The 285596-nt window shown below is 34.9% G+C and overlaps 14 protein-coding genes, 2 long non-coding RNA genes and 1 pseudogene across 73 annotated transcripts in view; 9 read left to right on the top strand and 8 right to left on the bottom strand.

Annotated features, from left to right (window-relative positions):
• Positions 1-19174: 19174 nt before the first annotated feature.
• LOC148783429 (uncharacterized) lies at positions 19175-19536 on the bottom strand. Its single transcript, XR_016050212.1, has 2 exons — positions 19406-19536; positions 19175-19230 (listed from the first exon to the last, which is right to left on the bottom strand). It is a non-coding gene; the product is annotated as an uncharacterized LOC148783429 (long non-coding RNA).
• LOC18430279 (bifunctional protein FolD 2) lies at positions 19225-27464 on the top strand. 2 transcript variants are annotated; one of them, XM_088859543.1, is made up of 5 exons: positions 19225-20014; positions 21574-21757; positions 22979-23136; positions 23276-23488; positions 27117-27464. In XM_088859543.1, exons 2-5 carry the CDS (start codon positions 21634-21636, stop codon positions 27345-27347), a joined length of 726 nt encoding a protein of 241 aa, XP_088715669.1. In that variant the 5' UTR covers positions 19225-20014; positions 21574-21633; the 3' UTR covers positions 27348-27464. The 2 variants fall into 2 exon arrangements, with proteins under 2 accessions (XP_088715669.1, XP_088715670.1); XM_088859544.1 differs by lacking the exon at positions 19225-20014 and adding an exon at positions 20093-20630.
• Positions 27465-35399: 7935 nt separating this feature from the next.
• LOC18430281 (Amino acid dehydrogenase family protein) lies at positions 35400-42451 on the top strand. Its single transcript, XM_006840440.4, has 5 exons — positions 35400-35552; positions 36723-36906; positions 38765-38922; positions 39050-39262; positions 42082-42451. The coding sequence occupies exons 1-5, from the start codon at positions 35439-35441 to the stop codon at positions 42310-42312; spliced, it is 900 nt and encodes a 299-aa protein (XP_006840503.1). The 5' UTR covers positions 35400-35438; the 3' UTR covers positions 42313-42451.
• Positions 42452-43666: 1215 nt separating this feature from the next.
• LOC105420340 (pentatricopeptide repeat-containing protein At1g08070, chloroplastic pseudogene) lies at positions 43667-46300 on the top strand (annotated as a pseudogene). The gene has a single exon (XR_016050210.1). The product of XR_016050210.1 is annotated as a pentatricopeptide repeat-containing protein At1g08070, chloroplastic pseudogene (transcript).
• Positions 46301-47041: 741 nt separating this feature from the next.
• GH3.9 (putative indole-3-acetic acid-amido synthetase GH3.9) lies at positions 47042-53504 on the bottom strand. Of its 3 annotated transcripts, none has more exons than XM_088859541.1 (4): positions 52219-53504; positions 50849-52182; positions 47947-48737; positions 47042-47856 (listed from the first exon to the last, which is right to left on the bottom strand). In XM_088859541.1, the coding sequence occupies exons 2-4, from the start codon at positions 50962-50964 to the stop codon at positions 47291-47293; spliced, it is 1473 nt and encodes a 490-aa protein (XP_088715667.1). In that variant the 5' UTR covers positions 50965-52182; positions 52219-53504; the 3' UTR covers positions 47042-47290. The 3 variants fall into 3 exon arrangements, with proteins under 3 accessions (XP_088715667.1, XP_006840504.2, XP_020520433.1); XM_006840441.4 differs by having other exon boundaries at positions 50849-50950; positions 53172-53504; XM_020664774.2 differs by lacking the exon at positions 50849-52182 and having other exon boundaries at positions 53172-53504.
• A 16660-nt stretch (positions 53505-70164) lies between these two features.
• LOC18430283 (small ribosomal subunit protein eS21y) lies at positions 70165-75532 on the bottom strand. Its single transcript, XM_006840442.4, has 4 exons — positions 75451-75532; positions 73043-73142; positions 72707-72839; positions 70165-70505 (listed from the first exon to the last, which is right to left on the bottom strand). Exons 2-4 carry the CDS (start codon positions 73090-73092, stop codon positions 70443-70445), a joined length of 246 nt encoding a protein of 81 aa, XP_006840505.1. The 5' UTR covers positions 73093-73142; positions 75451-75532; the 3' UTR covers positions 70165-70442.
• Positions 75533-87244: 11712 nt separating this feature from the next.
• On the top strand, positions 87245-97938 carry LPA1 (tetratricopeptide repeat (TPR)-containing protein). 3 transcript variants are annotated; one of them, XM_006840443.4, is made up of 9 exons: positions 87245-87829; positions 89171-89274; positions 90096-90231; positions 90581-90812; positions 91277-91434; positions 91516-91704; positions 92534-92634; positions 97232-97328; positions 97597-97938. In XM_006840443.4, exons 1-9 carry the CDS (start codon positions 87488-87490, stop codon positions 97669-97671), a joined length of 1434 nt encoding a protein of 477 aa, XP_006840506.2. In that variant the 5' UTR covers positions 87245-87487; the 3' UTR covers positions 97672-97938. The 3 variants fall into 3 exon arrangements, 2 of the variants coding, with proteins under 2 accessions (XP_006840506.2, XP_088715666.1); XR_016050208.1 differs by having other exon boundaries at positions 87249-87829; positions 91317-91434; XM_088859540.1 differs by having other exon boundaries at positions 87315-87829; positions 91267-91434.
• A 1665-nt stretch (positions 97939-99603) lies between these two features.
• Positions 99604-106301, top strand: LOC18430285 (Ribosomal L18p/L5e family protein). 4 transcript variants are annotated; one of them, XM_020664832.2, is made up of 3 exons: positions 99714-99849; positions 103548-103622; positions 105781-106301. In XM_020664832.2, the coding sequence occupies exon 3, from the start codon at positions 105789-105791 to the stop codon at positions 106131-106133; it is 345 nt and encodes a 114-aa protein (XP_020520491.1). In that variant the 5' UTR covers positions 99714-99849; positions 103548-103622; positions 105781-105788; the 3' UTR covers positions 106134-106301. The 4 variants fall into 4 exon arrangements, with proteins under 4 accessions (XP_011621912.1, XP_020520490.1, XP_020520491.1 ...); XM_088859539.1 differs by having other exon boundaries at positions 105724-106301; XM_011623610.3 differs by lacking the exon at positions 103548-103622 and having other exon boundaries at positions 99604-99849.
• Positions 106302-109580: 3279 nt separating this feature from the next.
• On the top strand, positions 109581-118969 carry RAD9 (cell cycle checkpoint control protein family). 10 transcript variants are annotated; one of them, XR_016050206.1, is made up of 11 exons: positions 109581-109890; positions 111146-111265; positions 111337-111445; positions 111796-112047; positions 112132-112247; positions 112858-112922; positions 113104-113355; positions 114079-114232; positions 116007-116050; positions 116163-116339; positions 118117-118969. XR_016050206.1 is itself a non-coding variant. In XM_020664941.2 (10 exons), exons 1-10 carry the CDS (start codon positions 109786-109788, stop codon positions 116276-116278), a joined length of 1365 nt encoding a protein of 454 aa, XP_020520600.1. In that variant the 5' UTR covers positions 109581-109785; the 3' UTR covers positions 116279-116451. The 10 variants fall into 10 exon arrangements, 3 of the variants coding, with proteins under 3 accessions (XP_020520600.1, XP_088715664.1, XP_088715663.1); XR_002280276.2 differs by having other exon boundaries at positions 113072-113355; XR_016050207.1 differs by lacking the exon at positions 118117-118969 and adding an exon at positions 117310-117584.
• A 15392-nt stretch (positions 118970-134361) lies between these two features.
• On the top strand, positions 134362-135028 carry LOC18430287 (protein RALF-like 33). Its single transcript, XM_006840446.4, has one exon. It carries the CDS (start codon positions 134455-134457, stop codon positions 134812-134814), a length of 360 nt encoding a protein of 119 aa, XP_006840509.1. The 5' UTR covers positions 134362-134454; the 3' UTR covers positions 134815-135028.
• Positions 135029-138803: 3775 nt separating this feature from the next.
• Positions 138804-150693, bottom strand: ALG3 (asparagine-linked glycosylation 3). Of its 22 annotated transcripts, none has more exons than XR_016050194.1 (13): positions 150412-150690; positions 150248-150282; positions 150018-150155; positions 143896-143964; positions 143413-143570; positions 143272-143338; positions 143023-143117; positions 141222-141327; positions 140018-140513; positions 139606-139709; positions 139403-139481; positions 139239-139295; positions 138804-139101 (listed from the first exon to the last, which is right to left on the bottom strand). XR_016050194.1 is itself a non-coding variant. In XM_011623612.3 (13 exons), exons 1-13 carry the CDS (start codon positions 150563-150565, stop codon positions 138933-138935), a joined length of 1290 nt encoding a protein of 429 aa, XP_011621914.1. In that variant the 5' UTR covers positions 150566-150693; the 3' UTR covers positions 138804-138932. The 22 variants fall into 22 exon arrangements, 5 of the variants coding, with proteins under 5 accessions (XP_011621914.1, XP_088715658.1, XP_011621915.1 ...); XR_016050191.1 differs by having other exon boundaries at positions 140018-140134; XR_016050189.1 differs by having other exon boundaries at positions 140068-140134.
• Positions 150694-164895: 14202 nt separating this feature from the next.
• Positions 164896-165761, bottom strand: TSPO (TSPO(outer membrane tryptophan-rich sensory protein)-like protein). The gene has a single exon (XM_006840449.3). It carries the CDS (start codon positions 165549-165551, stop codon positions 165009-165011), a length of 543 nt encoding a protein of 180 aa, XP_006840512.1. The 5' UTR covers positions 165552-165761; the 3' UTR covers positions 164896-165008.
• A 2312-nt stretch (positions 165762-168073) lies between these two features.
• On the bottom strand, positions 168074-175591 carry LOC18430292 (2-oxoglutarate (2OG) and Fe(II)-dependent oxygenase superfamily protein). Of its 3 annotated transcripts, none has more exons than XM_088859531.1 (5): positions 175294-175591; positions 175074-175176; positions 171553-171584; positions 169577-169784; positions 168074-168868 (listed from the first exon to the last, which is right to left on the bottom strand). In XM_088859531.1, exons 1-5 carry the CDS (start codon positions 175378-175380, stop codon positions 168834-168836), a joined length of 465 nt encoding a protein of 154 aa, XP_088715657.1. In that variant the 5' UTR covers positions 175381-175591; the 3' UTR covers positions 168074-168833. The 3 variants fall into 3 exon arrangements, with proteins under 3 accessions (XP_088715657.1, XP_006840514.1, XP_088715655.1); XM_006840451.4 differs by having other exon boundaries at positions 169572-169784; positions 175294-175589; XM_088859529.1 differs by lacking the exon at positions 171553-171584 and having other exon boundaries at positions 169572-169784; positions 175294-175456.
• Positions 175592-186959: 11368 nt separating this feature from the next.
• Positions 186960-216392, top strand: LOC18430293 (putative histone-arginine methyltransferase CARM1). Of its 7 annotated transcripts, none has more exons than XR_016050185.1 (15): positions 186960-187691; positions 188970-189038; positions 191980-192094; positions 197775-197918; positions 198064-198167; positions 198260-198358; positions 198683-198752; positions 199994-200090; positions 201006-201060; positions 207787-207870; positions 208546-208623; positions 209001-209120; positions 214762-214934; positions 215055-215206; positions 215998-216392. XR_016050185.1 is itself a non-coding variant. In XM_006840452.4 (15 exons), exons 1-15 carry the CDS (start codon positions 187494-187496, stop codon positions 216082-216084), a joined length of 1629 nt encoding a protein of 542 aa, XP_006840515.1. In that variant the 5' UTR covers positions 186960-187493; the 3' UTR covers positions 216085-216392. The 7 variants fall into 7 exon arrangements, 2 of the variants coding, with proteins under 2 accessions (XP_006840515.1, XP_088715654.1); XR_016050186.1 differs by having other exon boundaries at positions 207787-207996; XR_016050182.1 differs by having other exon boundaries at positions 197715-197918.
• A 10772-nt stretch (positions 216393-227164) lies between these two features.
• On the bottom strand, positions 227165-229849 carry LOC110006909 (hypothetical protein). Its single transcript, XR_016050181.1, has 3 exons — positions 229293-229849; positions 229145-229196; positions 227165-229006 (listed from the first exon to the last, which is right to left on the bottom strand). It is a non-coding gene; the product is annotated as a hypothetical protein (long non-coding RNA).
• Positions 229850-233093: 3244 nt separating this feature from the next.
• OVA2 (tRNA synthetase class I (I, L, M and V) family protein) lies at positions 233094-270386 on the bottom strand. 2 transcript variants are annotated; one of them, XM_088859527.1, is made up of 22 exons: positions 270162-270386; positions 268608-268806; positions 268316-268470; positions 268087-268188; positions 267600-267669; positions 265182-265294; positions 264862-264930; positions 264624-264731; positions 263957-264107; positions 260478-260706; positions 259622-259908; positions 259349-259485; positions 244775-244922; positions 242103-242234; positions 240736-240864; positions 239288-239415; positions 239043-239207; positions 238575-238700; positions 237656-237729; positions 235473-235722; positions 233658-233834; positions 233094-233566 (listed from the first exon to the last, which is right to left on the bottom strand). In XM_088859527.1, the coding sequence occupies exons 1-22, from the start codon at positions 270231-270233 to the stop codon at positions 233318-233320; spliced, it is 3270 nt and encodes a 1089-aa protein (XP_088715653.1). In that variant the 5' UTR covers positions 270234-270386; the 3' UTR covers positions 233094-233317. The 2 variants fall into 2 exon arrangements, 1 of the variants encoding a protein (XP_088715653.1); XR_002280260.2 differs by lacking the exons at positions 233094-233566; positions 233658-233834 and having other exon boundaries at positions 235482-235722; positions 239033-239207.
• A 3248-nt stretch (positions 270387-273634) lies between these two features.
• LOC18430297 (ribosomal protein L29 family protein) overlaps positions 273635-285596 on the top strand; it is a 12316-nt gene continuing 354 nt past the window's right edge. Inside the window, exons 1-4 of one of the 10 annotated variants that reach the window (XM_011623619.3) lie at positions 273635-273860; positions 274293-274350; positions 277934-278102; positions 284149-284306. In XM_011623619.3, coding sequence (XP_011621921.1) covers positions 277949-278102; positions 284149-284306 — 312 coding nt within the window. In that variant the 5' untranslated portion in view covers positions 273635-273860; positions 274293-274350; positions 277934-277948. Of the gene's footprint in view, positions 273861-274289; positions 274351-274710; positions 274808-277927; positions 278103-284148; positions 284307-285596 lie in introns of those variants that run through there. The other 9 variants (XM_011623618.3, XM_011623615.3, XM_011623616.3 and 6 more) reach the window with 9 other exon arrangements.

The following is a 285596-nucleotide window of genomic DNA, read 5'->3' as shown; positions in this document are numbered from 1 at the left end:
AAGCTAAACATTACGGTACTTAAAGTACTGTATAAAATGCGCTAAACGTTACGGTAATTAAAGTACCGTAATGTTCTTCACGGTAATATGACTATCATGAAGGTTATTTTGGTAAAAAAAACAAAAAATGAGAAAAAATGGTGTAGACGAGGTTTACGAAAGTTGGGTTTTTTTTTCCCATTAAGTTAAAATTAACATATATTTCTGATGATTTCCCTTAAAATTAGAATATTTTGTAAAAAAATTTAACAATTTATTTAGATTTTTTGTAAATTATAAAACCTGCACAATTATTTAAGCTGCAAAATCAAGGGTCCAAATTAGAAAATGCTTGAAGAGTGATCTCGCATGTGTTTCAAATCCTAAATCCATCTCTAAAATAGAATTTTAGAAGGACCCAGCTTTGGATTTGAAATCATTTAAAATGGGTGTAGTTGGTATAAGAAGGACCCAGCTTTGGATTTGAAATCATTTAAAATGGGTGTAGTTGGTATAAGGTGTTAACCTTAAATAATCAAAGTAAGGTGCACATTCAAACTTTGTCAAAACATACAATTTGTAATGTCATAAATCATCAATAACTTGAAAATCTATTTTCATTCCTAATTATGAAATTTGAAGTTCTAAAGTTGATATAGACTGAGAAAATGTATAAATATTAGAAAATCTTGAAACTTGTTGGTCCAGATAAGATGTTATGAGATGTATTATTTTTAGGGTTTGAAATCAATGTTTTTTCATATTCATACAGGTCAATATGATTATTTAGAGGGTTTTTAAATTTCAAAACAACCTTTTATGGTGGCTTTTTAAAGCGCTTCTTCCTTCTGTTGTAGGGTATCCATACGTTATATAAACTTTACCTTTTGTTATGGTGAGTCCACCCAGCTAAAATGCATCTTTGAAGTGGATTTTGGATGTAAAACACTGCAAGTCTATGATCTTGACCACCATAACTATGATATGAAAAATAGAGCTTTGAAAATTGTCTATCTTATCGCGATTCTTTAAATATCATGAGATTAGTTTTGTTTTTGAAGCTCCAAATTTGGAGATAAATTTGCAGTACTTTGAGATGTACTTCAAGCAACATAATCCTTAAAAGCCTTAATAGACAATAGCCCATGAATTCTCGAAAATCTTTATCTTTTGGGAGAGGGGGTGAATTATATGGTTCTAAACAAGTTGCCAAGAAGATGCGACATGTATATGTCATTTTGCCAATTCCATCTCAATCATGTTTCTTTGTTGATAATGCTTGCCTTCCTTGTATAGAATAAATGAAAGATACTCTAACAAAATTGAAAAATATTATGTGAAAAAATGCCTTATTTAAGAAATATATCTAACTCAAACAAACATTTATTGCAAAATTTAGAATCTGACCAAAAAGAATGTGTTAGAACTACATATGAGTTTGCACACTCAACTCCTTAACCTAAGTTCGTTTCCTATAAGACTTCATAAATTGGAGAATTCATTGAGAATAAAACATGGGAATGAATACAATAAGCTACAAACTAAAAACCAATTGCCTAGACATCAAACAAGAAAAGCTAACAACAAGATTACTTTCGCTATGTCTAGTCAAAGACAACATGGTGCTCCATAAAATGGAGTTAGAAAACCTTCCGATATAACTAGTAGAAGAATGCATCCCAACCACAAAAAAGGGAACTCAATTTAAGAGCAAACGAAAAGGATATTATAGAAAGAGAAACAAGGAACTCACCTCACTGCAAGCCAAAGACAAAGACTACTAGCAATATTAATGTGAAATGGGTTATGAAGAAACCCCAATAATGAAGAACAAAAGAGTCCAAAGATCCAATGATCAAATGGGTTTCAATGAAATCACATATTTCAACCTTCATTGCATTTTAAGGCCACTACAAAGTCCTCATGAATCATCATTAGCAGTACCAAAATACCAAAAAACTTTTACTAAACAGTACATTGTATACTATAGGTCACTGAATGGAGCAGGTGGGTACCAAAAACCGACCTAATGACTCCGAACAAAAACCAAAATTGACTTAGTGTAGGCTAGGAAAACAAGTTTCTCACTCTACAATGACTTTCAATGTCAAATTTTGATCATCCACCACCATTAATGCTCACCATTGGCTTCTTTCTCACTCTAAAACCAGGTTGCCAGATCTGTATGTCATTAATTTAACCGACTCATTCTAAAAAGAGAGAGAAAAAAAGCATTCTATATTAAACATTGTTACAAAAATGCAATATAAAACAAGCATCTTCTAACCTTTTCCAGAGCTCATTCCATCATCAGAGGTGAAAATCACGTGAACTCTATTACCAGCATGATCTAAAAATGGCAAAATATATAATTTAAAAAGCAACAAACATTTAATTCATATTACTCAAAAAATTCAGGTCCAAAAGTCATTCATAGATTAAGAAGTTCTTCAAGTCACTAATTAAGAGTCCCCACACACAAAAAAAGAGTTAAAAATACGAAATGGATGTCTACTCTACTCCGTGACATTTAAAATGCAGCCAATCCAAACGAAGTTCTTTTTCGAGAGTCATAAATGTGATGACCACCTTTTCATTAGCAAGTAAATCTAGTACTTGCATACACTCACTTTGACTTAAGCCTTTCCAACTGTTGTAATTCTGTCAAGCACTTCTTATATGAAAACTCTTCATTTTCTATAGGCTTTAGCACTATTTGTGAGGTTGGCATGTTTACCCTGACTAAATTTACAACAGCTGCAGCTAATCTACTTGCAGGGCTAGACCTCACTTTTTTACCATGATGTGGAATTAATTTTACAACAGCTTGACGTTTGTTCCTTTCAGGGGTGTCCATAGACATATTCCTTTCAGGGGTGCCTATAGGCATATCATCTGAAGAGCTAAAATCATTCTCATTTGCATTTTAGTGTTGGTCTGATTGTGGAATTTGCTCAATTTCATGTTCTCTTATATCATCTTTTAATAGCTATTGACAAACAATCGATAATTACCATTTCCATGTAGCATGTTTACCTATAAGAATAAAATATCATATTTTAATGAGAATTGTAGTGCAATATAATAAAGTTAAATAAATATTATTAATACAATGGAAAGACTTACCTTCTACTAGTATGGTAAGTTGATCATAAAGGGGAAAGCTCGCCTTTCTAAGTGGTTTTGCTTCAGGATTGACCTGTTTGCTTAGATATATGAGCTTTCCAAACATCTTGTATAAATAAATTCCTACTACAACTAAAGAAAAATAAAGAATTTCAAATCAACACTAAAAACTTACTTCCATATATCGATCTGACACACCATTCAGAGCAATTACAACATGGGTATGGTCATCCCAACCAAAACCATATTGGTTAATAAGGTTTTTTGTAATAAAATATTGCTTCTTAAATGTAGGCCAGCGAGTTTTCAATTGTTGTACGGTATTTTGAACATCAAAATTTGTATTAAATGTATCCAAGACTGACCTCCAATCCTCTTTCTTCCATCCAATATCAAATCGCCTCCCAACAAAATGTAATTTTTTTAATTATTCAACCATGAATTCATCGCAAGTTGCACTCCAATTTGCCTTCATTGGATCTTGAGAGGTAGGGGGTTGCTCTGACATCTCTAGGTTGAATGATACCTTCTAACACTTGTCAAATTATTACACAATATTAACTTTATGTAAAATGGACGCTATAGAAGTTCATATATATCACAATTCACATACAGGGGCATCACACGCATACTAGATTTTGTGTAGCTATCTCATGTTATACAGTTACACCTTCATGATAAAAAGGTTGTGAACAAATGTATAAGTCGATGCAACTATTTATCAGTTTAGAATCATACAACATTGCTAGAAATTCAACATCAAATGTACACTAATGTATGTTGAAGTACAAAAAATGAGGGGGAAATTGGTCGGTGTAATCAACTGCTATTAGCCTAAAAGTTTCTCTCAAAAAATGAATCAAACAATTCTAATACATCATAATTTCTTATACAAAAAAAAAAAACACAAAGCAAAAAACATGCTCACAAATTAATAAGTGATAAGTTGGTTTTTCTTAGAGATAGAGATTTAAATCGATTGGTGTTTCTTAAAGAGAGATTTTAATCAGTTGGCTTTTCTTAGAGAGAGATAAGAAATCAAGCAGCCATAGTACCAAATGAATGATGGTTGTACCACTGCCTGGGTTTAGATGAATCATAAGCCCTCATTTTATATAAATCCCCATGTATTTCTCAAAAACCTCATAAAATCAACAATATATATTGGTTTCAATCTTAGAGATAAAGTCCTCAATATCATATAAAGCTTATTTTTATAGAGAGATAGTACCCTGGTGGGCAAAAGAGGTGAGACGTCATTTTACAAACCTGCGTCTGCAAATATTTTGACGTTGTAAAACATCATTTACAAACCTACATCTGAAAACCTTTTGAAAGATATGATAAGAGAGAGAAAGAACTGTGAGACCTGTTGGAGAGTGGGAGAGAGGTTTTGTAAGTACAACTCAGAGTAGGAAGGTTGGGCGGGAAGGCGCGACGAGGGAAGCGAAAAAAATTTGAGTCGAGCTTAAATTTCTTTCATTAAGGGCAAATTTGGCTTAGTATCATAATTTATTTTGATGGCGAATAAAATCTAATGGGGTTATCAAAATGGTTCCCAGTTGCTATCTCAATTTTTCTTTTGAAATTAAAAAATATTCCAATTTTGGGTACATCCAAACTGGCCCTTAATAATTTCCCAATCCCAAAGTATTTTATAGACAAGATAGTTTATGGGGATTGTCTACAAAAAGACCGTTACATAAAGGTCACAATTATTATTGTCCTTTAAATTTCAAAATGGGTAGTTGAAAGAATATCATTGAATAAACACAAAGTTCAAAAAAAGATTATTGCACTTCATGACTAACCCCAATCTATCAAATTTGACATCTAATGAATAAAAATGAGTGTGACCTTAATGTACAAAAGATAAATGATATCTTTGCAGACAATCCCTAATTTATAAAAACAACTGCGGAAGGTGTACTTTAATCCACGTGATACTATTTCACTCTAAACAATCAAATTTACAAAATTGGTGCGGCTGTCTAAGCACAAAAAAATGGGAATTAAATTCCTTTGTGAACAACAAACTTTCAATGTTGACGTGGTCTCGACTCATGGACACTCACATAAACACAATTGATTATTAAGAAATTTATGTATGGACCATATTGAGGTCACATTTGTCCTACGGGCGGCACCCTCCTTGTGGGGTTTTTTTTTCTCAAGTTACTCATTGTCACGTAATACGAACAAGACATGTGGGGTTCAAAGCAAATCAAATGTCCGATGTTTGAAATATCGGACAAGTATCATCTCTCTCTCCAAACAAAAATGACAACACAAACATGTGATCCTCAACCATTTTTTCCGTCAAATTTCGAGAAATTTCTCTCACTATCGAGCTCCAACTATTGTCCATTGCTTTTGGATGGGAACACAATTAAGAACACTCTATGCCAGGCGCTGGTTTGTTTAGATCAAGAACACTTTCAGCCTCTAATGGTGGTTTCAATCCAAGCTTAGCTCATGCCCCATGCGATCTCCTATGTCCTCCTAAAGCTTGATCAGACCCAAAGACCATGTAACAATAGGGGCACTGGTAAAATTTCGTTTTGTTGGTAAATCCGAAAATTCTACCATTTTCTATTGTTGTTGTAGAGAAAGAATCAATCTTTCTTCGATTACCCTAGAGTTTTCGGTTATTCAGAGTCACCAAGGTTGCCCCACTCTCCATTGTTGGAGTAGGGGAACCCTCTATCTTCTTGGTTTCTTTGGAACCTTCCCCTTATTAGAAAACCCCCAAAATTCCCTATTTTCCATTGTTATTGCAGAGTTCTCGATCTTCCACACCTCAATTTTCACAATTATTTAAACAACCCAACAGCTCCCCATTTTCCATTGAACTTTATGCTTTTTGCCTCTCCTCTGGATTCCCTCTCTAGAAATTTGATGGGTTCGTTTTAGGGGTGAGAAGCTATTTTCTTTGCACGCATCTCTCCCTGTATGTTACGTGAAAGGGAGAGTTCCACCTGTGTATGTATTGTGAGTGCGTGTGCTTCTTTGCAGTAGAGAGAGAAAGAGGGATTCCTGTAACTGCTTTTCCTGAATGGTCAAAACTCGAAACCAGTCTCTGTACTCTCTCCCTCTTTCTTAGTCTTTGGATCCAAGCCGAGAGTTACTTTTACGTGTAAGAAAGAGAATGATTTGAGAGAGAATATTTTTTAAAAAAATACATTGGATCGAAGCCGAGAATATTTTTTAAAAAAATACATTGGATCGAAGTCGAGAGTTGCTTTTACGTGTAAGAGAGAGATTGGTTGTGAGAGAATATTTAAAAAGAAAATACAGACTCAAAATGTTGTGAAGAAAAAAAAAAAGGAACGGTATTCGTATGGAAATAACTTGAAAAAAAAACACTTTGAGGGGTACTAATAATTTAATACAAAAATTATTATCTCATTTTATAATTGACCCGAATATGATACATACGAATATGGTATGTACGTAAATTTCTCTTCGTCGTTTAATGAGCTTATGAAAGCAAACTTGTTTGAACTAGAGAGAAAAGTTTTGAACCAATAATTTAGTACAAAAATTATTATCTCATTTTATAATTGAACCGAATATGGTACCTACGTAAATTTCTCTTCATTGTTTGATGAGCTTATGAAAGCAAACTTGTTTGAACCAGAGAGAGCAATTTTGAGGGCTTTTAAAGAGAGGAAGACCAGAGAGAACGAGAGGTTATGAAGGAAATGAGAGAATGGAGGGCGAGGGTTTCAAGAGAGAGACAAAAATAGATGTACTTTCCCCAAGAAATAACGAGGAAAAAAGACAAAGAAAAAGCAAAATTATGACTTATATGAAAACTTATCATTGAAAACCCAAACAGATTAAAAGATTCCACAATTACACAGAAAAACAGATAGTGGCTCGCAATGGGTCGGGTGATATGGAACCCAGACCAAGATTCGAAAATATAGTGTGGGACCTGGATCCGACAGGACCGACCCAAAAATTGCAATATCTATGTATTTAACTTGTTTAAATATTTTTTATATATTGGGATATTGGGATCCAAAAAATATTATTGGACCCAGACCCAAATAGTATTCGGGTCCAATATTACGACCTGACCCGTCAGGTCCAATTTTTAGACCCATACTCAGGGATCGGGTCTACCTCTTAGGTCTCAGATTGGGTCCGGATCCATTGCCACCCCTAAATAGTAAATAAAGCAATACTATATTTTAAATTCGATTCCAATGGGTGAACTACTCTAAAATAAAAAATAAAAATAAAATAATAATAATAATTAAGCAGCCACATGACAAACATAAGCCTTCCTTGTGACAAAGTTGTACATGAGCAAGATATTAAAAAGCTGTGCGCATGAGTAAGGGATCCATATCTTCGCCACAGGTAAAGGGACCCAACCCAAGAGATACAATGCATGATGTTTTGAAGAATTTGTCACTCGAACATTTTGTCAAATAATGAAACTCTGAAATAGCATTCAAATTAAACTATGAAATGCTTGAACAGTTGAACTAAGTACTTTTGTGTAATGTTCAAAAAATCGAACCGGCTTTAGAAACTGGTCAAGGGTCGAGTCGGAGTAATCGATAAACTGACTGGTTCAACCGGCCTAACCGGACAGGTCCCGGGCAGTCTAAAAAGTGTTTAAAAAATTAAAAAACACAAAATAAATCTAAAAAAGTATGAAAAGTAGATATAAAACATGATTAAACGAAATATATCCAAATGAAGTTGAAAAGTAGTGAAAAAATAGATTTTAAAAAAACCAATTTGTGCCCCGGGGTATTTTCAAAAAGTTTTAAAAGAAATGTAAAAATGTAAAAATAAGTATTTATGGCCAAAACTCTTTTGCAATCCTTGTCAAGATGATAAAAAACATTCAAAAACACATTACAAACAAATCCTTTTTTTTTGAGATTTTATATATTTTCTTTCTTTCGGGATTTTATATATTCTCCTACAAAAAATTAAAATTCCAGGCCGAAACACCAAAACTAGATCAATCAGTGCCCCATTCCGATTTGACCGACCGGTTCCGAGTTAGACCGGCCGAGTTTGTGAACACTACTTTGGTGTTCAAGCCCACATATCAATTGGAAGTTGCTCATTGTCACACCCTTTGATGTTGTGAGCTAAAACCAATTTTATGAAAAGAACGATATTGAGAGAGAGGCAAAGCATAAAGAATGAAGGTTAAAGTGAGGGTGATTATTACACTGGAGACAGCATAAAAAAGACAATGACATGCAGGCAACTTGTGGGTTATCTTTAAGAAGATATGAATATTGCCACACCTTGGAGGTTTGTAGAGAGAGAGGGAGAGAGAGAGATGCATATAATTATAAGGGAGATGGACAGCATAATGGGGACAAATCTTTGCAGTATGGCAAATCAAGAATAAGAGAGAGAGAGGTATGGAATATAAAACAAAATATGACAACCTGAACATAAAATTTTGCAAAATAATTGTGAATGATAGAGAGAGAGGAAAGAGAAAGCGGTGGAGAGATATGCATATAAATATGATAAGCATAGAATCTGAGAAAGAGATAGATGTGCACATTTATAGGATAAGGAAAAAGTTTATATAAGGTGTAAACCTATATTGTGCGAGTAAGGTGTATCTAAAAAATCCACTAGAGAAAGCTGTTTTTATGCTAGAAAACTCTAAAATCGATCATCTCAACCTCGAGATTCTTAGACATGAAAAAATGGAATTTTTAGTCTTAAAAATTGTTATCTTATAACACATTATCTGGACCGTCCATTTTCAAGATTTTATAGTATTTATAGATCAACTTGATCTTCACCATTTCTAAAACTTTAAATTTCATAATTAAGAGAAACAATAGATTTTCATGTCATCCCAAAATTTTGCCGCACCAAAATTGCATTTTCGACGTAGTTTTGAGGTGAACCTTACTTCAAAGTTAACACCTTGTACAAACCCAACCCATATGATAAACATAAAATCTTGCAGGATGCTTGTGAGCACGGCCATCTCTAATGCACCGCTGACTTGGGCCCCACCAGGGTGACTCATCTGCCTTATCTACATAGCACGTGAGGTCCTTATCTCCCACGTGACAACTCCTCCACGTCATCACACCGTGTTCATCCCCCTTCACCCACCTTCCCTTTCCATTTTGCATAAAAACCCCACCGGCTCTTCTCCATTCCATTTATTGCATTGCTCACAAGCAAGAGGCCAATTTCTGAGGCCAACTTCCTCACTCTTTTTATCATCATCGTTGAAGTTTTTTTTGAATTATTTGAGGTCAGCTATACGAATCTTTGATCTGTGTCTCTCTCTTCTCAATTGTTTAGAGGCCGACTCTCCCCATTTCTCCATTTGTAAAAAAAGGTTAAGTTTCTCACTTAATCACTCATTTTTTAGAAAGGAAAGGCTAAGTTGCTATTACCCATATTAGCATTATGCAGAAGCAACCATTTTCCGGTGAGAATTCCGGCACTTGGGGCAAGGCCACATTGGTCATTGGAAGGGTAAAGAGAATCATAAACATGGCCGTTTGTTTGCCGGAAAATGTGCCTAAGACCCCAAGTTTCCGGTCAAAATCAAAAGAATCAAGTGGTAGTCAAACTCCTAGGGATGAAGACCCTTTAAGAACCGTCATGTTTCTTGGGTCTTGGGGTCATACATGACAGATGTAGACATTTTATTTTATTTTTCTTTCTTTTTTTGTTAATTTTTTTTTGGTGGAAAGTACCTCTGGATGTGCAATTTGAATGTGTACATAGAAGGGCAATCTCTCTTAAAATGGCCATTATAATTTTTATTGGTAACTAAGTCATGCTTTTAAACTATGCTAGTAGGTTGTGGGCTTGTTTGTCTTTTTCACCAATTCAGGCATTCTTAGTATTGTCGTGGGGCAAGGCTATGGGTGGCAACGGGCCCTAGACCCAAAAAATGTTATGGGACCCGGACCCGAACCCGATCGGACCGAATTCACAGGTCCTAGACCTGAAAATAGAGTGTGGGATCTGGATTTTTGGAACCCGGACCTGTTTTAATTCAAGATTTGGACATGGACCTGACCAGCTGGGTCCAATTTTTGAACGAACCTATATCTTGACTCAGATCGGGTCTACCCCTCGGGTCCCAATCGATTGCCACCCTTAGACAAGGCATCTTTAAATGAAAAAAAAGATGAATGGGCTCAAGGTTGGGTGATTAGGTGGTCAGGTGGCCACGACAAAAACGATGAATGGGCTCAAGGTTGGGTGATTAGCTGGTTAGGTGGTCACGTGTGACTACACGATGTTTTGAGTTTCATTTCTGCCATAAGCTGGGACCATTTCTTTGTTGGACTATCCAAAATTCGGAATAAGCTCGGAGCTAAGAGGCCTAAATGATAAATGTCACAATGTCAAGTCTTGAATTCTATTTGTACTAAAGGTAGAAGACCCCTTTTCCATTGAACTACCCAAAAAAAAAAAAGGAACTTTTGAGGAAAGTTATTTGATTTCTCAGAGTTCATCATAGTCCATCATAATCCTCATTGTCGAATTTATTATCCTGATTGAAGCAATGAAATTGCTTTGTTAACCATGATCGAGCAATGTGATAAAGTTGCAATTAAGTGAAAAATTCACTTAAATGCAAGCCTCGTTTCAAACATAACACAAAACAAAGAGGTTTTGAAAACACATTTGGTTGTTGCTTCGATTGCAGATCTAGATGCACTAGCTGCTCCCAATGTCTTCAAAGTATTAAAGGCCTTCGACTAAAAGTGAGTATCTCTAAGGTAGAGTCTTCAAAGTATTAACAATTGACTTAAAAGTGACTTATTATCTCTAAGGTGCAATCAAGCCCAAAGATATATAGGATAAAACTAAGCTAAGTATGCAATCTTAAAGCCTTAATCAAGCATTGGATAAAGTTTTGGAAAAATAAATCTTACATGTGGTCGGCTACTTCAACTACCATGCTGAGTTATTTGGGTAAAAATAAGAAACTGATAAAAACGACCCCAAATGTGAGGAAAATGGGAATTTTTTTTTTTTTTTTTCTGACAAAGACTCAAAGATTTTATTATTAAGTAGGTCAAATACCATACTGGGTTATTTGGGTAAAAATAAGAAACTACATAAGAAACTGATAAAAATGACCCCAAATGTGAGGAAAATGGGAATTGCTTTTTTATTTTTATTTTTTTGACAAAGATTCAAATATTTTATTACTAAGTAGGGAAAGCAATTACATCATTTGAAACAACAAGAGAAGGTAAAAAGATTACATCATTTGAAACAACAAGAGAAGGTAAAAGAGCCACACCCTTCGCCAAGGAATCCCCAAAGAATTAGCTTCTCTAAACACATGGACAAAGAAAACATAGATTATTTCAACTAAATCCATGAAGGAATCCCCCAAAGAATTAGCTTCCCTAAACACATGGACAAATGAAACATAGATTGTTTCAACTAAATCCATCACGTGTAGCTCGAGGCCCCGCAATTCCCGAGGGACTCTTTGTTCCTTATTACATCATTTAACAACATTTAAGGAATCTATTTCACAAATACAATATCTACCTGGAAGTCTATCAGTCAAAATTTTAACCCCACATAGTAAAGCACTTAGCTCCGCATAATTGGCTGTTTTAACTCCAATCGGGCCAGCAAAAGAAAAATAATGTTGGCCGAAGAATCATGCAACACCCCACCAATTCCTACAATATCTAGATTCCCAAAGAACTGCCATCAAAGTTTAACTTAAAGCATGCCGAAGAACCACGCAACACCCCACAAATTCCTGCAATATTTAGATTCCCCAAAGAACTGTCATCAAAGTTTAACTTAAAGCACTAACCAATAGGCATCATCCAAAAACCTCTCGATCTTATACTAAGCCTCCCAAGCAAGAAAAGACTACTAAGGTTAGCCATGACATCTATTGTTTAATAAAACTGAAAGAGGTAATGATTTCCCCTCAAAGGTCCGTCTATTTCTCTCTATCCACACTTCCCACACCTTTTGCTATTTGCTAAATAATTTTCCCCGTCTTAGGCAAATGAGGAATGGATAATTGCGAAACTAAGCCCGCGACAGAAGAAGGAAGTACCAAAGAAATCCCAACCAAATTAAAAAGCCAAAACCAAATTCTCACTTTAAACGAACAGTGAATAAACAAGTGAGCACTAGTTTCCTCATCTGCTTTACAAAGGAGACATACATTGGGTAAAATTTTTCTCCCTTTGATAAGATTGTCAGTAGTGAGAACCTTATTCATAATTACCAACCAAATAAAAACCCGAACTTTATGAGGAACATGCCACTTCCATACCTTAGCAACCATGGGGCAAGAGTCTCTCCACCGATAATGAAAAAGAAGGTTGTAGCACGATTTAACCGAGAAAATACTATCCTGTTCAATCTCCCAGATCACCTCATCCATTGCATTACAAGAAGCATAAACCCCACTCAGCAACTCCATTAGAGCACACCACTGCGAAAGGATAGCATCACTCAATTGACTATACGCAAGTGTAATATTCCAGGAAATTAGATTGCCCCTTCGATCTATGGCCTCACAAACAGTCAAATCTGGTTGGGTAACAATCCGAAATAAATCCGGATACGCCAATTTTAGAGGATACTCACCCAGCCATTTGTGATGCCAAAAAGAAACTTTCATCCCATCTCCTAAATTCCATTTGAAGTAGCCAGACACTATTGGTCTATTAATTATAAACTGCCTTCCACATATGCGAAATCTTATTACCTCTTCCACCCCCAATCCACATATTTTTTCTCTCTACTCCATATTTGGAAACAAGCAGTCTATACCACAACTGGTCTTTAAAAAGAAGGCTACGCCACCACCACTTATACAGTAAGGCCTGATTTACTAATGTAATCTTTCTAATACCCAATCCGCCTTCCTTCTTAGGGGAACAAACTCTATCCCAATTTAATAAATGAAACTTCATATTCGCGTCAGATGAGCCCCAAAGGAAATCTCGCATCATTTTTTCCAATCTCTTAACAACCGAAGCAGGCATATGAATCAAGGACATTTGGTATATTGGGAGATTAGCCAAGCAAGTTCGCAGTAAGGTAACCCCACCTCCTAAGGATAAGTATTTGTGCTTCCAAAGTGCTAATATACCTTGCACTCTTTCAAGCACAATATCCCAAACTGCAATAGTGATAGGGAGCCCCAGATATAAGATAGGGAATGAGCCAACCTTACACCCCAACAAAGTGGCCAAATCTTCTATCAACTCCCTGTCACAGTTAGTCCCAACAAGTGACGATTTGTGAAAATTAACTTTAAGACCCAAAGTCACTTCACAAACCTCCAAAACTCTAGCAATATTAGAGATCTGAGCAGACTCTACATCACAGAATATCAGAGTATCATCTGCATACTGAAGATGGGAAATTACAATTTCAGAGTTAGGGATTGAGAACCCAAAAAAATACCTAAGATTTTCTATTGTGCTAAGCATAAGACTAAAGCACTCAGCATATATTGTAAACAAAAAAGGGGGATCTCCTTGCAGCAACCCTCCAGAAGTACTAAAAAAACCAATCGGCCTCCCTTTGAATAAAACAGAGAAGTACCCCGAAGGCAAACATCCCTTAATCCAATACCGTCATTTATCACCAAAGCCCATAACTCTCATGATTTCTAGTAAAATACCCCATTCAACCCGATCATAGGCTTTCTCCATATCCAATTTTGACAAAATCCCCAGCTTCTTGCTAAGGACTCTAGAGTGAATACATTCTTGCTCCACAAGCACACTATCTGTGATTTAACAATCATGAATAAATGCTGACTGAGTGCAGGAAATAAGAGAAGGGAGAACAACCTTAAGTCTTTCAGCCCAAACTTTAGCAATGATTTTATTAAGACTGGTTAAAAGGCTGATCGGTCTAATATCAAAGAGGCCAAAGATGGTGGCTTTTTTTGGAATCAAGGCCAAGAAAGTGGAGTTAATCCCTTTAAATTTTTTTCCCTTTGCCTTAAAGCTTTTCACGAACTCCAGCAGCTCTCCCTTAATAACATTCCAAAAACGATGGAAAAAACTTAGAGGAAAGCTATCAGGACTTGGGGCCTTATCTCCATGACAACATTATGCAATTCCTCCATGGTAATCTCCCTTTCCAACTGTGCTTTCCTTTTCATCGACAGTACTTTCAAATGAACTCTATTCAGAGCTGGCGTCACCTTAACTTCTTTATTAAAGGTCTTTTTAAAATGACTAATCACTGCATCTTCCAATGCATTAGTATTTTCAAAATCCACCCTCGGAATAGATAGGCCAGCAAGGTCATTCTGTATCCTGCGAGCACTGGCAATTGCATGAAAAAACATGGTACTCAAATCACATTCTTCAAGCCATTTAGCTCTAGACCTTTGCCTCCAATAAATCTCTTCTAATCTTCATAGCTCCTCTAACTCATTACACTTAATAGCACAATCAATAATAACCTGTTGGGAGATGCTACCATTCTCTTGAATAGAATAGTCAATCACTTGTATTTCTTACAACACCCTATCTATTTTGGCCTTAACATCAAACTGATTCTCATGTTTCCATATAATCAGCTTATGTTTGATATTAACCAGCTTTTTATGCAGTTGAAAATCCAGGGAGCCTTCCACTATCGTGTTAACCCATGTTGTTCTAATTATTTCCAAAACCTCCTTTTCCTCCAACCAACTACTTCAAACCTAAAAGGCTTTGGCCCGCCCTTAGCCAAGTCAGTATTGAGCATTATGGGATAGTGGTCAGAAGATAGCTTAGTCAAAGCCCTCACTGTAGAAAGAGGAAAAGATTCAAACCATTCCATAGAAATAATAAATCTATCTTTTTTTGACATAGACAGATTGGCCAAACTATTATTTGACCAAGTAAATTTCGCACCAACAATTGGAGGGTCCATAAAAGAATTGCTCTCAATGAACCTGTTGAATAACCTCATAGAGGTATTAATAGAAGTCTCAGCCAAACAATCACTCGGCCATTGAATAAGGTTAAAATCCCCCCCAACCATAACAGGAAAACCAAAGGAGCGAATGATAGATTTTAAATCACATAAAAAAACTTCTTTAAAAGCCAACACAGATGGCCCATAAACATTCACAAAACCCCATTTAAACCCAGTATTGGTTCCACAAAATCCCAGTAACAAAAAATGGTCTCTAACAATCACGTCAAAATTTTGAAGAACTGTGGGAACCCAAAGGACCCATAGTCCTCCAGAAGCACCATTAGCATCTATACCTTGAAAACCATTTGCAACCGACCCTCAAATCTCCCGAACACCTAAAACATTGGGGTTTGGGAGTTTTGTTTCTTACAAAAATAACACCACATATTTATATTTAGCTACCAAGAACCGAACATATTTTTTCCTACTGGGGTGCCCTAACCCCCTTACATTCCAAGAAATAAAATTCATTAAAAATCAGAATGGAAAGGGTTAGAGGATGAGCCTGGTCCATCAGGGCCGAAGTCAAAGTGCATATCCTCCATATGCGAAGCCACTTCCTTATCCTCGTCACTTCGTGAAGATTCAAAGAAGGTATCAAGATTCACCACCACAGGTTCACGAATAACCACTCCCTTTCTTGAAGGGACATATTTAGCTTGGAGCCTTGCTGAGGAGTGCGAGCCCCAATTTGCAGCTTTCTTCTTCTTATGACCATCCTCAAGAGCTATAGCAAGAGATTTCGCAGTGTCAGCAGCAACACTTTCAGGCCGCAGACCATCAGTCGGCATCATCGTCTCACGCTGAGCCACCATCCTAGCACATCAGCGAGCCTTGATATCTTCTATTACCACACTTAGGGGCACATCATCCACGCCCATATCCACCACCATTTGACCCACCAAAGGTATATCATCGCAAACAGATCCTTCTCCTTGAGATTATTCTACACACAGACCATTCAACAACAAAGGAACCTGCTCCTCTTGAAAAACACTAATAGGTACCGGCATATTCAATTCAGCCACCAACAGAGAACTGCCATCGCTTTCTTCTTCCACAAAGCCCCCAACCTCTACCCATCCAGCAGCGGGCTGATATTTCGGCACATCCCCATCAATAGGTACAATTGCCATCGAAGTGGGTCGAAACATGATTTGGACTTCTTCACTACACCTTTCGCCATAGCAACTCGAAAAAGAGCGGATGCATTCTATACTCTAGAAATACTAAGAGCAGGAAGCCCGAGAACCTCTGTTTAAAATTCCATAAAGAAATCTTCGTCAAGACAGCAAGGCAGAAGAATAATACCAGAGAAGAAAGATCGAAACTCAATTTCCTCTTCAGCTCTATCTCTTTCCAAATGGAGAAGAGAGAGAAACAATATTTTTTGTAAATGGAATGGGAAAGGATAGCCACGTGTACCGTGCTATTTCTATCAAAAAAGGAACCATCAATATTAGGAAGTTCAACCTCCTCCAAATCTCTTTTTCCATCACCTTTTTCCTGATTCAAAATCGATGGTCCTGCCGGACCATTTAAAGGAAGTTTGGGAGGGCCCGCAACACGCTCATGAAATTCCAGGGTGTTATCAAAAACGGTTGTCTCACATTTATCCTTCCCAACATTCCCAATATTGTTAGAGAAACCTTGCGATGAATTTGGGAATCGTCCAATAGGAATGCACCTTTTCTTAATTTTTGGGGTAACCATTTTTTTTTAATTTGAAATTCGTAGCAACACTGTAGTTTTTCCGATAAAGATTCCAGCCAAATTTATCGAAGGAGGCATCCTTACCTTTACCAATATGCTTAGGCTCACTCTTTGGGTCAACAGACATGATCTCCGGCTCTGCCTTATTCCTCCCCACAGAAGTACATCTCGCAAACAATTTGGAAGGGCGCTGACCATCATCATCCGAGATGAGTAATTCAAAAAAAACTTCATGTAGACACAAATAAACAAATCCAAGGATAACCATACCTGCACACAAACCAATCTTAACACAAACAAAATGGCAGGTTGGACTAAGAAAGGAATCCTAATCTAAATCCCTGTAGACACCCCACATCTACCTGCAATCCTTTTTATAATAGATAAGTTCCATGTCGATAAAGTAATACCCCAGAGTTTAATCCAAACATATTCCATACGTTTGCACGACGCATGATCCGAGGCCTTCCATAAGTCTAGAGACAGAACACCTCGAACTCTGTAAAATCTATTAGACAATACCTTATACACTTCCTCCTTCGAACGCAATTTAAACACCACCTTATTGGAACTGATAATCTTCACATCATGACGATAAGACAAATTCCAACCTCTCTGCACCCAATCTGCCAATCAAAGAAATCCTTCACAGGAGGAGAAAGGAAACCGATACAAAAAACTCAGTTTTAATATCGAACTGTTCCAAATCCTTGCGATCAACTACTACCAAAGACGAGGAGGGATCCAGAAGATCCCCTCTCGCAACTTCACCATCAACAACATTCCCTACCAAGACCTTTCTCCAGTCCATCTTTCAGTTACATTTCGTCCTCTACCATTCTCAAAATCCAACAAAAAGCAAACCATCCGTGAGGCGTGGGGGAACATATAACAACCCTTTCCTATAAGAGAAAACAATGAGAGAGCTCTCCATCAACAAACAACTCTCAAAACAATATGCCACTTGGAGGCTTGCACTTATCCACAGAGATAACTTGATAATAATCTTCAAAAAGGGAAAAAAAAATATCAATAAAAATATTGAGGAGTCAGAAAAGGAAAATAAAGTAAGAGATCATGTTGATGTTACGACCTACATACCTTCACTCTCTGAAATGCCTTCAAAGTTCGAGAAATGCTGTCAAAGATGCGTACTATTAAAAATTCGAGAAATCTGTGAACTAGCTACGTTTCTTTAGCACTGAGAGAGGAAATATGCGCACTCACTCACAAAGCAAAGACAGAGACGCATAAAACAAAATGCAAAGAACATAGAAGTTGAAGTGACAAACTATCGGGCTCATTTTCGAATGTTCAACATCCGAAAATGGGAATGTGAACGTTAAACTTTCGGGCTATTTTCGGATGTTGAACATCCAGAAAACCCTTCAATTCGGTTGTTTAACACTTGAAAAAGGGTTATGAAAGGTAAAAAACGGACAGATATGTAATAATGGAAACTATTCAGTACATCTGTAATAACGTAAAATATAACGGATATATATGTAATTTTTTCAAATCTAAATTTTTTTTGATGGAGTAACTGCCACAAGTTTTCAAATTCTAAAGTAAAGACAATATATAAAAAAAAGTTCAACAATATATAAATAACATCATATTTTCAAATCCTCGTTTGTTGAACAACAATATACATACAACTTTGGATTTTTGAAATATGAAGTTTTGCTTTTGTTGTAAGACCACTTTGAATATTTAAGACCATCAAAGTCAAAAGTATTTTTGGAATACTAAGAAGGTAAGGCAATTTTTTTTTAAAAAAATAACAAATAGAGAAAATGGCTGTAAGTTTTTTTTTGTAATAACATAAATAAAAAGAACAATTTTATATAAGGCTGAGGCCCTAAAATTTAAAATTAAGGCGCACATCAAAAATTCGCTAGAAGAAGTTGTTTCCATGTCCAAAAATCCTCAAATTTGTTCATCTCGACCTTAAGCAATATGAACATGAGAAGAAATAGATTTCATTTTTGGAAAATAATGCATCTTGCAATGCATTTTTCTTAAACGTCAATTTTGAAGTTTATCAAATGTTCATAGATCGGCTGAATCTACATACCTTAGCCTTATAAAAACCACCCCCTATACATAATTTTCTAGATTTTTATGCGTTTAATATACTTGATTTGAACTATTTTTGGAATTCAAAATTTTATTATCAGAAATAAAATAGATTCTCTGGTGATCCTAAAAATTTTGGACACCAAATTACATCTTATGACGATGCTTGGAGGTGCGTCTTGTAATTCTTTAAGGCGACAACCAGTGTTGTTGTGTTCGCTTCCTCGGCTAAAGCTTCGATTTTTCCCTTGTATTTTGCAGAGAGAAAGAGATACTGGCATTTCAGAGAGAATACACCCACTTGGATTGAGATTCAAGCAATCTAGACCAAACACTGTAAATTTTATTGCAATGTCACTGTAAGCTTTCCATCTTCTTCCACTGAAAAAACCCAAATCAAGAAACCTGAAATCCTTTGTTTTAACACAGAAACCAGAACCCAATTTTGTTACACAAAGAAAAAACACCCAATTAGCTTTAGATCCAATAAAACCACTAAAAAAACAAACCATTAAAACCACCCAACTCTTTTAAATCAAGCAACCATGAACAAAACCTGTGTTATTCTTTTAAAACTGGTCATGGGTCTTCTTTGTTGTGCCCTCTTCGTTGTGGATAGGCAGAAGGTGGGGCCTGAATCCAGCAAAGAAAAAGGCTAGGGCAAGTTTCAATTAATAAACAGTTTTGTGTATTGGTTTATGGAGAGAGAGGATCCTGCTTTTGGGCAAGGCCATTTGGGGTAACGTGGGAAAAAGGAAGTGGAGGCATTATTGGTATTAGGTATTAGGTGCTTCATATTGTATTCATACTATCGTGGTTGAGGTTCGTAATAAATTTATTTATTATTAATTTTGTGCTTTTAAATTTTTGTAGAATTATAAAAAAATATTTGTATTTATTTAAAAAAAAAATAAAAAAATAGAAGTCTTCCCCCTCATTTGTCATGCCGTTATTTTTAAACTCGCTCTCTCCCTTTGCTCATCATATACCTCTTCTAAGAGAGAGAGAGAGAGAGAGAGAGAGAGAGGAAGAGAGATTTGAAGAAGCTGTAATGGCGTCGGAGCAAAACCAAGAGGCCAATCTAATCGATGGGAAAGACATCGCCAACACCATACACAAAGAAATAGCATCTGAAGTTTCCCAGTAATCCCAGAAGTGTGGTAAAGTGAGTCCATATCACTATTTTCTTCATTTTATGTTTTAGCATGCAATGATTAAATCAATCCATCACCATTGGCCCATAATTTTCATCCGGTAGTTTTTTTTTTTTTGGGATTGTGCATTTTTCTTTGCAAGGAAACAGCAGCTTTAGACTAGAGAAAAAAGACTGTTGGTTCAAGGGAACCCGGATCCTTTGGTTAGGGAGAAACCAGAGCTGTTGTTTCGGGAGAAAAAATCGGATCTCTCGTTTTGGCTCCAACTGCCTTTGAGGGTTCGGCCTACAAATTGGCAGATGAAACAGTGGGCAATTCTATATTCTATAGTAGAATTGAGAAGCGCATGCATCTTTTTCTACGCCGGTTTTGTTTATCTTTCCAGTCCAGTGACTGCAGATACGTCTACTTTCTCTCCTTTGGTACTGGGCCCCCAACTAGAGCTATTGCTTGTCGGCTTTTGGATTACTCTCCCCTCGCCAGCCAGGGCAACTCCTATAATAACCGCAAGACTAGCTGGCTCCTAACGAGCAAGGGACTTCGAATAACCCATCATTTTGCTTTGGTTGGGTGGTGCGTGTTGTCCAGGGTGCGCAGTACACAAGACTGAGTACTAAGTGCACTTATGTATGTGTTTTGGTACATCTTATATATGTTTTTTGTCATTTTAGAAACCCCACTGCTGTTAACCAGTGAAATGATACTCTTCAAGTTCACTTGGATATGCGAGGTTTGCTGGGTTGTTCCCATTTTTTCAGAAATATTATTTTATTCATGTGCAAAGGTGGGGGACTTCAGTTTGGCCGTGGCTCGGAATAACACCCACTTAGATTTGATAGGATTTAATTATTATTGGATCCTTGAATTAAACAGGATCAAAAGAAAGAAATTTTGAGGTATTATTATGGGTTGATTTATCAGATTAGGAAAAATATGACAATTGATTGAGCATTTTACTTGTATGGATAGTGGTCTGTTCCTTTATTTTATAGAAAGAGTGCTATTCAAATCCAAAAGTCAGGTATTTTATGGGGTCATTAGATGCATAATGAATATTGATGTTCATCATTTTATTCAGGGAACTATATATTTGGTAGTGTTTCATACATGCTAGCAAGTTAGTTAAGGATGGATTTATTCATTATAGTCATAAGAGGAGAATGTAAATCCTTATTTAGAAACTACCACTTGATCTCTCATTTCATGTTTGAGGGCACACATGGTGTGAGCTTTTCATAAGCTTCGCATTGTAATGGGATTTATTCTATAGTAGACATTGTTTTACTTTCTGTAATTCATATGTTGAAACAGGGCATTAAGGCGTAGTTCAAGTTAACTTCCCTTGAATTGTTACGCATTTGTCAGCAGTCAGCTATGAACACCTTTTTGCTTGGTTCAGTTAGCAATGCATGTGAAGTAGTTAATTTGCTTAAAAAATGGTGCCTCTTTCATTCTATTTCTATAATGTGTGGAGTTGAGATGTTGGGCATCAACAACATTGTCTTTTTTAGGATTCTTTGTAGTGTGCAATCAAACTCTAACATAGACTGTCAAATTTGTTTTCTTGCAGGTTCCTGGGCTGGCAGTTTTTGTTGTAGGCCACACAAAAAAATCACAAAGTTATGTCAATATGAAGAGAAAAGCTTGTTCAGAAGTTGGTATTAAGTTCTTTGCTATAAAACTTCCAGAAGATGTATCTGAAGAGGAAATGATTTGGAAAGTTCATGAGTTTAATGCCGATCCTGATGTGCATGGTATCACCACACTTTTAGATATCTGAGATGGCCTGCGAATTTTTCAGTTTTACCATGATATGTTGATTTGAGCCTGCTCCCCTTCTGTAATTTTAATCCATGCATGAAAATTTATTAGTATCAACGTTTTAAAGATCGTCTCGGTGAAGGTACTCAGCTCTTGGCTGAGGCATGTAACTCAGCCTAGTATTAGAGGACTCGGCCAAGTTATGTACACCCTAAAAAAAGTGTATGAAGGTAAAAAAAAAAAAGAAGTTTGCAATTAAAAAGGTTGAATATAAAAAGTTAGAAGAGGTACTAGAATTCATTGGAATACTAAATAAGATGAAAAAAATCTATAGAAGATGGATTATTGAAACACTCGATTTATACCTTGAATATTTCAGAAAAATTAAAAAAAGAAAAAATATACGAAAGTTCCCAAATCATCTTAGATATATATATATTTTAGCATTGTCTTGGTGCCTGGTGGGGAGGCTGAGTTACTCGTTTGAGTCTGAATGGACTCGACGAGTCCAAAAACACTGGTTAGTATTGTCAAAAAAAAAGAGTGAAATTGCTCCTCCAATATTTATTATGTGATTTTCTGTTAGTTATTTTTCATGGTCAAAGGCACGCGAATTGGGTTTCCTTGTCATGTTCGCATCCTCCATTATTTTTCTCCAAATACGTTTCGTTTTTCTACAAGCATAAGATACTTCAAGATTTGTGGAAGTGGAAACAATAATCTATATTTGTACAGTTATCATAATGAGAGGGCTTCTGTATATCCCTTCACTCCTTGTCAAACACCATACTACAGTTAACTTATATTTTGGTTTCTACATATTTAGTTTTTTTTTAGTCTTTTTCTTATCTGTCATGGAATTTCTATTTAGACAAGGGATTAGTGTGCTTTACCAGCTATCCAGCCATAAGCAAATACTTTTATACATATGTCATGGGTCCTCCTTTGTAAGATAGCTTAATGTAGTGATAAAAGGAACATGCTGTAACACTCAATGTGTGAATTGGCAGTATGGGTTAGTCTGAACTCTGAACTTTAAACGTTCAAAAGAACTTTGAAATACTGGTTCACAGAGGAAATTGGTAGGATTTATATTTTCTCTTTAACTTTAATATGAACGTGCTTTATGGTTTCAATCTATGTTCAATAGGACATCAACACCTACCATTTTAAAGACATGATCTTCTTATTGCGATAACTTCATTTGTTTGTAGGAATGCTTGTCCAACTTCCCTTGCCAAAGCATGTTAATGAAGAGAAAGTCTTAAGTGAAATCAGTATTGAAAAGGGTGTCGATGGATTTCATCCTTTGAACATTGGCAAACTTGCAATGAAGGGCTGGGAACCTTTGTTTCTCCCGTGCACCCCGAAGGTATCTGTGAACTAAAACTGCAAATTTTTTATATGTTGGCATTTGGTAACTTGCAAACTCCATCTATTGAGTATTCTGTTGTTCTTCATACTGTAATCTCTCTCTCCCTTTGTCTCTCTCAATTTTCATTTCTCTGCAGGGATGCCTCGAACTTTTATCAAGGAGTGGTGTTTCTGTGAAAAACAAAAGGGCAGTAGTAGTAGGCCGAAGCAACATAGTTGGGTTACCAGTGGCATTGCTACTTCTAAAAGCCGATGCAACTGTAACCATAGTTCACTCTGGAAATCATAATCCTGAAAGCATCATTCGTGAGGCTGATATAGTTATAACCGCTGCTGGTCAGGCAATGATGGTAATGTGCTTTACTTTTTGTCAACTTTTTTTTTTTTTGGTTTTAAAGAAAAAAACTAGTATGGTACTATGATATATTACTGCTATTCTATTATGTCTTTATGACTTTTTCCTCATTTTATAACAATAATGACTATTAATCCAATTCTTTTACTAATATTCCTTTTTCTAAGAGCAGCTAATAATTTAAGGTATAGTATATAACTGTATTGTGGAAGGGCAGGAGGTTAGGTTACTAATATTTCTTCTTCATGTTTTATGTTATACTATTAATTGGTAGATATCATGCTGATGGCAGTAACTATTATAGAACATTGAGAGCTTAACCATTAGCCTGGTTGTCATTTCATCATTCAGGAACTATGAAGTTCTTACTCTTGAATCTTGATTCCAACTAGTCTTGGTTCCCAGTTACTTTGTTCTGTGGTATTCTTTGAGAGATTGGTTCGCCTTATGGGCTTAGTTGAAGTTTTTTCCTGTGGTATTCTTTGAGAGATTGGTTCGGCTTATGGGCTTAGTTGAAGTTTTGTCCTGTGGTATTCTTTGAGAGATTGGTTCGCCTTACGGGCTTAGTTGGAGTTTATCAAGTTTTATTTATTCTGCCATACTGGTCTCGTAAGAATCCTTTTGCAACTGAGGTGTAGAGAAAGATGCAATGTCTTAAGAGGAAGCCAACATAGGCTTTTCCTTCTCACTCTAGAAGTCTCCAAAAGAGGCGGTTATATGAACCGCGTCATCAAATGGTAGAAGCATCCTAAAGTGGTGGCTTACAAAACCGCCTGTTCTTTTGGTACTTAATTGGAGGCGGTCCTTTGGCTTATAAATAGTAGAGAAGGTTAGTGAGAAAAGGTGTAACGGGCTGAGTGTGTAAGTTTTGGAAAGTGTGCTTTTGGTGTGGTTGAGTGTTAGAAATATGTTGAAATATTTTTTTAATAATAAATGTCAGTGTTTCTCTCTCTTTATTGTTGTGTTGGATGGTATCAGAGCTTCCGCAAAATTCTACAATTGGTATCAGAGTGGGTTTGGTTAGGGGTCGTCTTAAGTGAGCAGTGAGACGTTATGAAACCGATCAGTGAGGGATTGAGCTTTTTGGTGTGAGGATCGACGTGCAATCACACCAATCACGATGACGGATCTCGGGAATGTACTTGGAGGGCTCGAGAAACTAAACCACCACAATTACGGTGATTGACGTTCGTGCATAGAATCGTACCTGCAGGGACAGGACCTCTGGGAGGTTGTCAATGGTAACGAAATTGCTACACCAGCAGGAGAGAATGCTGAGGTGCTCGTCGCAAGGCCGGGAAGGCCATGTACGTGCTGAAGACAACAGTTCAAAAGGAACTGTTGGACCACATTTGAGAAGCCACCACACCGAAGCAAGCTTGAGATGCATTGGCAACATTGTAAAACAAATGATGCCCCACTCCAATTTCTGGAAAACAAACTTGGATTAGTATCACAAGGGACTATGACGAACCGTCAGTACTTCACAAAGGTGAAATCTCTCTGTCATGCGATTTCAAAACTCGATCTGGAATCCTGCATTAGCGAGACCAGAATGATACGTATCATCATCATTGGAGGCTTGAGACCCGAATATAATGGGTTCATGACAGCTATCAGAGGATGACAGGCACAACCGACTCTTCTGGAGTTAGAAAGTTTGTTGGCAAACGACGAGGCACTGGCCAGATAGATGGCCGGCATATCTGTAAAAGATGAAGAGGAGGCGCTCTTTGCATGAAAGAATACAAGAGGGATCGCCAAGACCAGGCAAAGGAAAGAGGGCTCCCAACAAAGGGGAGCTAGACGAGGCAATACCGACGTAGATCAGTGACCAAAGAAACCCCAACGAGACATCGAGTGTTACAATTGTGGCAAAAAGGGCCACTTTGCTCGTGAGTGCTGGTCAAACAAAAAGAAGTCAAGTGAAAGAAATACGGTGGCTACAACAAGTTACCAAGACGAGCTCGAAGAAGAGTGGGATGCACATGCATCATTCGCAGTAACCAAAGAAACAAAACTGTCGAGTTTGGAACTAGCCGACTATCTGTCAGTCGATGCAGAGATGAGGCAATAAGAGGAACATGAGTAGCTAGTGCTTAGCACAGTCTCCAACTCTGAAGACATCAATTACAATCAAGACTGAATTGTAGATTCAGGATGCTCAAACCATATGACTGGAGACAAGGGTAAGTTCCTCAATTTGACTGAGTAAAAAGGAGGCAAAATCGTGGTTACTGCTAATAATACAAAGCTACTAATCACCCATGTCGGAAAGGCTATCTGTATGCCTCGATTCAGTACAGGAAAGGCCCAGTTACAAGACATATACCATGTGTCATGAATGAAGAAGAATTTGTTGTCAGTAGCACAACTAACAGCAACTGGCAACTTTGTCGTGTTTGGCCCAGATAACGTCAAGGTGTATCGAAGCATGAAGTTGTCAGACCAACCGATTATAGAGGGCCGACGACTGGACTCTATTTACGTAATGTCAGCAGAGTTAGCTTATGTACAAAAGGCCCAAAGAAGCGAGACTGCTGATCTTCGACATGCTCGTTTAGGCCATGCAGGCTTCAACAGGCTGAAGATTATGATGGACCGATTAATGGTGAGGGGACTTCCTCAACTAGAAGTCCAAACAAATGTTGTGTGTATGGCCTGTCAATTCGGCAAGGGTCATCGACAGCCATACACTGAATCAAACTATCAATCTAAGAGGCCATTGGAGATTATTCACTTAGATGTATTTGGTCCAGTAAAGCAAGACTTGGTCAGAGGCATGAGGTACATGCTTACTTTCATCGATGACTCTTCAAGGTATGTGTGGGTGTACCTAATGAAGGAAAAGTCAGAGGTCTTTGAAAAATTCAGGAATTCTGAACAAAGGTTGAGGGGGAGATTGGCCAGAAGATTCGATGCCTACGCACTGACAATGGAGGAGAGTACACATCGATGGAGCTTTTAGCCTATTTGAAAAAGGCTGGCATCCGACGCCAACTAACCTGTCCCCACCCCCCACAATAGAATGGAGTAGCCAAATGGAAGAATCGCCATTTGGCCGAAACGTGCAGAAGTACGTTGCATGCTAAAAATGTGCTAGGCGGATTTTGGGGAGTGTCTGAAAACAGCAGCACACATCATCAATCGGCTACCTCAACCAAAATTAGAATTCATTACACCATACGAGAGACTCTGGAAGATCAAACCCACTGTAAATTATTTTAAAGTATTTAGTTGTACATGTTATGCGCTTGTTCTAGAAAATTTGCGCAACAAACTAGAGAAAAAGACGGTACGGTGCATATTCGTGGGACATGACACTCAACGGGTTGAGTGTGTAAGTTTTAGAAAGCGTGCTCTTGGGGTGGTTGAGTGTTAGGAATATGTTGTAATACTTTTTTAATAATAAAGATCGGTGTTTCTCTCTCTTCATTGTTGAGCCGGATTCTGCATTAAATAAACATTTTACCCTTCTTTCTACACATCAAAGGCATTCAGCTTCATGTTTCCAATCATACACAATTCATACATTTCTATGAATGTTGCTGTTTTCTCTATCTTCTTGATATTGCGGTCATTGTTATTGCTGATTCAGTAAATTTGGCGCAAATGTTTCATAGATCAACGGAGACTGGATAAAGCCAGGAGCTGCAGTTATTGATGTGGGGATCAATGCAGTGGATGATCCTACTAAAAAGTCAGGTTATAGGTTAGTGGGCGATGCGGATTTCGAGCAAGCAAAGAAGGTGGCTGGTTGGTTAACCCCTGTGCCCGGAGGAGTTGGCCCGATGACAGTCGCAATGCTGCTCAAGAACACTTTAGAAGGTGCCAAACGTAAGTTTGGGAATTAATTTATTCACCAAATTTGAGAGAGAGAGAGTGTGTGAAGCCCGCAAGTTTAGAGGGAACCTGGACTCTGGTTTATTGTCTTCTTTTTTTTTAATAATAAATAAGCTTAGTTCAGTTTATTGTATTGTAAGATGTTTATCAAACAAAGGCTGGAAAATGATCAGAGCAGTGGTTTAAAAAACGGATCGGTGGCCCGGATCGGGCACCCCAAAAATCCATTCGGATCGGTGAATCGGCGATCCGGATCGGGAATATGCCGGATCGGTTAAATTAAGCTTTAAAAAAATCTAAAAAAATTAATAAATTCATTATAAATGTTGTTTGTAAAGAATCCAATAAGAAATCGAGGTACTATATTATTAATTTTCATTTTTCATCAATATGTGAATATTGAGATGTTTTTTCTCTATATGAACTTATTTTGACTATTAAATTTACATCACACAAAAGAAAAATCATAGAATTATCATGGATGAAATATATTATCATAGATGGACTATAATAAAAAATGGTTTTAATCAATAAAAAATGGCCACCAAAATCTCAAATTGGTGGAGAACATTATATACTGAAATTGAACTTGTTGGTATACATTTTATAATTAGTTTATTATACAAATAATAACAAATCCAACCTCTTATTTTTTTTACAATAAATATTTGTTGTATTACTTTTGATCTTTTTTTTTTGACAAAAGCCTTTTATTTCTTATGACAATAACTTTTTATTTATTTTTTTACAAGAAATACTTGTCGTATTACTTTTTTTTTTCTTTAACAAAAGCCTTTTTTTTTTTACAAGGAATACTTGTTGTATAACCCTTTTTTTTTTTTTTACAAGAACCTTATATTTTTTTTACAATAAAATTTTATTTTTTGACAAGAAAAAGAAATTTTGTTGTATTACCTTTTTTTTTTTTTAACAAGAACCTTATATTTTTTTTACAATAAGCTTTTATTTTTTGACAAGAAATTATTTTTTGTTGCATTACCTTTTTTTTTTTTTTTTTGACAAGAACCTTATATTTTTTTTGTAAAAAGGAAAAAATTAATTTGTTTGTGAAGGAAAAAATTAATTTGTTTGTGAAGGAAAAAATTAATTTGTTTATGAAGGAAAAAATTAATTTGTTTGTGAAGGAATGATGGCTTCTGGGCTAGAATTGATCCCGTGATGTCCAACGCACAAAGCAACGCTCTAACTACCACATCAAATGTTAAGTTCTGATACAAAGAACTCAATCAATAATTATATCCTATTTCTTTCTGAGCTATTGCCTTGGCGCAATTATCCCACATCGAGTCTACAGAACAAATTTGGTACGGATAAATAGTCTTCTACTACCAAAGCTAGTTGCGCGAGAAACGCACGTAGCAGTGTGGGTTTGTGAAGGAGCACATGTTTTTGACAATGGGTGCCCATTGTAACTCTAAAATTTACAAAAATGCCCCATGAGACAATGAGTACCCTTTGTAACTCTAAAATTTATAAAAATGCCCCTTGTGACTCATGACATCATGCGCGTGCACAGAACCAAGCGAGTCATTGCGTCAACGGGGCGAGTCACTCGAAAATTTACAAAAATACCCCTTGTGACTCATGATGTCATGCGTGTGCACATAACCGGGCGAGTCATGGCGTCATCCGGCGATTTACATAACCGGGCGAGTCATGACATCATCCAGCGATTCACTGTACAGAATCGTCGGTTCTTCTCTAGAATCGGACGATTTCCGGTTTTACAAAAGAATCGATATGGGATGACCGATTCCCGGTTTGAATCTGCCGATTCCGTGCCGACTCGGCGATTTTTAAACCAAGATGACCAATTCCCGATTCGAATCGGTCGATTCCGTACCTACTCGACGATTTTTAAACCACTGGATCGGAGTAAATAAGGAAATTGAGCCCCTTCCACTTTTTTCTCTCCCTTGGAGAGAGAGGGGTAAATAAGGAAGTTGAGAGCTAAAGAAAATTTGCACTATAAAGAATGGTTGTGATTAAAACTTTGTATTATCTTCTAGTTGATAATTAATAATTGTGTTATGAATTAAAGTTTATTTGAGTTGAAGATAAATACCCTTCTCCTTTAATAACCCTCTACAATCGTCTTTACAATCTTCTTTCTAGGGAGGACTCGTATTGATTGAGCAAATCCATGCTAAGGAGTAGGGAAAAATATGACATGATTCGTATAACATGCAAAGGAGGACTGGACTTTGGCCAGGGCCCCTTTCAGCCCAATTCGGACTGGGTCCGGCTTAGGCGAAGCTTCTAGTGACCCCGGCAGGGGCCGAGCAGGGTTGTCATGGCTCCGGTGACAGCCTTGCCGGCCATAGTTTTAAATAAAGTTAATTTTGGGGGATCATCTGTAAGGCACAAATGATTTGGGCTCTCGTAATACTATGACGTACTTAAGAGGATGTTGCATCGTGAAAACGATAAAACACATCATTTTTAAGCACTGATAAACGATGTTAACTCCATCCAATTAATCAATGTTTTAAACTCATCTTGGTAGGGTGAAGAGGCTATTTGAGAAATCGGTATGGGTTGGCAAATCATCGATCCAAATTTTGGCCAATGAAAAAATTAAAAAATTGAGAAGAAAGTAAAAAATTTGGAAAACAATAACAAAAAATAAAATGTGGAGCCAGAATGGCTAGTTCCTTGAGAGAATCAACTAGTTTCGTCAGAAAATCAGACAATTCCTTGTGGGAACTGTCAAAGTTCCCGATACATTTAGGAAATTGAGATGACCCCACATATTTCAGGATTCTAATCTGACTTGACATTTTTTAGAACCAACATTTCAAAACTTGGATCAATGGGCTAGGTCTTTCTCCCACTTATCCATGCTTGATCGTTGGATCTGCGATCCGGATTGGGTATAGATTGGTTTGAAAGTGATAGAGAAAAATGTTAAAATAAATAAACAAAAATTTAAATTAAAATAGGGATTTATTGGGCGGAGATATAGAGGGGACCTAATAAATAATTACAAAAATTATATATATATATATATATATATATAGGAAGATGCTAGGGTGAGCCCACTAGTTCACAGAATAGTATAAGCCCAATGACCCATATTGAATCTGAGCCAATCTGATGACTGAGAGTATTTTAATTTTAATTTTTTTTCTACAAATCCAAATCACTTGAAATTTTAGATAAATATTATTCTCATCAAGCCGCACCTAATAAAAACATAAAAAAAATAATCTGTAAAATTAAAAATGATCAAAATACCCTTGGAAATTTACAGGGGTATTTTGATCATTTGATTTCATGTAAAATATTTTTTTAATATTCGCCTATTTTTATCAACACATATACAAAATTTCAAGTAATTTGGATTTGTAGAAAAAAAAATTAAAATTCAAACACTATCAGACATCCGTGATCGTTAGATCGGCCTAGATTCAATCTGGGTCATTGGATTCATTTTTTCTTGTGAACCCATTGGCTCACAAAAGCATTTTCCACACACACATATATATAGGTTTGTCTAGAGTTAACAACCCATCAAAATACAAAGGCTAAAGTCAGAAGGGGTTGTGATGGGTGTATTTATCAAAACAATCATTATATATATATATATATATATATATATATCAATCGTAAACTCAAAGGCAGAAAGAATGGCCTGCTGGCGAGCAAATATTTATTTGGAAACAAGATTTTGAACATCTTTTTGCAAAATATTTTTTGCGGCTTTGCAATCAGTTCGAATAAGAAAATGTTGATTAAGAATATCGCTTTGAAATTTGGTGACACACAGGACAATAGCAAGTAATTCCTTTTTAACTGTTGAATAGTTTTGTTGGGTTGGATTCCAGGCCTTAGAGGTATACCTGAGTAATTGTTCATGACCATCCACTTGTTGTTTTAGGATTCTTCCTAAACCCAATTCTGAAGCATCACATTTAATTATTTTGAAAGCAGTGGGGTGAGGAAGAAAAAGGCAAGGGAGAGTTTTGACTTTTTCTTTTGATTACTTGTACAGCAGTGGTATGAATAGTTGTCCATGGTGGAGGATGCTTTTTTAATCTATCATGTAGAGGTTTGGCATCTATGGCAAGATCTTGATAAAAATCAATGATATAATTTAAACATCCTAAGAAGCGTTGAAGTTCTTTTTTATCTAGAATTTGATCAGGAAATTTGTCAACAAATTGGATGGATATATCGATAGGGATAATTGTACCATTGTGTATATTTTGTCCTAAAAATCTAATAGTGGTTTTAAATAAAGTAATCTTTTTAGTAGATACAACTAATCCAGCCTGTTTAACTGCAGATATGAAAGTATTAATATGTTTTACATGCTCATCGATGGATTCTGAGAAGATAAGAATATCATCAATATAAACAATCATAAATTGGTAATATGAGTTGAAAACATTATTCATTATTTTCTGAAATTCTGATGGAGCATTTTTTAATCCGAAAGGCATTACATTCCATTCGTATTGACTAAAGGGAACATTAAATGTTGTTTTATACTTATCTTCCTCTTTAATTTGAATTTGCCAGTATCCTGACTTCATATCAAATTTGGAGAATATACAAGCATTAGCTACTCTATCTAATAAATATTTTTTATTAGAAATTGGATATCTAACCCATTATAGTACTTTATTTAATAGTTTATAATTTATAACAAGTCTAGGAACTCCTCGTTCCTTTTCAACATTTTTATTGACATAGAAAGCTGCACAACTCCATGGTGATAAGCTTGGTCTGATAAGCTTTTTAGTTTGGAGTTCAGCAATTTCTTTTCGACACATTTCAAGTAAAGTTGTATTCATTTGTATTGGTCTTGCTTTAGTAGGTATTTGTCTTTCATCAAATCCTGGTTGGTATGGAAGACTGATGCTATGCTTTTTTCGTTCCCAAAAAGCATTGCGGTGTTCACTACAGATAGACGTTTCTATTTGTTGTTGCAATTGTTGGATTTTTTGTATTATTAATGGAGTTTGTAATTGTTCTTCCACATATTTATATTTGATCTCTTGTTTTCACGTGCAGATAAATTTTTCTTTATTTTGTAATTGACTTTTAACATTATTTATTTCCTTCAATTTTGGTTTATGAATAAATTCAAAGTGTAAAGGGACATTCTGGTAATTGGATGTTATTCCTGTATGGTTTATGAATAATGGGTATAATAATGTGAGGAATGGGACTCCAAGTATAACTGCTTGGCTCAGTCCTTTAACTATGATAAATGGTGTTTGGATACATTGGTGATTGTTACATACAGAAGCATTAGATAATTTATAATTTATAAACAGTCTGCTGCCATCGGCAGTATTTAAGATTTGAGTTGTTTTATCAAAATATTTTGTTGGTACCAATCCTTCATTGATACTATTTAAATCATCTCCAGAATCTATTAAAGCTGATGTTTGAAATTTATAATCTTTTGCAACTATAATTGTTACTTGAACAAACCATTTTTGTATGATAATTTTATCTAAAAGATTAAATGAAGTAGACTGTTCAGGTATCAGAAGTGGTTTAATTTCTGATGTTTCTCTTGGTGGATCAGGACTATATGTGGTGACTAGATTGTTGAATTCCAATTCATCTGTATCAGAATTTTGATTGGATTAAATTTGTAATTCTAGAAGTTTGATTTTATTTTTTAACTGATGTATTTCTTTCTTTACTTCATTTAGCTCATGTTTTAATTCGGAGATGGAAGGTTCTTTTTGCTTAGTGAGATGTTGTTCACTAACCCTTTTTATAATGGAGGCAAAATTATATTCATCTAGTGTTTTACTGATAGGAGGTGTTTTTGCTTTTGTTTTGGCTAAATTTATAAATTGGATAATAACATATCTTTTCTCTTCTGGATCTGTAATTCTTTTTATGAGATCTAAAATCAAATTATCTTCTTGTGTTAAGGTATGAAGATTATGCATGGGGATAGGACATCTTTCTAATTAAAGAAATTTATAAAGCTTTAACTATAGTATTTACGGTTTAGAGAGAGAATGAAGAAGGAAAAGAAGAAAATAGGGCAGGGCTCATAGCTATTAGGGTTTATAGATAGAAGAAGAAAGAAGTTATCTACTTCACAAACCCTAATGGAATAAGTTTTTGAAGAGACCCTAATTGATTTTTAGAGAGACAAAAAGTTGAGGGTTTTTCATTTTCTTAGGGAAACAACAAGCAGAGCCGAAGGATTAAGTTTGGGGAACTAATCCTATATGTACATTTGCTTGCTCGTAAGTTCATCGTTTACACTTTAGTGTTTATTTTTGTTATCACATAATCAAAAACAAAATATTGATTACTTGGTCCAGTAGTCACACTATGTGCTTCTCATTCATCAGTAAAAGACATGTTTTGAGCTCTAATTTGTATCATAAACAGTATTTTCATAAAAACAATTATCACAAATAATCACAGAAATCGGCATGTATTTGATTTTCTTTACACAATGATTTACTTAACAAAATGATTTGCTATAAACAGTATTTCATTTACATGATGATTTTCCATAGTAACAACTGAAATCTGCATCTATTTGTTTAAGTTTTTTACAAAAAGGGGAAAAGAATTCATACCTTCAATCTGCAACAGTAGCTTTGAAGAACACAGTGGGGATAAAAATTTCTATTTTAGATTTTTTTTGAAATAATATATATTTTGTCAAAAGCATGAAAGTAGCAATGGCTGCAATACACAAAATAGAAAAAAAAAAAAAAAAAAAATATTTCACAAAAAATTATAGGTAAAAAAGATACGGCCTGATTTAAATCGCATTATGAAAAAAAACGCATTTTAAAAGTTTTTATGAAAATTACGCTATTTTTTGCCGACTTTTCAAAAAGTCGCCGTTTAAAATTGTTTCAATAAAAACTCCGATTTTTTTGAAAAAAAACACCGATTAAACAGCGATTTGCTAACTATGGTCTAACGAGCCAAACCCATCATATATTAGTTTTGACGGCTTTTGACCACTCAATTTTGCTTTGGATTAGATTAGACGAGGTACTAGTTGGCAATCTAATTGATGAGACTGGATGGTTTGATCCAGTCTTGATAATAACTAGCGGGTGCAGTTTGTATAGAGTATAGATTCTAAACAATCAAATTAGAGCTTATTTTAAAAAAGTGTCAAGAAATATGGTTTTAATACTGAAAATCTTTGTGATAGCCTTCAAATATATTTTTATCTTTATTTATAAATTTAAAGCTTAAAAAATAGTGTAAATTGAAAACTTGAAAATCTTAAAAATTGACAGTCAAAAAATACATTGCAAAATACACTATTTACACAACTTGAAATCTATTTTTTTCTCATGTCCATGCATCTTGATGTCGAGATGATCAATTTAAGGATATTTGGACATCAAAACAACCTCTTCTAATAAAATTTTAAAGCTAGGCTTTTATTTGATTGTTTAGAGCCTCGGCTCTATATAAACTTTTCCCATAACTATAATGACGACTATAAGGCCGTTTACCTTCGACAAGACTACATAGTTCCAATCACTCTTAGCCGTCTTATAAGAAAAGTCATGGTTAAATTTTTTTAAAATAAATAAAAAATGAAACGGGTGTTTCACAAAATCAAGTTTTGTTTTTAATTTTTAATTTTTTTTCACGTCCAAGAGCTAAGAGGAACGTGACTTTCTCGAATTATATATATAAGCAATCTCATATAATTTATTTTTTTTAATTGTTACATTGATAGAAATTAATGTCATCTCAACAATCTTTTTTTTATTGTAATATATATATATATATATATATATATATATATATATATATATATATATATATATATATTGATTTGAACTATTTTAAGAGCTTAAAATTTTATAATTAGAAGTAAAAGCCAACTGTTTTAAGAGTTTAAAAGTAAAAGTCCAGAAGTAAAAATAGATTATCGGCACCTCCTAAAATTTTTGACACGAAATTACGCCTGACAAAGTTTGGAGATGCGCAAGGTTGCAACCTTACGCAAACCTCACCCTTTCTAAAGTGCTGTTTGCCTGGGTTATTTTTTAACTCGTTTTCTCACTTTGCTCGAAAGAGAGAGAGAGAGAGAGAGAGAGAGAGTTGAAGAAGCTGTAATGGCGTCTGAGCAAAAACAAGAGGCCAATCTAATCGATGGAAAAGCCATCGCCAACACCATACGCAAAGAAATAGCATCTGAAGTTTCCTATTTATCCCAAAAGTATGGTAAAGTAAGTCCATATCACTCTTTTCTTCATTTTATGTTTTAGTATGCAATGGTTAACTAATCCTTCATCATTTGCCCACAATTTTCATCTGATACCCTTTTTTTTTTGGGATTGTGCATTTTCCTTTTAAGTAGAGAATAGCCCATCATTTTGATTTGGTTCTTTCTTCAAATCACCCTTTTGGGACATTCTTGGTTTTCTGTTTGTCATTTTTTTTATTATTTTGGAAACTCCACAGTTGTTAACCAGTGAAATGACACCATTCGAGGTCACTTGGATATGCGAGGATTGCTGGGTTATTCCTATTTTTTAGAAATATTATTTTGTTTATGTGAAAAGGTGGGGGACTGCAGTTTGGCCCTGGCTGTGAATAATTATTATTGGATGCTTGAATAACCAAGTAACAGGATAAAAAGAAACAAATTTTGGAGTATTATTGTGGTTTGATTTATCAGATTAGAAAAAATAATGACAATTGTTTGAGCATTTTACTTATATGAAATAAAAAAGATAATCGGGTGAAGAGTTTTCACAAACATAGTGCAGCACACTTTCTCCATGTATGGTCTCAAGTCCTTTCTACTTGGGTTTCATTGATTTCTAATGGTCTGCTCCGTTATTTTGTAATAGAAGGAGTGCTATTCAAATCCAAAAGTCGGATATTTTACGGGATCATTAGATGCGTATTGAATATTGATGTTCATCATTTTATTCAGGGAAGCTCTATGTATTTGTTAGTGTGCCATATGCTCTTGCAAATTAGTTAAGGCTGGATTTATTCACTATAGTCATAAAAGGAGAATATAATTCCTCATAAAAGGGCACACACTGTGAGCTTTGCATAAGCTTTGAATCGTAATGGGATTTATTCTATAGTAGAAATTGTTTTACTCTCTTTTATTCATATGCTGAAACAGGGCATTAAGGCGTAGTTTAACTTCCTTTGAATTGTCACTCATTTGTCAGCAGTCAGCTATGAACACCTTTTTGCTTGCTTCAGTTAGTAATGCATGTGAAATAGTGTTTTTGCTTAAAAAATGGTGCCTTTGCATTCTATTTCTATGGTGTGTGGAGTTGAGATGTTGGGTGTCATCAAAATTATGTTTCTTAGTATTAATCTTTGTAGTGTGCCATCAAATTCCTAATGTAAATTGTCAAATTTTTTTCTTGCAGGTTCCTGGGCTGGCAGTTGTCATTGTAGGCAACAGAAAAGATTCACAAAGTTATGTGAAAATGAAGAGAAAAGCTTGTGCAGAAGTTGGTATTAAGTCCTTTGATACGGACCTTCCAGAAGATGTATCTGAAGAGGAAGTGATTAGGAAAGTTCATGAGTTTAATGCCGATCCTGATGTGCATGGTATCACCATACTTTTATATAACGGAGATGGTTTTCGAATTTCTCAGGTTTACCATGTTATGCAATTTGAGCCTGCTCCGCTCCCCTCTTGTAATTTAAATCCTTGCATGCAAATTGTTCGTATCAAGTTTTAAAGATCGCCTTGGCGAATGTACTTGGCCCTTGGCCGAAGCCAGTAACTCGGCCTAGTGCCCTAGTCCTAGTGGACTTGGCCGAGTTGTGTACACCCTAAACAGAAAAATGTAAGAAGGTAAAAAAAAGAGTAGAAAGTTTGTAAAAAACAAATTTAAAGTACAAAAAATTAAAACGGGTAATGCCATTCATTGGAAGACTAAATAAGATGAAAAAAATTATAGAAGATGTATTATTGAAAAGTTTAATTTATATCTTGAATATTTCAGTAAAATTAAAAAAAGGAAATTTTTTTTGTGAAAGTTCCCAAATCATCTTAGAAACTATCAAAATCATCTAAAGACTTTGATCCAAATAATATCTTGGTGTTTTCCAATTTTTTTAAACATTTCTGAACTTTATTTTTATTTTTAGCATATCTTTGGTGCCTGGCGAGTAGGCCACCCAACTCACCCCAACTTGCCTCACCAATGGGGGGAGGGCGAGTTACTCCTTCGAGTTCGAATGGACTTGACCGAGTCAAAAAACACTGGCTAGTATTGTCTGAAAAAACAATAAATGCAATTGCTCCCCAATATTTACTTTGTGATTTGCTATTAGTTATTTCATGGTTAAAGATGAGCAAATTGGGTTTCCTTGTAATGTTTGCATCATCCATTCTTTCTTTTCAAATACATTTTGTTTTTCTACAAACATAAAGACACTTCAAGTTTTATGGAAACAATTATCATACTAAGAGGACTTCAGTATATCTCATTACTCCATCATCCTCATCCTTAGAGCCTTTTCCCAAACTATTTGGAGTCGGCTACATGAATCTTTGTTCGTCATTCTGCTCTATCAAGGGTTCACTGAGGCTACAAGACCCAATATATTTTCTCACTACTTCCAACCATGTCCCTTTGGGCTTACTCCTTACCCTTTTTGAGCCTTCCACTAGAACTCGTACAACTTAATGAGTGCCGTACTGGGTTTGCGTTACACATGGCCAACCGACCTAAGTCTACTTTTTCTCATTTTATCGCCTATTGGTGCAACACTTAAGTTCTTCTGAATGTATTCATTTTGAATTCTATCACTTCTTGTCTTGCCACCCATCTATCTCAACATCTTCATCTCAGCTACGCTCAACCTATAGGTATGTTGCTTCTTGACCGCCCAACATTCCCCTCCATAAAGTAAAGCTGATCTCACAGTTGTCTTATAGAACTTATCCTTCAGCTTCATTGGTATGAGGTGATTGCATAAAACTCCGGTTGCATATCTTCACTTCTCCCACGCAGCTCTAATTCACCCCTTGTCAAGCATTATACTACATTTAACTGATATTTTGGTTTTTATGTATTATTTTTTTCCTTTTCTTATGTATCATGGAATATCTGTCTAGACAAGGGATTAGTGTGCTGTGCTTTACCAGCTGTCCAGCCTTAAGCAAATACTTTGATACATATGTCATGGGACCTCCTTTCTAAGGTAGCTTAATGTACTAATGAATGGTTCATGCTGTAACACTCAATATGTGAATTGGCAGTATGGGTTAGTCTGAACTCCTAAAAGTTCAAAAGAACTTTGAAATGCTGGTTCACAGAGGACATAGGTAGGATTTGTATTTTCTCTCTAACTTTAATATGACAGTGCTTCATGGTTTCAATTTATCTATAGGACATCAAGACCTACCATTTTAAAGACATATTCTTATTATTGCGATAAATTGATTTGTTGGTAGGAATACTTGTCCAGCTTCCCTTGCCAAATCATATCAATGAAGAGAAAGTTTTAAGTGAAATCAGCATTGAAAAGGATGTTGATGGATTTCACCCTTTGAACATTGGCAAACTTGCAATGAAGGGTCGGGAACCTTTGTTTCTCCCATGCACCCCAAAGGTATCTGTGGACTGAAATTGCAATTTTTGTATATGTTGGCATTTGGCAACTTGCAAACTCCAGCTATTGAGTATTCATTCTTAATACTGTAATTTCCCTCTCTCTCACAATTTTTATTTCTCTGCAGGGATGCCTCGAACTTTTATCTAGGAGTGGTGTTTCTGTGAAAAACAAGAAGGCAGTAGTAGTAGGTAGAAGCAACATAGTTGGATTACCAGTGGCATTGCTACTTCTAAAAGCAGATGCAACTGTAACCATAGTTCACTCTCGAACTCATAATCCTGAAAGCATCATTCGTGAGGCAGATATAGTTATAGCCGCTGCTGGGCAGGCAATGATGGTAATGTGCGATAGTTTTGTCAACTTCTTTTCTTTTCTTTTTTTGGTTTTAAACTAAAAACCGGGAATGGTATTGTGATATGCATTGCTTAATAACGATAAAAGGCTATTTATCCAATTCCTTCACTAATATTCCTTTTTCAAGAGAGGCTGATAATTTAATTAAGGTATAATATTAACTGTATTGTGGAAGGGGTAGAGGTTAGGTTACTAATATTCCTTCATCATGTTTTATGTTACCCTATCAATTGGCAGATATCATGCTGAGGGCAGTTGAGGGATGGGTTACCGCAAGGCATGTCAGCTAGTGCATCCTTGGGGGCAGCCACACCACCAAGCCGAACCCATCTTGTGTTCCTTTCACAAAACATAAGCTGGGTGTTATATCCTAGAATACCAAAACCCGTGAACCACAACCCCCTTCCCTCACCATTGCAAGTCAGATGGATCCCCAATCAGTGCCAAGAGCACTGGCATTAGCTTTGGTAGCTTTAGAACTTTCCCTTTCCACTATTTCCACCCAGGAGTAAAAGTCCTTTCCCACAAAAATCTTATGACTGCTTCTCCACATGAGTTAGTGATGACATTGTAGAAGCTAATGCAACAAATAAAGGATGTATTAGCTCTATCATGGGTTGCGCCATTGCAATCAAGGTAGACCAATTGATTTCTATTGCAAGAAAGCTTCTGCTGAAGGGGGCCTTGGTCGGTGATAGTGATACCCACTGTTTGAAGGGGGAATTGATCATACATGTGAACCATTGCAAGCTCTGTAAGTGATACCCACTGTTTGATTAGCTTGGCATGCTCTATTTCCCCCAACTCAAGGAGTGGCTGGAAATAGGTCACATGTATGATCAATTTCGAGGAAACACCTTGCTATCAATTTCCCTGCCAAGGGTCTATTACTCACCAACTGGCCCTCAATAAAAAGCGACCATATTTATGCTGGATCCTTCAAACTATCTGGCCTCCCCATTTAAGAAATTGCAACACCCATTCCCCCTCCCACAAAAAAACAAAGAATAAACCCTAATGCCCAAAATCCGATCCCCAACTAATCTAAGCTTCTTCCCCCCACCTTTCAACCCTAGATCCCTCCACTGGGCACACAACCAAGGAGTCAATACCACTTTACAAACATATCTTTACCTTTTAGCCAGCTACATAGTCGTCGCATGCAGACCCATCATGGGAGGAACCCCAACCCCAATTGATTCAACCAGAGTGACATTAGCCCTTTTATCCATGAAGCAACCGAAGAAACAACAAAACAGCCAACTCCAGACTTAAGATGGCTCTAGGACAAATCCCTTTCTGAAGAGTTATCTACTAGCTCCACCTGCTGCAACATTTGCAAAGCCTCAATTGAAGAAAACGGGATACCACATGATTTTTGGTCGAAATGGGCTGTGCAGGCCTGGTTAGGCCATGCCAAGCAAACTTGTCTTGTGAGTCCTAGTTGGCAATCTCTGGAACGACCCATCCCCCACTCTGCCATACCTTTTCCTTCTACACCTAATTTAGAGCCAGAAAATCCTAGACCCCTGCTCTCATAGAGCCCCCAAAATTCTTATGTCTCTGTCTTATATCTAGAGCCTCAAATGAAGCTACCCAGTAATTTAAAACCCAACGATTTCTGATCTAGATCGCCGATCTGGATGGCAATAGGTCGGGACCGAACCGGTTTCAGTATAGTACCCGTCCCGGCTTGGTTCACCCCTAAAATCCCCCCTTGTCATATTTTTAGTTTATTTTTTTATCCTTTTTTAAGCCTATCTAATGTTTTCTTAAGATTATCTAAATTCCCATCCCATAAACCCGTATTTAAATTATTCGTTTCATTTTGTTAACATTTTTTTTATCACTGACTCGGACCGATTCAAATTTGATCCATATTGTGATCGAGCGATCTTACATGGAATTGTGGGTGAATGATCTGCACACCTGTTTTGAAACACTGAAGCTACCACAACGAGATGCTCATCAGCCACTAATAATATTGCCCATGTTAAACCTATTGGATCCATCCCATGGGTCCAGCTCCCTTATCTTACCCCTATCATCCCATGATCGTGTCACGAAAGTAATAGGTGGGCTAACATAGAAAAGGAAGAAGACTTAGTCGAGTTGAAAATTGTGTCGTTGTAGGGAGAAAGGTTTGCCAAAGCCAAAGTCCGAACAACATAAATTCTTGATAACATGTGCCTCTCGTGTGTGGACCAGTGTAGGAAAAATCGAGCGGTTTAAATTCTAACCGCCCAGTTAGACCCGGTTAGATCGGAACTGGCCACTGGCCTATTCTGGTTTCGGCCGGTTTTGGTGAACCGGCCGGGTATTTTAAAAAAAATTCAAAACGAATTATATAAAATCTCACTTGGCAAAATTGATAAATAAAAGAGCCCAACTGTGTTGTATACAAGTTGGTTGCCATTGCATCATTCAGAAACTTTGAAGTTCTTGCTCTTGAATCTTGATTCCAACTAGTATGGGTTCCTAGGTACTTTCTTCTGTGGTATTCTTTGAGAGATCTGCAATTGATTGGTTCACCTTACAGGCTTAGTTGAAGTTTATCAAGTTTTGTTTATTCTTCCATACTGGTCTCGTAAGAATCTTTTTGTAACTGAGGTTTAGAGAAAGATGCAATGTCTTAAATAAACTTTCCACCGTTCTTTCCACACATCTAAGGGCAATTCAGCTTCATGTTTCCAATCATGCACCATGCAGACATTTCTATGAATGTTACTGTTTTCTCTATCTTCTTGATATTGTGGTCATTGCAATTGCTGATTGAGTAAATTTGTCAAAAATATTTCATAGATCAAGGGAGACTGGATAAAGCCAGGAGCTGCAGTTATTGATGTGGGAACCAATTCAGTGGATGATCCTACTAAAAAGTCAGGTTATAGGCTAGTGGGTGATGTGGATTTCGAGCAAGCGAAGAGGGTGGCTGGTTGGTTAACCCCTGTGCCTGGAGGAGTTGGCCCGATGACTGTTGCAATGCTGCTCAAGAACACTTTGGAAGGGGCCAAGCGTAAGTTTGGGAATTAATTTGTCCACCAAACGAGAGAGAGATAATTCTTCTGTTTAAGTACAGATGCTAGTCATGGTGCATCGGCGTGGGAAATGTCACACTGAACTATTCCAATTCAGTGAGAATAAAAGTTTGTTTGTGAAGGATTCCTTGAAAGCCGGTTGCTTCTTGTTGTTAAATCATCCCTATTTAGTTCACAGTTTCTTAAATATGATGGTGTTCACAGTTTCTTAAATATGATGGTAGAGAGAGGCCTGCTAGTTTAGAGCGCAGAGAGAGACAGTCTCCTAGTTTAGAGGGAATCTGGATTCGGGATTATTGGCTTTTTTTTTTTAATAAATGTACTTGGTTCAGTTTGACTTGTATGACCCGTTTTCTAAAGTAAGTTAGGAGTTAGTTATGACCCGTTTTTTAAAGTAGATTAGGAGGTAGTTATGACCGGTTTTTTAAAGTAGATTAGGAGTTAGTTTTTAAAGTAGTAAGGGGTGGGATGGTGTTATTGATGGGAATGAAAATCACAACGTGGTAACTAAGGTGTGGGGTGCTACTACCATGATTTTAATTAACCAATGCTAGAAATTGATCAAAGGTAAATAAGGAAATTGAGCTGCTTCCTGCGTTCCCTTTTTTCTCTCCCTCGAAGGGAGAGAGAAGGGTAAATAAGGAAATTGTTCTATCCCCTCGACTATAAACCAGGGAAGTTGATATCCCAAGTTTCATTGTCTCCAAATAAAGGGCGGTATTTACTTTTCCGCCTTAAAAGATAAGTAGATACTGCCTATCTCTTATCAAATAAAAAAGTTCTACAATAATGGAAGATGAGTTTTCAAAACTGCATCTTTTAAAATTTACAACACGTTCTTAGAAAGAGAGGGAGGTCTCTCTAGTAGTTGATGGCAACTGAACCATGAAGACACTGAATTGGAAAAGGAGGTTTTCAGAGAGAGCGAGAGGCCAAAGAGTGAGTATGGTTGGCAATAGGTTTGGCGAACCTGGACCCTGACCCATATCTGAAAAATAAGAAATATTGGACCTTGACTGGACCCAATTGAACCTGATCCAAAAATATATATTTAAATATATTTAAGTATATATGTATTTAAATAAAAATAAAAATATATATTTAAATAAAAAATAAAAAAAATTAAATATTATAATTATAATTATAATTTATATATTTTAATTATAATTATATTATTTAAATATTATAATTAAAGTATATTTAAATATATTTAAGTATATATATGTATTATTTAAATATTATAATTAAAATATATAATTATTATTTAAATGATAACACTATTTGGGTTTTTTTTAGGGCCAAATCCGTATGAATATAAACTTGAATAGTGTTCGGATCCAATATTTGGACCTCGATCCGATCCGTTGGTTCCAATTTTTGAACCGACTAAGGTCAGGTCCAATCATCGACCTTGTGTCGTGTCCAGGTTCATCCCCACCCCTGTTGTCAGAGGCTTTTACCAGTTGATGAGAGAGTTGTGGGATCCATACGCAGACTTGCGTCGGGCCGCGTCCAGTAATCGGTCCCGTTTTGGGTCCGGGTTTATGGGCACCCCTGATATTGCCAGAGGCCTCTACTGGTTGATGCGAGAGAGAGAGGCCTCTGATTAAGGGGATGAGGGGCGGAATCTACGTCACCTGACTGCTTTATAACTAGTGTTTGAAGTTTGAACCACTTAAAATTGCTCTATTGCTCTCCGTTTGAGACAGAGATGAAGGCTGCATCAACCAAACATGAGGCTCCATTGGCCACCTGATCATCTCCACCCATCTTCCATGGCCCTTTCACATGCCTCCATCACCCCCTCCTCCTCTCTCCACCAAACTCTGTCAGACCATCTCTCTACTCCGCCACCCAAATCCCCCACACTTTCTCTCTCTCCTAAATTCCTCCAAAACCATCAAATCTCTCAAGCAAATACATGCGCAAATGATCATAACGCAAGCGGCCCAAAACACCTTTCTCTCTACCAAGCTCTTGGAATCATGTGTTACCAAGCACCAATTGGGTTATGCATCTCTCATTTTCTCTCACATCAATGACCCAAATGCTTATGCTTGGACCACCATGATCAGAGGCTTCGTACTATCAAAATCGCCTGAAAAAGCGATCGAATTCTTCACAAGAATGAAGGCCCAAGGTGTCAACCCCAACAATTTCTCTCTCTTGTTTATGCTCAAGGCTTTCACCATGGTCTTGGCCTACAAAGAAGGTAGGCTTATCCATGGCCTAATCTTAAAGCTTGGCTTAGAATTGGACCTATTTTTGCACAATGCCTTAGTTCACATGTATTCTTTATTTGGTGACATGAAGTCTGCACACCAAGTGTTTGGTGAAATGCCCATGAATACTATTGCTACATATAATGCATTGATAAGTGGATGCTTTTCTTGTGGTGATGTAATGGGTGCGAGAAAAATATTCGATGAGATGATTGACAGAAATGTGGTAACTTGGAATGCAATGGTTAGTGGCTATTCTAAACTAGGCCTATTGAAAGAGGCTCGATTCATTTTTGAAGAGATGCCAATAAGAGATGTATTTTCTTGGAGTGCAATGATCTCTGGCTATTCTCAAAGTGGGCGAGCGATCGAGGCCTTGGCCTTATTCCAAAAGATGCAACTTTCCAACATTGGCCCTGACTCAGTGACCATGGTTAGTGTGCTCTCGGCATGTGCTACAGCAGGGGCTTTAGATGTTGGAAAATGGGTTCATGCCTATATTGACAAAAACGAGCTTAGGTGTGATGTTTTCTTAGGAACCTCGCTTGTAGATATGTATGCGAAATGTGGGTGCATTGACATGGCACTTAGAGTTTTTAGAGAAATGCCCCATAAGAATGTTTTCACTTGGAATGCGATGATAAGTGGGCTTTCCTTGCATGGTCATGGAGAGGATGCTCTATCGCTCTTCGCTGCCATGGAGAAGGCACATGTGATCCCAAATGAGGTCTCTTTTGTGGGCGTCCTATGTGCATGTACCCATGTTGGGAGAGTCGAAGAGGGGTGTAAGCACTTCAATCGCATGATTCAAGAGCTTAATATTTCGCCCAAAATTGAGCATTATGGCTGCATGGTTGATCTATTAGGCCGATCAGGGAGGCTAGAAGAGGCTAGAGAGTTCATCAAATCAATGCCTATGGCTCCAAACATTGTAATTTGGGGTGCTTTGCTTGGTGCTTGCAAGATTCATGGGGATGTGGAGATGGGAGAGAGTGTAGTGAAGCCCCTTGTAGAGCTTAGACCCAGAGACGGTGGTTGCTATGTGCTCTTGTCGAATATATATGCAGCAGCTGGGCGGTGGAGTGAGGCAGCAAAGTTAAGGAAATTGATGAGAGAGATGGGGGTCGAGAGGGTCCCTGGGTGTAGCTCAATTGAGGTGAACAGCGTGGTGCATGAGTTCTTGGTGGAAGATAGATTGCATCCCCAGTGGAAAGAGGTGTATGAGGTTGTTAATTGGGTCAATATGCATTTGGAGGACGAGGGTTATGTGCCTGATACATCACAAGTGTTGTATGATATAGATGATGAGGGCTAAGGATACAAGATGGGCTTGGTGTTTGTATTGATAATTCAGTGGTTAAGGTGCAAGGGCAACAACACTACCATACAAGGCACATATATCTATTTATGTGAGGAGATTTTGGAAGGGCTTAACACTTTGAAAATCATTGAGATCATATGAAGATAAACGATGAGAAGAAATGGATCATGCTTATGAGATGCATATGAACTGCTCCATCGTAGTGAGTTACTGAAGGGGTCACATATTTTGCAGGGGCTTGGCCACTTAGGGTGATATGTGAAGAACAATTCAGATATTTCTGCTTGGACGGTTGGCTCTTTTACATGTTTCATCAAAAGTTTTTTTGGGGATAGTTTTATGCATTTCATTACTTATTTTTGTAAGTTTTATGCATTTCATCCTGAAGAGTCGATTGTACGGAGGAGAAATTTTGAGAATGACAAAATCAATGTTTGTGATATCTGGACATGACAATGACAAGCAACAGTATCAGTCACTGTAACAAGGAGTATGATTGGGACCTATTTTACTTGTGCCTGGGAACCATTTTGAATGCACAAGCAAGTAAAAATAAGTCGAGGGTTTTTTTTTTGTGAGAAACAAAATTTCATCATTGGTGCCCTTGTCAAGAGCCAATAATATGGGCAGGATTCATATATAAAATGTAAACAGATGTTTTGCACCTGAAAAACATGTATGTTGATTGTGTCCTGTTTAGACAACTAACAACCTGTTTTAGGATATCTACAAAAGCAAAAGAGAAAATTCTGTGTGGAGGACCACTCAGTATAACGCTCCTGCTCCAGCCAAAACTGTCGTCGTCATTTTTGCAACAATTAGATCTATAGATTTAAGAAATCAATGCTTTTCCCTCAGTTTTTTCTTGAATTCAATGTGAACCCAAATATGTTTGCAAATTTTTGGGTCCTATGAAATCTTCGTAAAGTCATTTTTGGGGCATTAATCAACGTTTAGAAATGACAGCTCAGTTGATTGGTAGTTTTTCCATAACAAATAGGGTAGGCGATCATGGCAAACTTCAAGAGTTCAAACCTTTAAACCTCCTGACACAGAAGGTAATGCATCCATGAAAAATAATTTAAGACCAGACCTTTCAAGTTCGTGATTACAGTGGCACAAGGTAAAACGAAGTATTGCCCAATGCATGGAGGAACAGTAGATGATTAGAGTAAAAGTAATTAAGTAAAAGGTGTTGTATTAAAAGGATGCAATTAGAGCAAAAGTAATTACGCAACAGCTGCAGCAGTTAACAAAAAAAGCAACGGGTACCATATTAAGAGGATGAGTTATTTCAAGAGTAATTAAGTGAAGCTTTCTCCATCAACCGAGTTGGTTAACTCAGGTTACAAAATTTATAAGTGATTGATGGACAATTATGATCAGCCTTAACAAGGTTACCCTTCCAGAAAGATTGCATCTTATTCAATCTAAACCATCCACATTGGATCTCTTGGGCTAAGGAAATTCGAGGTGACCCTTGAGTTCAGTAACTCGAGGGCCAAGCCAGACCGAATCCCCCTGGGAGTCTTATACTGGTTAACTGAACCGCCATTGCTAACAGATAGGTCCATAAGTGCATCGAAGGTGCCGGGGCAGACCAGGCGTATCTCAAGGGGTCCCACGGACTTATCGGTGCTCCTACACCTTCTGTACACATCACCCAGTGATTGCTCCATGTTAGCACAACATGCCTCCATTACTGAATTGTGTGGGGACAGGCGTACTGAGGTGGCGGGGCCGATCTCCCAGAAGAGGACATAGTGGCCAGGGATGGATGATGTGTCAGCATATGATGTGTACTCCACGAGGAAGAGCCTCGAGGGTTCTAAAAGCTTCTTCGCGGAGGCCACAGCGCGGTGGAGGTCCTCTTCGGTGGTCTTATCAGTGTCGATGCTGAGGATGACGTCCCTCCGGCAAATAAAGCGGAATTGCGGTGCTTGGTTGTGGAATCCTGTAACCTGGACCACATCGCCTATGCGGTACCTGTATAAACCTGAGGGAGAATCATGCATCGAGTCAGTTAGAGAAAGAGAGCAGGCACTGAGTCAGAGACAGAGAGAGAGAACAAAATAACTTAACAGACCTGCAAAATTGGTGACAATGAGCTCATAAAAGCGGCCCACTTCCACATCGACAAGGCTCACTGGCTCCTCCGACACCGTCCCCTCCCCCTTCGCAATGGGTGCAAACTCAAAGTAAGCCATGTTTGGCAAAAGAGTGTAAGCCACACTTGCAGGCTCACACAATGGCTCCAAATTCACACCAAAATAACTCTCCGAAGAAGCATACATAGTACTAACCAATGGAAGCCTACCCCCACTATAGTAATTCAAGGCTGGTATATATTGTGACATAGACCCAGTCACTATAACCTCTATGTACTTAGCCTTTGGCCATAACTCACATAGTATGCCACCCCAGCACTCTCTTTCGCAGAGCCTAGAAATCTCAGTGGAAAGCTGGGGATCCGGCCTTAAAACCCTCGACATGGCTTCTAAGCATCCGGGATCAGTGATCAAGGGATCGAGATTGCCAGTCTCTATGTCTACACACATTCGTTGCCAGTTTTGTTCTAAGAAGTTAATTGCTCTCAAAAAAGCAGAGGCAAAGACAGCTCCTAAGCGTAAGACCTTTTGTCTAAAGATGAGACCGCATAAAAGTTGGCAGTACATGCTTTGGGAGATTTCTTGACATAGGATGGTCTTATCTGGGCTAGTGAGGTTGTTATAGGGGTCGAAGGGGCGGTGTCTGAAGTGCTCACTCTTGTAGTAGCTAGTGAGGACTGGCCTAGCAGGAAGCCCGGATGGTGTCGACGTCTCTGCCTTCACAAAGTAGAGGTACATTGCCTTGCCCATGTCAAGGCCTGAGACATGCCTGTGGTGTTTGTGGAGGTCAGTGTTGGCAAACTTGAGATCATGTTCTTTCCATATGAGAGCTAAAGAAAGTTTGTACTACAAAGAATGGTTGTAGTTAAAACTCTGTATTATCTTCCAGTTGGTAATAAATAATTGTGTTATGATCATTTGAGTTGAAGATAAATGGTCTTCTCCTTTAATGCACCAAAGTACGCTAACCCTTTACAGTATTCTTTCTAGGGAGGACTGATCTTGATTGAGCAAATCCATGCTAAGGAGTATGTAAAAATATGACATGATTCATATGACATGCTAAGGAGGACTGGACTTTGGCCAGGGCCCTTTTCAGCCCAATTCAGGCTGGGTCCGGCTTGGGCAAAGCCTCTATTGACCGTGGCAGGGCTTGAGCGGCTGTCAGGGCCCGGTGCCAGCCTTGCTGGCCATAGAACACTTTCCCTTTGTTTTGCTTTAAAGCAAGTTAAATTTAGGTGATCATCTATAAGAACACAAATGATTCCCGTAATGCTAATGATGTACTCAAGAGGATGTTACATCGTGAAAAAGATAAAAAATAAATATTTTTTAACTACTGATAAATGATATCAACTCCATCCAATTAATCAATGTTTTAAAAGCCAGCTTGGCAGGGTGAAGCGGCTATTTCAGAAACCGGTCTGGGTTTGGGAGGCTTTTGGGGGAGCTTTCTCATATGATGCAATTTTTAGTTCCGAAAAATTCTGGCTGGCTAAGAATATATTTTCATTTCTAATTATAAAATTTTGAACTTTCAAAATGGTTCAAATCAAGCATATCTATAAATGCAGGAAAATCTTGAAGATCTAGAGAATGTATTGCAAGATGTACTATTTTAAATTTTATTTTTTTTCCATATAAATGAATCTTAATGTTGAGATGATCAATTTGATGGTAATCCAAAACCAAAACGACCAATTTTTTTTTTTTAATGGATTTTTGAAGTGCATCTTAATTGTACAAAATTTTAAGGGCATCACCTAAGGTGAACACTATGTATTTTGAAGGCAACGGTTGACTTGTAATGTTCGTGCCCTAAAGAGCGGATATAATAAGATGGAAAGCCAAAATATTTCCTGCTCTCACGGGAGCATATCGCTTCCTAGATTAAAACGCAATCTAGAGAAAATTTTAGGACCCCAAATTCTAAAAATATAACATCTTCAACCTGTACCCTTACCTTAACAAAAAAAAAGATTCAAATCGTACCTTCTATGATGTATTTCGAAAAAAATAGTGCATATTAAACAGGAGAAATGGTCTTATAGGACTCTCTCCAACCCATATGTGTAGGATCTCAAATGATCACCATTAAATTTGGCACAGATATGTAGAAAGTCAATTCTCATACCTATGTGATAACTTTTCTAGAAATCCGTATCAACTTTAATAGTGATCCTTTGGAGTCCTACATACATGAGTGGGGGAGGGTCCTATAGGATCATTACTCATTGAATAGATAACGGCAAACTATGTACAGGTGGCAATCGGGTCAGGTCGGCCAAGGTGTGCTTCGCCCCGAATTGGAGCCAGGTCTAGTTCCATGTTTTGGACCTAACGGGTCGGGTCTCTGTCCAAATGCTTAGACCTTATCTGGGTCAAGTCTAGGTCCAGGTCAGGGTCTAGCATGGACCCTCTTAGGTCGCGTCGAGTTCAAGTCAAGGTTGACCCAATTAGGTATAAAGAAATATAAAAAAACTATATAAATAGAATTATACAGTACATGAATTTTTATTTTTATTTTCGATAGTTTCAGGTCCATGTAAAAACTTAATCAGGTCGGGTTCAGGTCGACCTAGACCTGACCCGACACGTTGCTAGCCCTAAAAAATTTCGAGGTTGAGATCTAAGTGCTAAAAAACTAAAAATTTAAATTTTGTTTTGAAAAGATCATCTAATGATTCATAGGAGATTTCCAAAATTTTAGATTAAAAAAAGAATAAAGAAAAACTCTCCTAGGTATTCTGCCCAAGAGAGTAAATATATTCCCACGGGAGAATAGTATGCTCTCATAGAGAAAATAATTGCAATTTCACATTTACTTGATTTTTACAATATTGCCCTAAATCACTAAAAATGGCAATTATGCCCCCTTACTTGTTCATGATGGGCATGAGAAGGTTGTAGAGATATGTCCTCCTGTCTATATCCTCAGCTATCGATGGCATCAGCTTCGACTCTCCACCCGAAGTTCCCGAGCTGTAAAAATTCATAACTTTTCATCACATGGCTTTCTTGTGATTGCGTAAACATTAAGATGAATCGAGTAATATGCTTGGACCTAATTTGACCACCTTATATCCAGGAAATGAAGCCAAAGGGGGGTATTTTTTGAAACGGATAGTCCCTTTATTTTGGAGAGAGCTCAAATAGGGTTGGAATGGACCCCGATCCAACCCAAGACATAAGGGATAGACCCGATTCGGGTTTGGGTATAGGTTTAAAAGTTAGACTGGGCGGGTCGGATTTGATTCCAAATCTTGGTCCCGAATACTATTTAGGTCAGGGTATCATTTTCTTCAGGTTCGGCCCCCACCCCTAAAGCTTACTAGGTTGCCTTGAATGGACGTGGCGATCGGCATTCTCATGGTTTATTTATACGAAGCTTCCAATTATATAGGAGGCTTTTTTTTTTTTGCTTTTGAAGCTTCTAATTATTTAGGAGGCTTTTTTCTTTTCTTTTTTTAACAAGAAGCAAAACTCTTGTTTGAGAGTACTTAGATAGTGAAACAACGCTCATGTTTAAGAGAGCTTTGCGAGAGCAAAAATCCCCCCCCCCCCCCCAACAGTTGCTTTGACCTTGTTACAACGGGCTTACATCGCATAGGCTACACATCAAATTGCAAGCAAGCCCTCTTCAACAATCACTTTGACTTTGCTACCCCGGGTTTGTTTCGCATAGGCTGCAATATCAAAGCACTTGTTTTGGAGGGATTCGGAATAGCAAAAAAGGCAACAAGCGTAGGCTCGAAGGTCTACGTGTATTCATTGGCTAGAAAGCTAGAGTGCGCACTAGCATACTCTATTTTTTCTTCGCAACTAGTGCGGCCCTTTAGTTTTTTTTGTTTCTTCAACAAGCGCTTTACAAAAAAACAAAAAAAAAAAGCACAAGTGTGAGAGCACTTTGTTTCAAGTCAATTGTTCGACCTTGCTACCATTGGCTTGCTTGATATAGGCTACACATCAAATTGGTTGGGACTTGTAACATCAAAACACTCGTTTCAGAGGGCTTCGTAAGAGAAAAAAAAAGTAGCAAGCACAGGCTCGAAAGCCTACGTGTATTCATTGGCTCAATAGCCGGACTGTGCACTAGCACACTCCCTTTTCTTCGCAACTACCGTGCCTTGTACTTGTTTCTTCATCAAGGACTTTGCAAAAAAAAAAAAAAAGCACGAGTTTACGAGTGCTTGGCTCTAAGTCAATAGTTTAACCTAGCTTCGTGCTTGGCTCTAAGTCAATAGTTTAACCTAGCTACAACGAGCTTTCTTTGCTCATTGCCACCTCTACCATAGTGGCGAATTCTTTGATGATTGTTTTACGAAGATAAGGGTGGCAACCGGCAAGCCAGGCCAGCCTTGGGTTTGGCTAGCCTAGCCTGACTCGGGCCTTATCCCCATAGGAAAAATATGGCCGGGCCAAGCTGGCATAAACCCTAACCTTGCCTTCGGGCCACAGTTTGCAGCCTAGGCCCTATTGTTTTAGGGCCTGGTCAGCCCCGCCTATTGCCACCCCTATTCCCAAGACGCTCATGGCAATCTTCTGCAACTTAACTTTCAAGTAAACACAAATTCGTGGAAACACCAGAAGCTGCATGCACACGAGTTTTTGTTTTGTTTTATTTATTTGTATCACTTCATTGCCTTAATGAAGTCGCTACTGCCACTTCTATAAAAAAAGATATATGCACATGTGGCGTCACCTAGTGAATTTTTTTTTTGGTGCGCATGTTTGTGTGTATGAGAAAATCTAACTTGTGAACGAGGAGAGAGAGAATTCCATGAACTAGCCAGCCAGCATTCTCTGTCTGTGTGTGTGTGAGAGAGAGAGTTTTCCATGAACTAGCTATCATTTCATTTCTTTTTGTGTGTGCGTGTGAGAAAGAGATCCATTAACTAGTGAGCAAGTGTATGTGTGTGTGAGAGAGAAAGAGATCCATTCACTAGTGAGCAAGCGTAAGCGTGTGCGTGTGTGTGTGAGAGAGATCTATTAACTAGTGAGCAAGTGCGTGCACGGGTGAAAGAAAGAGTGTTTTCCATGAAATAGCTAGCATCTCTTTGTGTGTGTGTGTGTGAGAGAGAGAGAGAGAGATCCATCGACTGGTGAGCAAGTATGTGTGTGTGAGAGAGAGATGGAGCAAGTGTATGTGTGAGAGAGAGAGAGTGTGTGAGTGATAGAGAAAGGGGGGACCGAAAGGCAGAACCTAGTTAACAATTCAGTGATGGGGTCTCCAGAAATAAGGGAGTAATGCTCTCCATTCGCAATCCTTTGAATGAGAGGCTTTATATCATCATAACTAACCACAGGTACCCTCCTCTTGAACTCTTCTTTATTTCTCGACCCTCTCAAATACTCATACAAGTATTCAGTCCTCCAATTCCTCCTTAAAATCTCCTCCAATATTTGATCCTGGATCTCTCCAGCATTCATGGTTAGCTTCTCCACCTCTTCCAAGGCCTTCTCTCCCTTGTACTCAAGCTTCTTCCCATCCATTATGCCCTTTTCTCTCTCTACCCCTGTTTCACATGCGTTCATTCTACTATGTATTTATAGAGAGAGAAAGTGAGCATGGCGGAGCACTCTAAGTTACAAGAGAGAGAATGCAAAAATATCCAACCAATATGCCTAACTTATGCATGATGGGGGTGGAGATTGTGTGGATTGGGGTGATTTGTAGATGGAAATTTGATAGAAAAGGGAATTTGAAGGGAGGTCGATATGTGCTCCACACACGACTTTTATCCAATAAACAATTGTTTTTTTCCTTTTGCCTCTTACTTTCTTGTCCTTAGTGGCATTCCATAAGAGATTTCTCTCTCTAGTATAGGAGATTTCTTTCTCTCTCTAGGGTAAGAACTCTCTCTCTCTCTCTCTCTCTAGGTAGCTATCCCTCCTTCTCTAACACATACATCGAGCTTCGGCTGAGAATTTATTCGATTTGGATTCAAACCCGAATAACGGATCCTGTTCGGCTTCGGGTATGGATCCCAAAATTTAGATTCAGAACTAAAATTTAGATCCAAATAATACTGCAGATTGGATCTGAGTACAAGTGTATCCGATCGAATTTATTAAATAGCATATATCATTTTATATAGTTATATATTTTATTAAGGGGTTATGTTGGGGTGCTCATATTATATATTGTAGAGCATTTTATATTTGTACTCAATGAATTTTAAACATTTATATACCTTTTGTTTTGTAATACAATATTTTTTTTTTATTAAGGGTATTTTTTGTCAGTAAGAGAGGTACGACATCACCCACATAGAGCAGAATTGAACAATTTAATGTTCCATGTAGGTACTGTCACACACTATGTAGATGATCACACCCTTCATAATGATCAAAATACCCTTACTAAAAAAATTATATTACAATACAAAGGTATATAACTGTCTAAAATTTGTTGAGTACAACTCTAAAATGCTCAATTATGTCAGCATCCCAACATAACATTTTATTAATTTATATATATAATGGGTGCAGTTTCTATAAAAGTTGCATCCTTAAAAAATCCAATTAAGGAGCATCTCCAAATTTTATCATAACATGCAATTTTAGTATAAAAAATTATGACGATTATCTAAAAATCTATTTTTCATATCTAATTATAAATTTTTAAACTTAAAAAATGGTTAAAATCAAGTCGATGTATAAACATATGAAAATCTTGAAAATAAACGGTCTAGATAATATGTTGCAAGATGCATTGTTTTTTGGACTCAAAATTCTTTTATATATATATATATATATATATATATATTCATGCATCTTGATGTCGAGATACTCAATTAGAGGGTTGAAAAATATTAAAACAATATTTTTCGATGGATTTTTGAGGTGTATCTGTAGTACATTTTAAGGTTGCAAACTTATATAAACTTTTTCCATATATAATATATATATTTTGTAAACTTTTAGAATACCTGATCTGGATCCCAAGTATAGTTTTCAGATCTAAATTGGATCCAGATCTTATTTATAGTTTTCGAATCCAGATTCGAATCTGAGTGGATCCAGACCCGATCGGAAAAATTCCCATCTCTACATGGAGCTATAGATAAGAGAGAGAATATAAGTTCATTTTTTATTTTAACAGAGAGAGCATAAGCACATCGTTGGTTTGTGAGAGAGAGAGAGATTGGGAGAGTGAAAGTACATTTTTAGTGAGAGAGAGAGAAGACAGAGAAAGATATCATAAGTACATTTTTTGTTTTCATGGACTATGGTTTCATTTGGTCTGTATATTCCCTTTTTTGAATTTATTGTGGCTGGATAAGATTGTACTTGACCTCTTTGTTGGAAACTTGGAATATTATGTTTCAAATTTTGGACCAGGTTGAAAGAGCACAATATAATAAGACATGAATTTGAAGTTGTCCTCTTAACAATAATGTGCAGATTTGGCACAATATTCCATGGGTAATTTGTTTGAGTAGTTTTTTTCTGCTCCAAGGAGCTATGATGTGTCTGTCTAGGAGGGAAAGCGACCTAGAGAAAGGGGACAAAGGAGGTGTGCCCCAATAATAATGACTGCTCATGCATTAATAGAGACAGATTAAAAAGGATTACTCTGGCTGTCAAAAACCTTGTGTTTGTATGTATGTGTTTTTTTTTTTTTTTTTTTTTTTTTTGGGTGTAGTTTGTATAAGGTTGAGGCTCTAACTTACTTTGAAATAGTGTCGAAAGATGATTTTTCAGTAGCAAAACTCTGATAAATTAAAAATTTATTTTCATCTCTAATTATAAAATTTAAAGCTTCAAATATAATGTAGATCGAGCAAATCTAAAAACAATTAGAAATATTGAAAATTGACAGCCCAAATGATAACCGCTACTTCCCGTACTTAGGGATACATGCCCCTACCAGTTTTTTAAATTGTTAGTGTTTTTCGAAGGTGTATACATCTTGAGGTTGAGATGATTGGTTTGAAGATTTTTGACATCGAAATAACTTGTTTTAGTGAATTTTTGACAGACGCTTTAATTTGACTATTTAGGGCCTCAACCTTATATAAAAATTTTCCTTTTTTTTTTTCTTGTGTGCATGTGTGTGTGAGAGAGAGGGAGAGATAATGTTCTTATGCAATTGTGTGTGTGTGTGTGTGTTAGTGACGACAGTAGTTGTGTGTGCTCATACGTGCAAGAGAAGAGAGAGAATGTTGTTAAAACAATTAGAGAAAGGGAGAGGGAGAGAGAGAGAGTGTTCTTATAGCAATCGTGTGTGTCAGTGAGGAAGTATATATCTTATAGTAATTGTTTGATTGTTTGTGTCTGAGAGAGAGTATATCTTATAGTAATTATTTGTAGCGTTTGTATGTGTGTGAGAGAGAGAGGTGAAATGTGGCAACTTACAATGGATTAGAAGTTAAATTCGAAGAGCAAAAAATTTGTCTACAGTATATTTGGTGTGATATTTGGGGAATTATTCTAGACAGAGAGACAAACACCTTTGCACAAATTAAAAAAGCAGAACCCTTCTCTACCCTAACAAGAATCATCTCTCCCTTTGATAACGAATACAATGCCATGTACGTGACATGACCCCACAACCAAAAGATATTTCATTGGGTCATGCTTTGCTTACGTATCATGAAATTTAGTAGCAAAAAAATAGATAACAAGACTAAAGCCACACTCAAATAAGTATTGGGAGATTGCTCTAGGCACCTAACTCTTTTACTAGACCCACCCAAAACTGTATGTGGAATTCTAGCCAGCCCCATCATCTCTTCGGTGATACGACACAAGCCCGGGCCTGGCCGGCCCCAACCCAAGTCTGGCCCTCGGGCCATATTTATGGCCTAAGTCAAGTTTTTTAAGACTGGGCCACAGACGACACTATTCGTGTCATCAAAGTGAATTTGGCCACTACGACGTGATGTGTGTTGTCTAGACCACCCAATGCCCGAATACGGTGTATGGGTCATATAAGGTCTAAACAACTCAAATCGTATCGTCTGGGCCAAAATGACTCTAAACCACTCAGTGTGTCTGGATCATATAAGGTTTGAACAACACGATACGTGTTGTCTAGCCCAAACTGATCCAGACGACACATCTCGTGTCATCTGGACAAGTCGAATTGGTCCCTTGCCAACACTATGGGTGGAGATGGCAAGAAGAATGGGTGCAAATAGCAATCACCTCAATCCTATAAAGGGATGGGTATGTCATTTGGAGAATAATGGGCTTCTTTGATGATAAACATGGACATAGGTAGAGCACCTTATTACTTGTCAAAAGACCAAATAAGAATTGAGAATCCCATTCTAGCAAATGTTAATCATGAAAAGTTTAGAAGGCATTGAAAGGAGATTCTTACCCTAATGAACCATTTGGAATCAAATAAAAGAGATTACCCTAGGTTGTCTCTCAACTCCTCCGTTGGATTCACCTAAAGAATGTGAATCCTATGGTTGCCCTAGCTCCTCAAAAACTTTTTTACCCTACCCCACAGCTGAAGGTTGATGCTCGCCGCATGCGCCGATCTTTGTACCTATTAGCTCATCAATGAACCCCATATTGTGTGTTTTTTTCAAAAGAAGGGCCCCCATATTTCTCTTATGGGAAAACTTGGGCTAGTGCACCTTAAAACAATGTACCCTACTATCCTCTTTCTTCACTTCTAGCTTATGTGGATCACATTCTCACTTTTTACTCTCAATCATGTTGCCCCCCATTATCCAATTGCTCGCTGACGTCGAATCCTGCAAGTTTTGATTGTCCTTCGCGCATGGTTGGGCACCGAACTCATGGCTCGCGTAGTCGAATTTCATCGGTGCTCTCCACCTAAGGCAAAGCCACTTTTTGTCAGACTGGTTAGAATGGTCCGGTTGGATCATGAGAAAGTAACAATGGCCTTCTTTGCATCTAGGGTTCCTGATGTTTTCCTTCAGAGAATACCCAAGATGAGTACGCAAGTGTACGTACTCGAAAAAGAGAAAGTGTTTTTGGAAGTAACCTAAGGTATGGGTACATTGAACTGACGAAAAGCATATAACTTTTGGCAGGCTTTCTTTACCCACACACAACAAAAATGCGCTGAATTTGTGCTTTCATGGCTTTTCTCCTCACTATGCATGTCCCTTAAGTAAAAATAAGCTATAGATTTACATATTTATCTAAAAAACATGTAAATCTTTTTTGGATCGTTGTTCTTGATTACTGAAAAACAAAAATAAAATAGTAGATGTAAACGTACCTTCCATGATCTAGCAATAAAAGAAAACGGCTTCTTGTTCTGATCTTTGAAGGGGTGGATCAATCTTCACCTCTTTTCCCCTCCAAGATTGATGGGATGATTCCTTATGGAGAATAAGCAAGAGCTGGGACGGTTACCTTATATCCTATCCTTATTATGTTTTTTTCCTTTATTCTAACCCAGCATAAGTAGTGACCTTTAAGAGAGAGTTGGGGCGATCAACAATCTTTATCTTAATATTAGATAATTGACTCACTTAAATTGTGGATAATTTTAACCTAATGTAATTATCGTTAGACCATAAATGAGAGATATTTTCTAACATTCTTTGACTTGGGCTAACAATAATTCAAACAAAAATACATCCTCAATTTAATCAAATCCAAAACACTCTCTTGAATTAAGCAAATGCAAAATACTATCTCAAAATCAAGACTTTGACAAGTGAAACTACTAATACCAAATCATGAAGGCGGATTGTATTCTATAAGTGACACATTGTAGTATTAGCACCAACACACTCTACAGTCTCCAACATTTAACCTTTATGGTGGATAAAAACTTTATGAAATGGTAAAATCCATATCCCACCTAAGAACGGTCCAAAACTTTATATCATGTTATCCTTAGGTATACATAGAAAACATAAACTTTGAAGCATCCATTATGCATAAATCAAACTGAATGTCTGCTAGCAATATAATTCCCACTGACCATGTGCATCCCACATGTCAGTTAAATCCATATGAGCAACATGCTCTACAAACCATTTGCTCAATATGCTCAATGGACACTACAAGCTCCCTTAGCTTCTCCCTTACAACAAGATATTTAATTTCTATATGCTTAGATAAGTTCAAGCTCTCGTTGTTTTAAGAGAAGAAAACTGCAGCGGAATCATCACAGAAAAATCTCAGTGGATTGGAAATAAAGTCTACAACCTAATGCCCCAAGATAAAATTTTGCAATTACAAACCTTGCTTGGTGGCTTGTAGCAAGCTACAAATTTGGCTACCGTAATCAATGATTCTAACATGGAATGGCTCCACCAGCCATCGTGAAGATATAACCTGATGCGAACTTCCTATCATCTCGATAGGCAACAAAATATGTAACTGAATATCCAATCACATCAAGATGATTAGATTTACTTTATGTGAGCATAATGTTCTTTATCCCTTGCATATACGTCATTATTTTCTTAATCGGTTTCCAATGTTCTAGCCATTGGTTACTTTAATATCTAGCTAATATTCTAACCACAAAAGCTATATTTGGATAGGTGCAGTCATGAGCATAAATTAAACTTCCCACAGCTAATGCATAAGGAATAGTTTATTTCTAAGTTATTTTTGGGACTTTATCAACCTTAATAATGGGTGTTACAACTAGGGAACAATTCTGCAACTAGCACCCTCTCAATGTATGCCTTTTGTGATAATCCCAAAATACTTCCAGATTTGTGTTGATGACTTTCTATGCTAATCACACATGAAACTTCACCCAAGTCCATTATATCAAAGATAAAAATATTTATTTCATGCGACATATGAATGTCATTATTGGTAGTAGAATGCCATCTACATATAGAACCAAAAAAATCAATCTGCTCCCACTGAACTTGAGGTAAATGCATTTATCCACAAGATTCTCCACAAATCCGAAAGACTTAAAAAGTAACAATTTATAGACATTAAATCTAATTTATTTAAAAGGGTTATAAAATCTAACTTCTGCAAGGCATCCCCATAGATGCGAATGTTTTAAACTAGGCTTCCTACTAGTCCATAACTTCAAAATAGCTTCTCTAGTATAGCTTTTTTTACTGACAACAATATACACTATATAAACAACAGTCTTCAGGGCTCCACATCGAGAAACATGTAAATTTGAGTTACAAACTATGCTCCTTACTTGGCTGTTCTCTGTAGCCTTTCGTTTGGAAAGTGTCCTAGCCTTTTATGCCACAACAGAAAATATTTTCATGCACATTTTCATGTTTCACGTTACACACATGGAGAGATAAAAGAGATTCAACAAAAATAAAATCTAAATTTAATTTATAGAGACCAACACATACTTTTTCAGAACCCACAATACAGTTACTATAAAATAAGAAGTTTCAGGTCTACTATAAAACTACCATCTAGAGTTAACCTAACTACTTATATTGTCTTTATTTTTTCTTCAACTCCATTTTCCATCACAAGCCTCCATTCTCCATCATTGAGTCTTTGACTATTGATGGATACTTTTATTTTTCAACCACTTCTTATATTTGAGGCAATCTCTCTTCAAGTGCCCCTTCTTCCTGCAAAGAAAGCACTTTCTTTTGTTCTAGTCATTTTGTTTCTGAATCTGATGAGTAGTCCCCTTTGATTGATAATTTGCATGGCCCATAATTTTTATTTTCTCATGCTCTAAAAGTTCTTTTCCTGCCTAAACCAGTTTCTGCTAAATGGCAAACTTCTAGCTTAGTTTTTATTTAATCTTTCTTCTTATTGAACACATATAATTTGAACCTCATTCAAATTCCACTTTTCTTTCAGAGTATCATACTGCGCATGCAAAGAGTGAAGAATGAATTGCACCAGAAAACCCTTTGAGATATCCATATCTATAGACTTCAACTAATTTGTAATATCAATCATTTGCATAATATGAAGAGTTGTGATCATAATACCTCATGGTCAGTAACTATCATAAGGGTATTTGCCAGGACTTTAGTGGAACCTACAAATTGTTCATGTACCTTGCTCATGAAACTCTCAACATTATTCTGTAAAATTTCTAGAATATAGTGACACAATTTAACCTGTTGGATTTTACATTCAATAGCTAAGAGTGATTGTAGCGTCATTATACCAAAGTTGAATTATCTTTTGTATGCAATCTCTTTTTTTTTTTAAGGAAAATTTCATACAGACCCCTAATTCCCTATCGTATTTCATGGTAGACCCTTCTTCTATATTTCTTTCAAGCGACATAAAAAAACCCTCAAGTATTTTACCGTACTCTCTTATCTCTTCTCTCGCACGTTTATTCAGTTTTGGCCACAAAAACTAGCCCCAAAAAATTATTTTATTCCATCTCAATCCAAAAGCTTTTTTAAAAAATACGAAATAAGGTTAAAAAGGTTTTTTGGATTGAGTTGGAATAAAATAATTTGTTGGGGCTAGTTTTTGTGACCAAAAGTGAATAAACGTGGGAGAGAAAAGATGAGGGGGTACAGTGAAATACTCGAGTTATGCCGCTTGAAAGAAAAATAGAATGAGGGTCTACCATGAAATAAGATGGGAAATTAGGGGTCTATACAATATTTTCTCTTTTTTTTATAATGAAAAAAGTTTAAACAACATCGCACTATAAAAGTAAGACATACGTCAAAAACCGGCTAGAAAGGTTATTACAACATTGAAAACTCTCTAATTGATCATTTCAACCTTGAGATACATGAAAATAAAAAGAAATAATTTCAGATCCTAAAAATTGTACATTTTGTAAGATTTTATTTGGACTATGAGTTTTCAAGATTTCCAAGTGTTTATAGATATGTTGTATTTGTATTATTTTTAAAGCTTGAAATTTTATACTTAAAATAGACTTTCAGCATTATTTTTAAAGCTTAAAATTTTGTACTTAAAATGGACTTGCACGGGTTTTTACAGCAGAACTGTTATCTTATAGCAAAATTTAAAAGGTGCACCTTACTTCAATTATTTAAAGTTAACGCATTATATAAATTGTACCATAAACTTATTACATCATTTTTGGAAAGTATAGCACGACAATACTTAGTTTGTGTTCGTATGGTAAATGCAACTTCGGCTGTCATTTGTTGACAGTGGAGAATCGAGATGACCATCTTGTTCCCACTTGAGGAATGCTACATCTCAACCGCATGCTGATAATGGTGGCTGAGATTTCATTTACGATATTGTCTCATCGTACTTTCCAGCCTCGGCCTCCTCTTGCTTTTAACAATCTAGGTCAAAAATAGAGAAATTATCTGTCCTTTGTTGACAGTGGAGAATCGAGATGACCATCTTGTTCCCACTTAAGGGACTTGAGGAATGATACATCTCAACCGCTTGTTGACAATGGATGGCTGAGATTTCATTTACTATATTGCCGCATCTTACATCCCAACCTCGGCTTCCTCTTGTTTTTACCAATTTAGGTAAAAACTAGATAAATTATCACAAATATACTTTAATTTTCATCTATTTAAAAGAAAAACAACCCACAACTTTCATAAACTCCACCCACACCCTTTTTTTTCAATTTTGGGCTTTTTTTACCAAAATAACCTTCACGGTAGTATTACCGTGATGCAACATTACGGTACTTTAAGTACCATAAAAACTAATTCATGTTATATGGCTGGCATTTTATATACAGTAAGGAATTAAAGTATTATTACAGCACTCGGAATGCCATAATAGTATTGCATCTTATAAACCTTACCCGAAAATCTTTTCTCATAAACGGTCCTGTTTGTATTTATCTCACTAATTCTTTTTAGATTTATCTCTTTTTTCTCTCTCTAATTCTTTTTAATATGGATTTAGAAAAAAATAAGACATAAATATTAAAAAAAATTAAAGAGATAAATATAAAAAGAATTAGAGAAAAATAGAAGAGATAAATACAAATAAAAATGTAAAGGAGAAAATGACTTTTTATATTTATATATTCTTTCTCTCTCTAATTCTTTTTAATATTTATATGTTTTCTCTCCCTCTAAACTTCCGGAGAGAAAAATATTTAGAGGGAGAAAGAAAAGATAAATATTAAAAATAATTAGAGAAAGAAAGAAGAGATAAATATAAAAAGATTAGAGAGAGAGAAGATAAATACCAACAGAACCGTAAAAGAGAAAAAAGGTTTTGATAAGGGTTATATAGGGTGAGATACTATTATAGCATTTCAGAGTGCTATAATAATACGACAACTCCTTATGATATATAAAATGTCGTATAACCTTATTACGGTATATAAAATGTCGTATAACATGGGTTAGTTTTTATGGTACTTAAAGTATTGTAATGGTGCTTTACGGTAGTACAACTGCCGTGAAAGTTATTTTTGTCAAAAAAAGCCCAAAATTAAAGAAAAAGGGTGTGAGCGAGTTTTATGAAATTTGAGGTTTTTTTTCTAAATAGACAAAAATTAAGGTATATTTGTGATAATTTCCCAAAAAAAAAAATTTATAGAAATTCAAAACTTTATTAATCAACGATTAAAAGAAATTATAAAATCTGAGACGACAGTCTCAATTAAATAAGTTCCTCCTTTGGCAAGGAAGTCTGCTAAAACATTGGCCTCACGGAAGACATGCATAAGGAGAAAAGGAAAGGTCTAAACATATCCCAAATTTGTAACAAGATGGACCGAAGTTCCCAATGTGGTTTTTGCTCTTTATTACACCACTTTATGACATTCAAAAAATCACCTTCCACCGAACAATAAACCCTAAATTCCTTGCCATAAAGAATTGAGCCAATAATTCTACACCATTTGTAATTTTGTCTCCCAATGGGTTTGCATAAGAAAAGACAAAAGATCCATTCCAATCCCTCACCACTCCTCCAAAACCAGCAGGACCCCAATTTTTTAAAGAGCTCCCATCAAAATTAAGTTTAAAAACCCCAACGGTAGGGGTATCCATCTCCCCTGAGGCCTATACTTAAAAGATCTTAAATGGAAAAGATTTCTTAAATTTCTCCTAACATCCACTTCAAGAATATATTTCCCCTCTTTTGTGATTGAACATGAAAGCCAAATGGAATGTAAATTTTTCTCCAAAATACTTTTCATAGGCAAACAAATCCCTTCAAACACTCTTCTATTTTTCTCCTTCCAAACTTCCCAAAGAATCAGCCCTCTCGCAATTTGCTAAATTATCACACCAGTTTGTGGAAACCAAAAAACTCCTAAATTCGAAATAATCCATTTAACTGCCGCAGGCATAACTATAGCACACTCAAGCTAGTCAAATAAACAACGTCAAATTTTAAGCGTAAAAGAACAATGTAAAAATAAATGAGCACCTGATTCAGCATTATTTTTGTATAATAAGCAAATATTTTGCAAGATCTTCCCTCTTTTGATAATGTTATCAACATTGAGAACCTTATCTTGTATTGCCAGCCACAAGAAGGCTTGAATCTTAAGCAGCAAAGGCCACTTCTTTACAGTTGCAATTTATGGCATAGACCACCTCCAGCAATCATGGAAAAGCATATTATACATTGACTTCATTGAAAATAGTCCATCTGAATCAAGCTCCCAAACAACTTCATCAGCTGCATTTTGCGAAATATACACCTCTTGCAGAAGTGCTAACAAGCGAACATATTTATGAAAAATCTAGTCTGAAATTCTATTATAGGGGAGGTAAATTCCAAACAACCCGATTGCCTCTAATTTCAAAAATATCAGAGATAACGGCATTGGGATTATTCATGCGCTGAAAAATCAAAGGAAATACATATTTCAAAGGGGAATCACGTAACTATTTATGGTGCCAAAAAAATAACTTGCACGTAAAAATCAGGGCCTTAGGAATCGTGCTTGGGCTTGAGTAGTTAGTTGTTCATAATTGGAACACTACATCTTGAGTTTAATTCCTACCACTAAACTACCGCAAAAAAAACAAAAACAAAAAAAAAAAAATCGGGGCATCAATTACCAGGTGCTATATTCCAATTCACCATGTCTCACTTGGGTGATTTCCAAGTCTGATTGGGGTACAATTAATAAAAAAAATAAAAAAATAATTACATGGTTCACATCTAGTGAATTTCTAGTTTCCTATTTCATAAATAGCAATAGGACATATACTATCCCGTGGGAGCATACCATATATTTGCACCTTAAGCCAAAACGCCCACAGCATACCATATATTTGCACCTTAAGCCAAAACGCCCACAGCATACCATATATTTGCACCTTAAGCCAAAACGCTCACTTTATTTGATAGAAAATTTTGGAATCATAATAGAATCTTCTTTTTTTTTGAGATAGAATAGTCATTTTTGCGATATTAGAAAAAAGGCAAAATATAAAAAAAAAAAGGGTTGAAACCCCTTGCAACATGACTAAAGGTGTCATAAGATTATAAATTACAGCATGATTTCATATTTCTATATTGATCAGCTATGTCCTCAAAAAATATATATTAAAAAAATTTCAAATTGTCCCTACTTGGTGTTGGGAAGCTTGAACAATTTAGGGTAAGTTGATAATTCTAACCTCAAAAGAAGCCGTAATAGAATAACAATTGAGGGCAAAATTACCAAAATACTCATAACTATCATAGCCTCCCAAAACCGAACAAGGCAATTTGAAAAAAATTAATATTTTTTGAGGATGTAATGATTGATACATAAATTTAAAAAAATGCCTTCAAGTATTTTTGGACCCATTCAGTGATATTACGAGGACTTAAAACCCCTTCTTTGATATTGTCCCTAGAAATAATAATAAGTTCTTAAACACCTAAATCTAAATGGCTGGAAAAATAGACAATTTATGTTTAGCCTTGTATGTGAAATTTTTTTTTTTTTTTAATGTTGACTTGGGACCTTGTAGAATAGAACTCTACAACACCATGTTGTGAGAAAACATTCTCTCCGTGGCATGAATTTTTCAAGCTATTTTAGAATCGATACATGTGTTTCTTTAAGTTAATCTCTAGCAATTCGCATTCCCAAAATATGGGAAAGTACTCGTGGCTAGGGTTTTGCTCAAAAGTGCAAGCGTAGCTCTAGTTATATTCCACAATTAGGTCATATAGTCCAGGTAAAGGTTTCTATATTTCTCTTATTGTATAGAAGTTGTATACTTCTCCCATGCAGCCTTCTGAATTTAGATTAAATAAGCCATTGACCATTTCATCTAGATCCAATGTCTCGGAGTATTTATTTTTAATTTTTATTTTACAAATTATATGAATATGAAATTTCGTATGTATCATCATCTCAATGAGACGCACTTAAAAAAAAAAAATTCAATACAATAAAATAACCAAAATACCCCTAAAAATTTCAAAAGTATTTTGGTCATTTTATTTTTCAAGTGTGAGTTTCAGATAGGAGTGGACACCCAAAATTTGAGGTCAAAATGTTTCGTAGAAAAAAACTAAAAACAAAATAGTATCAAGGCATGACATTATAATTGGATCCATCTCAACTGTTCTTTCAAATCTCACAGCTAAATAAAGAAAATTATATAATTATTATATATTTGGATAAATATAGAAAGTTTTCCACAGGTATAAGTAAAATAAATCCCTTGTCAAGGTCCTCTCTTACTGTCACTGATCTGTAATCTATGGTCGTGGAGCACCCTTTTTGGTTTGTATGCCTTTTTCCACACAACTGAATTTGGCAGCCAAGGTTAGTGCATGATCCAATTCAAGGCTTGAAAAGACAACTAAAGAAAATAGGAAAAGTTGGTACATTTGGTACCAAAGAAAAATCATTGTTTTTGGGGGACACAGCCTCAAGTAATCTTTATTCATATCTAAGATCAATCTAGAAAAGTTAGATCTCAAAAAATCAAACCTCCCTTCAAGACTCACTTCAGACATTAGTGACATCCAGTCATGTGTGGACTTTTAAAAGCTCAAACTCAATTTCTTCTTTTTCTTGAATTGAAGATGATTTGGAAAATCTAAGGTAAGAAAACTTCCCCTTCAAGGTTTTTCACTATACAAACCCGGGAATGATTTTATGCATGGGTTGTATAATAGTATAATGCAATCATCTTCAAAAATCATGTTCAAGACATTTGTTTGACACGAATTTTTAAATGTACATGCTTGTCATTCTGAAGAACAATCATAAAAAAGAAAATTTTGAAAAATTGCTACATAAAGTTTCATTCTAGCCCAATTAATATAAGCCGTCCATTTTATTGAGATCGATAGATATAGGCCTCAAAAAGATTTTTTTATTCCTAAAATTTTTATATAGCATTATCATCATTAGATTAATAATGCCAAAAATATAAAAAAGTAATTTTGAATTTGTTAAGGCCTAATGGATGATCAAAATTCAATGTTGGATTGATTATACGGATGGGTACTAATTTTGACAATATCGGTACTAATTTTGACCATATCTAGAGTGCAAATTGAAATTTTTTTTCCTAAGATTGATTACGAGGACGAAGAGAATGTGTTTGCAAAATTTGAGATCATATAAATACTAAAAATATGGTTTTCTAAAGATGTGGTTGCATTATACTACTATACAACTATTGCATTAGATCATTTCCCTACAAACCCAATAAGCATTTTTTTTTTTTCTTTTCTGAGACTTGTTAGTGGTTGGAATGGAGAGTAGGAAGTTATGTTGAAGCATCTTTAGGAAAAAAGACGAAGCACAAATCACTCCAAATCATGATTCTCCAAATTAGAGTTTATTTCAAGTTCCAAAAGACGCTTTAAATCTCTCAATGCATCGTCTATTTAAAATAAGCTTGTTTTGGGGTGACATGTAAAGCAATTTTTTCTTTTTAGTTTTTTCATTTTTTCTCTTTTTTTTTTTATTTGTCAGCTTACCTGTTTTGAGTGCAAAAAACAAACCCAATTTATTCTTGAAAAAATTTCGTATAGAACTCTAATTCTTAATATTATTTCATGGTAGATCATCTTTCTATTTTCTTTCAAGCAGCATAAATAAATCTCTAAGGATTTCACTGTATCCCCTCATCTCTTATCTCCTTATGTTACTGACTTTTGATCATAAAAATTAAACCCAACAAATCTTTTTATATCATTTTATCTCATAAACTCTTTTAACCATCTTTTTCTCTTTCCACCCATTTAAAAAGTTTTTGAGTCGAAATGATATAAAAAGATTTATTGGAGCTAATTTTTATCATCAAAAGTCAATATAAGAAAAAATAAGAGAAGAGAGAATATGATGAAATCTTTAGGGGTCTTCTTTTGCCACTTGAAATGAGAGTCTACTATGAAATAATACGAGAAATTAAAGTTCTATACAAAACTTTCCCTTTATTCTTTATGAACATTTTTGTACACCATCCTCATACCATGTTCAAGGTATAGAATTAACGTTAATATTCCAAAGAAACAAAACTATTATATTTGGGAAAGAACAAGGGCTTTTGCTCCCAACCATATACGCGAAGGGTGAAGATTTCCCATTAAGAACAAAGAACTCCTTTTTCAGGTTCCCCACAAAGGCTGGAACTCTTTTTTTTCATTGGTCACCAAATGCCATCTCTTGGTTCCAATAAACAATGGAAGATAACACCACAACTATTAAGACCTGAACTAGCTGACTAGTTGGACCCAACCAGACCCAAGACCCCACCTCAAGCCCAAGTCTGGGTCCAAATTTTGGACCTGAATACCATTCGAGTCCGGGTCTGGATCCTACCCGTAGTAATAGGGTGTAGTCTGATAGGTTTTCATATTGGCACATTTACAATATTATTGGCAAAAAAAAAAACACTCATAGGCATAGGGTATGATGGTAAAAAATAAGGGAAAATAATAATACTTATAATAATAAGCTCATAGTATGGCAATAGATCTGACCAAAACCTAAACCTAGGACCCGACCCATTGCCCCCCTACCAATGCTTTGACCAATCTGATCTGAATTAAAATCCGTATTTAGTCAAATGCCAATCAAAATACGCGAAGTGCCAGTCCAAATCATTGCTTGGCTGACTTAGACCAATCTAGTCAACCAGTTTGGACTGATTTGAGTAGCCACAACTTATTTTGAAATATTATATATCTTTAAATTATTTTTCATATTTATTTATATCTATATATATTAAGATCCAATCCAACAACGGATTCAGTAGGCCAATCCTAATAACACTCGATAGAACAGCTTCCTCTCTCTTTCGCAACCTCTCTCTTCCCAAGAAAGCAAACTGAACTAACGACCACTTCTCTTCCTACTACGGCCTCACCCAGGAGGAGGGGGAGGGACTAAAGGTTTTCCCTCTCCCCCCTAACACCAAAAAGAGAAGGGAGGAGAGAAACTACAGGTTTGTTTGCAAATGATGGGAGATTGCTTGCACAAGGGACTGGGAACAACAGATTTGGGTTTCTATCAAATTTCAAGAACATGGTCAAGAACAGACAAAGATAACAGAGAGATCCAAGGTCATTGGGGAGCGTTAAAAGACGACACGTGATTAGGAGCTAAAGTATCATATACACCTAAAAAGCAGAGTAGGATAAGTACACCTAAAAAGCAGATCAAAATAACCCATGAGCCATCTCCCCTTTCATGAGACATGCAAGGAGTAGGCCAAGCAACAGGGCCGGATCAGGGCAGCCCAAGCCTCACATGAACCCAGCAGGCCAAAACAGTTTGTGGGCCTTGACAGGGAGGGCCAAGCGAGGCTCAGCTGCCTGACCCCAGCCATGATCAGCCCGATTCGGGCACAGCCCTACAGGCCAAATGGTGTCTGTTGGTCCCAAGCTGGGTCAGCTTGGCCATACAGAAACTGTCCGTGATTCAGAATAGATGGTGGAAACCAAGATGAAGTATGCAAACAGTATAGAGGGTAGCAAGTATGAAAAGGAATCCGGCTTGGGTTAAGGTGGTAGCAGCTGGGTTTTCATTTCCATTCCTTTGTAACCTGGTCAAAAAAACAAAAAAAAGACCCCAAGTATGAAAGAAAATAACTATATACGTAGACAACTCTGATTTATGTAAGATTGAATTAGATAGCAAGCTTTTTTCTTTCTTTTTTTGACAAATAATCAGATAGCAAGCTTTTAATATTACTTGCAAACCCATTCCATCAAAATCTCCAAGAACTAAGAAATGAGAGAGAAACAGATTAAAATGTAAGCGTGATTTAGTCTAAATATCTAATATCGAGACAGATTAGTTTACAATGTGATGGCTCAGAGTCCAAGGAGACTTCCTATATCAAAAGCCAAAACCACTGATTAAGAACCCAATCCTGTCTTCTGTCATGTTTTCGGTAAATTATGTTTCTTGCAGTGAAAAATTACTGGCTCATTAGCTCAAGTCACATTAAGAGAGAACAATATCAAATGTAAACTCAACTAAGGGTGAGGTCTTCACTCAGGTAAATATCATATCTTGCCAAGCATGCCCAACAAAGAACAGAATACCAAAAAGAAAAAAACTAAATTCGCATGCAAAAGTAAATTGATCTCATCTGTTAAAAATGGTTACCAAGACATTGGTATGAAAAAGTCTATGGTTACCAAGACGTTGGTATGAAAAAGTCTACTGCCTAAGTTCCACTTTCTTCTTGCTCCACAATCTATCCAGTGCTCCGTCCGCATCACCCTATGGACCAAATTGCAATGAAACACAAGCTAAATTACAGCCATATACAGATTATATAAATTGAAATTTCAAAAAATAGTTCTGCTGTATCTAGAAAAGATATTGTTAGATTGCAACAGTTGGTTTTCCTCAGGCACTACTGACAATCTAGATCGAGAACCAGGAAAGGATGCATAACTTAAAATGTTTTTCTTTCTAGGTACTGCATAGCATAAAATGATCAGAAAATCAAGAATTTTAATGTCTGAAATGCCTAGAATGTCAACCAAATAAAAATAACACCCAAGAATGACCAAACTACAATCTAATCAATTTGAGCAAAACGCTTCATATAATAAAAATTACAACATGTGTTTTGATGATAACTAGCCAGCATCCAGCAGGTTTTCACCTAAACTTGGGATTCTAGACCACATCAACCCCACTTGAAGCAATGTCAACATAGACTACAAATCTACTTCAATAAAGAGTAGTTCCAGTAAGCTCCAAACTGAAGATTCATCGCCACACCACATATCGCCCAGGAATCCAATGTAAGTATCCTCCTCAGCCATAAAACTAGTAGCTCTGAAAATTTTAACTCCAAAATACTGACATCTCATTGAACCAATGAGTTTCCACATGAGAGACTAAAAACCGCACCTGCACTTTTAGCATGGAATGTGCTCAAAAGTAACAGTAATAAGACCTACAAACATGTAAAGTCTCCTCCATACGGCCTTAATCCATCCCATACAGAGACTCCTACCAGACCTGCTATATTTAATGTAAACATCCCGTAAAAGCAACAGTGCAAAGAAACGGGAAGCAAATCATTCAGGCCTTTGGTCGAGACTCAACAGCCACTTCTGCTAGAATCAAGTCACAACCCCGAGCAGGCAGTGAAAGGCCATTTCAATAAGGGGAGGGCCTTCTCTAGACAATAATCACCCAAAGAATAGGGATCTTGGAGGAGTAGAGATGTCCCATATGAGAGTCCAATGAACTCCTCATTTTTCCAAAATGTATAATGTCAAAGAAAGACCCAAAATATAAGGATGTCCCCGTACCAAGATTAAACTATCCTATGCAAACAAAATGGAAACAACACAGCCTTGAGCCCACACAAAAGCTGGTGGTGCAAATTGGTAAGTCCCAAACCCTAGTATACATTGTAAACAGAAACACCACACTTCCCTCATTTCCTCGTCTTGCAACAATTTGCTTGTCTTGCTGTACTTGAAAACCTGACATGCAATGGAAGTTCCCCCAAAACTATTACTTAGAAAAATGTTTATTCCCTCGTCATCCAAACCCTAACATCCTGAATTTCAAGCCTGATAAACAGGTATTTCTCTACACTCTGAACACCTAAAGAACATACCTATATATCAGACCCCCCATCGCACCCTTTCCTTCTATACTTACCAGTCAAAACCGTCCCATGCAAGGTATTCATATGAACTTTCAAACACCAATCCTACTTTCCTATCAAAGTCTGATTAATAAATTACATCCAATGAATCCACAATAAAAATGACCCTAGGCTTCCAAACTGTTGCCACATCACCAAATTATATTTCTATCCCATACCATTCCCTTGAGATGATACTTTCAATTTCTCAACTAGCTGAATGGAAATCTAAAGATAAAAACATAAAGTACAGAACATAAGATAAATTTCATCAGGATAAGTCTGCCAAATAAAGAAACTTTCCTTTCCATAAGGCAGTCCTCAATTTTGCACCACCCACTGATCAGATGCATCCCCAAATGTGGGTATTTCAATCCTCTTGAAGAAACACAACTCCAGGAAAAACAACCCAAAGGACTTTCATATTCCTTTTCTAAATTTTTGGCACTGCATATTTATCATTTTGCAGACTCGGTAAAAAAAGGGAACTATTTTTTACTTTTTCTTCCTGTATATATCCCACAAGTGACGATGATGATGATGATATCCCATGAATGTTTTCCTGATGAATATAACTTATTTCTTAGCTTTGAAGAAAACATCACAGAAAAAGTAATGCTGATACTACAGAAAGCACACGTGCACAGCCACTCCCATGCTAACATGTGGGAGAACATGCACAATAGCATCTAATTCATTTATCGTGAAGTTTTATAAGACCATTAAAACAAATTAAGCCAGATTTCTAAAATTGAATGAAAGAGTAAATAATACAAGCATGCTCCAAAGTACAGGTGAAGAAGGAAACCTGGGCACGAACAAAACCACAAAGGGCGAAGGTGGTGAACTGTCCATGATACAGCCCATTCTCATCCAGGTGCCCAATATTTATCTGAACAGATGCATGGTCCTTCGAAGTAATGAGCCGATTGGTTGCAGAGCTGCAAGACAATCAAGACAGAGCAGGTCAATAAGGATAGAGCACTCAGATCCATAATTTACCAAAGATAAGTATTCAGATTGGTAAGCAGGAATCAAGAGCTTGTGCGTAAGCATGGATATCAAATATAATGACCAACCAACAAACTACAAAGCGGGAAAGAAAGAAAGAGAGAGAAAGAGAGTAGCATAAATTTTGACCTACCATTTCCTTGGGATGTAAAGATCCATGTTTTGTCCTTCTTCGTTCTGCATTTTGTCAAGAATCTAACAAAAACGAAGGACACTGGAAAATGTCTAACCACCTGCAATAAAAAGTACGTCAATATAAACTTGTTTGTTCATCTAAGGGCAAACAATCCAATTCTCTTGAGAGAGAAATCTACCAATGTCAATTAGCAAAACATTTATGTGATAGTTTGATCAGCATAATGTGAGTAGGGGTGGCAATGGACCAAGACCCGACCCATACCCGACGGGTATACCCAACACAGGTCCGGGTATGGGTCCAAGTTTTGGACCCGCAGGTAGGGTCTGGGTCCAATAAAGGATACCCGGATAGTCCCGGGCCTGGGTACAATCTTGCTATACCCAACCCAACGGGTAGCCGGACCTGAATTTTTAGTTTATAAATTTTTTTTAGGTATATAATGTGAAGGACTAAATAGTGACACCTGAAGATCTACCTCAATGTAAGGTTTTGAGTTTCATTTTACCCAAACTCCAAAAGCTAAAACCTAAAATCCCCAAATGGAGTACGCCTGCTTGTCCTCTGCTGCTCATAGCTCTGCAAGTGCCTCACTGGTTTGCCCCAAATCGCCATTACCCTCTCTCAAAGTTCTTTGAATCTTCTAGGGAGAAAGCTGGACTCTCTCGCTAAGTATCTTTATCACTCCCCCACTTCTGGGGAATCCCCACCATCCCATGAAGCACCAACATCCTCCTCATCTCTTTCTCTCTCTCCTCTCCCTCTTTCTCTCTCTGATGATTTGTCTTCTTTATGGTCATTGTGCCATGGTTAAATTTCTTTGTAGAGTCAACCGTCAATTATGAAGAACGATGGCTTATGTAAGACCTTGCAGTCTATGTGAAGCCTTTCATGGAATCAAATGCCATAAATTTAGAAGCAGCAGAGTATATGTGAAAAAATTTGCAGTCCATACTCTCTCTCTCTCTCTCTCTCTCTCTCTCTCTCTCTCTCTCTCCTTGTGATTATGGGATCAACCAAAGTCTCTGCTTGTTCATCACCTGTATCTCAGGAGAGCTTTCTTAAAAAGGTGAGACGGTCAGGCCCGGACCTCATTTTGGACCCATCGTGTATGGGTACACTTGGACCATTTCGGGTCCAGGTCCAGCAGGACCCGACCCATTGCCAGCACTAAATTTGAGGACATGTTCTCTTAAAATATCGGGATTTTCATGCATTATAGTAGAAACCATTGTCTCCTTCTTTAACTTGTAAGTTTAAACAAAATATATCTTGTTATCATTAGAGATGGAGTAAGTTAGTTGCTCTAACTACACAATCACTTCATGTTAAATCCTAGGAGTGGGGCTCATAAATATTTCAGTGAATTTCAAAACCCATAAAGCACACAAATTTAGAGGGAAGTTGGGCAGGGAAAGAGGGCAGCCGTTGGCTAATGTTTCACAACAACAGCAGAATATATAAATTGTGACACCTCAAATTATCAAAACAATAGCATCATTCTTTTTTCTTTTTACAAGAAAAAGTGCCAACATATTTCATAATAACAGCAATGACCACTTCCTCTTCTACTTTGAATTCAGCACATTTTGTCTCTCGTTTAACAGCAATGACCGCTTCCTTTTCTACTTTAAATTCAGCACCTTTTACAATAATCCGCGTCTTCCTTTTCTTCTTTAAATTCAGCACTTTGTCAGTAATCCATAGAAGACGGATTATAAAAAATTTAAAAAATATAGAGTTCCCAAATCATCTTAAAAACTACCAAAATCATCTAAAAACATATTCTTAACTAATATAACAGTGTTTTTCCCATTTTTCATATTTTTAATATTTTTATTTTCGGCACTTTTTTTGGATGCTAACAAGTTGGACACCCCAACTCGCCTCGCCAATAGGGCAAGGCCGAGTTGATATAGAAATTGAAATAAAAATGCCCCTTAAATGATCTGAGCTTCCTTAAGCAGATAGAAATGAACCCTTTGATGCTGAGTAAAATGAACCAGGACAGCCATATCAAGGGTCGAAAGGATAAATATTTATAAAGAACATGTGCTCTGATTCACTAGAAAAATATTAATTCCAAGCGAAAAATATTAATTCCACAAACATATTGAAGAAGAAGACGTGAAACATCTAATCCATAACTTCAAATATTCGCAGTACTTATCCACAAAAATAATAATAAAAACAATGGATAAAATCACAACGGGAATCATACATATTATATACATGTTGGAAGTAAATGAAAACCATAATAACATAAAGTAACCATAACCAAACACAAAACAAGATGTACAATGCAAATCATATAATGAATGAAAAAATAAACACAGATAACAAACTGAAAAAAAGCTCTTCCATGTGTAGTGAACATAATCTTAAGTTGCAGAAGAAAATGGTACCTTGAAAAACCCTAATCCTTATGCTCCAAACGATCCGAGGAGGGCAAATAGCGAAACTGCCAAAAGGGATAAACCCTAGACTCCTCAACAATCAATTTAACGCGGGAGAGATCAAGTGAAACATGACCAAAATGGCCCTAATATTCATCAGTTATAACGAAAATATAGCACTCTTTTGTAAAATACCCATGATAGCCCTTGACTTCAGTACGCTAAACGGGATGGCCCTGTTGGCGAACTTCGGGTCCAACTCAGTTTCCCTCCACTTGATAATGTTCGTGGCCCGGGATCAGGGGCTCATTAAGCCCGGATTAGGTGGCGCAACCTCTCAAGATTCAATATATTGTTTATTTTTTAGTATAGATTTGGGAATTTGAAGGCCCAGATTTAACTACAAAAAAACTTAAAAATTCAAATATTTGCATTTAAAAATAATCTAGTAATTATTATGTGTTTCCCAAAATTTTAGACTAAAAAAATTCTCCTAAGTAGGTATTTTAAGTGAGAGAGAAGATGCACAATATCCTCGTTAGGGAGCATAATATATGCGCTCAATTGAAAAAAAAAAAAATTATTTGGTTTTTTTCATAAAAAATCATTTATTTTTATTTCTTCATCTAAAAATAGATATGAAGTTGCTTAAAATATATTGAACATGTTATAAATCATTTAAAACTCATATCTGATGCTATTTTTGGCTGATATGAGCATGAATTTTAAAAAAACACAAAATTTTAGTACAAAAATTCCATCGAATGGATATTCGCTTCAAGAAATAATTGTGGATGTCTTGTAGGGCGCTCCGAGTGAGACATATTTCACATAAAATAGACATGAAATAAAGAAGAGTGAGTGAAAGACGGATATTTAAAAAACAAAATGAACAAAATATCTGTTAAACTCATAACCGACCATGAACAACTACATACAAATGTTGTGTGAGATGATGACACAATTTTGAAATGAAATGGGGGAGAAATGAATGAGATATACGATAAATTTTGGATTGGGTTGTATGAGCTAAAAATTCAGAGTTTTTGATATCTCGATGTTGCCAAAATATGCTTCAATCCGAGCATCATTTTAGAGTTATTGTAAATCAAAAGGAACAACTTGTAATACGTTTGAGATTATATTTTTTTTTTTTTTGTAAATAAGCATGGAAAACTCCACCATGGTAGGAAAGGGAATGGGTCATGGTCATAGCACCCCCATAACTAGTTACCACATTGTGGTTTCCAACCTTGTTGATGCCACCTACGAACACCTTCAAAAACACTAACTTCCTAATCTATCTGAAAAAATACATCTAAGGGCCCGTCATCCCCACTGAATTATCCAAAAACAAAACTCCACCATGGCTAATCATGCTGATTCCAAACAAAACTCCACCATGGCTAGTCATGCTGATTCCAAACAAAACTCCACCATGGCTAGTCATGGCACCTCCTCTCTGACCTTGGGTTTTACTCTCATCCTCATTTCATCGATTTTCCTAACATTGGTATCAGAGAGATCCAGGTTCCCTCGTCCCTTTTGTTCTAATTTTTTTTAATGGTGGAGCTTCTGTGATTTAATGTTGACATCGTGTTTGTCATGATCTACGCATGATATTTTATTGTGTATGCGTAGCCTACAGTTTCCTGTAAAATTCTTTTGAAGCCCTAATATTCATGTAGAGATTAGGTCAAAGTCCGCTTAAAGAAAAAGAAAATTAACCATTCATGATTGATAAATTTTTTTCGATTCATGATTGTAGTAAAAAGAATAAATTGTGTAAATAAATTAATAAAAATCATGATCGGATTTTTTTTGTTTTTCATGAGCGATAAAATTTTACGTTCTTGCCTCTTCTATTCTTTTGTATATATATCACCGGTATATACAGTGATTCACCGCGCTAATTAATTGCCATATCAAATAGTAAAGCTTAACTTGTACTTAAAGAGAAGAGGAGTGCAACATCCACAAAGAGATAATACTATTAACTCTCTCAATTTAATAATAATAGATAAATAAAAACCCAATAGATGTAAAGTCTTATAACAATAAAGATATAGTTATTAAGTTGATAAATATAACTCATGGAAACCTTTTTACTTTTCAACAACAACAACCCAACAAAAAAAAATGTGGAAACATAGTTGTTCTCGCTTGTGTGTTTTTTTTAATTAAGAAGGAGAGGGGAGATCACTCTTTAATACTATTATGTTTACAATTTAGATTTTATTAGACCTTGTTGCTGTTACCTAAGAGCCCTCTCGCTTTAATATTCTGCCTTCAAAACCATAAAAATAGAGCATATTTGTTTCTTATGGTTGATTTGCCTTTGTAAGTGACTATGTCTTTTCTGTGGGCAATACTGTTAGAATTTCAAAGCAATTATTTGACGTCTTAATTTTATTTGATCTTGTATTTTTTTTCTATTATGAGTTTTTCTTTATCGACCTGATTTGGCAGGAAGCCCAATCTCAGCTGAATTACTATTTTCTTTTGATATCAAGGTTTAGATCCCTAGCATTTAATCCTCTTTCATCAATTGCAAATTTTTTGCCTGCTATTGCTCCCCTTGATATTGCTCTTTTTCTTTTTTTTGCCTGCTATTGCTCCCCTTGATATTGCTCATGTGTCCTAAATAAATAATATAAGGAGAAATTTTATATTATATTTGGTAATTGTACTGCTAACTTATAGATTGGGAGATTTCCTATTTCATAAATTTTTTTAAGGCATCACTTAATAACTGATATTGTTTATGACATAGTTGCAGCTCTGTCAGTACATGTATTGACCGCATAATAAATATTTTTTGTGACTTATTTAGCTTTTTTATAACTTAGAAAGTATTAGGTTGTTCACACAACTTAGTAAATGTATAGTAGAATTGTAATAGCTGAACTTTGTAGAGTTGAAAAATTGAATGGAACCAATTTTGGCATGTGGAAGAGGAAGATGAAATATTTCATCATCTAAGATAGAATCATATATGTATTAAAAAATGATCCACCAATAGTTGGTGATAGAACCAACTGAAGAATAAAAAAAAATTAGAAAAATTCCTAAAAGATGTCATCATAGCTAAAATATTAATGTTAAGCTTTATGCAAGATGACCTTATTAAGGTTTTCGAACATCATGAAACATATAAAAAAATGTTGCTTGTAATCAAAACAAAGTATGACTCAACCTCTGAAACACACTTCCAATTGCTATTGAAGTAATATAACTCATTTAAAATGAATGAGGGTGATAATGTAGTGGAATATGTAAACAATATGTTTGTTATGGCTAAGGACTTAGTCATTGCTGAGAATAAAGTTCCCGAGCATATGCAAGTTTCCACAATCTTAAATATCCATCCACCTTCATGGAGGATCATAACAATAGCACTTAGGTTGAATGCTAAATCTCTACATTATAAGGCCTGAGAGCAAGAACACATGAATAAAGATAAAAAGAGTGAGCTCATGCTTGCTTAAGGACTTCCCAAATCTAGCTAACTAACGCCTAACAACTACAATTTTCAAATAAAGTTTAATAAGGTGAACAATAGGTTAAAAAATAGATATATCAAACTCTACAACCAAGAAATTAAACAAGGATCGTCAAAATGCTTCGTATATGGTCAGTCAGGCCACTTAAAAAACTACTGCCCATATAATAGAAACCCACAAAATCCATAACATAACAAAAATGAAAACAAGAGGCATGAAGACCAAGACATCAAATGATGATGAGTAGACACAGGGGCTAATCGTCATATTGCATGCTCAAAAGATGTATTCGATGACTTCAAATAAATAAAAGCTGAGAAGAAACTCATCTACATGGGGAACAACACCTATTCTGATGTATTAAGTATAGGAATTTGTATTATGCGTAGGATTTTGTATGTTGTATGTAGGGGCAATCGACCTTGTATTAACTGATGTATATTTCGTATCTTGTATGGTGAAATATTGTATATCTCCTTGCTCATCCGATCATTGAAAGTATTAATAAAAAAAGCGTGGATAAATTTATGCTTGGGGACACTTGGTTGATGACCATAACTTGTTCCTTCTTCATGTAAATGAGAAAGATGATGATAAAATTTCTACTTATTTTAGTTATGTTGATTGTATAATGGTTGTTGATGCATATACTTGGCATCTTAGGCTTGGCCGTATAAGAAAAGACAAAATAAATAGATTAATAAATAAATGTCTTGTTTCAAATCTAAATAATGTGGAATTTTCAACCTGTCAGCACTGCTTGTAGAAAACCAATTGGGTAGGAATATCAAAGTTCTTATAACTGATAAAGGAGGTGAATACACATCCGAAGCTTTTAATACTTATTTGTCAAAGATATGGTATTAAAAGATATATCACTATGCCTTATACGCCACAAAAAAAATAGAATAACTAAAAAGTGTAAAAGAACCCTATTAGAAATGACTAGATCCATGATGGTTTATGCCAGTCTACCCAATACCTTTTGAGGAGAAGCAATAAGCACATCCATGTATATGTATCTTCTTAATATGGTTACAACTAAGGCAATAGATTCATCCCTTATGAATTGTGGACATAGAGAAAACCTGATCTAACAAACTTAAAGAAGTATGGGTCAATTGCATATGTCTTAATTCCATATCAGCATAGAAATAAGTTAAAAAACAAAACTCTTATTTGTCTTTTTATATGATACTCGAATATTGAAATGGATATCGATTTTATCATAAAGATAAGAGACTCATTGAAAGCAAAGATGTTGAGTTCCTAGAAGATTTTATTGAAATAAAAATACATGTAGAGGATAATGATAATCAACTTGATATCATAAATGACTTAGAACCACTACCTACAGTGGATATGGATAACCCTGATCAACATGGTGATGTTTAAGTACATACACACACAATGTTAAGTGGTCAAAAGAGGTATAAAGCTCCTCTATCATACGTTGATGATTTCTATGTCTAAATGAGCGAGGAGATAGACAACCTTATTGACCAAGATAAAATCCATTACCTTTTTTACTTTAATGATGATATGAGGTCACAAGAATCTTAATAATGACTTAATGCCTTGAGAGAAGAATTAGATTGTATTCAGAAAAATAAAGTTTGGGATCTATATGATTTATCATCATATAATAAACTTATAGGTTCTAAATGGTTAATTAAAAATAAGTTAAAATCTGATTGATCAATTGATAAATTTGAAGCTAGGTCAGTAGCAAATGGTTTTACACAAAGAAATGGATTCAATTATGTCGACACTTATTGCCCTCTTACAACGTTTATATCCATTAGAATAAATTTGGCAATCGTTGCATATTATAACCTAAAACTTTACCAAATGGATGTAAAAGCTATATTATTGAATGGTAAATTAAATGAAACCATCTACATGAAGCAACATAAAGGCTTCATAATTAAATGCCAAGAAAATAAAGTATATAAATTAAATATGTCTTTATACGGTTTAAAACAATATTCAAAACAATAACGCTTAACATTTCATGATGTCATCTTACATATGAGATATGAAGTAAATAGATTGGACCACTGTGTGTATGTCTTAAAGAGTGGGAGTAAATTCACAATACATTCATTATATGTAGATGATATCCTATTAGCTGGAAATGACTTAAAAATGGTTAGCAAGATTAAGTCATGGCTTTATTTACGATTTGAAATGAAAGATATGAGATAAGCATTTTATGTCATAGGCATAAAAATAACTAAAAATATAAAATCAAGAATGTTGTGCTTTAGCCAAGAGAGATATATTGACTATGTTATTCAAAGATTTCAAATAGAAGATTGTAAACCATTGTCTATTCATGTTGAAAAGGGAACAAAGTTGTATAGGAAGGATTGTCCAGTAGAATGATAAAAAAAACCTAACAGTAATGACCCTAAAATTTGTGGAATTAAAACATAATATTAATAGTGTCGATAGAAATAAACAAAAAAATAAAAAAATAAATAAAATAAAATAAAACAAAATTCTTACTGGCGAATTTGGATTACAAGCTCCGGTAGTGCTGTGCTTTAACAAAATATTTCCAACCAATTAGTATTATTTTTGTTTAAATTGTTGCTAGTCTACTTTTATAGTGTAGACCTTATGGTCTACACTTCCTTTTCACTATATTTTACATTAAAATAGATGTTTACCACCTTACGTAGCAACCCAACAAACCACGTTCATGTAGTTAAGACACACTTTAAAAAAGGTGTTAACATTTTAAAAGCTCTCTCTCGTGCTTTACTCTCTCTCCCTCTCATAAAAAGATATTTAACTTTAGAAAGTCTCTCTCTTATACCTCTCATCACACTCTTGCTTGCACTGCGGCACCTCACGCTCTATCTCTCACTGGACCTCTCACAATCCCTGCCTTGCCTTTTCTCTTTCATAGCATTAAACTTCATGGCCTTCCTGGGTTGGAGTGAAAACCCAATAAATAGTTGGGTCACAAATAATAATGAAGCTAGCCTTTGAATGCACTACTCATGGCTGCCATTGAGTTTCAACCATGAGAACAATTTTGCTTGTCTTTTCAAGATTTCAAGAATATTTTTTTTATTGGATAGTCATAGTAGCTTTAAGAGTGAAGGTATCGTTTCTTGCGATTCTATTAATGGCAAATCTATCGTCTCGTTTTCTTTCTGGTTATGCATTGTGCCTTATCTCTGTAATGTCAAGGGGCCGCAAACTGTCACCTATGGTTTAAAAAACGGAGCAAAGACTCTAAAAATGAAAATGGTCTCCGCAATTCGTCATCTCAAAGTAACACATAAGCAAGTTATCGCATTATTCGGAAACATAGTCAGTTTTCAATAAAATAGTGATATTTCTATCTAACATCTTTATTTTATTAGTTTTATGTGTAAGTGACATCATCTTCCTGAAAAATAGTTTGTTTTTAATATATTGTGATAATTCCGTATTTAATTTTAGATTCTCATAAAAGTTCATCTATTGATACTAGACTGTTATCATGTTAGATTTCAAGAATGCCCTTTAGAACTCTTACCTTTTAGAAATTATTGCACAAAATGTTTAAATGGCTACTTACAGATATTTCAATGGAAGTGATTGTTATTAAAATCGCTTCAAGTGAACTCATGTTAATGTTTTCAATGATACTTCGCATATATAATATTGTTGCTTTCTGATGTTTAAAGAGTTTCAGAGATAATTTGAGTATAAGTGGACCTACAGTGATCGTTAGGACCTATCCAGTTATGTCGGTTGGGACTATTTGGACTCATTCGGGACGCCGGTGAGGTATGATCGGACCTACATGGATTGTTAAGACCTATCCGGTTACGCCGGTAGGGACTGCTTTGACTCATCCGGGACGCCGGTGAGGTATGTTTGGACCTGCAGGGATTGTTTAGACCTATCCGGTAGGGGTATTTGGACTCATCCGATACACCGATGAAGTATGTTTGGATCCATCAGGACGCTGGTGGGGTATATAGGTGACCTAATTGGGACGCCAGTAGGGTGTTTTGTGAAATGCTTTAAATTATGCATCTCTGTTAAATGTTTATATGCATTTCAATCATTTGGATTATATTTAACTGTGTATTTCTGAAAGTGCAATTGTTATCCATAAATGCTTTTGCTCGAAATTTTCCTCAGGTTGCTTTTACTCGTATTGTTTGTAACAGATACCCCTTTTTGAAAATATTTATATCTTCCAACCATGATTATTTTTAGGACCATGATGATCACTTACTGAGTAGCCAAACTCACCAAACTATGGTAAATATTTTTCAGGATAATTGTAGTCTCGTAGTTCGAATGCAGCAGAACCATCTTTGAAGAATTTGTAGGCATGATTGACATTCCCCTTGTAACTTTTGGTCAAATGCACCATTGTAATTTTGTTCTATCAAAAGATATATATTTATATAGCCCTTCATGTTAATATCAGTTGTGGGGAGACTTTGTACAAATTAAAAGAAATGAAAAAATATGCTTTAGTGCGAATATACTAGTAGAAATTTTAAATTTGTTCTATATAAGAATAGTATGTCGCACATTAAGAATGTTAGTAAACTTGGGGTGTGACACTAACGTTCCCTATGCACAAGCTATTGGTAGCTTGGTATATGCAATGAGATGTACAATACCAAATTTGAGCTATGCCGTAGAACTTGTTAGTAGATATCAAAGTAATCAAAGCATAACTCGTTGGAACACGGTAAAAAGAATTTTAATGTACATTAGAGGAACAAAACATCTAAATTTATGTTTTTAAGTAGATAATCTTGAAGTAATAAAGATACAGATTTTGCTAGGGATAAGGACGACGTCAGTCCACCTCAGGGCATGTTTTCTCTTTGAAGGGGCTATTGTTTCTTAGTCTAGCAAGAAACAAGAGTGTGTAACTAGGTACACAAAGGAAGCAGAGTACATTGCATGTAGCATTATTTGTACTTTCACCATTTGGATAAAGCACTTCATAGATGATTTGAAGCTGCAAATAATCGACGGACCAATCCAAATATTTTGTGATAATCAAGTTGCAATTAAATTAATTCAAAGTGGAGCAAATAACTCCAATAAAAGAGATATGAATGTCTAATATCACTACATTCGGGATGTAGTTGAGAAAAATGAAGTGCATGTTAATTACTTGTCGTCATCAGATATAATCGCTGACCCATTAATAAAAAGTCTAAGTGTTGAACTATTGTCTAAGCACACTGGTTTAATGAGACTTAAAAATATTTAAGTCAGTCAATTCTCATAAGTGACAAATTCGCATTAGCTTGAAATCCTTATGATTAACATTTATTATGGGAAGCATATCCGCAAAAGCGTGAGAAAAACCTCATGACAAGATATTGTCTTAAAGGTCATACTAAAAAATGGAAGTGTGCCTGTGACTTATTATTATGCACGGCCGTCATAACCAAGTAGCAGATGTTGAGACATGTGGCCATGAGGCCTCAAATGGGCTTGCTTACAATGTGGGCTTCACTACTTTTATGGGAGGAATCCCATTTTTCACTTATATTTATCCATTCATAAAAGTATTTTAATATAATACGTAAATAATTATTTATTTTATAAAACATTTTTTCAACGTTCATATAGATGAGTTGAATGAGTCTTTTTGAGATCAGTGAAGTAGTTTTTCTCATAGACTCGTTGGAGAAAGATGAATGTTGGCCCATCTTCTCTTTATAAATATGGGAAGCCAGAGAGAATGGCACATAGAAAATATACGACAAATTACAGATCCTCTAGATAGTGACCCTTCTCTCTATTAGGTAGTTATTAACTAAAATCCGGGCTATGGGATCACGATCCTCACGGCACCCCCCTCTTTGATCTCGGGTTTTGGTCTCATCCGTGCTTTATCGATTTTCCTAACACCTCAGACTTGTACCAATCTTCAAAAAAACTACCCGATACTTTAACAAAATCACGTGAGTCTTAAGACTTGAACCGTTCTCCCACCAATTCCGATCCAGCTCAAGTAATTCCAAACTGCATCACATAATTTTAAAACACTATTTAAAAAAATAAAAGTTTTAGAGGGAAAGATATATTCCCTTTCCGTAGAACTTAAGGTCCCAATAGACTCATTGGTCCATTTACACCACATAGACATCCTTTCAATTTGGAAGCTAAGAAAGATAATGTTGCAACCTCCTTCCTGGTGTCCTTGTACTATTTTATCTTAGTTTTTATTGAAATAACAAAGTTAGAGCCCCTAACTATATTTCTTTCTACCATGTTTATTATTGGGACTTATCTCCCTCTCTACTATCCTCACTCTTGTCCTCTTCGTTAACCATTTATCTCTTATTCACAACTATAGTTATTCTCTATCAACCGTCCATTTTTTATATTAAGATGGCTCAAGGCTTCATGGTCAAGGTAGCCAGGCGTCAGAACATGACATTTTGAATTCTATTCCTATCATGGGTAGAAGACCTTCCCCAACTATCCCTCTCTTCGTTATGAGCACCACATATCTTCAAAGTTGTCTCTCTCTATCGTCCTTCCCACTAGGTTTCGACTTGTATAAGGAGGTCATATTTACTTATAACCATTTGATGTGAAATTTAATCGCTTCAATATGTTACAAAGTTCAAGAAAATTTCTTTTAAACTTTGAGTTTGGTCAATAGAATAAATGCAACCACCTAGAAAAAGGGTTGGGTTTGTAATAGTAGTATGCCCCATACCTCAATTGCAACCATCCGATGCTAAATTTGATAGTTCTAGTGTGTTATAAAGTTCGAAAAAATTTCATTTAAACTTTGAGTTTGATCAATGAAATAAATGCAACCACCTGGAGAAGGGGCTGGGGTCGTGGTGGTATTACACCCCACCTCAATTACAATCATCCGATGTGAAATTTGATAGCTTAAGTGTGTTGCAAAATTTGAGAAAAATTCCTTGCGTTACAAAATTCGAGAAAAATTCCTTGACTTTGGTTAATAAAATAAATGCAACCACATGAAAAAGGGTATGGGGTTGTGGTAAAAATTCCTTGACCAAGGTCAATAAAATAAATGCAACCACATGAAAAAGGGTATGGGGTTGTGGTGGTAGCACGCCTCATACCTCAATCGCACGTCGTGCCTTCCAATCCCACTGATAGCTTCGAAAACCAATAAATATATTTTTTTTATATTTTTGTGAGTATTACGGGCTCATTATATTTCTGTGAGTATTACAGACTCAGTTTTTAAATGGTTATTGGATTTTGAAGATATCAGTGGGAATGGAAGCCACAACGTACAACTGAGGTATGGGGGTGCTACCACCACAACCGCAACCCCTTTCTCGATTCAAGACTACTTTTTATAAAAGGTAAGGGATTAAGTTTTTATAGGGCATAGGCTTTATGAAAACAAAATAAAATCTCATCTCAAATCCTCATTCGAAAAGCACTTTGGGCATCGAAAATCTTTATAATGACTCTAAAATCAATTTCCAATGCCGACAATAAAATTTGAAACTAAAAAAATGTTCCTAAACTTGCGGGTCTGTTAACACTTATTTTTAAGGTGAAATGGATGGTCTAGATTATTTGTTGCAAATATACCCTTTTTTAGAACTTGAAATCTTTTTTTTTTCCACAACCATAACGTTCAAGTTGAGATGATCCATTTAAAGGTTTTTCAACACTTGAATTTCAATTTTTGATGAGTGATGAGGTGAGGCTTTACTTATTTTGACAAGGCTGCAACTCTATTAAACTATTTTCCTTTGTAAGTGGTCTCCCTATATACTTTTCCCAAAAAGTGACCTAATTCAAAACATTAAGTTCTTATCTTTTTTTTTTCAAAACTTAAATTTCTCAATTAAGAGTATTTGGAAAAAAAGAAAAAAAATATAAAAAAAGCACGAACACGCTATTTCTAAATGGACACGGTTAGCATGCGGGCCCCTTAATAAATCTATTTTTGAAATGGATTTTGTACTTGATTTTTAAAGATATGTAATCTCTAACATGGAGATCATGAATATAAATAAATAAATAAAATTTAAAAACTAGAAATAATAATTCTATTAAGAAAACATTTCGAGTGTTAGTTTCAATTATTTTTAGATGGACCACTTATTTGCATCCATATTTAAGAGGGTTGCTTTATACTTTTGGACCGTAGAATTGCGGTCCGGCCTGCATGAAACAATTTTTTTTTCTAAATTCTGCCATTTAATATGAAAGACCCCATTTCTATGCAGTCAAGATTAAAATAATAATTCTAATAAAAAAATATTTGGACTTATATCCATTTTTAAGGTAGATGCTTTACGCTTTCTGGACAACATATGTAGAAATAAGGTCAACATATGTAGAAATAAGGTCCAGCCCGCATGAAACAATTTTCCTAGACATTGACGTAAATTTCACAATGATCGACCATAAATCCCAAATTCTGCCCTCTCCAAAATCCCGCCATTCCTCAGCTCCACCATAGCCAACGGTTCATCTTGTAATTCACCCCTCTTCTGGCAATCTGAACCGTCCATTTCTACCCCACTAATGAGCTCATACAGATACAGATGTTGCTCGTTTGTAGACCTGGAAACTCTTCCTCATCACTGTCAATGGCCATAACGTCTCTTATCTTTCAGCCTCTGTATTTCTCTCATCCTCTCCTTCAATTTCAAAGCTCGATTACAGGGCCAAAATGGGTTCTCAGAACCACCATAAAAAATGGTTTTCTGCACTTTCCAAGTCCAATCTCAGGTCTAAAATGGGTTTATAAACCAACCCATAAAACCACTTTTAGAGATGGTTTTCTGGTTTTAGCTTCTTCATCTTCTCCATCAAAAGAGCCCACTACTGAGGCCACTGCTGAATCCTGTGTGACTTTGGGTCTCTCCCTTTTCTCCAAAGGCCGGGTAATTCTGATGCGTATTCATGTGTTTATGTATGTATATATGTGTATGTCTGGGTATTCTATCAGTTCATGCATGCATGTATGTATGTATGTATGCTCAAGGGTTGTGGTCAATTTATGTATACATGTCTCCATATATAAAACGATGAGTTCTTTTAGTATTATCCTGTTAATTGTGAATGATTGTAGGGGATTTCATTCCCCATATTGTTTCTACAATATCCTAGCATGCGTTTATTGAATTTATGGTACGGAAAATAAAGGGCATGAGGTTGACTGTAACTTCATTCAAATTAAAGTGTTAGTGTTTTGAATTCCTGAGTAACTAGTTGGTTTTGCATCGAGCAACAATGGTTTTCAGTGAATACTTGAACTAGAGCGTGATAATTTCTTTTTTGGGGTGGGGGGTAGGGGACATAGATTGTTGGGTGTGGAATTTGAGGAGAATTTATTAGACTTGGTTGTTGTTCAAGTGAATTCATTGGGTGTTTTTATGATTTTGCAATTTGCATCAATCTGAACTTGAATATTGCAGAACCTGAACATGATATATGGCTGCTGTGATCACCACATCAAGCAAAATATGATCAAATGTTTAAAAGCTGGGATCCATCTAAGTGTATTCAATAGAGAATTCGATAATGAAGATGGTTTCTTCTAACTGACTATATTATTTATAGGGACCCAAAAATGGAACGGATCTCTTTTCATGCTGGAAAACTGAAAATGGTACTTTGATTTCGAAGGACAGTAAATTAGAACAGCAGTTGACACATTGCTAATGTGATATTCCTAAGTTATTTTCCTTTGTCTTCTATTTTCTTTGGGTATGCATCTTAGTCCACTCTTTCTAACTAGCATGTATTTTGATGATGAAAGCGAGCCATCATGCAAATGCTTAAATGTAAATATATTATTATGGATTCCAAGAATATTCATCATTAGCATTTTTTTGGAGACACCAGAACCATGAAACTTTTCCTCACCTTTTGAACCACTCTAATTCGGTATACACCCGAGACACCCAGGGCCACATTATTACTGTGATCCTAGGAGTGTCTGGTTGTGATAATGGCAAATCTAAGCTCATGTTTATCTGAGGGCTAAGATACATGCCTCTTATATGACTATATTCATTTACTTAGGATTGTGGAATCTGGTGGGAAATTATGGGTCTAGATGGAAACAATGTATTTCCTTTCAATATAGATGCTATTTTCTTTTGACTTCAACCTTATGGACCTCATATTTCTATCATTCACTGAGTTTTGTTGGATTGCCTTCTTGTTAGTTGTCACAAAGTCTGACCTTCGATTTTTTTTTTGGTGTGTGACTCTTCCAGGTGAAAGATGCTCTTGCTCAATTTGATAATGCACTTGCTTTAGAACCAAATCCTTTGGAAGCCCAGGCTGCCTTTTATAACAAAGCTTGCTGCCATGCATACAGGTTGACACACAATTTAATCTACCTTACTGTTTCAGCAGACGAGGTTTCCTTTGTCTATCTATTTTACAGTGATTAATCTGTATATCTTAAAATAAATATTTTTCATTTAATGATTTTATTACCGTCCTCTCTTTATATTGAAGCTAAATCAAGCTATATCATTTTTCTTCTTGATCAGGACCTTAGAGCCTGCTCAGTTCTGTCCCTAACCTCCATTTGAGTCCTGGGCATATGATTATATTTTTCAGCTATTCTTGTACTCTCTCTCTCTCTCTCTCTCTATCTATCTGTCCTCTCTCTCTCTCTCTCTCTATCTATCTTTGTATCTATACACACACGGAAATGCAAACGTGCACATGCATGCATGCACATGAACACATAAGGCCCCCAATTTTCATATTGCATCAGATCATCCCCAGGACCTAAACTTGTCAGTCTCAGTTCTTACCTTCTCTTCCTCTATTGCTTCTCTAGATTGTATTGCGTATTTTGCTGTCTAACTAAAGTGGGTTCTTCCCCCTTTCAATTTCTCTCTCTCCAATGGCCCAAATTGGGTGCTTGCTTCCTCTCCTCCTTCTCTCTCCCTCTCTCTCTTTCAAGCTCAAATGGGGTTCTCAAATTCAGTGGATATTATTTTTTATATAATAAGTATTTCTTGCTTAATTAAGACTCTGTTGTAGTTACATTGGAAATGGGTATGTATGTATCTATTCACTCTTTGGGGCTTTTTGTATGAAATTAATTCCTTGTAAAAGGAAATCTTGGTTGCTGATATTTACACTGATAATTGGACCTAATTGTTTTGAATATTTTTTACACAGGGGAGAAATAAAGAAGGCTGCAGATGCTTTGAGAAAAGCATTGCGAGATTATAATCTCAAGTTCAGCACTATTTTGAATGACCCTGATTTGGCCTCTTTTAGAGCTTCACCAGAGTTCAAAGAATTGCAAGAAGAGGTTTTTCTTAGAATTTATTTGTTTTTTTTAATCCATAGGATTTCTTCTTGCACTTTTTGCATCTGAAGGGCTCAGCAATTCTCTTTATCAGATTGTTTTCCCAGATGCAAACGTCTTCTTTAGTCAATAGGTTTTTTCGATTTACTTAGTTACTTATAGCCCATTAGCACCTTGTTGACATAAAGGCACATGAGTTTCTTGGTTCATCGAGTATTTACTAAGATTCATTCATTGGAAAGTCGGAGAAGATTTTCTGGTTTGCTAAATTTTTTTCTTTGGTAAAAATCATTGTCATCATGCAATCTTTATACCCATTAGCCTTATATCTTATGGCTTTGCTTGGCTTTAGGCAAGGCTGGGTGGTGAAGACACTGGAGACAGTTTAAGGAAAGATCTCAAGTTAATAAGTGAGGTCCAAGCACCATTTCGTGGTGTTAGAAGATTTTTCTATGTTGCTTTCACTGCAGCTGCTGGTATTTCAACCTTTTTTACTGTTCCTAGACTTATTCGTGCAATTCAGGGTGGGGAGGGTGCTCCTGATATTTGGGAGACTGCGACAAATGCTGCCATCAATATTGGAGGTGAGGAGGAAGAGCTGCTCTAGAATCTCAGTCTGTTTTCTGTTTTGGTACTATCTTTGTAGATGTAATAGTAATTCTTCCATATCATTAATTATGGTCCGTTAATGTCATATGTACATCATGAAACAAAGTTAGCACTCATTAAAAAAGTAGCAACTAGTGATCAAGAGATCACATCTGGACATATCTAGGTAGGCATATACTATTGTAATATGTCATTCCTGATAAAAGAAAGTCATTCCTGAGAAATAAGAGGATCTGTTGTTCTTCTGTTTTAATGATAAAAGAAAGTCATTCCTGATCTTTAATTTACATTTTTCTCTGACACTGCATGACATTGATTTTGATGATTTTGAACTAAGTGATCTTTTTAAATGTGAGTTAGCTGTTCAGACCTCATCAAAGAAATCAAACTATTAATGCATGTCTTGAATTGTCTAAGCTCTTGAATCAGCACTTTGCAGGCATTGTTGTTCTTGTGGCCTTATTTATTTGGGATAACAGAAAAGAAGAGGAGCAGATTGCACAAATAATGCGAGATGAAACACTGTCAAGGCTACCTTTGCGGCTATCTACGAATCGAATTGTTGAACTTGTACAGCTAAGAGATACAAGCAGGCCAGTGAGTGTTATTCTTCTGCTCTAAATGATCTTTTATGTTTTAGTACTTATAACTAACATGTCCTTAAGTGATTATCATTAGGTCATTTTGGCTGGAACGAAAGAGTCAGTCTCAAGAGCCGTTGAGAAGGCTGAGAGGTTCCGAACTGAACTTCTCAGACGAGGTGTTCTTCTTGTCCCTGTTACATGGGATGATGACAAAAAGCAGTTAACAGATAGAAAAGGGTTTGGGGTCCCAGAAAAAGCATCTAGCTCTCTACCATCACTTGGGGTGAGGAGCTAAGATGCCTATATTTAAACTGATTTCTCCTTTGTGTCGAAGGTTTCTGTGTGTACACTTACAATATCTCTAATAATTAGAAAATATGAGCTATATCGTGGTAAACAAATTTTTTTCCCAGCAAAAAGGCTTTTCTTCATGCTGACGTGTTTTCCTGGAGAGTATTGTGTTCTTATTCATGAATGTTAAGTCTGCTACAAATTCTATACAAACTCATTGACAGTTATTTCTCATTTTATTATTGTGGCCTTTTACCAAGTTATGGTATTTTGATGTTCAAATATTCCTTTGACCCCATTATTATAATCATGAGGAAGATGTGTATCTATTTTAATGCTTCTGGTATTATGTGTGAAGTAATTCTTAGAAGTTTGTGTAAGGTTTGAATTGCTTTTTCCCCCCCAGAAATTTATTTTTGAATAAAAAAGCTGCACTCTTTGATGGAAAAAGTGCTGCTGTTTCTTACAATACAAGTTCTTTCCTTTAATTATTAATCTTGAACAGTTCTTGCAATCACTCTACCCCGCCTACTTTCACGTGGTATATCTCCTTGCACTTCAGGGGATTCTTGTTTAGCTTCTAAAGAGAACTGTCCACCACTATAGTCCATTGTTATCACACATTGTTTTTTGGTGTAAGCCAAGCGAAGTTTTTGTATTCGAATTTTGTCTTGTCTTTTTGGAATTAAAATATTTGATTTACTCAAAGAAAAATATTTTTGATGGAATGTCCAAAATTTACCAAGCAGTTATGTAGCGCTCTAGCTTATGTGGAGAATATCTTGTCATGCATCTTACTAATTGTGGTGGTGTTATCTTAGGAAGAATTTGAAAAACGGACTCAGTCCATAATTGCAAAGTCTCGTTTGAAGGCAGAGTTGCGTTTTAAAGCTGAGATTGTTTCACCAGAGGAATGGAAAAGGTCAGCAGTCTTAGTTTTTCAAAATAGGGTGCATCAATGATGTTTCTTTATGTTCCAATTATTTTCATCTTGTTATATCATTACCTGTTACAATGGTCCTCTTATCAACGTTAATATTTTCATTTTTCATTTGCTCTAAACTACAAGGTTGTCAAAACACGCCCTATTATGCTTGTAAAGGCCCTAATGATTAGGTCATGAATCTGTTATCCTACTCTAAAATAAGATGGTCTTTGGAGTCAACTTGAAAGTGTTGCAGGTGTACTATCTTTTGGAGATCAGGTTCTATAAATCATAAGAAGAACAAGGTCATGTTGAGAATCATTTGAGAATTTACCCTACTCTGGGAAGGAGAATTTCCTACATCACATAATATATGTTAAGACTTAAAAGAGCTTTCCTAGATTTTGTACACTTGCATTTAATGTTCAAATTTGCTTAGTCTCCACTGAAGCACCCATGCTTCTCTATATGGTGTATGTATTACTGATCATGAAATCAATCTTAATAGTGATGTGGAAATGAGGAAAGGAACAACATTATTAATGGCACTTGATCACTGATTGAAAGCCTAGGCAACCATATGGAATAGAATTCCTAGATGCTAACTGTTGCATACTTAGATCATGTAAGGCATCTGACAATAGGGACCCAATTTCTCTAAATATGGATTGCTATAATTGTTCCTAAATAATTTATAATCACCATCATCATCAAAGCCTTTTTCCAACTAATTGAGGTCGGCTACGCGAATCTCGGTCCGCTATTCTGCTCTTGTAAGGGCCACACCCTCAGTGAGATATCTTTTTTCATTACTTCCAGTACCTTTGCCCTTTTTAAGCAATCCACTTGAACTAACTTGCACCTCCTAACAACTGTTGTACTGGTCTGCGCTGCACATGGCTAGCACACCTAATTCTACTTGATCTCAACTTATCGCCTATTGGTGCCACACCTAAATTCTTCATAATGTATTCATTTCTAATTCTATCAATTTATCCGTTCTTGTGTTGCCATTCATCCATCTCAATATCCTCATCTTAGCTACACTCATTCTATGGGTATGTTGTTTCTTGACCACCCTACATTCCACCCCATAAGCAAAGCTTTCTCACAGCTATCCTATAGAACTTGCCCTTCAGCTTCTTTAGTGGCGATCACATAAAACTCCGGTTACACATCTCTTTCACCTACCCAGCTCTAATTCTATGTGTCACATGTTCTTCAATCTCTTCATTTTCCTAAACAATATACGACAATGGGGCAAACTAATGAAACATAACTTTCTTTGATAAGTAAACTTTATAAATAATAAACTCTAATAGAAGTTGCCAAAAAGCACCATGAAAGCATTAAAAACAATAACCTGCCCGGTTTCCATGAAACTGTAGACACTCGTTTTGATCGCCGACCGATATTTAGCAAATCACCCTAATGGCATGTAGGCTCAAGAACAATGACGTTTTGATCTTAATGCCATCTGGGGTTTCATTGGTTTTCATGTTCCTTATTGCTAGTATTTCTGTTGGCAGCCCCATCATAGTTAAGTTTTGTGACTTTTTTGGTAGCGGAGTCCTACATTAGATCGTACCATGATTGGCCCACGTAATAATGTCCTGTTTAATGATCTCAATGTCTAGATCATGGGCTTTGCATAAGAACATTCTACCTTTCCTTCGGAATGCATTACATGGTGGTCTAGGAAAGCAGGGCACCACAAAACTGAATACTCATTCTAGCTTTTATAACCCAACCTATACTTGCAATAAACAACTAATGGGTATAGCCCAATCATATTTTAATTATTTCTGGAAAATGCCTTACAGCTATAGTTGCGGTAGTGCAACAAATGGTCCACCATTTCATTCAGGGCTTCGTAGAAAATGGGGGCAATATTGTGTGTCTGTACTAAAGAGGATATAGAGTGAGAATTTTGTGTCCACAAGCTAACTTGTAAAGAAGCTGAAACCCAAGGCTGAGCCTCCTCTTCTGAACCTGCACAGTAAGGATAGCACATTATACTCCTCCGCACCAAGTTTACGCACTGGATTTCTTTAAGAAAGCCTCAAAGACATCAAACACATCCAACACCCAGCCCCCAACCCCCCCTTACCCCTTTTCTTTTTGGGAAATCACATCCAACATCCGTTCGATGAGTTGGTCTCTATTTCTCAAACATGATGAGAGCCAATTATCAGCTAATCTGCATCAACTTCTCGCAGATTTCATCCATGGTCCACTGTCCGTTTGAGCTGCAACTGTTATGTTGATGTAATTTTTAGGTTGGCAGCCAATTGCTTAAAATAATTTTTCAATTCTTGTTTGTTGAACGTGTTAAAAAATGTATTGTATTCATAAATTCACTAGAAGGTATGTTCTAGGGATCCCCCTCAATTCAATTCTCAAGTGCATCAGAATGTTTTTAGAAGATTGATAAGAATAATGCTTGAGCATATGATTTTTAACAAACTTGTTGATTGGATCATTCTAACTTCACATATGTGACCATCAATCTCTGACAAACTTTTCATAAAAGAATAACACATGTATTTTTCTATGGATATATGCTCTACAACTCAAGATAGAATATTTGTATGTAAATTCTAGAATATATTTTTATTTATCTAATTATTATTCATATATGGCTTGTTTGTATGCTTTTTCTTAGGGGTAGTAATCTCAAGGTATGCAATCTTCCCTATTTCTCAAGTTCTCTGGCGTAGACTAGTTGCTTGGAGCTAAGATTTAGCAAAGAAGAAGATAGGGAATATCCAAAATTAGAGAAATATTAAAAAAAAAGAGATAAAGGAAGGAGCACTTACTGCTCTCGGGTTTTAACTAAAAGTCTATAACAAGATGCATTGTGCTTGAGTACATCTCTTATATAAGAAAACTCTAAACAAGACTTAATCCTGGCCATCCAACTAATTTAATCCTAACCATTTATTATAAAAGACTTTAAGTGAATAAAAGACATAAAAGGCATTAGAAATTACTACTTATGCCCCTAAGTAAATAAAATTATTAAATAAAAAACATAAAAGGACAGATTCAATGACTGTTTTGCCCTTATGTGGTTCGTCTTGTAAATTTTATGCTCGTCTCTCTTATTTAGATACTCGAGAGCAAAATTCTGAGCTGCATCACTCTCATACTAATTAGGATTTCTCAAAGTGATGTTTTTGTTGTTTTAGGGGAAAAAAATATCTATAGTCAATCGTGATGTAGGAAAAGTGAAGGAAAATATCATATATTCGAGAGAATATATCCTCTCAAAGGATCTACAAAGGCGTCCACCCCAAAGTTGAGAGATTTGGTCCTCTCTGGGCCTGCAAGGGAATCTACATTAAGAACTCTTTGCAAGACCAAAATATAATCCAAGTTTTGTTTGCTCTTTACAAAAAGCAATACATCTATTTATGAAAAAGAAAACCCTAAAGGGAATCTACATTAAGAACTCTTTACAAGACCAAAATATAATCCAAGTTTTGTTTCCTCTTTACAAAAAGCAATACATCTATTTACGACAAAAGAATACCCTAATAGCGGACTTGACTCCCAAAACGCTTATCATTTTTATGGCCTAGCCGATCATTTGCCAAACATTAGCCATGACATGATACTCCTAAAATTTCACCGACAACCAAAGATCCGGAAATTCCTAAACTCTCTAAAAAGAAGACCAAATTGACCTAATTTTAATCTTCTAAATACCTAAAAAAAATAATCTTAAGTACATTATTTATCTAAATCCTGTGATACAAAGTTCATTACTTGTCCTTGTAGCGACTGCTTTTCAGATTTGAACCATAATTAGAAACCTTAAATTGTTCTGGTGTATATTTTTAACTAGAACCATCTATTTTAGGACGAAATAAGATGCCATGCCTCATCTGTAACTTTCCATCCAAGATGCACTGTCTCGCCTGGTAACTGTGACCCGTTAATCCCTGGGTTGCTATTGTGTAATAAATTCACTTTCATCTGATTCCCCATGATGGATTTCTTGACCATTAGGTCTGGATTCTGGTTGGAAGTGCAGCATAACTCTAATTTTTATTTAGTTAATAATATTAAATTATTATTGCTTGGTCATGAAATTGTGTTTTATTATATGAAGGGGTATTGTTGGTAAATTATAATTAATACTTAAGTACCCACCCCTTCCCTTTTTCTCATTAGCTACTACTGATGCCATTGTTTCTTTCCCAACCCAGACTCCCAAGTTCCCTTGCCTGCGGAGTGCGGGATGAATCATCACAGATGAGGCATGCCTGAAGTTGTGCACCTTTTAAGATTGTGTATAAACCCCTTCTAAGATTTTGTTGAGTTGTGCACCTCACAAACTTTAAATAATGTGTCTCTGCAACTGTTGCTTCCTAGCCTTCCTCCAAGTTATTTCTACTGGCTGAAGCAATCTATATATTATACACTTTTCTTAGTTTTAAACATGAATTCTGTTGATGGTCTATATATTCTTTTCTGTGTCTTAGACATGAATTTCTATGATGGTTTATATTTGTCTTGGTTGGGCTAGCAGTGTATTTTTGAAGGATTAAATTAATATTTCTATTTATAATTTCTCATGGTTTTTTAGATGGATACGTGATCAACAAACTTCAGAGGGTGTCACACCTGGGGAGGATGTCTACATAATCTTGCGTCTCGATGGGCGAGTAAGAAGATCAGGAAGGGTGTGTTCACAATATGAAAACCTTTTTGTATCCCTTTATCATCCTTAAATTAATATCATCTCAGTTACCACATTTGCTATAGATTTATATGCATAAATCCACCCTGTAACGCAAACGGTTTTTCCCTTGCCTCCAAATTGTGATTTCACAAAGGCTACACTTTTAATTGTATGTGACTATAGGAAGAAAGTTCATAATTTAACATTATTCAGTTATTCTTCTCCAATTTTTAATTACTTTTTTGACATTTTAGAGACACTCCTTGCAGGGCATGCCTGACTGGCAACAGATTGTTCAGGAGCTGCCCCCAATGGAAGCATTATTCAGCAAACTAGAACGATAACTTCTTTTTTTTTACTAGGAATTGCTTCAATGCTTGGGGTTCATGAAAATTAGTTTCTGTAAAAATTCCATTCGAAATTCATTGTTCAATTCTATTATTTCCTACCCATTTTCTAATTTTTTTTAACTAAATGGGGAACTTTGATCCCTGTTTTATAAGTGCAATCTGTGTCTTGTAAACAAACTTCACATAGAATCTCGATTTAAAACAAACAATGTTAATGGACATGAAAAATTAATGGATTGAAGTAAGATAATCTTAAAGAAATATTAGTAATAAAGCTAAATAAAGTGATTTATTTTTTAATCAAGATGGTGACCTCTTAGACTTAGCCAAAAACATGAAAATGTTAAAGAGCTTAGGATCGAGAAGAAAATAATTTCAATAGAGTTTTTCTCTCACAAAAGAGGAGGAAATTTTATCTTTTTATCTCTTTTTTTTTTTGTTTGTTTTTTTGGTGTTGGGGGGAGTTAATTGGAAGGGACCATTTATCTTTCATACATGGAGGTTACAATCATTCTCACATTTTATATTTCAAATTGGATGGTTTGGGATGAGTTACGAAGTTTGAGAATATTATTTTTTGGAACTACGTGTCTATTCAATGATACTCTCGTAATTATTCATTTTGAAATTCAAGGGACAAAAATGAATGTGACACAAGAGAAAGAAAGAGAGACAATCCCTAATTGAAACATACTTTTAGAGAAAAAATGTCATATGGTCTCTAGCCTGACCATATAATTAGCTGCTCTAGCCTCCAAAACACGTAGGGGAGATCTTTTTTATCCCATAACTTTCATATCAACTTTGATTTGCGACGCGTATCATTCAAAAACATGCATAGAAGCTTTTGAGCTCTCGAAAAGTGTCCCTCAAATGGGCAGTTGAGGGTCCATATTTGGAGCACTTTTTTTGTGCTAAAGTTATATTTTCTAATAGAATTGATCTTCAGGGCTATTGATGATGATTTGAAGGCTTTTTACCATATTTTGGGGGGCCCTGGTCATGTGGATGGGCTGGACCACCAAATACGCACCCAATTTTATGAGTTAATTTCATTTTTTGCCATGCGCCTTGTCAGTATCCTTGTGCATGTGCATAATATTACCTAGTGTTTCAAAACTGCAATCGGTTGGCCGGATCGTTGATTATAGATCCATGTTTGATTATTGGATCGGTGATCTGGATTGAGTTTGGATCAACTCGAATCAATGATTCAAAAAATATTAAAAAGTAAATAAAATAAATAAGAATGAACATGAGGTTGTGGGGAAGAGATTTCAAGGGCCTAAAAAAATATTGCATAAGCTTATGAAAAAGAAAAAAATATGAAAGGGGAGGTTTTAGGAGGGAACCACGCTGGACCCATACTATTCTGAAACTTATTTGGTCCCTTATTAATTCCAATCTGGATTCACAATTCGGATAAGGAATCACCAGGGTTTTAAATGATTGATATTACTTAAAAACCTATTACTAATACACATGAGGATCAGCCTAGCCGAATGGAAGCGGTGCACCTAGAGCGGACCACCAGTTCTTGTTCCATCATGCCCCCATATGCATTGTGCGTATGTCATGTCCCTGTGCCTGTGTATATGCTATTACCTACCAAAAATGATTTCTAATCTAATTATCAAGACCTGACTGGAGAGTGCCTGCGTTAGATTTTGAGTTGAAAATTAATCAAAATTAATGTTTAATTAGTTTAGGCATGTTGATCCGCATAGTTTTTATTTGTATATTTAAAATTTAGTCCAATTACACCTATCCCCTTTGGTGAACCCACCCATCAGGTTTGGTGGTCCTGCAAGACCACAAATTAATCAGAATAAAAACTCTTTGACCCGTCTTCAATTTGACTTTCGTCACCGACCCAAACCATGCCTTTTCTCACTCTCATTTAGTTCGTATGAAAACTTGCAACATGAAACACAAGGAGCAAACGGTGCGAAAATGTAATCCCACTTCGGAAAATAAGTTCCTCCCTCGTCACTCTCTCTCAACCCCCTGGCGTTCTCTCGCTCTCAACCCCCTGCGTCCTCTCTCTCTCTCTCTCTCTCTCTCTCTCTCTCAAACCTACAAGCGCGGGTCCATTTTGCAGGCCGTACACAAGTACCTCATCTTCTTCTTCAAACGAGGATCCATTTACAAGCTTTCATCTTCTTCAACAAGGTAGGGTTGCTTCTTTTTTTGGCTGGTGTTCTTTTTTTTTTTTTTTGCTGGTTTTTCCTCATTGTAAATATTCTTCACCAAACAAGTTAGGGTTTCTCTCATACGAACCCTCATATAAGTACCTCATTTTCTTCAACAAAGGTATGGGTTTTATTCTTGTGATTTTCCTGGTTACTGGTGCTGATTTTTTTAATCACCAATGCAATCATTTTTTTTTTTTTTTTTATAATTTCCCCATGGAAATTTGTGGCTTTTTCATTTTTGGCTTATTGTATTGAGTATAGGAGCACAATTTTCTCTGTAGAAATGTGGGTATGGGTTTCTTTTTGTTATATTTTTTCTGTTTTTTCTTGTTTATTTCTTGCTGGTCTTTTGTGTTGTTTAGAAGCGCAATTTTTGCTCTATAATACCCATGCGAAAGGCTATGGTAGAGAGAGAGCAACGCCATTGTTTCTGCCAGTTATGGAACAAAATCTCATTCTAAGTCCGCCATTTTTTTGAAGCTCCAAGCTTTACTTTGGTCCAACGCTTACAGGTCAATTTCATGTCCTTTTGGTTATGAATTTTATACCTTAAAAATTTCACTTTTGAAATTTTAGTGCAGTTGATTGTTTTCAGCAATATCAGTGAGATCAATGGGATTTTCGAGTAATATTTCTGTGTATTTTCCTATCCTATTGGGTTTTGTTTGCTCTGCAAATTGGTGGCACAAAGAAGAACTTTAGGTCTGATTAATCAAAAAAAAGAAAAGGGAAACTTTAGGTCCAGTGATCCCTGAGGAGTCAAGAGCTCCAAAATGTTTAAAATCTTTCATTTGTTTGTTCGATCATGTTTTTCTTTTACAAATATGGGGCCTAGGTTGCGCAAGACTCTAAAGACAATTTCTAGGGTTTTGGGATCACTTGGAAATTGAGGAGCAGTGATTTTGATTGCTTTTAGTGCTGATGTAATGATGCTTTATTGCGAGAATCTTTTGTATTTCTTTAATTTTTGAAGTTCAGGTCTTAGTCATTTCATTGGAAGAATCCAGAGGTTCATTTAGTTGTAGGATGAGTTAGCTTTTAACTGAAATCGTTCTTTACAAGCAAGGACTAAAAGTTGTGGCAGGCTATGAACTTTTTATTTGTTCATTGACATGAAAATTTGAAGAAATGAAAGAAAATTTCCATGTCCTTAGTTTATGGTTTTTGACCTGTTCTGAATTCTTGCTGCTTATGGTTTTTCTCAGAGAGCATTGGTGGTTTCTTGTATGTGTATTACATTCTTTCGCAAACTATGTTTTAAAGGGAATTAGATTTTATGAAATTAGCAGAGGTTGACTCAGAGAATAAATGGCATACTTCCATGGCTGCAATATCCATGTGTATGAGTGATTGAGGTACTCTATTAAGAGCAATTGTTCTTTGTAGTAATAAGCCTATGGTGGCATGGTGTCTCTATGTATTTTTTTACCTATCTCTTTGGGGCAATTAAGATCTTTATTATAGAAATATAATGTAACATGAAAGAGAAATATATCTTTGAACAAAAAAGCACGAAAGAAAAATGTAATGAGATCTACCTTGATAACAATGATATCCATTTCAGATTTACCTTGATAACAATGATATCCTTCTCTTTGTCTAGCTATATCCCTAATGCGATATTGTGTATCCTTAGAAGCCAATTTTTCTCATATGTTAGAACGCCATGACATAAACAAGTATCCTACAGGGACAATCTAGTGTAGTTTGATTCTTATAGTCAAATATTTGGAGTAAGCAACGCAGAGAAGAGTTGCATCACTGAAGAATCGCTGTCTACTATGATTTGCCTTGGAACCTTCATTGTTGTGTGTGGGAATTCCACCAACCAGGAGAATCTATATTCTAGATTTTAGCTGTGATCTGATAATTCTTGACTAGGAGTCATATATGGTCATTTGTAGGATTTGGTCCCTTGATGGGACTACAATTTTAGGGGTCGCTTCTATTTGAATTGTGTGATTATGAAAGCGCAGAGATATTGAACGTTTTCTATTTCAAGTCCAATGTTCTCTTAGGAAACCCATCGTTACTTTTGTGTGAGGACCAACTGATTGATGGATTGGTTTATATGATGAGCAGAAATAGTGAATGTTTGGAAGCAAATGCTTTCCTTCGATTCTTTTAATTAGAACTGTTGTCAAATTTGAGACATTTCATTAAATATTTCAAATTTTCTAGACACCATTTTTTATTTGATAACATATGTGGAAAAGTGTATTTTGAAAAGGTATGCTGAACTTAGCTAGCATGATTCTTGTTAATAATAATGGTTGCCATTGTCGTTAGATGTCTGGAAACCTTTTTTTTCTTTTCAATGCATCTGTAGTCATGTCTTACACCTTATATCATGCCCCACCATTATTTCATTTAATTTGATGCTGATTTTTATGTTATTAGATGGTCTACTTTCAAAGTTATCATTGGTAAATTGTGAACTTTAATTATTTGGGTGATAAATGTCATAAGCTACATGTGTTTAATCTTGATTACATGTCTTGCTAGCTGTTAGCATTATCAACAACACCAATCCTTGCAAGAGAATCTTAACTACATGCCCTGCTAGCTGTTAACATTATATATGATTTCTTGTGAGAGTCAAAATGGACTTTTCCAATGAAAGGAAAAGTGAAATTTTAGTTGAAAAACTCAAAAAATATTTCAAGGGGAGAATTCATAGATGGATTGATAAACTGTTATCCTACCTCTTCCAATCATACATACGAGGCACTTGATAGGGTGGTTGCTCTGCTTCTGCCCTTGCCTCTACTTCTATACCTACCCCTAGTGTAGAGGGTGAATGTATGAAGGCCTTATCATCAGAGTAGCTCATCAGAGCTGGGATGACATTTCTACAGAGTTACGTGATGGATTTGCTAATGCAATGTGGGAACGATATTGAAATAGGGTTTAGGATGTAGTAGTTGTGATGGTATAACGTTCTTCATTTTTTTTTTATTGTGCTTGTACCTCTTATGCATTTCGAGATTGGATATGGACATCATGCGTTAAAGATGTATTCATGCATTGGAACGGAAAAACTATTGTGAAGTTTATTACTAGAAATATTTTTTCATTAATCTTACAAGATAAAGAGATTAAACAAAAAAAGAATGCACGGATTAGTTAACCAAGGCTTGATGCTTGTATAATTTAATAAAGTGATCCAAACTTGTGATCTAAGCCATCCATTTTTTTTAAACATAATATAGATTGAATGTTTTAAAAGAATCATCTTAATTGGATGACCGTCAATATCAAATCATCTATATTGCAATAGAACGGTTAAAAGTAGGTATTAATCTAGATTCTGGGAAATAGTTTACCAATGGGTTACCAAACATAAGAAACTGGTTACATAGGAATTCCAGACATGTGAACCAAACATGGCAAAAACCAAGATTGGAAAATTCTTGCACAGGGAACCGTTTAAATATGAAAACTGTTTTACATATGCAAACTGTTACGCAGGAACCAAACGAGCCTTAAGAAATTTATACATCCCAGAAATGTGGACCCCCCCCCTCTCTCTCTCTCCTACAACCCCCCTCTCTCTCTGTCTCTCTCTTTCTACCCCCGTGAACCCTAGCCCTGCCCTTGCTACCACTTGATAAGTAAATAAACTCATTTTGGTCTCACATTTTTTGCCCAAATGTCTCCTCTCTCCTAACGCAGAGCATCTCTCTATCCTCTGTCCCCCCTCCGGCTCCAGATATCTGTTTTGAATTTACAAGCGGTTTGAGTATCCAGGTAATTTGCATCTCTTGTGATGATTATTTTTCTGATTTTTCCTTGTTCCTGATGAATTTGTGTAAATGCTGCGTTTTTCTGCGTTTTTAATCTCTTTAATGGTGTCTTTTTTGATAGTTCATTTCTGTGTTTTTTAAGCTCTTTAATAGTGCGTTTTGTTTTGTCTCTCTGTGACAATAGAGCTTTGCTTTTATTTCTCTTACTGACACTGTTTCTGTTCTTTTTTTTAGCTTGTTAATGATGAAATCTGTGTAGTATATTAAATGGCCTTGATGAAGTCCCCTTAATTTTTTATAGTGAAGAATCTGAGCATTCTTTTTGTTTTGCAGCTTATATTGAGGTTTCTTTTACAGTCTTGGCATAAATAGAACTGAAAAGCCTTCCATACTTTTGGTATCATATACTTGCAGTCATTGCATAGAAATTTGAAACACGTTTTGACATTGAATAAATTGAGAATATAAACAAAACAAAACAAAATCATACTGCAACTTTCCCTACAAAAACACCAATATCTAATGCCTACAATTTTGTAGAAGTAGCCCAACAACATTCTACACTTTATACAACAGAGAACCATCATTCGCTGACAAAGTTGCTATAGGACTTGTTTGAATGAATGGCATATATGGTAAATTGGTTGTTTGTGTTACTTATGATAAAATTGATGCCTTGTGATATCAATGATAACATAGTTCTTTGTTATGTCAATTTTGGTCCTATGGTGATACTGATGATAGAGCAATTCCATGTGACGAATTCTTACGTGAGAATTACACGACATCGCCAAAAAAGTAATGCATAAAGAGAAAAAAAAAATTCAAATTATTACAAGTCCAGGTTTTACAAACAACTGAGCCAAACAGTGAAAATATATTTCAGGGTTCTACCCAGATGCTCACCAAACGGGATTTAATGCATTTCCAGGATGTTCCAAGAAGCCAAATGGGGTTTTTTTAATCTCATTCCTGGTACCAATGTAGTTATTGGTCCCATTAGCAAGACCAAGTAAAAATCCCATCATTGTCTGTTGTCATGAATCATATGGATCTAGCTATTTTAGTTCTTTTGGAAGAAATTTGGATCGTGCTGTATGAGATTTTGATTCTTCACCTTGAAGTTTGGATCTTGCTGTTAATGTTTTGTTTTGATACTTCACCTTGAAATTTGGGACTACTTAAATCAGACCGATTCATAGGAGTTTGTCTCAGATCAATTGACCCCTCAAAGTATAATGAAACCTTGTATCATCAGGAGTCATTCAAAGAAATTGAGGTCGTGAAACCCACTTGAGAACGAATTCTACCCCATTTTTGTTTCAACTTTCAAGAAACTGTCAGTCTGCTCCTTGGGAGAAAATTTTGGAACAAAGTTAGAAGGCCAGCTTGGATGGCTGCTCATTTGTTGGTTAAATGGCCAGCTTGGATTTTGCCTCTCTAAAGGGAGAAAAATGCGAGTGCCAAAACACTCAGATCAATGTCGTTTCCTATTTCCTTGTGTTAAAAATTCAGATCATGTGGATTTCCTTCTAAAAACCATGGCAGTCTTTCTTAGAGTTTCTCATATATCCCATAACATAAAAGAAGAAGTGAAGGCACTCCCACTTTGTAAATCTCAATACGCTCTTCATCATCATCATCATCAAAGCTTTTTCCCAAATCACAATACACCTTTCCCAAACATAAATCCTTACTGAACATTCACACTGTCTGAGGACCATCCTCTACATAATATGGGTTTTATATGCTAATCTGCTTTTTTCTTTTATTTTTTTTCCCTTCCTAGTAGTTTTGAAATAATTCTGATTCCATTATTTATATCTCATATTGATCAAGTTTCTCCTACTCTTGAATTACGTGTTTATACGCCTGATCTTTTCATATTTGGTTTCAATATTTCCTAATTCCTAGTGAAATGAAATCTGTCATCTCTACCACACCATTATGTTCTTCTAGTTGAGTGGCTGTCCCTTCAAAGTTTTGCCTAAATATTAAATTTTTGCCTAAATATTATTAGAGAATCTTCGGTTTTTCTTCAGTTTATGGATTGTTCATTGTTACCTAAACCAATTCATATGATTTCATACTATTTCTTTTTTCAGCAACTTGCTCATATGATTGTCACTTTTGCCTTCTTTGTCTTGTTCTTTTGCCTTAAGAGACGAAGATGGTTATCCCACCACCAGTTAGACCTCCTAGAATTATAAAGTACCTGAAGCCCTATGTTCTAAAGATGAATTTCTCCAATAAATATGTGAGTGCCCAAGTTTTTCACACCCCAACTGCCACAGTCGCTTGTTCTGCAAGCACTCAAGAGAAGTTGTTAAGGTATAGCATGCAATGCACTCGAGATGTTGAGGCTGCAGCCAAGATTGGTAAGATCCTTGGGGATCGGTTGTTGCTGAAAGACATTCCTGCTGTCACTGTTTACTTGAAGGGGGAGCAAAAATACCATGGCAAAATAAAGGCCATTATAGATTCATTGAGAGATTCAGGTATAAAGCTAATCTGACTGAATTAGCCTGTTGTTCTTAGACATTCATTGTGGTGGTTTCTTGAGGGAAACACTTTAAAAGAGAAAAATGGTTTCTTAAGAATGTCTCTTGGTTCAGGAAACTTTATTTTGTTCAATAGGAATTTGTTCTAGAACGGAATATTGGGAAATTAACAGGGTTGCTAATGCTCTGCTCTGCTCTTTATTGCTGCATAAAGATTCAAAACATAGGTTTAGGAAATCAGGGGAAGAAAAAAAGTTGGAGGTAATGAAAGATATGAGTTGAAAACTTGCCTTACCTAATTTAAATGAGATTTTGACAAAATCTTATGGTGAAATTGGGTGTTCTAAAGAAGGAAAAGTTTATTCTCTGTCGTCCGTTATCTCAAAAAGAAAACTTTATTCTGTCTCTAGACGCATGAGTTCTCTCTGATTTTTCATGGATTCAGGATCTAAACGCATCCTAAGTCATTCAAAGCACATCATTGCTTTAAATCCATGATCTTGCAGCTCAAAAAACATTGTACTATGAAAAGTTAAAAATTAACTGTCGAAAAAGAGAGTTTTACCATATACTACTTTTAAGGTTCAAATTTTTCTTTAATTTTTTTCTTTCTGGGGCAAAGGACAAATTAATGTAACTGGATTGCTGCTTTGCTTTTGAGTGGATTTGGATGAAAGTGCTGGATTCAAATCCTGGTGTACGAACCCAAAGGTTTGTTGAAGTTTTTGAAACTACTTTATTTGCCTATTTATCTGTGGTGGTTTTTACAGTGTTTCCTTACAGTATGACTCTAAATCATCTACTTCTTTTCTTCCTTTGGTTTTTGAATGGTAAGTCTAACAAAAGGCGGAATGCCACCATTGTTTGGAAGTGAATGACACTACTGTTTTGAAATAATCAAAATACATGTGGGCATAGGAAAAGGCCCTGGACTTAATTGGTTGGCGCTTGATGATTTGCAATGTTACGTTCTAGACTCAATTCTAGATTTTATCGTGCTTGTTTCTTTTGACAGACATAAGAGCCTATGGCTGTTACAAAGAGAGAGAGAGAGTCTATGGCTCTTGCGGGAAGAGTGTAAGTCACTTTGAATCCAAATTCAATTGAAAGCAATAAGAGAGGCACTACTAACCGAAAATCTTGAAACTTGATGCAAGAAATGGTGAGGAAAGGAATTTGAGAGCACGCTTAAAAAAATATGGTGGTAGCATAAAAATAGAGAAGGGCAAGTAGCAAGAGTCTCACTTAATGTGACATTGCAACTCTTTGAAAAACCAAAAGATATTGTACTCCTGTGGGAGTAGAATGTCCATTGACTCCCTCAGGTAAAACTTATCTAGAATTAATCTTAGGACTAAAGTTTGGGATGTAATCTCCTCAGCCCATAGATTAACTTTCATAGAAAAATTACTTAAAAGTGTACCCTCTATGTATCGTCTCGAGATGAATAGAGACCATCTAATGTTTAGATGGTGAGATCAAGGGTTAGAAACTCAAATTTCAACATTTTATTTTATTTTTGTTGAGAATAATCATCTAGTTCCTCCCAATTAGGCCTTATGACAAGAGGAGTAGAAATAAACTATACTCCGGTATGAGCATAGTATATGTGCTCAGAAAGCCAAAAGAGATTCTACTCCCGTAGGAGGCATGAATGCCAGCTAAAATTAACAATGGTGAAATTGGATGTATTCCACTTGTGAGGGTTGGTTGTTTGAAAAATAAAATGAAGATAAATAGTTGTTGTTTGGAAAAAATGTATCGAACATGAAACGTTAATCAGACGACTTGTTAGCGTCTCTTGTTAGTCTAAAAAAAGTGAGGATCTTAAACTTTCTTTTAACTCATTTCAAATTGGGGTAAAGGAAGGGGGGAGGTGCCATGCAAGCAGCCAACATGAAACTTTGTTAAAACCTAATCCTTGTTAACTTCTCTTACTTCTTATCTTCCTCCCACTTTAAAACCTAATCCTTGTTAACTTCTCTTACTTCTTATCTTCCTCCCACTGCTCTTTCTCTTCTGCTTACTTGTTGATTTTCTTGTTCTCTTTGTTGGGTTCCATTTCATTTCTTTTCTTTTCTCCTTCTTTCTTATTCTTCTAAATTTCTTTTTCCAATTACCCTCTCTTTTTCTTTTCTTTTTAAATTTTTTCTTTTAGTTATACATTGCCTGAACCCAAATGAAACTCGTTAAAAGCGTAATCAGATAAGATGCCAAAATATTTTATTTTTAAAAAATAAACGTTGGTGATTCTAAAGTGAATATATTAAAATCTTATATTGATAAAATACTTTCAAGCTGCTTTTCCTACGGAGTAAGTGTACACTTGCTCCCCTTGGACTATGGTTTTATACGCGCTTGAAATAAACGGGTCCGAAGCTACTCAAGCATCATATAATAGAATCTGCATATCAAGATTAGGAGGCATATCTAAATTTTGTGTATCCAAAGATCTTGACTGCCGATAAGCAATTTTCATATATGGTCACACCATCCCGTACAATTCCCTTTGTTTAGGGTGGAATTGTTGAAGGTGCAGGATGCTTCGGATAGGGGGTCAATGAGTCGTGTCGACTCTTGGACCCGATAGGTCGACCATTGAGGTTTGGATCTGGGTCCTATTTTTGAACTGATGGGTCTGATCTAGGTCCTATGGACCTGATATCAGGTCGGGTTCTGACTTGCACTAGTGAAACTTAGCAACGTTTAAAAAGCCTAAACTATATTAGGATCCACATGATCATTAAAAAGACAAGGTCATAAGGTTAATCACCGTCGAAACAATGTGAGTCACAGAAATCAGAAACTTTATCTTTTTGATTGAAATTTACCCATAAGAGTTGGGCTTTTTAATACTTATATCCGTCCCTATTGGAAAAAGTTTATTGAAAGGTTTTAAATAATCAAATTAGATCCCACTTCAAAAATTTTATTAGAAGATGTTGTTTTGATGCTCAAATATCCTCAAATTGATCATCACAACATCAAGATGCATGAACATGAGAAAAAAATTGGTTTCAAGTTTTGAAAATAATACATGTTACAACGCATTTTTGGACAGTCAATTTTCAAAAATTTAAGGTTTCATAGATCAGTTCCATCTACACTATTTTAGAAGCTTGAAATTTTATAATTAAATATAAAAATATATTTTAAGGCTATTGAAAGCTTTCAATTTTATAATTATATATAAAAATATATTTTAAGGCTACTACAATGATTTCCAATATTGAAACCTTACATGATAAAGTATAGAATGGAGCCATTTACCTTTTATACAATATGATCACATTAATCTTGACTATTGGATGTCAAATTGAGTGGCTGCAATTATTCCATTACAAAATTTAAATTTTAAAAAAAAAATTTCGAATTTTATGACACATCTAAACTATCAAATTTACATCAAACGGTTAAATAATTGCAACCCCCATGTATCCAATCTAAAAGTTCTAAATTGTGTCTCGATGCTATTTCAAGGTGCGCTTTACTCGCATTATTTAGAGCGCCTCGGCTCTGTACAAACCGCACCCGTCTCTTTCTTTTTTTCTGGGTCATTTTCTCTCTTTACCCGCCATTTCTCTCTCTGGGCTGTACAAAGGGAAATACATTTTAGAGTGTAGATAGATAATTTAGAGAGAGAAAGAAGTGAATGAGTTGAAAAAGATGGAGTGTAGTTTGAGCGGGAACGCCCTCAAGACCTTCGCCCGCTCCATTACATGTCTCGCTCGCATTGGCAGCGAGCTCATCATCAAAGTCTCTCCTTCTCTGGTAAACCCCACTCTCTCTGTCTCTAACTTTCGGTCTGATTCTTCCGTAGTGTTATTTTTCTCTCTTAATGTATCGTATGCTTAGTTATGGGTTTTCTCTGATCAACTACTTTCACAGCATAGAAAATTATCAAGACGATTCATTTTCAGCTGAATAACTCTTCCATTTCTACTGTCAGATTATTATTATTATTGTTATTATTATTATTATTATTATTATTATTATTATAGTTGATAAAAATCTTTTTAATGGTGTTGAAGAATTACTGGAGAAACATATTCTTCTTCTCCCAATTTGGGTTCTTAATTCTTTGGTGGTCAATGAGCTTGATTGGATTTGATTTTTATGAGAAGATTTTTGGGTCTAATTGTCAGACTTTATTAGATTTGTGGGTTTGGTTTGTGGTTTATTATTAACTGTTTCCTAGATTAGCACTTTTATTTACTATGCGTTTTGGGTGTTTTAATTATTTCAGTTCATCATTTTTGTCATTGAAGCTTCAATGGGTTCTTTTGCACTTGAGGAAATAGAAAACTACAATACTGGATCATGGGGTTTGCTGGATTTCTATTTGGTTTCACATTACAACCATTTTAGAAGCAGAATTTGATATTCTTTTAAGCAATCAAGAGATTGTGAACTAGGAATGAAATTCTTCAGAAGGTTCTTCTTTAATTTGTTTATTTCAACATTGTTCTTTGATTCTTTATCTCAGTCCCAAACTGGTGAAGTTTTGACTTGGGTTAGGCGTTTTGGCCAAATCCCATGTAAAAAGAAGAACAACGCCTCAAAATTTGGATTTGATGTATTTTGTGAAAATTCCTATGTCTTTTTTCTTGCCATGAGTTTGTTTCATGATCCTTTAGCCCTCTGTGTTCTTCAGTTTTGGCCTTTGTAATTTTCCTCACCGGTTATTTAAGTAGCTATTCGCCGTGATATATCGTTCATCTTAGGTTTGCTGTCATCTCTATCTAGCATAATTTAATGTGAAAATAAGGCTGTTAGGTAACATAAGATGAAAATGCTATCCAAAAAAAGAGAACTTGCTCTTAATTATTGACACCTGTAAACTTTTAGCAAAGTGCTCTTACGCTGTATAATGAATGAAAGCTCAAATTAGTTTCACCTGGGAACTGAATTCATATACTGATATCCATAAAACAATGGAAATTGCAAGCTTAACCTTTTTAATTCTTGCATTGTGGTTTCTGAATTTTGGTATCAATTAAAAGCCGAACCTACCTTGTCTGTGCAGCTCTCTTTATACACTCTCAATTCTTCTCGGTCGGCCTATCTGACTATGATTTACAAGGCTGAGTTTTTTGACACATACACACTCTCCGCAGCCCAAGCACAATGCAGTGTCCTTTTAAAGGTATACGCCTTATCACTCAAATATTTTTGTCAAATTTAGTATACCTAAGCCATCATTAACAGAATCTTTAGACTGTGTGTACCATTTTAAGGACACCGCCTTCAAGTACAGATCGGTTACATATGCTCTTGCCTGACTCAGATGCAGAAAAAGTGCAGTTTATCATAGATTGCATGAATGGTAAGCGTATTTGATTTTCTTATATGGATAATCCGCCGGACTTGGGGGAAGTATGGATCACCCCCGTCCAATGAAATGATGCTGGCGATTTAGAGACAGTGGAATCCACAAGAACAGGACATGTTCCTGATGTTCGTGGATCCAACTCTCTCTCCATCACCATTCATTATTTATTTCACTGGATGGTGATGACCCCAATGGACTATGTTTTGGTGTGTCCCACTCTCTCTCCATCATTGTCCATCACGTCATTGGATGGTTTTCCATGGATGACTATATCTTAATGTCCCCATCATTATTTGGTTTCTTATGCAAATTCCCAGTAAGATGCTTCCTGATTCTTATTGTAGGTTTGAGGAAGACCTATTGGATTACTTGCAATATCCAACCAGAAATTCAGCATCTCTCTCTTGATAAGTCGAAATTTCCCAGTTATTTTGTGATTAAGCCTCGTGATTTTAGCAGGTTGTTAGCTAATTTTCAGGCATCACTCCAGGAGATAACAGTCATTGCTACTGAATCCACACCCTTAACTACTAATGCTGATAGCACCATGGGAGGGAAAGCAGTTGAACTGAGAAGTTTTATAGACCCCGCCAAAGGTGTTCGTACAACTGATTTTGTCTCTCGCTTCTTTAGAGAGTGATATCCATACATTGGAAACTTATTAGATATTTAAATTGTAGATAGCAGAGATGCAGCTTTACATACCCAGTTATGGATCAATCCTGCCGAAGAATTTCTGCTCTATACTCACACTGGTGATCCCGTAGATGTAACATTTAGCATGAAAGAATTGAAGGTACAAAAACATTCACTTCCAATGATTTTAGTGCAATATCATGATACCTCATCATTTTTTAGTTTTTTCCCAAATTTGTTTCTATTATTCCAGAGACAATGACAATCTAGTTAATTCAAATTGTTTTCTTGTGTGATTCTATTCATTACATATTGTCCATGGTACTTTAGTAGTTTCAATATTTTTCTTTCAAATGTTAATAGAATCACTAATATCATGATACCTCATCATTTTTTAGTATTTTCCCAAATTTGGTTTTATTATTCCAGAGACAATGACAATCTAGTTAATTCAAATTGTTTTTCTGTGTAATTCTATTGTCCATGGTACTTTAGTAGTTTCATTATTTTTCTTTCAAATGTTAATAGAATCACTGCATTGATTTTTAGTAGGATTACATTTTTAGTAAGTCATATAGATTTCATTAACTGAGAAATGGAATGTTAGCAATGTGTTCTCCGTTTTTTATGTCCTATGTATTAATTTTCCATGACGTCAATGTCCCACGGCGGTGCCATATGCAAAAAGGAAGAGACTCGTAGAATGCCAAACGCACATAATGTATTATACCATAAATTTCATGCTTTTAACATTTTCTTTGAAATAACAGGCCTTTCTTGCATTATGTGAGGGTTGTGAAGTTGACATTCATTTTCTCTTTGAGAAGGCTGGCGAGTGAGTAGCTCTAAATTTTAGCTTTTTGCTTTTTGCTTTTCAATTTATTTATTATCTTTTATGGTTTGTGTTACAAAGTTTGTTCTTTTAAGCCAGATTACCTCTATGCTTAATTGATTCCCATATACTGCTTCTTTTGACAAGGATAGGCCTATTCTAATGGCTCCAAAATTTGGTCTAGATGACGGGTCCAGTTCAGATTTTGATGCCACCCTAGTCTTGGCCACAATGCTCGTATCCCAGCTTAGAGAAGCAAACGGCTCAGATCCAATGCTGGCTTCATCCATGCGACCCAGCCGTCCAGATCATGAATCAGATTCCCAAGCTCATAACAGGTTGCATCCATCCAGGCAGGAATGGCCCAGAGCACCAACTCCATCTCCTGTTTCTGAGAACCCTTCTGATCATACCCGAGTCTGGTCTGAACTTTCAGGTGAATACTTACTTAAGGGAAGCATACTATTAGCCAATGGATAATGGGGAAACTATAGTCCATTGCGGTCATCATGGTGAAGGAGGGAAGGAGGGAGGGATCCACCGGAGCTGGCCATAACCAGAATGGTGCATTTCATTTTCTGACCATCACCATCCATCATTTCTCTCATCATCACCATCCATCATTTGATTGGATGGTGATGATCTCAATGGACTTTTCATTGCTTTTCGAAATGAAACTCTATTTTTTAATTGCAGAGCAATATATTCTGCAAGAATATTAGGTTGTCTATAGGGTCTTGCAATTCTTGTGATAGCAATGCTGAGTCTTTGATTCATAGAATTTAACTTTTTTTGTACATCTGTTTGTAATTCTTTGATTCCCCGGGTTGGACCCTCAATTAACAAATTGGAGGACCCAACATAGATTGTGACCTGGATGAGATTATTTTTCTGTATTTCGAATAGACCGTTTTATTAGAGCATGCATCCTTGGGAGGGAGGGAGGGATCCACCAGAGCTGGTCATGACCAGAATGGTGCATTGCAATCTCTCACCATCACCATCGATCATTTGATTGGATGGTGATGACCCCAATGGAATATGGTTTTCTGTATTTCGAATGGACTGTTCTATTACAGCATGCATTCCTTCATTTATTGTAGTAATTTAGAGTAGGAAAAGCAAGTGTTCCAACCACATGCAATCTGTTTTGCTACAGGAAGTGCCGCCATTCCTACAAGCAGGAATGACCAACAAGCTCCTTTGGAAGGTAATGCTAATGCAAGAGAAAAAAATGCTTCAGGTATACAGGTGCCTGAAAAAGCAAGAGCAGCCTCCAAGGGATCACCTATGAGGGAGAATGTGCATTCAGTGTATCCTTAAATTGGCTATCTTCTACAGATGTATGGCATGCTCCTTGCTTTTATAAGATAATTATATGAATTACATCATTACATGCATGTTTTTTGGGGATGTTCGAATTAATATATGAATCTTTTACTATCATAAATCATTATTATGCTATATATTATTAGGTGCTATAATGCAGTGTTTAGAATATCGCCTCGCCAAAGGGACTTGGCTCATGACCAAGGCGAGTTACTTGGCCATGTCCGAATTGACTCGGCCGTGTCCTGTACAATGCCAAAAAGCAATAGAAAAAAATAGGAAAGTCATAAAAATTTTGAAAAAATAAAATAAAGGTATTAAAAAGTAAAATAAAACCCAAAACAACCTTCAAAGGTCCAAATATGCTTCAAAAAAGTATAGAAACATGGATTTTGAAAAAAAATGATTTATACTTGGGGACATTTCAAAAAAATCCAAAAAAAGAGAGAAAAATACAAAAATAAGGATTATGAAAAAAAAATACTGATCAATCTATGCCTTAAACATCCAAATCATATAAATTTTTTTATACAAGATAGCCATTTTTTTACAATTTTTTGGGATTCTTTTTATGTACCCGAGTTGTACACAAGATGAGATTGAGACTTGGGTGAGTGAGTCCTGTAACACTGTTATAACTTATTTGTGTCAGGTGATGTGTATGTCCTATATTACGAGAAAAAATTGTGTACATCAACAAAGAAATATGTTTACCATGGAAATGGTTTGTCAACGTAATGATTTCTTATGCATATCCATTCATCATTTTAAATTTACAAATCACACATTTATAGGGACATCCATTTGAACGTGTGTGTTTCAGTTTTAGTCCACCATGAGAGAAATGACTCTCTAACTACAAAATTTTGATTGCTTTGCATAAGATTTGTTGAGTTGAATTTCTAGTAACATCCTTTAAAGGATTGTCTTCAACTATCTGAACTTTTCTGATTTTCATTTACATAAATGCTAAGTCATAAAAACAACTCTCTATGAAGAGAAACAAACCTCTAGCATTGCAAGTTGTGTCAATATTTGTTTGTGGTTACAGGAAGAGCACATTTTTATAAGGCATTCATGTCCTTATGGTATCAAAATTGTTTATGGAAACTGTCCTTTTCGGGTTTATCATGTCTTTTTTGAGTTATTGGGAAAAATCCATTTCAATTTGATTGATTTGTAAGAGCTGAATATTGAAGAAACCTGATACTTGATCTTAACAATGAGAGGATGCTATTGAGGTCCTGTTTGTGTGTGGCTTCATGGAAATTGACCCATGCTTGAGAACAGATGTGGAAATACCACAAATTAGAAAGAAAAAAGAAAAACAGAAAATATTAAGTGCACTAATATTCGTTGAGGAAACTGGTTTTGTCTATATCAAATGCTTTCCACTTCTATCTCAAGCTATGTGAGGTTATTGTGCAGCACTTCTAAACTTTATGTATACCAACAAAAATTGTTGTATTCTATCATGTTATTGTCTTGGGTAGATGCGTGGATGTATGTTCCGTTGCCTTCAATCTTATGGTAAGACATCTGGTTATATGAGGCAGATCGAGGTGTAAGTTTTTTCCTGGTCCTTCCAAAGTGTAGTTTTTCTATTTGTGATGGTGTTATTGGCAGCAGCACAAGAGTTTTGCAAGCAGAGACCCATCTTTATATTGTTCATGCACAAGTGTGCACTACTCTCTCTCTCTCTCTCTCTCTGTATGTCTTTCAAAACAATGAACTAGATTGGGCCTTAACTGCACAAAGTACCATGAATCAGTTTGCTACAAATCATTTGCTGGGAGTCCAAGGTATGATCAATACTTCAACCTGTCATCTATTGAACTTTGACCTAATTGCTTTTCTTCTTCTTTTCCTCGAATGATTGGATCATGCCTAAAGCCTTTTGTATTTTCTATTCAGATATAATGCAGCCAAACATCCATGAATCCCGACATCATCCCAGCAATTGGGTGAGTGATGCTGACGATGATGAGGATGATGGTGAAGAAGAGATTTTTGTCCAATCAACTCCGTAATTTCTAACAAATGGTGAAGTGTAAAGCGATGAAAGCTCTTTAGGAGAACATCATGCATCGTGTAAGTGTAATATATTTGTATCCATATGCCCCCTTATAGTTTGAATGTTAGGCATTAGAATCACTGTAGAATTGAATATCTTACAGCGGAAGAAAGAGGGCTTTTGTTGCCATCCCCATGTCTGGAATTTGTATTGTCTAGGTGAAGAATTTTGACCGTATATATATATATATATATATATATATATATATATATATATATATATATATATATATATATATATATATATATATATATATATATATATATATATATATATATAAAAGTACATTTGGAAATGGTGAGTAATTACTTTCTTTTTCTTTCTTAACCTCATACATGCAATTATTATCTTGATATAGAACTTCTTTTGTGCTTCCACTTTATTTTACTCAATTGTACTTTCATGCTTCATTGAAAAAGAGATTTTACTTTCATGCTTCATTGAAAAAGAGATTTTACTTTCATGCTTCATTGAAAAAGAGATTTTCTCATTCTCCTACTTGGGTATATTTCTTTCGATGCATGTGCCGACCCACTGGTGTTATGCATTTCGGTGTTTCGTCGACAGTGATGGGTAGAATTTCTTATTCCAAGGACCCCTTGGAAGTAGACCAAAAGGAATCCCTTGAAAGAGATGCTCATATTGCATGGGCCCCAGGGTGAAAAGAACAGCTAACGTCTCACAATTATTAATTCTCTCTATTCCTCTAGCTATATCGTTGTTCAACTGTGTGTGTGAGAGAGAGAGTCATCATGACTGTTAACTGGAAATAGGAGGGGAAGCTGGGATGTTTCTAATGATCATGTGAGGCATGCTTACCTGAATGAATCATTTCGTTCTAATTTTTCTTACATAATAGTGATAATGGTTAGTTGTATTATGGTGATTTGCCTAGCTTAGGCAGCAATAGATGCGTCGTGAGGTAGAATTGGATCATTTTATGGTTACCATGTCGCTATTAATAGAAAGAAAATATTACCATTGCAGAATGTAGCAAGCTGGAAAGTGTATATTGAAATATTGCCATTGAAGAAGGTAACAAGAGAGGAAAGTTTATATTATATGTAACAAGATAGGAAAGTACACATTATACCATTGTGTTACTATTATATATACAATGAAAGAACCACCACAAGAAATGAATGTGGTGTTTGTTGATGATTACACTCGTTTTATTTGAATTTATCTTTCGAAACGAAAATCTGAATTTTTTGTTGTATTTATGAAATTTCATCATATGGTTGAAAGGAGATTTGATAAAAGAATTAGAGTATTTCAATGTGATGGAGGTGGTGAATTTGCTAAGAAATTATTTATTGACCATCTTAATTACAATGGTATCATGCGACAATTATCATGTTCGGGAACCCCTGAGCAAGATAGAATAGCTGAAAGGAAACATCGAAATCTTATAGAATTGGGCGTTACAATGATGTTTCATGTAGGAATTTCTAAAAGATTTTGGGTTGAAGTCTTTCACACTGTAATATTTGTTATCAACATAATTCCTTCTACCAGTTTAAAAATGGATTCACCATATTCATTCTTGTTTGAACGCTTACTAGACTACTCTTCACTTTAAGTATTTGGTTGTCGATGTTTTCCATATCTTTGAGACTATGCTACAAACAAATTTAGTCCACGTTATCTTTCATGTGTATTCTTGGGCTATAGTGTCCAACATAAGGGCTACAGATGTCTACATCCACTCACAGGATGCGTCTGTATCTCTAGATATGTTGTATTTGATGAAATTATATTTCCTTATACTAACTCAAATTCTTTTTGTGATAGTGTTTAGGTTCAGGGGGAGGTATCCACCTATGCAGAATGGTCCGAGTGTAATGAGCCTAACATACATGCTCTTTCCTCTTTTGATTCATCAGTTCCACATGACCAACCATACAGGACACCCTTGATGTATCTGGTCCCTCAGGTTCTTCTTTGCCCATCACCAATGATAGCTCTTCAACTTCTCTTAAAAAGGGACATATCACCACTGCATCACCGATCCAAAATGTCCCCAGAATAATGCAACACACAACTATGGTGATAAAAATGTTGCAGCTTAAGAAACCAATCAATCTAATTTTTTACCAGTCTTTGAGCATCATTGTCATCACATGGTTACAAGATCTCAAGATAGTACTCGAAGACCTCGAATTCTCCCATCCATGGCAGCAATATCAAGTGCTCCTATTTTTTAACTTATCCTTTTTTAAACTAAAACCATTAAGTCTGCCTTAGGTTATTCAGGTTTCTAAACCTAAAACCATTAAGTCTGCCTTAGGTCATTCGGATTGGCATCGTGTCATGGAAGAGGAAATTGAAACCCTATATGTTAATTCAACTTGGGGAGCTAGTTCCACGTCTTCTAGGTATGAATGTTGTTGGTTGTCATTGAGTCTATAAGTCTAAATTAAACTTTGATGGAAGTCTAGAGAAACTTAAAGCCACACTAGTTGTTAAAGGATACAATCAGGTTGCTAGAATTGATTTCTCTGAAATATTCAATCATGTTATTAAGCCTGCTAGTATTCAAATTGTGCTCACCATAGCTATTGTGTGCCACTGGCCTATCAAACAACTTGATGTGAAAAATGCTTTCCTGCATGGTTTTCTTAAGGAAAATGTGTTTATGGAACAATTTCTTGGATTTGGAAGCTCAAAATGTCCCAAATCATGTCTACATATTAAAAAGAGCTTTATATGGTCTCAAACAAACGTATCGAGATGTTGAAATTGTATATTGAAATATTGCCATTGTAAAAGGTAACAAGAGAGGAAAATGTATATGTACATTACATGTAACAAGATAGGAAGGTGCACATTCTATCATTGTATTACTATCATATATACAATGAAAGAACTACCACAAGAAATCAATGTAGGGCACAATTATCCTATCAAAAGTTCCTCTCTCTAGAACTACCACAAGAATCAATGTGGGGCACAATTATCCTATCAAAAGTTCCTCTTTCTCTATAATTCTTTAGCTGTTGTGTCATATTCCCTGCCGCACTTGATGTCTCAATAATGCCTGTTCCGAGTTGCAGCCATTGCTTTGTGTTTGTCTTCAACAATGTCTCCGTAAAATTGTGAAAAAAATGGCCACTGCATAAAATTTGTTTTATTATGTGGTATCAAAGAAAATCTGAATCTTATCATGTAAATTAATGAGTCTTAACTCGTTAGCCTTGTCAAGATATTATATTGTGGCACTTTTTTTCCATCCTGAGCACAAAACCTTGATGCATCCCAATTTATCGTACAACATATGATTTTTTTATTTTTTGCTATTGCAAAAGTCGTCTTAAAGGATGCATTTCCACAGCCCGCACCCTTGCAAAATGCCCTGGCAAACACTAGTGTTTATTTGACTACCGACAACAATGACAAATCAAATGGTAAAAGTAATCTATGTTTAGCTCTACCCTAATGTAATATAATAGAGACTATGGACTATAGCTATCAAGATTGGACCGGATTACCCCGTCCGACCGATCAGATTGCCTATTGATGTCTTAGACGGTTCGATCTAAAGCCAAAATTAAGTTTGGTAAAAAACTTATCAAAATCAATGTCTGACCAGTTTGACCGATCGGATTATTTAGGTTTGATCAATTCGACTTGCGAAACAAAGTTTATAAATTTTTTCTAATACATTTTATATTTTTTAACTAATATTCTTATTCTTAAATTTTTTAAAGATTTTTTCTATCAGTTCAATCTGTCGATTTTGATTGGATCAAACTCTTGACCACTGTTGGAAAAACCAGGCAATCTAAGCAATAACCGCCTGGTGAGATCAGAAGCGGCCATTGGACGGTTCCAGTTTTGGTGATCGGTTGGTATTTTTTTAAAACACACACACACACACACACATATATATATATATATATATATATATATATATATATATATATATATATATATATATATATATATATATATATATAATCCCAAAAATAAAAAATTTGGTATATAATACATTTTTTAATGTTATTTACATTATGGTAAAGATTAAAAATTGTTTTGGTCATAAATACTCACTTTTATATTTTCTCATCTTTTTCAAAAAAAATTAAACCCTTAGGCTTCTTTAAAATCCAATTTTTTATTAATTTTCAACTGCATTTTAATATGTTTTATTTTAATCATTCTTTATAGTTTTTCATATTTTAATAGATTTTCTTTTTGTATCTTTTTATTTTTTTCAATACTTTTTACACCACTCGGGACTTGTCTGGTTAGAACGGTTGAATCGACCGATTTACTGGTTAAGCTGATTAAACCGCTTCCAAACCTATGTCCGATTAACTGTTCCGGTTCAATTTTACAAAGACTGCTCTTGACCGGTTCAACAACTTATCATGATAGCTATGTCATGGACTACAATATAGGGAACACCAAAAGAAACCCAATACCAAGCATAAGTAAGAGTATTATTACAAAATATTTTGCTTTTGTTATTCGCTTTATGATATTTTGCTTTTGTTAGTCACTTTATGCAGTTGAGTTTTTTTTCCTACAGCACAAAATTCGCTCCTTGCTTAGAATGAGCATTATGGTGGGCGTTAAAGACATGATTGTATTTATTTACTTGTTTGTTTAACATTAGGTTGACATCCATTATTATCAATTGGCCTTTGTACTGTTGAGGGATGAGGGATGTGGTCCAATCAAATTGCATTCGATTGTTGGTAAACTAGTTGGATCTTATTTTAAAAGATATATAAGAAAAATAAGAATAATAAATGAAAAATATACAAAAAAATCATTTACCTTTGGTATAAGATGGTCACAATTCATATTGACAATTGAATGTGAAATTGGATGGTTGCATTTATTCCAATGACCACACTCAAACTTCAAAAGAAATTTTCTCGAGCTTTATAATACACGTAAGCTATTAGATTTTAGATTGGATGATTATAAGTGATTGTGACTTGTATCAAAAGTAAATGGTCTCATCATATACAATCTTTAAACAAAATTCTCAAATTTGTTTGGCTGGTCAAACCAGTCAAAACCAGATGATCTGATTGGTCAAACTGGTCAAACACTAATAATATGAATAAGCTTTCAACAAAATTAAGTTTTGGCTCTTGATCACAACACCAAGACTTCAAGGGTCCAACCGGTCAGACGTGGTGGTCCGATATGGTCATAACAACCATGTGATATGCTTTTTATATGCACTCATATTTTAGTACGGAGCACAAGTGAAAACAACTTGAGGCGAATGATCTTGTAGAAACATTGCATACAGTTTATTTGTAAGAGTGATCCAACCGCTGGATCCCACAATATCAACACAGTTGGATGGAGATCGTGGACCTTTTCCTTTATCAATTCTAGTTGGAAAGCATATGATTGCCAAGGCATCTATTGCCCTAGCTTAGCAGGTTATTATGCTGTTTTCCCTTTTATTCTAGCCAAAATATATTCTACTCTTGCAGGAGTACAATGTCTATTTACTCTCTCGAGTAAAATCTCACTTAAAATTAATTTGAGGACTCAAATTTTGGGGGTGTAATATCTTTAATCCATAGATTAACCTCAATAAAAAAAATTATTCCTAGTTGTAACCTCTATGCACTTGAAAAAAAGGGTGTGGTTTGTAAAAGGTTGCAATCTTAAACAATCAAAGTAAGGTCCACCTCCACACTTTATCATTATGTCAAATTTTTTTAGGGAGGTGCAATAATCTATTTTATTTCTAATATAAAACTTTAAATTTAAAAAATAGTCCAAATCAAGTACATATATAAGTGCATAAAAATCTTAAAAATGGATGGTCTAGATAATGAGTTGCTAACTATTTTTAGGATCTGAAATCTATTTTTTCTCCTTATCTATATATCTCAATGTCTAGATTATCAATTAGATGTTTTTTCAACATCAAAACAACATTTTTCAAAGGATTTTAGAGGTGCACCTTAATTCTACATGTTAAGGTGTCAACCTCATACAAATTTTTTTTTTGAAACAAAATAATGTTGGGAGATCGAATAAAAACCATTTAATTTTTAGATGGTGATATCAAGTGTTAGAAAAGTTAAATTTAAATTCAAAATTTTAATATAATCATCTAGTAATTCTTAAGTGGTTCTCAAAATTTGATATTGAAAAAATCTTTTCCAAGTAGGTCATCTGACCAAGGAAGTAACAGTAAACTATGCTCCCGAGAAAGAATAGTACATGTGCTCTTTATTTTATCTTTTTAACTTTGGAAAACGTTTATATAAGGTTGCAACTGTAAAATGTAGAAATACAAATGCACCTCAAAAATCCATTAGAAAAAGTTGTTTTAATGTTTAAAAACCATCTAATTGATCATCTCGACATCGAGATGCATGAATATGAAAAAAAGAAAAAGAAAATTGAGTACTAGAAATAGTGCATCTTGCAACATATTATCCAGACCGTTCATTTTCAAGATTTTCATATGTTTATTGAACTACTTGAGTTTAACCATTTTTGGAGTTTCAAATTCTATAATTAGAGATAAAAATAAATTTTAAAATAATCCTAAAATTTTTTTTTACCAAAATTACATGTTATGATAGAATTTGGAAGTGCACCTTAGGATTGTTTAAGGTTGCAACCTTATAAAAACCACACCCTTTAACTTTATCCTTTGCTAAATGAAACTTTTATTAAAGTTAAAAGAAAAAAGTCCTGGTTGGAAAGCAATTTTTCTACACAAACGTGTTCCACAATTTTAATCTTGCTATGATCATCAACTTGATTTTATTATTTAAACGAAAGAATTATGTGCTCGAGTGAGAGAAAAATTGTACATTATACTCCTTTGGGCAGAATCATTAGCTAGGGGTATTTTTAGGATCCCAAATTTTGAGAATGTCACTTAGTCAATACCCCAATCCACTTGAGAGGAAAATTGAATACGCATATTGGATCAACATAAAAATAATAAATAATAAATAATAAATAATAATAATTCTAAACTAATGGGGAATTGGGTCTTTTTAGTGAAAAAAACGGTATAGATATTGGATGTCGGAACCCACTCGCCCAATTTAGAGTTTGGACATACTAATTAAAAAAACAAGTGGTCAGGTTCGATTTTTAAGTAAAAAACCGGTTCAAATATTGGATATCCAAACGGGTCTTTCGCCTTAAAAGAAAATTGACGAGTGGCTTGGTTTGTACAAACCTACTCACTTGTCTTTTTTTTCTTTTTTTTTTCTTTTTTTTAAGTGAAAGACATGCTCTCACATTGGATGGTTTGAGCAAGCCCATTACAAAATAAGCAGGTTTAGATCTCTAATGTGAAATGGTCTTGAAAAAAAAATCCTAAATTTGGAAATGTTTGAATCGGCCTTTCATCAACAAAAAAGAAAAATCCCAATTCAGACATTAGATGTCGGATTTGGGGATCCCTTGGAAATCAAAAACCGTGAAAAAAGGGAACTTGAGAATGAAATACAAGATAGGGACTTCTTCAAATAGAGGAATTATAATAGAATTTTCGCTTAAATTTCCTTTCCTTAAGATATCCACGTCCGAACTATATATCTACAAGACCTTCATATGAATGACCAAAATACCAACTAGGCTTAAATATTCATTGCCTTTTAATTGCTTTGGCTTTTGGGCTTTACGAACCTAAAGGACGCAAATCAATGAGGTCGACGAGAGAGAGAGGGAGAGTATACTATCCAAGTAAGGTGCATCCCTAAATTTTGCCTTAAGTGATCAAAATTTTAAAATGGTTTGAAAATGCACTTTAAGCTTTAATTATTAATTTAAAATGTCAAAAAGCAGTGTGGATAGAGTTGATTTATAAAATACATAAAAATCTTGAAAACAAACGGTCCAGAGAACTTGTCAAAAAATATACTATTTTTAAGACTTGAAAATATTTTTATTCTTTATATTTACATATCTCAAAATCGAGATGATCAATTGGAACTTTATACCTTACTTCTATAGTACAACATTACAACCCCATATAAACTTTTTCCTTGATGGAACCTTCCATTTTTGTTATCATTATGTCATGCTTTTTTTTAGATGAAGTTTGTGTAGGGCCTAGGCTTTATGAAAACAAAATAAAGCCTCACCTCAAATCCTCGTCCCGAAAGCATTTTGAGAAAATGAAAATCTCTATGATAGCTCTACACACAATTTCTAACATCAACAATAAAATTTGGAACTAAAATAATATATAGATTTTGTGAATCTATGAACACTTATTTTTAGGGCGAAATGGATGGTCTAGATAATTTATTACAATACACAATATTTTCAAAGCTTGAAATCTTTTTTTTTTTTCACAATCATAATGCTCAAGTCTGGATGATCGATGTAAAGGTTTTCCAATGATTGAATTACAATTTTTGATGAGTTATGAGTTGAGGCTTTACTTATTTTGATGGGATTGCAGCCCCATAAACCATTTTCATTTTTTTTTTTTGGTGTTGTAGATTTATCTTACTTTGCTACACAACACATGGAACATGAGTCTTTTTTTTCTTTCTATTTCTCTTTTCTTTTTCAATTCTTTTTACACCAGTAGTTACTCATTACTCATTTCTAAGTTTTCTTCTTCTTCTTTTTTTTTTTTTTTTTTTTCAATTTTTTTACACCATTAGTTACTCATTTCAATTTTTTTGGCTCCAAAGGAAATTGCTTTACCATCTACAATTACCGTTGTGCTGATAACTTAGGTCCCACACATAAAAGTAGGCCAAATTAAGCCAAAGACTTTTCTCCTATTTACATATTAACATGGAATTCGGTAGCATGGGTGGATGGATTATAATGTTTAAGATAATGCTTTATCTTTCGAACAATGCCACATTACTTCATGATGTTGTATAATTGTCTTATGATAAGGTTGTAAATAGTGTATAATAATTTTTTTAAATTTTTTATTAATGAAAAACGGGTAAGAGATATTCTCCTCCACCGACTTACCGAAAGAAAAAAAAACATTTATTTTCTCTTGGCTGCCAAACAAAGATGGTTGTTCAATCACTTCCATCTCTCTCTAAAAATACCATCTTAATTTGGGTCAACATGGCAAAACGTGGGGTGAACTGAAGCTTAAAGTATCAACTAACCAACCCAAAAGACAAGAAATACTAAAAATTAAAGTCAATTCTCTTCTCTCTCTATAAAAAATAACAAATAAGAAAAGAGCAAGTGAAAAGATTGGACTTTCGAGTTTATTTAAGCATTTGGTGGATTTTGAGATATTAAGGGAGGCACTTTAGTATGAGGCATGTTCGTTTTATTGAGTTGAATTGTTCCAAGCTTCATGTTTAGGTATACCTTCTAGCCATATATTTTCCTGATGCGACGAGTAAGAATAAATTGTAGAGAGAGAAAATCACGGCATAAAAAATTGTCATGATATCAATCGTCACGAAATCTATGTGGAAAACAGGTCCAGTTTCTTTGTTTAAATCCAATATTGTTTTGAAAATGTCAACATTTGAGGTTGTTGGAGTTTGTTTTATATGATATGATATTCGGTGATATTTGCCCCTTTTTTTTTTTTTTTGGGTTCTTACTTATTTTCTTCCTTTGACCCAATTTTGGGAGTAATGTTTTTACTTACTATAGCCAAAGCCAAAGGTTAACCGAAAATGGGGCCGGAAGCGGTCACTCGGTACTAGCTGGTACACTGGCCCGTCCAACCGGCATAACAAGGCAAATCCTGAATGATAAAAAAGGTGTTAATTATTTATCAAAATATATAAGAGAATAACTATTTAACAATTTATCCTTTTGGAATATTCCATCTTAAGAGCATGTATTATTTTATGGGTATTTCGAAATTAAATCAAAATATATGGATAAAATGTTAAATTGTTCATCTCTAATGGATAATTTCATAATTTCCCTAGAAAAAACAAGCATGAAAATTTGGATTTTTTTATTTATTCAATTATTATTGTTTACTTCTAAAAAAAAATTTAGGATAAGAAGCTTAATAAACATGGTTTCCTTACCGGTATATGGTTAAGTCATTTTATTGTTGTTCATTTATTTAAATTTCTTAGAAAACGATAATTACGGAACTATCTTATTTGTGTTGTTTTCATGACAAATTTTTATTGCTTGAAAAGATTTCCGATCTAAGTTAAGAGACACTGGAGTCCTAATAAATGAGATTTTAATAGATTTTGAAATTTATCTCAAATCCCAAAAAAAAAAAATATTTTGTACTATGCAGTGTTCAAAACAACGGATAGGGCCCCGATTAGTCTGTCTTGGCCCGATCCTATTAGTCCGACCGATTCCGACTGGATCCGCCGATTAGTGCCCCGATTTTTTTAGAAAAATGCAATTTTGTTCAAAATCCCAAAAAATCCAAAAAAAATTGTAAAAATTGTTTAAAATTTATATGTATTGTTCTTTTACATTGTCACATGAAAAGAGCAAAAAAAATGATTATTATAAGCATAATTGGGTTTCAGAGAAAATGATTACACACTTGAAGCAATATTTTTTCATTGATCAATATATAATAAATATATATTAATATTATACACTATATATAATATGTAATCAATATATATTATATAATATAAATTATATTAATAAAAATAAAAATATAATATAATATAGAATATAATATGATATAATATTATAAAATAGTATAATATTTCAACTCAAGACTATGTTTGTTTTTTAGCGTATTTTGGAATTCAATTACAAATGGTTGCGGTTTGTATAAGGATGCAACATTATTCAATTACAAATGATTGCGGTTTGTATAAGGATGCAACATTAAACAATCCAATTACGGTGCACCTCCAAATTTTATCATAACATGTAATTTTGATGTAAAAAATTCTTAAAATTATCTAAAAATCCATTTTCATCTCTAATTATAAAATTTTAAACTCCAAAAATGGTTAAAATCAAGTAGATATATAAGCATATGAAAATCTTGAAAATAGATGGTCTACATAATATGTTGCAAAATGCAATATTTTTGGGACTCAAATCCTCCTCCTTTTCTTTTTTTTTTCATATTCATATGTCTCGATGTCTAGATGATCAATTAGAGGGTTTTTCAACATTAAAACAACATTTTTTGATGGATTTTTTAGGTGGATCTTTAATTCTACATTTTAATATTGCAACTTTTTCCATTAAAAAATATAGGTAAAATATAAAAATTTTTGTCTGTTTGTGACAATTTTGATAAATTTCCATCTCTCTCTCTCTCTCTCTCAAATATGTGTCAATGTATATGTCTATGTGCCCCTCGGGCAATTGGTGGTGTAGGTATTAGATTGAAGATCAAATCAGGTGAACAACAAATAAACTTTATATCCCTCGAGTTAAGGGACTTATGGGCTTGGCACCTTGTCGCGCCCGACCAACTCTTGTGCGTCTAAGCCTACTCGCCCAAAGCGGCAAATCCTGCAATTAGCAAATAAAAAATTTGTAATAATATATAAAGTTTTAAGTAGAGAAACAGAAGAATAAGGAAAAGAAAAAAAGGAGAAATATATTAAAAATATTATAAAGACAACTTTGCAAACTCTGCACTGATGGTGCACTTATTGGCCAATTTTTAGAACAAAATCGTCGATTAGTGCACTAATCAGCCGATTAGTGCCAATTAGTCCGATTTAATCAGTCGATTATTGCACTAAAAAAACTCCTGCATACATGACCGTTGGAATCGGGCCAGATCGGGATCGGCCAGTGACTGATCCCGAGTTAGTCGGCCAATTTTTTTAAAATCGACCGATCTTTTTGATAAAATAAATAAAAAATAAAAATAAAAAAATAATCAGCCGATCTTTTAAACATTCGCAGTATGTGTTAATAATAGGAATGGAGGGTGGGACATTATGTTGGGGCATCCACCCCTTTGACCCAGGCCCCAATCCCATTCCCTCCAAACTTTCTTTCATCTAGTGAAATAAAACAATTTTCTTGTGATATTATTTTCCATATGTTAACTAAATTTTTATAATTAGTATCATTTTAGATTGTAAAATTTGGAAAATGACTGGTTCACGTTTGAATAGATGGTTGGGATAAATGTCATGAATTAGTTTCTAAGTTCTTTACCTTGATTGAGAGAGTATTTTATTATTTATTTTCGATTTTTATTCTATAAAGTGAAATTCAGGGCATCGATACTATCACGACGCACACCTAATAAATATATATATTTGATGGAAAGGGACCAAAATACCATAGGAAATTTGAGGGGTTTTCCAGTTATTTTCATGGGTGCGGTTCGTATAGAGCTGAAGCTCTAAACAATTAAAGTAAAGCGCACTTTCAAATAATATCAAGAAATGCAGTTTAAATACTGAAAATCTTTGTGATAGCCTATAATTTCATCTATAATTATAAAATTTAAAGCTTAAAAAATGATGCAGATCGAGCATATCTATGAAAACTTGAAAATTTTGAAAATTGATGGTCCAAAAATACGTTACAAGATGCACTATTTTCAAAACTTGAAATCTATTTTTTCTCATGTCCATACATCTTGATGTCGAGATGATTAATTTGAGGATATTTGAGCATCAAAACATCTTCTAGTGAAATTTTTGAGGTGGGCTCTAATTTGATTGTTGAGAGCTTCGGCTCTATACAAACTTATTCTTTTTTAATATGCTTTTTTATTTATGCTATCATAAAAGCACACCTAATAATAATAAGATGAAAAAAAATTGCTGAAAAAAACCTAACTATCATTGAAAATTTCAGGGTTATTTTACTTATTTTCTAATATATATTTTTAGTTTTGCTGGGCAGCACAATCCAAATTCCATTTAACAATGAGTTGGAGAAAGAGTATCAAGAGTAAAACGAATCAGACATTATATTGTGGCTAAAGTTAATTTAGCCATCCATTCAGCATGAACGGCTCGGACTAAGGGTCACATATTTTTTTTGTGGATTGCACAACATTTAAAATTTGGGATTTTATATAATGAGATTATTTATATTTAGAGAAGAGGTCACAATTACTTATAACCATCCAATATGAAATCCGATAGTTTGGTTATGTCATAAAATTTGAAAATTCCTCCGAATTTTATATCCAATGATCAAGATTATTTGTGGCCACCTTGCACTAGAGATAAACGGTCTCGTATATTTTTCCTTAATTTACATTCGACAAAAAAAAGCACATCATAGCATATCCCACGTGGTACAGTTTTGTTGCATCCACTGTCATTTGATTGACAATAAAAGTGCATGTGCATACAGATATCCTGGCAATCTCCACCATCCATTTTCATTGATTGACTTTGCCTGTTGTAAAGTATATACAACCATCATCGTATGCATACTTTCCAATATTTCCCTTTTGGTGAACTATGCTCCTATAAGAGCATATTGTCAATTTACTCCACCAAGTGAAACTGAAAAAGCTACCTAGAGTATTTTGGGGGGATTTTTTGGATCTAAAGTATTGGGATCCTCCTAAGAATCACTAGAGATCAGTGATTTAAAAAACCGATTGGTGATCCGGATTGGGTATAGATCGGTGAATTGACAATTCAGATCGCCGTTTTACTGTATGAAAAAAATAGTGACCTAGTGAAAAAACAGGTGCAAAAACAGTGAACCAACCAAAAACCGAGCCGGATCTATTAATCAGTATTTTTATTGTAGCAAAACGCCGTTTTACCTTAGCAAATCTCCAGTTCTCTTCTAGACTCGAATGATTTCATATATTTTGACAAAATCAACACGAGGTGATCGATTCCATAGTTGGACCGGGCAATTCCGGGCCAACCCGACATTTTTTAAATTACTGATAGAAATTATTAGAAGAAAAAAATAAATTTTGAGTTCTTTAAGTATCCAAAAGTTCAATACTCTGTATTCAATTTTAGGACGTTATTATTTTCTAGATCAGAGAGGGTACATTTAGTTTTTTTTTTTCATTATATACCAAAATTCTAGGTCTCAAAATTACTCCTACATCAAAATTTACATGAGGGACTGAGCAGCCATGTGCTCTTGTAGGAGCATGAAATATTTTAAACCAAAAAAAAATGTATTCCTTTGCTCAAAATTCCTAGCATCATCATCTTGTTTCCCTTCTTTTCCATGTGTAGCACTTTGAATTAAAGACTTTTAAAATTACTAAAGTTTATGGAATCTCATGGGCCAATCAATGTATAGGTCATTTGTGAAAATGAATTGTATATTATGAGACAGGAAATTATAGCGAGGTCATTTACCTTTAATATAAGATGGTTACATTAATATTGATTATTGGATATGAAATTGGATGGCTGCAATTATCACATTGATTAAGTTCAAACTTAAAAAAAAAAAATTTTGGACTTTGTGACACATCCAAGCTATCAAATTTCACATCAAATGGTTGAAAAGAATTGTGACCACCGTGTATCAAAAGTAAAATAATTTCATTGTATACAATCTTGAAATTATTATTTAATTTTTGGCATATAAGAGTCAATTTTTTTTAACCATTAGATACGAAATCTAACATATTAAACTCTATTGTAGCTTTCGACAAAATCTGTCTCGATCTTTGTACTCAATTAGTGACACATCACCGCCCATCCCATTTCACATCAACCAATGAATTTTGTTTGTTTGGATAGCAAATTTAATGAATTTCCCATTAACCACTTGAACTTATTTTGTGGCCCAAAAAAGCACACGACATGCCTCTATAGAGAAGCAAACGCAATCTTCGCCTTTATTCCCAAACCAAATAAATCAAATGGAACTATCAAAGTTAAAGGAGAGAGAGATAGCATATTAAAAATAAAATAAATTTTTTTGAGATAGATACAAATAGGTGGACCATTTAAAAACAATTAAAACTAACAATCCAAATATTTTTTAATAGAATTATTATTTCTAATATTTAAAATTTAGTTATTTTTTCATATCCATGTTAAAGATTTCATGTTTTTAATAATTATGTCCAAAAATCCATCTCAAAAATAAATTTTTAATAGGTAACTCATTTCTATATATACTTATAGAAACTTGCGTCAAAAAAAAAGAAAAAAAAGAGAGAAGAGTAATTATTCTCAGTATTTACTAAGCCTAATAATATTTAATGATAGCCAAATGGTCAATTTAATAAGATGCGTGTTTATTTAAAAAACGTGCATACGACTAAGTTTTATACATGGATAGAACGAATGTCTTGGCTTGTTGTGGTGGCCACCAAACCCTAGTACCAGCTGGCATCAGATTCGCATCTCTTACTAAACTCAAATCGAAACCAATGAATGATGCCAAAAGATTTAATGCTTTTGCGGGAGCATAATGGTCCATCTACTCCCTCAGCGGTAATCCAGTTTAAAAGCATTCTTAGTACCCCAAAATTTGGAGATATAATCTTTTTAATTAACCTTTGCTCTATGCGCAATAAAGCGAAATTGAAAGTGTATTCTTTATTGGCTTGAAAAAATAGTGCCTAAAGATTGAATAAAAACTATATAATTTTAAAAAGTGAGATCTTGTTTAAACCTAAATTGAGATTTTTTATTTCGAATATATCCATCTAGTTAATTCACATTGTTTCTAAACTCTTTCGTATCAAAGAACGAGTAATTATCCTATAGTATCGTCTTCCATTTATGTGTGTAGGACTCTAAAAGATCATCATTAAATTTAACATGGATCCTTAAAAAATTTATTACATAGATATGATATTTGATTTGTTTAAAGATTTGTGCTAAATTTAATTGTGATCCTTTGAGGTCCTACACACATGAGTGTGTAAGAGGGTCCTATATAATCATTCCTCTAAAAAAAAATAAAAAAAAATTATATGATATGCTCCCGCGCGACTATAGTATACTCGCCCGATAATGATATGCATGGCCGCACCAAAAGTACGTCATTTAACGCGCTAATACGGCGGGCCCACATGACCACATGGCGCACCGACTAGACGTGCGCGTCACTCCCTAAGCCGATCCGCTTCCTTCCCTCACGGCAAAGATGGGGGCGGCCCCACCTGCTCGGCTAGGCTTGGCTTGGCGGCTCCAGACCTGAGCTTCGTCTAACTCTTACGGTCTTACCCAAATTGGAGCTCGGGTAGATGCTAAACGGGCGATATTAGTTATGGGAAATTGGGAATCAATCCGGACCTGTGTAGTAAAAATCGAACCGGCGTCAGAAACTGGCCAACAGTTGGGTTTGAGTTACTCGTAAACTAGCCGGTTCAACCGGCCTAACCGGGCAAGTCTTGATTAATTTTAAAAGTATTAAAAAAATTAGATAAAGCGCATCTAAATAAAGTTAAAAAGCAGTGAAAAATATGTGTGCTCAAGGGTGTTTTTAATATTTTTTTCTAAAAATATGATAAAATAGAAAAAATAAGTATTTATATCCAAAACACTTTCTAATATTTGCCAAAAATGATAAAAAAAATTAAAGAACACATTACAAACATATATGTTTTTTTTGGATTATATATATTTAATATTTTTAAAATGAAAAAGTATAGAATGAGACCTTTCATCTTTTGTACAAGGTGGTCACAATTATTAATCTTTACCATTGGATGTGAAATCGAGAGGCTGCATTTATTCCATTGACCAAGCTCAAACTTCAAAATAATTTTTTTCAAACTTTATAACACCCAAGCTATCAAATTTCATATCGGATGGTTGCAAGTAATTGTGACCACTTTGTATCAATGATAAATAGTCTTATAGTGTATATTCTTTTTTAAAATACTTGGCCGAACCACCAAAACTGGCCAAAACCAGATAAACTAGTACCCCGTTCTAGTTTTACTAGCCGGTTCCCAGTTGGACTGGCCGAATTTGTAAGCACTAGTCGAGACTGAATTGGTTTTGAGATGATATGGGTCTCAACCCAGTTCCCAGAAAACATTCCTTTTTACGTATTTTTTTACATTTTTTTCTAGACTTATGTAATGTTTTATTAGGTCCCCTTAAATCTTCATCCCTTGAGCAGTTATTTAAATTTTTATTTTTTTATGTATTATTAATATTTTTTGGATTACTGATTTAAATTTATTTAAATCACTAATCCAACATCCCGAAAAGCTCTTTTTTTTTTTTTTTGCTTTTTTTTTTACCATGTGGAATAGATCCACCGATCCAACAATAAAAGTAAAAAAATAGAGAGACACTTCAAAAAAACCTTTTGTTTTTAGGGTCATACCCTCAATAATGGCATACTCTCCATTTATTTTCTCACTGTTTCTATCCATGTTTTTTTGGGCTTACTCATTGACGGTCAGGCCACTTAAGTCTACTTTATTTAATCTTACCGTCTATTGGTGCCGCACCTAAATGTTTTAGAACGTGGATTGATGATTGTTGTTGAAAAAAATATTAAAAATTTTAAAAACATGGAGAGAGATATAACAAATGTATATTTACAATGGGTGGGATGTACAAAGCCACACTATAGGAACTTATTGTTCACTTAGTAAGTGAGGTGTTTGATCAACCATTGATCTTAAGTTAAAAAAATATATATATAATTCTAAAAATACGATAAATATTACAAAAAAAAATTCTCAAATTTGCTAGAGCCATATAACCAATCAAAATCAACAAGCGTGACGGACCAAAAATTGGTTAAATATTAATTTTACGTGATTTAGATTCAAATTCAATTTTTTACTTGGAATCATACCACGATACCTACCAATGATACTGGTAGCATAGAGCGATTGACAGTAGCAAGCGTGCAAGGCAAAAGATAAAGAGCGCGACGTGAAAGTGAAAGTGAAAGAGGGAAGGCGTAAAAAGCGAGCCTGCCTACCCACTAGCTCGAGTAAGCCAGCCGCCCCTAGGAAACGGTGACGGCGTAGCTTTCCGTTACTCATCTCACCAAACGGTAACGGTGAGCGCAGATGGCGTGCATTTGGTCTCATACTTTCCGCACCGAATCACTCACTTCTTTTATTTCTTTATATTATTATTAATTCCCATTTTTCATCTCACCAAATTCAATTAATTATCTATTAACCTTTGTAATTACTTTATTAATCTCAAATGGTAATTACCCAAGTTTTTATAAACAGCGGAAATTGGAGCGGTCAACTCAACCAAGCCTCTTGTCCTTAAAGCCTTCACGCTCCCCTTCTCTCTACAGTCTCTGGAAACCTAGATAGAGAGAGAAAGCACCATGGCCAGGCTCCTGTATTTCTCTCTCCTCCTCATCCTCATGCTCTCTCTCCTGTTTTCTGGCAGCGCCATGGCCGGAATCCCGATTTCCGACCACTTTCTCGACTGGGTTCCGGCTAAACAGTCGTGCGAGGGATCTATAGGAGAATGCCTCTCTGGTGAAGAATTCGCCATGGATTCAGAGATCAACAGAAGGATCCTTGCGACGGACCAGTATATAAGCTACAACGCCTTGAAGAAAAACATTGTTCCTTGTTCTAAAAAGGGCCAGTCCTATTACAATTGCAGAGCTGGAGGTCAAGCTAACCCTTACAGTAGGGGATGCAGCGCCATTACCAGATGTGCTCGTGATACGTCTTGAAATCTGAGTACTTTCTCTCTCTTGATCGATTTCTTGCTCTCTCTCAGTTTTCTGTCTTTCTCTTTCTAGATTTGGGGGTTTCTGCGCTGGACCTTTCGTTTGGATCAAACTTTGAAGTAAGTGTTTGTTTTTTTATTGCTGGAGGGTGGTTATATCCAATCTCTTGTGTAAACATTCATTGTTTCACATATAATTTTATTTTTCATTGCCATTACGCATGTCTTGAAAATAAGCTCTTTCTCTCTAGAGGTTTTGGGCCATTGATCTTACTCTGGTTTTGAGAGATTTGATATGTGGAGCATGGAATTATCTTGAATTCCTGCAAAAATAATGTTTGTATGATATTTCCAGGTTAAAAAAAATCAGAAAATTTGCGATTTCTGAAAAAAAAAATGTTTGTATGATATTTCCAGGTTAAAAAAGAATCAGAAAAATTGAGAATGTATTTATTAGAATCGATCTGCTTTTGTGCAATGCTTCTATAAATCATCTGAGGAAATTGGGAAATATGATATCTTTTCGTGATTTTAATTACATTTAGCAGTTGAGTCTGAAAATTTTGGGGAGAAATTGAGAGGGAAAATGCCATGTAATTCGAAAATCGGGGGTTCGGAAATTTTGGAGGATTTCACCGGATAGGTTTCGGTTTGGGTTTGGGTTTGGGGTCTGTTTACAAATCAATGTTTTCTGTCAATTTCGGTAAATTTCCGCACAAATCAATCTTTTCTGTCAATTTCGGTGACATTTCCGCCAAAATATTTGGAGTTTGATTTTCCATTCGTTTTAATAGGATTATATTGGCTCCTCAAATATTAAGTCGGAAAATTTTGGGGCTGAAATTCGACCTCTATTCAACGGAAACATCGTCCAAAGTTTCGAAATTCGGCCATTTATGTTTTTTCTAAATTAAATTGGAGGATTCATAATTTATTTTATTTTTGAAAACCCATACCTTCATCTTAAATCCTAGCCACACAATTCAGATGTAATGAAAGTAGAGCCGTCCACTAAACTAAATAATTAACTTCTGATTTTATAGCTTCTTAAAATGAATGAATTATTGGGTATATATTATATAAGTTTGGGCCATGGCATCAAATATTAACTCGATCACGCTTTGATTTATCGAGTTAGGTACACCAAATGCCGAGTCGAGTGGCTAAGAAGTGGTAGCAGTTTTATTTCTCGGTTATTGAAGAAGTGTTGTGAACCTGCAAATAATTTGGGACCTCGCAATCAATTCTCTCATTAATTGCCTCAACGACTGTTGACTAAACATCCAATTTATAGTTAGTATGGTATTTGACCCTTTCCCCAAAGAATCACGTGACGGTAGGAAATGAAATCAGATCGAGAGGGAGAGAGAGTATAGATCATCATCATTCATTGTTAAAGCGTGTTTTTTCAATTAATTGCAGTCAATTTTACGAATTTTAGTTTGTCATTCTACGCTATTGAAGATCATGCCGTCCGTATTACTCTATTAAAGATCATGCCGGCCGTATCAATGAGGCCAAAAGTCCCCATCTAATGAAACATGAGAGAGAGAGAGGAGGAAGGCCGCTTCACATAAAGAGAAAACGGCAGTACAAAGAAACTCATCAAGTTAAACGGTAGTACAAAGAAACTCATCAAGTTAGAGAAAGTACTTGCTATTAATGATACTAGCTAGGAATCGAGAGAGAACCCTGGTTTCATCAATGGAAATTTTTGTAAAGAACTCTAATTCTGTATCGTATTTTATGGTAGATTCTCTTTTAAGTGGCATAAAAAAAATATCTAAAGATTTTATTTCTCTTTCATTTTCGTTTATTCGTTTTTTATCATCATTTATTCACTTTTGATCATAAAAGTTAGTTTTAATAAATTTTTTATATTATTTTAACTTAATATGAGAGAGATAGGAGCTCTTTTTTTAGTTGAAATGGTATAAAAAAGTTTGTTAAGGTCAATTTTTATAGTAAAAAGCGAATAAATGAGGTGGTACGGTAAAATCTTTAGAGATTTTTTTTATACAATTTGAAAAAAAAATAGAAAAAAAACCTACCATATCATAAAATAAGATGGAGAATTAAGGTTATGTAAGAAATTTTCCCAATCATCAATTTAAAGAGAATATTTTCTATAAATAAATCTAGAAAGGATTTTAGAAGTAAATCGAGCATACGTAGGGAAAATACAAGTATGGATTTGCGATTAAGATGGAGAACTGCATGGTGTAAATGATAAAGGACACGGTTTTTGTACAGCCAACCCGTAATGTAAAAATATGAGCTTGGCAATAAATATAATAAATATATTTTTAAAATATAATTCGATCTTAATTTTTAAAAAATATATAATCTTTAACATGGAGATCATGAATATGAAAAATACTAATAATAATAAATATTAAAAATAATAATTATATTAAGATAACATTTGGATCATTAATTACAATTATGTTTAGATGGACTACTTAAAGATGGATTACAATTATGTTTAGATGGACTACTTAAAGATGGATGCTTTATACCTAAGGACCACATATTATGGAAAGGGTGTAGTTGGCATATGGATGCATTTGTTGGTGTAGAGGTAAGGTGCACTTCCAAATTTTATTATGGTATATAATTTGGTTGTAAAATGTTCTTAGGATTATCTCAAAATCTATTTTTATATCTAATTATAAAATTTTAAATTTAAAAAATGATTAAAGTTAAGTAAATTTATAAACACATAAAAATCTTGAAAATTGGCAGTGTAGGTAATATATTGTAAAATGCATTATTTTTTAGACTTAAAATCTTTTTATATTTCATGGTTGATGTCGAGATTATCAAAGGGGTTTGCAACATTAAAGCTACTTATTCCGATGGATTTTTTAGGTGCATCCGTAGTTCTACATTATAAGGTAGCATCCTTTATAAACTTTTTCCTTGTAGGATTACTGTCTACCCCGCGTGAAACAATTTTCCAATAATACATGGTATTAAAAGTAATAGTTGTTCTCACATTTTGTAGAACTCCATATGAGGGAAAACTTTTCTTGTGTTGGGCGTGAATCCAACGTCATAAGATTACGAAACATTTTGTAATTAAAAAAAAAAAATCCCTAATGTACCATGAAGTGATACCGCATCTTTTCTCGGTCCACATAAATTTATTAAAATTTCAAACAAATGTAAATTTTTTTAAAAAAATTCACAAAAACTCAATTTTTGGAAAAATAAAACATTACTATATTAAATCATTTTTGTAAAAGAATGTCTAAAAATTAGGTCAATCATTCACCTTCGACGATTTGTCAATTTGCAATCAGTATGTGTCCTTTTATAGCAGCAACAACGTTCTGATGTTGGTTTGTCGATTACTTACATTTTGAAGTTAGTCTCTGTGCTATGCTTTGAAACTTAAATTAATTAACAACTTTCTCCTTACACCAATTTTTCTAGATTTTCTGACCATCCATTTTGTTTTCCCCATGACTTTTTCCTCCATTTTTTTTTGCTTAAAACCGAATCAATACTAACTTTTTGGAATACTGTTTACAAATACGTCGCCTTTACACAAATTGCTACCATTTGTTTGAGATGTTTTGCAGAGAGAGGAACCTTGGTGGACCACAAATAATAATTTAGCAAATGGACAACCATTTATGGGGATATTGGATAGGTGCCGAAAGGCATTTAATTTATTTTACTTTTTTGTTGAGAGCAAATGTGAATATGGGTCACGACTTTTTGAAGGTCGGTGGTCCCCATCCTCACATATTTCAAACGGTTTACAGCTGCCATCTGAGCTTTTTCCTAAAAATGGCCACCCTTCTGCTCCCTTTCTCCTCATTCAAATCTCACTTGTACAACCAAACCACCCATAATTTATCATCACTCAATTGCACAGCCTCGAGTTTCAAGTTCTCTCTCTCACAGACACACACACACCTCACTGTCTCTCTCTCACACACACAACAAAAATCAAATCGAAAGATAGCTAGTGAATGAGCTAGATTCATCCCAACAAAACATTCCTTCAATGAGAATTTAAGTGACCACCAATAAATTACATTCGCTGAAGCAACAGAGGGAGAACAAGAGAACAATGACTGAGATAACAACCCCCTACAATTTTATGAGAACTCAAGCCTCTTTTGTCTGAGAATCTTTATTCTCCTTATAAGGGTATTCACAAGGGGTTATCCAGAGACCCCACAGTATCGTTAGATGAATAAATAGCAGCAAAGGAGATGAGTATACATTTGATGGATAAATGTTCCAGCAAACCTCCACCCCAGCAAATAGTATTAGACTGCAAGAAATAATGGGGATCAAATTGACATAACGAACTGGATGTGAGAGTCACACAATGAACTGGATGCGTGTGTGTGTGTGAGAAAGAGAGAGAGAGAGAGAGAGAGAGAGAGTATCACAGATTATAAAGATTACCGTATTATAATTGGGAATGATGTTTTCCACAGCATAAATGGCAAACTGTAGAAATACCTGAAAGTACTATCACAATTAATTGAATGGAAATGAAGGAACTCAAAAAAAAAAAAATAATCACAAAATAGTGGCATAAAAAGAAACAGAATCCAATTTAATTATACCATGAATAGAATTGATAATGTAAAGATCGAGCACAAATGATGCCAATAAAATTCCCAACAAAGATTGTGGTAACAATATCTGAATCAGGAAAAAGGTAAAATAATTAATCCATTTGCTGGGAAAACCATAAACGAAGGAAACAAATGAACATCACTAATCAACTGTTTGCAGGTAAAGAGACCATGAACACTTAGGTACTTACGGTCATTGTTTAGAATCTTGGAGTGACTATTATTAGGGTCGAATCTCGAGTGTTTCATGGTAACGAACTTTGAAAGTAAGAGATGAGGAAGCCCTCCTTCATACCTATAAACAATCAAAGTATGATTATATGGTATACACTAGCACCAAACGTCCCCATTCCAAAATTTCAGCAAAAAACAAACTATATAACAACGCCATGGATAAGACATATTTTTCAGATTGACGCAAGTCACAACAAATGAAGTTTTGAGAAATATTGAATGATTGTGTAAATGGCAATAGTATCTACTGTCTAGCAACCATTTGAGTGTAATGGGAACCAGTCAAATTTCACAAAATCTCATGATAGCAAGATAACCATGGCACCATTTCAAATTACATGAAATAAAAGCTGCTCATGAAATGCTTACTTGCACCATTTATAATGAGCAAAGCAGGCAAGCAGAATGAGATGTACTACCAGCAAACTGATAGCAAACTTCTTCGAAGTAAATATTGCTTCTGGGACAAATTTGAAGTTCACAGACCTGAAACAAAGAAGCAAATACCTTGACAAAGGTTACACAGAGAACGTAAACTCACAGTACTAAAAAATCAGAGCATGCTCTTTTTCGATTTATAGAACTGGATGGATAGTCCCTAATCTTTATCATTAAACCAGAATTCATTAATCTGTCCATCCTGTTATATTAATATGTCATTATCATCATCATCATCATCATCATCAGAGCCTTATCCCAACTATTTGGGGTCGGCTTCTTCTTTTTTTTTTTTGAATAGGTTAACTCTATTAATCTAAAGAAGGTTAGGACAAAAGGAGAGGCGAAGTGAGGGGCTGAAACCCACAGACGAGTTTCAACCAAAAAATACGTTACCCACAGACTGGTGTCCAATACAAAAGCATAGCTGCAACAAAAAAATTGGGGATCAGCTATTATTACATTACTATGTATGCATTGATAAGTGATCCATCAATGGACCACTTTGGACCAATCAACATTAACCCTATTTTTGAACAAGCTAGGTCAGGAACTGTTCCAAAACATGTTTGTCTTTGTCCATTTTAGAATTCCCTGCTTGTTTGAAAAAGCTGCAAGTAGCTGCTAAGCCGACTAACCTCACAACAAAAAACACTTTGTTTCCTTTCGATCATGACTAATGCTAGCCAATAACACACCTACTTCGCCCATCCAGACTCTCCCTAACATTGATTCATTTCAGCAAAAAAATTTAATAGATTTACAAACTGTACTTCAAAGATAAACCAAGTATTGTCAAGTAAAAGATAAACAAATGAATATGAAATCATATACAATTAGTTAGAAGATACATCCTATGAGTCCAAACTCCAAACAAATGTCACAACATGCACAAAATACGCGAAGATATGGGTCAGCATCTACAGCTGCTTCCAATCATCCAAGGAACGACCAGTAAAAAAGCAAAACAATGAAAGCATACCAAAGACTAGTAAAAAAGCAAAACAATGAAAGCATTCCATGCAGGGTTTCCACATCCTTGCAACTTACCAAATCCATAAATTTCAACTACATAAAAAAACTTCATCAAATTCTAAGGAAAAAAAAAAAATGGCGTCAGAGTCCAAGTGTGCACCAGAAATGGATGAAAACACGCCCAAGGTCGAAAGCTCTTGATATGTAGGCAGTGGGGTTTACCAACAAAAAAGGCAATCCAAATAAGATCTGCAACAAAAGTAATTCTGAATATCTGTCAGTTCACAAATGAAGAGACTGAATACAAAGAAAGGCACCAAAAATAAGCCCGAATTTTCCAAAAAAGAGAACGATATGAAAATGTGGCAACTTAAACAGAAGAAACTCTACACTCAAGAAATCATTAAGAATGTAATAATATTATGCTTCAGTTTGCTAATTTTTTAGGACAATTAATTCGCCCTTAACCACATCCATTCAATCTATCATATGATCTCCCATTTAAAGATTACTGATGGCCAATGAGAAGAAATTCCTTCACCAATAGAATAAATGCAGTATAGGCAACATAAATTGCGTGTATCATAAATTAAATGGTCTTATGATCAGAACAAAAACCGGTCTGGTTCAAGGTTTTGCATTCCTCTACAACAATCAGCGCCTTTGCAAAAATAGTCAGGTTTGGATATGTTATTATCGTGAATGGGTATCTTATACTTGCTCACCAGGATAACTTAACTGATTATCAAATATCATTTTCTTGCTTTACTGAAAAACACAAAACTGGATGAGGTGAACACCTAGTATGCACCACTTTAGCTTTTCCCTATATTCTATTATTTTAATTAGTTAACGCCTTTTGAAGTCTAGTTCATTTTAGAGTTTTTATTGGCATGGATATATTTCCATTGTTTAGAGAAGATAAAGATCTTTTGTATGCTTATTTAACAATTGTTTAATAGACTAGTGTACTTATTTCTTATACCTGAGTTTCACGAAGATACTGTGGAAAAAGTAAAAAGCCACAAAAGACAAACTGTAATAAATGAACATAATGATGCAAAGGACATAATCTTATTTGGAAAACTTGTAGTTGATTTGAGTTTGTGTTCTAAAAAGAAACATAAGTACAAAAAATTAGACGATTATAAACCTTATAAGGGAAGAAGATTGTTCTTTGGTGTTATGACAAACGTATCCTCAGTAAATATGTAGATCAAGTATTTCAAAAGTGTGGAGGGAAAAGATACCTCTCAGATGTGCAACTTGCATATTATTTCCAGAAACAAATATATTCCCTACAGATACCATATGACTAGAAAGACCATTGGAATATGCAATATGAAAAAAGTTATTAAATGCCCAATTTGGTCACCTAAGGCCTTATTAAAATACAGCTTAAGCTTGATTGGTTAAGGTGTTGAGGATTGCCCAAAGTTGTTGGAAGCAGGAACGATAACGTAGGATCGACCTATGGCTGACGCTCCTTGGAGGTGTTGTTTAGGGAGTGGCCTGATAATTTAGTATTTGTATGGCTTTTGTTAGAGCAAAATGGTGGACCGGGATTCATATAGCCGACCCCAATTAGTCGAGAAAAAGCTCTAACGATGATGGTGATGCATACCAGGATTTGTGTAACCGACCCAAATTAGTTGGGGAAAGGCTCTGACAATCATCATCTTCGTCATAGCCTTTTCCCAACTACGTGGGATCGGCTTCACGAATCATGGTCTGCCATTCTGCTCTATTAAGGGCCATACCCATAATGAGGCCATAAGTCCCCATATCTTTTCTCACTACTTCCAACCATATCTTTTTGGGCCTACCCCTTTCTTTTCTTTAGCCTTCCAAAACACCAAGGGGCAATCAAAATGATTTCACTAGACATACTAAGGTTAACTAAATGGTAGAAAAAAAATTTGTATTCTAGTCAAAGTGAAGTAGCTTAAAGAGTTAATTACCCAGGAAAAACGAGTAGAAGCTTTACAGGGTAAAACAATACCTGCAGCATGCCTGCACCTGATAAGGCCATTAGGATACTACTCAAACCCAAACCCTACATGCACAATGACATAAGAAGAACGGAGTTTCCTTTAGGAATTTCAAAACACCAACATGAGAGAGAAAGAACCAAAGGCGGAGGGAGGAAGGAGGGGGTGGGGGGGGGGGGGGGGGGAGAGAGAGAGAGAGAGAGAGAGAGTTAATCTCACCTTCAGCAACATTAGAAATAAAGGCGGAGCACAAAGCAGCACATTCATCTTAATTGACACAGCTGCACTACAAGCAAAAATAGAACTAAAATTAGTATTCGTTATACAGTTATAGCATTTGGCCAAAGGATTAGTACACACCTGAAAATGATCATAGCCAAATGCCATCTTCGATACAAAAGCAATGCAATTGCAGCATGTAGAAGGGTCATTGCAAAACAATCATTGAAGAGGCGTAGCACAAATATGGAATGTATTCTTCTCGATAAACATAGCAGGCACAAGGCCCACCAGGGAAGCTGTAAGAACATGCAAATCAAACAAAACTAAATCAGGTAAAAAGAGCAAACTAATGGACAATCAAACTGGACAATACATAGTAATAAAAGACATGTAGCAAATGGCAAGGAGCCAGCCCAGGTTCATACAAGGCGTTGAGACCCCACCTAGAGCCAGCTGTTCTTGACAATAAGACATAACCCCATCCAGCTTCTAATGCTAGAGCTAAATAAAATGCATGCAGTATTCCTCTAAGTCCAGCGAAGTTGACAATGATTCAACCAAGAAGCACAAAATATTGAATGTCTGAATTTCTCTTAAGATGTCTAATGCAAATTGTCTTACCACATTGGTCTTATTGTATATCAAGAAGATCATAGCCAAATTTGTGATGTATAAAACACCGAAGAGAATCTGCCATAACACAATACAAATAATTCAAAACTGGTAAGAAAGGTGAACCTAGACAACAAAAGATTAAGTGAAGGGATCTTTATGTTTCCTTCCATGCTTATATATAACGCAACCAATATAGAGATTCCAAGCACCATCCCTGAAATGCTCGCAGCAAGCTTGTAGTGTAGGAGAAGATATATTCTAGAAGCTGAAGTAGAAAGCAATGAAGTATGGATTCAAAGGTTTCATGAATATCTTCTTTCATGCATCAGATCTTATCACAACAAAACAGAATTTCCCATGGAATCATTTCAAAACTAAAGAGAAGTTATAATAATGTGTTTTTGAGGATGTCACGTATACAAAACAGTCACAGAACTCCTTTTTTTTTCTCGTCTTTGTTTTTTTGGGTTAGGAGTAACACCCATATAAAGAGATACTGAAGGAATGTTCTTTGTTTGTTTTATTGGTAACTGAATGCCAGTACACAATGCACAATAATACATGCCATTCCCACAGTACAGTGTATACCTGACCATTCTTAGAAAACGGTCACAAGCAAGTCATGCTTAGTCATCCCTTTCTAGCTAGTGCATCCCATAGTTACTGGGATCTCCTCCCTTGCCTAGCGATCCCTTTCAGAACCTCGATTCTCTCGATCCTGGAACGGATCTCGTCTGAAACTCAATTTGGTGTTTTCGGGATCTCGCTCCATCTTATAAGGGAACGAGTTCCTAAATAATGGAATACAAGCATCGCCATTTATGGCATCCAGATCCCACCAATATGGGATCATTTTAAAGTTCCTTATTTATTTCTTAGAAGGACTAAGCCTACACGTTATTGGTTAACAAGATGGGGAGCAACATTTTAAAGTCACGGATCCTTATAAACTACATGAGGAACTCGTGTTCTAAGAAAATGGAGCTTGCTCCTATAAAAGTTATTCCTCGCTCCATAATATTTTGGATCACTTTTAGTAATGCGCTCCTGAGTTAAGAAACTCAAAAAAATTCCCTTGGAAACTTCGCTTCTTATGTATAGGATCTCGTACCTTCATATAATAATTCTCGATCCTATGTAATAAAGGAGCTCGATCTCCAACACACAAAACCTCGATCCTGACCTTTGAGGCTGTACGGGCATCAATCCCTAACACAGGGATCTTCAGTATAGCTTTGATCCTCCAATCCCGCCCCCAATCCCATAATTGTTCCCGTACCCAACAACTATGGTTCATCCTGCCAATTCATTGGTCCCTCTCCGTACATGAAGAATGACCATCCTTATCTTCCTAGTGACAGTCCAAATTTCTTCAAAAACTGAACGTAGGTGCCAGGGAGAACTTGGAGCCATTATCCCAAGCAACACCATTACTAGAGTCACCCTCTATAGGATACCAGTCCACTTCTCTCTAGGCAACATGGATATGGCGATTTCCTTCTACTGAATCAGTGTAATCCCAATACCCAACCCTAGACCTTGTTCATGAGATTATTGTGGCCCTTATATATTCTTTGACACCAACTAAACCTGCGTCTTACTATTGAATGGCATCTTACTAAATATAACAACCATAGAACAGCCAAGAGAGTCAGCCTCATAAGATATACCAGGTTAGGTAGAGGGGGAGTAGACTATTTCTCTCAAAGGGCATTGACAGAGAGAGGTTCAACCAAGATAATATCAAATATCCAAGGAAAACAGACCAAACTTGTGCTACGAAGTGTAAAAGTGACGGAGGAAAAAATTATACTTATTTTTAATTTCTATTCAATTTTAAAAGATGTATATTTTGATTTTAGTTTTAGCGTTTAGTTCTAGGGTTTTTTTAATTTCTAAGAATTCTAGGGACTTTTGAGATATTTTAATTAAAGTTAGGGAGTTTAGTTTCAAGCTATATTAAGTTAGGACCTTTTGGTCGAAAGTTAAAATTGTATGGACAAATATTGTACAAAACAATACTTTTTCAATATAAATAAGAACATGAATAAGCTGGATGTATTCCTCTTTAAGAAAAGAAAGAACTTTGTTTTATAACAGAAGCCTAAGGCTTGAGCCCTAGGTGGGAAAAAACTTTAGGTTTTCTCCAAAATTGATTGTGTTTGGCTTGTTTCTTGCTAATTTTATTGTTTCTTCAATTTCTTCTACATCAAGTGGTATCAGAGCCCGCGATCTACACGGAAGTTACTGAAGCAAGTATGGAAGTTAGTGCCCTAAGCAACAACAAAGAGAGGAAATTATAATAGGGTCTCGGATTTGCTCATTTTGACCAAATTTTTCTCAACAATTTTTGTTGATTATAAATGCCTAGGGTTTGTAATTTCGGCGAATCCATAGTAACAAGAAATAGAAGGGGGATTTTCGTAGATTTACTTCGTGATCTTATAAAATGACAGAATTGAGGAACTTGAAAGGTAGGTACAGCAGCTGGCACAGCAGTTCGTGAGCCTCAATAATGGGCAAAATGGTGATCTTTCAATCCAAGAGGATCTCGAGCACATGCCTTTTCACTTTTGGGCTCTGTGTGGGGAGTCAAGTGATGAGGATAGTAATAGAAGACCTAGATGTGGGGAACATCACTCTAGGGTTTTCTATTTGAAGGATGAGATTTTTTATTTTGACATAGATTGCATGGGAAGTCAGCAAATTGTAGATTGGGGATTCACCACTAATCTTCAATATACACTTAGATAAACAACAAGATTTCTTAGAAGATCCAATCTATGAAAAGGATCAAAATGATAGTGAATATATTTTGGAAGAGGGTGAAGAACATGGAAAGAAGATAACAGGAGCACGGATCCAAATCATGGCCTTTGAAGATGTCATTAATATTGAAGAGATAGAGCATTGAAGAAATTCTGGGTATTGGAATCAGAGCAATGCAGTGGAAGCATGGTCGATTCCGAAGCTGCAAATTGTGGCCCTAACTCGTCAATATGCATATCAAGATCCGTTTCTTGAGAAACTTTTTTTTACCAAGAATAATCTTTGAACCAACAAAGAAAAAGAAGATGAAGAAAGTGGTTTTGACGCTGAACTCATCTTAGAACACTTCAAAACTCGAAGACAAGTTTTCTCCAACAAAGGGAGAATGATGGAGGAAAAAATTATACTTATGTTTAATTTCTATTCACTTTTAAAGGATGTATATTTTGATTTTAGTTTTAGGGTTTTTTTAGTTTCTAGGAATTCTAGGGACGTTTTAGATATTTTAATTAAAGTTAGGGAGTTTAGTTTCAAGTTATATTTAAGTTAGGATCTTTTGGTCAAAAGTTAAAATTGTATGGACAAATATTGTCCAAAACAATACTTTTTCAATATAAATAAGGGCATGCATGGGCTGGAGAGTCATTCATGTATTCCTCTTTAAAAAAATAAAGACTATGTCTTGTAACAGAAGCCTAACGCTTGAGACCTAGGTGGGAAGCCTTAGGGTTTCTCCAAAATTGCTTGTGTTTGGCTTGCTTCTTACTACTTTTATTGTTCCCTCAATTTCTCCTACATCAAGAAGTACATGACTTAATGTTTATGCATCTGATTTACAAAGCACGCACATGTTTGTGATATTTCTTGACTGTGAGCACCCTCTCCAGAACAGCTAGCCAGGCAAAAGCATGAATCTCATGGGGTCCAGAAGCTGACCAAACTTTGCTAGTGGCCGAGTTTGCCTGGCCACTCCATGTCATGATGTTGTACATGGACATAATAAAGAACTCTCCTCTGCTTCCTGGAACCCAAATCAATCTATCTTTGTTTCAAGGTGAGAAAAAAGGAAACCTTAAGCTTGGCTGGCAATTTCTCCAAAGCCTCCTCTTCCTCTTCCAATGCCTCCTCAAAAATGGGATCCATACATTCTATGGCCAGAACCTTCTGCTCTGCTACCTAGCACAACTTTATTTCCTGCTTCAGAATCAAAGCAGATAGTTTTGGATAGGAGACTTTGAGTGTTTGTGACCCTAGCCAGTGGTCTACCCAGAAGCGAGTGCTCCTGCCATTGCCCAATGGCATACTTGCATGGATAATGACCGGAGGGAGGCATCTGTTCAACATATGCCAAACCTCTAAGAGCTCCTAGTTGCAATGGTAAGCTTTCACTAGCCTTGCTGTGTCGTCTCACAATATTTTGCCCTGGCAACCTCCATCTACAAGAAGGAAGATTGAGTTAAATATCGCCACCACCACTAAATCAATTTAATAGTGCCTGGTTCATATCTTATGGTCCTCACAATATTTTGCCCTGGCAACCTCCATCTACAAGAAGGAAGATTGAGTTAAATATCGCCACCACCACTAAATCAATTCAATAGTGCCTGGTTCATATCTTATGGTCCTAAACCTTTGCTTTGGGTTTGCACACGTCTGCCCATCTGACTGAGTTATACCTCCCTTCCTCAGTAGAACTGCCCCACAGAAAATTCCTCATCAAACTCTCATTTTGGTTCCCACAGATGCTGGAATGGCAAAAAATGACATATAATAGAAAGCGAGTTGAATAAAATGCATTTATAAATGTGATCCTTCCACCCAAAGATAAGAATGTTGCCTATTTCAGTTATCAAACTTGACCTAAGTCAAGTTTCAGTTGATACATGTCCAGCACCTCCCTCCACAACACTCTTCTTGGTTTACCCAGGCACAGAGGTAAGCCCAGGTATGAACTACCATAAGAATTTGATGGGTGACCTGTCAATTTCACAACCCGCGCACTTGCCAAGCTCTTGCAGTGATCTATCAGAGACCGAGATACCCTTCAGTTTCATTTTTGTCAATGTTGATTTTAAAACCAAGCATACCTCACAGCAATGTACAAACTACCATAAGTTTTACATCTGTTCCTTTGTAGCACCACACAGAATTAGACTGTCATCACCATACTGTTGAGTGGGATATTGATGAAGCCCCTCTCAGAGACCTGAATTCCTGATAACAGCTTTGCCTCATAACTCCTTGAAGCATATGGCTAAAGACCTCAACAACCACAGAAGGTACTTCCATGAAGTTAGAGCAGTGGTGATATAAAGTCCTGTAAACCCAAACCAGTCCTTTTTACGCCCATAGAGCTACATTAACCGCCACCATGCTTTTCTCATGGTAATACCAGTACTATAAAATTGATGAAAGTTGGAAAAAGTATCAACATTTCCTACAAAAGTTTCCCAAATCTCTGGGACATTTCGTCTCCTTCCTAGGCTATTCCTTTAGTCACGTATAACAGTTTTAGAAAAGAAATTGCCAGTTATGAGTGCCAGAGATAAATCATTTGAAAAACTTGGAAAATTCCTTTCAGCGTACCATGTATGATGGTCATTAAATGTCAGGTGTCTACAAAAAAGAAAAACATAATAGCTTTTCCTGTTTAATATTTCCTTGACTAAAAGTCTCTCATTTATTTGTTTATACTCTTCAACTTGTAAACTACGTCCAGCTCTACACGGCCATTTTCATGTGTCCACTTCAAAATTCATCTTTAACTGGTTCTCATATACTTAGATGCCCTGTCTCTTCTGAGAACATGCACACTTTCTTTATTAACTGAATCAAACTCTACGCTAGTCTAGGTGAAATCTTAGAAGAATGACTAATGACAAATTACAAAAAAAGGAAAAAGAAAGAATTTCAATACAGTGAAGCAAAAGTATAACTGATGTTTCCATTAGAGGATCATGTAGCAACAGAATGATCCGAATGAACATGCACACTTCAAGGAACATAATGACCCGAAAAACCAATATTACATGACCCACTTGGAAGCCGCATATATACACATAAAGCTATGGCACGAATCAACAAAAACACTGATAATTGACTGAATACACAAACCCAATTGTATCCTTTACACCATTAATATCAATAAAAAAATAAGAAATAAAAAACCACTATGGGGTGGCTCTCCAACCAACCTCAATGAGATATAAAGCAAATGGAGGGAAAAAAAAAGAAACTACTTACCCTTTCTGATCGATGATAGAAACAGACGATAAAAAGAAAACCATACAGAAACTAAAATTTAATGCATACATTGATGAAAAACAAATTCCAATGAGAACACTGGTTTGGGAGCTAACCTGAGCAGGGAATACCTCTCCCCCTGTAACAAATTGAACAGCAGAGTACACATATAGAAATCCTGCAGGATAAACTAAAGGGCCTGTGTCTCCCTTCAAATTCCTATAATCTCTTTCACCTGCAAGAAAACCACTTACCTGTCGTTTCTTTCTATGTTAACCATTGCCCATATTAAATCTTAAATAAACCCATAGAGAGAAAGAGAGACATGGTATTCGTTGATTTGTACCTGAGACATATATGCATCCCAATCTATCTTCGTATCTAGTTTCATCAAAATCAAACAGAACAGTGTCAAGATCAATTGCTGGAATGAAAATAGAAGTCATAAAAAGTGCAAATATTAATCGCTAGAATGAAGATAAAATTTACAGAGAAGGAAAGGATTATTACATGGGACATAAGCGATGATGAGAGAGAGTAAAAGAGATTCAAACCCCAATAACACACATGAAACCACAACTTTTCTTGATTTGAAGCAACCGGGATTTGCAGGCAGAGTTCGGGTTTCCTGTTTCACAAATCGTCGTGCTGCTGCTTCTCCCATGGCAGCTGTTACCCTTAGTTTCGATACACAGTGATTCAACAACAGTACTCCATGAAAAAATTACAGAGGGCTAGTGACGCAGTTAACCTCACCATCTTTGAAATTTATGGAGTTTATAGAAGACCTTGGAAAGTTAATCGGAGATGTATAAATAACCAAAAGATATTTTACTCCCGCGGGAGCAGAATGTCCATTTATTCCCTCCGTTAGAACCTCACTTAAGGCGTGTTTGTTTTTCTCAACATATTATTTGAGGTTTTGAAAAAGTTTAGTCGTTTATTTCACACTTTTCATCTGAAGTTTGGATACTAATCTTTCAAAAAAAGTTCTCATTCTTTTGTTAAAAAATGAAATAATAAATTCCCAATGGGGTAAGAACTTAATCTTAAATAACTTTTTTTGTTGATCATTATTCACTACGCATAATATGAAAGAAAAAGTTTATATAAGGTTGCGACCTTGAAATGTATAATTAAAGGTGCATCTCAAAAATCCATCATAAAAAGATGTTTTGATGTTGGAATTGATATCGAAATATATGAATACGAAAAAAAAAAATCGAGCCCGATAAATAGTGTATTTTGCAACACATTATCTGGACCGTCTATTTCAAGATTTTTATGTGTTCATATATCTACTTGATTTGAACCATTTTTTAGAGTTTAAAATTTTATAATTACTATTAGAGATGAAAATAAAATCTTAAGCCATCCTAAAAAAAATTTATACTAAAATTACATTTATGATGAAATTTGCGGTGCTCCTTAATGGATTATTTAAGGTTACAACCTCATTGAAACCACACCCTAATAAAAATACATAATATTAGTATTATTAATATGATATAATATAATATAATATTACTATAATATAATATATTTATTTTATTAATATGATTTATAATATATCGTATATATTGATTATATATTATATGTAATATATAACATTATTATATTTTTATATTATGAGTAATGATCATATGAGACCCTCCCAAGCCCATGTATGTAGGAACCCAAAGGATCACCATTAATATATATTTATATTCACATGGGTGTGGAAGGGTCTCATAATGTCATTTCTCTTATAAATGTATTATAATATATATATATATATATATATATATATATATATATATAGGAAAATGACCTTGTGAGACTATCCCACACCCATGTGTGTAGGACCTCAAAGGATCACCATTAAATTTGGTACACCTCTTTAGAAAAGTCAAGTGTCACACCCACAGTAATAACTTTTATAGATATTTGTGTCAAATTTAATAGTGATCTTTTGAAGTCCTACATACATGGGTGTGGGAGGGTCTAATAGGATTATTACTCATATATATTATAATATATATATTTATTATATATTATATAAATATCTTAGATTATATTATATTATATATTATATATATTTATTATAAGGAAAAGTTTATATAGAGCCGAGGCTCTAAACAATCAAATTAGAGCCTACTTCAAAAATTTCACTAAAAAATGTTGTTTGATGCCCAAATATCTTCAAATTGATCATCTAGACATCAAGATGCATGTATATGAGAAGAACATGGATTTCAAGGTTTGGAAATAATGTATTTTGTAACGCATTTTTAGATCGTCAATTTTCAAGACTTTCACGTTTTTATAAATCTATCAACCTACACTATTTTTGAAGATTTAAATTTTATAAATAAAGATGGAAATACATTTTAAGACTATCACAAAGGTTTCTATTATTGAAACCACATTTCTCGACAATATTTAAAGGTAAACTCTAATTTGATTGTTTATAGCCTAGGTTTTATACAAACCTAATATAATAAATATAGAGTAATGACACTATGAGAGCCTCCCACACCCATGCGAGTAGGACCTAAAATGATCATCATTAAATTTTGACACAGATCTTTAGAAAATTATCACATAGGTGTGGGACTTGGGTAAATGGATTGTTGATAAATTTTTCAGATATTTGTGTCAAAATTTAATAGTAAGCCTTTGGGGTCCTACTCACATGGATGTGAGAGGGTCTCATGGTATAATTACTCATAAATATATATTATATATAATGAGTAATGATTCTAAAGGACCCTCCCCCACCCATGTGTGTAGGACTCCAAAAGATCACCATTAAAGTTGGCACGGATCTCTAGAAAAGTTATTATATGGGTGTGGGACTTGACTTTTATATAGATCCATACCAAATTTATTGGTGATCATTTGGGGTCTTACACACTTAGGTGGGGGAGGGTCCTATTGGATCATTTACGATATATAATATAATAAATAATAATATAAATTATATTATTATGTACATAATATATAAATATCTTATATTATACTATATATTATATATAATATATATTTATATAATAAATATTTATTATATAATATACTATTTATATTATAAATAAAATATTTATTATATTAAATAAATATTATATATAATATAATAAATAATAATATAAATATTATATACATAATATTTAAATATCTTATACTATATTATATATTATATATTATATATAAATATGTTATATTTTATTATAATAAATATTATATTATATGTTATACAATACTTAATAAAATATAAAATATATTTTATATTATATTATATTATATATTTATATGGTTAATATGTATATGTTATCAAACACAATAACCATAACTTTCTTAACATTCTAGCAAGTTATCAAACACAATATTCCAAACTTATTTAAATATTTCAAAACAAAACATTCAACTTTCCAGAATATATCTTTCAGAAAATAAACCCACCTTTAGAATTAATTTCAAGATCCCAAATTTTGGAGATGTAAGATTTTCAACTTATAAAAAAAAATCCTAATTATATCCTCCATGTACTTAAAAAAATTAATATCTTAAGATTGAATAGAAACCATCCAATATTTTGTTGGCAAGATCTAAGTGTTAGAAAATTCAAAATTTATTATTTTTTTAGAATAAATATCTAGTAATTATTAAGTAGTTTCCAAAATATTGAAATTGAAAAAAAACACTCCCAAGTCCGTCTTCGTAGAAGTAAACTATACTCCAAGGGAGTATAATGTATGTGCTTATAAATAAGAGCCGGTGAGGTTGAAGTATGACTCACCTCTTGGAGATGTCATATCGATATCATAAATTTTATAGAGGCTTGAAAGTCCATTTTTATCAAATTAAAAAATTTTAAAATAGCACACAATGAAAATATCTATATACACTTGAAAATTAAAAAAATAAATAGTCTAGATAACTTGATGCAAGATACATTATTTTTATAATTTGATTTTTTTTTTCTTCATATTCACATATCTTAAGATTGAGATAGTCAGCGGGAGGGTTTTCCAAGATTGGAACTCTCTTTTATAGAGGACGTTTGATGTGAACCTTACTTCAATAGTATAAGATTGCAACATTATATAGAAGGAGGTCACATTTATTATTGACCATTACACAATGAAATTTGAGTGGTTGGGGATGTGCATTGATTAGGTAAAATGTCCGAAATAAAAGTTTTCAATTGTTGTGAGTTGGACACTTCAATCTTTAAAAAATTTCATCCAATGGCTAAAAGTAGTTCTGACGTCCTTGTAATAAAAATAAACGGTCTTATAGGAAAATTACACTGTGACAATAAAATCATTCGCTTTTGGTACAAGATGATCACAAATCATTTTTAGACATTAAATGAAATGAGGCGGCCACGGCTATTCTATTGGGTTTGTTTGAAATCCAAAGTATTTTTTTCCAAATTTACAACGAATATTGTACAGCCAATTTTGCATCTAACAGCTAAAATAACTGTGACCTCCTTGTAGTAAATATAAATGGTACAATCACATGTTATCGAAAGAAGAAAATTTTCAAAATATTAAATAAATTATACAATAGGTGGGGGTTACATTAGTTTATATTAGTTCTCTCTTCTACATACAAAATGTCTTCTACATACTCCCAAAAGGGCTCTAGAATTCAATTTCCCATCTTTTGTATACTATAGTTTCATTGTCATCCTTTGGCTGTGGATTTTGAGATACTATTCTTAATCTTCTAAATTACTTGCCTTTGTGTGATTTGTTTCTGGTGCCCTTTTGTTCTTCGGTTTCTTTTTCTTGCCAAATAACCCATATGATGGTCGTGAGTGGTACGTTATTTGCAAACTTCCTTTTAAACGAATTTGTTATAAGAAAACTTCCTTTTAAAAGAATATGTCATAAGTCTGGGAATACTTGAACCAGTAATTGTATTAGTGTTGAACCTCTATAATATTTCTTTATATACGCCCCTCAAAAGCATGCATGAAATAAAAATTTGATCATGATTGTTATTGTTACCTTTGCATAAATGGCATTTATTGACAAATTGGAAAGCTCATCTCGGCACTATTGGACTAATTGGTTAGATCAGGCAGATCATTGTCTTATTCAGTCTAGTCTAAAGCAAGAATCAAGTTTAATCAAAATCATTAATTAGTTAAGGGTGCGGTTTATATAGAGCCGAGGCTCTAAACGATAAAATTAGAGCCCAACTTTAAATAGGGTCAAGAAATATGGTTTTAATACTGGAAAGTTTTCTCATAGACATAAATTATATTTTCATCCTTATTTGTAACATTTAAAGCTTCAAAAATAGTGTAGATTGAGCAGATCTATGAAAATTTGAAAATATTGAAAATTGACAGTCAAAAAATGCATTACAAGATGCACTATTTATGAAACTTGAAGTCCATTTTTTTCTCATGTCCATGCATCTTGACGTGGAGATGATCAATTTGATGATATATGGGCATCAAAACAACCTCTTCTCGTGAAAGTTTTGAGGTAGGCTCTAATTTGATTGTTTAGAGCCTAATCTCTATACAAACTTTTCCCATTAGTTAATATATTAGATATATTTTGATAAAGGGTGCGGTTTGTATAGAGCCTAGGCTCTAAACAATCAAATTAGAGCCTACCTTTAAATAGTATCAAGAAATGTGGTTTAACACTAAAAATCTTTGTGATAGCCTTAAAATATATTTTGATATTTATTTATAAAGTTTAAAGCTTCAAAAATGGTGTAGATCGACAGATCTATGAAAACTTGAAAATATTGAAAATTGACGGTCAAAAAATTCATTACAAAATACATTATTTCCAAAACTTGAAATAAATTTTTTTTCTCATGTCCATGCATCTTGATATCGAGATGATCAATTTGAGTATTTTTGGGCATTAAAACAATCTTGTCTAGTGAAATTTTTGAGGTAGGCTCGAATGTGATTATTTAGAGCCTCGGCTCTACATAAACTTTTTCCATTGATAAATTCCTAGATAAAATAGTAAAACCTGTATTGCACTATTGCAACTTGTTTACAAATTATTTTTTGGCCAAAAATAGAAAATGGAAAACAATTGCACATAAATCTTTTTGCATTATCTATACTTAAAGATCACCTAGAATTATATAGCATAGAAATTTTAACTATTACATTCTGTTTTCTTTTTCTCTTTTTGAATAAATTCTATGCTGTTATGCCAATAAAGAGAAGTTTTCTCAAACCCGGATTCGCGAATTCATAGATATTCATAGATAAAGATCTACAAATGGCTTTAGAGAATGATTCCCTTTATCTGTTTCATGTTGAGTTCTTGCCAATCATGAGAAGAAAGGAGGCTGTGGATCAATCTGTCGAAGTTATTGGATCATTTCCAAGTTTCTTTCTATTGTAAAGAGCAATCACTTCCCTTTGATTCATTTTCTTTTTTTTCTCTCTCTATTTTATGGCATGAAATAACATTTTCATTTGTTGAATTGCTAAAAGACCCGGGTTGTTAAGAACTTAAGATACATTTGAAAGGCTAAAACACACTCTGCCGGGGTTGAAAATGACTGCTATTCTCTAAGATGGTTCCACAAATTAATCATTGAAAACAGAAACCAACAGTTTTAGTAACCACTATTTTCAATATATGATAAATAACTTCATTTTGAAGATCTAGACATTTCAAAACCCAGATAAGTGGGGTTCACCCATAGCATGTATCGGATCCCTAGATTGGTATCTGAATTGGGTCTGAATTGATCCAATGAATGATCCATAAAATACTAAAAATAAGTAAAATTAAATTAAAATCAAACTAGAGATTTATAGTGGACTATTTTGATTTATAGAGTGGGGAGTTAAAGATTGGACTTGAAAAAAAAAGGGGGGTACGCTTAAATTAAAGAAAAAAAAAGTATATATAGGCAATTTGACCGGTCAGGATCCATAGCATCTCAAAACCGGTTAGCTCACAGCCGATTTCAATCAGAATCCGCAAGCCAATTCGAAAATCGCCAAAGTTTCTAAAGACTGATTTTCCTCATTATCTATATTATTGGTTTATCCCCACCTTTTTTTTGTGTGTTTATTTGCGCCATTTTTCATGTTTTTACTTTCAGTTGGTTAAAGGCGCCCCAACTTCTATCGTGTAGAAACTTTGTACGTATGGAAAAAAGTTTATTTAAGGGTGTGGTCCAAACCAAGACGTACCTCAAAAATTCAGAAGAAGTTGAAAATTCGGAAGTTGTTTCGAAATAATCCCGACTAGTACATCCCCAACTCAAAAAATGCTGTTCTATTTTTCACATCAACTGAACAAATTTATAATTTTTTGCTAAATAAAAAAATTCATATGTATTTGTCACACACCGTGACATAATTTTTATATACAAATATTTCTTTACTTACCTAAAAGAAATTATGTCCCTTGAAATACTCTTTTCTAGTGAATTCTTAAGATGCACATTCTTTTGTATATTAGGCGAGAGCAACACCTTTTTTATTATCGTCCCACTGCGTCTTTTTTCATTCAATTCTTATCTCTCTCCCTCCAATATTTTTACACTCTCTCTCTCTTTTATTTCTCTTAATTTACTTTTACTTTCCATCTCTCCTACATTTTTCCTATTATCTCTCTCTCCATCCTATATGCATGCAAATATATAAAAATATATAACTCTTTTTGTTGTGTGATGACAACTCATCTTCTCTCCATCTCTCCCATATTTTTATGTTAGCTTTCTCTCTTTCCATTCTATATGGATGCAAATACATACAAATAGGTAACTCTTTTTGTTGTGTTATGATACATCATCTTCTCTCTCTCAAATAAAGCCAACTTAATTTACTCATCTTTTCATCTCTCCCACATTTATATATTCTTATTCTCTCTCTTTCTCTCACTACATGCATGCAAAGGCATAACTCTCTCTTTCTTTCAATTTTTAACATATGCTTCACACATGACAGATGTGACTACGCTAATTCTCTCCAAGGCAATCATATTTTTTTCCTCTACTTAGGTATGTTGATTTCCATTTTCTTTTGATATTGTATATTGTTTGGATTTTTGTTTCCTCTTCTTCTTCTTTTTTTGCGTTTTTCTTTTCCAGAAACCCATTGACGAAGCACATATACACACCATGGAAGAAGCATGAAAGATGTATGTAGCAGCCCTGGCTACTTTGATAGAGAACCTAGATAAGTCTTCATTTGGCTACTCATTAGATATTAGAGTTATTCGGTATTACTTTTGCTTAGAAGTGTGCAGTGTTTAATAAATAATTTTCTTTTCCATGAACCCATAGATGAAGCCCAGCTACACGCTTTGGAAGAAGCAAGAAAAGATGTATCTAGCAACCTGAGGAAACCTAGATGAGCCTTCATTTGGTTGCTCATTGGATATTAGAGTTGCTACTTTTTTAGAAGTGTGTATAGTGTTTAATGTAAGAACGAAATAATTTTAATTGTTTATTGATTGTACTTCTATATGTACAATGAAGTTATGCAAAGTGCTTACATAGATGATGAAATGCACCCTAATAAAATTTATTAGTAGTCATGCTTGGACCCGTACAAAAATTCATGAAGATGAGTGAACGTTACATCATCATCTTTGCATTAAGCGAATTTTCATTTTTTTATGTGATACTCATTGTTTAATTCTCTCCAAGGCAATCATATCGAATTTTCATTTTTTTATATGATACTCATTGTTTAATTCTCTCCAAGGCAATCATATTTTTTTTTCCTCTACTTAGATATGTTGATTTCATTTTCTTTTGAAATTGGATATCATCTGGATTTTTGTTTCTTCTTCTTCTTCTGTTTTTTGGTTTTTTTTTGTCAGAAACCCTTCGATGAAACACATCTACACGCCATGGAAGAAGCATGAAAGATGTATATAGCAACATTTGCTACTTTGAAAGAGAACCTAGATGAGTCTTCATTTCGCTGCTCACTTAGATGAGTCTTCATTTGGTTGCTCATTGGATATTAGAGTGCTTCGGTATTACTTTTGCTTAGAAGTATGTGCAGTGTTTAATAAATAATTCTAATTGTTTATCTATTGTACTTCTATATGTCCAATGAAATTATACAAGGCAAACATATTTTTTTCCTCTACATAAGTATGTTGATTTCCATTTTCTTTTGATATTATATATTGCCTGGATTTCTTTTTTTTTTTTCTTTTTCTTTTTTCTTTTTCCTTTTTTTTTTCTTTTCCATGAACTCATAGATGAAGACGAGCTACACGCCATAGAAGAAGCAAAAAAGATGTATTTAACATCCTTGGCTACTTTGAGAGAAAACATACATTAGCCTTCATTTGGGTGCTTATTGGATATTAGAGTTGTTACTTATGCTTAGAAGTGTATATAGTATTTAATGTAAGAACTAAATAATTTTAATTGTTTATCGATTGTACTTCTATATGTACAATGAAGTTATACAACGTGCCTACATAGATGATAAAGTATACCCTAATAAAATGTATTAGTTGTCATGGTTGGACCCATGCAAAATTTTATGAAGATGAGTGAATGTTACATCCTCATCTTTGTATTAAGCGAATTTTCATTTTTTTTATGTGATACTCATTGTTTAATGGGTACGGTTTGTATAGAGCTAAGGATCTAAACAATCAAATTTGACCCCACCTTCAAATAGTGTCGAGAAATATAGTTTCAATGCAGGAAAGTTTTGTGATAGCCCTAAATTATATTTTCATCTTTAGTTATCAAATTTAAAGCTTCAAAAATAGTCCAAATTGATCAAATCTATGAAAACTTGAAAATCTTAAAAATCGACGGTTGAGAAATGCGTTACAATATGCACTATTTCCAAAACTTGAAATTCATTTTTTTCTCATGTTCATACATCTTGATGTCGAGATGATTAGTTTGATGTTTAATTGCAGCAATTTATTTTTTTGATATATGAATCATACAAGTATAGTGTATTTTTAAGAAAATAATAATCTCCTGGTAATAAATATATTTAATATTATAATTGTAACTATTTATTTATAAAAGGCAAGCTTTCTATGCTTCCCCTACAACATAGAAGTTCTATCCTCCCCTTATCCAACCGTCCATTCTGAAAGGAGGACTAAGATTGCCCCAATCATAATATCACGTCCCTACACTATTTTTTTTTTTTAATTTTTTTTCTATAAAGTATTCTGACACTAAATTTTGGACGTCCATTCCTCTATTAAACTCACACTAGCGAAAAATATAAAAAGAATATTTTCAATAAAATAAAATGACCAAAATACCCTTGAAAATTTCAAGGGGTACTTTGGTCAGTATATTTTATCAAAAAATTATTTTTAATATTTTTTATCGGTGCACCCCAATGAGAAGATGGCACGTACGAAATTTCATATTCATACAATTTGTCTAAAAAAACTAAAAATAAAATACTTCGAGACATCGGATCTAAGATCAAATGGTGAGTTGCTCTCTTTATCAAAATTGGATGGCTGGATGGTAGGGGAGGATAGAATTTCTATGCTGTAGGGGAAGCATAGAAACATTTTCCCATTTGTAAATACTAATAGTAACAAAAATAAATTAGTTTTATTATAATTTTTATTAATAATTATTGAATTATTATAAAATACATCCTAATAAGGGAAACGTTTCTATGCTTCCCCTACAACATAGAAGTTATATTCTCCCCCTACCGTCCAGCCTTCCGATTTTAATCGAGTGCCACTCACCTTTTGATCTTAAATTCAACATTTCAAAGTATTTTATTTTTAGTTTTTGTCTTTATACAAATTTTATGAATATGAAATTTGATATGTACCATCTTCTCATTGGGGCGCACTTATAAAAAATTTTAAAAATAATTTTTTGATAAAATACAATAGCCAAACTACCCCTTGAATCTTTCAAAGGTATTTTGGTCATTTTATTTTATTAAAAAAAATTTACATATATATATTTTTCGCTAGTGCGAGTTTAATAGAGGAATGGATATCCAAAATTTGGTGTCAAAGTAGTTTATAGAAAAAAAATTAAAAACAAATTAGTGTAGAGACGTGACATTGTGATTGGGGCAATCTTAACCCTCCATTCAGAATGGACAGTTGGATAAAGGGGAAGTTAAAACTTCTATGCTGTAGGGGAAGCATAGAAAGTTCGCCCCTAATATAATATTACAATTATCCCACGTTTTGCTCCCTATTCTCTCTTCACCAATATTCTCATGTACTCTCTCTCCTCTCTCCTCACCAATATTCCCACATACCTCCACTCTCTCTTTCCTAATAAATCAACTTCTTAAAAATTTCTTTACATATCTCCCCACATTTCAAAACTTATTTCTTTCATAACTTCTATTTACACATATTATACTTTCTTTTCTTTTATATTTCAATAAAAACATTTTTCTATTTAGTAAGTAGTTGAATGTATGATATATAATGTAGCTTTTTATCTTATGTAAATTTCTTTCATATATTTGAAATCATTAATGTTATTTGTTTTCAATTTTAAATAAATTTTTTTATAGTTTGTGTAAAAATTATTTAATTTATATTAATGAATAATATAATTGTAAATGCAAAAAATAGGAAAACCATAATTATAATGAACCACAAATACAAATTATACAGGTGCTAACATAATTGAAATTATTTTGTAGAAATAACTACCTCAAAATGCAAGTCACCTCAGTAAATAAAAAAATTAAAAAAATATAATATTATTATATTTAGTAATTGAAAAAAACAACTCTTCCAATTTGCTTTATTGCTATATTCATTTCTGTTTTTCTTCTTATATTTCTTTCATTTTCTATATGTACTTTTTTTATATAATTTTTAAAATTCAAAATAAAATTAAAAAAAAAGAAGAAATTTTTTACTATCATAGAAAGAGGAAAATTAAATAATACCAACACTATGATTGGCTTTGATTGTGATAACTACCTGTTTATTATAATTTTATTATATGTATCATGTGACTTTTTGTATTTTCATATTTATATTAAAAATAAGAGAAATGATCCTATATGACTTCCCCCCACCCATGTATGTAGGACCCCAAAGGATCACCATTAATTTGGCATGGATCAATAGAAAAGTCAAGTCCTACACCTATGTGATAACTTTTCTAAAGATCCGTGCCAACTTTAATGGTGATCGTTTAGAATCCTACACACGTGGGTGGGGAAAAGTCCTATATAATCATTACTCTAAAAATAATATAACCAAAAATATAAAAAACTAAAACATAATTAATAACAGTACAAATTATATAAGTTAATAATATAGTAAACTTTACATTGCTAAATGAAAAAAAAAAGAAAGATCATTTCTTTATTGTTTTTCTTTTTAGCATCTTTAGTTTTGTTAATTTATCAAAATAATTATTAAGTATAAATAAATAGTATATATTAATATACACAAAACTAATTTAGTAAATAATATAATTAAAAAGAAAAAAAAAACATAATAAAAAAAAATATTTATATTTGTATATTCACTATATTGTTTCTCAATTAGATAATTTATCCAATAAGATCGACAAAGTAGATCTATCTTCTCTCTATAATTACGTGGGCTCTCTATAATTATGTGAAGATGGATATATTAAAAACAATCTCTAATCGAAAGTCCTTTCAAAATAAAAATTTATTTTTATAATTAATCTTCAATATCACGTGCAACGACTAGTAATATTAGAACTCAATAAACTCTTCTTGTCAAAACACTCTCAATTTATTAACCATAGAACCTCAATAAGTTCTCCTTGTCAAAACACTCTCAATTTATTAGCGATTTAATAATTTACCTTGTTTAACCCTTTCGATTTTCTTGTTTTTTGAAAAAAAAATTAAAGGACTCAAGGTAAAAAAATAACCCATAAAGAATAGTGAAAAAAGATACGACCTATAGCTTCAGAATAGATAGAAAAGATAATTGCTTGATGAATTTTTAAACGAAATAAATACAGGATGGCAAATAATTCGTCTCCAAAACATTTCGAGTCTTTGACACGAGAACATCATAACAAGTATAATTTATTGTACTATTAATATGATCAATTTAACAAGGAAGCAACTATAGGGTTCTCCAAACCCTTACCTGAACCGAAAGAACCGAAATCCGACCCAGATAGTGTAGGCTAAATGTGACGCAGACGAATACTACTAAAAATCGAGTGCAAAAAATAAAACAAACATAAAAAAATACACACCACAACACGATTTATGTAATTTACCCCCGTAGGGCTCTATATCTATAACCTCAGTAGAATTCCACTATCACAATGAGAAATGCAATTTTAAATTATAGTAGATAATACATTTGAATATCAAAAAAAAAAAATCATCACCGGTCTTTCATTTTAAACCCGATCTCTACTTTCTTTTCCACTGTAAAACTGCTACCAAAAAGATAACTTCGAAAGCACCTGAAAGATTCTCTCTAAAAATGAAAACCTCACTAACCCAAAACTCATGAAAATATTGCATCTCTCAAAAATTCTCTCTATCTCATAGAGACCAATCTCCATCTCTGAAAATCAATTCCCATAACCCGTTGTGTGACCGATCTTCAATCTCCATCTTTGAAAATCCATTCCCAACCCACAAAAGTACCCCTCAAAAAAGATGAGTATCATGCTATCCTGATCCTTGAGCTTCTTTCTTGCTCTCAAAAAATACCCCTTCTCTTTTTACCATGATACCTTTAATTTTTTTTTAATGAAAACATAAATATGATCAAACCTAACCTAATAGCTTCTTTCTTGCTCTCAAAAAAAAAAACTTATCTTTTTACCATAAGACCCTTTTTTTTCTTTTTTTTTCTTTTTTTTAATGAAAACATAAAGTACGATCAAACCTAAGCTAACAGCAACCATGACCTCCTCTACTTCTTTAATATGAAGTCCCAACGTGTATTAAATCATAGACCCGATTTCTATGTGACCAGCCCGCATTGACAAATAATATTTTTTTAAAATATAATTTGATCCTAACTTTTAGTGGATATATAATCCTTAAAATGAAAATCATGAATATGAAAAAAAAAATTAAAACTAAAAAAATTAATTACATTAAAAAAACATTTGAACCATTAGTTGTTAAACTTGTTTTTAAGATGGACCACCTATTTGCATCCATATTTAAAACAGATGCTTTATTATGCTTTATACGGACCCCATATTGTAGGAATGCGGTCCTTTAAATCGTTATATGTGAAATTAGGTGCCCTGAGGGCTATATGGCACAAAATCCGCAATAAAGTTTTTGGATTGCAGGGAGGAAATGTCCTGTGCATAATCCAAAATAAATTTTTTGGAATTGTACGAAGGTAAAAGTCCTTCACGAGTCAGCCGGTGCAAAAGCCCACTTTCTCGCCACCATCTATCTTTAAGATACACGTCGTAGAAAAATTCACAAAGGACTATTATACGGTATAGAGCTTTTTTTCAAAAAATTCACATTTTAAATATAAAAATTTTCATGCTTTATCTGGTTCATTATCATCTTAACCTAAATCATGAATCCTTGAAATTTTAGATTAAAATTCCGTTTCTAAGATGGTTTAAAAGGGGGCCCACGAATGTATAGTATGGGTCGGCTGACTCATTGAAACCCCACCCTTGCATGAACCCCTCATTGGATGTAAAATAAGGCAATTAGACGACGAGCACCATAGCACACAATCACGATAAACGTGGACAATTAAAAAAGTGTGTGCTCCCGAAAATGGTTATAGAGAAAAAGCAAAATAATTCAAGAAATTTCCATCCTCGGAATTTTCCATAATTTCATGCAATTTCATGTAAAATCAGGCAATTTGCTTTTCCATTTGAGCTTTTCTGTCATTTGGCCTGGTTATTGACCATAACCCGATTAGCAACACGAACTAATAATAACCATTAGAACCCAAGATCACAATATACATACGTGATTATCTATTAAACATGAGCTAACCCAACATTAATAAAAGCTCAAAGAAAAAAAAAAAGGCAGATAAATCCCCCCGGTATAATCTCACAGCCGAATAAAACAAGAGACTATACATTTACTACATGAGGAACAAGGAGCTGTGTCCAAACCCTTGCTTCTTTTTTTTTTTTTGACATGAACCAGATCTACTGTGCCTTAGGAAGAGAACTCATGCATAATTAAAAGTCACAAGGCTCACAAAACCAACCCATAAGAAGCAAGGCTTGACAAGATCAGCAGCAATGGGGTTCACTCCACTCGAATGCTTGAAAAAGGCCAACATCGCCAGCAACAGCGCAACCAAGTCGACTAAAGCAATCTTCGGCGCGCCGAACCCGAACATCAAGGGCGCCCACATGAGCCCCAAGAACAATTGAATTGCATACGCAGTTAGTGCCTGAGGATTCTTGTGGTAACCACCTTCTACCCAAATCAGCCAAGAGGAGAGGCCCATGATAAAGTGTGAGACTAGCCACCCAAAGTGAAGGGTCCACAGGGGAGGGTACCACGATGGGGTCTTAAGCCCAGGCTGGTTAAGGGTGGGGAAGTAGTATGTGACCATGAATCCTAGAGAAAGGGGTACGCCAATTGCTACGGCAAGGGAACGGAGACCCTTCTTCGCCATTGCCATCTTCTTCCTGTCTTTGGTGGTGTTGGTGGATGTGGGGGTGGGCCGATCTGTGTTCACTCGGTGCCTAAGATTATTGTCCATGGTATGAGAGTGCTAACGAAAATGGAGATGAGTTATCCTCAACTGGGGATGGTTGAGCTTGTTTCCAGAGAGAGAGAGAGGGGGGATTATGGAGGAAAGTTTTCGTCAAAAGAAATTTAGTTCCTGGAGGAAAATTAGGGTTTGGGATTTCTAGTGAGAAAAACTACTTAGAGAGAGAGAAAAGTACTATCCCAGGGAGAGAGAGAGAGAGATATCTTAAGGAGAAATCTAGAGAGAGAGAGAGGTATCTTAAGGAGAAATCTAGAGTGAGAGACAGAGATGGGGATCACAAGAAAGAAAAACTTCAAGATAAATTTAGTTTAGAGGAAATTTGTGGTCTGAAATTTCTAGAGAGAGAGAGAGAGAGAGAGATCGCTGCCATAAGCAGGTGGGTGTTTTGATCCGCTAAAACAGAAGACGTCCATTTAAGTAGGGAGAAGGAGAATAGAATGCGTTAAATGACACTTGGGTGTAAGAGGAGAGTTAAGGGGACGTCGGTTGCATGAGGTGGCGACTCATGCAGCGATAGTTGGCAGCACCACAACCAAGAGAGAGAATTGGACAAATCCACATCCTCACAGATTAACATCAGGGCACTTCCCATTTGGCCTCATTATATAGAAGGAAATGGAATTCATGACTATATAAAATTTTGAGCTCATCTTAAAAACAGGGAGAATTTATAAAACTAATGATATTAACACTGTATCTGAGTTAATTTTAAAATGTTCATCAAAATACGCATAATTTTATTTGGGTGAAATAGTATAAAATAATAAAATGTAAGACAGTTAAGAAAAATGTTATTTGATTTTTTTTTTTTTTTTTTTTTTTTCAAAGCCCATGGTTTTTAAGGCCGTGTAGAAATGAGTCACCTCTTAAAAATATATTTTTGAGATGGATTTTTGGACTTAATTTTTAAGAACATGTAATCTCTTATGAATATGAAAAAAAATAATAATAATTCTATTAAGAAAAAATGTGAACCATTGCTTTCAATTGTTTTTAGATGGACTAAAGATGGATGTTTTATACCTTGGGACCGTATTGTAGAAATGCAATCTAACCTGCATGAAACAATTTTCTTTTTTCAAAACATAAAAAATATACAATAAAATATACAAATAAACCATCTATTTTTTTGAAGGAAAATATAAAATGAGACTATTTACCTTTAGTATATGGTGGTCACATTAATCTTGACCATTGGATATGAAATTGGTTGACTACAATTATTCCATTGACTAAGCTCAAACTTTAAAAAAAAAAATTATCGAACTTTATGACACATCCAAGCCATCAAATTTCACTTCAAATGGTTATAAGTAATTGTGACTATTTTGTATGAAAGGTAAATGGTCTCTTTGTATACAATCTTTTTTTTTTATACTGAAGAAACTATTTATTTTTACGAAAAGTATATAATAAGACCATATATTTTTAGTACAACGTGATCACAATCAATCTTGACCATTGCATATGAAATGGGAAGGCCCCATTTATTTCATTGACCATGCTTAAAGTTAAAAAGAAATTTTTTCGAACTTTGTAACAAACTTAAGCTATTACATTTCTCATCGGATGGTTATAAGTAATTATGACCTATTTGTATCAAAGGTAAATATTCTCATTACATACAATCTTTTGTTTTTAATACAAAAAAATCACAACCACGTTTATCTATAAGATTTCAAATCGAGTAATTGTGAATGTATCATTCGCTAGACTCAAAGTTTAAAAAAATAAATTATAACATATATATATGTAATATTTTAATAACAAGTTCGGATCCACATCAAATCTACTATTGAGATCAAAATTTTGAATCCAGATCCGACCCGTTAGATCCATCTAGATAGGGTCTGAAATTCGAGTTTCAAAACCAAACCGGGTAAACTCTCTACCCTATTCACAAGGTTAAGCAAACATCATATCTCGGTATTCCCACCTGGATTCCACTCTTTGGCGGTTGAGCGGACTCAGATGAAATGCTATTGTTGCTTTCTGGGATGGAGATCTTCTTTTCCATCTTGTCCGTAGATTTAGCTCTATGGCGGATTCCTTGGCTAACGAGGCCACCTCTTCTTGACTGATTCCAAGGCTCCTCTTAGAATTCTTTCCCTCTTTTTTTTTTTTCCCTCCTACTTCTCCCCCTCCTCTTTTCTCTTCTCGTCTTCCTCTCTTCCTTTTTTCCGTTGTTCTCTTCTTCCTCGTAAATTTCATTATCTTAATGAAGCTCACCTTTTCCCTAAAAAAAAAATTCTCAACCCCAGGCATATGGAAGATGGATGTTAGGTATAATCTTTCATACACCCTTTTGTAGCATCTCCTCTAACGTTTAATTCCCAAATTGCTAACACCGAAATATGGTATGCTTGGTACAAGCATAGCGTTGAGTAATCAATCACTATATCCACCATTCATATTTATCCAACTCACGGACAGTGAGTGCTGAGCTGTTAGTCAATTTTATAATCCCCCACCCCCTTCTAAGTGAAAAAAGAACTTTTGCATGCTATTAGTTTCAAAAAAATAAGAACTGCATGCTATGGACAGTGGAACTTGAGTATGAGTAACCAACCAAGTACAGTATACAGCCCCATGTGGAAAAGTTCCAACATATTCCATGAAGAATTAAGTCTAGATATGAGAATTGTAACCCAGTGGAGTGGACTATGGAAAACCACGGTCTCTTGGGTCATCACCATTCAACCAATAGATGAACAACAATTGGCAGTGGGACCCAGTTTGGGTAATGACATGTCCTCTCCCTCCATCATCTATCATCCCAACAATTGGTTGGTCAGTGTTTTTCTTCCATCACCACCCACCCATTGATTGGATGATGATGACACTTGATGGACTTTCAATAGTCCATGGTTGCACGGTATTCTTTCCCTCGAGGTAGATTTCTTAGCCAAAAGAATAAACGAGAAATGCAATGAAGAAAAAGAAAAGAAAGAATCAAAACAAAGTAGCTAACGAGGTTGGCAAAGCTTCCTCAGAGTAACAGATATCCTCCTGTGCTGCTCAATTTCTTGCCCTTTCCACATCTGAAATCCCGGCTTCCTGTTGATCTCATGCTTCCAAAGATAGCGAGCCTCTCCTGACATAAGAACAAGATCTCCTGGCATCAGAAGAAAAGGAACACACATGTCCCGAAATACCCCTGCATCTTCATCTACATTTTCATACGCATTTTTGCTAGAGCTACTAGGCTCTCTAACCAGTGTAAAGTGCATCACACATGATGACTCCAATGAGATGATCGCAATTCCATCCTCAAAGCGCATCAGGTCTACATGGGCGCATATGCCCTGCCCAAAAAACACAAAAAAAAAATAGGCAAATGTCAATGCTTTCTCTATTGACCACCTACGTGCTTGTAGGTGTATAATATATCCATTAAACCTACGTGCTTGTAGGTGTATAATATATCCATTAAACATAATTTTTCACAAGCCAAATACATTCACACAAATGCATAGAAACATGCATGCAGAATAAATATAATGCCAAAGGAATCACCCTTTAACATACCAATGTAACTAATTATTGACCCTATAATTCCCCATTCTAATTCCATCCTTTATTGCTGTTATTACTAACCATTATGCAGCATGCCACTTGGGCCATTATAGAACTACTACCCTTTCTTTTCACTCTCAAACAACCCCTTAATATCATTTGAGCTTTCTTTTCCATACTTGGAGAACCCTCCCATGGCATGCTTCTCCTCTACCACATTGATTCGAATCAAAACTTCAACACATCAACCACCAGCCTTATTTCAACAACTCATGAGATTCACGAAAAACAAAATTTGTGCCCACAGTTCCCACTTCCTAATTATGTTGAATGAGGCAATGAAGTGAACACCATGCATAGCAGCCACTCTTTCATTGATATCATGAATGTCATCCTCAGGAAAAATGGAACAAATGAAAAGGCAAACTCAAAACCCATTGGACAAATCAATGCTCGGGTTGATCAGTGCCAAAGATCAAGTAAAAGTTATACCTCACCTGGTTGGTATGCATTCACAATGAGTTGATCAAACAAGGGTTCCCTCCACAATAAATCTGGTGCTAGGGGAGTTGGTTCTTCTTTGCATTTAGCATTTTGAGTCGACACGCAATTATCTTCATGGATGAAATCATACAAGCACACCACATCCCGAATTAACCCACAGAGTTCGACAGCCCATTCCGGGAGATCTCCAAACCTCATGGCCTGTTAATAATAATAATAATAATAATAATAATAACAATAAAACTCAAACAATCAGAAAAATATTTTTCTTCTAGTCTTTAAGGGAAATTTTATGAATGAGAATCAAACCAGATCTTACAAATACAAACTCAATAGGACAATACTGCATGGCATTTCTTGTTATCATATCAATCCCAATGTCAACTAGGGCTCTACTCTATAATAAATTAGTAACCAGTCGGTCCATGAAGCCATGCAAATTAAAATAGTTGAAAATGAGTGTTGCCAGATTGTCGTGAATATGTGTGTGAGGACCACTGCATCTACAGGGATATGGAGAGAAAGAGTACCATAGTAAACCCAAGAGGACTCGTAATATATATTGCACATGATACAAAGAGCTTGAGCCTAGAAGATCATGTTCTCATCTATTAAAGATCGTAATTCCAAAATAAATTCTAAGCATGAGTTGCATTTCTCATGTATGTGCCAAGTAGCTTTCAAACAATTGAACGGTGACCTATCATGATTCACATACAAGTCTACAAGATGTCAATTTCTTTCAAAGCAGAGCAATCATTGAGATATAAATAAACAAACAAAAATATAACTGTGCAGCATAAAGATAAGATGCCCATATATTATTTGACTGTTTTTTGAAGGGAAAACTCATTTTTGTCACTTGAGTTTGCAAAGCCACCCTTATTTGAAGTTTTAAAGATGCACTTCTGTAACAAGTTTTTATTTTTTTAAAATCGTGCTTCTACACTTTTATCACTTGATCCCTCCCTCATCCAGACATTAGATGTCCTAATCAAACTCGAGCTCTAACCTAAGCTCTCTCTCTCTTTCTAATCTGCCCAAAACCCTGGTCCAAGCGGCTCATAAATATTTTGATGTGGAGGAACCGTTGAGTGTTGGGTGATTTGTTGAGAATCTTTAGGGTTATTTCAAATAAATGCTTATCTCTTAAAGGAGTTTCACAATGCCTCCTAAGAAAACTAGAACAATTTATTAATCAGGATCATATCCATTTCGTACCACAATTTTGGAGACTGATTTTAGTTGTGTATTTAATTTGGTTTTTCAGTTTTGGGCAACAATTATTAGTTTTGCTTCCTCTCATTCTTGCTGCAGAAAGAGAGAGAGAGAGAGAGAGAGAAATAAGACATGTTAGCATTTCTTTTTTTTCATTCACGTTGTTCCATTGAATACTCTCTCTCTCTCTCTCTCTCTCTCTCTCTAGAATCCTTCAGCGTCTCTCTTTATGCCCTTCTCCCAGCTGCATTCTAATAGAAGGACATCAAGAGAGAGAGAGGGTTATCAGATTTTGGGTGAGAGGTTTCTGGGTCATATTTGAAGAGAGAAAGTGGACCAAGGGTTCTCGCTTAAATGTAGAGAGAGGGCAGGATGCTTTTCGGTTATGAAGAGAGAGGTTATTGGATTCATATAGAGAGAGAAAGAGGGCTTGCAATTTTTGTTTAAATGTGGAGAGGAAGGGGACTTGGCATTGGGCAGAGATCACAAAGGTAGAGAGAGACATGTTTTGGAAATTTAGAGAGACTACCGAATAAGCATTTCTGGAAACAAATGGTAGAAGTTTTGAAGAAGTAGCATTATTGAAAGACAATTAAAACTTGGACAGTAACATTGAGAAACTTCAAACTAAGGCGCCATTTTTGAAGTCATCACAACTTGGATAGCACAATTGAGATCTTCCTTTTTCTGAAACAATCAAAAGGATCACTATCACAGCCCTTGAGGAAACATACATTAAAACCAAAATTACCTGATTGAAGGAGGCCTTAGTGAACCATCCTTCTGCAAGCATATCATAGCAAAAAATCATGAATTTGTGGAATATAAGAATAAAGAAGGAATACAATGGTATATCTTTTTTTTTTTTTTTTAAGGAAGTTCACTAAGACATACAATGATATAACAGTATTTGGAAGGTCAAAAACTTCATAAACCCAAACTGTTGATCCTACATAACACTATCACAATAAATCAACACATAGTTATCTCCAGCAAAAAGTAACCAATAAAAAGCACTAAACAGAAGCCATAAAAACATAAATAAACTAAAACAAACATAGATTCCTATATATGATCCAAAAATGTAAAACTAGTAGTGAATACGATATTCAAACGAATGAGAAGCAAAATTTGCAAATAACAAAATTTCCTCAATAAAAAGAAATGATCTTCAGCAACTGTACTCAAATTTGTTTTGCCATTGGCACAATCAACCAAATCGAATTGATATGATAAAACTGAAGAAAATGAAGAAGAACTTGCAAATCAAATAAAGTTTGAACCAAGTCAAAACGTGCCAAAGTAGATTCGCATCAAATCAGGTCAAAGTTAAACTTTCTCTTTCCATAAGTTTGTGTCTGTTAATTTATGAAAGTTTCCTAGTTTCCCTTTGTCCCAAGACAAAGCACTACCTTGATTAAGCTAAGGCATTGCACAGTGCGACAAGCCAGAGCGCTGACCCAAGCACAATTGACAACAATAAAAGAAGATATCATGCCCAGAAGGTTAGACTCAGATGGAAGCATGTATTATCTTAACACAATGTATGGTAGTGATATCTCTAAGCTAAGGCCCTAGAAATATAGAAAATAAACAATTAAATATCCAAACCTTGGTCATCAATAAATAATGTGTGGGTTATTATTTGTATTTTCTAATCAAAATAGTAAAATGTTTCAATCACAAACCACAATTAATCATAACATATCAAATTGTAGCAAGCAGCATTTGAATTTTGAAAATCTCTACAGATGACATCGTGACAAGTTGAAGGGTTGCGCTAAGTTTCAAGGAGATGCAACTAATGCAGATCAAGAGATGGATGGATTCAGTATTTTTATTCTCGATTTTTAGGGGAATAAATTATTTCTTTATTTTTTATGGGTGTTTTTTATTTTTATTTTATTTTGTTAGGGTCAATTGTTAGAAATAGGATTAGTATAGGATTTTTTTTGGGTTAGTTTGATAAAGTCTATTGTTTTTTAAGGAAATACGATTTTTGTAGAAGGATAAATTCTTTTGTTTGGTATGAGTGCTTTTTTTTTGTTGGAAAGATTATCTTTTGTTTTTTTGGGATGTTTATTTTTTTAGAGTTTTATGGGATAGGAGTTATGGAATGGGAAGCTTATCTTTCATAAAGATAAGAGAGATAGACGGAAGGAGTCCGTTAATAAGAGTTATCTATTATGTGGAAGGGGATCATTTTTGTTTTGTAGGGAGATCTTGTAGGAGGCAGGTTGTAGGGAGCAAAAGGTGGCAGATCCCAATCTACAATCTATTGATTTTCGATACGAACTATACCAAAATCGACCTCGTTTCCCTTCAAATCATGTAGATCAACTAAATCCCATGATCTATTCTCCCGAATATGAGGCTCCTAGCATAGAGCACGTGCATAGATAGGGTTTTCGAATACAGCTTCCAGCTCACTACTATCATCATAGTGTGTCGAGGCAGGGTGCGCCAAGCATTGGGTTAGCTCCCCAACTTGCCTTTTCAAGTCTTTTATCTCAATGTCTCGAAAGTTTCGCTCTTGCTAGATGGGCTCATTCCCAGTACCTGCCGTCAAGCACATCCACCAGCCTTGATTCCTTATTGATGAAGACCAAGATCCCACAAGAACCGACGCTCTACTACCACCTAACGCAACTAAAAATTTACTGGTAGTTGGCTGCTGGTAAATTTTCAATTAAGTCAGCAACCTAAAGGACATAATTCAATGAAAAGGAAAACATGCATGATATGTGTTAACATTGGAGTCCAAATCAAAATAGAACTCAAAGCCAAAACATATAAATGGACTCTTAAACTTCCAAATCCATTGGAATCCAAATCAAAATAGAACTCAAAGCCAAAGCATATAAATGGACTCTTAAACTTCCAAATTCTTTGTTTAGCCTTGAGGCCCTTTTTAGCCCTCCATATTGGTAGGTAAATCCTTGCCTAAACACCAATGAATATTGGATGACAAATCACCATTTAGGAAGCAGCATCACTTTTTACAGACTCACACGAAGACATAAGATCAACATGCAAGCACATGATCATCAAATTATTTCTCTTTTGGCAGGGCCTCAAGTCTCAAGATAATTAATGTTACACGCCGTAAAGGAGTAACTTCCACTTTTCACCCTTATCCCCAACCATGAATCAAGCTATCTTCCAAAACGGAAGGAAAAGGCCACCGTGCATGAAACACAATAAAAAATAAAACACAAGCCTACCATGTGAACCTACAGTGATAACGCGGCCTTTATGTTGACTTTCAATGCCACAAAAAACATTTTCTTGTTTTTTGACAAATGACCAAAATAAAAGTTATGAAACTGGAGCAAACAATGCACTGCAAACTAAAACAGATCTTGTGGAAACGAATTGCAACTTCCAAAATCATATTAATCAAAAAGGAAAAACAATCCTCGCCTTTTTATGTAACCAAAATCGAAGTTGGGAAGAATCCAGTGTTAAGACAAAGTTTCTTTGAATCTTTTGCCAACTGATCTTTGGAATAAATTGACGAAAGAAAGAAGAAACCCCGAAGTGGGAATCTAAGATATTCCACATTGCCAACTAAATGTGTCAATTTCAAGACAGGTGGCCATAATATAAGTCATAATAGAGGTGAGTTCAGATTCTGATTGAGACGTAACAATCATGAATAGATATCTATCAGGTATTTGCTTCATTTGGCAAGTTAGAGGAGAATAATTCATGGTTGACAAAAAGGGGTACAAATCCAAATAATTAATTGTTTAGCCTCTCATAAGTTATGGATAATTTCTGGAAATTTTTTTCAGGCCAATACTAATATCACGAAAATTATTAACATCCCATTGTGAATCCATGATTTATCAACAGCATCCACAAACTTCTCAAAGAAAGCCAACTTAATCCCCTTTATCATATCCATCTCAGCTTCTTTATTTAATTTCCAATTGTACATTTCAACTGATGCCTCAATCCACTAAAATAAATGAAAATCACAAAATGTCGAGAAAACCTTTGCATGTCTACAAATTAAGTAACAAAGGATTGAAGGAAGTGGAATGTGTTATCCTGTTTAACCAGGAATCTTATACGCAAGCTCATTACCATGCTAAAGATGTTAAACTTGTGGTGTATCATATAAATTTCTCTATTTGAAGAAACCTTCATCGACACTGAAGTGCATCAATAATTCATTAATGTCCACTGACTACAAAAGGATTATCAGCACAATCAACAAACATAACAAATATGAGTTCAAAGTTAGTAAGAGAGAGAGGGACTAACCTTGTTCGATAGCAGAGAGCAATGAAGATTGGCGCTCAGGTTGAATAAATCCTCTGCAAATCCACAACCCATTGATTTCATCCAAACGCTCCCATGAATAGTTCTGCATTTTGAGCAATGACGCATCAACAGCTCATAGAAAATACAGATTCAAAATAGAGTAACACAAGTTACTCTCTTGTTTAGAGTTGATGAGAACAAATTTAGAGAGAGAGAGTACCATGGCGGGCTGAGATTGTGGAGTATCGATTTCGCTTTCTGATGATTCCCCAAAGACGTCTTTCAAAACCCTAGTTTCCTCGTCCATTGCTGCAAGAGTGCAAGAATCCGTACGAGACGAATGTCAAAGTAGATGAACAGCCATCAACAGCTCAAGTGGTACTAATAGGATCGTGTTCTGTAGCGTCTCATAAATAGTTCTAAGTTTCTAACGGTGGCAATGAACCGGACCCGGTTCCGTTCCCGAAAGGTAGACCCGATGTGGGTCTTGGTATAGGTCTGTTCCTAAAATTCGACGACTCGATGGGAAGGGAAGTATATATATATATACTATAATAATAAAAATAAATATATAAATAAAGGAAAAATTACATATATATACGTTATAGTTTGCGTTATTACGACTTTATTGAATAGGTTCCGTTATTAGCACCGTGTCTGTTTTTTTTATGTCAAAGTGGAAATTTAAAAAAAATACGACTTCATTTTTTTTGGGTTGTTCAACAACCGAAAATACAAAAATTTTGGTTATTGAAGAATGAAAAAATTAACCGAAAGTTTTGGCGGGTGAAATCAAAAGAGGAACAACTAGTTTAAGCCCCTAAATTGTGGAAAAATCTCAAGGATTATAAGATTAGAAGATTAGGAAAAATCTTATTGTGTATTTTCTCTCTACACGTGTGAAGTCAACAGCTAGTTTGAGCCCAAAATTTAAGATAAATCTCAGGGATTATGAGATTAGAAGATTAGGATAAATATTGTGGCATATTCTCTCTTTACCTCACTTGTGGTGTATTCTCTCTCTACCTCTCTTAAGTCATATGATAAAATCAAAAGGAACAACTAGTTTGAGCCCCTACATCAAAGGATAATGAAAAAGCTGATGACCCATACCATGATACCCGACTTTTAAGAAGAGATCTCTCGTCAATTCAAGCTCTTCTAGCTATGGTAATATCCCAGCCAATTTCCTCTCAATACACAGGGATGAAACTTACCCAAAAAAAAGATGCTCGGTGAAGGGGATGGAGAGTTTTTAAAAAGAAAAACCATTTTTAAGTGCAAAGTAGAGAGAGAATATGCAAAAGAGATAAAATAAAATTTTAGTTATTGAATAACTGAAAATATTAAATTTTCGGTTATCCAAAAATCGAAAATTGGGTTCTTCAAAAATCGAAATTAGGTTGATTTAGGTTTTTGAAAAACCGAAAATATGTAGTTTAGTCTTTTTTTAAAAAAAACTTATGAAGTTAAAAACCAGAGTCCCACCCAATTTCGGTTGTTAAACAAAAAATTGTTTTGTTCGGTTGTTCAACAACCGAAACCATAGCGACAAGTTTAAACGAGCTAATCCCGTTTTCGGTTGTTGAACAACTGAATATACATTGAATTCGGTTGTTCAAACAACTAAAAAAGGTAAAATCGTATTTTAAAAAAGATGCCGTTTTGACATGAAAATAACGGATACGATGGTAATAACGAAAACTATTCGGTAAATCCATAATAACGTAAACTATAACGGATATGTATGTAATTTTTCGAGAAATAAATAAATGTTTAAGATGATCTTCCAAACCTTTCAGAATTTTCAATTTTACAAAAAGTTTAAAACACTCTTTCTTTATTTTTTTTATTTATTTTCGGGTGAGTGCTCTCATTTTTTTTTGGTAAGTAAGAGTGTTTGTTTTTTTTATTTCAAACAAGTGCTCTCAGTTTTATTGGTAAGTAAAAGTGGGTAAGTTAGTGGGGCTTTTGGTGAGAATGAAATCAGGTACCTCATCATGGGGCTCAATAATACTACCACCAAAGCGCAAGTCATTATCGAAACAAGTGCTCTCATTAACTTTTAGTGTTTAAATACCCCAATCTTTGCCCCCTTTAAGGAAAAAAAGACCAATTACCTTTGTAGAAAGGACCATTTGTGTTGTTGGTAAGGAGTAAGCTAGTGGCACACCTATATATATATATATATATATATATATATATATATATATATATATATATATATATAAACGCCTCTAGGCGAATTGCTATAGTGTTTCGCCCCTCCACGGACCTACAAGTGTTTCGCCCCGCCACGGACCTACACGAGCCGTGGCGGTCTCCCTATATTATTTGCGTTAATAAGGACCATCACGGACAATCTATATCCGTGACGGACCGCCACGGACATGCTACGTCCGTGACAGTTTTGAATCCACGCAGTCCACAAAAACCAGACGGCGCCGAGCCTATGGCAAAAGTACTGTTCATTTCACCCATAGGCATTTTGTATTATCTCTCTCTCTCTCTCTACAAAACTACTATAGACGAACATGAACAACGATTTCACCTACCATCATCACCTTTCAAAGTTCATCACATGGTCATGATTGTTCAGTAGTGTTTCATTTTTCATTTTTAGAGCGTGTGTTCATAAACAACAGGCGAATCTACGAAAAATATCAAAAACATATTTTACATGAAATAAATTGACTAAAATAACCCCAAATTTTTTGGTCAATTTTTTTGATAATTATTTATTTTATATTTTTATTAGGTACGTCTCACTAAGATGTATACATGCTCCAAATTTCATATCATTCCAATTGGTATAAAAAAATAAAAAAATAAATAAAACATTGATAGACAATCGTGACCGTGTGATAAACTTTCGACGGTGATGAATATTCATTTTCGCCTATAACCATTGGAATTACTTATATATATATATATATATATATATATATATATATATATATATATATATAGGAATGATATGAAATTTTATTTATCTTTTATAAATCTAAATTATTTGAAATTTTAGGTGTGTGTTCTTCTCATCAAGACACACTAAAAAAAATATTAAAAAATTTATTCGTGAAAACAAAATAACCAAAATACCCCCCAAAACTTTACAGGGGTATTTTGGTTATTTTTTCATGTAAAATATTTTTTTGATAGTTTTCAAAGATTCACCTATTTTTTATGAACACACACCTAAAATTTCAAGTGGCTTAGATTTGTAAAAAAAAAAAAAAATTAAACACTGTCGGACATCCATGATTGTCAGATCGGCCCAAATTCAATATGAGTCGTCGAGCTCATATATTCATATGAGCTAGTGGGCTAACCCCAGCTTTTGAGCTAGTGGGCTAACCCCAGCTTTTTCCACACACACACACACACACACACACACACACACATATATATATATATATATATTATGTTAGGTTACTCACACTATGGAGTAATTTATCATTGTACTTGACAAAATTGGATACATATATACCCTTATTTTGTACATGAGTTTTTTTGAGTAAAGATATTTTTGATCATTAGGAAGGGTGCGATATCACCCACATGGAACATTAAATGCCACTAAATGTCATCCATATGGATGACATTTAGTGGCATTTAATGTTCCATGTGGGTGATATATGTGGATGATGTCATGACCTCCTAATGACCAAAAATACCCTTATTAAAAATATATTTTATGTACAAAATAAGGGTATAGAAGTGTCCAACATTGTTTAGTACAATAATAATTTACTCCATAGTGTGAGCACCCTAACATAACATATATATATATATATATATATATATATATATATATATATATATATATATATATATATATATATATATATATATATATATATATATATATATATATAGTAATGACACTATGAGACCCTCTCACACGCATGTGAGTAGGACCCCAAAGAATCACCATTAAATTTTGACACAGATATCTAAAAAAGTTATCACATGGGTGTGGGACTTGGGTGAATGGGTTAATTAATAACTTTTATAGAGATTTGTGTCCAAATTTAATTATGATCATTTGAAGCCCTACTCACATAGGTGTGGGAGGGTCTCATAGTCATTACTTATATATATATATATATATATAAATTATAATCTACAAAATGCCAATGTCTTCTCAGTTGGTATTCGATTAGCATAATGTGAATTATACTTTGTCATTGTGGTCTGGTGGTGTTGGTGGTTGTGGCTGGTAGATTTTTAAAGTGGTTGTGGTTGCCAAATAGAGTGGTGATGGTGGCAGTGGGTGGACGGTGATAGCAAGGTGATGGTTGTAGCAACAGTGGCTAAGCCGTTATAGCAACTATGGTGAGTGTTATGATTGATAATGGTGGCTTGGCAATTGTGGTGGTGGAGTGGTAGTGGTGGCGATGGTATGGTAGTGGCAATTGTGATGGTGGTGGAGAGAGGGGAGGGGGAGAGAGGAATTGATATTTTTTTGCTTGCAAAAAAATTCAAATTGGGGGTCCAGATACAATTGAGAATATTTACATGATGGTCACATTGCTCGTGAGAAATTATCACATTGCCCTCAACATTCCCAATAATTCATCTCTATTTTTAAATGAACATCTTGAAAAGGAAAAATGTGAAATCCTCAAATTACCTTACAAATCATTATGGTGGTCACATGATCATGTTCACCACGACAATGCTTATTTCTTAAGTTTCACTAGACTCATGTAAATATTCATCAAAACTTCTAAATTTGCCACTATTTAAATTCAAGGTTGAGAGCATTTGAAAACTTTTTGCAAGGAGTGAAATGATTATAGTACCATTGTTGTTCAAGGGTAGTGATGATAATATGTTTCATTGTGTTGAGTTAAGAACACAACACTCACTTCTTCCTTTTTTAATCAATTGTTCCATTTTTTAACCTTGAACAACCATAGGTAATATCAACATTTTCAGGTGGGGATTGGCTAAATTATCAAAATGTCCCTGGTTATATGATGCATAGAGAAAATGTGAGAAATTGAATTCACCGTCCTCCTGAACCTCAAACAAGTAAAATAAGCAAGAAGAAAGAAATAACATGGTTATAAGAAATAACATGGTTGTAAAACAAGTCAAGATGAAAAGAACTTTATTATTTCATAAAATAAAATTCATTCCAATAACATATCATATGAAACCCTAATTTAACTTGAGATTCAAGTAAATATTTAGTACTCTAAAATATCCCTAAAACAATATTAAAATTTCAAAAATACCCATATAAACAGTACACACGTGAATAGTATACATGAATAGTAACTATAAACAGTATCATGAATAGTACTTGTGAATAGTAGATAAAAATAAACACCCCATAATTCCTAAAAACCTATAAATAAACCCTAAAACTAAGACTACAATATATAACATTGAAATTTAACAAGTTGACAAAGTTTTTTAGGAGATACTTAGGTGTAACTAAATGAAAAGTAAACATTATAATGGAATTATGATTTGACTGTCTTATTATTTGATGATTTAGCCATATTTAAACATCTTCATTTTCTAGAAGGGAAATTAATTGGAAATATATTATTATTCGTAAAATAACACATAGTTTCTATATATTCTATAGGGTAAGCTTTCTATGTTTCCCCTATAGCATAAAACTATTATGCATCCCTTTATCCAACCATCCATTCTGAATGGACGCCTGAGAGGGCCCCAATCACAATATCACATATTTACACTATTTTATTTTTTATTTTTATAAAATATTTTGAGCATCCAATCCTCTTTTAAACTCACACTTGTAAAAAATATCGATAAAATATTACCAATAAAATAAAAATAACCAAAATACCCCTAAAAATTTAAAGGGATATTTTGATCATTATATTTTATTAAAAATATAATTTTAATAATTTTTTAAGGTGCGCCCCAATGAGAAGATGGCACATACTAAATTTCATATTCATACCATTTTTATAAAAAATAAAAATAAAATACTATAAGGCATCAGATCTAGATCAAACGGTGATTGACTCACTTCATCAAAATTAGACGGTCGGATGGGAGGGAAAGCATATATCTTATATGTTCTAGGGGAAGCATATAAATGTTTCCTTTTTTTTATTAGTTTGGTCAACTGTGAACCATAGATAAAGGTTACAAACCTATTTGGCCGCTTTTTTTTATCCTTGTTGGGACCCTACCTTCCGTAAAACTTCAGCTAAAGCCCTCCCCAAACTCTCTTCAAATCACCAAATTATTTAGCTAAATCCTTCGCCAAACTTCAGCTTAGGCAGGAGTGTGATTTGAAGAGAGTTTAGGGAGGGCTTTAGCTGAAGTTTTATGGAAGGTAGAGTCCCAATAAGGATCACAAAAAAAATTGTCTAAGTTGGATAAATAAGGATCCTACATACTTTTTTTTTTTGGAGTAATTCAGTGGGGGAAGACAAGTCCCGACCCGTTTTTAAAGTAGGTTAGGAGTAAGCTTTCTGAAGGTATTAATGGGGTAGTGTTAGTGGTGGGAATGGAAACCACAATGCGGTGACTAGGATGTGGGGTGCTACCACCATGACCCCGTCCCTTTTACCACCTACACACTGTTATTATACCATGTAAAGTTGGTACTTATAGTTGGAATTTCTAGTGGGCTATTGGCAGATATCAAATTTGATTCATTTAGCAATTCAATGACATTAAAGTCCCCACCAGAGCATATCATATCTAACAGATAAAGCTAAAATTACATGCCAAAAAATTGATCCATCTCATAAGGTACATTCAGACCATACACATTAGTAATGATAACATTCAAGTCGAAAGAGGAAAAAATTTGATAAAAATGGAAACAAATTCGTTAATTGGTGACATTCAAAACTGTAGGATCCCATGTTGTCAATGATCCACCGGAAATGCCAGTTGGCTGCTTCCCCGTAATAGCGGAAGCGCCATCAACATTAGTATATAGCATACACAAGGATGCATGCTATGTACTGGTTATAACAAAATGCTCAAGTGATACCTGCTAAGAGGATTTGAGTAGCCAATAAAACTTTGTTTGGCTGCTTGAAATTCTCAATCCTGTATTTGATTTAGTCCTAGGTACAAATCTTCTTGGTGCATAAATCAAAGACTATGGCAGTGTGATTTGAAAGGCATTTGGAAGGAAACCAACAAATGAACTGTTTGATTCACCTATTAGTTAAACTTGAACACATTAGCACTAAAAACGGTTATATATATATATATATATATATTATTTTCAGAAACATAGTTCTATTAGTACTCGGGTTATTAGTGCTTAAATTGGATTGTTGGGGAGATATATCAATCTCTTGTTTTATTATTAAAGCTCTTGGAGTTGATGGTAAAGCCAGGCCTTTTCCTGAGCTAAGAACTATATTCGTTGGATGACTTTGTGGAGCCAAGCTTTTACCTGAGCTGAGAACTGTATCCATCAGATGATTTTGCCTTTTCTTGTCCTCCCTGTAAAAATTATCCGGTAAAAAAGTCAGGGAGATGGTTATTTTTACTATTAATGGGTTCAATTGTAAATTCAAACGATGAAATGATACCTCGTCATCGGGCAAAAATTTGTTTTGAGACGAGATTTTTTACGTCTTTTTCAAGAATATCTTTGGTGCCTTACAATCAGTACGAATCATAAAATTTTGGTTTAGTAAGTCACTCTGGAATTAGTCACACAATGAACGATAGCTAATATTTCTTTTTTCACCATGTAATAGTTCTGTTGGGCAGGATTCCAGGTTTTGGAAGTAAAACGCAGCAATTGTTCTTCCTTTTGAAATTTTTGTTTGAGTATGCCACCTAGTCCTTGTTCTGAAGCGTCAGTTTCAACAATTTTAAATGCTATAGGATTATATAATGCTAAGCAACGCAGTTCTTTGGCTTTCAATTTTAATTTTTTGACTGCCATAGTATGCTCATTAGTCTAGGCAGGAGGGTTATTTTTTAACCTTTGAATCAAAGGCTTAGCATCTAAAGCAAGGTTTTTATAAAAATCAGAGATATAATTCAAGCAACCGGAAAATCATTGAAATTCGGTTTTGTCTTTAACAGTATCTGAGAATTTTGATACAAATTCAATTGCCCTATCAATAGGAATTATTCTCCCTTGATAAATATTATGTCCAATAAACCTTATTTTAATTGGATAAATTAATGATGAGGATTTGATCTTCACTAGCTCGGACTTTGATTTAGACTTCGAGAATGCTCCTGAAGATAACTGCTAATGTAATTTTTTAAAGGCCATCATTGATATGAATGGTTTAAACATAAATACATTGACAAAAGAAGAAAATCTTATCATATAACTGATTGATAAAATTAGTGACCCCGAGGCTAAAAAAGAAGCCTTGATGCAATATATCAACATGGCTAAATAACATTCTAAACCCACTACTTCTAAACTTTCTCTCATACCTTCAAGAGAAGATTATAGTTTTCACGACATTCTTAAAAGAGTTCAAAACAAAACTCAAACTAATAGGGAACCTTCGATTCTTGAGCTAAAAGGTGAAATAAATGAAGTTTCCAATGAACTAATAAATTTTAAAAATATAGTACAAATCCTATAAATGGTTGATACTACTTTCAAAAAATAAGGTAACAATGATGAAAATACTGAAGAAGAATTCAGTAACTTGATCCAAGATTATAGCCATAATCTTCTACCTCCTGAAATTGAAGACACTATGCCAAGGGTTCTGGAAAATGATGCCCTGAAAACTCGACCAAATGTAATATGTTAGATAAAATTCAAAACTGTGAATTTATTAATTTGTTGGACAAAGTCATAACTCAAAGATGATTTACTATCGTCAAAATCGTTGTCAAAAAGAAATATACTTTTCAAACCACAACCCTTATTGATTCAGAAGCAGATTTAAACTGTATAAATAATGGCTTAGTCCCAACAAAATATTTTAGTAAAACTACACAGGTTCTAAATACCGATGATGGAAGAAAGATGATAATAAACTACAAGCCTTCTGATGCTGCTGTTCGCAATAACGACGCTTGCTTCAAATTTCCTTCTATCATGATTAAATGATTAAGTCAACCGGTTATTCTTGGAACTCCTTTTCTAAATATGCTTTACCCTATAAAAATTGATAATACTAGTATTGAGGCTAACGTAGAGGGACATGAGGTAAAGTTTACCTTCACAGATAAACCCAGAGTTCATGAAATAAATAATATCAGAGATAAAATCTCTACTGAGGAAAACTTCCTCTTTCATCTTAAAGAATAAATCAAATATAAAACCATTGGGGAAAAAATATTATCTCCTCAAATACAAAGTAAAATTAATAGTTTCAAAACTATTATCGAAAAAAAAAAATGCTCTAATGTCCCTAACGCTTTTTGGAATAGGAAACAACACATTGTTGAACTTCCTTACGAACCAGGGTTTGATGAGCAAAAAATTCCTACAAAAGCTAGGCCTATTCAAATGAATAGTAGGCTCATTGAAATTTGCAAAACTAAAATACAATATTTGCTTGATAAAAAACTTATCAGAAAAAGTTCCTCACCCTGGAGCTGTTCATATTCTCAAATTTTGATTTAAAATCTCGGTATTAACTAATACAAATAATAAAAAAGGACAGATATAAAATTGCCTTCAATGTTCCCTTCGGATATTATGAATGGAATGTTATGCCTTTTGGTTTAAAAATGCTCCTTCTGAATTTCAAAACATCATGAATGACATATTTAATTCTTATACCAAATTTATGATTGTATACATCGATGATATTCTTATCTATTTCGAAACTATAGATCAACATTGTAAACATCTAAACACATTTTTTAAAGCTGTTAAAAATGTAGCTGAGCGATATATTACTAAATATATCAGAAAAACGGAATGATATGTACCAGAACAACGATGTTCAAGCTTAAAAGAACATTGATATTCAAGCTTAAATCAAGTCCAATATCCGATATATAAGATTAACACTCCCAGATCTTCCCAAACTGAACTTGAAGAACCAACCCTATTTGAATTTGATTTCGAAATATTAACAATCCAAAGCATAGACGAATTTATCATTGATAAAAAATGGATTCGAGAAGATTTCATCTCAGACAAAAATAAACAAATAAGATAAATTTTTTTTCAATAATTTAAATAATAATTAAGAAATTATTTTCATATAAAACTTAATAAATTTATGATACAGCACTGAAGAAATGTAAATTTTTTAAATGACTTAAATACATCATTCAAAAAGAAGGGATCAAACTTCCCGAATTTAAAATAAATATGGCTCAAAATGCCTTCGAAACTTTATACAATCAAAGGTGAAAAAATAGAATCTATCCATCCCCCTGAATAAGGTGATATATATATATATATATATATGCTTGCCCCCTCTGTATTATCCCAACTCTATAAGAGTAAATCATTACAATATTGTTTTATTTTACTTAAGATCTATCAGTTTTAGTAAAAAAAGTACATTTTGTTTGAAGATTATCCCATTTACATAGGTATCAGCATCAAAACCTTATCAATTTGTTTTTTTTTAGAAAACTACAACAAGGCAATTTACTTATGGTAAAAGAGGGCATGATATTGTTGGCCATTGGATGTGAAATTGAGTCAACGGGGGTGTGCCATTGACTATATGCAGAGTAAAAAAAAAATGGAACTTTTAAACTTTATGACACACCTTAAGCTACTAAATTTCACATCTGACAACTAAAAATAACTAAAACATCTACACAACATAAATAAGCAATATTATAGTATGCAATTCCATGTTTTTGTGATAGAGGAGCACCACAAAGTATCATGTGAATGAGGGTGTCATGCCCCCACACCCCCTTCATATTCCCCGGGTACCATCTTTATTCCTCGTGGGTTTATACTATCCATTTACTCCCTCGGATAAAATCTAATATAAGAGTAATTGCAGAACCTCAAAATTTGGAGATGTAACCTCATACTAAACTCATAGAATTAAAGCTAGGTGGGTGAAGTGGAGATAGGCAACTGGAGTTTTATGTGATGTCGCACACCAATGAAGTTGAATGGCAGGTTCTACAAGACAATTGTGAGACCAACTTTGCTGTTATGTGAAGAAATGTTGAATGTGAAGAAACAAAATACATATAGAATGAGTGGAGTTAAGATGATGATGTTGAGATGGATGAGTGGGAAAATAAAAAGGATAGAATATGAAATGAATACATTTTAGGAGTATTTAGGTGTGGCTCCAATAGAAGATAAGATGAGAGAAATTATAATTAGGTAGGTTGGCCATATGTAACACAGACTCAGTTCAACACATGTTAGAAAGTGCGAGTTGGTTTAAGTGGAATGATAAAAAAATGAAGGGACAAGCCAAAAAAGACATGATTGAAAGTAATGCAAAAATATATTGCGACTTATGACCTCGTCGAGGGTATGCCCCTTGATGGATCAGAATGGCAGACTAGAATTTATATATCCGACCCTAATTAGTTAGAAAAAAACTATGATGATGGTGATCCTTATACTAAATTGAGTTAAATATCTTCCCAAATTAAGCTCTCTATATAAAAAGATGCATCAGGATTGAATACAAACCATAAAGGGAGAGATCCAAGTGCCAAAAAAAACTTAAGATTCATTTTTTTATTTGAAAATAACCATCCAGAGATTCTTAGGTGGTTTCCAAAATTCCATAATCCAAACCGAAAAAAATCCTAACTAGCAAGTTTTTTGACAGAGGGAGTAGATGAACAATATTGCACCTACATGACCATAGTATGACTCCAAAAAGAAAACGCCACTCAGCCTTAAAACCGCAAACATCACATCAAGAATAAAACCCCAAAAAGAACCCTTCCACTCACAAAAACACCAAGCTTCCTCTAAACACCCAACAAAAGCCATGGTTATCAGCATGCTTAACCCTACACAAATTGAGAGAGCTCATTTAACGCTAGCTTATTTCACTTACTGACCGCCACTTATGATATTAATCCCTACTACACACATCTTTGTTCTATTATTTTGAACCGCTATTATTTGATAGTGACCTAGCCCTGAACTTTCTCTTTCTGTTCAGAATCTCTTCACTTTTATCAGGGTTACAGTATGATACCCTCCCTCCAAAACTTACTCAATAAATTTTGTACCTAGCTAAAACCCCAATCCCTGCAAACTCCTCAAGTTTTAAATAAACTCATTGTTTTAGCCCTAAAAAAGACCTAGTTTTGCTACTATTGTTATCTTTTCCCTATTTTATTTAGAGTGAAGTTCACCCTTTTTTTAGCTACGTTTTCAGGGACGCAGAGAAGTTTTTCCTATTTTGTCCAAGTTTCAGAGAAGTATTGGCCAGTTTACCTGTAGTTTCAGATGAAACTGATAAGTTTTGCCTAATTTATCTACAGTTTTAGTGAAGGAGATAAAGCAGAAAAATAATGGTCGATTCTGGTGAGAAACAGGAGTTTGTAGGAATTACTATAACTTTGCCTTCTCATTCAAATGCTGTGAAGCTGCCGCTATGGAATAGTCCGGAAAATGTTACCGCAGTATTTGGCTATGATGGTGATGCAGCTCGTCTAGGGTTTAGTAGTGAGCATGGCATGGTTATCCAGTTCGATTTGGACAATACCCAGGTTCACTCTAATGGGTTTCTCATACACTCTCTATTCATTTTTTCATTACAAGTTTGAACTCTTATTTTATTTATTTGTATTTTTTTGTGATTTCTTTCTATTGGATAAGAAGTCATGGCTGTGATTTATTGGTCAGTTCTACATTATTTGGCCTCAGGTTCAGAGCTATTTGTCTCTTTTCCCAGGATTGTAATGACGAACTACTGTATCTATATATATATATATATGCATTGTTATCTATCCTGTTTTATGCAAACGGTGTACCGTTTTATATTTAGATAAGTGAAAGGAAAGATTCATCGGTTTATATGTCCAGTAACCATTAGCATAACAGGCTTAGGATGTTTCCTAGAGTTTGGTTTGTTCTTTTCTCATCCATCTATTTTTGTTATTCTAGAAATATTCATCGATGCATAGGCTACATATGATTAGAATTTCGCGGAGGAACATTCTATTTATTCTTGTTTCAGTTATTATTTTACAAATTGTTGTGAGATATTTTACATTAATTTTTAATTTAGAACTTTATTGGGGCTTTTGATCAAATAGGAGAAATCAAATTGGAACCTTTGTGAGTTTTTTCTAAGAACTCTGAACAGACCTATATTAAAGGGTAGTAGTTGTCTATGCTGCTTTCTCGCCAGTGCACTGCACTAGCAATGGAGTTCAATTCTACCGTGTGCACTGATAACAATTTGTTGATAAGCATGCCTATCTCATGAAATTATCAAAGTGAGTTATATTATCATTGTGGGAGTAAAAGGTATTTGTTATTACCTAGAGAAAAACGGTTTGCTTGCATTTCATGCATCCTATATTGTTAGACATGTTAGTGGCATCATATATTGGTGAAGCATGCTCCATGGTTTCTGATCAGTTCCTTGATTGGGGAATGGTTTATGCTCCATAGAAGGTGCCCCAGTATTAGTGCACAGCTCTCCTTTTTCTTGATATCATCAGTCGTTAACAATGCTTTCTCCAGTGATTGCATCTAAGTACTGAAGATTTGGTTAAATGCTGATAAAACAAAACTTTTTGATGCGTCGTTTGTAGAATGATATGGCACCACGACATTCAATTTAGAGTTTGATTTTGTTGTGATGAAATTTGATCTTGCTGCTTCCAGATAGTGGCTCTTTTCTTGCAAAATCATTTGTTGCTAGATGCTTTAAGACTTTTCCCATCTCACACAATATGGACCATCTGATCACTGGCACACTACTTGAGTGGTTGTGTAATTAGAGATGTTTCCTGATTTATTGAAATGCATTCCTGCAGCTTTATAAGCTGGGTCCTGATAGATCCTTAATGCTGAGCCACGATTCAAAATCCAATAAAATGGAAAAGGTATATCCATTACATCCATGTGTTTTCCTGTCATTCATTTATTGAATGTAAATCCTATGTTAGTGAAAGGCATATTGCGAGTAGAATAAATGCAGACACTTATTTTTTATTTGTTGGATGGTTGAAGTCCTTATGAATCTATGTCTTTATATGCTTGTCATTGTATCACTTAAATTAAGTTGACTAAATATCACTGAATTGTGCTAGGTATTTTCGTTACGAGATTTTGCATGGATTCTTTGTTCTCCCATTTGCTTGTGTTACAGTTTTTACTAGCATTGTTTCTTCTTTTGGTTACTTCCTGGAGGATTCCAAGCGTTTGCTATCTGCTACCCTTCTTCATCCTATCTCATAATCCGCACTATCACCTACTTTGTTAGACTGTGCTGCCTGATGCTATCTTATCCGAGATATTGGTAGTACGAGGTGGCCGACACATTTTTTATGCTATCATAGTTATTGACTTATCGTGGAATAATGAATGTGGTACAAGTTATTTTGGAATGAGTGATGCACTTCATCTCTCTAGGTATTCCTTTCAATAATGAGAAGTGAGGATGGATTTTGTTGTCAAAAGGAAAAGTCAGCAAAGAATCATTACTGTTATGGCTCTAGACACTGAAGTTGGTCAATAGCATTTGTTCTTGATATATAAAGTTACAATGTCCATTCATGCTTCAAAACAGGATGGTGCACTCTATATTTCATTAACAAATTCAATTTCTCTATTTGAGTTTAGCATCATATCAATATGCAATTATTACTGCCAAATGCATATGAATCTCAGAAAGGTAAGAAGTTGGGTGCAGTTTGTATGCTTTAAACAATGAAAGTAAAGCCTACCTTCAAATAGTATTGAGAAATGCGGTTTCAATACTGGAAATCTTTGTGAGAGCCTTAAAATATATTTTCATCTGTAATTATAAAATTTAAAGCTTCAAAAATAGCGTAGATCGAGCAGATCTATGAAAACTTGAAAATCTTGAAAATTGACGGTCCAAAAATGCATTACAAGAAGCACCATTTTCAAAACTTGAAATCCTTTTTTTCTCATGTTCATGCATCTTGATGTTGAGATGATCAATTTGAGGATATTTGGGCATAAAAACACCCTCTTCTAGTAAAATTTTTGAGGTGGGCTCTAATTTGATTGTTTAGAGCCTCGACACTATACCAACTTTTTCCTATTTGTCTAAGTTTTTTTATTCTGTTAGCTCTTTTTTATCACTGCAGAAGTTTCCGAAGGTAAATGCATGTGTTTCATGCCCTTCATAAGTTTGTACTTCAGGCATATTTATTGGCACTTCCTTTATGACTTGTTTATTATGCGAGTGAAAATTTATTTTAGCTTGATTGAGGCATATATATGAGTATAATACTCTGACACATTCTCTATCATGAAGCATCTCGACACTTCATTTAATTAGGAATGTCAATGTGGTGAGCTTGGACATGTTCAAGGTTTGCTTGATGGTTGGAGGACAAGCTTGAGTTTGGCTTGATCATATGGGGAGTTAAGCTGGAGCTTGGCTTATTTACTCCAGCAAGCTTATAAAGAAACCAAGCTAAGCCTTGAACAAACCCTTAATTGAGCCAAATCATGCAAAAAAGTGCCAAATAAGTCTTTGGATGAGCCAAGCATGAGCCATAGTTCTAGGCCACAAGTACTTTTTAAGCTTACATGTATAAATGTGGTGTTGAGATAAGGGCACAGATGATGATGATTATGATGATGATGATGATGTGTGTGCGAGTATTATGAAAAAGATGAGGTATGTCCTCTGACGTACCTCACCTTGGATGCCCAACTATCCCTATTGAATGTGGCCACAATTGAATTTTGTTGTTTATTTTTTAGTTTTTTCTATAAATCTTCTTCTCATGAAATTTGGGGTGCCATGCATTAAGCTAGGGTATTTTGGTTAATTTTTTATTGAATTATTATTGGTTTTCTTATTGGTTGTTCCCTATCTTGAGGCATAGATGCCCCAAATTCCACATAAATAAGATTTGTGGAAAAAAATAAAAATAAAAAACAAGAGCAATTTGTGCTCATCCATTTTTCCAAGATTAAATTTGGGCCGTGGGTGTACACTGTACCTTCAGCCCATTGGCATACAACAAGGAATCCATACATACATCTGTGTGTGTGTGTATATATATATATAAATTGAATATGGTCACAATTGAATTTTGTTCTTCATGTTGAAGTTTTTTTTCTACAAATCTTCTTCACATGTAATTTGGGGTGCCACGCATTAAGCTAGGGTCTTTCGGGGGTATTTTGGTCAATTTTTTATTGAATTATTTTTTTATTCTTATTGGTTGTTCCCTAGCTTGGACGCCCCAAATTCCTCGTAAATAAGATTTGTGGAAAAAAATAAAAATAAAAAACAAGAGCAATTTGTGCCCATCTGCTTTGCCGAGATTAAATTTGGGCCGTGGGTGTCCACTGTTCCTTCAGCCCATTGACATACAACAGGGAATCCATACATACATACATGTGTACACACACACACACATTTATATATGGAATCATTACTATTAATATATGTGTGATATATTAAACAAGCTCAAGTCAAGCATGCTCCAACTTGATCCTGGCTTGATAATAAACGAAGCTGTCTGGGTCGACTTGTTTTAGTCGGAAAATATTGTTCAAGCTTGACTCATTACATGCTGAGCTGAACCTAGCTGGCTTGCAAGTTGTCTTGGCTTGTTGATGCCCCTATTCATTATTATTTTTTATTTTTTAAAGAAATAGTTGACTGCTGCTGCCCATTTTCATTGTTATCCATCTATGATAGATAAAGTTACGTTTCTATGACAATGATGAGAGCTACACTGATGTGTGACTTACATTCTTTGAGATGCTCTTCCATTTACCAGTTCGAATTAAAAGAGTTTCATGCTTCCTTTTTTCCTTTTTTCTTCCCTTCAGAGTCAGAGAGACTATTCGCATGCAATTACTCTTGGATTTCAAACTGAAGATGAAAGCAATGCCTTTCATTCTGCATTCAAACTATGGAAGAGTGGATCAGGGTCCAATGGATCTGGTATTTTTTACTCGTTATATTGGCAATCCTAAACCATCTTTGTACCTCCTGTCTGATGATTTCCCTTTAAGCTATTAGCTTTTGATGCACTTAATGTTTCTTATTCGTTGATTTTTTTGATCCTCCCCTAATTGCCTGTAAAATTTTCTTTCAGCTCATGCATCAACCACTCTTTATTTTGGCTTAGTTACTAACTCTAGGTGGAAAAGTAGTGACAAATTCTATTAGAGGTATCTCACACCTTTTTATATTTTCGACAATAACTGAATTTCATCATCACAAAATTGATGTAAATCTATGTATCCTTTTTAACAAAATGGGTCTATGTACATTAAAACTCTACTTACAAAAGGCTTCCAATCATTTAAAAAAATTCAATGCAAGCTTAGTCATGGACACCCTATCTCTGGTGAATACATCAGCCTCCACGTTGGATCCCTCCAAACACTTTAGGGAGGGACCTGGGTGTGCTCCCCATCTCTGAACTTAGGTGATCACATTATTGGAGCCACTTCTAATAATAGTCTTGGACCATTTTTGATGTATGCTTGTTAGCCTAAAGAAGAGGGACCAGACCCAGTGTTACACAAACATTCCATCTTTCCTCATGTGTCACTTGTAGGCACATGTCGACACTTAGACACTCGTCAAGATCTGACTTTTGAAGATTTCAAGGATATCAAAGAGGTGGAGCATTCAAGAGATTCAGGGATTGTAATCAGAGTAGTGCAAGGGAAGCGTGGGTGACTCATAACTTCAAATTGTAGCCTTGGATTTAGAGAGCAATGGAATGGATGCCGAGGAAGCTTCTAAGGCCAGAAAATTGAGTTTTTCTTACACAATTTTCAATGTGAGTTTAGAGAACGAAATATTATAAGTTTGTATCATTCCTCAGTATACATATTAGGATCCGTTTATTGGGTTTCTCCTTAGTATAAATGATTTTTGAGCAAACAAAGAAGAAGAAGAAGATGGTTTTGATTTGTTTGACTTCATCTTAGCCTTCTTTAAACTTCAATAACGAGTTTTCTCCAACCAGGGGAGATTGTTGCAAGACGAAATTATTATTATTTTTTAATTTTTATTCAATTTGAAAGGATGTATTCTTCAATTTTAATGCTAGAGATTATTTTTTTTTAATTTTTTTGTGGATTCTAGTTTTATTTTTATTTTTATTTTTATGAAAGATATTTAAGAGTTGTTTAGAAAAGTACTTAGCGTGTTTATGGAAATTTTTCTTTTATTAGGCATAGAATTATCATTTTACTTTTAGTTAGGGGCATTATTGACTTCGTAGTTGTAGTATCGAATAAAAGAGAGGTGTGTGAATCCCTATGGGGAGATTCATGTGATTTATTTTAGAGAAAAAGAAGGAAAATCTCTAGGGTTTTGAAGCCCTAGGTAGGGTTTTGAAGCCCATTGGTTCAAAAAATGGTCCGCCCAGTCGAGCAGATCCTAGAGCACACACCCAGCCCTGGACAGCCCTCCCTTGGCATCAGTACATGGGTGCCCGCCTGGGCAGCCTAGGTGGGTGTTTAGGTCTTGCACCCTTTTTTTGAACAAAGCTGTCATTTTTCAATGGCTGTTATTGTGAAAACACTATCATTAAAGCAAAAAAAAAATCCTTTTGAATATTTTGATTGACTCATATTTTCTGTTATTTCAGAATTTTCTTTGACTTCACCTTTCTCTTTTATTTTCTTATTCTTATTTTTTCAGCTAATGCCAATTCATACCATGCGATGTTCCCTTATTTCCAATTTTTGAACCTGGCTTAAGGGATGAATATGATGTTTAATTGATCTTGATAACTCAGAAAATTGGCTGATATTTTCGTAATCATAGGAAATCCCATCTTACTTAGAGCAACAACCCATAGGAAAATGAGAATAGAGAATATCAACAAGAGAGGGCATGCGGCGCCCACGGCGCATTTCTCACTGTAAAGTAAAACAGGGCGCCCGAGGTTCTGTGTGCTCACAGCTAGGCGCTGAGCACAGGGTGCCAAGCTGGCCGCCAAGCACTTTTTGAAACCTTGAAGAAACCTAGGGTTTCTTCGACTAGTGTCGTGTGTTTGGCCTGAATTATGATTTCTGTTTTTGTATCAATTTTCCTACGTCACAATGTCATTAGATGGATCCACGGAAAAAATACAGGGGGTCATATACTTACTAGCATGAGAGACTATTCTGAGTTCATTGATTGAATTTCATTGATCGATGTCCCTTTGAATGGTGCTAACTGCAAGTGGTCCACCCATGCTGTTGATCCCCTCCTAACCAAAATTGATGGATTTCTAGTTTCCTCTGAGTTCCAATCTCAATTTCCTGGCGCTTTCTCTATGGCCCTTGCTAAGAATACATCTGACCATAAACCTCTCCTGACCAAGTCTTTGCATACACCAAATAGACCTTTTAGGTTCAAACTTTCTGGCTTGGTTGTTCAGGTTTTAGGCTCTCCAAGAAACTCCAATCTCAAAGCCTCCCTCAAGCTTTGGAGCAAAACCTTGCCTGGAATTGTTAAGGGCCTATTCCATTCTTTAACTTCCAAAATTCAGGCCCTTAGAAACCATAGAAGAATCTAGACCTCTGTCCAATGTTGAACTCTCTGAGAGAACTCTATTCCAAACGTCGATAGTTCTCTACTGCCACTTTCATACCTACTTAATTTGCTCCCCTCAGCCATGAGTCCTCTCTCCTCCTCAAGTCTATCAAAAATTTCAAATTTTTTTTTATGGTGCATTGATAATTGGTCTACAAGTTGCCAGTGTTTATTCTGTTCTTTAATCTTGTATTTTGGTGGCTACAACTTCTTACAGATCTTATATCCCACCCACCCTTCCACTTTAAAGAGGTGCTTAAAGGACTTTGGCAAGCTCCTATATTGAAGCCACATCAATTTAAATTCTAAAGGCCCTGGGCACCTGTGTTTAAGTTCATATTAAGTATGATGGGAGATTTTGGACGTGGGTTTCAGTAGAGCATAGTAATTTGATTTGGGAAAGTGAGCTTCCCGCTCTGGATTACCACAAAATGATCCGACCTGGAAAATATTGAGTCGGATGAACTGTGATTGATCAGTTATATCTGTTGCCAATGAAGGGCATCTCTAATTGATCATGACTGCTAATGAATCTTTCAATTCCATCCATGCTCGCAGTTCTCTTCCCTTTTGTGCTCTTACAATGGGCCCATCTTAATACATTGAAATTGCCTTGTCGACACTGGGCAGACTATGAAAAGATCTCTATCCAATTCTGCCAAAAAATCTTCTCTCTCATACCCCTGTTCGGTTGATAAACGGCTCTACACAACCACATAAATCCTATACCTGGCCTTTCAAAGACTATTGATATCGAGTGATTTTCTTTGCTATAACCTAGGAATTTTAGTATCGAGAAGTCCCATATCACCTGCATACCCCCTAAGGCTGGAATAACCTGCCAATGGGCTGAGTGCCTCCCTCAAACAGTCCTCTCCTCTCTTAGATCTGACTCCATCATGGTCTCTATTACATAAGAACCTCAAGTTTTGTCTTTCCCACAAAGCAATTAGCTACTCTCTTTTTTATTACGGTCACTTGAACCCCTTGTGTTCCTTGAAATAATCATCACGGAACTTGGTTAGATTGGTTTGCCTTGCTGAACCGGTAGGCTTCTACCTTCCTGTTTTTGGTCAGAGAGTCTACTTTGTGATATTTTATGTTACAAGTTAGGTTCTTAAATTCTTTATTGCCCCTGCCCTTACTTTTGCTGCCTCTGCAGCTTCTAAAGTTGCCTCAGTGCATCCCCTTCCTCTCCTTTGTTCCATGGGCTGTTAAAGCATAAAAATGTCATCCATGTTAGCATCATATGCAGGTGCATCGCATGCAACATGTCTCCCATATACTCTCTTACCTGAGTGATCTGGAATCCTGCTGAATCGACAAAGGTGTCCTCATGTGGATGTTCATTAGAGCCTTCATCACAAGAGAATGTTTAGTTTGTATAGTGTTATCAAGGCTAGACTGGTGCTTAAACCGGCACAAGGGCTGGTTCAGTCAAAACCAGTCCAACCGGCAGTCACATTGGTCAGACCATTTTTCAAAATATAAAAAATCAGAAAATTAATTATACTTAAAAAATAAATAAAAATAAGGAAAAATGCAAGCATCATGAGCCAATTTTGCACACGTATGGTTCTGTATTCTACATTAATAACATGCAATACAGATAAATGTTTTAGGCGACGAAGGACCCGCACAAATAGGCAACTTATGGCATTATTGATGCTAGACCTGAAATATACAATGAATGGAAAGATTTTTTTTTTTAGAAAAGGTAAAAATATAAATAGAAGAATAAACACAAGAATATAGGAAGAACAACAAAACCTTGAAAATTTTTGAATAAATTTGAGGTTTTCTATAAAAAAGGAAACCAAGATAGGGTTTCCTTTTAACAATTAAGGTCATGATTTGTTGGTATGAATGTTGAGATATTTTTGTTACGATTTTTGGAAGTTCAATCCAATGAAAATGAAAAACATAGAAAGAAGGAGAAAATTCATTTAAAGGATTGGAAATCCAATTAGGTTCACAATTTGATTATGAATATTGCGATACTGTTGGTACAATATTTGCAAAAAAAGATATAATCCAATCAAAATAAAATAAAAATAGATAGAAAGAAAAAATAATGTAAAAAAAGAGCCAAACGAAGAAGTAAATATAAACTTCCCCAAAACTGGGTAGTCCAAGAGAACCGGCAAAACTGGCCGATCGAACTGTTTTTATCAGTCAAATACCGGTTTTGATCGGTTCTTTGTCAATCTTGGTTCAAGGCTTTCATTGGATTGGAATCAGATAAGGCTCAAGTCGCCAGTTCTGCCAATCGGACCACCAGTCCGGTCCAATCCTGATAACTGTGGTTTGTAGCCTGTGCACTGGAGTTAATTGATATTTCTTAAGTCATTCCTAGTTGTTTTGTTTGTCATGTTTAGCGTTTTAGGGTGTTTATCCCCCCTTCAACCATGGAATCTTATCTCTAGCATGGGTGCTATAATGGAAGATTAGGAATCAAAAGATTATGGGTCCAATTGACATTTGTCTCTTGTATTCGGTAAATGGTTTGCTGAATATATATGACTATTACCCAAATTAAAGTAACTGCCATATGGGATTGATATGTCAGGTGAATATTACCAAAAAAGGAAGCAACTGGTATATGGGAATGATACACCTATGCCTTCTATTAAAAAACTACACATACTCTTTACACTGTTAGGTCCTAAAGAATTACATCTACAAAGCCATTTTTTAATTGTTTATTTTTACATATATTGCATGGCCTTTGAGATTCCTTGTATTTGTTGATTTCATTTGGTCTTCCCTAGAATAAATATTTTTCACTTCAGACAGCAAGCCAATCTGCAGATTTTACCATATATCAGTAATAATCATCATTGTCATGTTTTAGTACTTGGACAGCATTTGAAATTACTAGAACTTGTCAATTTTATCACCTAATTAATCTTGCATGATACTTGGACAGCATTTGAAATTACTAAAACTTGTCACTTTCATCTAATTAGTCTTCTTGATACATGGACCGCGTGATGCTAAGAAATTTGGTTCAATATAGGGAGTTTTCAGATTCATTTCAAGCTTTTGAAATATCAGTTGCGATGCATTCATTATTCAGGAAAGCGGTTGGAAAATGGATCAGTTTTGGCTCCAATGAGCAAATTTGATGACAAAATAGAGGCAGCTTCTGCTAAAATGTATTTCCATTACTATGGACAGCTGCTGCATCAGCAAAACATGCTACAGGATTATGTGAGGACAGGTTATATGACTGCTTTGAATTGAGATTCCTCTTTTTACTGTTCTTCTCCCTGTTTATAAACTTGATGACATCTATCTGTGTCTATTGCACTCTTGATTGTCTTAATTGGCCATCTGTTTTCATGCTTATATCAATTGTGTCTCAGGAACATACTTTGCCGCAGTCATCGAAAATCGAATAGACTTTCTTGGTCGTGTGGTAGTTGATGTTGGTGCTGGTAGCGGTATTCTCTCTTTGTTTGCAGCTCAGGCATGCATTTTGACTATGCAATGTTATTTGAAGTTCACATATCTTCATCAATGAGGCTTACGTTTAATTTTTATGATCCTCCTCTTATGTAGGCTGGTGCAAAGCATGTATATGCCGTGGAGGCATCTGACATGGCAGAATATGCCCGTAAACTTATAGCTGGAAATCCTTTGTTAGGACAACGGATAACGGTCTGATTTTGCTTCTATAATTGTGAAAGCTATAATGATGTGCCCAGTGGAAAACCATAGTCTACTGCATTCATTGATGTCCAATGAAATGATGGGCGTTGTTGGAGAGAGGGTGGGGGTGCCATTGGGGTTATGTCTTATTCTGGTTGGTCCCACTTGCTACCACTGACCATCATTCCATCACATGGCGACAGTCCCTATTGACTGTGGTTTTCCATTGCGCTTGCATTTTAGCATAGCGTTATAGTTTCCTCGTGGAATCTTAGTTTGGATTGTGGAACATGGTCCTAATTTAAATTTTCCATTGTCTTCCTGTGATTGCAGGTGATAAAGGGCAAAATTGAGGAAGTGGATTTACCTGAGAAAGCTGATATTTTGATTTCTGAGCCCATGGGTATGCAAATTATGATTTTTCGTGACCTTCTCAAACGATCCAGAAATTGATTCACACAGAACATAGTATGGTGTGCAATAGTTGATTGATGAGGATGTTTGCACTAAATTGATTCCATCACCCTGCTATGTTTTTGAGTGATTGGTAGATGTCTATTCTCATTTATGCATGAAAAATTCATATGTGCAAAATGAGACTCACTTTACATGGCTTCAGGTTAGTCAATATATATATTTTATTTCACAATGTGTGTTATGAATGTAATATTTTCATGAATTTGAAAGGAACCATAAGATCTTCAGAGGAGAGAGATGTTCGGTTGGGGCTTTGGCTGACAAAGTCAGGAATTTAGTGGCCTTTTGAGCCATGAACCATAGCTTGTTTAAAAGCATCCCCTTAACTAATTTTTATAGGAATTGGCACAACTTACTTTAGGGGGCAAAGCCAACTATCTCAAGATCTTCTCTTTGGAGACCACCCGAAGTAGGCTCCATCAAGCTCAACTTTGATGCCTGCTCCCTTGGGAACCCCAGCCCCTCTGGAGTAGGTGGGCTCTATCGTTCATCCGAAGGACAGACCTTGCTTGCATTTTCCTGCCTCATTGGCCTCGCGGTCTCAAATCTGGCATCACACCCTTGTGGTGGAAGGGGACTCTAAGAATGTCATAGCTTGGGCATCAGGTTCCTCTCCCTGCCCATGGCGCCTAGATGACATATTTGATGAAATATCCTATTGGTCACGAGATATCAGAATCTCGTGGTGCCATATATTTCGGGAGACCAACATCAATGCAGATTATCTTGCTAAAGAGGGAGCCTACTCTAATTCCCCAGGGGGGTGGGGGTTTAGATTTTGTTAGACCTGCCACATCCCTCCTTGGAGTTGTAATTTTGCTTTTGGTCTTGTTTTATACCCTGCGGGGATGTATAGGGTCCCCTTTAAGAGGGTCCCATTTTGTGTACATTTTAATTACTCAGTAATACAATTCTAGTCACCTTTTCTCAAAAATATTTTCATGGATTTGGAAATCCACGATCTTACTTTACAATTTGTTGTGCTTCTACCATATTATCTTTGATATCTATATAGACATGTGATCTTATTGGGTATTTGATTTTACTAGCAACTAATCTTTATTGGCTTTCTATACTTATCTCTATCAATTCACTTTAGGCCTTTTTCAACGAATATTTTTCTTGTTGCATATACTTTCGAGTTTCTCATTTGTTGGAATTCTACAGGCACTTTATTGGTAAATGAGAGAATGTTGGAAACGTACGTAATTGCACGCGATCGATTTCTTGTTCCTCATGGGAAAATGTTTCCCACAATTGGCAGGTAATGTGAGCCATGGTGGAGCATTTGTTGACTCTTTAAGTTTTCCTTAAGCAATGTCAGATTTGGTGTTCTATGAATGTAAGTTTTTAGTGTAATATTTTTTCTGGTTGTAACAACAAAATAAATAGTTTCTGTTTAGCTATCTATTCTTTAGAACTTTTCTATTCCCTTTTCTAATTCTTCCTTCGAATAAATTTATTTAACCATGTAAATTAGTGCTTTCGTACGTCGTATGTTTGAGGCCCATTATTGTGTTATTTTTCAATTTGTGGGAGAGACATGTAAAAACCTTTTAAACCATTTATGTATGTCATATTTGCTGATTGCTATTGGTGAAAATGAGCATGCTGTGGGACATTCTTTTCTGTGTAGAGATTAATTTGTTGTATTGTGCAATTTCAGGTTATGCTTTCCTTGCATATATTGTTCTGTTATAGGCATGTAATGGCCACTCTCTTTTTTGTTGAATGTAGTGTTTCTATGATATGTGCATGGCGCAACAACCCCTCTTTTTTCTTAGTTTTTTTAAGAGGGAGTATCTATGATGTATAAGATTGTGAAGGCCTTGTATTATTGGCCAAAGGGCTCTAGGCAGTCCTCTAGTCTGCTAGGACGAGTTGGCTTGCTTGGTCAACATGTCAGTTTTTGCGACTTGAAATTGTGGTACTTTAAATTTATGGGGAATTGCTCTTTTGTAGTTAGTTTGATGTCTTCATCTTGTTGTTGATTGTAGTAAGCTGCATCTTTTTGTTTGTTCTTTATTTTAAATGAGAGCCTTGATTTTGTCTTGGAGGCTAATTACTCCATTACAGGTTGATGGCCTTATGTAAAAATTATTCTAATTTACTGTGCCATATATGACTTAAGACTAAGACGAGAAATGAGTTTGACATGTTATATTGGTTGCTCTTGTAGGATACACATGGCACCATTTAGTGATGAATATCTATTTGTTGAAATTGCAAATAAGGTATGTTTGGGAGTGAATGGTCATGATTTTTACATGTTCATGATGTAATTATTTCACATCGATCTAATGATGTATTTTGATATTTTTCGTTGCAGTAATAGTTGTTTATCTACTTGATGATACTGTGAGTTGCAAGTTTTTAGAATGATGTTAGTTAATTTGTGTTTCTAGGAATGTAATTTTGTTGCAATAGTATTTTAGATAAAAAATGTGAAGATAACTAAGAAGTATTTGAAGTAGTCAATGCAATTTCCTCTAAGTGTTTTTACTTTGTCGATGTAAGTATATATGTGTACTATGAGTTGGTGATAGTTCAACGACATTTGAAATTGTTTGTCATCTTAATTAATGTATTTCATTGTACTGGAAGTTGTTCTATACAAGTCCTTGTAATCCTGTTTGTGTTGTGGGAGCCTAGATTGGAGATGAGCATCATCTAAACTTTATCCCAATTATTTGAAGGCGGCTACACGAATCCTGTTATGCCATTATGCTCTATCAAGGGCCATACTCTTAGTCAGGCCATGGTTCACCATATTTATTTTTATTACTTGTATCCATATCCTTTTAAGCCTTTCTCTTGTTCTTTTAGAGCCTTCCATTTGAACCAAATTGCTCCTAAATGGTATTGTTCTAGGTCGATGTTGTACATGGCCAATCCACCTAAGTCTACTTTCCCTTACTTTATTGTCTATTGGAGCCACCCCTAAGTTTCTTTGGATGTATTCATTCTGAATCCTATCTTTTCTTGTCTTGACACTCATTCATCTCAACATCTTTATGTCCGCTACACTCATTCTATGAGTATGTTGAGCGCCCCCAATATTCTGTACCATAGAGCACGGCTAATCTTAACATTCGTCCTATAGAGCTTCAACTTTAGTTTCATTGGTATGCGATGATCACATAAAAAAACATATGATCATACTCAGAAAATATGTGATGATTTTTGCAAGGAATTGAAATATGTGACCAAGATTTTCATGTGTATTTACTTTTTTTGTTTTTGTTTGTTTGTGTATGTGTGTAATTGTATGTGTGTGCATGCAATCATGCTATGTCCTATATACGCATGCTGAGTATGTGATAGATGATGGATCAAATATCATGCTTTTAAAGAGCAATGAGGTGTTCCAAAGCTTCTTGTGTTCATATTTCATTTAGTCAAGAACTCCGTGTGGATTTTGGATACGTTTTTGGACTCTGCATTTTTTCTTTTACACAACAATATGAACGTTTCACTAGGTCGACATGTTTGTAATAATCTGATGTCAAGGCATTTGGTTTGACGTTTGACTTTGGGATGGCGTCTTTTTTGTTTTATCCTTTTGAAATTTTAACTTCTCCTAATTGAACAGCGATTATAACCGATTCTGGTGCTATCCCTATCTCAAAGTTGAAGAATCTCACATCCTTTCTCCCAGTAAGTGAACAGCGTACAAGTGAATGAATATAGGCTCTCAACTCATTTTTTTTGCACAAAAGAGCTGATCGTAATGGGGATCCTTGGATTGTTGAGGAATAGATTCAAAAGCCAAGGAGTTGAAAACAATAACCTAAAGAGTCCAAAAAAAGAAGAAAGGGGAAAATAGGAAAATGAAATTATAATTTGTCATGTTTGTCATACGCTCGATGAAATTATAATGTTAACATGATTCTACTGCACATTCAAAGGACATTGAACCAAATAGACAAATATACTACTAGACTCACTTTGACAAAGTCGAACATAAAACCTGCTAGATTCATAGAGAGACGCACAAACAACCCCCTCCCCCCCCCCCCCCCCAAAAAAAAACAAAGCGGTACTCTGATCCCAAACTATAGTACAACCAATATGGATGTCATGGATGATCTCCTAATCATCCTGTCTGTCTTGCTGGAGGCCCTCAAATGTCTGTGTTGTCTAGCCCCTAATCTAAAAGCCTCCAAGGCCAGTTGAAGCCTCTTTTTTACTTTTAATACCATGTTCTGCATTCCTCTTGCTTGCCTCTGCAGCCTGTGGATTAATCATCACCATCTTTTTTATTAGCATCAAAGGAATCATCTGCTTCTCCATCTTCATCTTGTTGTCCTCGTCCCTCTTGTTGGGATTCCTTGTCACTTCCCCTTCTCCTTCCTCTTCAATTGGCCAGATCATTCCTTCAAGCACCGTCTTGTTGAAGATTGGCTCTTCCTGCTCCACCAGAGATTCCCGTACTAGATATGTAACTGAGATTCAAAGGGCTGTAACCCTACACTTCCCTCCTCAACCACCTTGACTTGAAGTTCAAATTTTGGTGGAGTACACCAATTTATGGAGCTTTGCTGTATCCAACTAGTTTCTCCTCGCTGGCAATTTATGGAGCTTTGCTGTATCCAACTAGTTTCTCCTTGCTGTTTGGATCCACTAGAGTGCACTCCGGTTTCATTCTCACTTATTGCAGAACATTTTTATCTTAGGATCCTGATTGTGAATCTACGCAGATGGGAGGGTCTCATTTCCTTCTATCTCCACTGTTTTACTGAAAAGGAAGAAGCTGATTACTCAAATAATAATACAAGCACATAATAAAATACAATGGAATAACATGATGCTTTATTCTATGACTATGAGTATTTGAAAACCAACCTGGTTTAGTTGTGGGCTACTTCTTCTGGTGGGCTTGACCCAAAATCTCCTTGTGTATCCTTATATAGAGCAAGCTAAAACAATTCCAGTCAAAAACCACAGAAGGTTGTTACTGAGGTGGATCACATAGATGTATTATGCAGTGGAAAGATCTTCACAAGTATGCATTTTCACGTAAAACCAAAGTTTACCTCTTTCGAAGTCTTAATTTGTGATTGTCCAACTCCCTCGATTCTTCCAAAGCAATACTTAACCCTACCCATAATCTCAGGGTCGTCGCTTTGACCTAAGGGCATGATGGTATTCCGCATCAAAGAAGATGCCTAAATACATTCAGGCAGTATATGACCATATATTAGTTGTGTAGTAAATAAATCCCTACAAGGCTCAAAGCACAAAAATTCATTAGATACGATCTCTTGAAACTTAACTGTTCCATGTGGTGTGGTTGAGCACTCAACTTGTAGCCTTAATAATTTTCTTTCGCTTATCTAAAACTCATTGCTATTAGTGATTTCTTCTACTTCTCTTGTAGCCAGAGTCCTAACAACTATCTTCTTCTTGTTAGTTGGAATCAGAGAATTGACTCTATTGTCAAGTTTGAGGTTGCATATCTAGTAATATATGGCCTTATTAATTCTCTTCCTTCTTTTTATGTCATTGTGTTTAGGACCCTTAAGAGTGTTTGCATATGAACTTTGTGATTGTCTTCACTCTCTAAGCATACTCCTTAACTTGCTTCAAACATAAGTTCAATATAGCGATGTGCGCATGAGTTCTAAACTAAATGCTTTCTCTTTCTCATGAGCACCTTCTCCGCATTCACATATTTTTTTGCAGTACTAGTTCTGACTTGAACTATGTGCTCTTTCTCAGTAGCCTCCACCATACTATCAATTAACTTAAACGGAGTCTCCTGCTCTTGATTTTTGGAAGGAATCTACACTAGAGCAGGCAGTACCTCATGGACAATATACTACTAAATTCGCTTCCATTTGTATTGTGTCCTTCTGGTCATTTGACATTACTATTTCCCCTGTCCTTCATGCTATACTTATCCACGATGAAGTCAATATTGACCACTTCCTCATCAAAGCAAAACTCACCATGCTTGTCTGCAGTTGGGAGCCTCAGTTCAGGCCCTGCCCTGTATTTGCAATAGTAGGATATTATGAGTTCATAATATTTGTTATTTGCTGCATTAAATGGCATGGAAGCATCGTAAAACCACTTAGCAATTGCCTTCATAATATGTTTCTTTATTTTCTTACTCGACATGGAATTTAAGGTCCTTTGTTTGACTGTTGCTTGGGCAAATAGGCATCAATTTGACCCTGGACAGGATCCACCTTCATATTGCCATGCTGGAATCCTAAGGAGTCTTGAAACTAATATTTCTTGAACTTAGAAGTTTGAAGCTATGCCTACACAAGCACAATGTACTACAGGTCTAAAGTCTAAGTAGACACGTGTACGGATACTTTAATGCACATTTCACTATTTGTTTTTTTTTTTTATGAGAAAATGTTGTCGTGGAGGCAAAGTAAGCATCGTTAACATCATCATCCAAGAAGCATCCCAACTAAGGGATAAGCATGATAGAAGTTAAAATAAAGAGTAAAGAAAAAACCTAGTAAGAGATACCCATGTGCACACATACACACACATGTTTATGCACATACATCGAATGTAAAAAATATTTATTGATATTTTGAGAGAAAATGTTACTTGGGAAACAATGTGAGCATGATAGATACCTAAAAACCCAACAAAAAATATCTCATTAGCATCATCTTGAAAAACCCAAACAAGTGATACCCACATGCAAACATGTATAAGAATACTTTCACACACATTCTAATGTAAAATAACAATTTATTTGATGATTGTTAAGAGTAAAAGTTACGTTGGGAACAAATTGATCATGCTAGAGGTATAAAACCAGACTAAAAACATCTCATAGCATCATTAAGTTGGAAAAAAAAGTAGTGATACCCACATTCAGACAAGTATAAAGATATTCACATACATTCAAAAGTAAAACAATGCTTATTTACCTCTTCTTTTGGAGAAAATGTTACTTCTGGAATCACATTTAAAAAAAAAAGTCCTTTGAATTGAAGCATGCCAGAGTTATGAATAACCAACCAAAAATATCTCATTGCCATAATCAACTTGAAAAAAGAAAAAAAAAATACCAATTATGATACCCAAAAAACAAAAAAATGTTTCTAGGACTTTAAATTGAAAACACAAAATTCTTTGAAGCAAAATTTCAAGGCTGATCTTCCGAAAGTTGTATTTCATTTGTATTGAGGCCTCCAATATTTGTAGAAAGATCCTTAAATGCAAATCAAAACCCCCTAACCCATCTTTAAGCTTGGAATTCATATCCCTTTGATTTGGAGATCACAAAATTTTTACCCATATCTTAAATTGAAATCAGAGATCTCGAACTTGCATGTCTGTTTTTTTTTTGGGGTAAATGTAAGCCTTGGATCCAAAAGAGCGTGTAGAAGTAGCCCTAAACCCTTTTCAATCAAGGTCTAAGAACCCTTCTCCTGGCTGCAAAATGGAGAAAGTGAGGTTTGTTTTCCTTCCCTGTTGTATGTTTCAGACAAGTGTTGGACTCAGGGAATTTGGGGACACTAGAAATTGACTCAGGGATTTACTCGAGTTTGATATAGAACCTCTAGGCCTGTATACCTGGGTGGTTTAGTAATTAATAGGGTCACTAGCGAGTGGGGGGTCCTCTAGTAGCAGCAGGCAATGCTACATCAACGCCGACCTGGTTTTCACATCTAGTATGTGTCTTGGTGTCTAGGATTGGGCCAAAAGACCAGTACAATTGAGACATCCATCGAAACTATTTGTTATAAATATAGTATGTATATTAGCCTAACATATTTTGCCGACTCCAATTATTTGGGAAAAGGCTTCGATGATGATGATTAAAGCATAATATATTTACATAAAAATTAAAAAATTATAAAAGTAAATAAATACATAAGACAAGCAGAAAATAAAATTTATTTCACGAGAAAAATCTAAAAACAATGTCTCTATATTTATTTTTTAAGTGATGCACCTTTAGATTCTTACTAATAATAAAATTGAGTATTAGTATGTCGCAAATACCATTGATGGTGCAATCGTAAAGTGAAAGACCTTGAATTTGGGGGTTGTGGATTTGGAAGCCCCTGTTATCATTCTTTTTTTCTGTAACATACCATTTATAAAAGACCTTGTGCATGGGCCAGTAAATGCACGTAATAGGATTCTGAAATGCTTCAAGTTTAAAGCTTACTGATATGTAGTAAATGGTAAGATAGAATGCTTCTTAGAGGATTTTGATGCAAAAATTAATAAAATAAGTATTAAGTTTTAAAATTCGAATTAATTTTCGTAAAATGGAAGCTAAATGACTCAATAGTTTAAATAAACGTGTTGACACACTTATTATTTATTAGACATGGCCAACAAGCGTGGACCATGTGTTAGAGTTGTGTCTAGACATGTGGACAAGTGTCCGACTGTCAATGTGCCACACCAGCTAAAACCTGGGTGTCACAGGATGCCGGTTACTGGTGACTTGGATGAGTAGGATTTTTGAACTCTGATCTGAAGCTTGAACCTATCTTTCTCTCTCTCTCTCTGAAATTAATAAATAAACAAATAAATAAAAGATTGGGGAGCTTGAACCTGCTTTTCATCTCTTTCCAAATGTCAGAAAACATATTGTGAACCTGTTCTGGAAGATTTTATGATGTTCCTAAGGACTTAAAGATCTTGAAAGGAATTGGGTGCTGTTGAGGAAGGGTGGGCCCCTTAATTGTGTATGTGCTTTTGCATGGACAAATATCAGCCATGCCCCAAGAAAAGCTAATGGACGTCATAGCAGAGCTGGATTAGTTGAATATGTGTAACATTAGTATCTTGATTCATGAGAATATAGGAAAAGGCTACTGCGGTAATGAATGTCGGTTTCTTTCACTTGGCTTTATGTTCGAGATAATTTCTATCAATCATTCAAAATGCTACTATGATTTGTTACCAAAGATTGTCTTTTGTAATTTAGTACTCTTATTGGGATAAATTTTACTTATCTATTACAGGCCCTCTTCTGGCAGCAGCAGAACTACTACGGGGTCGATCTTACGCCTTTGTATGGATCTGCTTTCCAGGGATACTTTTCGCAGGTCTTGTATTTCATTGTAATGTTGAAGGCTTCAAATGCATATTTTTTGTTCAAGTTTTTTGATATCTATATTTGATATCTCGTCTAGAAGAAATTGGTGAATGCTTTGAACATTGGAAAGTTTCAGGTAATCTGTAACCCTGACCTTCAAGAAAATGCCTTTTTGTAAACATATGAATTAAATTTGTTTTGTTTTCCCTAGGCAATACAAGGTAATTAGGATAGCATGCTTTTGGCCTTTCTTATAGTTTGCTATCTGGGCTACTGTAGCTGCTATCTGATTTACATACACATTTACGCAAAAAAAAAAAAAACTACTTTTTTTTCCCCTTCTTGTTAAGCTTGCAAAGGGATAGCGTGATAAGCTAGCTGGTTTGGTTTGTATGCTCCATCTTGTATGAAAACAAGAGCAGAGCTTGTCCAGATTGGGGGAGTAGAGAGGAACTCTCCCATTACTGGTTTTTGGGTGTCACCTATGATTGTCATCCAATCTGGTTCAACTTTGGACAGTGACGAGTAATATTCTATATTCTTTAATGTTAGATGTTTTGCAGATACTGTATGATTTTTCTACATGAAGTATACAATTGTATTACTGATTGATGTCATTTCCTACTTGTATACGTATTGTTCTTTGCTTTTACAAGCATTCATGTCGGGCCTTATATTCATGCAGCCTGTCGTTGATGCATTTGATCCAAGATTATTGGTCGCACCAGCTATAATGCATACATTGGACTTTACGAGTATGAAGGTATACCCCAGTGCATGATAGGAATATGGTATCTTATGCTTAAATTGCATTTTGTCAAGTTTCTGGTAGAGATGTATTTAGTTTTCAACAAGCTCCCTTTTATTTCCCATAATTTTCACTTTTTTTTTCTTTTTTTGTTTTACAATCTTCCTAGTTCTCTCTTGGTTTAATCTCATTCTCTCTTCCCTTGAACTTCTTTTTGTTGCTTCATTCCTATCCTTTTTGCCTGGCATTGGCCATGAGCCTAGTCTATCCAAAGTCTTGTTCTTATTTTATTGTTGATATGCTGTTTCCCTACTGCCTTATCTGTCAGAATGTGTTTTGTAGTTTCTCTGCATCTTAAAATTTGGTTTAATTTGATTTTGAAATTGCTCTAGTGTATGGTTCATCCAGGAAGAGGAGCTATATGAAATTGACATTCCACTGAGTTTCATTGCGTCTGTTGGCACTCGGGTGCATGGCCTGTCTTGTTGGTTTGATGTCCTATTCAATGGAAGGTAAATCTGAAATCTGGTGAAAGTTTTGATTCCTAAAATGGTTGTCAGATTCAAGAATTTCTTTCTAAAAACCTGGCCGAGAAATCTAGCCTTTTGGATCTGTTGTTGCAGTATCCTTTGTGATCGAAGTTACTTATAGTTCTTCAATAAATCTACTCATTTTACTCCATTTCGTCATTGACCGTACTGCATTATTGGGAACTTCTAATCTTGTATTATATGAATTTTCTTATTGTTGATGTGGCGTGCACTCCATCCTATAATCTGGACTATTTATTTTTTCTTTTAGTAGTTTATTTCCATTTTCAGAAACTTAATGATTTAATTACGGATTCTATAGTTTATGTAACCTACAACTACAATTCAGTGGTTGCTTATATCTTATGTACCTTTTCATTCTTCATCATTATGTTCTTATAATTATTTAGTGTCCATGCGTGTCAACCTGTAGTGTTGTACAAGTTACTAATTATTGTTGTCCATCTTTTTTACGAGTAATAAGTTTATATGGGGTTTGAATGGGTATCTTCCATTCTTTGCGAATAACATATGGGCATGTTTAGATTTACTTAGATAATTTATTATTTCAGTAGAGTTAATTATGATATTGAACTTTTTGTTGTTTTACAGTTGTGTACTATAGAATTATCTAAGATAAACTTATAAGCAGTTTTAGAATAAGTTTATCATTTTGAAAAGCTGATTTTACTTTATTCAAAGTAATTTGATGAGAACCACTTGTTTTTAGCCAAAAATAGCTAAAAATCACAAACAAAGTTGAATAATTAAATAATATTAAATATACTATATATATACCAAAAAACTAATGGAATCATATTATCCAAGGTATATTAATCTTAGATAAGATATTCTATTCCAGATAAAATTAATTGTCATCCAATGTAAATGTCAACACTGTAGAAGCCATTGAATTTAATAAATAGAAAATGTTCAAAAAGCAGGTTTAGCTGCCTAGGCGCCACATTAGGGCAAAGGGGAGGGAGAACAATATATATTATTAAACATAATATTATATAGTAAAGTTCGATATTGTATAATCATCATCATGATTTGAGCCTTATTCCAACTATTTGGGGTCGGCTACATGAATCCTATTCCGCCATTCCATTTTATCAAGGGTCATACCCTCAGTGAGACAATAAGTTATCATATATCTTCACTAGTTCCATCTATGTTCATTTGGGCCTTTTTTTTGCTCTTTTAGAGCCTTCCACTTGAACCAAATTACCCATCTTAATTGGTGTTGTTTTAGGTTGACGCTGCAAATGGCCAAACCACCTAAGTCTACTTTCCCTCATCTTCTCTCCTTTTGGAGCCGACCCTAAGTTCCCTGAGATGTATTCATCTACGAATTCTATCATTTCTTGTCTTGCCACTGATATATCTCAATATCCTCATCTCATTTGTACTCATCCTATGAAAATGTTGTTTCTTGGTGCCCATCTCAGTTGGATGCTATATAATACTAGTTGAATTATGTGCGTGGCATATAAGATATGCAATTACCTGTAGAAGATTAACTAAATATTCAATGACCAAAGAGATCCATTAGTAACATGGAAAAGAAATTATAATTAAGAAGAGAATTTAACAAAAAATTATTATTTGTTACATTTTTTTTTTAAAACTGGTCAAAAAACTATTTTTAATTTTTGTATTGGATACTTTAATCTTTATACTATAAACGTGTGGTTTGCATAAGGTTGCAATATTAAACAATCAAATTAGGGTGCAACCCCAAACTTTTTGATGAGATGCAAATTTGGTGTTGAAAATTCTTAGGATTGTGCAAGAATCTATTTTGATCTCTAAATATAAAATTTTAAACTCCATGTTCAAATCAAGCAGATCTTTGAACGCATGAAAATCGTGAAAATGGATGGTCCACATAATGTGTTACAAGATGCACTCTTTTAGGACTTGAAATATCTTTTTTTCTTCATATCTATATATCTCGATATCAAGATGATCAATTCGATACTCTTCCAACATCAAAACAACCTTTTTTGAAGGATTTTAAAGGTGCACCTTAATTACACATTTTAAGGTATCAACCTCATATAAACTTTTTCCTGTTATAAAAGCTATTTTGTGCGCGCATTTGAAAGCATAAAAGTTCAATAAAATTTTTAAAAAGCTTTTAAACCGATTTTATTACCTAATAGTATAATAGAAAAGAAAGCAAGCATACAGTAATTGAGTAGTCGTAATTTTTTATTTTTCTTTAATTCTTACTTAAAAGTAAATATAAGTCACTGAGTATTTTTACAGCACAAACATTTTAAATTTTTTTAAAATAAATTAGTAGGTTTCAAATTTTTAGTCACGATAATTAATTATTTTTGAATATTTGATAAATTTTAATAAAATGTTAAAAATTAGTCACACATACTTTTTTGAAAAAAATACAAATATAAAATTGAGAAATTGAATAGAATTGCTAGACCACTCTTAAGAAATTGAGAAGATAAAACGATTTGGTAAATTATTCTTATGGTGAGCTTCTCCAAAGCTTATTTATATTTTGAAGCTCTTTAAGAAAACATGTTGATGAGCCACCTAAAATTGCAATCATTTAAAATTTATAAATTAATTTTTGAAAGATTTGAAAACTATTTTATTATTTCAAAAATTATAATTTGAAAGGAAAGTTTAAAAATATTAGAAAATAAATTAGAATGGACACAAAATATAAAATGATTAAAAATTAGAAAATCAGTCATAAACTATTTTTTAAGCATAACTAAAGGATTTTATACTCCCACGAGTATACTGTCCATTTTCTCCCTTGGGTACAGTTCAATCTAGGAATAATTTAATGACCCCAAATTTTGGAGATGTAACCTCTTCAATCCATAGACCAACCTCAATAAATTTTCTCCAAATTGCACTCTCTAATAATGTCTCAAGATTGAACATAGACGGTCTAATTTTTTGATGAGATCTAAGTGTTAAAAATATCAAAATTCAAAATTTTCTTTTCAAATAATTATTTAGTGATTATTAAGTGGTTCTAAAAATTTGGATTAAAAAATCTTCCCAAGTAGGTCTTCTAACTGAGGCAATAGATTTACATTTTGCTCTGGCAGGAGCTGAGTATATGTTCTCTTAAGTATTAAAGTACATACTCGAGTTCATGGAAAATACTTTTGAATTTTTTAGAAAAAATAAAATGGAGGATGCTGGATTTACCCTATAAAATCTCTTTAGGGTTTTGATCTCCATTCATGCTTCATGTATAAGTTTCATATGTTATGAAACTAAAAGTACTTCATGTATAAGTTTCATATGTTATGAAAAATAAAACTCTTTATCTAGTATGTTTAACCTGCATTCTAAACTTTCAATCGAAATATAGTTTCGAAAATATCGATAAAATAACCCATATCCTAAACTTCATTTTAACCCCATTTATCAATAGCATTTTATATATTTGTAATATTAAAAATAATAGCTAATAAACTGCTAGAGTTCAATACTTAAATATCTTTTAAAAACCTATGACTTTCTAGTTTAGATGCACTTAGAAATAGAGAGATTCCATGCTTAGCACTTAGGTGAAGAGAGATATAGATTAGAGAAACACTAAGATATGATTCCTATTTAATAGGATCCTATATTTTCCTTTCTATCTTGTCCCTAAATAGTTCCCATAGAAATAGGAAACTTTAGGAGAGAGTTCCCCCACGTGGATGAGAGAGAGAGAGAGAGGGTGTCATCCACAATAATAGATGGTAGGAGAACTGATTTTAGAAACAAAAAAAATAGGCAACATGGAGTTCCATAAAATTTAGGAAATAGATAAATTTTAAGATGTCTTTTATATACTAAGAAAATGGAATCCATGACCCTACAATATATCCTACACTCTTTATTTTAAAAGTCACTTATACTACATAATCTATAAAAATAGGATCTCCTTTTATTCTTGCGACACGTGTTAACCCCTTAACTCTAGCTTAATAATGTAAGTATAGATAATATTATATAATAAAATAGGATACATGGCAGGGAGTAATATATACATAATATGTTACTATCAACATTAAAAGAAAAATTATTTCATTAAAAAATTTAAAAATGATATATCTTCATGATTTTATATTTGTTTTTTGCAAATAATGCTGTTCCCCATGGCTATGAATAATAAAATTTCTAAGGGATGTGCAGTAGTTGTCATTTGTTCTTAGTGATATTCTGCATGTCTTAAAATCAAGATTGTGGGTTTGTATCACATAACCATCACTGATTTTTTCTACCATGAATGCTGAGTCTGATAATTGAACCCTATGCAGTATATGTGTCAACATAGCTGTCAGAGTTCTGATATGCCAACTTATACGGACAATGTGTTGGGCAGTGGGCATGTGTCTAGTTGTGGACACATGTTCACATGCGATGCAGAGCGAAAAATGAAGTAACCCTGTGACATTGGATATATTTCAAGATGCATCTGAGAGGCAACTATGGGTACGAAGAATAGATCTTACATCCTCTAGGTTTTAATAAGCGAAGGGAAAGTATATTGTGATCCATGTGACCATGATAACCCTGTCTACTATAAACAACTTCCAACGAGAACATTTGCCACAGCCACAACTGTCTTTTAAAACATAATTGGATTTTGTTTATCCATTTGATCTTTTGTATTCAAAGTAAGAAAAAGAAACCTCTATTCTTTGACAAGTTTACTGTACTAATCAAGACATGTTTTTTTACTTCTTATTGGAAGGATATGATTCCTAAATGAGCCACATCAATTTTCTAGAAGTTGATCTAGGCATAATAAACATCAGAAAGACGAGAAAATAAGACTTGTGCGATACAAACGGGTGTCCATCTTCTCGATGTTGTGGAGCTCAAATGGAAGTCATTGATATGGATGAGCATATCTTTCCATACTCTGGCCTGTTGGTCACAACCAATTCATTGCTGAGAGCAACATGAATTGAAAGCCGTTTGATCACGGATTCATCTGGTTGTTTCACGTCTACTCATGGATTTGACCAACACAGACCATGAGCTGCCAACCTCTTCTTTGGAGGCACGGCGAAGCAGCTGTCAAAGGGTCACAACTGTGCAATTGCTTTGGCAGGGGCTTACAGCGTTGGTTATTTTAAGAGATGGACTGGTTATTGCAGATAAATTCTAATACAAAATGACCACAATTATGTCAACTTTATTTTTTATTTTCTTACATTGTTAGCTGAAGTATACTAATAATTTAATGGACCATTATGCTCATGTTAGGCTGGTTGTTTAATATTCAATGAAATGGTTACTAATGGAGACAGTGGAACCCAGCACAACAGGAGGTTACTAAGATGAGATCTCCATTTCAATTGACAATGACGACCTCAACAGATAGTCTATCTTCCTTTTAATGGGAGTTATCTTGTTTGCTGTTACGATCATCATCATCACGATTATCATCCGAGCCTTTTCTCAACCTATTTGGGGTCGGCTCTTGTTTTCTGTTATGCATCAAGAAAAAAAAAAGGGTTCTCTTGTTTGCTGCAGAGTTTAATGTCATGGTGTATTCTACGTTCTTCATCTACTGAGGGTCTCTTGGAAACTCTTGGAAACCATGTTGAATATTCACAAATGATTTGAAATGCAGTGCTGTTCAGCGTTGGCTTACCACTGCTCCTGGTGCTCCAACAACGCATTGGTATCAACTGCGATGTGTTCTTTCCCAGCCTCTTTATGTCATGGCTGGACAAGAAATTACTGGACGGCTCCATATGGTTGCTCACAATGCACAGAGCTACACTTTACATCTAACCATGTCAGGTATGTATAGTTTGCTGTTGGTTGTGATTGGCCAATGTCGTGATACCTGGGAATACATTTGCATGTTCTATACGTGTTTATCCGTATGTCGATGAGTAGTTTGTGTTTTATATTTTGAAGCCAAAACATGGGGCCCTGGTGCGGAGCAAGGAGGAATACTTCAAACAGCATCTGGCAAGCTTGATCTTAAAGAACCTTATTATAGAATGTCTCAACCTCAAGCCTATGCATGGGCTCAAGATCAGCAACCACAACAGTTGATACAACCACAGGCAAGCATTTCATTTGGAAGGAACCATCCATATATGTCATAATATCCAATTTACTTAAGAGAGTATATGTTACTTAAGGAGTACAGTATATTTTGATATGGCTTTAGTAGCTTCTTCTCCTTTAAATATTAAACAATTATGATGGGGAACGTTCTTTATTATTTTTCATCTTTAGAATACAAGTAATTGGTTGTGAATAATTTACGTTTGTACCTTTCAGTGCTCATTGTTAGTGTACAAAGGGAGAGAGAGAGAGAATAAAATGTGCTTTTTACATAGTCAAGTGATCATGCCAAACAGGTGTCATGGAACATGTCTGCACACATGCAGTGGCACATGCATATTTACACACACAACTTCTTAAATTCCAGAACTTAATTGATGCTGATTTGGTCATGGAAGTGATCTATATGATTCACACTTAGTGACCCTAAATATAGTCGGGGGCATCTCACTTTTTGGGTCCTATTCACTAAGAATTTTCTTAATTAATATTTCAAGGAAAAAAGAATTTCTCTTAATTGTATTTATGTTCTCTTCTTTTTCTCATGTATGGAATCTTGTAGAAAATAATGGTTGTACGTTCCATCCAAATTAAATTTGGTATTGTATTTTTGTTCTGTTCTTTTTCTCATGAATGGAATCTTGTAGAAAATAATGGTTGTACGTTTCATCCAAATGAAATTTAGTTGCATGATATTCTTATATTGAGTTTCAGCTAATTAAGTTACGCACTGCTTTTTCCCAAGAGAAAATGTGTGTTCATTTCTTGTATTTGCCTTTGTGAACAGGAACCCCTTCTTCAAACTCAAGATGTAGGGGGCCCAGTTTCATTACAGCAATTAACACAGAATTCAAATGCATTGCCCCGTAGGTAACAAAATTGCAATGCTAACCGTGGATTTGATTAGACTCTGTGGTCAGCATGAGACATTACTCGTGTGAGCACAGTTCCTCTGTTGTAACAAAATATATTATTATCTTGTCAGGCCTGCCATAGTGCTAACCCACTCTTGTAATTTCAAGGCTATCATTATTTATTTCAAACAATAGACCCTAACGGCATTGACAAGTTGTGGGATTCATAAATGATTTTGTGTGAGGAGAGAGGGCTTCTCATGTCTCAAATGTGATTTGTTTTTTGGATACTTATATGGAAAAGGGTCAGTGCTGTTGAATCTGATAATTGAGAAAGCTATGGCAATTAGCAGTTAAATCTTTATCAATGTCTCCAGGTTCAATAGGGTTCCAAAGATTCTAGGTTCAATAGCACCCAGGGGTTCTATACCTTTTCCCTACAATAACATGCCAATTTTCATTTAACTGTTATGTCTCATATTTGTTTAGCTAATTACTTTGTGAAGGTTGTGTTATGGTGATAAACCTAAGGTCTTAAGAAGGTTTACGAGAACTTGTAACAATTTTTGGATCCTTTGAATTTGAGGAATTATTTGATAGCCTTAAGGTCTTAAAATGATTACAGTTTATTGTTTGCCAATTCCTTTTTGAATTTGGGGAATTAATCATGCAGGCTGAGACAGCATCTGACATGGACCAATGACTTACCGATGCTTTTCATATTTGATATATTAGGCGCTTGAATGGGTTCCAATAATTAATAAGTAGGAGAGTGACTTTTAAATTGCACTCCACTTTCACTTGATCTTTTTTTTTAAGATTTCCTAAATTTTGTTGTTCCTTTCCATATCTAAACTCTAATACCTAAAATCTCTTTAATTAAAAGCTTATTTAATTTATGGGATTGTATGATGTGAGACCATTTATTTTTTGTACTAGGTCACAATAGCTTGTACCTTGAAATCCATAAATGAAAGTGTTTTATAAGATCCAAAATTTTTTATTTTGGACTTTGTGTTTATACTGTGAAACATCCTCAACCATTCGATTTCAAATCTAATGGTCAATAATGATTGTGATCTTTTTGTATCAAAAGTAAGTGGTCATTCTTTTAGTATCAAAATTCAATGATAAAGTTGTTAAGTAATCGCAATGTATTCTCCGAAACAATCTTTTTAATATTCGGTTCCAGTTTTAGTTTTCATTAGTCGTCTCACTCACCTATTTATGCATCCGGTTTTAGTTTTGGTTAGTCGGTCCATTCACCTATTTATGCATCCCCCTTGTAAGATTCATGTTAAACATTGATATTTTAGGGATCCATAACCTAAAACATGAAGATCATGAATATGTAAATGAAAATAAAATTTGAAATTTAAAAATGATAAATTTTGAAATTTGTGGCCATCTATTTTGGAATTTTGGTTGGGCCTTCTTATGGCCTCCCATCTTAAAGATGGGTTGATGGTTTAGCACTCGTCAAAAGATTTTCTTTTATGTCTTCAATTTTTTATTTTGCAAAAACAATTCGTCATGGAAAAGAAATAGGGTTGACCAAAAAAGAAAATAAAAGACTTGGAACAAAATTTTCTATGCCGACCATTCTTATTGCACTTAGAAAATTTGCAAGAATACTAAGCTTATCTAGAGAGACTTGAGAAAAAAAATTAGAAATGGTTAGGCAGAAAATTCAACAGAAAAAATATCATTATTGACTTAAAGATGAAAAAAAAATACAGCTTAAATTTAACTTAACTTAAATATTTCAAAAAAAATTCATCTAGACTACCAGCGGACTCTTGATATTTTTCCAATATGATCCTCCATTGAATACATTTTAATTTTGGAATTTCAAGCTGTATTGGAAACTCTTAAGGATCATAGTTTTCAAGACTTGGTTTGGACTTGATGGGACTGCCCGCCTGTGTCATTGTCGGTTTGGTCTAATGTAAAAATTGTGTTTAGTTAAAAACTGTTCATATCCAATGCTTGACTGGTTGGACCAAGATTTTGGGTGATTTTGCTGGCTAAACACAATTTGGGTGACTTATTTTCTAATGTATTTTACTATTGTTTTTAGTTTTATTTATTTATTCATAAAAAAATGTACCACTGGTTAGACTGAAAATCCAACTGCTTTTTGCTATACTGGACTCCACACTAGTTTAGTTGCTGGTTTGATATTTAATATTACACATTTCCATCAATCAGAAATCTTGGAATACCATGAAAGGTAAGGGAACTATTGCAACAAATAAATGTGCAGACTTGAATGGGGCCGTTAACTGTCGCCATGGCTCGAGCCTGGCCTAGAATTATGCAAGGTAGGCCTAGGCAGAAAATTTGGGCCTAGCCAGAAATTGGGCTGGGCCAGGCCGCGCCTTATATAAATGTGGAAAAGAAGAAATTTAACATGTGTATCAGAATTTTTGGGACGGGCCCCAAACCAGTACTACCCTGGGACTAGCCTGAAAATTTTTGGGCTTACCAGGCGCGACCGAGGCTGCCCTGCAGACCTTAACATGTGGGCCAAGCCCAGCCCAAAACAGGTCCGTCTCAAAAGCTGCAGAGTAGCCCTGCCCTAGGATTTCACTTGCATTTTCACGGTTGTAATTTACTGAATGCATAGTTGTTATCTCAAAACCCGGTGCATGTAGCTAGTGATGTTTAATTTTAAACATTTTTGTGGAAAGTGTTGTTTAATTTGAAGGGAAAGTATATAATGAGGCCATTTACTTTTGGTAAAAGGTGGTCACGATTAATCTTGACTATTGGATGTGAAATTGGGTGGTTGTATTTATTTCATTGACTAAGCTCAAAGTTGAAATAAAATTTCTCAAACTTTGTGACACACCCAAGCTATTAGATTTCACATCGGATGGTTGTAAGCCATTGTGACTTCCTGGTACCAAAGGTAAATGGTCTCATTGTATGCATTTCACATAGGATGGTTGTAAGCAATTGTGACGTCTTTGTACCAAAGGTAAATGATCTCATTGTATACAGTTAATGTCCTCAACATTTTTAGACATTTAAATACCCGCAATTCTACATAGACACTTAGTTACCCTCAATCCTATAGTATAGTAACTTTTTGTCTAGAGGTATTTTAAGTAATTAGTCAAGAATAAAGTAGAAATTTCTAATAGAAAAAAAAACATTTATTAACAATAGTGGACAATGAAATCACCCACATGGTGTGTAACATCAACACAATATGCATTAATTATTTTTTAACGACTAATAAAATACAATTATTTTTTTTATAGAAATATCCATTCTATGCTTTTAAATGAGTGTCAAAAAAATGTTGAGGACTTTAAAAGTATACACTACAAAAGATGTCGCATAACAAAACCCTAAATAAAAATTAAGGATTTTATAGTAGGGAAGAGGGTCTATGATTAGAGATAGAAAGAAAGTAGGGAAGATGGGCCCATTGAGAGATGAAAATGAGAGAAGGGGTTAAGAGAGAGGCCGATGGCCAAAGAAAGGGAGAGAAAAAAAAACAAGGGGGGTGTGGTGGTTATTTTGCATAGAGAATGGACAGATTCTCTATCTTGTCTATCCAATTGATGCGAGGAATAAAGGCATACCTCATATGTTCATCTATATTTCATGTTTTTTCATACAAATTAACTCTTTTTATTTTATTTTTTTAAACTGTTATCAAATTTTTTTACCAACTAAACAATGATTACAACTCTCTGCATTCACATCACTCGGTATTTATATCATTCAAAATCGAAATGGAATCCATTAGCAATACTATTAGATTCTCTAAACACATGCTGGAAGGACAACGATAATACCCCTTCTAAATCCAAAACTTGGCCCCAAGTCGATCACTACATCCAAAGATCACGAAGTTCTTTGTTGCACCACTTTATCACATTTAAAGAATCGCTTTCTACAACAATGAAATGGCCCAAATTCAAGGCTTTAATAAACAACAATCCTTTAAGCAACGCTGTGAATTTTGCCATGTTAGTCGTTGCCCACCCAATAGGTTCAGCATAAGAGAGAATAATCGACCCAGTCTAATCTCGCACTGCACCACCAACCCCTGCATTCCTAGGATTACCCATAGAACTACTATCAAAGTTTAGCTTCAAACAACCTAGTACATGGGGTATCCATCTGCCATTCATTCTCGGCCTTGTCCTATTAGAAAAAGCAAGATTGGCTAAATTTAAATGCACATCATCGATCTCAATAATCCCTCTCCTATCTTTGGTGACAGATAAGCAACTCCATATAGTATGAAGTATACACTGTAGAAAACCATCATCAGAAAGCCCTTGTCCTTCAAAAGTACGTCCATTATGCTCTTTCCAAATTTCCCAATACACAGCACCTCGTACAATTTGCCAATCACAGACCCCACTTTAGGTAGAACCGAAAACATCAATTGTGAGTTGATACCCAAACCACTTTGAGGTAGAATCATCCTAAAGCCAAGCAAACCAAAGAAATAGTTCCAAATACCTGTGGCAAGGCGACAATGAAGAAATAGATATGAAATCGACTCCCCATCCTCTTTACACATTAAGCATACATTGGGCAAGTCCTTTCCTCTTTTAATGAGATTATCAATAGTAAGAACTTTATTTTGCCCAGCTAACCGCATAAAACACTGAACTTTGTGAGGAATAGACCACTTCTATATTTGGAAAATTTGGGGCAGCGACCATCTGTAGCGATCATGAAACAAGAGAGAGTACAATCCTTTTACCGAAAAAAGACCATCGTTACTGTGCTCCCAAATCAACTCATCACCAATATAATTGGATATACACACTTCCTGTAACTGTGATAACAAAGCTATGATCTATGCCACCATATTATCATTTACACGGTTATAAGGAAACTGAATATCCTATACCACCTGCTTCCCAACCACGTGATAAGTATCATTTATCAAAGCATTATGATAAGAAGTCAATAATTCAGGAAAAACAATCTTCATGTTATATAACTCCTTAGACGTTATATTTGTCATTTTTCGACATGCTATATTTAGTAGTTTTCGATCGTTGTTATTCTGTTATTTATGAATGCATTGGAACTGGAAAGACACTATTTGAGATATTGGAGGCTACCGATTTCTCCTGACATGAGACATATGTTGACGTGGCACGTATATATGGTATATGTATTCCTGACAGAGGCATATGAATTCATGAGATGATAAAGTGCATTTTCTTGGTATGGCATGCCAATTGATGAGATGATAATGTGTATTTTCTTGATATGGCATAACCATATGTATGGTGCATGTATTCTTGACAAAGGCATATGCATTCATGAGATAATGTGCATGTTATGTATTCTATGTATGGTATATGCAGTTTTAGAAGTGAATATGCATCATGGCATGGCCTATGTGGCCTAGATATGGTATATGCATTCTTGATGGCATATGCATCCTAGATGATAATGTGCATGTTATGTATTCTATGTATGGTATGTGCATTTTTAGAAGTGACTGTGCATCATGGCATGGCCTATGTGGCCTATATATGGTATATGCATTTTTAGAAGTGAATATGCATCATGGCATGGCCTATGTGGCCTATATATGGTATATGCATTCTTGATGTCATATGCATCCTAGATGATAATGTGCATGTTATGTATTCTATGTATGGTATATGTATTTTTAGAAGTGAATATGCATCATGGCATTGCCTATGTGGCCTATATATGGTATATTCATTCTTGATGGCATATGCATCCTCCTAATATGGGTCTATGTATATGTATGGTATATGCATTTTAAGAAGGTGATATGTGTCCTCCTAATATGGCATGGCCTATGTATTCTATTCTTGAAGAGGGCATATGCATTCTATTGACTAGGTATGGTATATGCATTCTTGAGGGGGCATATCCATTCAATGGATAACCATGACATATGTTCGAGACTCGTTTTTTTTTGGATATTGGAAGCTACCGATGATAACTTATTTTTAATATGTTCACTATCTTACTAGATCAATTATTTAGAATTAAGCCTCAAATTAAACTTAGAGGTGTAGAGTTTGCAATAAAGAAAACAATGGAGAGAGAAAGAATGAAATATATGTGGTTCGGCAATAGTGCTTACGTTCACAAAGGGTAAACCAATATTTCATTCATAAGGGATTAGTTTATCATAGATATATAGAATTATATATATATTTTTTTAGGAAATAAATCTCACCACAATAGTAATCCCACAAAATAGAAAACTCAATATAAAAAAATTTAATATCTTGTAATAGGTACGATATGAAACTTAATATCTGGTTTTTATAACTGTCAACAAGAGGTTATACTCTTTTTTTTAAGAGATAGTAAGGTAAGAAGTGGGATACATCACCATTGACATTAGTTATAAATCTACTTAATTTTAACTATTTTTGAAATTTAAAATTTTATAATTAAATATAAAAATATATTTTAAGATAATCCTAAGAACATTTTACATCAAAATTATAGACCATGATAAAATTTGAAAGTTCACCATACCTCAACACCGACGGATGCGTCTGTATGCAATCTGCACCCTTTCTATAAATCATTTGATGATAAGTTAGTTATGAAAAGGTTTTAAATTGTACAAATTTACCAGTTGTAGTTTCTAGTACTTTGTTTCATACCGAGTTAGTCATGGAAATGGTCTACATATGACATTGGTAATCACATAAATGATTTAAATAGGATGTGGATATTGGTGATCTATTCTGCTTGAAAAATATTTACAAACACTTGAGCAAATTTTTATATTATTTTGCTTGTGGTTCATCACCATCGAAAGTCTATCATACAGTCATGATTGTTCGATAGTATTTGAATTTTTCATATTTTTCTATAAATTGCATTCATATGAAATTTGAAGCATGTTGTACATCTAATCAACTTACTCCTAAATAAAATATTTTAAAAATAATTGTCAAAAATTAAAATGAAAAAATTAGGAAATATTCATAAGTGTAATTTGGCCATGAGAATGAGTCAAGACTAAATTGGTTTTAGGATGATATTGGTACCGGCCCGATTCGCCCCTAAAACTCTCTCTCTCTCTCTCTCTCTATATATACATATATATATATATATATATAAAGCTTATATAATGCTTTTTTAGGTCCTTCTAAATTTCAACCCTATAAAATCATATTTTAATTTTAATTTTAATTTATTTTTGTTTAATATTTTTTGGATGACTAATTCAAACCGGTCCTGACTCGATCCAAATTGCTAATTCAACGATCCACCCATGTATATGGGTTTTTAAATATCGGCTTGTACTTTTGGCCTAATTCATTTTTATGCAATCTAGCCTGTGTATGTTTTTTTTTTGGCATTGTGGGCATATGAAAATGTTCCATATGAAAATATTTATACAATGCATCAGCCCAATCACATAAAGCGATATGCATCTTAAAAACCCACCTGAAAAGGTTGTTTAAAGGTTGGAAAACTTTTAAATTGGTCATCTTGATCTCACGATGTGTGGATATGACGAGCAAAATAAAATTTAAAATATGCCCGACCAGATTGAATTTGAGCTATTGGCACTTTAGAATTTTTGTAAAATAATTTTGGGCAGGCCAACAGTCTCAAAAACGTCGGTAGAATCCATTTAACATATCACATTTGGTATATGGGATGGTATACATCGCCCACATCATTTGACTATCAAACGGTGCACATGCACCATTAAAGATCAAATGGTGCACATGCACCATTAAAGGGTTGAGATAAAGGGAAACACATAGATCGCCACTACTCAGTATTTTAATTTATTTATTTTACTAATTCATTCATGTAAAAACTTGAATGCGTTTACACCCACAGCTAGGTGCACCTAAGACAAATATATAATTTTTTTTAAAAAAATAAAAGAACTAAAATATCCCTGAAGCTTTCATGATATCTTGGTCAATTTATGTTTTTACAAAATATATTTTTTGTTTTTTTTTTTAAATTTAACAAAGTACCATAAGATATTAACTATTCAACATTCTACCCTTTTACAACAATTCGAATTCAAGATCATGTGCTATTAGTGGGTATTTTTAAAGTAGATCATAAGGTGTTAAATGTTTCATCTTTAATGGTTAATTTGAGAAGTTTCGCTTCTTTTTTTTATTTTTTATTTCCATAGACATGCCTTATTTTTTGGATTTATGAGTCGTCTTCCCAAACTCTTCCTTAGCACTAAGGGAATGTTTGATGCGCGGATTTGTGAGAGTGGTATGCTTTTCTCCCACAAAGTCGGATTTATGGGTTCGAGCCGCACGGTGGGCGAATCAAACATTTTGTTTGATCATTCAAGTAGCGCACTAGGTAGTGCATATTTGTTGTTCATTATGGTCAGGGTCTGAATCCCTCCATAACCATTGCTTTTGAGAAAGGGGTTGGGGTCGACGCCTATGCCCTAGTCACCACATCGTGGTTTTCATTTTCATAAACACCACACCATGATCCTAAAATAAAAAAACCAACTCCTAAGCTATTTGAGAAAATGGGTAGTATACATTTTCTTCGGGAATATATGACAGAGACAGAGTGAGAGAGTTCACATCATACTGCTCATGGAAAATGTGATAACGATGATATAGAGAGATGCATAGATCAATGACTTCGAATAAAAGTATATTCATTTTATATTTTTGGGTCTTGTATTCTCCTGCTCATGAAGCCTTCTGTGAGGTTTTAAGCACAAGAGGGAAGCTCCATTTTAGTTATGTTTAGCCAAGGGTTTTGACATCCAACTAGTAATCCTTTCTCGGTATTTATCAATTCTTTTCGAATAGTTATGTTATTTACTCTTTTGCCAGCTTATATCATCAAATTTAGGAATACATGAGCTTATCTGATGTGATTGTAAGGATGGTAATCCACGACAGTCCAAAAAACTTGGGTTTCAGCCTGTTGGCTCATGTTTTGTCATTGATTTGATGTTTTTCATTAACATCATTTTGGGTTTATACATTTTCTTTTCATTCCCCTAAATTATTACTTCGTCAATTCTTCTTCATATCGTGAACCAAGAGTGGCTTTTCTTATCGTTATATCGTGAACCAAGGGTGGTTTTTCTTATCAGAAATAACAGGTTACTGGACCTTTATTACATTTGGCCCCAAAGTCCTCAAAGTTCGAATCTGCAGGTTAACATAAAACTGTAAATCATTATAGTCTTGTTTATCTGAATTAATAGAATATGGTTTTGTTTATCTAAATTAATTGATATACAGTAGTGGAGTTTTAAACACTGAGTAGGCTTCAAGGCTTCACTTCGTAACTCCAAGTTGATGTTATACCAGACAAGAAAAAGTTCGGTAAGAGATGAAATATTACAGAATTTTCTGATGGCATCTTATTGGGAAATTCTGATGGTCTATGACATTTAATTGAAGAACCTGAGGGCAATGCTCCTTCACTTCAAGATTACAATAATACCATTTTCTTTTCCTCCTTTATCTAAGATTTTAAGAATTTGGCAACTAAAGAATCCACCTGATTTTTCATAGGCACAGCCTAAGCAAAGCGTTAAAATCTTCATGATAATCCAATGGCTTGATTTATTTGTGTGGCTTTACCGTTGAAACTAAAACTATGGTTGTATATGGATTGGAACAGTGGTCAGTTTGTAATGAAGCTGGTCAATTACTTGGTCAGAAAATCACTGTGGAAGTGTCAAGCCATGATGCTTTTGGGGATGGTTTTGCTGCCTAAACTAAATAACCATCGTAAGGTATACTCTCTGCATTTCAGGCTATGTATCATTTGAGAGCAATCTAATAAGAAGATTGGGCTCTTGGGCTTTCTCTTGACTTACTCTCTCTGGAAGAATAATAGATGGTATCAGCGTGCTGGCTCAAGTACCCCAAATGCCCTAAAATTCATTTATTCTAGTCATGAAGTTCCAAACTGCATGAGGATTGGGTATTGGTTAGCACTGGGCCTTTTAAAACTCCCTAATCTACTAGCTGTCACCATTAAAATTGGATCCAACCTCTTTTCATCCTATTATTATGGAATATAAAACTGTGGGAACACAGTTGAATTACGGCTTTGCCAAAGTCATGCGACAGTCATTGAAAAGTTAAGGTGTCTAGGCCAAACTTTGAATTTGAAACAAGGAAATTCCGGAGTTATGTCCAAGCCATTGCGAAAGCTGACAGTCTAAAACACGTATTTATATAAAGCCCAACTAATTCACAGATGAGACCAAAGCTGAAACTCATAATTCTGATATTCAAATATTTATATAAAACCCAACTAATTCACAGATGAGACCAATGCTTGAGTTGAGGCCGAGGCTAAACTAGAGTCATCTCCTCAAGAAGAGATGTTCTGGAAGGAACACGTGGTGGATACTCAAATCGTAGGGGAAGGTCACCAGAATGCAATCCTCTTTTCTGTATCATTAATATTTTGAAAAGCTTGGAGCTTGATTTAGAAGCCAACTGTTAATGGTGCGTTACTCTTAGATGAATATTTTAGTGGATGAAATATGTTATTTTTTCTTTTTCATCTGAGTTATTTTCCACTTTAGACTTCCATTAGTATTCCTGAACAAGACCAACTAATTATGGATGGAGAGATTCTTTACACCATGGAGAGTCCACTTGCTGATTGTGGCTTGGGGTTAGAGGAATTTGCAGGGGGCTCCCTGATAGCAGGAAGATAATTAAAGGAGAGACTCATTGCCTTGAAGGAGCAGCGTGATGGTGTTTAGAGATTCATTGTCTTGAAGGAGCAGTGTGAGGAGCATCGTACACTCCAAAGGCAATTCAGGGAGGGACTGTAACCGTACACTCCAAAGGCAATTCAAATTCAGGGAGGGACTGTAGTTCATTGCCCAGGCAATTCAGGGGGACTGACAGTTATTCATAGTTCGCAATTCAGGGAGGGACTGTAGTTCATTGCTCATCGAAATTCGCTTTGCATTTAACCACCCCAGGCAATTCAGTGGGAGGGAGGCAATTCAGGGGGAGGGACTGTAGTTCATTTATCAGGCAATTCAGGGAGAGACCGCAGTTCACTGTAGTTCATTGCTCATCAATGAAATTCGCTTTGCATTTAACCACTCTAGGTTGCTCATTGCTAAGGCAATTCAGGGGGAGGGACTGTAGTTCATTTATCAGGCAATTCAGGGAGAGACAGTAGTTCATTGCTCATCAATGAAATTTGCTTTGCATTTAACCACTCTAGGCAATTCAGGGAGGGTAGGGCAATTCAGGGAGGGCCGGTACTATAGTTTATTGCTCAGGCAATTCAAGGGGAGGGACTGTGGTTCATTTATCAGGCAATTCTGGGAGGGACTGTACTTCATTGCTCAGGCAAGGGGAAGGGACGAGGGCAATTCAGGGAGGGACTGTACTTCATTGCTCAGGCAAGGGGGAGGGACGAGGGCAATTCAGGGAGGGACTGTACTTCATTGCTCAGGCAAGGGGGAGGGACGAGGTACTCTAGTTTATTGCTCATCAATGAAGGGACTGTAATTCATTTATCAGGCAATACAGGGAGGGACTGTACTTCATTGCTCAGGCAAGGGGGGGAGGGACGAGGGACTCTAGTTTATTGATCATCAATGAAGTTCGCTATGCATTCAGGGTGGGACTGTACTTCATTGCTCAGGCAAGGGGGAGGGACGAGAAACTCCAGTTTATTGCTCATCAATGAAATTCGCTTTGCATTTAACCACTCCATAGCGTCAATTCTGGCTCATCAATGAAATTCTCTTTGCATTTAGCTATGGAAACCACTCCATAACGTCAATTCAGGAAGGGACTGTAGTTCATTGCTCATTGAACGCAACCACTCCATAGCGTCAATTCAGGAAGGGACTGTAGTTCATTGCTCATTGAACGAAACCACTCCATAGCGTCATGGCATCAATTCAGGACTCAATAGCATCATAGCATCAATTCAGGGAGGGACCGAAGTTCATTGCTCATTGCTTTAAATTCGCTTTGCATTTGCATTTAACCACTCCGATTCGCTTTGCATTTTTGCTCATCAATGAAATTCGCTTTACATTTAACCACTCCATAGTGCTCATCAATGAAATTCGCTTTACATTTAACCACTCCATAGCGTCAATTCAGGAAATTCAGGAAGGGACTGTAGTTCATTGCTCATTGCTCTCAATGAAATTCGCTTTACATTTAACCACTCCATAGTGCTCATCAATGAAATTCGCTTTACATTTAACCACTCCATAGCGTCAATTCAGGAAATGATTGTAGTTCATTGCTCATTGCTCGAAATAAGTCAATTCAGGAAGGGACTGTAGTTCATTGATCATTGCTCGTTGCTCGAAATAAGTCAATTCAGGAAGGGACTGTAGTTCATTGCTCATTGCTCATTGCTCGAAATAAGTCAATTCAGGAAGGGACCGTAGTACATTGCTCATTGCTCGAAATAAGTCAATTCAGGAAGTTGCTCATTGCACGAAATAAGTCAATTCAAGAAGGGATTGTAGTTCATTGCTCATTGAACGAAATAAGTCAATTCAAGAAGGGGCTTATTGCTCGAAATAAGTCATTTCAGGAAGGGACTGTAGTTCATTGCTCGAAATGCATCAATTCTGCTTGAAATGCATCAATTCAAGGAGGGACCGTAGTTCATTGCTCATTGCTCGAAATACGCTTTGCATTTAACCATTCCGATTCGCTTTGCATTTAACCACTCCATAGTATCAATTCAATCACTTTGCATTTAACCATAGTGTCAATTGAGTCGCTTTGACTTTAACCACTTCGATTCGCTTTGCATTTAAGCATTCCATAAGAATTCCGAGAGGGAATGTAGTTCATTGCTCATTGAATATTCGCTTTGCATTTAACCACTCCGAGTATGACAATATAACAATATAAAGACACAGAGATTCATACGAGGGAGAGATTCAATCTCTGTGCCGCCCTTGAGCTGCAATATAAAGAACTATAATATACAATATTTAGAAAAAAACAGACACAAACTTTTAATAAAAATTGTGCCGTGTCTAAAATGCATCGGTAAATACATATTAGTCTTAACTGCAATATAAAAAAAAAACAGAACATAAACATAATATCTTACCTACGAGCTTGCAGTAAATATCATGTCATCAGTACATACATATCAGTCTTAACTGCAGCATAAAAAAGAAACAGAACATAAACATAATATCATCAGTACATACATATCAGTCTTAACTGCAATATAAAAAAGAAACATAATATCTTACCTACGAGCTTGCAATAAATATCATGTCTCAAAACCTGGATTGCTTTTATAGTAGTTGTTCTTCCCTTCCCGACGCCACGCATGCCATATATTCCGAAGACCGGAGAACATTTGTGTTCGCTTGAACAGTGCATTGGCCTGGCTTTTATCTCTCTCACATACTCTGGAGTAGGTGATTTTTCCATGTCGAACTCTGATACGAACCTGCCATTTACCTCTAACTCAAACTTCTTGACGCTCTTGCCCTTGATCTTTGGCCCACTTGCCATTGATCTCTCTAACTCTGTGATTTCGCCATGTCGGCTACGAGCAACGTGACCAATCCCCTGCATATACTCCTCTTCTGTCTCGCTTTTGTTTGGATTCCATCTACTGCCTCCTCTCTCTTTGCTCTCTTCTGTCCATCCGCTTTTGTTTGTATTTCATCTACTGCCTCCTCTCTCTGCTGCTTCTGAAGAGCTCTTCTCATTAACCCTTCAGGGTTGGACCTTCTCATTAACCCTCCTGCCCTTCAGCATTCCTGTTGCGGTTTTCAGGGTTGGACAGAAGAAGGTATCCATATCTCATAGAGAGACCGCTGTAGTTTATAAGGCGGCGCAATAGATAAGGTAGCCGGTTTCTATGCGGCCAGCCCGCGTAGTGTAGAAATGCGGGCTTGGAAAAAATTTTGAAAATTAAAAATTATAAATAAGAATAATGATTACCGGATCTAAAATAAAAAAACATTTGAACCGTTATGGACCATCTTTATGCATCTATCTTTAAGATGGATGCTTTACGCCTTTAGACTGTCCAGGAAACAATTTTCCATAGTTACAATATCTAACTCTCCTATTTCTAGGGCATACGACTGCCCTAGCTTAGAATCTATTCGTTACTATGGTTGGTCCAACGTTCCAAGGAACCAATACATTTAAAAAAAAACATAGGGGCCAGTGTGATTTAAGAAACATAATTTCAATTACATTAACAAAAAAAAATAAAAAGGTAAAATATGGGTGCATGGAACATAATAGAAATAAAATGGTTCAATATTGTATCCATTAAACTGCCCCACAAATGCTAAAAAAATAAATAAATAAATAAACCGGTTCCATGTTTCAAAGAACTAGTTGTAAACCTATAATAACAACAACAAAAAAAAATCTCACCATATAATTTGTGAAAATATGGATCAAAGAATAATTCCTTAAATCCCACCTATACAAATTTCCTTTATTTTTTTTCAAAAATATGGCAACCGTTATAATTATCCATTTTAAGAAGAAGAATTATTATAACAGGAGACATTGTTAAAGTTGGTACTATTATTTTATGTACCCTGCACATGTCCACTTGATGATATTTTCTTGGGTTGCTTAATAAATTATGGGACCAATGCAACTATCCATGTGAACCCATTCATTAAGTTTTTGCTTGTCTTGTCATAAAATAAAATAAAGGTGTGAGTGAAACAGGGCTATAAAAGTATTTTTTATAAATTAAAGTTCATGGAAATTGTTTTTTTTGACAAGGTTATATAAGAAGGGAAAAATTTATATAGAGCCGAGGCTCTAAACAATCAAGCTAGAGCCTACTTCAAAATTTTCACTAAAAAGGATTGTTTTGATGCTCAAATATCTTCAAATTGATCATCTCAACATCAAGATGCATGGACATGAGAAAAAACTAGATTTCAAGTTTTGGAAATAGTTTATTTTGTAATACATTTTTGGACTGTTAATTTTTAAGATTTTTAAACTTTCACAGAATTGTCGATCTACACTATTTTTGAAACTTTAAACTAGATTTTCAAGGTTTCATAGACCTGTCGATCTACATTATTTTTGAAGCTTTAAGCTTTATAAATAATATAAAAATATATTTTAAGACCGTCACAAAGATTTCCATTTGATAGGTTTTAATTTGATTGTATAAAATGAAACTTAAAACGTTGTGCTATGAAAACCTAACTCCACTGACTTGACACTGCGGCCTTGGTGCCAGTACTGTAGTCGTAAAAAAAGAAGTCCTCTTATTTTCTGGAATGCTAAAGCGCTATCTCAAGATAATGGTTGCTTTATACTTGTTTCCCCTATAATGAGTACAGTTAGTGTGTATAAGCCAAATTTGATCTCAGATACCTAAAACTAGAAGGTTAATTCTTATCTCACATGTCCAATGGGCTAGAACAACGAGATCTATATGCACCATGGTTGCTTCAGTTTAGGAGAGAGAAAGTAAGCAAGCAAGAGAGAAAATGGGTGGAATTTTTTTTTTTTTTTGGTAGTTCAATGGGGAAGGTCTTTGCCCGTTTTTCAATTAGTTTAGAAGTTAGTTTTTTTTTTTTTTTAAGTGTTATTGTAGCAGTGTTAGTGAGAATAGAAACCACAATATGAAAACCGAATAAAATTTATTTGCAATATAAAATAAAAATAAATTCTTAAATTCATTTCTTTTGCTTGCGAATTTTTTTTTTCAAGGAATACAGTCGGTCAAATTAAAATGAGAGACCGGCAGTAAGATCTCCTTACAAGAAACTTAGAAATAAGTTTTTCATGGATTATAGAGGATTAGGTTAAAAAAAAGGGAAAATAACATATATGACATAATTACTGTGAAATTTCCGTTATTATATGCATACCCATTTTTTTAACTTCATAACATTAAAAAAAAAAAAAGATGGAAGTGCCCTTTTCAATTTTTGAAAACCGAATTGGGTTATTTTTAGGTTTTTCAAAAACCGAAAAGGTAAGCCTTTTCGGTTTTTGAAAAATCGAAAAGTAACCCAATTTGGTTTTTCAAAAATCGAAATTGGGTTTCATCAATAGTAACCTAATTCTAATCTATCTTTTAAAAAACCTAAAATACGACATTTTTGGTTATTTCAAAAACTGAAAATCTCTTTCTAGTAAATTGTTTAGTAAGTTACTAAAAAATGAAAGATAATTTTTGGTTTTTTGAAAAACCAAAAATATCTAATTTTTGGTTTTTGGATAACCGAAAACACGACATTTCATTTTTTTCAAAAAACTGAAATTCAGTTAAATTACTGGAAAATGAAAGATAATTTTACATTTTTGAAAAATCGCAAATATCCCATTTTCAATTTTTTATAAAGTTGACAAAATGAATATGCATGTAATAACAAAGCATCACAGTAATTCCGTAATAACACTAAATATAACGGATATATACATTATTTTCTTCAGAGAAAATTTTATTTCCCATTTTCAAATAAATGTAAGACTTGAAATTTAAAAAATTTTTTATTTTTGTTGAAATATTATTTTTGGAAAAATGAATGCCCTTTATATTTTGTGAAATAATTTTATACTGCTCATTATCTATTAATTATATTTTAATAGCCAGTAAATGTTTATGTAAGGCATCAACTTTGTACTATAAAAGTAAAGGTACCTCAAGATGTATAGAAATGAAACAATAAAGTATTGTAAGTCCTAATGCATGTTATAACATATTTTTTTGATCATCCATTTGCAATATTTTAAGTGTTCATAGATTTACTCATCTATACCATTTTTAAAACTTTCAATTTCATAGGCATTGAATCTTCGATTAGGATTCAGATGTGCATTTTATAAATTAAGGTTGATATAATAAATAAAGAATGCACTTTCTATAAGGATTGTCTATAATGTAACTATTTATCTCTTATACATGAAAATCACTATATATTCGCTAATTAGTTGAGAATGATTAACTTCTCCAAATAAATTTCATCATCATCTGAAATTTTTTTCCAACTATTTGTGATCAGTTAAACAAATCCTGATCTACGATTCTGCTATATCAAAAGTCATACCATAAGTCCCCATATCTTTTTTCATTACTCCCAATCTTGTCTTTTGACACCTACCCCTTGCTCTTTTTGAGCCTTCACTAATTCAAATGATAAACTAATCCACTCAAAGAATGTACATTTCCACAATGAAGGACCAAAAAACCCTAATTCAATCAAACTCCACGTACATTTCCATGGAGCACTTAAGAATAAAAACTGTGTGTGTGTGTATGTGTGGGGATTTAATGGGCACCAGCAACAGCAGCAAGAGGTTGGGATCCAACCACAGCATGATAACAGCGCCAACAAAGCGTAGGATGATCCATAAATGAACCGACCTGTGGAGTGTAATTCCAGCACCTCTCACATTTTTCTCCTCCTGCACGTGATACGCCAATCCAAATTTTGTGCTTCCCTTCAAAATCAAACTCTCCCGTGTAAGGAATATTGGCAATTATGTCATCATCTAATGAGGACAGAACTTCAGCCTGAAATGGTCATCACTAAAAGTCAGGCCATCTAACATATGAACACTTAGCATTGAAAACGTTAAAACTAGAGAGAAAATACTGCACTTTCCTGGGATGTTATAAATATCCGATGCAACCTATCTGCGTCACAGCTAGCAAAGCACATATTATACAATTTCGACGCCATGCCTTCATGGGATGTATAAAAATAAACCTTTGCATCTAAGCTTGATCCTATTGCCTTTGCAACACGAGCAGTCTCCAAAACTTTATTCACCTCTCCTCTTAACTGGTCACAAATGGATGGATTTAAGATGATAGAAAGTGTATTGAAAAATAAAAAGAGAGTATATTTTGTCCACAAAACAAACAACACACACACGTGCTCACAAATGCTTTTCATTATCACATTGCATCACAGCCATCGTTTCCAAGCATCTATGGCAGCATTGAACAGGTTTTATATTACTCAATATTATGAAGTCATGAGTGACACCCCCTCGCTAAAATAAAAGTTGCAATCATCGGATCTCCTTGTGTGGGTTGTTGCAGCCTTTCATAATCTCTTTGAATAATCTCCTAAACCGGAACAGATAGGCAGGCAGTTTCAGAAGGGTTGTAAACTTAGTGGTCACATCTGGAAACAGGAACTAGGTGAAGAGGCTAATGCGAACTCAACACTTCATTTCTGATGATATGTTACATTATTTCATTAAAATGTAACCAGAATAATATTTTTAGAAGAAACCATTTTTTTGGTCCGTTTGGTATCCATTTTAAATTTTCATCGTTAATAATTTTTGTTACATTTACGTTTGGAAAAGAAGTAAGCTACGAGGGCTGGAGAAGAAGTAAGACCTAGAACTAGATCGCAAGGAGGAGAATGGGGTCCAGTTCAACATCAGTTCTAGAGGTCGAGGAGTAGGATGTTAACTCAGAGGAAACTAAGGAGGAAGAATCATATGTCGAGGGATACAATAATAGTGATGATGATGCCTCTACATCCTCGACTTCGAATGTGGGAGATGCACATGCACATGATGTATCATCATATGACTTGTCTAATTGAGAGTTGATAGTTGATAGACTTAGAGACATTGAATGTACTGATTTTTCTTTTATTTTGTATGTCATAAGCTTTTGGCCCTTGGAGTTTAGGTTTAGGAGTTTGGATGTTATGTAACATGTACAAGTGATAGTGAAGTACTTTTTTCTCATTGGATGTTACGACTATTTGGCATTTCATGCTTTGACTTTATTTATTTAATTTAATGAATGAGATGGAACTGATTATTTCATTTTACATTTACTTGTATTACACCAGTAGATAATAGAGAACAAATTTTGTTACTCTTTATCAGCTTATCAAGTGACTTAGAAAGCCAATGTATCACAGATAACTACATACATTTATGCTTTTCCTATGCATTCTAATATTTTTATGAGGTTCTAAAATTCTCAAAATTTATTGAATGCATTGGAGGTGATGCACCCACATCGAGACCCATATAACCCACAGAGCATCGAACCCCCAACTGCATTGAGCCTGCATCCAGCATTTGATAACACTAAACAACCCAAAAAGATAACAGACTGACACCTGTATGCCTGTTCATTCCATACAGAAAGAGGCTATAAAAAATTCATGCTCCTTCAACTGTCTGATAGCCACAATAGAACATGCAGTTTTAGAAATGGTACTCCCCATGAGTGATTTAGACGCTTGTCTATAGAAACCGGTGGTGAATTTGTAATTTGTTCTAAATCAGTATTAGTTTGTTCACAGCATATTGGCTGTGAACAAAAAATCCAAATGGAACACATAATAGATTCACAGGTTAAAGATTTTGCAGTAAAACAAGATGAGGAACAGCAGAAATATCAATGAAAATATCAGTCAGTAAGATATTAAAGAATAAAAAATTACCTCAAGTAATTTTCCCCAGTAATCAACCTCCTCAGCTGGTATACCCAGCCACTGTTTATTAAGATCCGGCCAACGTGACTCAAAAACAAATTCGGCAATGGAACCATCTTGCAACATATGCTGAAAAGGCAGGTGTTGCCATACATCTTCAGCCAAATGTGGTAATATTGGAGCAATCACCCTAACAATACAGAGGAGATGTGCTGCAAGGACGGTTTGACAACTTCTTCGGTTTAGACTTGTTGTACCCCTATATCACTAACCAATCAGTAAGAACAAAACCACTGCTGAAAAACACGTATAGATGTTTATGAAGACTTTGTTACTACAAATTTAATAGTAAATGAAATATCGTAACAGGAAAGTTTGACACTGTCGATCATATTAGGGAACAGCATTTCCAGATCAACTACTTTTGTCCACCAAAACTCAAAAGAAACATTATAATCACCAAATAGGCATCAAATAGGTACCTTCTGCGAAGAGTTATATATGATTGACAAAAAGAAGATTACAATCAGAAAACATGAAATGAAAATAATCAAAAATTACTTCCCTACAGGAGTTATGTGATTAACTAGAATAAGGTCATTGTACATTACATTAAAAGAATGCTGGCATTGTAAGAGCAATTTGTACATAGTAATATGTTCAGGGCAGTGTTACATAGATACCGCCACAGGTGCCATGTATAGTAAGTCTCAAGTATCTAGGACTTCAGCCTAAAAACTAGACACAGCCCGACATGTCCGTAGAAGTAAATTTTCATTAGAATTTTCAAAAATAAAATAAATGTTGCCTGATAAAATTGTAAAATATCAATTTTTATATATCCCACCCCTAAATGATATTTTGGCATATCCTCTAACAAACATGAGATAGTATATATGATAACATATATTTGACCATATTCCATGGTTTTGTCAAAAGAGATACTTAGTGAATAGTACTATAGATAACTAGCATATTTACAATTCAATTTTTGTTCTCAATTAGTTACCTTTGACTTTTTTGGTAACTACGTGGTTTATTGTAAGTGGCTCACAAATCCTAGATAGAATACTTAAAAGTAAAAGGAAAAACTATAAACAAAAATATCATGTATTATGTTCAATGTACATATATGCGTTTTTTTTTTTATTGTATTGTTAAGTAATAACTGCTAGCTTAATATTTAAAATTATTACATATAAATATGATAGGATTATCATTTTTAACTGAAGTATAAAATTTAAAATATTTCTTTAGGAATAAATAAGTAAATCGTCGTTTAATTTTTTCAGCCATAGTTCATTGATAATTTTCTAGTTTATTATTTTGCCCAAAACAATCCCTTTTGTTTTTGCCTTCAAAATATAATAAGTGCGTCAATATTTAATCATACAAGCTTAAATAGCACAGTGATAGACTTTACTTTTTTTACCTCCAAAGGTAAGGACCAATCTTGGTAGAGACATTTTTGGTTCCCAAGACAAGACAACGCATTTTTTAAATATAGACACTCCTTGGAAAGTGTTTAATACTTCAAAATTCAAACACTCTTGTCATTTTACCCGACATGTACGAAGAAAGTTTGCAGCCTGTTTCGTGGAGTGTCAGACTGTCCGTAGGTGAACAGGAAAAGTATCTAGGTAACATAGGTTCAGGGTGCCTATTAACATTTAAGCCGGTCTCTTCAACCAAAACATAGTGTGAATGACATGCAGTCTGCAGTTGCAGAACTCAAGAACCTATAATACATGAGTTAGTTCCAATTTGCGTTAGCTCCAATTTGCGATGTTACACCTTTAGCATGTTACTTTTGCGTAAGAAAAAAAAAAACAGAGTGAATTTCATTACATGCATACAACGTTTATAAATCAAATGGTGAGAATTATAATATTTTATGGAATGGACTGAGACATGAGATTACCACCAACTTCCATCAATGATAAACCCATGCCTTTCTCTTCTCAAAACCAGAAAAGCCGAAGTTAGCTACAGTCAACTAAGTTTGTCTTAATTAGATCCAAGATGATAATAACCCTACAGTTGCATAGATAACTACTACAGTTGCATAGATAACTAAAGTTTGTCTTAATTAGATCAAAAGAAAATTGCATAGATAACTACTACAGTTGCGAGATTATAGCGAAATAAAAAGAATACCTATTCCTAAAATCTTAAATGGCAGAATTCCTTACCCAACGTAAAGTCTATCTTTGGCAACGTCAAAGTAGAAATTTGATAAATCTACAATTGCGAAGCGTTGCACAATCTGTAATCAGCCAAACAACAAGCAACCACTCACGGTTCTTTATCACAAATAAATTCGCAAAACAAAGATGGGGTGAACTTTTGCATAACTTGCAATAGAGCAAGTAAGATCTTACTTGTAACACAATGCTTGACTACCAAATTTACAAAAATCGGATTCCACTTCTCAAGGGAATAAATGAATGCAACAATGCAATACAACACAAAATAAGATCTCATTAGGTGAAGGAAAATGAATGTGATGTGAGCCTCCACTGCTATGACCCCTGGCCACAGATGGCGTACAGGGTGCATCCATGAAATAGAAAGTGGGGCATGGAAGAAGAGTAGGGTAGATTGGAAACTAGAAGGGAAGGAATGGATGATATAATAGGCTTTTGAAGGCGTAGAGGAGGAATAGCCATGGAAGTTTTTGGAGAAGTGTGAGGAAATGGACAGGAAACTCTATATCTTACATGTCGAGAAGGAGCAAGCAAAAGGGAAGTAGAGGCTAGAAAACAGGTCCCATTGCAATGTTAGTGCTGCTGCTGAGGAAACAAAGTGAGGATGTGTCAAGGTAAATGCCAAACGTGGGAATTCTTTATTTTGGTGAAAGGACAGAGGGGAGAATGTTGGCATGAAGGATAATTATTTTAGCTAGGGTACTTGATAAGGGTATGGAGGAAATCTTGCAAAGGAAAAGTGACGTTGAGGAAGGATGTCAAAAAATGCTATAGGCACCACAACTAAAATGTTTAATGAGTAGCACACTTTGGGCAAAAACAGAAGGTTTTATAAAGTCGCACCCATAAAGGAGTGTGGTTTTCTTACTATTTAAGCACAAACCTCTTCATAAATGAAGAGTACCTGGAAAATCTTGCAGAACTGATAAGTTTCATAGTGGTCTTTGATGCTGTTTACCACAGTTCCCAGATGGAATAATGCATGCTTGTCAATCATTGGAAGTTCACTATAACCAACAGAAGCCTCAGGCTACAAAAAGACACAGAGAATGGTAAGCATGTCTTAACTGTTTACACGATAATCACATAGAGAACCAAAAAATGTACACTCTAAATATTTAGAACAACTAAAACTATCATGACAACTAAGGAAACCGTACCATAATGTATTCATACAAACATGACTTTGCACTATATAGGGATCCTAGAGGCTTTTCACAGGTAGCTAAATGGATCCAAACACAGACAACAATTATGAGAAATAAAGTGAGAGAACTGTAGCATTAGTCTTTCCAATCTATCAATTTTCCACTTCCTACAATTTCACTTGTACCAAGAAAACAGATAAAATAAGTAGACAACCTGAACGTACTTTCCAATCATGCAGATTAGCCAAGAGATATCGCAAAGTTCCTCGAAGCTTTCTATATATATCTGACATCTGACGAAGAATTTGAGACCCTATCAACACGTCACCAGAATAATCTACACTTGATACCCAAAGGCGCAAGGCATCTGCTCCATATCCAGGTGCATCCTGTCAAAAGGAAAAATCCACACGTCAACCATAAAAAATAATAATAAGAATCCTTTACATCAAGAGAAATCAGATCAAACCTTGGGATTCTTCCCTCCTTCGATAACAGTTCTCGGGTCCACAACATTCCCCATGGATTTACTCATCTTAAGACCCTTCTCATCTAGTACAAAACCATGTGTTAAAACACTTCGGTAGGGAGCCTTTCCTGCACAAAGAAACTATTTGTTTGATGATTCATACCAAAACATTGAACTATCATAAGCTCCACCTGATAAAGAGCCATAAATGAAAGAAAAGTCTGAAAACATAATAATCAGCAACTGTAAACTAGGTGAAAGACCCAAAAAACAGACATTTGAAACAAAGTTTTGAATCGAAAACCCAATGGAGAAAATCCAAATTTTCTATTTCATCCCTGATTCAATTAAAAGTGTCATTGATTCTTTCATATTAACATGCTTTGAAACCCATAGTGATTCTTTGTGGCATTAAACTTAGGACTCTTCCAAGTCAACTGGGTAGTACACTCTTCCAAGTCAACTGAGCCACTACCCAGCTCTTAAACATAAGATATCTAGGGATAGAATTCAATTATTTTATTGTTCTTTTGAAAATCTTAAAAGGACACGTCTTACTTGCTTAAAAACATTCCAATTTGACTCAGGAATCACAAGTCAACCTGGACTGGACGAGGCTGAGTTCATGCTTCAGAATATTGCTTTAGTTATGTGAACCGTAAATCAATGTCAGTCTCAGCTAGTTGCTCAATTTCAAGCTTTCCTTATACTCTTCAATCCAAACAACCTCAAATGATGTTTATCAAGTAACAACATCAAGAGCAGCTGTGGGAAAAGCTCATTAAGGTTTTCCATGAGCTGCTGTTCCATATTTTCATGTGAACCTCTGAAAGAAGTCCAATTGTGGAGATCTTTTTTTTTGGATAAGTTCCAATTGTGGAGATCTGTAATACAAATAGTACAGCAAGGATATTGCTAAATCATCAGAAAAAAAAAAAAAAAATTGTCTATACTTTAGGGTTTCCATGTGTCAGGCAAGTACAAGGGTAAATAAATAACCTAACATGAAAGGGAGTGGTGATCTGTGGTTTTATGAATTGAATGGGTCCCTATTGAAAAGAAAGTGACATTATTATTATCTCTATACTTTAGGGTTTCCATGTGTCAGGTAAGTACAAGGGTACATAAATAACCTAACATGAAAGGGAGTGGTGGTCCATGGTTTTATGAATTGAATGGGTCCCTATTGGAAAGAAAGTGACATTATCATTATGCAAACAGATAACAAACATGCATAAATTACTAGTCATATGAAACATTACACATGGATGCAAATCAATAAATGATGCATCCCGAAACCCCAAACTAGCATTGGAATTCGGAAGCTCCATTGTATTCAAATAACATATCGTTAGAAAACTAGGATGTGGAAGCCTTAGCTGCAGAACTCATGTACTCCAGTAGCATCGTTATTACAAGAATTAATGCTTACAGTAATTCCACACTACCTCTAGTAGCAATACAGGTTAACAATGAACTTTGAAACCATCCTCGATGCTGATCTGATCCTTCAAGATACAAATCTGCAGGGCAGTTAAGGCCATCTCGTTTCTCCAACACAGCAGCCCACGAGGACCCTAATATTGCAAGAGCCATATGCACAATGTCACATCCGTATATTATTAATTCATTGTCAATAAGCATTTTGGCTAAGTGAAAAGGATTCTTTTTGAATTAGAGGGGACACAATGCAGAAGCAGAATAACAACATAAAATCCAGTAAAACAAAAGAATAACCACATCAACACTCAGCAATATATCATAAATAACAAAAAACGAAAAGAAATACTTATATTCAAAAGGAAAAAGAAGGATATATATAAAGCAGGCATTCTTCAAGAATCAAAATATTCTGTTTTACGTTTTAATGACACTCCCAAATTTAGGAAATTAAAAAAAAAGTTCGAAAAAGCAGTTTAACTTGTCTATCAAGGCTTGAGAACCTGGTTCTTTAGCTACCAAACCTCCTAACAAGGTGGTACTGCCATTCCAGATCCTAGTTATGGGAAGTTAGATAGCGTTCCTGCAATGGGAACTAATGTTCAAGGACCAAAGCTTGTAAGTATCAAGCTTTTGATAATAACATTTCTTAAAAGATAACCATTTAACCTCTTCTTGCAAGAAAATTATCCTCTTGACATGACTAAAGACTGTTTGAAATGACTAAAGACTGTTTGAAATCACAATTGTTAAGAACTATCAAAGTTACCTCCAAAATAGATTATTTCACACATATAACATAATTTTTAATTCTAAATAAAGAACCATAAACAAAGTCAATATATGCGTGTGTGTGCTCTATCCAACATATGTTGTAAAAAAAGACATCAATGGATTGTTTTAAATCTCAGTGACCCATGTCTAACTCCCCCAAGCTACTTGGACCAAGCAGGGGTGCCACGTCCAGTTTGAAAACCTCAAGACTTGCCCGAGTATCACCAGGTTGGGTACCCTAGTTCAATATTTTTTCTCAGAGACTCAATTGAGTCTTTGTGAGACTCGGGCTCATGACCTTGGTGAGTCCTGATTGAGTCCAAATTGTAAATCACTGCATGAAAGTATACAATTCACTTAGTACTAAAATTCAACACAAAGTATGACATTCTGCATGAATTTCAACAATTTATGTAAGTGGTCTATAGTCAACTTTAACGTGAATAAACCAGATTTGTATAGTGTGATGTCCAAAAGCATAGCAGTTGCCTATCAAAAAATTTAAAGAATTCCAAGAACATAATTGCAGCATGTGACACCATCATAACGAAAATTCTCAAAGTGGGTGGCATGTGACAAAAGTAGTAGCAGAAAGACACACCAGAGTCAAACCAAACATCCATTGTATCTGTTCCTTTTTGGTAATCAGCAGCCACTTTGTGATATGCCTCTGGAAGTAGTTCCTCTGTAGTCATGTACCACCAAGCATCACTACCCTTTTCCAATATGATAGCTGCAGTGTAAGAAAAACCCTTCATTAATGACACAGAAATAGGATACCAGTTTTGAAACATCTAAAAAGTCATGTAAAAGAACAAACTCTGGATATCTGGCCTTTTAGCCGTGTGGTTAGGTCAAAAGGGGTACAACATTATGGTCTAAAGTTCGAATTCTAATTTACCCACCCGATAAGATTCAGAACTAGAATTACAGTGCTTCCAGATAAACAAACTCTATGAGACAGTTACTTGCCCAGATCAGTAGATCAGAGAATAGCGGAAATTTGCTTTTCAAGAATCAAAACATAGACAGTTACAAACTTAAAGAAACATTCAGTTATCTTAATGTGAATCAAAAAAAAAAAAGGAAGAAAAAACACCAAGATATTCCTGGCATTGACAGAACATATTCCAAACCAACTAGTTTAATATGCGAAGCACAAAGAAAACAACTAGGGGGCACAGAACATGACTCCCAAGAAATCATGATGCACTCCTAGTACAGATCGGGATTCCAAAATATAGAAATCAAGATCCCTTTCCAGGAGGGCAGGAGCAAGATCCCCGAGCAGGATTGCCACCTATTTGGAAGATCCTGTAACAGTGGCATTAACAGAGTAAGAGGCATGCTCTCTGCTAGCAATATGAATAACCAAATTTAATCATCACATAGAAAATTCAAACTTTATTTTTTTGCTAAACTGAAACTGAAACCTCAAATAAGTAAAATCAATAAGCTTAATAGCAGAGGGAACAACGTAACTTGCTACAAATGCTCCTTTCCTTATTCCTTGGTGAGAGCCAGTCTCACCCTCCCTAAGTTCCCAGCCCCATGATGTCCATGATGTTTTCAATTTTTTAAAACAAGGACCTCAGCTCGGACTTATTAGGGTCAGGAGCCTGAGTCATCCACTGATTCAGCCAAGTCAGCATTCAGTCTAGGACAAGTCTCTGGATATTTTACAAGGGGGGACCAGGACTTGGTGAGACTCACCAGAGTTTCAATCTTTTTTATCCAGACCCACCCTGTCAAGTCCTTGTGATTGAAGCAAGTCCAAGTCACCATTTTTTTAAAGACTAGATGCTTCCATTGTCTTTCCCGGTAACTACGTGAGCACAAATCAAACACATAAACAACAAAACTCCACAACAAGGAACTAACTTTGTGCACAAACTGAAACATGTAAAAAAGCATCAACCTGTGTACAGCAGGATTCAGGACCGATCTCGCACGAGAGCAGGACATAAATCCGCTCTTCATGAGTTATTTAAGAGATGGATGGGGTCATGTGGAATTCCGACCCAAAGGTGACCGGATCTCTACCAAGAGATCAGATCCTCTTTAGGTCGTCGGCAATACCAGCTTGTAAATCTTATCAAAGTTCGGAAATCAATGAGAAAACTCAAAAAATGAATAAACAACGCATATACTACCCTAAACATGCATAAACTTTTAAAAATATATGAAGGAAATAAGCTAAATGCAGAGAAATAAAACTTACAACCAGCCAGGTCTTCCGGCCCGGCACCCAAAGTAGGAGGCCTCGATCAGAGGTTATGTTGATTGAAAGAACACCCTTTTGCTGAAATGAATGACTAGATCTTGAACTTTGAATATATGAGTTAAACGACTTATGAAAGTCTACGGTTTTTTATGCTCTAAGTGATAAAGAAAGGATGGTTTTCTTCTCTGGAATGGGTGGCCATGGCTGCCGGGATTTTTGGGTTTGTAAGCTAAGGTCAAGGTTTTCTACAGACTAGTGTTAGGGTTAGGCAATTATGGTTTCCTCTCAAAAATGTATCGGTTCCGCTGTAGGGGTTGAAATTGAAGGTTTTTATAGACAAAAATGACCTAGAAATGTGGAAGGCGGTTGTCTGGACCTAGAGTTCATAGTTGTTCGCTCCACAACTTCCGGTGCAAATCCGATGACTTTCGCATCGTGAATCCCGGCGAGACCGGCTACCAACCTAGTTCCGCATAAATTTCTTCGGGATTTTGATCTTGATGGTTAATACTTGCCAATATGATCCAAAGTTACGCGGTTTTGCATTTCTCATCATGTCACCCTTCCATATTGTTCATAAACTTCCCATTTTTGGTCTCCTAAAAATGGGTTTTTCCTGGGATCTTAGGTAATCTAAGGGGTATTCTAGGCTGGATTATCTTCTGGACATAACTATGGTTTAGTGTGCCCTATGGTGTGCTTAGGCTGGTGTGGTCCCTAGGGCTAATCTAAGGCTTCTACTATGTATTTGAGGGCTATTTCCCATGCTTTGAGACATAGAATAAAAGAAAATGTCAATTCCAAAAATGGGGTGTCTACACAACCTAATATATATATACATCACAATGCTTCTCAACATTTGAAATGGATGGTATCCTTCTCAATATCTCATGCAGATGGAAGCCATCCATTTATCACTATAATAAAACTAAGCTCAATCTAGAACACTATTTTAAAGTTACAACTAAACCTAAAGTGCAAAACATCACAAGTTATGATCATGATAAGCCACAATACCAAAATAAGGCTTCAGTATACCAACTACTTACACTTAATATGGTCAATGGTTTCTTTATTCATCAGTGGTTCCCTCGATTGTACATGATAGAAACAAGGAATAGGCACACCCCATGATCTTTGCCGTGAAATACACCAATCAGCCCGCGTGGATGCCATTGCAGCAATTCTATTTTTCCCCTGTGCAATATTAAATATATTCGCAATCAGCTATGAAAGCACTCAAAAGTATGGAAATAAGACAAAAATGAGCAACAAGTCAAGACAGCTCTCAGCTATATCTGTGGAGATGAAAACATTCTAAATTATACGAGCAATGAAAAGATCACATATGATATGCATCATTATGCACTAGATATATTGCCAAATTATTATGTTTATAGTATGAGATATATTAATCATTTTGCAAACTTAAGAAAAAGGATGGTACCATAGAAAATAGACACTTCTCTTCCAGGTGCATGTACTTGTGGGTGTGTCAACATCAACAACCACATACAGCAGTGGTTGTTTGTGCTAGTAATGAAAAATGGAGAAAGCTAGCCAGATTCCCAGCGGAATACAGATTCACATCAACACAGGTCTTCACTCTGCATTTATTTATGCTCATGAATGTTTTCAGCAGTTCGATGAATTTTTTTGAAGATGATGTATCATAATATGAGCCTAGGACAACACCATCGATCAAGTTACCGGCTCTAAAAGGGGTAGGAGAAGGCCCTAAAGGACATGGATGAAAGTAGTGAAAATAGATATGGTGATTTATGGTCTGATTGAGGGTATAGCCCTTGATAGAGAGGAAAGGCAGAATAGGATTCATATAGCCAACCCTAGATAGTTGGGATAAGGCTCGGATGATGATGATGATGTGTCATAACATGAGCATACACATACATAGGACCCACATTGTAGTTCAATATGGAGAGTACCATGGGACCGAAGCCCATAAAAACTAGATCAAATCCTGAAATATGAAGCCCAAGACTGTCAGATCAATGGATTGGATCTACATTGCAGAAACCACACATTCAACTGATTTTCATCTATTTCATATTTTAAGTTTATGTTTAAGATAAAAAAATATCAAATTATCGATAAATCACTGTTGTAGTATCATAAACCTGTAAAAGCTATAGTCCCAACAAAATCTGTAACTCGTTGCAGCATGTAAACCTAGATTCTACAGTGACCCCGATCAAACCGATCAATTTTAACTTCATAGAAGAAAGAAACTAGAAAAAGTTAAGTCCCATATCAGTCTACATTCAAGTTCTGCTCCTCTCATCAAAGGCAAGAAAAAGCATCAATTAGATGATGTTTCATGCGGAATAATTCATCAACATTTAAGCATGTCAGTCACCATGTATTATCAAGGCAAATAAATTCAGGTTAAATCATTTCCAATCTATCCATGAAATATCTACAAACTTCAACTCAAGTAACAGATCTTAATCTTCCTAGTTGGGTCCTCACTCAACAAATCTACTAATACTCAACTAGGCCCAGGCGTACTTCTGATAGCAATGAAGATACTCTTGAAAATTCATTTTTCCAAAGAAATGCAAAAAGGAGGAACTACTGGAGATTAAAAGCCAGGAATCGGCATAAACATACCAGGGTCCTGAGCCTGTGTCAGAAGCTCACTTGGTCAAGTCTCAACAGAAAATACATAAAATCCAGTGACCCAGGTGAATCCAAGAGTAACTATTTTTTAACACAGGAAAATATCCTCATAAAACAATGAAAAATTACAATATACCCTTCCTAACTCCCTAAATTTAGGCACGTCATGGACAACAATCAAATGTCCAAAACAAAATGGAAATAACATAATACACAGGTGCACAACACGAATCCCCCACAGTAAAGTGGACACATACACAATAAGTTAGCCACCTGATTATGAAATACTTACAAATAATAGAAGGCAACAGAAACAGTTTCAAATTATAGAAGGCAACCGAGACTCATACATATAAACAATTTGAACAAGGTGCAGCACTGTCGAGCATAATACTTGAGAAACCAAAATACATGCTCTAAACAGGGATTGCCATCATCATCATCATAATAATAATAATTATAATATTATTATTACTACTACTACTACTACTACTGCTACTACTACTAATATTACTACTAATACTCCTACTGTTGTTGTTTTTAGGCCATCATATTCACTATGGTACAATCATACCAATTGAAAGATCTATTCAATTTGCTGATAAGTTTCCTGATATTATTCTAGACAAAACAGAATTACAAAGATTTTTAGGATGTTTAAATTACATAGTAGACTTTTATGAGAATTTAGCGATAGATGCTAGACCTTTATATGAAAGACTAAAAAAGAATCCTCCTAGGTGGACGGATGAACATACTCAGGCTGTAAAGAAAATAAAACTCAAGGCTAAAGAATTACCTTGTTTAAATTTAGCCAATCCTAATGCTTTTAAAATCATAGAATGTGATGCTTCTGAATTAAGTCTAGGTGGTATCTTAAAACAACGTCTTCATTCTACAGAACAATTAGTACGTTACACTTCTAAAACTTGGAACTCTACTCAACAAAATTATTCGACTGTTAAAAAAAAAATACTTTCGATTGTTCATTGTGTTACTAAATTTCAAAGTGATATTCTTAATACTCATTTTCTTATTAGAACAAATTGCAAAGCCGCCACTGATATTCTCACTAAGGATGTGCAAAACCTTGTCTCTAAGCAAATCTTTGCTCGATGGCAAGCGATCTTATCATCCTTTGATTTTTCCATTGAACACCTGAAAGGTGCTACTAACCATCTCCCTGATTTTCTTACTCGTGAATTTTTGCAGGGGGGGCAACACTGATCATTTTGATCCACCAGCTCTGTCTTTTCCACTAACTCTGTTTTATGCAAATATGAATACCAATAAAAATAGTAATACTTCTACTTCTGAACAAAGGGGAAAAGCCCTTTTGAAAACCTCGTTGGATATCATTCCAGCAAATATTACCCAATCACCAATAAGAATGGAACCTGCTTTGTCACCGAGTAATAGTCCCATTTCTTATTCCCCAAATATCAACTACCCAGCTTATTCAAGCCAACCTCCAGCTCCAATTTTTCAGATATCTACACCCACACCAAAAAAACCAACTTTACCGGGAAAATCTCAATATCTTGAAACCTACTTTGTTGTTGATGCAATCATTGAAACAAAACATGTGTTTGAAAACCCAAATACTGTTGCCAAGTACTACTTGTGCAATAACCTCTGTCTATCTGTTGGTAACAAAACAAAGGAATGGTATGAAATGATTCTGTTAGAAACTGAATCCATTTCCTCAATACATTATGATCAGAAGAATTAAAAAATAATAGCTTATTCAAAATTGCAAATAAGAAAGGTATATCTTTTGAAGATTGGGGATCAGACCCTTCCAAAGCAAAGAGATTATATTCCCCAGAATTCCCAAATAAATATTACAGACACGCTGATTACATTGATGCCTGGCATAAGATATTGACACTCCAAAACCCATATAATTCGCACACTTGGCTCATACAGTTCGAAACACCTGTGACTACTCCATTTCCAAACTGGTTCCGTAATTGATTTGCGACATGGGGATCTTTAACCCAAATACTACCTGAACCTTCGCAACTTTTTCAAAATCGTTTTATTGAATACAATGGGAGTGATCCCAATATAGATTATCATTTATATTTAATTGCAATGTATCAGATACCATGGATTGTTAAATAGAATTTTGTGATATCCCCAAATATTACCAATAATTTTAAATATATTTCATGTTTAGGCAAACAAATTGGCATCAAATGGTGGGACGTCTTTGTCTACCAAAATATTGAACCAGACTATATTCAACTGAAACAAATCCCTTTAGCTTATAACTCACACTCATACTCTAACCCAAATAGTCTGGCAGAATATATTACCATGATGAAAAAACAAAATCCTAAAGCCACTAAGGAAGAATTAGAAAAACAATTAATGAACATGTTTGAAGAAGAGGCAGAAACTGCCCAAGTTCATGATACATCTGGCACAACCAGCATTCCTGAAATAGAAGTACCTCCTGATACACCAGACCAATCAGGGCATGGAATGTCCCAGAAGCATACTCTGTATTAACCTACCCAATCTCAAATGTACATAGCGAAAATTCTCCCTTATCTCTAATAGTATAACTAAAAGCAAAGCAGATGTGACCCAGATGTGACCCAAAGCTAAGATGCTCTAGCCACCAACAATCTACAGTAAAGATGCTCGAACCACGGACAAAGCCACCTGTCTCCACTAACATCAGAAAGATTCCACCTGTCTCCACGATCACCCAATAGATGCTCCAACCATCTCATCAACCTGCCTTTCACAACCAAAGGAAGATTCCCGAAGATAAGGACGAATGATCCTCTACAATCATGACCAACCACGTGTCAACCACTTGGCACCCACCTATATCTCTTCTCTATAAATAGAAGAAACCTCCTCAGTTCAAGACAGGGAAAATTCAGAGATCAGCTTCTCTTCTCAGAGATCAGCCTCTCTTCTCATCTCTTCCCATTTCTCTTCTTCTCTTCAAAAAAACTGTCTGTGTGATTGTAACGTCAAAACCTCACCAGATTATTACCCAGACGAGTGGAAACTATTTTGCAGTTACTGTATCTGCACTCTGTAAGTTTTGTTTTATAAGTCGTTTTGATTTTTATAGTTGATGTATATGAGTTTGTAACAGTTAGTTAAATTTGAGCTTGTAACAGTTAGTTAAATTTGAGTTTGTAACAGTTAGTTAAGTTTCAGTTTGTAACAGTTAGTTAAGTTTGAGTTTGTAACAGTTAGTTAAGTTTGAGTTCAGGTTTGTTACAGATAATTGTTGTTACTCTTTTCATAAGATTGTAATAAACAGTTGTTATGATAATACGTACAGTACTTAGCATAAAGCTTTATCAAACTACGTATTATACCTGGATTACTATTGATATTACTCCTGTATCTCTCTTACTCATCTTAATTATAGGTTTATATTTTGGTTATTTGCGCATGATTTAGGGCTATAATCGGACTATTCTAAAAAGGTAGATCTTGCGGCGAAATTGGTATCCAAGCCAGACCACACCTTCTTTAAATAGTATCCAACAGAGTAATACTACTTGGATTACTACTTTAGGAGATAGAAACCTAATTAAATTCCCCCATTAAAGAAAGTTGGTCCGAGAGTTGAGGCCAGAAAGCACCCAGTCGAGAGATCGTTAAGGCAAGGAGAGCCGATGAGGTCAAAAAGACGTAAGAGGTAGCTAAAAGAGCACTCATTCGCAACCTAATAATGGAGAATTTCATTAAGAATCTGTCAAATAAAGCATTACCCCAAACTAGTAATACTCTAAGGATCAAAAATAAAGAAGAAATAGTTATCGATAACATCGAGAACCAAATACAAAACTGGAATTTACCTAAAGTCCCTATAAGTGATATTTATAAAAAAGGAACGTTTGAATTCAAAATAGGTTATGCTATTAAAACAGTAGAACAAACTTTGTCTGTAACAAGTACACAAGAAGACTTCCAGTTGTTAACCAATAAAATAATACAATCTCATAAAGATAAAAGTTATAACTATCTTCATATAGGTTTAACCAGGTTAGGACTCAATAACTCAATATTAGTATGTCTAAGAGATACTAGACATAATAAATTTAATGATTCCCTATTAAGTATGGTAGAATCTAGTCTATGTAGTGGTCCAGTATATTTTAATTGCTCCCCTAATTATTCTATATCTTTAGAGAATTGACCCTAAACTTAAAAACCTAAAAACCCAAGGTTTTGATATGATCCTAAGATCCCAAAATATAGCCATAGTATATCGAATATATTATAAAGTTATGACCACATTATGCCCCAATGTTTTACAACATGATACAAGAGGAAAAACAGTATTCTTCCAAACCAATATTGAGACATCTAATACTATCATACCAGAAACCATAGAATGGTCAGAAATTATCCTACCTGAATCTTGGTCAATCTATAATGAAAACCATCAATACCAAGCCCCAATAGTAAATATTATTCCTGATAAAATTATAGAAAATGCTAATGGTAAAATAGAAATCCCCTTTGGGTCACATCTGCTTTGCTTTGAGTCACATCTGCTTTGCTTTTAGTAATACTATTAGAGATAAGGGAGAATTTTCAGTATGTAAATTTGAGATTGGGTAGGTTAATACAGAGTATGCTTCTTGGACATTCCATGCCCTGATTGGTCTGGTGTATCAGAAGGTACTACTATTTCAGGAGTGTTGGTTGTGCCAGATGTATCATGAACTTGGGCAGTTTCTGCCTCTTCTTCAAACATTTTCATTAATTGTTTTTCTAATTCTTCTTTTGTGGCTTTAGGATTTTGTTTTTCCATCATGGTAATATATTCTGCAAGACTATTTGGGTTAGAGTATGAGTGTGAGTCATAAGCTAAAGGGATTTGTTTTAGTTGAATATTGTTTGGTTCAATATTTTGGTAGACAAAGACGTCCCACCATTTGATGCCAATTTGTTTGCCTAAACATGGAATATATTCAAAATTATTGGTAATAATTAGGAATATCACAAAATTCCATTTAACAATCCATGGTATCTGATACATTGCAATAAAATATACATGGTAATCTATATTGGGATCACTCCCATTGTATTCAATAAAACGATTTTGAGAAAGTTGCGAAGGTTCAGGTAGTATTTGGGTTAAAGATCCCCATGTCGCAAACCAATTACGGAACCAGTTTGGAAATGGAGTAGTCACAGGTGTTTCGAACTGTATGAGCCAAGTGTGCGAATTATATGGGTTTTGGAGTGTAAATATCTTATACCAGGCATCAATGTAATCAGCGTGTCTGTAATATTTATTTGGGAATTCTGGGGAATATAATCTCTTTGCTTTGAAAGGGTCTGATCCCCAATCTTCAAAATATATACCTTTCTTATTTGCAATTTTGAATAAGCTATTATTTTTTAATTCTTCTGATTATAATGTACCGAGGAAATGGATTCAGTTTCTAACAGAAACATTTCATACCATTCCCTTGTTTTGTTACCAACAGATGGACAGAGGTTATTGCACAAGTAGTACTTGGCAACAGTATTTGGGTTTTCAAACACATGTTTTGTTTCAATGATTGCATCAACAACAAAGTAGGTTACGAGATATTGAGATTTTCCTGGTAAAGTTGGTTTCTTTGGTGTGGGTATAGATATCTGAAAAACTGGAACTGGAGGAGAAGCTGGAGGTTGGCTTGAATAAGCTGGGTAGTTGATATTTGGGGAATAAGAAATGGGACTATTACTCGGTGACAAACCAGGTTCTGTTCTTATTGGTGATTGGGTAATATTTGCTGGAATGATATCCAACGAGGTTTCCATAGGGGCTTTTCCCCTTTGTTCAGAAGTAGAAGTATTACTATTTTTATTGGCATTCATATTTGCATAAAACAGAGTTAGTGGAAAAGACAGTGCTGGTGCATCAAAATGATCAGTGTTGCCCCCTGCAAAAATTCACGAGTAAGAAAATCAGGGAGATAGTTAGTAGCACCTTTCAGGTGTTCAATGGAAAAATCAAAGGATGATAAGATCGCTTGCCATCGAGCAAAGATTTGCTTAGAGACAAGGTTTTGCACATCCTTAGTGAGAACATCAGTGGCGGCTTTGCAATCTGTTCTAATAAGAAAATGAGTATTAAGAATATCACTTTGAAATTTAGTAACACAATGAACAATCGAAAGTATTTCTTTTTTAACAGTCGAATAATTTTGTTGAGTAGAGTTCCAAGCTTTAGAAGTGTAACGTACTAATTGTTCTGTAGAATGAAGACGTTGTTTTAAGATACCATCTAAGCTTAATTCAGAAGCATCACATTCTATGATTTTAAAAGCATTAGGATTGGCTAAATTTAAACAAGATAATTCTTTAGCCTTGAGTTTTATTTTCTTTACAGCCTGAGTATGTTCATCTGTCCACCTAGGAGGATTCTTTTTGAGTCTTTCATATAAAGGTCTAGCATCTATCGCTAAATTCTCATAAAGGTCTACTATGTAATTTAAACATCCTAAAAATCTTTGTAATTCTGTTTTGTCTAGAATAATATCAGGAAACTTATCAGCAAGTTGAATAGATCTTTCAATTGGTATGATTGTACCATAATGAATATGATGGCTTAAAAAGCTTACTTTTGTTTGAAAAAGATTTATCTTTTTAGCAGATACTACTAAGCCTGCATGTTTTATTGCATGGATAAATGTATGAATATGTTTACAATGTTGGTCTATAGTATCAGAGAGTACTAAAACATCATCGATATAAACAATCATAAATTTATAATATGGATTAAACACTTCATTCATTATTTTTTTAAATTCTGATGGAGCATTTTTTAGTCCAAATGGCAAAACATTCCATTCGTATTGTCCAAATAGAACATTGAATGCAGTTTTATATTTATCCTCTTCCTTTATTTGTATTTGCAGATATCCTGATTTTAAGTCGAATTTAGAAAAGATTGTAGCAGTAGCAAGTCTATCTAATAAGTCTTTTTTATTAGGTATTGGATATCTTATCCATTGTAGAACTTTATTTAAAGGTTTATAATTTATTACTAACCTTGGTACCCCTCTCTCTTTTTCAACATTTTTATTTACATAAAAAGCAGCACAGCTCCAAGGAGATGCACTTTACCTGATTAGGTGTTTTCTTTGTAATTCATCAATTTCTTTTTTACAAAATTCTAATAGGGTTGTATTCATTTGTACAGGCCTAACCTTTATAAGAATTTTAGTTTCTTCAAATCCTTTTTCATAAGGTAATCCTACTATATGTTTCTTTCTTTCCTAGAATGCATTTGGAAGGTCACTGCAGATTTCTGTTTCTATCTGGGTTCTAAAGTTATTTATTTTTGTTATTATTTCAGGTTTTTCCAAGTTTGTTTCTATTTGTTTATATTTAATTTCTATTTTAAGGGAACATAAAAACTTTTCTTTATTGTCTATTTTATCTTTGACTCTATTGATTTCTTTGAGCTTTGGTTTTTCTAAAAATTCAAACTTGATTGTTTGTCCTTTTCTAGTTGTTTCGAGACCTGTATTATTAATTGTTATGGGGTAAAGTAATGTTAGGAATGGGATTCCAAGTATTACTGCCTGACTTAAATTTTTTACCATAATAAAAGGTGTTGGAAAACAGTGTCCATTATTGCATACCATGGCACTTGATAATTTATATTTAATAAATAACCTACTACCATCAGCAGTATTACGTATTTGTGTGGTTTTATCGAAATATTTAGATGGGACTAAACCTTCATTAATACAATTTAAATCTGCACCAGAATCTACCAAAGCTAATGTTTGAAAACTATATTCCTCTTGGATAACAATTTTTACTAATATAAACCATTTTTGTGAAATAATTTTGTTTACTAAATTTACAGATATATTATCTTCAACTTCTTTTGTTCCTGAAGTTTCTAGTTCTATATGGTTAGTATCTACTAGTTGATCAAATTCAATTTCATCTGTATCAGTTATGGTTCCAGATATATCATTTTGTAATTCTAATATTTTGATTCTAGTCTTTAGTTGTCCTACTTCTGTTTTTATCTCATTGACTTCTTTTTTCAATTCAAATATTGTGGGTTCTCTTTGGAGTATATCTTTTTTATTAATTCATTTGAGTATTTCAGCAAAATTATAATCTTCTGGGGGTTTGAGTAAAGGAATTGGTTTATTTTTTACTTTTGTTAGTGTAATAAATTGGGTAATGATTTCTCTTTTTTCTTCTGGATCATTTATTTTTTTGATGAGGTCTAAAATTAATGTATCTTCTTTAGATAACATATTACAAGAACATTGTTCCATGTTTTGTTCAGATTCAGATTGTTTTGTGGAGGACATAAAATATTCATCTTCTATTTGGCCTAATAAAGAAGTATCAGTAAAAGTTTCAGAAGAGTTATCATCATATATTTGTATAATATCATATAGCTTATTTTTAATTGATTCTTCTAAGATTATTGCGTCAATTTTCTTTTTTACTTTACATTGGCTTTTATAATGGCCAACTTTTCCGCATGTATAGCATACCGGTAATTTTTTTCTACCTTTATGATATTTATATTTTGGAGAAAATCTTTTTATAAATTTTTCTTTTTTATATTTTTTATAAGATTTTTTGTCCCCCCTTTCTAACTTATGTCTTTTCTTTTCATGAAATTTATCTTTAGATTTTTCTATATGATATCCAAATTGTTCACAAAAGTCTCCTAATTCCTTTTTACCAGTCATTTTCTGTTTATCTAATTGCTTCTTTAATTTTATATCAATGCATAAGGCTAATCCTTCTGCACCTATTTCTGCAAATAATTCTCCTAATGTATAAACAGAATATGGTATGATTCCTCCATTCTTATTTTTTAATCTAGTGTTTACTTTCTCAGCAAATAAATGTGGTAATCCAGCAACAAATTTTTCTTTCCAATGATCCTGTTAGCTATCTTCTCTAGTTAATAGTCTGAAAAAGAAAACATCTTTGTACCATTTATAGTGGGATAGGGTTGGACATCGCAAATTAGATAATAAATCTTCAGATCGAGCTTCAAGTAAGGTTGTACTTCCAACAAAATGAAGTGTGATGGTGTAAATGAGAGTATTAACATCACTTTCGAAATATAAAACATCTTGATTATGTTCATTTTTAGTAGTCCATTGACGAGTATTATTAAGAATTTGTTGTTTGGTATTTTCAGATAAGTGGAAGTCCCACCAACCTCGAAGCCATCCTGTGAAGCCCCAGACAATGGCTTTGGCAACTTCTTGATCATGGTTGCCTACCATTTTACATGCAGAAGCATACATGGTCATATGTTTCATGGTGTCTAACATCTGTTGTTCAGACAGTCCATCTATATTCTAATTTACTATTGATCTGCCGGAATAAGAAATATTCTCGGCTACTAAGTCTTCTTCGAATTGTATATCTACAGGAGTAGGTCTATGATGATAAGGTCTAGCTGTTAATGGTTTCCATGATTTTCCATATGTTATTCTTTGGATGTTATTGTTGGCTTGACTATGACTATTTTCAGTAAAGGCTTCTTCCATATTTTCTATTGTGTCAGCTATTATAGGTGTCTCCTCTTGCAAGGTTAATGTAGATGATTCAGGGATATCTTTGCTTTTTTGTTTTTTCTCTTGAATCTCTAATTGAGATAATTTTGATATTAACTGATCCATTCAAGTCTTATTATCTTCTCCAAGTTTAAATTTTTCTTTGTCAAGTGATGGAGGTGGTTTAAATAAGACATTTTTTTGGGTTTCTTGTATAGGTACCGGTCTTAACATATTTTCAATTCTGGAAGCCTGCCTTCCTAATGATTGCATATATAGATTGGTGTAATTATTTTGTTCTATCACATGTGGAATTAATTTAGCTTTTTGTTGTACTATTTCTCCTGCAGTCATTTTATATGGTGTAGCTTTTGTTTCTAATTTTAAGTCTGGATTTGATCCTTTTATAACAATACTTTTTTCAGGAGGATGGATACTAGTTAATGTATTCCCATCTATTGTATCATATGAACTATATTGACTTTGTAGTGTATTTACTTCAAAATTAGGAATATGAATTTTCTTCTCCTTACATATTTCTCTAAACCATACAAAAAATCCTTTATTATAATGTTCTCTTTTTCGTGCCTTGTTATATTTTATATGGAATAATTCTACTAATCTGGGTTGAAAATTTTTTTATACCAAGTTCTAATTGCCTTATTTTCTTCAGACAAATAATCCTATCCAATAAATTGTTTATTAAGCCATTTCTCTTCTTGAAGAGTTAAAACTAGAAAATCCATTTTTGAGTCAGTTAAATCTGATTCAGATTTTTGTGCTGACTTATATTGATTACTCTGTTGCATACTATTTAAAGCAGAAGTTGTGGTCTGGCTCTGACACCAATTTCGCCGCAAGATCTACCTTTCTAGAATAGTCCTATTATAGCCCTAAATCATGCGCAAATAACCAAAATATAAACCTCTAATTAAGATGAGTAAGAGAGATACAGGAGTAATATCAATAGTAATCCAGGTATAATAGGTAGTTTGATAAAGCTTTATGCTAAGTACTGTATGTATTATCATAACAATTGTTTATTACAATCTTATGAAAAGAGTAACAACAATTATCTGTAACAAACCTAAACTCAAACTTAACTAATTGTTACAAACTCAAACAAATTAATAAAAAGATTTACTCTAAAGAGAACCCACAATATCTGAATTGAAAACAGAAGTAAATGAGATAAAAACAGAAGTAGGACAACTAAGACTAGAATCAAAATATTAGAATTATAAAATGATATATCAAGAACCATAACTGATACAGATGAAATTGAATTTGATCAACTAGTAGATACTAACCATATAGAACTAGAAACTTCAAGAACAAAAGAAGTTGAAGATAATATATCTGTAAATTTAGTAAACAAAATTATTTCACAAAAATAGTTTATATTAGTAAAAATTGTTATCCAAGAGGAATATAGTTTTCAAACATTAGCTTTGGTAGATTCTGATGCAGATTTAAATTGTATTAATGAAGGTTTAGTCCCATCCAAATATTTCGATAAAACCACACAAATACTTAATACTGCTGATGGTAGTAGATTATTTATTAAATATAAATTATCAAGTGCCATGGTATGCAATAATGGACACTGTTTTCCAACACCTTTTATTATGGTAAAAAATTTAAGTCAGGCAGTAATACTTGGAATCCCATTCCTAACATTACTTTACCCCATAACAATTAATAATACAGGTCTCGAAACAACTAGAAAAGGACAAACAATCAAGTTTGAATTTTTAGAAAAACCAAAGCTCAAAGAAATCAATAGAGTCAAAGATAAAATAGACAATAAAGAAAAGTTTTTATGTTCCCTTAAAATAGAAATTAAATATAAACAAATAAAACAGACTTGGAAAAACCTGAAATAATAACAAAAATAAATAACCTTAGAACCCAGATAGAAACAGAAATCTGCAGTGACCTTCCAAATGCATTCTGGGAAAGAAAGAAACATATAGTAGGATTACCTTAGAAACATATAGTAGGATTACCTTATGAAAAAGGATTTGAAGAAACTAAAATTCCTACAAAGGCTAGATCTGTACAAATGAATACAACCCTATTAGAATTTTGTAAAAAAGAAATTGATGAATTACAAAGAAAACACCTAATCAGATCAAGTGCATCTCCTTAGAGCTGTGCTGCTTTTTATGTAAATAAAAATGCTGAAAAAGAGAGAGGGGTACCAAGGTTAGTAATAAATTATAAACTTTTAAATAAAGTTTTACAATGGATAAGATATCCAATACCTAATAAAAAAGACTTATTAGATAGACTTGCTACTGCTACAATCTTTTCTAAATTCGACTTAAAATCAGGATATTGGCAAATACAAATAAAGGAAGAGGATAAATATAAAACTGCATTCAATGTTCTATTTGGACAATACGAATGGAATGTAATGCCATTTGGACTAAAAAATGCTCCATCAAAATTTCAAAAAATAATGAATGAAGTGTTTAATCCATATTATAAATTTATGATTGTTTATTATTATTATTATTATTATTATTATTATTATTATTATTATTATTATTATTATTATTATTATTATTATTATTATCATTATTATTATTATTATCATTATTATTATTATTATCATTATTATTATTATTATCATTATTATTATTATTATCATTATTATTATTATTATTATTATTATTATTATTATTATCATTATTATTATTATTATTATTATTATTACCATTATTATTATTATCATTATTATTATTATTATTATTATCATTATTATTATTATCATTATTATTATTATCATTATTATTATTATTATAATCATTATTATCATTATTATCATTATTATCATTATCATTATCATTATTATTATTATTATTATTACTACTATTATTATTATTATTATTATTATTATTATTATTATTACTATTATTACTACTACTATTATTATTATTATTATTATTATTATTATTATTATTATTATTATTATTATTATTATTATTATTATTATTATTATTATTATTATTATTATTATTATTATTATTATTATTATTATTATTATTATTATTATTATTATTATTATTATTATTATTATTATTATTATTATTATTATTATTATTATTATTATTATTATTATTATTATTATTATTATTATTATTATTATTATTATTATTATTATTATTATTATTATTATTATTATTATTATTATTATTATTATTATTATTATTATTATTATTATTATTATTATTATTATTATTATTATTATTATTATTATTATTATTATTATTATTATTATTATTATTATTATTATTATTATTATTATTATTATTATTATTATTATTATTATTATTATTATTATTATTATTATTATTATTATTATTATTATTATTATTATTATTACTACTACTATTATTATTATTATCGCTGCTGCTCGCCAAAGTCAAACCCAGCCTGGCTTACCTGTTCTGGAATCCATGTTATTTGGTTGATGGCATCCATAGTCGCTTGCCTAAAACCTTCTACAGAAGCAAACCATTGCTCAGTCGCCCGAAATATAGTAGGTTTCTTTGTTCTCCAGTCGTAAGGATACTTGTGTTCTGCAGTTACAAGAAGATATACTCATCTAGAATTAAACAACCAAAACCCATAAGCTTCATAAACCTTCTGCAGATAATGAAATATCACAAACCGTCCTAGCTAAAGACCCTTATCATTCAAAATAGTGAAACTTACCATATGATTCTTCTAAAAGGATTGACATTTGATCATCTAAGTAATTTGCAATAGCAACTGTTCCTTCTCCTAAAACATCTAGGCCACTAAACCGACCAGCTTCTTCAGTGAATATTCCATTGTCATCCACAGGAGAAAGTACAGGCAATCCATATTTCAAGCCAGTTGCATAATCTTCTGGACCATGACCAGGAGCAGTATGGACAAGTCCGGTTCCTGACTCAGCGGTAATATAATCTCCACCAAGAACAACAGGGTTTTCCCTGCCATCCACTGGATGAACATACCTGTCATGTAGTTTATAAAGATCAGGTTCCATATCAGATCTTAGTGAAACGATAAAATACCATAAAGAAACATTAATTTGACAATCTTAGCTGCTCATGAAATCTAATCTAGAAAGCAAAAAGTTTAAATGTGGTCATATTCAAATGCGGTCCCTTGCTCCCTTCCAAAATTTCATCGAAGAGATGGATTTAGGATCTGAAGGTAACACCTCCTTACTCACTCTAGATGCATTTCTGCTTTAGATCCATGATTTTGCTGCTCAAAAAATAGTGCAGATATGAATCTTATGATGATCTAAGAATAATTAAAATAAACATTCCATAAATAAACTTTCTATTTTTTAGGTCCAAAATCCTTTTTTTTTTCCTGGATTCGTAATGGCGACGGTTGAGTTTATTGACCTGTGGATATTTAGGTCCAATTGCCACCTCCAAGATGGATGTTTAGAACGAGAACACATTTGGAAGAAACGCAAAACCCCATCCAACTAGAAATAACCAACAAATTAATATCAAAAATACATTTGGAAGTATTTGTAGGGTTCACATTTTGTTAGTCCTTATACAACCTGCAGTTTTCTAGTTCTGAACCGCGGAAGGTCTTCTTGACTTCAATTTTTGCATTCCACATTGACTGTAGTGCCGGTACACGCTCTGTCGCTACAATGAGATAAGGCACCTTCTTTCCACATCTCATAATTTTTCCCAGTTTGCTGCTCCCTTGTGATGTAGACCCTCCTTCTGTGAGAGAGGTAACTTCAATGACCGCATAGAGAAGTTCAGCATTCACTGAAACAGCTGTACAACAAAAAGACTTGTCAGTCTATGCTCCATGTCATAGAGGAAGTTTTAATAAAATATTACATTTTAGATGTAACTCAACATGTGGGAAGCATGGATAATGAGATTGTCGATTCCATTATAAAGGACATGCTACACAAGATAGCAAGAAGCCTTATGTGTTTGGGGTACTGTGATGGTCTTGAGTAGTGATGTCTACAGCTCATACAAATAAAGTGATCGTCCTTTAAGCAGCTAATCTATGTACCATCTTTCATTGTAATCGTAGTCACTCACCAAAAAAAATATAATAGCGGTATTCCTAGGTGAGTCAAGGACATAAAATGGGCCAATAGAGTATGTGTGACAAACTTTGAGGCATGGTGGGTTAGAAACAAAACTATTCCAGTGTGACATTGGGAGAAGTTTAATTTCCAAGGCACTTTCCTCACATCAGATTGACTCTCATGTTTAACAGCAAGTATCCTCAAATTTATGGAATGTGGCCTTTCCACTGTAGTCTATTTCATTAGTTAGCTAATTCATACTAATATTGCATTGCAGGATGCTTCTCCTTATCCACTTCAGCTTTTGGAATTTGGCTTGTGATCCACCATTGTTATGTGTGTGTCGCAAGCCCTAATCATGCGACAGTTTCTACCAAACAGTTTGCAATGATGAACTTCCTCCAAATATAGTGTTGTATGTTGCTTTCAGGCCCAATACTCTTCATAAGAGAAATTGATGAACCCTTACAGGTAAGGTCATGCCATATAGTCTTTGCTCCCTGAAGGCCCGCTCATAAATGCTCTTTGGATGCCCTCCCAGACCGGAGTCCCATTTCTGTGTGGAGACCAATTTCCACGTTTTAAGGCTTTTTTGTAGAAATGTCAATTCCACCAAAATAGGTGGAATTAAACATTTCCGGGAGATTGGAAGAGAGCCACAAGCCCCAAAAACTTGGGGTAAGTTATATTTTACAAAGTGGGTTGAGACACCCCAAAAAAAGGACCTCAAACCCTAGAGTTGTAATAATTACAATAATTAATACATAGTAATTAATAAATTTGAATTATAAATAATATATATTATATTAATTCATCATCGTCACAGCCTTTTCCCAACTAATTGTGGTCGGCTACATGAATCCTGATCCACCATTTTGCAAAATTAAGGGCCATACGCTCAGTGAGGCTGTAAGTCTCTATATCTTTTCTCACTACTTCCAACCATATCCTTTTGGGCCCCCTTGCCCCTTTTGAGACTTCCACTTGAACTAACTCGTACTTCCTAACAAATCTTGTGTTGGATCTGCAACACACTAAATTTTCCTGAATGCATTCATTTCGAATTTTATCCCATCTTGTCTTGCCACTCATCCTTCTCAACATCCTCATCTCCCTTACAATTAATTATATGTTATAATATATAATATAAATTATACAATTAACATATTAATTATATGCCATAATTATATATAACAATTATAATAGTTTTATATAGTTATAATAATTATATAATTATAATAATTATAATAATTATATATTTTAACCATAATTACTTATATGTTATGATATATATAATTAATGGGTTAGGTTAGGGCACTCATACATACGAGTATTTCTTTAAGGTACTCAATATGTTTGGACATTGATACCCTTACCCTACCATGCAGTAACTTTCTTGTCTAAGGGTATTTTAGGTAATTAATTAAGGATAAAGTAAAAATTCTTGATAAAAAATAAGCATTTATTAACTACAGTGGAGGTTGCTTATAGAAATATCTATCTTACCCCTCCTAATGATGAAATGCCCTTACTCAAAAATTTAAATTACAAAACAAGAGACAATGAATATCCAAAAATGTTAAGTACGTTAAGGAAATACTCATATGCCTGAGTAACCCATAACCCATAATTAATTTATATATTATAATAGAAATCTTATATTATATAATTTATTAATATTATATAATATATTATTATAATATCAATGATTATATATAATATATAATAATTATATATAATATTATATATAATTATTATTATAATACATCTAATAGGATATAATATCAAAAGGTATATAACACTATGTTATAAGCCTTACGATCTTAGTCTCTCTCCTTGGCCATGGTTCCCATCAGAGGGATACCATTAACTATCTTCCAATTTATCTATTATTACAACTTCCCCATTCACTTCATTAAGCACTTACAGTGCAGCCTCCAAGGATTATTAAGTTTAAACTCGGCCAAGTAAATCGCCCTCGCCCTATTGGCGAGTCAAGTTGGGCATGAGTTGCGGTGCCCAACTCACCAAGGACACAAAATAGCAAAAAAAAAAAAAGTTAAAAATATAAAAAAGTCAAAAATACCAATATATTATTTAGAAATGTGTTTTAGATGATTTTGATGGTTTTTAAGATGATTTAGGAACTTTGTTATTTCTTCCTTTTTTTTTAAATTTTCTAAAATGTTCAAGGTATAAACAAATTTTCAATAATCCATCTTTTATGATTTTTTTAATCTTCTTTAGTCTTCTAATAATTTGTGTTATCGCTTTATTTTCTTATTTTTAACTCTCTTTTTTTTTTACAAATGTTCAACTTTTTTTAGTTATTTTTTAATTTTTAACATTTTTGGGGGTGTACATAACTCAACCAAGTAACTCTCCTCAATCAAGAGCCGAGTACCTTGACCAAGGCGAGCTTTAAAACCTTGACTAAGAGCAATTAAGGCATCTGCCGTCCGCTACTTCTGCTCCAATGCATGTAACTTTCTCTAGCCATCCCATATCGCCGTGCTCCAATGCATGCTCTTCAGGTAAGTTCCAAATTCAATTGCTGTCATCAACTAACCTCTTTTCATCAACCTACTTACTCTTCAGAAAGTACCAAGGTACTCACTTTTAACACAATGTGTCTATTGCGCCCTCAATTTATGCCAGGCTTATATCCATGCAGGACATACTGATCAGGTGAGGGCAGTAAAGCCCAGACAGATCAGCATGCATCCTCAGGAAACAAAATGCCAATCTTTCATGCCAAAGTTGTACAAGACCCCAAAACATGTCTTGTTTCCCAAGGATGCTAGAACTTAAGAAACTTGATATATATAAAGCCGTTAACAACGGTTGAAATATTACTGTGAACAATGTCAGAGAACTCCAATGCCCTAAGCCTTCGTTCAATTAATATTTATGCTCATGAAAAGTCCCAAAAAGAATAAAAATAATTATGGAATCACTGGAAATAATAAAGTTTAGCTTACCAACATTTCCTGGGATGGTCCAGGGAGTTGTAGTCCATATCACCAAGGACAAATTTGGTAAAAAATCACCAAACAAGCCATATGCATTTTCAGGCACATGGACCACTTTGAAAATGGCATATATGCTCTTGGAAATGTGCCCATCTGGATACTGCAAAGGAAATTGCATAAGTTTAGTATGAAATCAGATTTAGTATATCTTGGTATGCAAAATTAACTAAATACAAGATGATTTATGTGTATAGGAAGGATAAGTAGTGCGTTTACTAAATCATGACCAACAAATTGATCTTACACAACTAAGAATCGAGCAGCAGTTAAACTTGTAAAAGTGATAAAACACAACACAATTGTCACATCTGACTCAATATATGTTTATGATAAGGCACTAACGTAAGCCCACCACACTCTCATACTAGAAAGAAATGACGGATCTATGCAAGTTAGATATGATCTGCTTACACCATTTCAAACATAAAGAGTCTAGCAGCTCTAGCTCATGACACGTGATTTGGTTCCTCCATTTCAAAAATGGTGTAGCACATAGGTATTGTTTACCAAAGAAATAGGACAGTGACAGACTTCACATAAACATTAACAAGGACCATTTATTCAGGTCTTCTTTTTGTAGAGCATAAGCAAATCTATATGCATAAGGCAGGCTTACCTCCAACTCTGCCTCTGCAAGGGCAGTACATGAGGATGGACTCCAGTGAACAGGTTTCAGGCCCCTATAAATGTATCCCTTCATAGCCATCTGGCCAAATACTTCAATCTATAGAGAACAGAAAGCATTAATAGTCAGTTTAAGCAGTGCTGAGTTCACTAAATATCACCTTCACAATTTTCACCAAGGACTTTAAACAGAATATGAGGTTGAGATTCCAAAAGTAAAGCAGTTTTACCTGGGCAGCTTCATATTCCGGAGTAAGCGTTAGATAAGGATTGGACCAATCACCCCATACCCCATAACGCTATAAGCATTGAACAAGGAAGCATTAGTCATACTCTAGCATTATGTAAGTTAATGCAATTATTCTCTGGGAATGGAATATGCCGTTTTTTGCTTATTTTAAAAAAAAAAAAGTTAATTTGCACAAAATAATAAACAGACACAACCAACAAACTTCTCATGGATGAGACAAGATAAGAAGAGCGAAAATATTTCCAGGTGATCTCCCAAACAACAAATAAATTACCAATGCACAAAGCAATCCGTATAAACCTTGAAAGATTTACGTTGAACATCAACAGTGTCTTTAGCAAACTTGGTAGCTTTCTTTCTCAATTTTATTGGTGTTAGCTCCTTCCTGGCATCTTGATCCAATGACTGAAGAACTGAAACAATAAATCATGATGATCAACCAAAAGTTGAAAAAGACGAATACCTATTAAAATGAAATACATTTACAAAATGAGATGTTCAATCAACCAAGCCATGATGCAGATGCTAGCTATCTGCATGCACTGCACTCCAGATCATTAATCATCATTAACATGCAAGGAATGCATTTTAATATGCAAAAAATATAAACTTACAACAGAGTCACAAACAAGATAAATTTGCTCTTGAATAATTAGAAAAGGAACAATAACAAAACTCTTGACGCTACCATCCAAGTTTGCAAGCCTTATCAACCATCCGATTGCACTGTGAAAGCTATTCCGAGATTCTAGAAAACATGATAGACAATTTATTTTCCCACTTAAAACAATTTAGAAGATGGTCCAGATTCTAATATATCTGTGGAGGGATTGAAAAGTTATCAAACGCAGCAATGCCGGGAGTAGCAAGACAACCCAACTCAAAGTTTTCCTTTATTTGGAACATGTGACAGAGAGGCACGCAGTCTCAAGGAAGGTCCTTAAAGGGGAAAAATAAAAAAGCATCTCAGCTTTAGTCAAGTCAGTCCCACATCATAGACCGGCCACAAGCATGACATACCTGTGCCAGTATATAGCACATAGAACATCATGTAACCAAGATCAATCTACCAAGAAGAATCTTCATTGACTCCTTTTAATAACTTCCAGGGATCACATTTTAGACCACCAAGTGAAGTATTCAGATGTGCCAGGTACATCCCCCAAAAAATGTTTCAATTCATAGTACCTATCCAAGTCTTGGTGTTACTTATAGAAAATAAAAACAAAAACCGTTGGTGTGCCTAATTCAAGCTCAGAGACATATGATCATGAGTGATACCTTGAGTTTTGCAATGCTATCTTAAGTACAAAAATAAAACTAATAATGAAATAAAGGAGGCACCCAAGGCCCATGCTAACATCACATGCTCATCTTGCTAAAGGAGTAAATCACTTGAAGCATGATGATATTACTTTAAATAAGGCACCAAGGCAAATTTCTATTTTTGGGTCTACCCCTTGCCCTTTTTGAGCCTTCCACTTGAACTAACTCACACCTCATAACAGGTGTTGTACTGGTTCTGTGCTACACATGGCCAGCACACCTAAGTCTACTTTCTTTCTTTTTTTGAGAATTGTTACCTTTGTATAAAGGGTAACAATTGAAGTATATAGAATGCCAACATGGTGGACAAGGAAGGGGGGGATGGGGAAGTAAGTATACTTAGTATAAATCCTTTACAAGGTGGGTAAAGAAACCAAAAACACAACTTAAAACCAGAGGTGTGAAGAGGGGTGCTTCTGTTGATCGGGTTTCTTGGTACTTAATGCCTCCGAAGACCAACAACCCGAGGGGCTGATGGTGGGTAAAGTGGAAAGAAAATCCAAATATGGTTGAGAGGTAAGCAGAAATAGATGTTTGGATTTTGTAAGCTGTGAGGTTGATGTGCAATGTCACCTAAGTCTACTTTCTCTCATCAATAGGCGATAAGATGACAGAAAGTAGACTTAGGTGCGCTGGCCATGTGTAGCGCAGATTCAGTGCAACACCTGTTACGAGGTGTGAATTAGTTCAAGTTGAAGGCTCAAAAAAGGCAAGGGGTAGGCCCAAATGGACATGGGTAGAAGTAGTGAGAAAGATATGGGGACTTATGGCCTCACTGAGAGCATGGCCCTTAATAGAGCATAATGGCGGACCAAGATTCATGTAGCCGACCCCAATTAGTTGGGAAAAGGCTCTGATGATAATGATAGTGATGATGACTTTTCTATAACTAATTCTTTCCCAAATAATAGTGGAAGAAAAAAAGGATCATGCTTTTATATGTAACATTCCGTAATTGTTTTTAAACTTATATTGCTCTATATAGACGGTATTATAAATGGAAAGTAATGTAATGCTGAAGAGATCAAAAGGCAAATATTGTTTGAGTCCAAGGGATCAGAATAATAGAAGGAATTGTCTGTCTCACTAATGCAAATTTAGTAAGATTCAGAGTGTCCTTTTTCAATGGATGATTTGGGGTTTTAGTTTGAAACTACATGGAGAGGCTTCCATTGATGCCTAAAGTCTTCAATTGATGTCTAGAACTGTCCTCTGGATGTGATCCTTCTCCCACTTTATTAAATATTATAAAGAACTTACTAGAGAAAGAAAACATATCGCAGGGTAAGAGCTTCAGAGGATACCAAAAAGCCTCTAGTTACAACTTGGATGTAATAAATTCCAGGAATATCATGCAAAATCCAAAGTGAATCTTTAATACAATGTATTTACCTTTAAGCTCAATAGGTAGACCGTGGCAATCCCACCCCGGCACAGAATGGACTTTGTAACCTTGAAGAAGCTGCAAATGCAAAGAAAATGGCCCTAAAACATGTGAGGTTGGATTATGGTTCACATACTATATACAAGGAGAAAACCCAACGAAAATTGATCTAAAATGTCATTTCTCCAAAAGACAAGAAGGTAAAATCAAACAAGGTACAAACATGAACAAGAAGGCTAGTCCTATATGACCTATACTAAGGAAAACAACAATAGAATTCTGATAAGATCATGGACTCATAAAACAATGAGAAAGTAATCGGCTCACAAAAAATAAAAGGACAACAAAGTAAATAATTTAACCATTTTGATATGAGATATTCCACCCTTCTCCAATAAAAGGAACTATAAAAGTTAAAATCTACATACACCATTAAGTGAATGATGCACACATAAAATGGAAAAAAGAAAGAAACGGGAGTTGAGATACAGAGACCTTGTAGCGATTAACAATGTCTTTTAGAATCTTGTTCAAAGCATGGCCAATATGCAAATCACCATTGGCATAAGGAGGACCATCATGAAGAACAAAACTCCCCTGCCAAAGCACTTCAAATAAGTTTCTCATGTTCATTCACATACAACTTAAGACGCAATAGTTAGACAAGAAAAAACAGAGAAAACTATTGATGTAAGAACTTGTTGATGGATAACTTAAAACGCACCCTGTTATTTCTATCAACAACCCTCTTCAAGACCTCATTATCCTCCCACAACTTTTGTATTTCTGGCTCTCTCATCACAGCATTTGCTCTCAAACCAAATGAAGTCTTTGGTAAATCCACCGTGTGCTTGTATTTTCCATCCTCTTTCTGTGCACCTAAAGACCATTTTAAGCATACAACACCATCAAATAAGAGAGGCCTTGAAGAATGAGCTCTATAAACTAAACAACATTGATGCATGTGAATACTATTAATCAAACGAAGAAATGCTCAAAAGGTTTAGGTTACATGCCTTCTGATAATTTTTTGGCAGCCATGACAGGTCCACGAGCTCTTCGCTTTGAAGTATAACCAAAATCTTCACTTGAACAAGTAGAGAGAGACTTGTCCTTAAGAAAAATAAAGTTTTTCTTGAAAGACCTCCTTGAAGTAGGTAGAATAGTCAAAACATTAGCACACCTAAAAGTTGAAAACGTTCGTTGCGAAATGGCCTGAAATCAAGAGGAATGCACATATCCATTAATTCTAATTGATGCTTTGAGTATTTCGTTTTTAAGTGTTAATGTTGGGAGAGAAGAGAGAGAAAGAGAGTAATATTCAAGCACAAGTAAATACATAGGCAATTATCATCATCATCATCATCATAGCCTTTTCCCAATTATTTGGGGTCGGCTACACAAATCCCGGTTTGCCATTCTGCTCTATCAAGGGTCATACCCTCAATGAAGCCATAAGTCATCATATCTTTTCTCACTACTTCCAACCATGTCCTTTTGGGTCTACCCCTTGCCTTTTCTTAACCTTCAACTTAAACCAACTCGTAACTCCTAATAAGTGTTGTACTAGGTTTGTGCTGCACATGCCCAGCCCACCTAAGTCTACTGTCTCTCAAATCGTGGGGCAATGTACCCTATAAATACACATATTTCTCATGGAGGTTACACTATGGCTAGGTTAACATGCAAAATGAAAGACAACCATTACATAAGGAGTTACAATAGTTGCTACAGTAGGTTCTAATGGGCATGAGGTGATAGGAGTTGCAGGCCTTAATGGGCATGATCCCATAACACCATAACAGCCACTTCATGAGGCCCATTATGTATAGGAGTTACAGCTGTTACATAGGTTTTCATGAGGCCATAGCAGTTGCATGAGCCCATAACAGATGCTACATGAAGTAATCTCATTTTCCAAACGATTAAATACTTATCACCTCATGAAGTGTGATCATGAGCATTAAAGAGATGAGTATTGAAGAAGTTTTAACACTGTTCTCCAATGTTCACAGTTCAAATCCTAAATGTCTAGGCTATATAAAAGCAATAAAAAATGTATAAATAATATTGTTAATTTGTCAGTCAAGTGTACTCCATAGCACTGCATAGTGCTTATACTTCTAGTTGGGTTGCTGATATTATATACCATTTGTATAATAACATTCCTATAACCGCAGGCAACCAATATTTTATCTCAAATTTTGTGAATTCCTTTCCATTGTCAAATTCCCCTATTTTGTTGAGAATTGGAGAGTATAAACTATAAAATGTGCTGTTAAATCTCAATTAAACCTAATTTTACTTTGATAATATCCAAATATATTTGTCCATTCAAAAAATATGAATCAAACTAGTTGAGTGGTCTTTTCTATTGCATCAATGCATGCAAAATCTATGTCCGAAAATCTGTTCAAAATGTATACAATAACAGCAGTCTTAGAAGGAAAACAAACTCAAAATGGAGTAGAAAAAAAGGTATAATTATATGGAATTCCTGGTATAATAAGATAAAAAAAAAAGTGTGAACTAGAGTAGAGTAAGAAAATAAGGTATCTCAGAAAGAATACCCGGCATGAGGATGCATGGACGGCCATGATTACTGGGTTTGTAGCAGATTTTAGGAGAGAGAAAGAATCCATATTTTCTCACTCTAGAACCAAAACCAGAGCTTGAGTGACCTCCATTGGCGCCATGGATAAGATGGGCTTTTGATGTACGCTGAGATTTTTGAAGGGTTTTATAAATTTCTCCATTTTCTCTAGCCACGTTATTTTGAGCTTTGGTTTTTATTTATTTTATTTTATTTTATAGGCGAAAATGTTCACACTCTCTTCATATATTTCTGCCTGAAATGGGGAAATGCCCCTGATATTTGAAATATGGCCCATTTGCCCTCTGCATTCAAAAATTTTTTGGGTTGGTGTAGTTGCATAAGGTTGCAACCCTCAACAATTAAAGTCAGACGCATCTCCAATTTTTGTTGTAAGGTGTATTTTTGGTTAAAAATTCATGACTTAAAAAAAAAAAAAAAATTGTTTTATCTATAACTATAAAATTTTAAATTCCAAAAATGGCTTAGATCAAAAAAATAAACGGTCCAAATACTATGTTACAAGATGCACTAATTTTGAAACTTGAAACGTTCTTTTTTTTTCAATTCCATACATATCAAGGTCCATATGATTAATTGTTCCAATGTCTAAATATCTTTTTTTGATGGAAACTTTTATGTGCACCTTACTTCTACATAAGATTCACACCTTATGCAAATAAATTCCTTTTCATCTTAAAATCCTATTGTAATGCACCTCAATTGTATAGATAAATAAATAAAAAAAGTGATTTCAAGTCATGAAAATATGGTATCTTGTGACACACTATCTAAACCATTTATTTTCATATTTTAGCATTCAATCTCGTAGTTAATAACAAAAATAGACTTTTAGGTCATCGTGGGGGTTTCTAGCACCAAAAATACATACTTCAACACATTTTAGAGGTGCACCTTATTTTGATTGTTTAACGTAAACGCCTCATATAAATTAAGCCAGTTTTAGTAATTAAGTTTTAATAGAGAAGGATCTCTCCAGCATGCTAGGGCACAACTAAACCATACCCCTATAGGCCTTCCCCATACCCTAGCCATCGCCCGGCCCCTGGATAGGTGGCTCAGGTAGGGCCAAAGCTGCCCCTTCGAGCGAGCCTAGGCCCAATTAGGGCCAAGATTTTAAAAAATGAAAACACTTATGTTGAGGTTCCCTAGCTGAAATTTGTTATTTGTTGATGCATATATGAGTATATGTGGTTTTTTTAAATGGGAAATTTACCAAAACACCTATAAGAGATGTTTGATTTAACATTTTACACATTTCCACAGTATTCCCACTAAAAAATCCCATCAAAAGATGGTTTGGTAAATTTTTTATAGAAAAAGTGTACAAAGATACTATGTACTTTTAGTACAAGGAGGTCACCATTACTCATGTCCGTCAAATTTAACTCGGATGATTGTAAATATATCATTGACTAGACTCGAAGTTCAAAAATATTTGTTTCGAACTTAGCGATATCCCATGAGCCATCAAATTTGACGTCTAGTGGCTATGATTGACTGTAACCTCTTTATGCTAATGGTAAATGGTCTTATAGTATATAATTTATTTTTTACAAACTTCCCTTTATTAAAGTATTTACTTTTTGTTATTGTTAATCTGGCTTCGGGTCCAAAATTTTGACCCATACCCAAACCTGTCGGGTCCTAAGTTTGGTCGGATCCATTGCCACCCCATGACTATGAGTTTTTTTTTTCTTGCCATTTTTTTTATCATCATATATCATATGACTATGAACTTCTTTTTCTTTTGTGTCAATAATACTATAAATATTGCCAATATTGTGACAATATAAACACTTAGCGCACACCTAAAAACACATGATTGCCATCATATATCCTATGACTATGGGGTATGGGTCGGGTCCGCTTGCACTCGCACCCGAATAGCATTTCGGTCCAAATTTTAGACTCATACCCAAACCCAATATCGGGTCTAACCGTCGGGTCCGAGGTCTGGTCAGGTCCATTGCCACCCCTATCTGGCAATTATTGGCCCTTGGCAATGGCAAGGGCGAGCTTGGATCGACAGAATGGTTAATCGTAACTTAGAAGCATTAATCATGTGCACCTTTTGCCGCGAGATATGTTGGATATAGCAGCCATCTCATAGCTTATTTTCCAAACACGAGGGCTAATAATAGACGGACAAAATTGTTCTGGGAGACTTGCGAGAGTAGCATGTTTAAGTATCGACAAAATAAATATGGTCACTCCCTTTAACCCTCTCACAAATAAATAAGCAAATTGACTGGATTTATGGCTATTTGAATATATATATATATATATATTATTTTATTTATTTTTTAATTGGCTATTTGAATATATATATATATATTATTTTATTTATTTTTTAATTTTTACTTTTTTGGAGGGTGAGTCAATGGGGAGAGGGCCCCTACCCTTGGTAGGAATTGAGCTTAGGACTTAGCGTTGCAAATCATCAAGCACTAACCAACCCGGGCTCTTTGAAAAATATACTTGATTACCCAAAAGTGAAAAGATAAAAATGATTGGCACTTACCTATTTCCTAGTCATTTCAATATATTACACATTGAGGGAAAATTAAGGGATTGTATATTACGAGACCATTTGTCATTGTTACAAAGAGATGTCATTAGATGTCAAATTTAATGGTTTGGGATTTGTCGCGATTTAAAAAAAAGTTTTTTTTTTTTTTCAACATTGAGTACGGTCAATGACTCGGTTCAATTCAGAAATGGATGAATTTATATAAAGCATAGGTTTTATGAAAACAAAATAAAGCCTCACCTCAAAATCTAATCCAAAAAATACTTTATGTAATGGAAATATCCACGATGGATCTAAAATCAATTTCCAACATCAACAATAAGATTTGAAACTAAAATAATAGTACAAATCTTGCAGATCTATAGACACATTTTTAGGGTGAAATAAATGGTCTAGATAATTTTTTATAATGTTCAATATTGTTAGAGCTTAATTTTTTATTTATTTTTAACAACCTAATGTTGACACCGAGATGATCGATGTAAATATTTTTCAATGCGTAGCTATAATTTTGAATAACTCATGAGGTGAGGTTTTTTGATAGGGCTGCAATCCTATCAAACCATTTTCCAAAATAGAAAGGGAAAATTTTAGATAGATCTGAGGCTCTAAGCAATCAAATTTGAGCTTACCTAAAAAATTTTAAGGTTGTTTTGATGCCCAAATATCATCAAATTGAGAATTTCAACATCAAGACATATAGGCATGAGAAAAAAATAAATTTCAAAGTTTTGAAAATAATATATTTTGTAACGTATTTTTTAACTGTCAATTTTAAAGATTTTCAAGCTTTCATATGATTTACACTATTTTTTAAGCTTTAAACTTTATAAATATGAAAATATATTTTAATCCGGACACTATTTGAATGTAACGCTCTAAGTCTAATTTTGTTTAGAGCCTAGGCTCTATACAAACCGCCCCCAAATAGAAAAGCGTTGAACGGGAGGGTCTGAAACAAAGAACTAAGCAGTGCCTCTCTCTCAAAACCTCCCTACTCTCTCTCTCTGTCTTCTCCCTCAACGCTGCCCTTCCCTCTCCCTTATCATTATCGGGCTATCTCAAACGAGAATAACTTCGGAAGGCTCATTATCTTCAACATTCCTCATCTTCTTAAAAAATGTAAGTTTTTTTTTTCTTTTGCATTTTGCTGGTTTTACTTTTATCTTTTTTGGTGATTTTTTTTTTTTTTTTTTTTTTGAGATAAATCATTGCATATGAGGTTGTTGATGACTCCATTAGATTGATGGTGTGCTCTATTTGCTCTGCATCCCATGACAAAAACAAATTTCTTCTAACAGTGTGCTCTATTTGTCAGCATCTAATGGAAAAAACAAAATTTCTTCTAGCTTTGATAAGTGGGTTTGCTTACTTGGGGTAAATAGAACCGTCATTATAACCATAGCATAAGGATTCCTCATGTTAAATGCACAACAACATTCCATTATCTGTAAAAATAATAATAAAAGGTGTAGGTTTTCTTTGTTCTATATTTCTGGGTTTTTTTTTTATTGTTTTTTTTTACTAGTTTTCTTTTACTTTTTTTTGTAGAAGTTCCATTTGCTATATAGATGTGAGTTTGGGCGGTAGCAGTCAAAATTTACAGTGACAGGTGAGTTTTTTTTTTTTTCGTATGTTCTAGCTTGTTCCTGTATTTTTTGGAAATTTTCTTTTAATTTGGATGCTTCTTTTGTATTTTTTTTTTTGTGTACAAAATCTCTATTTTAATCTGTAAAAAAACATGGGTATGGGTTTTTGTGTTTTATTTTTCCTGGTTTTTCCTTTTAGATGTTGGTTTGTTTTTTACCGCCCCATGGAAGCAGTTTTTTTTAACCTCCTAATTCCACTGCAATAACGAGTTCCACTGCAATAACAATTCCAAAAGGGAAATAATAAGAGTTATTTTCTTTTTTTCAGTAATCCATTGAAAACCCACTTTGTATTTTGTTTATTTATTGGATTGGTCAATGGATAATGATCAGTGGAGATGGCCCTGCAATATTTGGAAAACTCCATTTTTTGTATTCAATGGAGGCCCATAGCTACTTCAAAGGGAGGTCTTATTTTGGGTGTGAATCTCTTCATTTTTTATTCACTCTTTTTATATTATATTGGTCTCTTTTAGCTGCATTTGATAAATTTATCAATTATGTCAATTTTATGAAATTTATGGTCACTCAATTAGTGAGGATTTGTGTTGGTGAAATTGGGTTTTCTTTTGAATGCTTAAATTTTCTGAATTACACTATTTGTAATTTTTCTTTTGAATGCTTAAATCTTTTGAATTACACCGTTCGCATTATTATAATTCGTAATTTGTATGTATGGATTACAGTTTGATTATTCATCGAGTTTGTGTTGCCTTGAAAATGTGATTTATAATGGTAATGCTCTAGTAGAATTGAAATTGATGAAAAAGAGAATACTTCTTAAGAGAAATGCAGCTATGGTAGGCCTAACATCCTTGAAAATTGGAGAATTGAAGAATTGAAGTGGAATAGTTAACCAGATATATTTTTTTTGAATAAGGGTAGCTTTATAATAATGAAAGAATTTACATAGTTCTAGTTCTAAAGATGGCATCCCACAAGCTCGGTGCTCAGTATACAATTTTACCAAAAAGGAGCGAGATAGCAGAAGTATTGAGGAGAGAGAAAATAACAAGAAAGGAGAGAAAATGAAACAAGAAGAAGTAGGCTAAAGCCCCCAAAAAACCAAAATAACGATCGATTGTCAAAACCAAAGTCTAGGTGCCTGGAGAAGTCATTGTTTCGAGAAATGAGTGCCTATGGGTGAGAAGCAAGTCTGGAGCAGCTCCCACACTAGGAGTTTGATTGGTAACCTCCAACGACAATCCTATTCAAGCTCTATAAAATCCTCAAAATGACGATAGGCAAGGGCTGAAGAAGAGCAGGATGTGAGAGAGCTTTTCTTCAAGCACGGGGTCCCTTCCTGGCAGAGATTTGTCTGCCAAAAGGCCTGTCTACTGTACTTACTCTAACAAGGATTGGCAAAGGCTAATGAAGAGCAGGCTGTGAGCAATCTTGTCATCGCGCTCGTGGGTAGCTTTCTGGCGAAGATTAGTCTGCCAAAGGGTGGTAAATTGGTCCTCGAAAGAGGGGTGGAAGGTGGGAGAAGTAGACTGGAAGTTTTTGAGATGAATAGGAGAGGGAGAAGTGTGACGTAAGGTGGGGGAAAGAGAGGGTGTTTAAAGGGGGAGGAGAGAAAGACAAGTAGGCGAAAGGTGGGGGAAGATGAGAGGGTGTTTAGAGATGAAGAAGAGAGAGGGAATTATGGGTCAATGGAGAGGGAGGAAGAAGAGGAGAAGAGAAGATGGGGTTAAAGGAGAGATTTTGTTAATAAGAGAAGAGCGATTGAGATAGAAGACAGGGGAAATTCTATAGGATGGTTGTAAGACCAGCCCAGTGTTTGAAAATTCGGCCGCCTGATCGCCTAGGCCGAAAATTTCAAAAAACCCATAGGCGCTTCGCTGTCTGGGTGGTGGAATTATGCGGCATGTCTCCGGGTGCCCGCCTAGGCGCTGCCCACTGACGGTTTGCCGAAGGGCAAAAAAAACCCTCGGTGAGGGTCAAAGAAATGTCATTTCCCCCCCGAGAAAGGGGGGAAAAGGGTTTTGGGGGGTATTCTAAACCCCCAAAACAAAAACCGTGGCTTTGAGGGTGAGAAAAACTCTCCAAAAAACTACTCTTTTGTGACTTATCGAAAGATTGATAAAGTTTTGATTTTTTGCGATTTCTTCCCAAAACAAAGGCAATAGTTCGTGGGTGGATTTAGAGCTTCTAGTAGTTGATTTTGAGGACTTTTGGCGACCCAATAGGCAAAGTTTGCACTAACATCGTTTTGATTTTGATATTTTTAAAGTATTATCATACTTGAAAGAGTGTTTTCATTTTATTTTGCTACAACATATTGTGTTGCGAATCATATGTTTTCTTTGACCTTTTTTTTTCTTTTATGATATATTTACATGTTTGGTTGATGACTTGATGCATATATTTTTTGAGTTTGCCTTGTTGACTTTGTGTATCGTTTCTAGTCTAGACATCTAGTTTCCTACAAGGATATGTGAGATTACAAGCATTTTAATGTCTTACAAGTTACAATATCTTTGAGACTTGTATCCATAAATATGTTATGTGATTGTACTATTACATTTTCATCTATTTCACGAGGAGTTTGGGGCTCTAAAATTGCCCTAAAATCTCCTAAAGACTTAAAACCATGCCCTAAGAACTCCCTTGTTTTCTTTGTTTGGGGCCAGGGGAGGAAGGGAGCTTCAATTTTGGTGAGGGCACCCTGTCTCTAGGTGGGCGCCTAGGCGTCTAGGCACCCAAAATGCCTAGGCGCCCAAATCCACATTTTTGAACATTGGACCAGCCATGCTCTATTGGACGGAATGTCAGGCGGTCAGGAAACAACATTATCCATAGAATGAGTGTGGTTGAGATGAGGATATTGAGATGGATGAGTGGCAAGACAAGAAATGATAGACATAGAACAACACCGATTAGGAGGGGTGATTTAGTTAAAGTGGAAGTTCTAAAACGGCAAGGGGATGGCTTAAAAGGACGTGGATGTTAGTAGTGAGAAGATATATGGCGACTTATGGTCTAACTAAGTGTACAACCCTCGATAAAGTGGAATGGTAGAACAAGAATCATGTAGCGGACCCCAAATAGTCGGGATAAGGCTCAGATGATGGTGATGGTGATGATGATATATTTTCTACTGATTCCTCATTTTTAACATGAGAGTTCTCGAATAGGTTATTGCATAGGTGATTTTTCTGAAAAAAAATTTCCGAATGGGTGTTCATTTTTTGAAATTGTTTGTCTGCTGATGCGAATCCGTAGCTTGCCTGTTTCATCTAAAAGTTTGAATTTATATTAGAAATTCATTGGAATATGCATTGTTATTATCTACATTGAGGCCATGGTTTTTCTTTTCATTAAATTGTTCTATCAATAACGAATGTTTTTATGGTGGAGAATGTCATAGTAAGACTCCCAGTTGTTACTATATATCAAATGTATGTGATTGGAAAGGGCTCTCATTAGTGTTCCTGAGTCATTAGGAGTTCCTGATATCCTATAATTTGCTTTCTCATCTGTTCTTCCACTTTAGAGAAGTTCATGTGCTTATTCTAACTCTTATATGGCTATTTGAAGCTTTAGTTTAGTGAAATCACGATGCTCTTGTCAAGGTTTTTTGGGAGGTCTCTTTTTACTGCTGTCAAGTCTGAAGCTCCTGCTGCTGCAGCTTCTGCAAGAGTAACCCACAACCCGTTAGAAGAATTCTTTGAGGTTGATAGAAGTCCAGATGAAGACAAGCCTGTGGTTTATGGTATGCAATTATTTTCTTAAATAAATCTTTGTAATATCTAGATGAATATTTTAATGTAAGTTTTTGTAAGAATATATTTAGGTCTATTTGGTTATTTGATGTTACTGCACTTTTTTAGTTCTATGCTTTCATTGGAGCATAGACTAGGTGCCAGTTTAAGTGTCCATGTATTGGAGTGAGATAATAACATGGACAAAACAAGTCCAGATGCATGTATTCTGATGTAACAAGGTTACAGGCCAATGAGTGTTTGCCTAGTTGGCAATTTCGCAACAATGGTGCCAAGACACTGCTAGTTTTATGCACTATTTGTATGGCCAAACATGATTATGTAAGTTGTAAATGCACACACATACATGAACAGAACAGTTTATCAGTTTTCATTGCATGTCTCTTTTTTCTCAGCTGTTCTGCTTTGTTTCACAGGGTGAACAGGAATTTGTTGAAAGTCATTTAACAAGCATTCTACTATTTAAAAATTTGATTTATTAATTTGATTACTAATAGTTTCCTTCTAAACACAAAGAAAGGTCAAGGCTGCATCTTGATAATCAAGGTGGGAAATGGCAAGCAAGCCCAAACCCGCCCTAATGACCCCGATATTCTCCAAGCTGTTTGCCATGGAACTGCTGGTGTTCTTCAAAATGCATTTTACATTGACTACACTTACAGCTAACAAATGAAACATCTCAGGAAAAAATAGTCAACATCTCCCTGAACAAAGGTGATTCATTCTCGAGTCATTCGACGACATTAAGTGAGTTCCCTTTGATAATTGTGCTTGAAAGGAATTCCTAACCATCCACTAACAGAGCTTGGACTTCTTTCGAAATGAAATCTTCTATGGCTGTACCGTCATAGCGCCTTATAATTTTTCAGTACTCATGCCCAACCGCACTGTCAAACCCCATTTGGCTCAGGTTCAATTTCAATCTTGAGATATTTCCAATCACTACCCCACCTTGTTTGCCGCAGCCTTTTTAATGCATGTGGCTTACTAAGATGTGCAAGGCACTTTTTTATCAAAATGAAAGAAAAGAGTCATGGAAGAGAATTTATTCCTTTTTAATAATCTGATGTCTTCTGTAGTAATCAGGAATTATTGTCTCTAAGTTCTAACCACCCGCTCCGAGTCTGCATCCAATTAACAGTAAATCAGCTATCACCCCAAAGAATTGAATGAGTCTTAGGTTACTCTTCCATACTATTTTTGACGAACCTACAATGCATGAGGATATATGATCTGTTGATTTACTTCCTCTGCATAAAAATGGATATTTGTCTAATTCCTGCCTTTACTCCAATATCAGAGATTATCAATTTAGAGCAACTGAAGTTTCCTTTTTATGACCAAATTAATCAGATAGAGTCCTTTGGAGGGCTATCCGTGACATATTTTAGAGGCTGGAAAGTCCCTCCCCTCAATGCATAACCTCTCATGTATGTGTGTCACTGAGAATATTCTAGTCTATTATGTGCTAGCCCTGTCAATGTTTTAAATTATAGCTAGTTACCAAGTATCAAAGTTGGCACTCTTCTTCATACATGTCAACATAACCTCTTATGCTTGTGTTTCCACTGAGAATATTGTTAACATTTCTCAAAAAAAAAATATTGCTAGCTTATTATGCTAGCCCTATCAATGCCTAAAATTATAGCTGGTTTACCAAGTAATTTTCCATACAACGCGTGCCTTTGATCTTGACCTGATCAGGTTTCTTATGTTTCCACGTTATTATAGTTCCTGTCCAACTAATTGCTGAGCAGGTAGTAATGTCCTTGCACTTTATTAAGGTTGTGCCTTTCTGGTGCCTTTACTTTCCCAGGTTAGTTTCATATAGAAGCTGTGCTTCTAATCTCCTTCTTATCGTTCTTTTGCAATTACTAAGAAAAAAAAAGGGCTAGGTCAGCTTCTAAGGGCTTCTTGGAACAAATTTTAAGTGTTTGAATGCTTGTCCTCCCTCATCCAAACTGATATGTCAAAAAATGAAGGTGAAAGGGTTGGAGTTTAAGTATTGTTACCATAGCAAATTTTTCAAGGCATTTTCCATAGGCTTTGGGGTGAGATGGCACAAATGGATGAGGGCTTGCTACTCTAATCCTTCATTCTCGATGCTCATTAATGGCTCACCGAAAGGCTTTTCCCATCCTCAAGGGGCCTTTGACAAGACCCCCTGTCCCCATTTCTCTTTGCAATCTCATCTGAAGTCTTCAGCCAATCTATCTCTTGTCTCTACCAAGCTGAACTTCTTTCAGGCTTTAATAGTTGTCCTAGAGGTCTGACCATAACCCACCTTCAGTATGCAGACGATACACTCGTCTTCATCAATGCTGTCACCGAGGAGATTGCAACCCTTCGTCTCTTCTTCAGATGTTTTGAATATGCCATTGGTTTCAGAGTTAACATGGAGAAATCCACCATGATTGGGGTGGCTCTAACCCCTGCTGAAACTAGAGCTCTTATTCCTGATTGGGATTGCAAGGTGGAAGACCTCTCAACCAGTTACCTAGGCATGCCTCTAGGTTTGCGCAATCATAAGAAAAAGGCAGTGGTCACATGTTGTTGATAACGTGGACCACCGGCTAGCAGGATGGAATGGTCGTTACCTCTCTTTTGCTGGCAGGTCTACCCTTATTAAGGCGACCCTGGCTAACACCCCTGCCTATCTTATGTCCCTTTTCCACACGCCGGTGGCTATTTCAAACCGCCTTGAGCAGCTCATGAGGAACTTCCTCTGGTTGGGGGATGCCGAGTCCAAAAAGTTCCATCTCATATCTTGGGACAAAGTATGTCAACCTAAGCATCTGGGGGGGCTTGGGATTTGTTTCCTGAGGAAACAGAACTTTGCTCTCCTCGGAAAATGGTGGTGGAGACTGGCAAACCACAATAACCTGCTGTGGACCCAAGTTATCCGCAGTAAATATAGAATCCACCCTACCCAGTGGACCCCCGAAGGGAATGCTCCTTCTAGGACTTCCGGGGCTTGGAAATCGATGATGTCTTCCTTCTCTTTCTTCAAGCAAAATATTCGCTTTCACCCTCGGAGAGGAGACAGTATCAGATTCTGGTCAGACTTATGGGTGGGGCCACACTCCCCTAAGGGACTCTTTTCCTCCCCTTTTCTCTTTGGCTACAAGTCCTACAACCTCCATCAAGGCAGAGATGCCCCTCTCGGGCAGCAGAAGGGTCTGGAACCCTCCTTTAGGAGCGCTTTATCGGCTAGCGAGGAGAGCGAATTTCTTGCCTTGTCTTCCTTGCTATGCTCTTATTTTCTGCCTCTCAATGGCACAGATAGGATAGTGTGGACTCCTCACCCTCTGGTGTCTTTTATGTGGCTTCCTTCTACAAAAAACTGCTGCAACCACCCACCTACCCTTACAACCCCATTTCGGTGGTAAACAAGGTGTGGTACACCATATCCCCACCTAAAGTCCATGTTTTCAATTGGTTAGCATGCTCCGAGAAGGCACTAACTGTTGACCAACTGAAACGCAGAGGCATTCCCATTCTGAATAGATGCGTGATGTGTCTATGTGAAGAAGAGAGCAACTCACACCTCTTCATTCACTGCAGCCTGGCACTCAACCTTTGGAGTCGCATCCTTTGCCTTTTTGGACTCGCTTGGGTTATACCAGAGCCTTTTAAGGCACTCCTCTCTATGTCTTTAGACTCTCACTGTCCTAAAGCAGGCAGGCTTTTATGGAAAGCCTCCATGACTGCTACTATTTGGGTCATATGGCTAGAGAGAAATGCAAGGATTTTTCAAGGTGTCAAATGTGAACCCGCAGCACTATTCAACAAGAGCACAGCCTAGGTCATTTTCTGGGCTTCAAATCACAAAGCCTTTAAAGGCATCTCAGCAGCGTCCTTCCTACAAGATTGGGAAAACCTCCTCAACCTCCATACACCGAGGATTAGCCATGCAAATAACTGGTCTCCACCCCCGTTTGGGCTTGTTAAACTGAAGTTTGATGGGTGTTCGTTCGGAAACATTGGCCTAGCCGGTGCTGGAGTTGCTTTCCGTGATCACGGAGGCAACGTCCTGCCCACCTTCTCGAGTCTCTTGGCCATTTTGACTCCCAGTCGGCTAAGTAATTAGCTCTCCTAATGGGCCTCAAACTCTTTAACCCTGTTTGGGGCCTACCTTTAAAAGTGGAAGGAGATGCCCATAATGTCATCTACTCATGGGCTTCGGGGAAATCTGTTACGCCTTGGTACCTTGCTCTGATTTATGACGAGATTTGTCACATTTGCAGGGGTACAGTCGTCTTATGGAGGCATATCTAGAGGGAATCAAACGATCTGGCGGACCGTCTTGCGAAGGAAGGAGCGGTCGCTCAAGTTCTGGACCTGCAGTCCACTGAGGATTCGGATAATCCTTGAGGTCCCTCTTTTGGATTATAGTAGTCAGGACCTATTTTTGGAACTCGTGCTCTTCATGTACATCTTCTGGTTTGGGCATTTTTATAAGACCCACTCATTTTTTGTATAGGGCCTTTTGGTCTATCCCATTTTTTGACGAGCTTGTGGGTGTTCTCGTAGACACGATGTATACCTCTTCCCCCCTTTAATACAACACAGTTAACAATTTTAAAAAAAAAAACTTGACTCACTATCTTTCTGTGTACGAAAGGGGTTCATTTGTTACGGTATCACAGGAGATATGTGTTCATATTCTTCTTTGCATCCTTATATCATCTCATAATCCACTGTAAAGAGAGGAGTTTGGCATGAGTCACAAAGGAGATAATTGGCCCCTTCAAAGTTTTGGTCTTTGTGATCTATGTTTAGTTACCTATTCAGGTTTTCGTCCTTTATGTTTTTATACATAATATAATAGCCTCCTGTTGGTCTCATTTCAATTCAATGATGGAAGCTGTAAAGATTATGTTTAGTAAAAACCTCAAACTAATGAGGGAATTCTGTGAAGGGATAGAAAATTTTCTTTTTGCTTTTCTTTTGCATGTATGCTATTAACTATCTAAAGAAATGTTGCCTTTAGGTTCCATATCACTTGTCATTCCAATGTAAATCCAAATTTTTCTTTGTTGTATTAGTAAGTTCAACTTGCTTTAGGCATGAAACTCACTTCTATTTAGATGGCTTTTGGTTGTTCCAAAGGAGTATCTGTGGCTTTGTTATTTTCGAAGAAAAAATGATCAATGTTTATGATGGGTGAAATATGAAAATTTGAGGTAAAAGTTGTTTGCAAAAACTTGAGAAAGTCCAGAAATCATTGGAAACCATTTTTCTGTAGATGACACTAATTATTAGCTTTGTAGTTCTCCCACAAGCACACTTCAGTTTGGCTGAAATATGGTTGGACACCATTGGCTAGGACCCTACTGCTATTTACCAAGAAGAGACTATTCCTCTCTTTTAGATACCCCACTGGATTATGTTTTTTTGGTAAATCACTTGGTTACATTGTGTTTACAAGTAACCCTAGTGGGAGCAGTTCACATTGAAAGTTTTTGTAAATACTGCAAATATTCATCATTGCCATGTCTTATCCCATTTATTTGAGGTCGGCTAAAATACTGCATAGTATGTTGGGTTATTCAAAAGCATACTCTTCCACCTCCTTAGCTAAGTAGAAAACCACTGTTGCAGAAAACACTCAAAAAGTATTTTGAGCTGGGTCTCAGTTTGTGTAGCTAAAATTTTGACTGAAGCAAAGTAGCGGTGTCAAAGATGCATCATATGTACAAGGGATGAATTTATTAGAAAATTGACCATTAGAAATAAACTGAAAAGCTGCATCTTTCAGGTAATTCCGCATGAAAGCTTTCTAATTTTTGTTGATGAGAAGTACCAGGTATGACTCGGATTTCTTATTGTCCCAAGTGATTTTATCTTTTCAAGACTCCATTGAATCATCAAATATATTTTCAGGAAATGTTGAATTCCTGAGGAGCCCTTGTCAATCAGTGTAAAACTATGGTTCAGATTTTTGGTGTATTTTTCATTGGATTATGAGATTTTATTGGTACTAAACAATATCTGCATTTCTCGTTTTCATCTGTACTATTATTCTCTGTATAGGTCGAGGTTGGAAGGCTTCCGAGCTGCGTCTTAAGTCATGGGATGATCTTCAAAAGTTATGGTATGTTCTTTTGAAAGAGAAAAATATGCTAATGACCCAAAGGCAAATGCTTCATTCCCAAAATCACCGATTTCCTAATCCAGAGCGTGTTCCCAAGGTATGTAATATGTAGGATCTCTTGTTATGTTTTCCACCTTTCTTAGTTTAGGATTTTTAATTTTGCTATGAGCTGTTTACCTATGAGCCGTTCACAAAGAAAATTTATCTTTCACTCAAAGAATTAATGGAACTTACTATTTCTCATTTGTAATTTCTCCTTTAGGGGAATTGGAGATTGCGGGGGGAATTGGAGATTGCGGGGGAACTTGGGTTGACTAGGCTCTGGGTCATTAGGGAGGTTATACTAGGGAATACCTAAACTAGTCTATGTTTATGAGATTTTCTCTCCCCTTTCATGCCTATGTTACCATGATTTCAGATGAAACATGTCTGTGTGCTTGCTTTCTCAAATTCCGGAAGGCTTCATGCTTCCCTGCACACTCAGTCAACCCTTGCCTAAGGAGTCCCTAATCCCTATTTTTGCAATATTCTTATCTTTTTCTAACATTATCTCCATGAGTAATCAAAATAGGAATCATGTGAGTAACACTCATATTATGTGTAATTTCGTAGTCTTTATCAGTTCTCGAAAAATAATAGAGGCCTTGGTGGGTGCCCTAGGTAGCACTGTGATATCCTTGGCCGAGGGCGGAGAACAATGTTGTTATATTCGCTTCAGAGTCTTTTTCGGTTTGGTAAGAAAAATGAAGCAATTCAGTGTTTCGGCCGATTCGGGGGGAAGACTTCGGACTTTTTTTTTTAATTTATTATAAATAAATTAAATATTTATATATAAAATATATAAAAATAATGGAAAAAATTAAAAAATAAAATTTAAAAAAATAATTATTTTTCAAAAATAACTTTTATCTAGGTATTTCTTTTCTGACTGAAGCAGCTTGAAGCTTTGGCCGAAGCTGACTGAATTAGGCCAAAGTAGCCCAAATCTAACCGAACCGACAGCGCCACATTTCTCTTCGCTTCGGTTTATGCTTAAAATCCGAAGGCTTCGGCCTCTTCCGCCGAAGCGAAGTGAATTTGATAACATTGGCGGAGAAAGGCCCTAAGGGCAAAAGCAAAAAATGTCATTTTCCCCCCTAGAAAATTTCGAAAGGGCTTTCTGGGGGGCAATCCCAACCCCCCACCACCCAGATCTTTCTCAAGATCGAAATATTTTTTACGAAGTTTTTGGTTTCTTGCAAAATTGAAAGTTAATCTACTTGGTATTTTTTGGGTTGAAATTTTTTTTCAAAGTTTTCAATTTCTGGGTGCTCGTATTCTACTTATGAGATGTTCAGTAACTGATGTTCACTCTTCAATCTATCCTCCCCCCCCCCCTTCACTCCCA

This window comes from Amborella trichopoda, chromosome 2 (assembly GCF_054954075.1).
Source record: "Amborella trichopoda isolate Santa Cruz 75 chromosome 2, AtrichopodaSantaCruz75HAP2 v2.0, whole genome shotgun sequence".
Classification (NCBI taxonomy): domain Eukaryota; kingdom Viridiplantae; phylum Streptophyta; class Magnoliopsida; order Amborellales; family Amborellaceae; genus Amborella; species Amborella trichopoda.
Note: the sequence above shows the minus strand (reverse complement) of the source record. Positions and strands in the feature narration are given on the sequence as shown.

Excerpts from the sequence above, each read along its gene's own strand:
- LOC18430279 (XM_088859543.1), top strand. The coding sequence starts at position 21,634 with ATGAAGAGAAAAGCTTGTTCAGAAGTTGGTATTAAGTTCTTTGCTATA. Across the intron at positions 21,758-22,978 it reads TGCCGATCCTGATGTGCATG|GAATGCTTGTCCAACTTCCC; the intron begins GTATCACCACAC and ends ATTTGTTTGTAG. Across the intron at positions 23,137-23,275 it reads TTCTCCCGTGCACCCCGAAG|GGATGCCTCGAACTTTTATC; the intron begins GTATCTGTGAAC and ends ATTTCTCTGCAG.
- LOC18430281 (XM_006840440.4), top strand. The coding sequence starts at position 35,439 with ATGGCGTCTGAGCAAAAACAAGAGGCCAATCTAATCGATGGAAAAGCC. Across the intron at positions 35,553-36,722 it reads TATCCCAAAAGTATGGTAAA|GTTCCTGGGCTGGCAGTTGT; the intron begins GTAAGTCCATAT and ends TTTTTCTTGCAG. Across the intron at positions 39,263-42,081 it reads CTGCTGGGCAGGCAATGATG|ATCAAGGGAGACTGGATAAA; the intron begins GTAATGTGCGAT and ends AATATTTCATAG.
- GH3.9 (XM_006840441.4), bottom strand. The coding sequence starts at position 53,503 with ATGAACGCATGTGAAACAGGGGTAGAGAGAGAAAAGGGCATAATGGAT. Across the intron at positions 50,951-53,171 it reads ATCACTGAATTGTTAACTAG|CTCGGGAACTTCGGGTGGAG; the intron begins GTTCTGCCTTTC and ends GAATTTTTACAG. Across the intron at positions 47,857-47,946 it reads CATTGTCACCAATTTTGCAG|GTTTATACAGGTACCGCATA; the intron begins GTCTGTTAAGTT and ends ATTCTCCCTCAG.
- LOC18430283 (XM_006840442.4), bottom strand. The coding sequence starts at position 73,092 with ATGCAGAACGAAGAAGGACAAAACATGGATCTTTACATCCCAAGGAAA. Across the intron at positions 72,840-73,042 it reads CTTTACATCCCAAGGAAATG|CTCTGCAACCAATCGGCTCA; the intron begins GTAGGTCAAAAT and ends ATTGTCTTGCAG. Across the intron at positions 70,506-72,706 it reads GTGGTTTTGTTCGTGCCCAG|GGTGATGCGGACGGAGCACT; the intron begins GTTTCCTTCTTC and ends TTTGGTCCATAG.
- LPA1 (XM_006840443.4), top strand. The coding sequence starts at position 87,488 with ATGTTGCTCGTTTGTAGACCTGGAAACTCTTCCTCATCACTGTCAATG. Across the intron at positions 90,232-90,580 it reads TCAAAGAATTGCAAGAAGAG|GCAAGGCTGGGTGGTGAAGA; the intron begins GTTTTTCTTAGA and ends GCTTGGCTTTAG. Across the intron at positions 90,813-91,276 it reads TGCTGCCATCAATATTGGAG|GCATTGTTGTTCTTGTGGCC; the intron begins GTGAGGAGGAAG and ends AGCACTTTGCAG.
- LOC18430285 (XM_011623610.3), top strand. The coding sequence starts at position 105,789 with ATGGTTATCCCACCACCAGTTAGACCTCCTAGAATTATAAAGTACCTG.
- RAD9 (XM_020664941.2), top strand. The coding sequence starts at position 109,786 with ATGGAGTGTAGTTTGAGCGGGAACGCCCTCAAGACCTTCGCCCGCTCC. Across the intron at positions 112,248-112,857 it reads TTAGCATGAAAGAATTGAAG|GCCTTTCTTGCATTATGTGA; the intron begins GTACAAAAACAT and ends TTGAAATAACAG. Across the intron at positions 113,356-114,078 it reads AGTCTGGTCTGAACTTTCAG|GAAGTGCCGCCATTCCTACA; the intron begins GTGAATACTTAC and ends GTTTTGCTACAG.
- LOC18430287 (XM_006840446.4), top strand. The coding sequence starts at position 134,455 with ATGGCCAGGCTCCTGTATTTCTCTCTCCTCCTCATCCTCATGCTCTCT.
- ALG3 (XM_011623612.3), bottom strand. The coding sequence starts at position 150,565 with ATGGGAGAAGCAGCAGCACGACGATTTGTGAAACAGGAAACCCGAACT. Across the intron at positions 150,283-150,411 it reads CATCATCGCTTATGTCCCAT|ATACGAAGATAGATTGGGAT; the intron begins GTAATAATCCTT and ends TGATGAAACTAG. Across the intron at positions 140,135-141,221 it reads CGTGTTTTCATCCATTTCTG|GTCTGTGAACTTCAAATTTG; the intron begins GTGCACACTTGG and ends TCTTTGTTTCAG.
- TSPO (XM_006840449.3), bottom strand. The coding sequence starts at position 165,551 with ATGGACAATAATCTTAGGCACCGAGTGAACACAGATCGGCCCACCCCC.
- LOC18430292 (XM_006840451.4), bottom strand. The coding sequence starts at position 175,380 with ATGGACGAGGAAACTAGGGTTTTGAAAGACGTCTTTGGGGAATCATCA. Across the intron at positions 171,585-175,073 it reads GCTCTCTGCTATCGAACAAG|AAGGATGGTTCACTAAGGCC; the intron begins GTTAGTCCCTCT and ends ATATGCTTGCAG. Across the intron at positions 168,869-169,571 it reads ATGCATACCAACCAGGTGAG|GGCATATGCGCCCATGTAGA; the intron begins GTATAACTTTTA and ends TTTTTTGGGCAG.
- LOC18430293 (XM_088859528.1), top strand. The coding sequence starts at position 187,494 with ATGGTCGATTCTGGTGAGAAACAGGAGTTTGTAGGAATTACTATAACT. Across the intron at positions 198,359-198,682 it reads TGTTAGGACAACGGATAACG|GTGATAAAGGGCAAAATTGA; the intron begins GTCTGATTTTGC and ends CTGTGATTGCAG. Across the intron at positions 214,935-215,054 it reads TTTACATCTAACCATGTCAG|CCAAAACATGGGGCCCTGGT; the intron begins GTATGTATAGTT and ends TATATTTTGAAG.
- OVA2 (XM_088859527.1), bottom strand. The coding sequence starts at position 270,233 with ATGGATTCTTTCTCTCTCCTAAAATCTGCTACAAACCCAGTAATCATG. Across the intron at positions 260,707-263,956 it reads GACCATCCCAGGAAATGTTG|CTGTTTCAGTGAATGCTGAA; the intron begins GTAAGCTAAACT and ends TTTGTTGTACAG. Across the intron at positions 233,567-233,657 it reads ATCGGATATTTATAACATCC|CAGGCTGAAGTTCTGTCCTC; the intron begins CAGGAAAGTGCA and ends TGATGACCATTT.